Raw genomic sequence first — 279,458 nt, 5'->3', positions numbered from 1 at the left:
CTAATTCGTCCATCCAAAAGTGCCCCCAGCGGAAGGCTTTGGGTACAAGTGAACTCCCCAGGGGAGCCTTTATGCAGTCCCACATGCAACTGGACCCTCCGGGTTCACTCTTTCACCACAAGCCTAAATATAGCCCTAGCACTCCTGGCAGTCGACTGAAAGCTCGGGCCACAGAAAATGTGTTACGAGCCCCATTCGCCCATCCAGAAGTGCCCCCAAAGGAAGGCTTTGGGTACATCTGAACTCCCCAGGGGAGCCTTTATGCAGCCCCACATGCAACTGGACCCTCCAGGTTCACTCTTTCACCGCAAGCCTAAATATAGCCCTGGCACGCCTGGCAGTCGACTGAAAGCTCGGGCCACAGAAAATGTGTTACGAGCCCCATTCGCACATCCAAAAGTGCCCCCAAAGGAAGGCTTTGGGTATATCTGAACTCCCCAGGGGAGCCTTTATGCAGCCCCACATGCAACTGGACCCTCTGTGTTCGCTCTTTACAGCAACCCTAAATATAACCCTAGCCAGCATGGCAGAAGACTGAAAACTCGGGCCACAGAAAATGCGTTAAAAGCCTAATTCGCCCATCCAAAAGTGCCCCCAGAGGAAGGCTTTGGGTACAACTGAACTCCCCAGGGGAGCCTTTATGCAGCCCCACATGCAACTGGACCCTACTTTTTCACTGTTTACGAGCAACCATAAATATACCCCTCGCCACCATGGCAGAAGACTGAAAACTCAGGCTCCAGAAAATGCATTTCAAGCCCCATTCACCCATCCAGAAGTGCCCCCAGAGGAAGGCTTTGGGTACAAGTGAACTCCCCAGGGGAGCCTTTATGCAGCCCCACATGCAACTGGACCCTCCGGGTTCACTCTTTCACCGCAAGCCTAAATATAGCCCTGGCCCGCCTGGCAGTCGACTGAAAGCTCGGGCCACAGAAAATGTGTTACGAGCCCCATTCGCCCATCCAAAAGTGCCCCCAAAGGAAGGCTTTGGGTACAAGTGAACTCCCCAGGGGAGCCTTTATGCAGGCCCATACGCAACTGGACCCCCCGTGTTCGCTGTTTACAAGCAACCCTAAATATAACACTAGCCAGCATGGCAGAAAACTGAAAACTCGGGCCACAGAAAAAGCGTTTCAAGCCCCATTCACCCATCCAGAAGTGCCCCCAAAGGAAGGCTTTGGGTACAAGTGAACTCCCCAGGGGAGCCTTTACGCAGCCCCACATGCAACTGGACCGTCCTTGTTCACTGTTTACGAGCAACCCTAAATATACCCCTAGCCAGCATGGCAGAAGACTGAAAACTCAGGCTCCAGAAAATGCGTTTCAAGCCCCATTCACCCATCCAGAAGTGCCCCCAAAGGAAGGCTTTGGGTAAAACTGAACTCCCCAGGGGAGCCTTTACGCAGCCCCACATGCAACTGGACACTCCTTGTTCACTGTTTACGAGCAACCCTAAATATACCACTAGCCACCATGGCAGAAGACTGAAAACTCGGGCTCCAGAAGATGCGTTTCAAGCCCCATTCACCAATCCAGAAGTGCCCCCAAAGGAAGGCTTTTGGTACAACTGAACTCCCCAGGGGAGCCTTTATGCAGCCTCACATGCAACTGGACCCTCCGGGTTCACTCTTTCACCGCAAGCCTAAATATAGCTCTCGGCGCAATGGGAGAAGATTGAAAAAGCGGGCCTCAGAAAACGCATTGCGATTCCCCTTGGATCATCCAAAAGTGCCCCCAAAGGAAGGCTTTGGGTACAACTGAACTCCCCAGGGGAGCCTTAACGCAGCCCCACATGCAACTGGACCCTCCGTATTCGCTCTTTCACAGCAACCCTAAATATAACCCTGGCCCGCATGGCAGTCTACTGAAAACTCGGGCCCCAGAAAATGCATTAAAAGCCTAATTAGCCCATCCAAAAGTGGCCCCAGAGGAAGGCTTTGGGTACAAGTGAACTCCCCAGGGGAGCCTTTACGCAGCCCCACATGCAACTGGACCCTCCGTGTTCGCTCTTTACAGCAACCCTAAATATAACCCTAGCCAGCATGGCAGAAGACTGAAAACTCGGGCCACAGAAAAAGGGTTTCAAGCCCCTTTCGCCCATCCAGAAGTGCCCCCAAAGAAGGCATTGGGTACAAGTGAACTCCCGAGGGGAGCCTTTATGCAGCCCCACATGCAACTGGACCCTCCGTGTTCGCTCTTTACAGCAACCCTAAATATAACCCTAGGCAGAATGGCAGAAGACTGAAAACTTGGGCCACAGAAAAAGCGTTAAAAGCCTAATTCGTCCTAATAAAAGTGCCCCAGAGGAAGGCTTTGGGTACAACTGAACTCCCCAGGGGAGCCTTTATGCAGCCCCACATGCAACAGGACCCTCCGTATTCGCTCTTTCACAGCAACCCTAAATATAGCCCTGGCCCGCCTGGCAGTCGACTGAAAACTCGGGCCCCAGAAAAACTGTTAAAAGCCTAATTCGTCCATCCAAAAGTGCCCCCAGCGGAAGGCTTTGGGTACAAGTGAACTCCCCAGGGGAGCCTTTATGCAGTCCCACATGCAACTGGACCCTCCGGGTTCACTCTTTCACCACAAGCCTAAATATAGCCCTAGCACTCCTGGCAGTCGACTGAAAGCTCGGGCCACAGAAAATGTGTTACGAGCCCCATTCGCCCATCCAGAAGTGCCCCCAAAGGAAGGCTTTGGGTACATCTGAACTCCCCAGGGGAGCCTTTATGCAGCCCCACATGCAACTGGACCCTCCAGGTTCACTCTTTCACCGCAAGCCTAAATATAGCCCTGGCACGCCTGGCAGTCGACTGAAAGCTCGGGCCACAGAAAATGTGTTACGAGCCCCATTCGCACATCCAAAAGTGCCCCCAAAGGAAGGCTTTGGGTATATCTGAACTCCCCAGGGGAGCCTTTATGCAGCCCCACATGCAACTGGACCCTCCGTGTTCGCTCTTTACAGCAACCCTAAATATAACCCTAGCCAGCATGGCAGAAGACTGAAAACTCGGGCCACAGAAAAAGCGTTAAAAGCCTAATTCGTCCTACTAAAAGTGCCCCAGAGGAAGGCTTTGGGTACAAGTGAACTCCCCAGGGGAGCCTTTATGCAGCCCCACATGCAACTGGACCCTCCGGGTTCAGTCTTTCATAGCAACCATAAATATAGCCCTGGCCCGCCTGGCAGTCGACTGAAAACTCGGGCCACAGAAAAACTGTTAAAAGCCTAATTCGCCCATCCAAAAGTGCCCCCAGAGGAAGGCTTTGGGTACAACTGAACTCCCCAGGGGAGCCTTTATGCAGCCCCACATGCAACTGGACCCTCCTTTTTCACTGTTTACGAGCAACCCTAAATATACCCCTAGTCAGCATAGCAGAAAACTGAAAATTCAAGCCACAGAAAAACGTTTCAAGCCCCATTCACCCATCCAGAAGTGCCCCCAAAGGAAGGCTTTGGGTACAAGTGAACTCCCCAGGGGAGCCTTTATGCAGCCCCACATGCAACTGGACACTCCGGGTTCACTCTTTCACCGCAAGCCTAAATATAGCCCTGGCACGCCTGGCAGTCGACTGAAAGCTCGGGCCACAGAAAATGTGTTAAGAGCCCCATTCGCACATCCAAAAGTGCCCCCAAAGGAAGGCTTTGGGTACAACTGAACTCCCCAGGGGAGCCTTTATGCAGGCCCATACGCAACTGGACCCCCCGTGTTCGCTGTTTACAAGCAACCCTAAATATAACACTAGCCAGCATGGCAGAAAACTGAAAACTCGGGCCACAGAAAAAGCGTTTCAAGCCCCATTCACCCATCCAGAAGTGCCCCCAAAGGAAGGCTTTGGGTACAAGTGAACTCCCCAGGGGAGCCTTTATGCAGCCCCACATGCAACTGGACCCTCCGGGTTCACTCTTTCACAGCAACCCTAAATATAGCCCTAGCCAGCATGGCAGAAGACTGAAAACTCGAGCCCCAGAAAATGCGTTAAAAACCTAATTTGCCCATCTAAAAGTGCCCCCAGAGGAAGGCTTTGGGTACAAGTGAACTCCCCAGGGGAGCCTTTACGCAGCCCCACATGCAACTGGACCCTCCTTGTTCACTTTTTACGAGCAACCCTAAATATACCACTAGCCACCATGGCAGAAGACTGAAAACTCGGGCTCCAGAAGATGCGTTTCAAGCCCCATTCACCAATCCAGAAGTGCCCCCAAAGGAAGGCTTTTGGTAAAAGTGAAAGCCCCAGGGGAGGCTTTATGCAGCCCCACATGCAACTGGACCCTCCGGGTTCACTCTTTCACCGCAAGCCTAAATATAGCTCTCGGCGCAATGGGAGAAGATTGAAAAAGCGGGCCTCAGAAAACGCATTGCGATTCCCCTTGGACCATCCAAAAGTGCCCCCAAAGGAAGGCTTTGGGTACAAGTGAACTCCCCAGGGGAGCCTTTATGCAGGCCCATACGCAACTGGACCCTCCGTATTCGCTCTTTCACAGCAACCCTAAATATAGCCCTGGCTTGCCTGGCAGTCGACTGAAAACTCGGGCCCCAGAAAATGCATTTATAGCCTAATTCGCCCATCCAAAAGTGCCCCCAGAGGAAGGCTTTGGGTACAACTGAACTCCCCAGGGGAGCCTTTATGCAGCCCCACATGCAACTGGACCCTCCTTTTTCACTGTTTACGAGCAACCCTAAATATACCCCTAGCCACCATGGCAGAAGACTGAAAACTCGGGCTCCAGAAAATGCGTTTCAAGCCCCATTCACCCATCCAGAAGTGCCCCCAAAGGAAGGCTTTGGGTACAAGTGAACTCCCCAGGGGAGCCTTTATGCAGCCCCACATGCAACTGGACCCTCCGGGTTCACTCTTTCACCGCAAGCCTAAATATAGCCCTAGCACGCCTGGCAGTCGACTGAAAAATCGAGCCCCAGAAAATGTGTTACGAGCCCCATTCGCCCATCCAGAAATGCCCCCAAAGGAAAGCTTTGGGTACAAGTGAACTCCCCAGGAGAGCCTTTAAGCAGCCCCACATGCAAATGGACCCTCCGTGTTCGCTCTTTACAGCAACCCTAAATATAACCCTAGCCAGCATGGCAGAAGACTGAAAACTCAGGCCAGAGAAAAAGCGTTTCAAGCCCCTTTCGCCCATCCAGAAGTGCCCCCAAAGGAAGGCATAGGGTACAAGTGAACTCCCCAGGGGAGCCTTTATGCAGCCCCACATGCAACTGGACCCTCCGGGTTCACTCTTTCACCGAAAGCCTAAATATAGCCCTAGCACGCCTGGCAGTCCACTGAAAGCTCGGGCCACAGAAAATGTGTTACGAGCCCCATTCGCCCATCCAAAAGTGCCCCCAAAGGAAGGCTTTGGGTACAAGTGAACTCCACAGGGTAGCCTTAACGTAGCCCCACATGCAACTGGACCCTCCTTGTTCACTGTTTACGAGCAACCCTAAATATACCCCTAGCCACCATGGCAGAAGACTGAAAACTCGGGCTCCAGAAAATGCGTTTCAAGCCCCATTCACCCATCCAGAAGTGCCCCCAAAGGAAGGCTTTGGGTACAAGTGAACTCCCCAGGGGAGCCTTTATGCAGCCCCACATGCAACTGGACCCTCCGGGTTCGCTGTTTCCGAGCAACCTTAAATATAACACTAGCCAGCATGGCAGAAGACTGAAAACTCGGGCCACAGAAAAAGCGTTTCAAGCCCCATTCACCCATCCAGAAGTGCCCCCAAAGGAAGGCTTTGGGTACAAGTGAACTCCCCAGGGGAGCCTTTATGCAGCCCCACATGCAACTGGACCGTCCGGGTTCACTCTTTCACCGCAAGACTATATATAGCCCTCGGCGCAATGGGAGAAGTCTGAAATAGTGGGCCTCAGAAAACGCAATGCGATTCCCATTGGACCACCCAAAATTGCCCCCAAAGGAAGTTATTGGGTACAAGTGAACTCCCCAGGGGAGCTTTTATGCAGCCCCACATGCAACTGGACCCTCCGGGTTCGCTCTTTATGAGCAACACTAAACATAGCCCTAGACGTCATGGGAAGCGACTGAAAACTCGGGCCCCAGAAAACGCTTCCGAGCCCCTTTCGCCCATTCAAAAGTGCCACCAGAAGAAGGCTTTGGGTACAAGTGAACTCCCCAGGGGAGCCTTTATGCAGCCCCACATGCACCTGGACCCTCCGGGTTCGCTGTTTCCGAGCAACCTTAAATATACCACTAGCCAGCATGGCAGAAGACTGAAAACTTGGGCCACAGAAAAAGCGTTTCAAGCCCCATTCACCCATCCAGAAGTGCCCCCAAAGGAAGGCTTTGGGTACAAGTGAACTCCCCAGGGGAGCCTTTATGCAGCCCCACATGCAACTGGACCCTCCGTATTCGCTCTTTCACAGCAACACTAAATATAACCCTGGCCCGCATGGCAGACGACTGAAAAATCGGGCCCCTGAAAACGCGTTACAAGCCCCATTCGCCCATCCAGAAGTGCCCCCAGAAGAAGGCTTTGGGTACAAGTGAACTCCCCAGGGGAGCCTTTATGCAGCCCCACATGCAACTGGACCGTTCGGGTTCACTCTTTCACCGCAAGACTATATATAGCCCTCTGCGCAATGGGAGAAGACTGAAAAAGCGGGCCTCAGAAAGCGCATTGCGATTCCCCTTGGGCCATCCAAAAGTGCCCCCAAAGGAAGGCTTTGGGTACAAGTGAACTCCCCAGGGCAGCCTTGATGCAGCCCCACATGCAACTGGACCCTCCGGGTTCGCTCTTTCCGAGCAACACTAAACATAGCCCTAGCCGGCATGGGAGGCGACTGAAAACTCGGGCCCCAGAAAACGCTTCTGAGCCCCTTTCGCCCATTCAAATGTGCCCGCAGAGGAAGGCTTTGGGTACAAGTGAACTCCCCAGGGGAGCCTTTATGCAGCCCCACATGCAACTGGACCCTCCGGGTTCGCTGTTTCCGAGCAACCTTAAATATAACAATAGCCAGCATGGCACAAGATTGAAAACTCGGGCCACAGAAAAAGAGTTTCAAGCCCCATTCACCCATCCAGAAGTGCCCCCAAGGGAAGGCTTTGGGTACAACTGAACTCCCCAGGGGAGCCTTTATACAGCCCCACATGCAACTGGACCCTCCGTATTCGCTCTTTCTCAGCAACCCTAAATATAACCCTGGCCCGCATGGCAGACGACTGAAAACTCGAGCCCCAGAAAACGCGTTACAAGCCCCATTCGCGCATCCAAAAGAGCCCCCAGAGGAAGGCTTTGGGTACAACTGAACTCCCCAGGGGAGCCTTTACGCAGCCCCACGTGCAACTGGACCCTCCTTGTTCACTCTTTCACCGCAAGCCTAAATATAGCCCTCGGCGTAATGGGAGAAGACTGAAAAAGCGGGCCTCAGAAAAAGCACTGCGATTCCCCTTGGACCATCCAGAAGTGCCCCCAAAGGAAGGCTTTGGGTACAAGTGAACTCCCCAGGGGAGCCTTTATGCAGCCCCACATGCAACTGGACCCTCCGGGTTCGCTGTTTCCGAGCAACCTTAAATATTACACTAGCCAGCATGGCAGAAGACTGAAAACTCGGGCCACAGAAAAAGCGTTTCAAGCCCCATTCACCCATCCAGAAGTGCCCCCAAAGGAAGGCTTTGGGTACAAGTGAACTCCCCAGGGGAGCCTTTATGCAGCCCCACATGCAACTGGACCCTCCGGGTTCGCTCTTTATGAGCAACACTAAACATAGCCCTAGACGTCATGGGAGGCGACTGAAAACTCGGGCCCCAGAAAACGCTTCCGAGCCCCTTTCGCCCATTCAAAGGTGCCACCAGAAGAAGGCTTTGGGTACAAGTGAACTCCCCAGGGGAGCCTTTACGCAGCCCCACATGCAACTGGACACTCCTTGTTCACTGTTTACGAGCAACCCTAAATATACCCCTAGCCACCATGGCAGAAGACTGAAAACTCGGGCTCCAGAAGTTGCGTTTCAAGCCCCATTCACCCATCCAGAAGTGCCCCCAAAGGAAGGCTTTTGATACAAGTAAGAGCCCCAGGGGAGCCTTTATGCAGCCCCACATGCAACTGGACCCTCCGGGTTCACTCTTTCACCGAAAGCCTAAATATAGCCCTAGCACGCCTGGCAGTCCACTGAAAGCTCGGGCCACAGAAAATGTGTTACGAGCCCCATTCGCCCATCCAAAAGTGCCCCCAAAGGAAGGCTTTGGGTACAAGTGAACTCCACAGGGTAGCCTTAACGTAGCCCCACATGCAACTGGACCCTCCTTGTTCACTGTTTACGAGCAACCCTAAATATACCCCTAGCCACCATGGCAGAAGACTGAAAACTCGGGCTCCAGAAAATGCGTTTCAAGCCCCATTCACCCATCCAGAAGTGCCCCCAAAGGAAGGCTTTGGGTACAAGTGAACTCCCCAGGGGAGCCTTTATGCAGCCCCACATGCAACTGGACCCTCCGGGTTCGCTGTTTCCGAGCAACCTTAAATATAACACTAGCCAGCATGGCAGAAGACTGAAAACTCGGGCCACAGAAAAAGCGTTTCAAGCCCCATTCACCCATCCAGAAGTGCCCCCAAAGGAAGGCTTTGGGTACAAGTGAACTCCCCAGGGGAGCCTTTATGCAGCCCCACATGCAACTGGACCGTCCGGGTTCACTCTTTCACCGCAAGACTATATATAGCCCTCGGCGCAATGGGAGAAGTCTGAAATAGTGGGCCTCAGAAAACGCAATGCGATTCCCATTGGACCACCCAAAATTGCCCCCAAAGGAAGTTATTGGGTACAAGTGAACTCCCCAGGGGAGCCTTTATGCAGCCCCACATGCAACTGGACCCTCCGGGTTCGCTCTTTATGAGCAACACTAAACATAGCCCTAGACGTCATGGGAAGCGACTGAAAATTCGGGCCCCAGAAAACGCTTCCGAGCCCCTTTCGCCCATTCAAAAGTGCCACCAGAAGAAGGCTTTGGGTACAAGTGAACTCCCCAGGGGAGCCTTTATTCAGCCCCACATGCACCTGGACCCTCCGGGTTCGCTGTTTCCGAGCAACCTTAAATATACCACTAGCCAGCATGGCAGAAGACTGAAAACTTGGGCCACAGAAAAAGCGTTTCAAGCCCCATTCACCCATCCAGAAGTGCCCCCAAAGGAAGGCTTTGGGTACAAGTGAACTCCCCAGGGGAGCCTTTATGCAGCCCCACATGCAACTGGACCCTCCGTATTCGCTCTTTCACAGCAACACTAAATATAACCCTGGCCCGCATGGCAGACGACTGAAAAATCGGGCCCCTGAAAACGCGTTACAAGCCCCATTCGCCCATCCAGAAGTGCCCCCAGAAGAAGGCTTTGGGTACAAGTGAACTCCCCAGGGGAGCCTTTATGCAGCCCCACATGCAACTGGACCGTTCGGGTTCACTCTTTCACCGCAAGACTATATATAGCCCTCTGCGCAATGGGAGAAGACTGAAAAAGCGGGCCTCAGAAAGCGCATTGCGATTCCCCTTGGACCATCCAAAAGTGCCCCCAAAGGAAGGCTTTGGGTACAAGTGAACTCCCCAGGGCAGCCTTGATGCAGCCCCACATGCAACTGGACCCTCCGGGTTCGCTCTTTCCGAGCAACACTAAACATAGCCCTAGCCGGCATGGGAGGCGACTGAAAACTCGGGCCCCAGAAAACGCTTCTGAGCCCCTTTCGCCCATTCAAATGTGCCCCCAGAGGAAGGCTTTGGGTACAAGTGAACTCCCCAGGGGAGCCTTTATGCAGCCCCACATGCAACTGGACCCTCCGGGTTCGCTGTTTCCGAGCAACCTTAAATATAACAATAGCCAGCATGGCACAAGACTGAAAACTCGGGCCACAGAAAAAGAGTTTCAAGCCCCATTCACCCATCCAGAAGTGCCCCCAAGGGAAGGCTTTGGGTACAACTGAACTCCCCAGGGGAGCCTTTATACAGTCCCACATGCAACTGGACCCTCCGTATTCGCTCTTTCTCAGCAACCCTAAATATAACCCTGGCCCGCATGGCAGACGACTGAAAACTCGAGCCCCAGAAAACGCGTTACAAGCCCCATTCGCGCATCCAAAAGAGCCCCCAGAGGAAGGCTTTGGGTACAACTGAACTCCCCAGGGGAGCCTTTACGCAGCCCCACGTGCAACTGGACCCTCCTTGTTCACTCTTTCACCGCAAGCCTAAATATAGCCCTCGGCGTAATGGGAGAAGACTGAAAAAGCGGGCCTCAGAAAAAGCACTGCGATTCCCCTTGGACCATCCAGAAGTGCCCCCAAAGGAAGGCTTTGGGTACAAGTGAACTCCCCAGGGGAGCCTTTATGCAGCCCCACATGCAACTGGACCCTCCGGGTTCGCTGTTTCCGAGCAACCTTAAATATTACACTAGCCAGCATGGCAGAAGACTGAAAACTCGGGCCACAGAAAAAGCGTTTCAAGCCCCATTCACCCATCCAGAAGTGCCCCCAGAGGAAGGCTTTGGGTACAAGTGAACTCCCCAGGGGAGCCTTTATGCAGGCCCCACATGCAACTGGACCCTCCGGGTTCGCTCTTTATGAGCAACACTAAACATAGCCCTAGACGTCATGGGAGGCGACTGAAAACTCGGGCCCCAGAAAACGCTTCCGAGCCCCTTTCGCCCATTCAAAGGTGCCACCAGAAGAAGGCTTTGGGTACAAGTGAACTCCACAGGGTAGCCTTAACGTAGCCCCACATGCAACTGGACCCTCCTTGTTCACTGTTTACGAGCAACCCTAAATATACCCCTAGCCACCATGGCAGAAGACTGAAAACTCGGGCTCCAGAAAATGCGTTTCAAGCCCCATTCACCCATCCAGAAGTGCCCCCAAAGGAAGGCTTTGGGTACAAGTGAACTCCCCAGGGGAGCCTTTATGCAGCCCCACATGCAACTGGACCCTCCGGGTTCGCTGTTTCCGAGCAACCTTAAATATAACACTAGCCAGCATGGCAGAAGACTGAAAACTCGGGCCACAGAAAAAGCGTTTCAAGCCCCATTCACCCATCCAGAAGTGCCCCCAAAGGAAGGCTTTGGGTACAAGTGAACTCCCCAGGGGAGCCTTTATGCAGCCCCACATGCAACTGGACCGTCCGGGTTCACTCTTTCACCGCAAGACTATATATAGCCCTCGGCGCAATGGGAGAAGTCTGAAATAGTGGGCCTCAGAAAACGCAATGCGATTCCCATTGGACCACCCAAAATTGCCCCCAAAGGAAGTTATTGGGTACAACTGAACTCCCCAGGGGAGCCTTTATGCAGCCCCACATGCAACTGGACCCTCCGGGTTCGCTCTTTATGAGCAACACTAAACATAGCCCTAGACGTCATGGGAAGCGACTGAAAATTCGGGCCCCAGAAAACGCTTCCGAGCCCCTTTCGCCCATTCAAAAGTGCCACCAGAAGAAGGCTTTGGGTACAAGTGAACTCCCCAGGGGAGCCTTTATGCAGCCCCACATGCACCTGGACCCTCCGGGTTCGCTGTTTCCGAGCAACCTTAAATATACCACTAGCCAGCATGGCAGAAGACTGAAAACTTGGGCCACAGAAAAAGCGTTTCAAGCCCCATTCACCCATCCAGAAGTGCCCCCAAAGGAAGGCTTTGGGTACAAGTGAACTCCCCAGGGGAGCCTTTATGCAGCCCCACATGCAACTGGACCCTCCGTATTCGCTCTTTCACAGCAACACTAAATATAACCCTGGCCCGCATGGCAGACGACTGAAAAATCGGGCCCCTGAAAACGCGTTACAAGCCCCATTCGCCCATCCAGAAGTGCCCCCAGAAGAAGGCTTTGGGTACAAGTGAACTCCCCAGGGGAGCCTTTATGCAGCCCCACATGCAACTGGACCGTTCGGGTTCACTCTTTCACCGCAAGACTATATATAGCCCTCTGCGCAATGGGAGAAGACTGAAAAAGCGGGCCTCAGAAAGCGCATTGCGATTCCCCTTGGACCATCCAAAAGTGCCCCCAAAGGAAGGCTTTGGGTACAAGTGAACTCCCCAGGGCAGCCTTGATGCAGCCCCACATGCAACTGGACCCTCCGGGTTCGCTCTTTCCGAGCAACACTAAACATAGCCCTAGCCGGCATGGGAGGCGACTGAAAACTCGGGCCCCAGAAAACGCTTCTGAGCCCCTTTCGCCCATTCAAATGTGCCCCCAGAGGAAGGCTTTGGGTACAAGTGAACTCCCCAGGGGAGCCTTTATGCAGCCCCACATGCAACTGGACCCTCCGGGTTCGCTGTTTCCGAGCAACCTTAAATATAACAATAGCCAGCATGGCACAAGACTGAAAACTCGGGCCACAGAAAAAGAGTTTCAAGCCCCATTCACCCATCCAGAAGTGCCCCCAAGGGAAGGCTTTGGGTACAACTGAACTCCCCAGGGGAGCCTTTATACAGTCCCACATGCAACTGGACCCTCCGTATTCGCTCTTTCTCAGCAACCCTAAATATAACCCTGGCCCGCATGGCAGACGACTGAAAACTCGAGCCCCAGAAAACGCGTTACAAGCCCCATTCGCGCATCCAAAAGAGCCCCCAGAGGAAGGCTTTGGGTACAACTGAACTCCCCAGGGGAGCCTTTACGCAGCCCCACGTGCAACTGGACCCTCCTTGTTCACTCTTTCACCGCAAGCCTAAATATAGCCCTCGGCGTAATGGGAGAAGACTGAAAAAGCGGGCCTCAGAAAAAGCACTGCGATTCCCCTTGGACCATCCAGAAGTGCCCCCAAAGGAAGGCTTTGGGTACAAGTGAACTCCCCAGGGGAGCCTTTATGCAGCCCCACATGCAACTGGACCCTCCGGGTTCGCTGTTTCCGAGCAACCTTAAATATTACACTAGCCAGCATGGCAGAAGACTGAAAACTCGGGCCACAGAAAAAGCGTTTCAAGCCCCATTCACCCATCCAGAAGTGCCCCCAAAGGAAGGCTTTGGGTACAAGTGAACTCCCCAGGGGAGCCTTTATGCAGGCCCCACATGCAACTGGACCCTCCGGGTTCGCTCTTTATGAGCAACACTAAACATAGCCCTAGACGTCATGGGAGGCGACTGAAAACTCGGGCCCCAGAAAACGCTTCCGAGCCCCTTTCGCCCATTCAAAGGTGCCACCAGAAGAAGGCTTTGGGTACAAGTGAACTCCCCAGGGGAGCCTTTATGCAGCCCCACATGCAACTGGACCCTCCGGGTTCGCTGTTTCCGAGCAACCTTAAATATAACACTAGCCAGCATGGCAGAAGACTGAAAACTTGGGCCACAGAAAAAGCGTTTCAAGCCCCATTCACCCATCCAGAAGTGCCCCCAAAGGAAGGCTTTGGGTACAAGTGAACTCCCCAGGGGAGCCTTTATGCAGCCCCACATGCAACTGGACCCTCCGTATTCGCTCTTTCACAGCAACACTAAATATAACCCTGGCCCGCATTGCAGACGACTGAAAAATCGGGCCCCTGAAAACGCGTTACAAGCCCCATTCGCCCATCCAGAAGTGCCCCCAGAAGAAGGCTTTGGGTACAAGTGAACTCCCCAGGGGAGCCTTTATGCAGCCCCACATGCAACTGGACCGTCCGGGTTCACTCTTTCACCGCAAGACTATATATAGCCCTCTGCGCAATGGGAGAAGACTGAAAAAGCGGGCCTCAGAAAGCGCATTGCGATTCCCCTTGGACCATCCAAAAGTGCCCCCAAAGGAAGGCTTTGGGTACAAGTGAACTCCCCAGGGCAGCCTTGATGCAGCCCCACATACAACTGGACCCTCCGGGTTCGCTCTTTCCGAGCAACACTAAACATAGCCCTAGCCGGCATGGGAGGCGACTGAAAACTCGGGCCCCAGAAAATGCATTTATAGCCTAATTCGCCCATCCAAAAGTGCCCCCAGAGGAAGACTTTGGGTACAACTGAACTCCCCAGGGGAGCCTTTACGCAGCCCCACATGCAACTGGACCCTCCTTTTTCACTGTTTACGAGCAACCCTAAATATACCCCTAGCCACCATGGCAGAAGACTGAAAACTCGGGCTCCAGAAAATGCGTTTCAAGCCCCATTCACCCATCCAGAAGTGCCCCCAAAGGAAGGCTTTGGGTACAAGTGAACTCCCCAGGGGAGCCTTTATGCAGCCCCACATGCAACTGGACCCTCCGGGTTCACTCTTTCACCGCAAGCCTAAATATAGCCCTAGCACGCCTGGCAGTCGACTGAAAAATCGAGCCCCAGAAAATGTGTTACGAGCCCCATTCGCCCATCCAGAAATGCCCCCAAAGGAAAGCTTTGGGTACAAGTGAACTCCCCAGGAGAGCCTTTACGCAGCCCCACATGCAAATGGACCCTCCGTGTTCGCTCTTTACAGCAACCCTAAATATAACCCTAGCCAGCATGGCAGAAGACTGAAAACTCAGGCCAGAGAAAAAGCGTTTCAAGCCCCTTTCGCCCATCCAGAAGTGCCCCCAAAGGAAGGCTTTGGGTACAAGTGAACTCCCCAGGGGAGCCTTTATGCAGCCCCACATGCAACTGGACCCTCCGGGTTCACTCTTTCACCGCAAGCCTAAATATAGCCCTCGGCGTAATGGGAGAAGACTGAAAAAGCGGGCCCCAGAAAACGCATTGCGATTCCTCTTGGACCATCCAAAAGAGCCCCCAATGGAAAACTTTGGGTACAACTGGACTCCCCAGGGGAGCCTTTACGCAGCCCCACATGCAACTGGACACTCCTTGTTCACTGTTTACGAGCAACCCTAAATATACCCCTAGCCACCATGGCAGAAGACTGAAAACTCGGGCTCCAGAAGTTGCGTTTCAAGCCCCATTCACCCATCCAGAAGTGCCCCCAAAGGAAGGCTTTTGATACAAGTAAGAGCCCCAGGGGAGCCTTTATGCAGCCCCACATGCAACTGGACCCTCCGGGTTCACTCTTTCACCGAAAGCCTAAATATAACCCTAGCACGCCTGGCAGTCCACTGAAAGCTCGGGCCACAGAAAATGTGTTACGAGCCCCATTCGCCCATCCAAAAGTGCCCCCAAAGGAAGGCTTTGGGTACAAGTGAACTCCACAGGGTAGCCTTAACGTAGCCCCACATGCAACTGGACCCTCCTTGTTCACTGTTTACGAGCAACCCTAAATATACCCCTAGCCACCATGGCAGAAGACTGAAAACTCGGGCTCCAGAAAATGCGTTTCAAGCCCCATTCACCCATCCAGAAGTGCCCCCAAAGGAAGGCTTTGGGTACAAGTGAACTCCCCAGGGGAGCCTTGATGCAGCCCCACATACAACTGGACCCTCCGGGTTCGCTCTTTATGAGCAACACTAAACATAGCCCTAGACGTCATGGGAAGCGACTGAAAACTCGGGCCCCAGAAAACGCTTCCGAGCCCCTTTCGCCCATTCAAAAGTGCCACCAGAAGAAGGCTTTGGGTACAAGTGAACTCCCCAGGGGAGCCTTTATGCAGCCCCACATGCACCTGGACCCTCCGGGTTCGCTGTTTCCGAGCAACCTTAAATATACCACTAGCCAGCATGGTAGAAGACTGAAAACTTGGGCCACAGAAAAAGCGTTTCAAGCCCCATTCACCCATCCAGAAGTGCCCCCAAAGGAAGGCTTTGGGTACAAGTGAACTCCCCAGGGGAGCCTTTATGCAGCCCCACATGCAACTGGACCCTCCGTATTCGCTCTTTCACAGCAACACTAAATATAACCCTGGCCCGCATGGCAGACGACTGAAAAATCGGGCCCCTGAAAACGCGTTACAAGCCCCATTCGCCCATCCAGAAGTGCCCCCAGAAGAAGGCTTTGGGTACAAGTGAACTCCCCAGGGGAGCCTTTATGCAGCCCCACATGCAACTGGACCGTTCGGGTTCACTCTTTCACCGCAAGACTATATATAGCCCTCTGCGCAATGGGAGAAGACTGAAAAAGCGGGCCTCAGAAAGCGCATTGCGATTCCCCTTGGACCATCCAAAAGTGCCCCCAAAGGAAGGCTTTGGGTACAAGTGAACTCCCCAGGGCAGCCTTGATGCAGCCCCACATGCAACTGGACCCTCCGGGTTCGCTCTTTCCGAGCAACACTAAACATAGCCCTAGCCGGCATGGGAGGCGACTGAAAACTCGGGCCCCAGAAAACGCTTCTGAGCCCCTTACGCCCATTCAAATGTGCCCCCAGAGGAAGGCTTTGGGTACAAGTGAACTCCCCAGGGGAGCCTTTATGCAGCCCCACATGCAACTGGACCCTCCGGGTTCGCTGTTTCCGAGCAACCTTAAATATAACAATAGCCAGCATGGCACAAGACTGAAAACTCGGGCCACAGAAAAAGAGTTTCAAGCCCCATTCACCCATCCAGAAGTGCCCCCAAGGGAAGGCTTTGGGTACAACTGAACTCCCCAGGGGAGCCTTTATACAGCCCCACATGCAACTGGACCCTCCGTATTCGCTCTTTCTCAGCAACCCTAAATATAACCCTGGCCCGCATGGCAGACGACTGAAAACTCGAGCCCCAGAAAACGCGTTACAAGCCCCATTCGCGCATCCAAAAGAGCCCCCAGAGGAAGGCTTTGGGTACAACTGAACTCCCCAGGGGAGCCTTTACGCAGCCCCACGTGCAACTGGACCCTCCTTGTTCACTCTTTCACCGCAAGCCTAAATATAGCCCTCGGCGTAATGGGAGAAGACTGAAAAAGCGGGCCTCAGAAAAAGCACTGCGATTCCCCTTGGACCATCCAGAAGTGCCCCCAAAGGAAGGCTTTGGGTACAAGTGAACTCCCCAGGGGAGCCTTTATGCAGCCCCACATGCAACTGGACCCTCCTTGTTCACTGTTTCCGAGCAACCTTAAATATTACACTAGCCAGCATGGCAGAAGACTGAAAACTCGGGCCACAGAAAAAGCGTTTCAAGCCCCATTCACCCATCCAGAAGTGCCCCCAAAGGAAGGCTTTGGGTACAAGTGAACTCCCCAGGGGAGCCTTTATGCAGCCCCACATGCAACTGGACCGTCCGGGTTCACTCTTTCACCGCAAGACTATATATAGCCCTCTGCGCAATGGGAGAAGTCTGAAATAGTGGGCCTCAGAAAACGCAATGCGATTCCCCTTGGACCACCCAAAATTGCCCCCAAAGGAAGGTATTGGGTACAAGTGAACTCCCCAGGGGAGCCTTTATGCAGGCCCCACATGCAACTGGACCCTCCGGGTTCGCTCTTTATGAGCAACACTAAACATAGCCCTAGACGTCATGGGAGGCGACTGAAAACTCGGGCCCCAGAAAACGCTTCCGAGCCCCTTTCGCCCATTCAAAAGTGCCACCAGAAGAAGGCTTTGGGTACAAGTGAACTCCCCAGGGGAGCCTTTATGCAGCCCCACATGCAACTGGACCCTCCGGGTTCGCTGTTTCCGAGCAACCTTAAATATAACACTAGCCAGCATGGCAGAAGACTGAAAACTTGGGCCACAGAAAAAGCGTTTCAAGCCCCATTCACCCATCCAGAAGTGCCCCCAAAGGAAGGCTTTGGGTACAAGTGAACTCCCCAGGGGAGCCTTTATGCAGCCCCACATGCAACTGGACCCTCCGTATTCGCTCTTTCACAGCAACACTAAATATAACCCTGGCCCGCATGGCAGACGACTGAAAAATCGGGCCCCTGAAAACGCGTTACAAGCCCCATTCACCCATCCAGAAGTGCCCCCAAAGGAAGGCTTTGGGTACAAGTGAACTCCCCAGGGGAGCCTTTATGCAGGCCCCACATGCAACTGGACCCTCCGGGTTCGCTCTTTATGAGCAACACTAAACATAGCCCTAGACGTCATGGGAGGCGACTGAAAACTCGGGCCCCAGAAAACGCTTCCGAGCCCCTTTCGCCCATTCAAAGGTGCCACCAGAAGAAGGCTTTGGGTACAAGTGAACTCCCCAGGGGAGCCTTTATGCAGCCCCACATGCAACTGGACCCTCCGGGTTCGCTGTTTCCGAGCAACCTTAAATATAACACTAGCCAGCATGGCAGAAGACTGAAAACTTGGGCCACAGAAAAAGCGTTTCAAGCCCCATTCACCCATCCAGAAGTGCCCCCAAAGGAAGGCTTTGGGTACAAGTGAACTCCCCAGGGGAGCCTTTATGCAGCCCCACATGCAACTGGACCCTCCGTATTCGCTCTTTCACAGCAACACTAAATATAACCCTGGCCCGCATTGCAGACGACTGAAAAATCGGGCCCCTGAAAACGCGTTACAAGCCCCATTCGCCCATCCAGAAGTGCCCCCAGAAGAAGGCTTTGGGTACAAGTGAACTCCCCAGGGGAGCCTTTATGCAGCCCCACATGCAACTGGACCCTCCGGGTTCACTCTTTCACCGCAAGACTATATATAGCCCTCTGCGCAATGGGAGAAGACTGAAAAAGCGGGCCTCAGAAAGCGCATTGCGATTCCCCTTGGACCATCCAAAAGTGCCCCCAAAGGAAGGCTTTGGGTACAAGTGAACTCCCCAGGGCAGCCTTGATGCAGCCCCACATACAACTGGACCCTCCTGGTTCGCTCTTTCCGAGCAACACTAAACATAGCCCTAGCCGGCATGGGAGGCGACTGAAAACTCGGGCCCCAGAAAATGCATTTATAGCCCCATTCGCCCATCCAAAAGTGCCCCCAGAGGAAGACTTTGGGTACAACTGAACTCCCCAGGGGAGCCTTTACGCAGCCCCACATGCAACTGGACCCTCCTTTTTCACTGTTTACGAGCAACCCTAAATATACCCCTAGCCACCATGGCAGAAGACTGAAAACTCGGGCTCCAGAAAATGCGTTTCAAGCCCCATTCACCCATCCAGAAGTGCCCCCAAAGGAAGGCTTTGGGTACAAGTGAACTTCCCAGGGGAGCCTTTATGCAGCCCCACATGCAACTGGACCCTCCGGGTTCACTCTTTCACCGCAAGCCTAAATATAGCCCTAGCACGCCTGGCAGTCGACTGAAAAATCGAGCCCCAGAAAATGTGTTACGAGCCCCATTCGCCCATCCAGAAATGCCCCCAAAGGAAAGCTTTGGGTACAAGTGAACTCCCCAGGAGAGCCTTTACGCAGCCCCACATGCAAATGGACCCTCCGTGTTCGCTCTTTACAGCAACCCTAAATATAACCCTAGCCAGCATGGCAGAAGACTGAAAACTCAGGCCAGAGAAAAAGCGTTTCAAGCCCCTTTCGCCCATCCAGAAGTGCCCCCAAAGGAAGGCATAGGGTACAAGTGAACTCCCCAGGGGAGCCTTTATGCAGCCCCACATGCAACTGGACCCTCCGGGTTCACTCTTTCACCGCAAGCCTAAATATAGCCCTCGGCGTAATGGGAGAAGACTGAAAAAGCGGGCCCCAGAAAACGCATTGCGATTCCTCTTGGACCATCCAAAAGAGCCCCCAATGGAAAACTTTGGGTACAACTGGACTCCCCAGGGGAGCCTTTACGCAGCCCCACATGCAACTGGACACTCCTTGTTCACTGTTTACGAGCAACCCTAAATATACCCCTAGCCACCATGGCAGAAGACTGAAAACTCGGGCTCCAGAAGTTGCGTTTCAAGCCCCATTCACCCATCCAGAAGTGCCCCCAAAGGAAGGCTTTTGATACAAGTAAGAGCCCCAGGGGAGCCTTTATGCAGCCCCACATGCAACTGGACCCTCCGGGTTCACTCTTTCACCGAAAGCCTAAATATAGCCCTAGCACGCCTGGCAGTCCACTGAAAGCTCGGGCCACAGAAAATGTGTTACGAGCCCCATTCGCCCATCCAAAAGTGCCCCCAAAGGAAGGCTTTGGGTACAAGTGAACTCCACAGGGTAGCCTTAACGTAGCCCCACATGCAACTGGACCCTCCTTGTTCACTGTTTACGAGCAACCCTAAATATACCCCTAGCCACCATGGCAGAAGACTGAAAACTCGGGCTCCAGAAAATGCGTTTCAAGCCCCATTCACCCATCCAGAAGTGCCCCCAAAGGAAGGCTTTGGGTACAAGTGAACTCCCCAGGGGAGCCTTTATGCAGCCCCACATGCAACTGGACCCTCCGGGTTCGCTGTTTCCGAGCAACCTTAAATATAACACTAGCCAGCATGGCAGAAGACTGAAAACTCGGGCCACAGAAAAAGCGTTTCAAGCCCCATTCACCCATCCAGAAGTGCCCCCAAAGGAAGGCTTTGGGTACAAGTGAACTCCCCAGGGGAGCCTTTATGCAGCCCCACATGCAACTGGACCGTCCGGGTTCACTCTTTCACCGCAAGACTATATATAGCCCTCGGCGCAATGGGAGAAGTCTGAAATAGTGGGCCTCAGAAAACGCAATGCGATTCCCATTGGACCACCCAAAATTGCCCCCAAAGGAAGTTATTGGGTACAACTGAACTCCCCAGGGGAGCCTTTATGCAGCCCCACATGCAACTGGACCCTCCGGGTTCGCTCTTTATGAGCAACACTAAACATAGCCCTAGACGTCATGGGAAGCGACTGAAAACTCGGGCCCCAGAAAACGCTTCCGAGCCCCTTTCGCCCATTCAAAAGTGCCACCAGAAGAAGGCTTTGGGTACAAGTGAACTCCCCAGGGGAGCCTTTATGCAGCCCCACATGCACCTGGACCCTCCGGGTTCGCTGTTTCCGAGCAACCTTAAATATACCACTAGCCAGCATGGCAGAAGACTGAAAACTTGGGCCACAGAAAAAGCGTTTCAAGCCCCATTCACCCATCCAGAAGTGCCCCCAAAGGAAGGCTTTGGGTACAAGTGAACTCCCCAGGGGAGCCTTTATGCAGCCCCACATGCAACTGGACCCTCCGTATTCGCTCTTTCACAGCAACACTAAATATAACCCTGGCCCGCATGGCAGACGACTGAAAAATCGGGCCCCTGAAAACGCGTTACAAGCCCCATTCGCCCATCCAGAAGTGCCCCCAGAAGAAGGCTTTGGGTACAAGTGAACTCCCCAGGGGAGCCTTTATGCAGCCCCACATGCAACTGGACCGTTCGGGTTCACTCTTTCACCGCAAGACTATATATAGCCCTCTGCGCAATGGGAGAAGACTGAAAAAGCGGGCCTCAGAAAGCGCATTGCGATTCCCCTTGGACCATCCAAAAGTGCCCCCAAAGGAAGGCTTTGGGTACAAGTGAACTCCCCAGGGCAGCCTTGATGCAGCCCCACATGCAACTGGACCCTCCGGGTTCGCTCTTTCCGAGCAACACTAAACATAGCCCTAGCCGGCATGGGAGGCGACTGAAAACTCGGGCCCCAGAAAACGCTTCTGAGCCCCTTTCGCCCATTCAAATGTGCCCCCAGAGGAAGGCTTTGGGTACAAGTGAACTCCCCAGGGGAGCCTTTATGCAGCCCCACATGCAACTGGACCCTCCGGGTTCGCTGTTTCCGAGCAACCTTAAATATAACAATAGCCAGCATGGCACAAGACTGAAAACTCGGGCCACAGAAAAAGAGTTTCAAGCCCCATTCACCCATCCAGAAGTGCCCCCAAGGGAAGGCTTTGGGTACAACTGAACTCCCCAGGGGAGCCTTTATACAGCCCCACATGCAACTGGACCCTCCGTATTCGCTCTTTCTCAGCAACCCTAAATATAACCCTGGCCCGCATGGCAGACGACTGAAAACTCGAGCCCCAGAAAACGCGTTACAAGCCCCATTCGCGCATCCAAAAGAGCCCCCAGAGGAAGGCTTTGGGTACAACTGAACTCCCCAGGGGAGCCTTTACGCAGCCCCACGTGCAACTGGACCCTCCTTGTTCACTCTTTCACCGCAAGCCTAAATATAGCCCTCGGCGTAATGGGAGAAGACTGAAAAAGCGGGCCTCAGAAAAAGCACTGCGATTCCCCTTGGACCATCCAGAAGTGCCCCCAAAGGAAGGCTTTGGGTACAAGTGAACTCCCCAGGGGAGCCTTTATGCAGCCCCACATGCAACTGGACCCTCCTTGTTCACTGTTTCCGAGCAACCTTAAATATTACACTAGCCAGCATGGCAGAAGACTGAAAACTCGGGCCACAGAAAAAGCGTTTCAAGCCCCATTCACCCATCCAGAAGTGCCCCCAAAGGAAGGCTTTGGGTACAAGTGAACTCCCCAGGGGAGCCTTTATGCAGCCCCACATGCAACTGGACCGTCCGGGTTCACTCTTTCACCGCAAGACTATATATAGCCCTCTGCGCAATGGGAGAAGTCTGAAATAGTGGGCCTCAGAAAACGCAATGCGATTCCCCTTGGACCACCCAAAATTGCCCCCAAAGGAAGGTATTGGGTACAAGTGAACTCCCCAGGGGAGCCTTTATGCAGGCCCCACATGCAACTGGACCCTCCGGGTTCGCTCTTTATGAGCAACACTAAACATAGCCCTAGACGTCATGGGAGGCGACTGAAAACTCGGGCCCCAGAAAACGCTTCCGAGCCCCTTTCGCCCATTCAAAAGTGCCACCAGAAGAAGGCTTTGGGTACAAGTGAACTCCCCAGGGGAGCCTTTATGCAGCCCCACATGCAACTGGACCCTCCGGGTTCGCTGTTTCCGAGCAACCTTAAATATAACACTAGCCAGCATGGCAGAAGACTGAAAACTTGGGCCACAGAAAAAGCGTTTCAAGCCCCATTCACCCATCCAGAAGTGCCCCCAAAGGAAGGCTTTGGGTACAAGTGAACTCCCCAGGGGAGCCTTTATGCAGCCCCACATGCAACTGGACCCTCCGTATTCGCTCTTTCACAGCAACACTAAATATAACCCTGGCCCGCATTGCAGACGACTGAAAAATCGGGCCCCTGAAAACGCGTTACAAGCCCCATTCGCCCATCCAGAAGTGCCCCCAGAAGAAGGCTTTGGGTACAAGTGAACTCCCCAGGGGAGCCTTTATGCAGCCCCACATGCAACTGGACCGTCCGGGTTCACTCTTTCACCGCAAGACTATATATAGCCCTCTGCGCAATGGGAGAAGACTGAAAAAGCGGGCCTCAGAAAGCGCATTGCGATTCCCCTTGGACCATCCAAAAGTGCCCCCAAAGGAAGGCTTTGGGTACAAGTGAACTCCCCAGGGCAGCCTTGATGCAGCCCCACATACAACTGGACCCTCCGGGTTCGCTCTTTCCGAGCAACACTAAACATAGCCCTAGCCGGCATGGGAGGCGACTGAAAACTCGGGCCCCAGAAAACGCTTCTGAGCCCCTTTCGCCCATTCAAATGTGCCCCCAGAGGAAGGCTTTGGGTACAAGTGAACTCCCGAGGGAGCCTTTATGCAGCCCCACATGCAACTGGACCCTCCGGGTTCGCTGTTTCCGAGCAACCTTATATATAACAATAGCCAGCATGGCACAAGACTGAAAACTCGGGCCACAGAAAAAGAGTTTCAAGCCCCATTCACCCATCCAGAAGTGCCCCCAAGGGAAGGCTTTGGGTACAACTGAACTCCCCAGGGGAGCCTTTATACAGCCCCACATGCAACTGGACCCTCCGTATTCGCTCTTTCTCAGCAACCCTAAATATAACCCTGGCCCGCATGGAAGACGACTGAAAACTCGAGCCCCAGAAAACGCGTTACAAGCCCCATTCGCGCATCCAAAAGAGCCCCCAGAGGAAGGCTTTGGGTACAACTGAACTCCCCAGGGGAGCCTTTACGCAGCCCCACGTGCAACTGGACCCTCCTTGTTCACTCTTTCACCGCAAGCCTAAATATAGCCCTCGGCGTAATGGGAGAAGACTGAAAAATCGGGCCTCAGAAAACGCACTGCGATTCCCCTTGGACCATCCAAAAGTGCCCCCAAAGGAAGGCTTTGGGTACAAGTGAACTCCCCAGGGGAGCCTTTATGCAGTCCCACATGCAACTGGACCCTCCGGGTTCACTCTTTCACCGCAAGCCTATATATAGCCCTCGGCGCATTGGGAGAAGACTGAAAAAGCGGGCCTCAGAAAACGCATTGCGATTCCCCTTGGACCATCCAAAAGTGCCACCAGAAGAAGGCTTTGGGTACATCTGAACTCCCCAGGGGAGCCTTTACGCAGCCCCACATGCAGCTGGACCCTCCGTGTTCGCTCTTTACAGCAACCCTAAGTATAACCCTAGCCAGCATGGCAGAAGACTGAAAACTCGGGCCACAGAAAAAGAGTTTCAAGCCCCATTCACCCATCCAGAAGTGCCCCCAAAGGAAGGCTTTGGGTACAAGTGAACTCCCCAGGGGAGCCTTTATGCAGCCCCACATGCAACTGGACCCTCCGTATTCGCTCTTTCACAGCAACACTAAATATAACCCTGGCCCGCATGGCAGACGACTGAAAAATCAGGCCCCAGAAAACGCGTTACAAGCCCCATTCGCCCATCCAGAAGTGGCCCCAGAAGAAGGCTTTGGGTACAAGTGAACTCCCCAGGGGAGCCTTTACGCAGCCCCACATGCAACTGGACCCTCCGGGTTCACTCTTTCACCGCAAGCCGAAATATAGTACTCGGCGCAATGGGAGAAGACTGAAAAAGCGGGCCTCAGAAAGCGCATTGCGATTCCCCTTGGACCATCCAAAAGTGCCCCCAAAGGAAGGCTTTAGGTTCAAGTGAACGCCCCAGGGGAGCCTTTATGCAGCCCCACATGCAACTGGACCCTCCGGGATCGCTCTTTCCGAGCAACACTAAACATAGCCCTAGCCGGCGTGGGAGGCGACTGAAAACTCGGGCCCCTGAAAACGCTTCCGAGCCCCTTTCGCCCATTCAAAAATGCCACCAGAAGAAGCCTTTGGGTACAAGTGAACTCCCCAGGGGAGCCTTTATGCAGCCCCACATGCAACTGGACCCTCCGGGTTCGCTGTTTCCGAGCAACCCTAAATATAACACTAGCCAGCATGGCAGAAGACTGAAAACTCGGGCCACAGAGAAAGCGTTTCAAGCCCCATTCACCCATCCAAAAGTGCCCCCAAAGGAAGGCTTTGGGTACAAGTGAACTCCCCAGGGGAGCCTTTATGCAGCCCCACATGCAACTGGACCCTCCGTATTCGCTCTTTCACAGCAACCCTAAATATAACCCTGGCCCGCATGGCAGACGACTGAAAAATCGGGCCCCAGAAAACGCGTTACAAGCCCCATTCGCCCATCCAGAAGTGCCCCCAGAAGAAGGCTTTGGGTACAAGTGAACTCCCCAGGGGAGCCTTTATGCAGCACCACATGCAACTGGACCCTCCGGGTTCACTCTTTCACCGCAAGCCTATATATAGCCCTCGGCGCAATGGGAGAAGATTGAAAAAGCGGGCCTCAGAAAGCGCATTGCGATTCCCCTTGGACCATCCAAAAGTGCCCCCAAAGGAAGGCTTTGGGTACATCTGAACTCCCCAGGGGAGCCTTTATGCAGCCCCACATGCAACTGGACCCTCCAGGTTCGCTGTTTCCAAGCAACCTTAAATATACCACTAGCCAGCATGGCAGAAGACTGAAAACTCGGGCCACAGAAAAAGCGTTTCAAGCCCCATTCACCCATCCAGAAGTGCCCGCAGAGGAAGGCTTTGGGTACAACTGAACTCCCCAGGGGAGCCTTTATACAGCCCCACATGCAACTGGACCCTCCGTATTCGCTCTTTCTCAGCAACCCTAAATATAACCCTGGCCCGCATGGCAGACGACTTAAAACTCGAGCCCCAGAAAACGCGATACAAGCCCCTTTCGCGCATCCAAAAGAGCCCCCAAAGGAAGGCTTTGGGTACAACTGAACTCCCCAGGGGAGCCTTTACGCAGCCCCACATGCAACTGGACCCTCCGGGTTCACTCTTTCACCGCAAGCCTAAATATAACCCTCGGCGTAATGGGAGAAGACTGAAAAAGCGGGCCTCAGAAAACGTACTGCGATTCCCCTTGGACCATCCAAAAGTGCCCCCAAAGGAAGGCTTTGGGTACAAGTGAACTCCCCAGGGGAGCCTTTATGCAGTCCCACATGCAACTGGACCCTCCGGGTTCACTCTTTCACCGCAAGCCTATATATAGCCCTCGGCGCAATGGGAGAAGACTGAAAAAGCGGGCCTCAGAAAGCGCATTGCGATTCCCCTTGGACCATCCAAAAGTGCCCCCAAAGGAAGGCTTTGGGTACATCTGAACTCCCCAGGGGAGCCTTTATGCAGCCCTACATGCAAGTGGACTCTCAGGGTTCGCTGTTTCCGAGCAACCTTAAATATAACACTAGCCAGCATAGCAGAAGACTGAAAACTCGGGCCACAGAAAAAGCGTTTCAAGCCCCATTCACCCATCCAGAAGTGCCCCCAAAGGAAGGCTTTGGGTACAACTGAACTTTCCAGGGGAGCCTTTATGCAGCCCCACATGCAACTGGACCCTCCGGGTTCACTCTTTCACACCAACCCTAAATATAGCCCTGGCCCGCATGGCAGAGGACTGAAAAATCGAGCCCCAGAAAACGCGTTACAAGCCCCATTCGCGCATCCAAAAGAGCCATCAAAGGAAGACTTTGGGTACAAGTGAACTCCCCAGGGGAGCCTTTATGCAGCCCCACATGCAACTGGACCCTCCGTATTCGCTCTTTCTCAGCAAACCTAAATATAACCCTGGCCCGCATGGCAGACGACTGAAAAATCGGGCCCCAGAAAACGCGTTACAAGCCCCTTTCGCCCATCCAGAAGTGCCCCCAGAAGAAGGCTTTGGGTACAAGTGAACTCCCCAGGGGAGCCTTTATGCAGCCCCACATGCAACTGGACCCTCCGGGTTCGCTCTTTCCGAGCAAAACTAAACATAGCCCTAGCGGGCATGGCAGACGACTGAAAAATCGGGCCCCAGAAAACGCGTTACAAGCCCCATTCGCCCATCCAGAAGTGCCCCCAGAAGAAGGCTTTGGGTACAAGTGAACTCCCCAGGGGAGCCTTTATGCAGCCCCACATGCAACTGGACCCTCCGGGTTCACTCTTTCACCGCAAGCCTATATATAGCCCTCGGAGCAATGGAAGAAGACTGAAAAAGCGAGCCTCAGAAAACGCATTGCGATTCCCCTTGGACCATCCAAAAGTGCCCCCAAAGGAAGGCTTTGGGTACAAGTGAACTCCCCAGGGGAGCCTTTATGCAGCCCCACATGCAACTGGACCCTCCGGGTTCGCTGTTTCCGAGCAACCCTAAATATAACACCAGCCAGCATGGCAGAAGACTGAAAACTCGGGCCACAGAGAAAGCGTTTCAAGCCCCATTCACCCATCCAAAAGTGCCCCCAAAGGAAGGCTTTGGGTACAAGTGAACTCCCCAGGGGAGCCTTTATGCAGCCCCACATGCAACTGGACCCTCCGTATTCGCTCTTTCACAGCAACCCTAAATATAACCCTGGCCCGCATGGCAGACGACTGAAAAATCGGGCCCCAGAAAACGCGTTACAAGCCCCATTCGCCCATCCAGAAGTGCCCCCAGAAGAAGGCTTTGGGTACAAGTGAACTCCCCAGGGGAGCCTTTATGCAGCACCACATGCAACTGGACCCTCCGGGTTCACTCTTTCACCGCAAGCCTATATATAGCCCTCGGCGCAATGGGAGAAGGCTGAAAAAGCGGGCCTCAGAAAGCGCAATGCGATTCCCCTTGGACCATCCAAAAGTGCCCCCAAAGGAAGGCTTTGGGTACATCTGAACTCCCCAGGGGAGCCTTTATGCAGCCCCACATGCAACTGGACCATCCGGGTTCGCTGTTTCCAAGCAACCTTAAATATAACACTAGCCAGCATGGCAGAAGACTGAAAACTCGGGCCACAGAAAAAGCGTTTCAAGCCCCATTCACCCATCCAGAAGTGCCCCCAAAGGAAGGCTTTGGGTACAACTGAACTCACCAGGGGAGCCTTTATACAGCCCCACATGCAACTGGACCCTCCGTATTCGCTCTTTCTCAGCAACCCTAAATATAACCCTGGCCCGCATGGCAGACGACTGAAAACTCGAGCCCCAGAAAACGCGTTACAAGCCCCATTCGCGCATCCAAAAGAGCCCCCAAAGGAAGGCTTTGGGTACAAGTGAACTCCCCAGGGGAGCCTTTACGCAGCCCCACATGCAACTGGACCCTCCGGGTTCACTCTTTCACCGCAAGCCTATATATAGCCCTCGGCGCAATGGGAGAAGACTGAAAAAGCGGGCCTCAGAAAGCGCATTGCGATTCCCCTTGGACCATCCAAAAGTGCCCCCAAAGGAAGGCTTTGGGTACAAGTGAACTCCCCAGGGGAGCCTTTATGCAGCCCCACATGCAACTGGACCCTCCGGGTTCGCTGTTTCCGAGCAACCTTAAATATAACACTAGCCAGCATAGCAGAAGACTGAAAACTCGGGCCACAGAAAAAGCGTTTCAAGCCCCATTCACCCATCCAGAAGTGCCCCCAAAGGAAGGCTTTGGGTACATCTGAACTCCCCAGGGGAGCCTTTATGCAGCCCCACATGCAACTGGACCCTCCGGGTTCACTCTTTCACCGCAAGCCTAAATATAACCCTGGCCCGCATGGCAGACGACTGAAAAATCGAGCCCCAGAAAACGCGTTACAAGCCCCATTCGCGCATCCAAAAGAGCCCCCAAAGGAAGGCTTTGGGTACAACTGAACTCCCTAGGGGAGCCTTTATGCAGCCCCACATGCAACTGGACCCTCCGGGTTCGCTGTTTCCGAGCAACCTTAAATATAACACTAGCCAGCATAGCAGACGACTGAAAAATCGAGCCCCAGAAAACGCGTAACAAGCCCCATTCGCCCATCCAGAAGTGCCCCCAGAAGAAGGCTTTGGGTACAAGTAAACTCCCCAGGGGAGCCTTTATGCAGCCCCACATGCAACTGGACCCTCCGGGTTCGCTCTTTCCGAGCAACACTAAACATAGCCCTAGCAGGCATGGGAGGCGACTGAAAACTCGGGCCCCAGAAAACGCTTCCGGGCCCATTTCGCCCATTCAAAAGTGCCACCAGAAGAAGCCTTTGGGTACAAGTGAACTCCCCAGGGGAGTCTTTATGCAGCCCCACATGCAACTGGACCCTTCGGGTTCGCTGTTTCCGAGCAACCTTAAATTACCACTAGCCAGCATGGCAGAAGACTGAAAACTCGGGCCAGAGAAAAAGCGTTTCAAGCCCCATTCACCCATCTAGAAGTGCCCCCAAAGGAAGGCTTTGGGTACAAGTGAAGTCCCCAGGGGAGCCTTTATGCAGCCCCACATGCAACTGGACCCTCCGTATTCGCTCTTTCACAGCAACCCTAAATATAAACCTGGCCCTCATGGCAGACGACTGAAAAATCGGGCCCCAGAAAACGCGTTACAAGCCCCATTCGCCCATCCAGAAGTGCCCCCAGAAGAAGGCTTTGGGTACAAGTGAACTCCCCAGGGGAGCCTTTATGCAGCCCCACATGCAACTGGACCCTCCGGGTTCACTCTTTCACCGCAAGCCTATATATAGCCCTCGGCGCAATGGGAGAAGACTGAAAAAGCAGGCCTCAGAAAGCGCATTGCGATTCCCCTTGGACCATCCAAAAGTGCCCCCAAAGGAAGGCTTTGGGTACATCTGAACTCCCCAGGGGAGCCTTTATGCAGCCCCACATGCAACTGGACCCTCCAGGTTCGCTGTTTCCAAGCAACCTTAAATATAACACTAGCCAGCATGGCAGAAGACTGAAAACTCGGGCCACAGAAAAAGCGTTTCAAGCCCCATTCACCCATCCAGAAGTGCCCCCAAAGGAAGGCTTTGGGTACAACTGAACTCACCAGGGGAGCCTTTATACAGCCCCACATGCAACTGGACCCTCCGTATTCGCTCTTTCTCAGCAACCCTAAATATAACCCTGGCCCGCATGGCAGACGACTGAAAACTCGAGCCCCAGAAAACGCGTTACAAGCCCCTTTCGCGCATCCAAAAGAGCCCCCAAAGGAAGGCTTTGGGTACAACTGAACTCCCCAGGGGAGCCTTTACGCAGCCCCACATGCAACTGGACCCTCCGGGTTCACTCTTTCACCGCAAGCCTAAATATAGCCCTCGGCGTAATGGGAGAAGACTGAAAAAGCGGGCCTCAGAAAACGCAATTCGATTCCCCTTGGACCATCCAAAAGTGCCCCCAAAGGAAGGCTTTGGGTACATCTGAACTCCCCAGGGGAGCCTTTATGCAGCCCCACATGCAACTGGACCCTCCGGGTTCACTCTTTCACCGGAAGCCTATATATAGCCCTCGGAGCAATGGGAGAAGACTGAAAAATCGGGCCTCAGAAAGCGCAGTGCGATTCCCCGTGGACCATCCAAAAGTGCCCCCAAAGGAAGGCTTTGGGTACATCTGAACTCCCCAGGGGAGCCTTTATGCAGCCCCACATGCAACTGGACCCTCCGGGTTCGCTGTTTCCGAGCAACCTTAAATATACCACTAGCCAGCATGGCAGAAGACTGAAAACTCGGGCCACAGAAAAAGCGTTTCAAGCCCCATTCACCCATCCAGAAGTGCCCCCAAAGGAAGGCTTTGGGTACAAGTGAACTCCCCAGGGGAGCCTTTATGCAGCCCCACATGCAACTGGACCCTCCGGGTTCACTCTTTCACCGCAACCCTAAATATAAACCTGGCCCGCATGGCAGACGACTGAAAACTCGAGCCCCAGAAAACGCGTTACAAGCCCCATTCGCGCATCCAAAAGAGCCCCCAAAGGAAGGCTTTGGGTACAAGTGAACTCCCCAGGGGAGCCTTTATGCAGCCCCACATGCAACTGGACCCTCCGGGTTCACTCTTTCACCGCAAGCCTAAATATAACCCTCGGCGCAATGGGAGAAGACTGAAAAAGCGGGCCTCAGAAAACGCATTGCGATTCCCCTTGGACCATCCAAAAGTGCCCCCAAAGGAAGGCTTTGGGTACAACTGAACTCCCCAGGGGAGCCTTTATGCAGCCCCACATGCAACTGGACCATCCGTGTTCGCTGTTTCCGAGCAACCCTTATTATAACACTAGCCAGCATGGCAGAAGACTGAAAGCTCGGGCCACAGAAAAAGCGTTTCAAGCCCCATTCACCCATCCAGAAGTGCCCCCAAAGTAAGGCTTGGGTACAACTGAACTCCCCAGGGGTGCCTTTATGCAGCCCCACATGCAACTGGACCCTCCGGGTTCGCTGTTTCCGAGCAACTCTAATATAACACTAGCCAGCATGGCAGAAGACTGAAAACTCGGGCCACAGAAAACGCTTTCCGAGCCCCTTTCGCCCATTCAAAAGTGCCCCCAGAGGAAGGCTTTGGGTATAAGTGAACTCCCCAGGGGAGCCTTTACGCAGCCCCACATGCAACTGGACCCTCCGGGTTCGCTGTTTCCGAGCAACTCTAATATAACACTAGCCAGCATGGCAGAAGACTGAAAACTCGGGCCACAGAAAACGCTTTCCGAGCCCCTTTCGCCCATTCAAAAGTGCACCCAGAGGAAGGCTTTGGGTACAAGTGAACTCCCCAGGGGAGCCTTTATGCAGCCCCACATGCAACTGGACCCTCCGGGTTCACTCTTTCACCGCAAGACTAAATATAGCAGTCGGCGCAATGGGCGAAGACTGAAAAAGCGGGCCTCAGAAAACGCATTGCTATTCCCCTGGGACCATCCAAAAGTGCAACCAAAGGAAGGCTTTTGGTACAAGTGAACTCCCCAGGGGAGCCTTTACGCAGCCCCACATGCAACTGGACCCTCCGGGTTCGCTCTTTCCGAGCAACACTAAACATAGCCCTAGCCGGCATGGGAGGCGACTGAAAACTCGGGCCCCAGAAAACCCTACCCGAGCACCTTTCGCCCATTCAGAAGTGACACCAGAAGAAGGCTTTGGGTACAACTGTACTCCCCAGGGGAGCCTTTACGCAGCCCCACATGCAACTGGACCCTCCCTATTCCTTCTTTCTCAGCAACCCTCAATATTACCCTGGCCCGCATGGCAGACGACTGAAAACTCGAGCCCCAGAAAACGCGTTACAAGCCCCATTCGCGCATCCAAAAGAGCCCCCAAAGGAAGGCTTTGGGTACAAGTGAACTCCCCAGGGGGGCCTTTATGCATCCCCACATGCAACAGGACCCTCCGGGTTCACTCTTTCACCGCAAGCCTAAATATAGCCCTCGGCGCAATGGGAGAAGACTGAAAAAGCGGGCCTCATGAAACGCATTGCGATTCCCTTTGGACCATCCAAAAGTGCCCCCAAAGGAAGGCTTTGGGTACAACTGAACTCCCCAGGGCAGCCTTGATGCAGCCCCACATGCAACTGGACCCTCCGGGTTCGTTCTTTCCGAGCAACACTAAACATATCCCTAGCCGGCATGGGAGACGACTGAAAATTCGGGCCGCAGAAAACGCTTTCCGAGCCCCTTTCGCCCATTCAAAAGTGCCCGCAGAGGAATGCTTTGCGTAAAACTGAACTCCCCAGGGGAGCCTTTATGCAACTGGACCCTCCGGGTTCACTCTTTCACCGCAAGCCTAAATATATCCCTCGGCACAATAGGAGAAGACTGAAAAAGCGGGCCTCAGAAAACGCATTGCGATTCCCTTGGACCATCGAAAATTGCCCGCAAAGGAAGGCTTTGGGTACAAGTGAACTCCCCAGGGGAGCCTTTATGCAGCCCCACATGCAACTGCACCCTCCGTCTTCGCTCTTTCACAGCAACCCTAAATATAACCCTGGCCCGCATTGGAGACGACTGAAAACTCGGGCCCCAGAAAACGCTTTCCGAGCACCTTTCGCCCATTCAAAAGTGCCCCCAGAGGAAGGCTTTGGGTACAAGTGAACTCCCCATGGGAGCCTTTACGCAGCCCCACATGCAACTGGACCCTCCGGGTTCGCTGTTTACGAGCAACCCTAAATATAACCCTAGCCAGCATGGCAGAAGACTGAAAACTCGGGCCACAGAAAAAGAGTTTCAAGCCCCATTCGCCCATCCAAAAGTGCCCCCAAAGGAAGGCTTTGGGTACAAGTGAACTCCCCAGGGGAGCCTTTATGCAGCCCCACATGCAACTGGACCCTCTGTATTCGCTCTTTCACAGCAACCCTAAATATAACCCTGGTCCGAATGGCAGATGACTGAAAAATTGGGCCCCAGAAAACGCCTTACAAGCCCCATTCGCCCATCCAAAAGTGCCCCCAAAGGAAGGCTTTGGGTACAAGTGAACTCCCCAGGGGAGCCTTTATGCAGCCCAACATTCAACTGGACCCTCCGGGTTCGCTGTTTACGAGCAACCCTAAATATAACCCTAGCCAGCATGGCAGAATACTGAAACCTAGGGCCACAGAAAAAGCGTTACAAAGCGAATTTTTTCTTTACAAAGCCCCAGAAAATGCGTTACAAGCCAATTTTGCCCATCCAAAAGTGCCCCCAAAGTAAGGGTTTGGGTACAACTAAACTCCCCAGAGGAGCCTTTATGCAGCCCCACATGCAACTGGACCCTCCGCGTTCACTCTTTCTATGCAAGCCTAAATATAGCCCTAGCCGCAAAGGGAGAAGTCTGAAAAAGTGTAAAAAGCGAACCCCGAAGGTCCCGTTGCATGTGGGGCTGCATAAAGGCTCCCCTGGGGAGTTCAGATGTACCCAAAGCCTTCCTTTGGGGGCACTTTTGGATGGGCGAATGGGGCTCGTAACACATTTTCTGTGGCCCGAGCTTTCAGTCGACTGCCAGGCGTGCTAGGGCTATATTTAGGCTTGCGGTGAAAGAGTGAACCCGGAGGGTGTTGCCTTCAGGGGGCAGTGGCGACCTGGTTCAGGAACGGCACGGCGGCCAACCCCAGGCCGCTCGGTCCATCAGCTCACAGACACCAATGTGGTGGATGGCAAATGGCGTTTATTGTCGAGTCACATGGGCTTATATACCCGAGGCCCATAGCGTCACTTCCGCTTGCTTACATCACAGGCCACACGCTACTGTCCATCAAGGGAGGGGCTCCACCTTTCCGTACAGCACGACATCTTCCGGCAGCCAGACCCTAACTACCCACATTTCCCCCCTCCCTATGCACAACCAAATTAGCTAAAATATAACAATCTTAAGATGTAGACATCATAACTTAACTAAAAAACAAAAGGCACAATAACCAGGAGAAAACTAAGAGGTAACTGGTAACCCTGAGTAAATACACTCTTAAAGTAGTTGTTGGTGTTCTACCAACATAATGTTAACTTTCTCTAACCAACTTTTAACAAACAACACAAGCATATTTAGTATACAAGGTCCAAAGATAAGATCACACAAACGCATTGCAGCCCCCCACCCACGGAGGCCGCTTCGCTGGTGTCTGGATTCTGCCAGTGTGGAACTCTCAGGCTTAGACAGGATGCCTGCTGACTTATTGTCTTCTCATGTCGCCGGGGTATACAGATTACAGGGGTGCCCGATGATCCATTCCTGTGAACAGAAACTCAGTTTTCATTAGTTTTGTTCTGAAGTTGGGGCGTTGGCTGTTTGGAGCTTCTCTGGACGTACGAGTTGCCATACCTTCGTGGGCCCTCAGGCCCTGGACTTGCACCTGGGGGGTTATCACTGTTGGGTCCATACCCATTAGCCGCTGCAGGCTAGAGCCATACAGTGCGTGATCCGTCCCAGTTACTTGGGCCAGTTGTCTCATACAGTTGTCCCCCCATTCTCGTTTAAAAATGATCATCCCACCCCCGTCAAAGATCAGTCTACAAGTTTGTTTTATATCAAACGGGAGCATGTCGTCTCCCCTGACAACACCATCTATGAGGGTGGAGACCATTGCAGAATGAAGCCCTTTATCCGCAATGGCTTTAACAATCGCTTGTACATCCTTAGGGTTTGTTGGTGAGTGAACCCTCTGCCCCCCGTCTGTCACCCAGACCAGGAACGCTAGCACGGCCGATAGAGCCAAGATGGTGCACGCAATCTTAATTTTCCTCCAATCTGTGAGAGGAATTTCTCTGCCTCGCGGTGCAGTTTTATTTCGGATGGGGATATTTTTGCAATCTGTCCCCATTTCCTCCTCCGAATGTGAATCGGTATGTGATCCGGAGTCGGAGCTCGGCTGACTGCTCACCTCCGAGTTCCGGTCCCCTCCCATCGAGTTCCGGCCCCGCCCCCCACCCCTGCGGGCGGGCCGCTCCCTGCCTCGTGGCTCGCCCCGCCGCCTGCTCAGCGAGGCGTTTGCGCCACAGGAGCGTTTTCTCGGATGGCCGTTCCGATCGGCTCTCTGCCCCTCTCTCACGCTTCTACCTCCTCCCCGGTCGTCCCCGCAACCGTTCTCTTTTTCGCATTTCCACGTGTTAGTAAAACCTAACGCTTCATCCCCGTTCCCGCCGGAGGCTTCTTCACCCAATTCTTCGTCTTCTAGTTAAGCACCGTACTGGGGCGCACATGGCCGTGGTCTCTCCCAGATTTCCCCAGGCTCTGGTTCCCCACCGGCACCCCTGGCTTCCTCAGCCGAGCCACCCCACAGCTTCCACAACTTTGATACGACCTTCACAAGGGTTTCCATCTTCCTTGTTGGTCCGGGAGCTTCCTCCCCGCCGGGCTGGTCCCGCCGCTCCGGCCGCCGTTCACCCGAATCAGGAGTTTTCCCGGGTTTCGGCACCACTTGTTGCCTTCAGGGGGCACTGGCGACCTGGTTCAGGAACGGCACGGCGGCCAACCCCAGGCCGCTCGGTCCATCAGCTCACAGACACCAATGTGGTGGATGGCAAATGGCGTTTATTGTCGAGTCACATGGGCTTATATACCCGAGGCCCATAGCGTCACTTCCGCTTGCTTACATCACAGGCCACACGCTACTGTCCATCAAGGGAGGGGCTCCACCTTTCCGTACAGCACGACATCTTCCGGCAGCCAGACCCTAACTACCCACAGGAGGGTCCAGTTGCATGTGGGGCTGCATAAAGGCTCCCCTGGGGAGTTCAGTTCTACCCAAAGCTTTCCTTTGGGGGCACTTATGGGTAGGGGAATGGGGCTTGAAACGCATTTTCTGGAGCCCGAGTTTTCAGTCTTCTGCCATGGTGGCTAGGGGTATATTTAGGGTTGCTCGTAAACATTGAAAAAGGAGGGTCCAGTTGCATGTGGGGCTGCGTAAAGGCTCCCCTGGGGAGTTCAGATGTACCCAAAGCCTTCCTCTGGGGCACTTTTGGATGGGCGAATTAGGCTTTTAACGCATTTTCTGGGGCCCGAGTTTTCAGTCGACTGCCAGGCGGGCCAGGGCTATATTTAGGGTTGCTGTGAAAGAGCGAATGCGGAGGGTCCAGTTGCATGTGGGGCTGCGTAAAGGCTCCCCTGGGGAGTTCACTTGTACCGAAAGCCTTCCTCTGGGGGCACTTTTCGATGGGCGAATTAGGCTTTTAATGCATTTTCTGTGGCCCGAGTTTTCAGTCTTCTGCCATGGTGGCTAGGGGTATATTTAGGGTTGCTCGTAAACATTGAAAAAGGAAGGTCCAGTTGCATGTGGGGCTGCGTAAAGGCTCCCCTGGGGAGTTCAGTTGTACCCAAATCCTTCCTTTGGGGGCATTTCTGGATGGGTGAATGGGGCTTGAAACGCTTTTTCTGGAGCCCGAGTTTTCAGTCTTCCTCCATGGTGGCTAGGGTTATATTTAGGGTTGCTGTAAAGAGCGAACACGGAGGGTCCAGTTGCATGTGGGGCTGCGTAAAGGCTCCCCTGGGGAGTTCAGATGTACCCCAAGCCTTCCTTTGGGGGCAATTTTCGATGGGCGAATGGGGCTCGTAACACATTTTCTGTGGCCCGAGCTTTCAGTCGACTGCCAGGCGTGCTAGGGCTATATTTAGGCTTGCGGTGAAAGAGTGAACCCGGAGGGTGTTGCCTTCAGGGGGCAGTGGCGACCTGGTTCAGGAACGGCACGGCGGCCAACCCCAGGCCGCTCGGTCCATCAGCTCACAGACACCAATGTGGTGGATGGCAAATGGCGTTTATTGTCGAGTCACATGGGCTTATATACCCGAGGCCCATAGCGTCACTTCCGCTTGCTTACATCACAGGCCACACGCTACTGTCCATCAAGGGAGGGGCTCCACCTTTCCGTACAGCACGACATCTTCCGGCAGCCAGACCCTAACTACCCACATTTCCCCCCTCCCTATGCACAACCAAATTAGCTAAAATATAACAATCTTAAGATGTAGACATCATAACTTAACTAAAAAACAAAAGGCACAATAACCAGGAGAAAACTAAGAGGTAACTGGTAACCCTGAGTAAATACACTCTTAAAGTAGTTGTTGGTGTTCTACCAACATAATGTTAACTTTCTCTAACCAACTTTTAACAAACAACACAAGCATATTTAGTATACAAGGTCCAAAGATAAGATCACACAAACGCATTGCAGCCCCCCACCCACGGAGGCCGCTTCGCTGGTGTCTGGATTCTGCCAGTGTGGAACTCTCAGGCTTAGACAGGATGCCTGCTGACTTATTGTCTTCTCATGTCGCCGGGGTATACAGATTACAGGGGTGCCCGATGATCCATTCCTGTGAACAGAAACTCAGTTTTCATTAGTTTTGTTCTGAAGTTGGGGCGTTGGCTGTTTGGAGCTTCTCTGGACGTACGAGTTGCCATACCTTCGTGGGCCCTCAGGCCCTGGACTTGCACCTGGGGGGTTATCACTGTTGGGTCCATACCCATTAGCCGCTGCAGGCTAGAGCCATACAGTGTGTGATCCGTCCCAGTTACTTGGGCCAGTTGTCTCATACAGTTGTCCCCCCATTCTCGTTTAAAAATGATCATCCCACCCCCGTCAAAGATCAGTCTACAAGTTTGTTTTATATCAAACGGGAGCATGTCGTCTCCCCTGACAACACCATCTATGAGGGTGGAGACCATTGCAGAATGAAGCCCTTTATCCGCAATGGCTTTAACAATCGCTTGTACATCCTTAGGGTTTGTTGGTGAGTGAACCCTCTGCCCCCCGTCTGTCACCCAGACCAGGAACGCTAGCACGGCCGATAGAGCCAAGATGGTGCACGCAATCTTAATTTTCCTCCAATCTGTGAGAGGAATTTCTCTGCCTCGCGGTGCAGTTTTATTTCGGATGGGGATATTTTTGCAATCTGTCCCCATTTCCTCCTCCGAATGTGAATCGGTATGTGATCCGGAGTCGGAGCTCGGCTGACTGCTCACCTCCGAGTTCCGGTCCCCTCCCATCGAGTTCCGGCCCCGCCCCCCACCCCTGCGGGCGGGCCGCTCCCTGCCTCGTGGCTCGCCCCGCCGCCTGCTCAGCGAGGCGTTTGCGCCACAGGAGCGTTTTCTCGGATGGCCGTTCCGATCGGCTCTCTGCCCCTCTCTCACGCTTCTACCTCCTCCCCGGTCGTCCCCGCAACCGTTCTCTTTTTCGCATTTCCACGTGTTAGTAAAACCTAACGCTTCATCCCCGTTCCCGCCGGAGGCTTCTTCACCCAATTCTTCGTCTTCTAGTTAAGCACCGTACTGGGGCGCACATGGCCGTGGTCTCTCCCAGATTTCCCCAGGCTCTGGTTCCCCACCGGCACCCCTGGCTTCCTCAGCCGAGCCACCCCACAGCTTCCACAACTTTGATACGACCTTCACAAGGGTTTCCATCTTCCTTGTTGGTCCGGGAGCTTCCTCCCCGCCGGGCTGGTCCCGCCGCTCCGGCCGCCGTTCACCCGAATCAGGAGTTTTCCCGGGTTTCGGCACCACTTGTTGCCTTCAGGGGGCACTGGCGACCTGGTTCAGGAACGGCACGGCGGCCAACCCCAGGCCGCTCGGTCCATCAGCTCACAGACACCAATGTGGTGGATGGCAAATGGCGTTTATTGTCGAGTCACATGGGCTTATATACCCGAGGCCCATAGCGTCACTTCCGCTTGCTTACATCACAGGCCACACGCTACTGTCCATCAAGGGAGGGGCTCCACCTTTCCGTACAGCACGACATCTTCCGGCAGCCAGACCCTAACTACCCACATTTCCCCCCTCCCTATGCACAACCAAATTAGCTAAAATATAACAATCTTAAGATGTAGACATCATAACTTAACTAAAAAACAAAAGGCACAATAACCAGGAGAAAACTAAGAGGTAACTGGTAACCCTGAGTAAATACACTCTTAAAGTAGTTGTTGGTGTTCTACCAACATAATGTTAACTTTCTCTAACCAACTTTTAACAAACAACACAAGCATATTTAGTATACAAGGTCCAAAGATAAGATCACACAAACGCATTGCAGCCCCCCACCCACGGAGGCCGCTTCGCTGGTGTCTGGATTCTGCCAGTGTGGAACTCTCAGGCTTAGACAGGATGCCTGCTGACTTATTGTCTTCTCATGTCGCCGGGGTATACAGATTACAGGGGTGCCCGATGATCCATTCCTGTGAACAGAAACTCAGTTTTCATTAGTTTTGTTCTGAAGTTGGGGCGTTGGCTGTTTGGAGCTTCTCTGGACGTACGAGTTGCCATACCTTCGTGGGCCCTCAGGCCCTGGACTTGCACCTGGGGGGTTATCACTGTTGGGTCCATACCCATTAGCCGCTGCAGGCTAGAGCCATACAGTGTGTGATCCGTCCCAGTTACTTGGGCCAGTTGTCTCATACAGTTGTCCCCCCATTCTCGTTTAAAAATGATCATCCCACCCCCGTCAAAGATCAGTCTACAAGTTTGTTTTATATCAAACGGGAGCATGTCGTCTCCCCTGACAACACCATCTATGAGGGTGGAGACCATTGCAGAATGAAGCCCTTTATCCGCAATGGCTTTAACAATCGCTTGTACATCCTTAGGGTTTGTTGGTGAGTGAACCCTCTGCCCCCCGTCTGTCACCCAGACCAGGAACGCTAGCACGGCCGATAGAGCCAAGATGGTGCACGCAATCTTAATTTTCCTCCAATCTGTGAGAGGAATTTCTCTGCCTCGCGGTGCAGTTTTATTTCGGATGGGGATATTTTTGCAATCTGTCCCCATTTCCTCCTCCGAATGTGAATCGGTATGTGATCCGGAGTCGGAGCTCGGCTGACTGCTCACCTCCGAGTTCCGGTCCCCTCCCATCGAGTTCCGGCCCCGCCCCCCACCCCTGCGGGCGGGCCGCTCCCTGCCTCGTGGCTCGCCCCGCCGCCTGCTCAGCGAGGCGTTTGCGCCACAGGAGCGTTTTCTCGGATGGCCGTTCCGATCGGCTCTCTGCCCCTCTCTCACGCTTCTACCTCCTCCCCGGTCGTCCCCGCAACCGTTCTCTTTTTCGCATTTCCACGTGTTAGTAAAACCTAACGCTTCATCCCCGTTCCCGCCGGAGGCTTCTTCACCCAATTCTTCGTCTTCTAGTTAAGCACCGTACTGGGGCGCACATGGCCGTGGTCTCTCCCAGATTTCCCCAGGCTCTGGTTCCCCACCGGCACCCCTGGCTTCCTCAGCCGAGCCACCCCACAGCTTCCACAACTTTGATACGACCTTCACAAGGGTTTCCATCTTCCTTGTTGGTCCGGGAGCTTCCTCCCCGCCGGGCTGGTCCCGCCGCTCCGGCCGCCGTTCACCCGAATCAGGAGTTTTCCCGGGTTTCGGCACCACTTGTTGCCTTCAGGGGGCACTGGCGACCTGGTTCAGGAACGGCACGGCGGCCAACCCCAGGCCGCTCGGTCCATCAGCTCACAGACACCAATGTGGTGGATGGCAAATGGCGTTTATTGTCGAGTCACATGGGCTTATATACCCGAGGCCCATAGCGTCACTTCCGCTTGCTTACATCACAGGCCACACGCTACTGTCTATCAAGGGAGGGGCTCCACCTTTCCGTACAGCACGACATCTTCCGGCAGCCAGACCCTAACTACCCACAGGAGGGTCCAGTTGCATGTGGGGCTGCATAAAGGCTCCCCTGGGGAGTTCAGTTCTACCCAAAGCTTTCCTTTGGGGGCACTTATGGGTAGGGGAATGGGGCTTGAAACGCATTTTCTGGAGCCCGAGTTTTCAGTCTTCTGCCATGGTGGCTAGGGGTATATTTAGGGTTGCTCGTAAACATTGAAAAAGGAGGGTCCAGTTGCATGTGGGGCTGCGTAAAGGCTCCCCTGGGGTGTTCAGATGTACCCAAAGCCTTCCTCTGGGGCACTTTTGGATGGGCGAATTAGGCTTTTAACGCATTTTCAGGGGCCCGAGTTTTCAGTCGACTGCCAGGCGGGCCAGGGCTATATTTAGGGTTGCTGTGAAAGAGCGAATGCGGAGGGTCCAGTTGCATGTGGGGCTGCGTAAAGGCTCCCCTGGGGAGTTCACTTGTACCCAAAGCCTTCCTCTGGGGGCACTTTTCGATGGGCGAATTAGGCTTTTAATGCATTTTCTGTGGCCCGAGTTTTCAGTCTTCTGCCATGGTGGCTAGGGGTATATTTAGGGTTGCTCGTAAACATTGAAAAAGGAAGGTCCAGTTGCATGTGGGGCTGCGTAAAGGCTCCCCTGGGGAGTTCAGTTGTACCCAAAGCCTTCCTTTGGGGGCATTTCTGGATGGGTGAATGGGGCTTGAAACGCTTTTTCTGGAGCCCGAGTTTTCAGTCTTCCTCCATGGTGGCTAGGGTTATATTTAGGGTTGCTGTAAAGAGCGAACACGGAGGGTCCAGTTGCATGTGGGGCTGCGTAAAGGCTCCCCTGGGGAGTTCAGATGTACCCAAAGCCTTCCTTTGGGGGCAATTTTGGATGGGCGAATGGGGCTCGTAACACATTTTCTGTGGCCCGAGCTTTCAGTCGACTGCCAGGCGTGCTAGGGCTATATTTAGGCTTGCGGTGAAAGAGTGAACCCGGAGGGTGTTGCCTTCAGGGGGCAGTGGCGACCTGGTTCAGGAACGGCACGGCGGCCAACCCCAGGCCGCTCGGTCCATCAGCTCACAGACACCAATGTGGTGGATGGCAAATGGCGTTTATTGTCGAGTCACATGGGCTTATATACCCGAGGCCCATAGCGTCACTTCCGCTTGCTTACATCACAGGCCACACGCTACTGTCCATCAAGGGAGGGGCTCCACCTTTCCGTACAGCACGACATCTTCCGGCAGCCAGACCCTAGCTACCCACATTTCCCCCCTCCCTATGCACAACCAAATTAGCTAAAATATAACAATCTTAAGATGTAGACATCATAACTTAACTAAAAAACAAAAGGCACAATAACCAGGAGAAAACTAAGAGGTAACTGGTAACCCTGAGTAAATACACTCTTAAAGTAGTTGTTGGTGTTCTACCAACATAATGTTAACTTTCTCTAACCAACTTTTAACAAACAACACAAGCATATTTAGTATACAAGGTCCAAAGATAAGATCACACAAACGCATTGCAGCCCCCCACCCACGGAGGCCGCTTCGCTGGTGTCTGGATTCTGCCAGTGTGGAACTCTCAGGCTTAGACAGGATGCCTGCTGACTTATTGTCTTCTCATGTCGCCGGGGTATACAGATTACAGGGGTGCCCGATGATCCATTCCTGTGAACAGAAACTCAGTTTTCATTAGTTTTGTTCTGAAGTTGGGGCGTTGGCTGTTTGGAGCTTCTCTGGACGTACGAGTTGCCATACCTTCGTGGGCCCTCAGGCCCTGGACTTGCACCTGGGGGGTTATCACTGTTGGGTCCATACCCATTAGCCGCTGCAGGCTAGAGCCATACAGTGTGTGATCCGTCCCAGTTACTTGGGCCAGTTGTCTCATACAGTTGTCCCCCCATTCTCGTTTAAAAATGATCATCCCACCCCCGTCAAAGATCAGTCTACAAGTTTGTTTTATATCAAACGGGAGCATGTCGTCTCCCCTGACAACACCATCTATGAGGGTGGAGACCATTGCAGAATGAAGCCCTTTATCCGCAATGGCTTTAACAATCGCTTGTACATCCTTAGGGTTTGTTGGTGAGTGAACCCTCTGCCCCCCGTCTGTCACCCAGACCAGGAACGCTAGCACGGCCGATAGAGCCAAGATGGTGCACGCAATCTTAATTTTCCTCCAATCTGTGAGAGGAATTTCTCTGCCTCGCGGTGCAGTTTTATTTCGGATGGGGATATTTTTGCAATCTGTCCCCATTTCCTCCTCCGAATGTGAATCGGTATGTGATCCGGAGTCGGAGCTCGGCTGACTGCTCACCTCCGAGTTCCGGTCCCCTCCCATCGAGTTCCGGCCCCGCCCCCCACCCCTGCGGGCGGGCCGCTCCCTGCCTCGTGGCTCGCCCCGCCGCCTGCTCAGCGAGGCGTTTGCGCCACAGGAGCGTTTTCTCGGATGGCCGTTCCGATCGGCTCTCTGCCCCTCTCTCACGCTTCTACCTCCTCCCCGGTCGTCCCCGCAACCGTTCTCTTTTTCGCATTTCCACGTGTTAGTAAAACCTAACGCTTCATCCCCGTTCCCGCCGGAGGCTTCTTCACCCAATTCTTCGTCTTCTAGTTAAGCACCGTACTGGGGCGCACATGGCCGTGGTCTCTCCCAGATTTCCCCAGGCTCTGGTTCCCCACCGGCACCCCTGGCTTCCTCAGCCGAGCCACCCCACAGCTTCCACAACTTTGATACGACCTTCACAAGGGTTTCCATCTTCCTTGTTGGTCCGGGAGCTTCCTCCCCGCCGGGCTGGTCCCGCCGCTCCGGCCGCCGTTCACCCGAATCAGGAGTTTTCCCGGGTTTCGGCACCACTTGTTGCCTTCAGGGGGCACTGGCGACCTGGTTCAGGAACGGCACGGCGGCCAACCCCAGGCCGCTCGGTCCATCAGCTCACAGACACCAATGTGGTGGATGGCAAATGGCGTTTATTGTCGAGTCACATGGGCTTATATACCCGAGGCCCATAGCGTCACTTCCGCTTGCTTACATCACAGGCCACACGCTACTGTCTATCAAGGGAGGGGCTCCACCTTTCCGTACAGCACGACATCTTCCGGCAGCCAGACCCTAACTACCCACAGGAGGGTCCAGTTGCATGTGGGGCTGCATAAAGGCTCCCCTGGGGAGTTCAGTTGTACCCAAAGCTTTCCTTTGGGGGCACTTATGGGTAGGGGAATGGGGCTTGAAACGCATTTTCTGGAGCCCGAGTTTTCAGTCTTCCTCCATGGTGGCTAGGGTTATATTTAGGGTTGCTGTAAAGAGCGAACACGGAGGGTCCAGTTGCATGTGGGGCTGCGTAAAGGCTCCCCTGGGGAGTTCACTTGTACCCAAAGCCTTCCTCTGGGGGCACTTTTGGATGGGCGAATTAGGCTTTTAATGCATTTTCTGTGGCCCGAGTTTTCAGTCGACTGCCAGGCGGGCCAGGGCTATATTTAGGGTTGCTGTGAAAGAGCGAATACGGAGGGTCCAGTTGCATGTGGGGCTGCGTTAAGGCTCCCCTGCGGAGTCCAGTTGTACCCAAAGATTTCCTTTGGGGGCACTTTGGGATTGTCCAAGGGGAATCGCAATGCGTTTTCTGATGCCCGGTTTTTCAGTCTTCTCCCATTGCGCCGAGGGCTATATTTAGGCTTGTGGTGAAAGAGTGAACCCGGAGGGTCCAGTTGCATGTGGGGCTGCATAAAGGCTCCCCTGGGGAGTTCACTTGTACCCAAAGCCTTCCTTTGGGGGCATTTCTGGATGGGTGAATGGGGCTTGAAACGCTTTTTCTGGAGCCCGAGTTTTCAGTCTTCTGCCATGGTGGCTAGGGTTATATTTAGGGTTGCTGTAAAGAGCGAACACGAAGGGTCCAGTTGCATGTGGGGCTGCGTAAAGGCTCCCCTGGGGAGTTCAGATGTACCCAAAGCCTTCCTTTGGGGGCAATTTTGGATGGGCGAATGGGGCTCGTAACACATTTTCTGTGGCCCGAGCTTTCAGTCGACTGCCAGGCGTGCTAGGGCTATATTTAGGCTTGCGGTGAAAGAGTGAACCCGGAGGGTGTTGCCTTCAGGGGGCAGTGGCGACCTGGTTCAGGAACGGCACGGCGGCCAACCCCAGGCCGCTCGGTCCATCAGCTCACAGACACCAATGTGGTGGATGGCAAATGGCGTTTATTGTCGAGTCACATGGGCTTATATACCCGAGGCCCATAGCGTCACTTCCGCTTGCTTACATCACAGGCCACACGCTACTGTCCATCAAGGGAGGGGCTCCACCTTTCCGTACAGCACGACATCTTCCGGCAGCCAGACCCTAACTACCCACATTTCCCCCCTCCCTATGCACAACCAAATTAGCTAAAATATAACAATCTTAAGATGTAGACATCATAACTTAACTAAAAAACAAAAGGCACAATAACCAGGAGAAAACTAAGAGGTAACTGGTAACCCTGAGTAAATACACTCTTAAAGTAGTTGTTGGTGTTCTACCAACATAATGTTAACTTTCTCTAACCAACTTTTAACAAACAACACAAGCATATTTAGTATACAAGGTCCAAAGATAAGATCACACAAACGCATTGCAGCCCCCCACCCACGGAGGCCGCTTCGCTGGTGTCTGGATTCTGCCAGTGTGGAACTCTCAGGCTTAGACAGGATGCCTGCTGACTTATTGTCTTCTCATGTCGCCGGGGTATACAGATTACAGGGGTGCCCGATGATCCATTCCTGTGAACAGAAACTCAGTTTTCATTAGTTTTGTTCTGAAGTTGGGGCGTTGGCTGTTTGGAGCTTCTCTGGACGTACGAGTTGCCATACCTTCGTGGGCCCTCAGGCCCTGGACTTGCACCTGGGGGGTTATCACTGTTGGGTCCATACCCATTAGCCGCTGCAGGCTAGAGCCATACAGTGTGTGATCCGTCCCAGTTACTTGGGCCAGTTGTCTCATACAGTTGTCCCCCCATTCTCGTTTAAAAATGATCATCCCACCCCCGTCAAAGATCAGTCTACAAGTTTGTTTTATATCAAACGGGAGCATGTCGTCTCCCCTGACAACACCATCTATGAGGGTGGAGACCATTGCAGAATGAAGCCCTTTATCCGCAATGGCTTTAACAATCGCTTGTACATCCTTAGGGTTTGTTGGTGAGTGAACCCTCTGCCCCCCGTCTGTCACCCAGACCAGGAACGCTAGCACGGCCGATAGAGCCAAGATGGTGCACGCAATCTTAATTTTCCTCCAATCTGTGAGAGGAATTTCTCTGCCTCGCGGTGCAGTTTTATTTCGGATGGGGATATTTTTGCAATCTGTCCCCATTTCCTCCTCCGAATGTGAATCGGTATGTGATCCGGAGTCGGAGCTCGGCTGACTGCTCACCTCCGAGTTCCGGTCCCCTCCCATCGAGTTCCGGCCCCGCCCCCCACCCCTGCGGGCGGGCCGCTCCCTGCCTCGTGGCTCGCCCCGCCGCCTGCTCAGCGAGGCGTTTGCGCCACAGGAGCGTTTTCTCGGATGGCCGTTCCGATCGGCTCTCTGCCCCTCTCTCACGCTTCTACCTCCTCCCCGGTCGTCCCCGCAACCGTTCTCTTTTTCGCATTTCCACGTGTTAGTAAAACCTAACGCTTCATCCCCGTTCCCGCCGGAGGCTTCTTCACCCAATTCTTCGTCTTCTAGTTAAGCACCGTACTGGGGCGCACATGGCCGTGGTCTCTCCCAGATTTCCCCAGGCTCTGGTTCCCCACCGGCACCCCTGGCTTCCTCAGCCGAGCCACCCCACAGCTTCCACAACTTTGATACGACCTTCACAAGGGTTTCCATCTTCCTTGTTGGTCCGGGAGCTTCCTCCCCGCCGGGCTGGTCCCGCCGCTCCGGCCGCCGTTCACCCGAATCAGGAGTTTTCCCGGGTTTCGGCACCACTTGTTGCCTTCAGGGGGCACTGGCGACCTGGTTCAGGAACGGCACGGCGGCCAACCCCAGGCCGCTCGGTCCATCAGCTCACAGACACCAATGTGGTGGATGGCAAATGGCGTTTATTGTCGAGTCACATGGGCTTATATACCCGAGGCCCATAGCGTCACTTCCGCTTGCTTACATCACAGGCCACACGCTACTGTCCATCAAGGGAGGGGCTCCACCTTTCCGTACAGCACGACATCTTCCGGCAGCCAGACACTAACTACCCACAGGAGGGTCCAGTTGCATGTGGGGCTGCATAAAGGCTCCCCTGGGGAGTTCAGTTGTACCCAAAACCTTCCTCTGGGGCACTTTTGGATGGGCAAATTAGGCTTTTAACGCATTTTCAGGGGCCCGAGTTTTCAGTCGACTGCCAGGCAGGCCAGGGCTATATTTAGGGTTGCTGTGAAAAAGCGAATACGGAGGGTCCAGTTGCATGTGGGGCTGCGTAAAGGCTCCCCTGGGGTGTTCAGATGTACCCAAAGCCTTGCTTTGGGGGCACTTTTGGATAGGCGAATGAGGCTCGTAACACATTTTCTATGGCCCGAGCTTTCAGTCGACTGCCAGGCGTGCCAGGGCTATATTTAGGGTTGCGGTGAAAGTGTGAACCCGGAGGGTCCAGTTGCATGTGGGGCTGCATAAAGGCTCCCCTGGGGAGTTCACTTGTACCCAAAGCCTTCCTTTGGGGGCACTTTTGGATGGGCAAATGGGGCTCGTAACACATTTTCTGTGGCCCGAGCTTTCAGTCGACTGCCAGGCGTGCTAGGGCTATATTTAGGCTTGCGGTGAAAGAGTGAACCCGGAGGGTCCAGTTGCATGTGGGGCTGCGTAACGGCTCCCCTGGGGAGTTCAGATGTACCCAAAGCCTTCCTTTGGGGGCACTTTTGGATGGGCGAATTAGGCTCGTAACACATTTTCTGTGGCCCGATCTTTCAGTCGACTGCCAGGCGTGCTAGGGCTATATTTAGGCTTGCGGTGAAAGGTTGAACCCGGAGGGTCCAGTTGCATGTGGGGCTGCATAAAGGCTCCCCTGGGGAGTTCAGTTGTACCCAAAGCCTTCCTTTGGGGGCACTTTTGGATGGTCCAAGGGGAATCGCAATGCGTTTTCTGAGGCCCGCTTTTTCAGTCTTCTCCCATTGCGCCGAGGGATATATTTAGGCTTGCTGTGAAAGAGTGAACCCGGAGGGTCCAGTTGCATGTGGGGCTGCATAAAGGCTCCCCTGGGGAGTTCACTTGTACCCAAAGCCTTCCTTTGGGGGCACTTCTGGATGGGTGAATGGGGCTTGAAACGCATTTTCTGGAGCCCGAGTTTTCAGTCTGCTGCCATGGTGGCTAGGGGTATATTTAGGGTTGCTCGTAAACAGTGAACAAGGAGGGTCCAGTTGCATGTGGGGCTGCATAAAGGCTCCCCTGGGGAGTTCACTTGTACCCAAAGCCTTCCTTTGGGGGCACTTCTGGATGGGCGAAAGGGGCTTGAAACGCTTTTTCTGTGGCCCGATTTTTCAGTCGACTGCCATGCTGGCTAGGGTTATATTTAGGGTTGCTGTAAAGAGCGAACACGGAGGGTCCAGTTGCATGTGGGGCTGCATAAAGGCTCCCCTGGGGAGTTCACTTGTACCCAAAGCCTTCCTTTGGGGGCACTTTTGGATGGGCGAATGGGGCTCGTAACACAGTATCTGTGGCTCGAGCTTTCAGTCTTCTGCCATGCTGGCTAGGGTTATATTTAGGGTTGTTGTAAAGAACGAACACGGAGGGTCCAGTTGCATGTGGGGCTGCATAAAGGCTCACCTGGGGAGTTCAGATGTACCCAAAACCTTCCTCTGGGGCACTTTTGGATGGGCGAATTAGGCTTTTAACGCATTTTCAGGGGCCCTAGTTTTCAGTCGACTGCCAGGCGGGCCAGGGCTATATTTAGGGTTGCTGTGAAAGAGCGAATGCGGAGGGCCCTGTTGCATGTGGGGCTGCGTTAAGGCTCCCCTGGGGAGTCCAGTTGTACCCAAAGCCTTCCTTTGGGGGCACTTTGGGATGGTCCAAGGGGAATTGCATTGCGTTTTCTGAGGCCCGGTTTTTCAGTCTTCTCCCATTGCGCCGAGGGCTATATTTAGGCTTGCGGTGAAAGAGTGAACCCGGAGGGTCCAGTTGCATGTGGGGCTGCATAAAGGCTCCCCTGGGGAGTTCACTTGTACCCAAAGCCTTCCTTTGGGGGCACTTCTGGATGGGTGAATGGGGCTTGAAACGCATTTTCTGGAGCCCGAGTTTTCAGTCTTCTGCCATGGTGGCTAGGGGTATATTTAGTGTTGCTCGTAAACAGTGAACAAGGAGGGTCCAGTTGCATGTGGGGCTGCGTTAAGGCTCCCCTGGGGAGTTCAGATGTACCCAAAGCCTTCCTTTGGGGGCACTTTTGGATGGGCGAATTAGGCTTTTAACGCATTTTCAGGGGCCCGAGCTTTCAGTCGACTGCCAGGCGTGCTAGGGCTATATTTAGGCTTGCGGTGAAAGAGTGAACCAGGAGGGTCCAGTTGCATGTGGGGCTGCATAAAGGCTCCCCTGGGGAGTTCAGTTGTACCCAAAGCCTTCCTTTGGGGGCACTTTTGGATGGTCCAAGGGGAATCGCAATGCGTTTTCTGAGGCCCGCTTTTTCAGTCTTCTCCCATTGCGCCAAGGGCTATATTTAGGCTTGCTGTGAAAGAGTGAACCCAGAGGGTCCAGTTGCATGTGGGGCTGCATAAAGGCTCCCCTGGGGAGTTCAGTTGTACCCAAAGCCTTCCTTTGGGGGCACTTCTGGATGGGTGAATGGGGCTTGAAACGCATTTTCTGGAGCCCAAGTTTTCCGTCTTCTGCCATGGTGGCTAGGGGTATACTTAGGGTTGCTCGTAAACAGTGAACAAGGAGGGTCCAGTTGCATGTGGGGCTGCGTAAAGGCTCCCCTGGGGAGTTCAGATGTACCCAAAGCCTTCCTTTGGGGGCACTTTTGGATAGGCGAATGAGGCTCGTAACACATTTTCTATGGCCCGAGCTTTCAGTCGACTGCCAGGCGTGCTAGGGCTATATTTAGGCTTGCGGTGAAAGAGTGAACCCGGAGGGTCCAGTTGCATGTGGGGCTGCATAAAGGCTCCCCTGGGGACTTCACTTGTACCCAAAGCCTTCCTTTGGGGGCACTTTTGGATGGGCGAATGGGGCTCGTAACACATTTTCTGTGGCCCGAGTTTTCAGTCGACTGCCAGGCCTGCTAGGGCTATATTTAGGCTTGCTTTAAAGAGCGAACACGGAGGGTCCAGTTGCATGTGGGGCTGCGTAACGGCTCCCCTGGGGAGTTCAGATGTACCCAAAGCCTTCCTCTGGGGGCACTTTTGGATGGGCGAATGGGGCCCGTAACACATTTTCTGTGGCCCGAGCTTTCAGTCGACTGCCAGGCGTGCTAGAGCTATATTTAGGCTTGCGGTGAAAGAGTGAACCCGGAGGGTCCAGTTGCATGTGGGGCTGCATAAAGGCTCCCCTGGGGTGTTCAGTTGTACCCAAAGTCTTGGTTTGGGGGCACTTTTGGATGGTCCAAGGGGAATCGCAATGCGTTTTCTGAGGCCCGCTTTTTCAGTCTTCTCCCATTGCGCCGAGGGCTATATTTAGGCTTGCTGTGAAAGAGTGAACCCGGAGGGTCCAGTTGCATGTGGGACTGCATAAAGGCTCCCCTGGGGAGTTCACTTGTACCCAAAGCCTTCCTTTGGGGGCACTTCTGGATGGGTGAATGGAGCTTGAAACGCATTTTCTAGACCCGATTTTTCAGTCTTCTGCCATGGTGGCTAGGGGTATATTTAGGGTTGCTCGTAAACAGTGAACAAGAAGGGTCCAGTTGCATGTGGGGCTGCATAAAGGCTCCCCTGGGGAGTTCACTTGTACCCAAAGCCTTCCTTTGGCGGCACTTCTGGATGGGCGAAAGCGGCTTGAAACTCTTTTTCTGTGGCCCGAGTTTTCAGTCTTCTGCCATGCTGGCTAGGGTTATATTTAGGGTTGCTGTAAAGAGCGAACACGGAGGGTCCAGTTGCATGTGGGGCTGCATAAAGGCTCCCCTGGGGAGTTCAGATGTACCCAAAGCCTTCCTTTGGGGGCACTTTTGGATGGGCGAATGGGGCTCGTAACACATTTTCTGTGGCCCGAGCTTTCAGTCGACTGCCAGGCGTGCTAGGGCTATATTTAGGCTTGCGGTGAAAGAGTGAACCCGGAGGGTCCAGTTCCATGTGGGGCTGCATAAAGGCTCCCCTGGGGAGTTCACTTGTACCCAAAGCCTTCCTTTGGGGGCACATCTGGATGGGTGAATGGGGCTTGAAACGCATTTTCTGGAGCCCGAGTTTTCAGTCTTCTGCCATGCTGGCTAGGGTTATATTTAGTGTTGTTGTAAAGAACGAACACGGAGGGTCCAGTTGCATGTGGGGCTGCGTAAAGGCTCCTCTGGGGAGTTCACTTGTACCCAAAGCCTTCCTCTGGGGGCACTTTTGGATGGGCGAATTAGGCTTTTAATGCATTTTCTGTGGCCCGAGTTTTCAGTCGACTGCCAGGCGGGCCAGGGCTATATTTAGGGTTGCTGTGAAAGAGCGAACACGGAGGGTCCAGTTGCATGTGGGGCTGCATAAAGGCTCCCCTGGGGACTTCACTTGTACCCAAAGCCTTCCTTTGGGGGCACTTTTGGATAGGCGAATGGGGCTCGTAACACATTTTCTATGGCCCGAGCTTTCAGTCGACTGCCAGGCGTGCTAGGGCTATATTTAGGCTTGCGGTGAAAGAGTGAACCCGGAGGGTCCAGTTGCATGTGGGGCTGCATAAAGGCTCCCCTGGGGAGTTCACTTGTACCCAAAGCCTTCCTTTGGGGGCACTTTGGATGGTCCAAGTGGAATCGCAATGCGTTTTCTGAGGCCCGCTTTTTCAGTCTTCTCCCATTGCGCCGAGGGCTATATTTAGGCTTGCGGTGAAAGAGTGAACCCGGAGGGTCCAGTTGCATGTGGGGCTGCATAAAGGCTCCCCTGGGGAGTTCACTTGTACCCAAAGCCTTCCTTTGGGGGCACTTCTGGATGGGTGAATGGGGCTTGAAACACATTTTCTGGAGCCCGAATTTTCAGTCTTCTGCCATGGTGGCTAGGGGTATATTTAGGGTTGCTCGTAAACAGTGAACAAGGAGGGTCCAGTTGCATGTGGGGCTGCATAAAGGCTCCCCTGGGGAGTTCAGTTGTACCCAAAACCTTCCTCTGGGGGCACTTTTGGATGGGCGAATTAGGCTTTTAATGCATTTTCTGGGGCCCGAGTTTTCAGTTGACTGCCAGGCGGGCCAGGGCTATATTTAGGGTTGCTGTGAAAGAGCGAATACGGAGGGTCCAGTTGCATGTGGGGCTGCGTTAATGCTCCCCTGGGGAGTCCAGTTGTACCCAAAGCCTTCCTTTGGGGGCACTTCTGGATGGGTGAATGGGGCTTGAAACTATTTTTCTGTGGCCCGAGTTTTCAGTCTTCTGCCACGGTGGCTAGTGTTATATTTAGGATTGCTGTAAAGAGCGAACACGGAGGGTCCAGTTGCATGTGGGGCTGCGTAAAGGCTCCCCTGGGGAGTTCAGATGTACCCAAAGCCTTCCTTTGGGGGCACTTTTGGATAGGCGAATGGGGCTCGTAACACATTTTCTATGGCCCGAACTTTCAGTCGACTGCCAGGCGTGCTAGGGCTATATTTAGGCTTGCGGTGAAAGAGTGAACCCGGAGGGTCCAGTTGCATGTGGGGCTGCATAAAGGCTCCCCTGGGGAGTTCAGTTGTACCCAAAGCCTTCCTTTGGGGGCACTTCTGGATGGGCGAAAGGGGCTTGAAACGCTTTTTCTGTGGCCCGAGTTTTCAGTCTTCTGCCATGCTGGCTAGGGTTATATTTAGGGTTGCTGTAAAGAGCGAACATGGAGGGTCCAGTTGCATGTAGGGCTGCATAAAGGCTCCCCCGGGGAGTTCAGATGTACCCAAAGCCTTCCTGTGGGGGCACTTTTGGATGTGCGAATGGGGCTCGTAACACATTTTCTGTGGCCCGAGCTTTCAGTCGACTGCCAGGCGTGCTAGGGATATATTTAGGCTTGCGGTGAAAGAGTGAACCCGGAGGGTCCAGTTGCATGTGGGGCTGCATAAAGGCTCCCCTGGGGAGTTCAGTTCTACCCAAAGCTTTCCTTTGGGGGCACTTCTGGGTGGGGGAATGGGGCTTGAAACGCATTTTCTGGAGCCCGAGTTTTCAGTCTTCTGCCATGGTGGCTAGGGGTATATTTAGGGTTGCTCGTAAACATTGAACAAGGAGGGTCCAGTTGCATGTGGGGCTGCATAAAGGGTCCCCTGGGGAGTTCAGTTCTACCCAAAAGCCTTCCTCTGGGGGCACTTTTGGATGGGCGAATTAGGCTTTTAACGCATTTTCAGGGGCCCGAGTTTTCAGTCGACTGCCAGGCGGGCCAGGGCTATATTTAGGGTTGCTGTGAAAGAGCGAATACGGAGGGTCCAGTTGCATGTGGGGCTGCGTTAAGGCTCCCCTGGGGAGTCCAGTTGTACCCAAAGCCTTCCTTTGGGGGCACTTTGGGATAGTCCAAGGGGAAATGCATTGCGTTTTCTGAGACCCGCTTTTTCAGTCTTCTCCCATTGCGCCGAGGGCTATATCTAGGCTTGCGGTGAAAGAGTGAACCCGGAGGGTCCAGTTGCATGTGGGGCTGCATAAAGCCTCCCCTGGGGAGTTCACTTGTACCCAAAGCCTTCCTTTGGGGGCACTTCTGGATGGGCGAAAGGGGCTTGAAACGCTTTTTCTGTGGCCCGAGCTTTCAGTCAACTGCCAGGCGAGCTAGGGCTATATTTAGGCTTGCGGTGAAAGAGTGAACCCGGAGGGTCCAGTTGCATGTGGGGCTGCATAAAGGCTCCCCTGGGGAGTTCACTTGTACCCAAAGCCTTCCTTTGGGGGCACATCTGGATGGGTGAATGGGGCTTGAAACGCATTTTCTGGAGCCCGAGTTTTCAGTCTTATGCCATGCTGGCTAGGGTTTTATTTAGGGTTGTTGTAAAGAACGAACACCGAGGGTCCAGTTGCATGTGGGGCTGCATAAAGGCTCCCCTGGGGAGTTCACTTGTACCCAAAGCCTTCCTCTGGGGGCACTTTTGGATGGGCGAATTAGGCTTTTAATGCATTTTCTGTGGCCCGAGTTTTCAGTCGACTGCCAGGCGGGCCAGGGCTATATTTAGGGTTGCTGTGAAAGAGCGAATACGGAGGGTCCAGTTGCATGTGGGGCTGCGTTAAGGCTCCCCTGCGGAGTCCAGTTGTACCCAAAGATTTCCTTTGGGGGCACTTTTGGATGGTCCAAGGGGAATCGCAATTCGTTTTCTGAGGCCCGGTTTTTCAGTCTTCTCCCATTGCGCCGAGGGCTATATTTAGGCTTGCGGTGAAAGAGTGAACCCGGAGTGTCCAGTTGCATGTGGGACTGCATAAAGGCTCCCCTGGGGAGTTCACTTGTACCCAAAGCCTTCCTTTGGGGGCACTTCTGGATGGGCGAAAGGGGCTTGAAACGCTTTTTCTGGAGCCCGAGATTTCAGTCTTCTGCCATGGTGGCTAGGGTTATATTTAGGGTTGCTGTAAAGAGCGAACACGGAGGGTCCAGTTGCATGTGGGACTGCATAAAGGCTCCCCTGGGGAGTTCACTTGTACCCAAAGCCTTCCTTTGGGGGCACATCTGGATGGGTGAATGGGGCTTGAAACGCATTTTCTGGAGCCCGAGTTTTCAGTCTTCTGCCATGGTTGCTAGGGGTATATTTAGGCTTGCGGTGAAAGAATGAACCCGGAGGGTCCAGTTGCATGTGGGGCTGCATAAAGGCTCCCCTGGGGAGTTCACTTGTACCCAAAGCCTTCCTTTGGGGGCACTTCTGGATGGGTGAATGGGGCTTGAAACGCTTTTTCTGTGGCCCGAGTTTTCAGTCTTCTGCCATGCTGTCTAGGGTTATATTTAGGGTTGCTGTAAAGAGCGAACACGGAGGGTCCAGTTGCATGTGGGGCTGCATAAAGGCTCCCCTGGGGAGTTCAATTGTACCCAAAGCCTTCATTTGGGGGCACTTTTGGATAGGCGAATGGGGCTCGTAACACATTTTCTGTGGCCCGAGCTTTCAGTCGACTGCCAGGCGTGCTAGGGCTATATTTATGCTTGCGGTGAAAGAGTGAACCCGGAGGGTCCAGTTGCATGTGGGGCTGCATAAAGGCTCCCCTGGGGAGTTCAGTTGTACCCAAAGCCTTCCTTTGGGGGCACTATGGGATGGTCCAAGGGGAATCGCAATGCGTTTTCTGAGGCCCGCTTTTTCAGTCTTCTCCCATTGCGCCGAGGGCTATATTTAGGGTTGCTGTGAAAGAGCGAAAACGGAGGGTCCAGTTGCATGTGGGGCTGCATAAAGGCTCCCCTGGGGAGTTCACTTGTACCCAAAGCCTTCCTTTGGCGGCACTTCTGGATGGGCGAATGGGGCTTGAAACGCTTTTTCTGTGGCCCAAGTTTTCAGTCTTCTGCCATGCTGGCTAGGGTTATATTTAGGGTTGCTGTAAAGAGCGAACACGGAGGGTCCAGTTGCATGTGGGGCTGCATAAAGGCTCCCCTGGGGAGTTCAGATGTACCCAAAGCCTTCCTTTGGGGGCACTTTTGGATGGGCGAATGGGGCTCGTAACACATTTTCTGTGGCCCGAGCTTTCAGTCGACTGCCAGGCGTGCTAGGGCTATATTTAGGCTTGCGGTGAAAGAGTGAACCCGGAGGGTCCAGTTGCATGTGGGGTTGCATAAAGGCTCCCCTGGGGAGTTCACTTGTACCCAAAGCCTTCCTCTGGGGGCACTTTTGGAGGAGCGAATTAGGCTTTTAATGCATTATCTGTGGCCCGAGTTTTCAGTCGACTGCCAGGCGGGCCAGGGCTATATTTAGGGTTGCGGTGAAAGAGTGAACCAGGAGGGTCCAGTTGCATGTGGGGCTGCATAAAGGCTCCCCTGGGGAGTTCAGCTGTACCCAAAGTCTTCCTTTGGGGGCAGTTCTGTATGGGTGAATGGGGCTTGAAACGCATTTTCTGGAGCCCGAGTTTTCAGTCTTCTGCCATGGTGGCTAGGGGTATATTTAGGGTTGCTCGTAAACAGTGAACAAGGAGGGTCCAGTTGCATGTGGGGCTGCGTAAAGGCTCCCCTGGGGAGTTCAGCTGTACTCAAAGCCTTCCTCTGGGGGCACTTTTGGATGGGCGAATTAGGCTTTTAGCACATTTTCTGGGGCCCGAGTTTTAAGTCGACTGCCAGGCGGGCCAGGGCTATATTTAGGGTTTCTGTGAAAGAGCGAATACGGAGGGTCCAGTTGCATGTGGGGCTGCGTTAAGGCTCCCCTGGGGAGTCCAGTTGTACCCAAAGCCTTCCTTTGGGGGCACTTTGGGATGGTCCAAGGGGAATTGAATTGCGTTTTCTGAGTCCCGCTTTTTCAGTCTTCTCCCATTGCGCCGAGGGTTATATTTAGGCTTGCGGTGAAAGAGTGAACCCGGAGGGTCCAGTTGCATGTGGGGCTGCATAAAGGCTCCCCTGGGGAGTTCACTTGTACCCAAAGCCTTCCTTTGGGGGCACTTCTGGATGGGCGAAAGGGGCTTGAAACGCTTTTTCTGGAGCCCGAGATTTCAGTCTTCTGCCATGGTGGCTAGGGTTATATTTAGGGTTGCTGTAAAGAGCGAACACGGAGGGTCCAGTTGCATGTGGGGCTGCGTAAAGGCTCCCCTGGGGAGTTCAGTTGTACCCAAAGCATTCCTCTGGGGGCACTTTTTGATGGGCGAATTAGGCTTTTAATGAATTTTCTGGAGCCCGAGTTTTCAATCGACTGCCAGGCGGGCCAGGGCTATATTTAGGGTTGCTGTGAAAGAGCGAATACGGAGGGTCCAGTTGCATGTGGGGCTGCGTTAAGGCTCCCCTGGGGAGTTCAATTGTACCCAAAGATTTCCTTTGGGGGCACTTTTGGATGGTCCAAGGGGAATCGCAATGCGTTTTCTGGGGCCCTCTTTTTCAGTCTTCTCCCATTGCGCCGAGGGCTGTATTTAGGGTTGCGGTGAAAGAGTGAACCCAGAGGGTCCAGTTGCATGTGGGGCTGTGTAAAGGCTCCCCTGGGGAGTTCAGATGTACCCAAAGCCTTCCTTTGGGGGCACTTTTGGATGGGCGATTGGGGCTCGTAACACATTTTCTGTGGCCCGAGCTTTCAGTCGACTGCCAGGCGTGCTAGGGCTATATTTAGGCTTGCGGTGAAAGAGTGAACAAGGAGTGTCCAGTTGCAAGTGGGGCTGCATAAAGGCTCCCCTGGGGAGTTCAGTTGTACCCAAAGCCTTCCTTTGGGGGCACTTCTGGATGGGTGAATGGGGCTTGAAACGCATTTTCTGGAGCCCGAGTTTTCAGTCTTCTGCCATGGTGGCTAGGGGTATATTTAGGGTTGCTCGTAAACAGTGAACAAGGAGGGACCAGTTGCATGTGGGGCTGCATAAAGGCTCCCCTGGGGAGTTCACTTGTACCCAAAGCCTTCCTCTGGGGGCACTTTTGGATGGACGAATTAGGCTTTTAACAGTTTTTCTGGGGTCCGAGTTTTCAGTCGACTGCCAGGCGGGCCAGGGTTATATTTAGGGTTGCTGTGAAAGAGCGAATACGGAGGGTCCAGTTGCATGTGGGGCTGCATAAAGGCTCCCCTGGGGAGTTCAGTTGTACCCAAAGCCTTCCTCTGGGGGCACTTTTGGATGGGCGAATTAGTTTTTTACCGCATTTTCTGTGGCCCGAGTTTTCAGTCAACTGCCAGGCGGGCCAGGGCTATATTTAGTGTTGCTGTGAAAGACTGAACCCGGAGGGTCCAGTTGCATGTGGGGCTGCATAAAGACTCCCCTGGGGAGTTCACTTGTACCCAAAGCCTTCCTTTGGGGGCACTTCTGGATGGGCGAAAGGGCCTTGAAACGCTTTTTCTGTGGCCCGAGTTTTCAGTCTTCTGCCATGCTGGCTAGGTATATATTTAGGGTTGCTTATAAACAGCGAACACGGGGGGTCCAGTTGCGTATGGGCCTGCATAAAGGCTCCCCTGGGGAGTTCACTTGTACCCAAAGCCTTCCTCTGGGGGCACTTTTGGATGGACGAATTAGGCTTTTAACAGTTTTTCTGGGGTCCGAGTTTTCAGTCGACTGCCAGGCGGGCCAGGGTTTTATTTAGGGTTGCTGTGAAAGAGCGAATACGGAGGGTCCAGTTGCATGTGGGGCTGCATAAAGGCTCCCCTGGGGAGTTCAGTTGTACCCAAAGCCTTCCTCTGGGGTCACTTTTGGATCGGCGAATTAGGCTTTTAACGCATTTTCTGGGGCCCGAGCTTTCAGTCGACTGCCAGGCGGGCCAGGGTTATATTTAGGGTTGCGGTGAAAGAGTGAACCCGGAGGGTCCAGTTGCATGTGGGGCTGCATAAAGGCTCCCCTGGGGAGTTCAGTTCTACCCAAAGCATTCCTCTGGGGGCACTTCTGGATGGGCGAAAGGGGCTTGAAACGCTTTTTCTGTGGCCCGAGTTTTCAGTCTTCTGCCATGCTGGCTAGGGTTATATTTAGGGTTGGTGTAAAGAGCGAACACGGAGGGTCCAGTTGCATGTGGGGCTGCGTAAAGGCTCCCCTGGGGAGTTCAGATGTACCCAGAACCTTCCTTTGGGGGCACTTTTGGATGGGCGATTGGGGCTCGTAACACATTTTCTGTGGCCCGAGCTTTCAGTCGACTGCCAGGCGTGCTAGGGCTATATTTAGGCTTGCGGTGAAAGGTTGAACCCGGAGGGTCCAGTTGCATGTGGGGCTGCATAAAGGCTCCCCTGGGGAGTTCAGTTGTACCCAAAGCCTTCCTTTGGGGGCACTTCTGGATGGGTGAATGGGGCTTGAAACGCATTTTCTGGAGCCCGAGTTTTCAGTCTTCTGCCATGGTGGCTAGGGGTATATTTAGGGTTGCTCGTAAACAGTGAACAAGGAGGGTCCAGTTGCATGTGGGGCTGCATAAAGGCTCCCCTGGGCAGTTCACTTGTACCCAAAGCCTTCCTCTGGGGCACTTTTGGATGGACGAATTAGGCTTTTAACAGTTTTTCTGGGGCCCGAGTTTTCAGTCGACTGCCAGGCGGGCCAGGGTTATATTTAGGGTTGCTGTGAAAGAGCGAATACGGAGGGTCCAGTTGCATGTGGGGCTGCATAAAGGCTCCCCTGGGGAGTTCAGTTGTACCCAAAGCCTTCCTCTGGGGGCACTTTTGGATGGGCGAATTAGTTTTTTAACGCATTTTCTGGGGCCCGAGTTTTCAGTCGACTGCCAGGCGGGCCAGGGCTATATTTAGGGTTGCTGTGAATGACTGAACCCGGAGGGTCCAGTTGCATGTGGGGCTGCATAAAGACTCCCCTGGGGAGTTCACTTGTACCCAAAGCCTTCCTTTGGGGGCACTTCTGGATGGGCGAAAGGGCCTTGAAACGCTTTTTCTGTGGCCCGAGTTTTCAGTCTTCTGCCATGGTGGTTAGGGTTATATTTAGGGTTTCTGTAAAGAGCGAACACGGAGGGTCCAGTTGCATGTGGGGCTGCGTAAAGGCTCCCCTGGGGAGTTCAGATGTACCCAAAGCCTTCCTTTGGGGGCACTTTTGGATGGGCGAATGGGGCTCGTAACACATTTTCTGTGGCCCGAGCTTTCAGTCGACTGCCAGGCGTGCTAGGGCTATATTTAGGCTTGCGGTGAAAGAGTGAACCCGGAGTGTCCAGTTGCAAGTGGGGCTGCATAAAGGCTCCCCTGGGGAGTTCACTTGTACCCAAAGCCTTCCTTTGGGGGCACTTCTGGATGGGTGAATGGGGCTTGAAACGCATTTTCTGGAGCCCGAGTTTTCAGTCTTCTGCCATGGTGGCTAGGGGTATATTTGGGGTTGCTGTAAAGAGCGAATACGGAGGGTCCAGTTGCATGTGGGGCTGCGTTAAGGCTCCCCTGGGGAGTTCAGTTGTACCCAAAGCCTTCCTTTGGGGGCACTTTTGGATGGTCCAAGTGGAATTGCAATGCGTTTTCTGGGGCCCTCTTTTTCAGTCTTCTCCCATTGCACCGAGGGCTATATTTAGGCTTGCGGTGAAAGAGTGAACCCGGAGGGTCCAGTTGCATGTGGAGCTGCATAAAGGCTCCCCTCGGGAGTTCACTTGTACCCAAAGCCTTCCTTTGGGGGCACTTCTGGATGGGTGAATGGGGCTTGAAACGCATTTTGTGGAGCCCGAGTTTTCAGTCTTCCACCATGGTGGCTAGGGGTATATTTAGGGTTGCTCGTAAACAGTGAACAAGGAGGGTCCAGTTGCATGTGGGGCTGCGTAAAGGCTCCCCTGGGGAGTTCAGATGTACCCAAAGCCTTCCTGTGGGGGCACTTTTGGATGGGCGAATGGGGCTCGTAACACATTTTCTGTGGCCCGAGCTTTCAGTCGACTGCCAGGCGTGCTAGGGCTATATTTAGGCTTGCGGTGAAAGACTGAACCCGGAGGGTCCAGTTGCATGTGGGGCTGCGTTAAGGCTCCCCTGGGGAGTTCAGTTCTACCCAAAGCCTTCCTTTGGGGGCACTTCTGGATGGGTGAATGGGGCTTGAAACGCATTTTCTGGAGCCCGAGTTTTCAGTCTTCTGCCATGGTGGCTAGGGGTATATTTAGGGTTGCTCGTAAACAGTGAACAAGGAGGGTCCAGTTGCATGTGGGGCTGCATAAAGGCTCCCCTGGGGAGTTCACTTGTACCCAAAGCCTTCCTCTGGGGGCACTTTTGGATGGACGAATTAGGCTTTTAACAGTTTTTCTGGGGCCCGAGTTTTCAGTCGACTGCCAGGCGGGCCAGGGTTATATTTAGGGTTGCTGTGAAAGAGCGAATACGGAGGGTCCAGTTGCATGTGGGGCTGCATAAAGGCTCCCCTGGGGAGTTCAGTTGTACCCAAAGCCTTCCTCTGGGGGCACTTTTGGATGGGCGAATTAGTTTTTTAACGCATTTTCTGTGGCCCGAGTTTTCAGTCGACTGGCAGGCGGGCCAGGGCTATATTTAGGGTTGCTGTGAAAGACTGAACCTGGAGGGTCCAGTTGCATGTGGGGCTGCATAAAGACTCCCCTGGGGAGTCCAGTTGTACCCAAAGCCTTCCTTTGGGGGCACTTCTGGATGGGTTAAAGGGGCTTGAAACGCTTTTTCTGTGGCCCATTTTTCAGTCTTCTGCCATGCTGGCTAGGGTTATATTTAGGGTTGCTGTAAAGAGCGAACACGGAGGGTCCAGTTGCATGTGGGGCTGCGTAAAGGCTCCCCTGGGGAGTTCAGATGTACCCAAAGCCTTCCTTTGGGGGCACTTTTGGATGGGCGAATTGGGCTCGTAACACATTTTCTGTGGCCCGAGCTTTCAGTCGACTGCCAGGCGTGCTAGGGCTATATTAAGGCTTGCGGTGAAAGAGTGAACCCGGAGTGTGCAGTTGCAAGTGGGGCTGCATAAAGGCTCCCCTGGGGAGTTCAGTTGTACCCAAAGCCTTCCTTTGGGGGCACTTCTGGATGGGTGAATGGGGCTTGAAACGCATTTTCTGTGGCCCGAGTTTTCAGTCTTCTGCCATGGTGGCTAGGGGTATATTTGGGGTTGCTGTAAAGAGCGAATACGGAGGGTCCAGTTGCATGTGGGGCTGCATTAAGGCTCCCCTGGGGAGTTCAGTTGTACCCAAAGCCTTCCTCTGGGGGCACTTTTGGATGGGCGAATTAGGCATTAAACGCATTTTATGGGGCCCGAGTTTTCTGTCGACTGCCATGCGGGCCAGGGCTATATTTAGGGTTGCTGTGAAAGAGTGAACCCGGAGTATCCAGTTGCATGTGGGGCTGCATAAAGGCTCCCCTGGGGAGTTCAGTTCTACCCAAAGCCTTCCTTTGGGGGCACTTCTGGATGGGTGAATGGGGCTTGAAACGCATTTTCTGGAGCCCGAGTTTTCAGTCTTCTGCCATGGTGGCTAGGGGTATATTTAGGGTTGCTCGTAAACAGTGAACAAGGAGGGTCCAGTTGCATGTGGGGCTGCATAAAGGCTCCCCTGGGGAGTTCACTTGTACCCAAAGCCTTCCTCTGGGGGCACTTTTGGATGGGCGAATTAGTTTTTTAACGCATTTTCTGTGGCCCGAGTTTTCAGTCGACTGCCAGGCGGACCAGGGCTATATTTAGGGTTGCTGTGAAAGACTGAACCCGGAGGGTCCAGTTGCATGTGGGGCTGCATAAAGACTCCCCTGGGGAGTTCACTTGTACCCAAAGCCTTCCTTTGGGGGCACTTCTGGATGGGTTAAAGGGGCTTGAAACGCTTTTTCTGTGGCCCGAGTTTTCAGTCTTCTGCCATGCTGGCTAGGGTTATATTTAGGGTTGCTGTAAAGAGCGAACACGGAGGGTCCAGTTGCATGTGGGGCTGCATAAAGGCTCCCCTGGGAAGTTCAGATGTACCCAAAGCCTTCCTTTGGGGGCACTTTTGGATGGGCGAATGGGGCTCGTAACACATTTTCTGTGGCCCGAGCTTTCAGTCGACTGCCAGGCGTGCTAGGGCTATATTAAGGCTTGCGGTGAAAGAGTGAACCCGGAGTGTGCAGTTGCAAGTGGGGCTGCATAAAGGCTCCCCTGGGGAGTTCAGTTGTACCCAAAGCCTTCCTTTGGGGGCACTTCTGGATGGGTGAATGGGGCTTGAAACGCATTTTCTGTGGCCCGAGTTTTCAGTCTTCTGCCATGGTGGCTAGGGGTATATTTGGGGTTGCTGTAAAGAGCGAATACGGAGGGTCCAGTTGCATGTGGGGCTGCGTTAAGGCTCCCCTGGGGAGTTCAGTTGTACCCAAAGCCTTCCTCTGGGGGCACTTTTGGATGGGCGAATTAGGCATTAAACGCATTTTATGGGGCCCGAGTTTTCTGTCGACTGCCATGCGGGCCAGGGCTATATTTAGGGTTGCTGTGAAAGAGTGAACCCGGAGTATCCAGTTGCATGTGGGGCTGCATAAAGGCTCCCCTGGGGAGTTCAGTTCTACCCAAAGCCTTCCTTTGGGGGCACTTCTGGATGGGTGAATGGGGCTTGAAACGCATTTTCTGGAGCCCGAGTTTTCAGTCTTCTGCCATGGTGGCTAGGGGTATATTTAGGGTTGCTCGTAAACAGTGAACAAGGAGGGTCCAGTTGCATGTGGGGCTGCATAAAGGCTCCCCTGGGGAGTTCACTTGTACCCAAAGCCTTCCTCTGGGGGCACTTTTGGATGGGCGAATTAGTTTTTTAACGCATTTTCTGTGGCCCGAGTTTTCAGTCGACTGCCAGGCGGACCAGGGCTATATTTAGGGTTGCTGTGAAAGACTGAACCCGGAGGGTCCAGTTGCATGTGGGGCTGCATAAAGACTCCCCTGGGGAGTTCACTTGTACCCAAAGCCTTCCTTTGGGGGCACTTCTGGATGGGTTAAAGGGGCTTGAAACGCTTTTTCTGTGGCCCGAGTTTTCAGTCTTCTGCCATGCTGGCTAGGGTTATATTTAGGGTTGGTGTAAAGAGCGAACACGGAGGGTCCAGTTGCATGTGGGGCTGCGTAAAGGCTCCCCTGGGGAGTTCAGATGTACCCAAAGCCTTCCTTTGGGGGCACTTTTGGATGGGCGAATGGGGCTCGTAACACATTTTCTGTGGCCCGAGCTTTCAGTCGACTGCCAGGCGTGCTAGGGCTATATTTAGGCTTGCGGTGAAAGAGTGAACCCGGAGTGTGCAGTTGCAAGTGGGGCTGCATAAAGGCTCCCCTGGGGAGTTCACTTGTACCCAAAGCCTTCCTTTGGGGGCACTTCTGGATGGGTGAATGGGGCTTGAAACGCATTTTCTGGAGCCAGAGTTTTCAGTCTTCTGCCATGGTGGCTAGGGGTATATTTGGGGTTGCTGTAAAGAGCGAACACGGAGGGTCCAGTTGCATGTGGGGCTGCGTTAAGGCTCCCCTGGGGAGTTCAGTTGTACCCAAAGATTTCCTTTGGGGGCACTTTTGGATGGTCCAAGTGGAATCGCAATGCGTTTTCTGGGGCCCTCTTTTTCAGTCTTCTCCCATTGCACCGAGGGCTATATTTAGGCTTGCGGTGAAAGAGTGAACCCGGAGGGTCCAGTTGCATGTGGAGCTGCATAAAGGCTCCCCTCGGGAGTTCACTTGTACCCAAAGCCTTCCTCTGGGGGCACTTTTGGATGGGCAAATTAGTTTTTTAACGCATTTTCTGTGGCCCGAGTTTTCAGTAGACTGCCAGGCGGGCCAGGGCTATATTTAGGGTTGCTGTGAAAGACTGAACCCGGAGGGTCCAGTTGCATGTGGGGCTGCATAAAGACTCCCCTGGGGAGTTCACTTGTACCCAAAGCCTTCCTTTGGGGGCACTTCTGGATGGGTTAAAGGGGCTTGAAACGCTTTTTCTGTGGCCCGAGTTTTCAGTCTTCTGCCATGCTGGCTAGGGTTATATTTAGGGTTGCTGTAAAGAGCGAACACGGAGGGTCCAGTTGCATGTGGGGCTGCGTAAAGGCTCCCCTGGGAAGTTCAGATGTACCCAAAGCCTTCCTTTGGGGGCACTTTTGGATGGGCGAATGGGGCTCGTAACACATTTTCTGTGGCCCGAGCTTTCAGTCGACTGCCAGGCGTGCTAGGGCTATATTAAGGCTTGCGGTGAAAGAGTGAACCCGGAGTGTGCAGTTGCAAGTGGGGCTGCATAAAGGCTCCCCTGGGGAGTTCAGTTGTACCCAAAGCCTTCCTTTGGGGGCACTTCTGGATGGGTGAATGGGGCTTGAAACGCATTTTCTGTGGCCCGAGTTTTCAGTCTTCTGCCATGGTGGCTAGGGGTATATTTGGGGTTGCTGTAAAGAGCGAATACGGAGGGTCCAGTTGCATGTGGGGCTGCGTTAAGGCTCCCCTGGGGAGTTCAGTTGTACCCAAAGCCTTCCTCTGGGGGCACTTTTGGATGGGCGAATTAGGCATTAAACGCATTTTATGGGGCCCGAGTTTTCTGTCGACTGCCATGCGGGCCAGGGCTATATTTAGGGTTGCTGTGAAAGAGTGAACCCGGAGTATCCAGTTGCATGTGGGGCTGCATAAAGGCTCCCCTGGGGAGTTCAGTTCTACCCAAAGCCTTCCTTTGGGGGCACTTCTGGATGGGTGAATGGGGCTTGAAACGCATTTTCTGGAGCCCGAGTTTTCAGTCTTCTGCCATGGTGGCTAGGGGTATATTTAGGGTTGCTCGTAAACAGTGAACAAGGAGGGTCCAGTTGCATGTGGGGCTGCATAAAGGCTCCCCTGGGGAGTTCACTTGTACCCAAAGCCTTCCTCTGGGGGCACTTTTGGATGGGCGAATTAGTTTTTTAACGCATTTTCTGTGGCCCGAGTTTTCAGTCGACTGCCAGGCGGACCAGGGCTATATTTAGGGTTGCTGTGAAAGACTGAACCCGGAGGGTCCAGTTGCATGTGGGGCTGCATAAAGACTCCCCTGGGGAGTTCACTTGTACCCAAAGCCTTCCTTTGGGGGCACTTCTGGATGGGTTAAAGGGGCTTGAAACGCTTTTTCTGTGGCCCGAGTTTTCAGTCTTCTGCCATGCTGGCTAGGGTTATATTTAGGGTTGCTGTAAAGAGCGAACACGGAGGGTCCAGTTGCATGTGGGGCTGCATAAAGGCTCCCCTGGGAAGTTCAGATGTACCCAAAGCCTTCCTTTGGGGGCACTTTTGGATGGGCGAATGGGGCTCGTAACACATTTTCTGTGGCCCGAGCTTTCAGTCGACTGCCAGGCGTGCTAGGGCTATATTAAGGCTTGCGGTGAAAGAGTGAACCCGGAGTGTGCAGTTGCAAGTGGGGCTGCATAAAGGCTCCCCTGGGGAGTTCAGTTGTACCCAAAGCCTTCCTTTGGGGGCACTTCTGGATGGGTGAATGGGGCTTGAAACGCATTTTCTGTGGCCCGAGTTTTCAGTCTTCTGCCATGGTGGCTAGGGGTATATTTGGGGTTGCTGTAAAGAGCGAATACGGAGGGTCCAGTTGCATGTGGGGCTGCGTTAAGGCTCCCCTGGGGAGTTCAGTTGTACCCAAAGCCTTCCTCTGGGGGCACTTTTGGATGGGCGAATTAGGCATTAAACGCATTTTATGGGGCCCGAGTTTTCTGTCGACTGCCATGCGGGCCAGGGCTATATTTAGGGTTGCTGTGAAAGAGTGAACCCGGAGTATCCAGTTGCATGTGGGGCTGCATAAAGGCTCCCCTGGGGAGTTCAGTTCTACCCAAAGCCTTCCTTTGGGGGCACTTCTGGATGGGTGAATGGGGCTTGAAACGCATTTTCTGGAGCCCGAGTTTTCAGTCTTCTGCCATGGTGGCTAGGGGTATATTTAGGGTTGCTCGTAAACAGTGAACAAGGAGGGTCCAGTTGCATGTGGGGCTGCATAAAGGCTCCCCTGGGGAGTTCACTTGTACCCAAAGCCTTCCTCTGGGGGCACTTTTGGATGGGCGAATTAGTTTTTTAACGCATTTTCTGTGGCCCGAGTTTTCAGTCGACTGCCAGGCGGACCAGGGCTATATTTAGGGTTGCTGTGAAAGACTGAACCCGGAGGGTCCAGTTGCATGTGGGGCTGCATAAAGACTCCCCTGGGGAGTTCACTTGTACCCAAAGCCTTCCTTTGGGGGCACTTCTGGATGGGTTAAAGGGGCTTGAAACGCTTTTTCTGTGGCCCGAGTTTTCAGTCTTCTGCCATGCTGGCTAGGGTTATATTTAGGGTTGCTGTAAAGAGCGAACACGGAGGGTCCAGTTGCATGTGGGGCTGCATAAAGGCTCCCCTGGGAAGTTCAGATGTACCCAAAGCCTTCCTTTGGGGGCACTTTTGGATGGGCGAATGGGGCTCGTAACACATTTTCTGTGGCCCGAGCTTTCAGTCGACTGCCAGGCGTGCTAGGGCTATATTAAGGCTTGCGGTGAAAGAGTGAACCCGGAGTGTGCAGTTGCAAGTGGGGCTGCATAAAGGCTCCCCTGGGGAGTTCAGTTGTACCCAAAGCCTTCCTTTGGGGGCACTTCTGGATGGGTGAATGGGGCTTGAAACGCATTTTCTGTGGCCCGAGTTTTCAGTCTTCTGCCATGGTGGCTAGGGGTATATTTGGGGTTGCTGTAAAGAGCGAATACGGAGGGTCCAGTTGCATGTGGGGCTGCGTAAAGGCTCCCCTGGGGAGTTCAGTTGTACCCAAAGATTTCCTTTAGGGGCACTTTTGGATGGTCCAAGTGGAATCGCAATGCGTTTTCTGGGGCCCTCTTTTTCAGTCTTCTCCCATTGCGCCGAGGGCTGTATTTAGGGTTGCTGTGAAAGAGCGAATACGGAGGGTCCAGCTGCATGTGGGGCTGCGTTAAGGCTCCCCTGGGGAGTCCAGTTGTACCCAAAGCCTTCCTTTGGGGGCAATTTGGGATGGTCCAAGGGGAATCGCAATGCGTTTTCTGAGGCCAGCTTTTTCAGTCTTCTCCCAATGCGCCGAGGGCTATATTTAGGCTTGCGGTGAAAGAGTGAACCCGGAGGGTCCAGTTGCATGTGGGGCTGCATAAAGGCTCCCCTGGGGAGTTCACTTGTACCCAAAGCCTTCCTTTGGGGGCACTTCTGGATTGGCGAAAGGGGCTTGAAACGCTTTTTCTGTGGCCCGAGTTTTCAGTCTTCTGCCATGCTGGCTAGTGTTATATTTAGGGTTGCTGTAAAGAGCGAACACGGAGGGTCCAGTTGCATGTGGGGCTGCGTAAAGGCTCCCCTGGGGAGTTCACTTGTACCCAAAGCCTTCCTTTCGGGGCACTTCTGGATGGGCGAAAGGGGCTTGAAACGCTTTTTCTGTGGCCCGAGTTTTCAGTCTTCTGCCATGCTGGCTAGGGTTATATTTAGGGTTGCTGTAAAGAGAGAACACGGAGGGTCCAGTTGCATGTGGGGCTGCGTAAAGGCTCCCCTGGGGAGTTCAGATGTACCCAAAGCCTTCCTTTGGGGGCACATTTGGATGGGCGAATGGGGCTCGTAACACATTTTCTGTGGCCCGAGCTTTCAGTCGACTGCCAGGCGTGCTAGGGCGATATTTAGGCTTGCGGTGAAAGAGTGAACCCGGAGTGTCCAGTTGCAAGTGGGGCTGCATAAAGGCTCCCCTGGGGAGTTCACTTGTACCCAAAGCCTTCCTTTGGGGGCACTTCAGGATGGGTGAAAGGGGCTTGAAACGCTTTTTCTGCGGCCCGAGTTTTCAGTCTTCTGCCATGGTGGCTAGGGGTATATTTAGGGTTGCTCGTAAACAGTGAACAAGGAGGGTCCAGTTGCATGTGGGGCTGCGTAAAGGCTCCCCTGGGAAGTTCAGATGTACCCAAAGCCTTCCTTTGGGGGCACTTTTGGATGGGCGAATGGGGCTCGTACCACATTTTCTGTGGCCCGAGCTTTCAGTCGACTGCCATGCGGGCCAGGGCTATATTTAGGGTTGCTGTGAAAGAGTGAACCCGGAGTATCCAGTTGCATGTGGGGCTGCATAAAGGCTCCCCTGGGGAGTTCAGTTCTACCCAAAGCCTTCCTTTGGGGGCACTTCTGGATGGGTGAATGGGGCTTGAAACGCATTTTCTGGAGCCCGAGTTTTCAGTCTTCTGCCATGGTGGCTAGGGGTATATTTAGGGTTGCTCGTAAACAGTGAACAAGGAGGGTCCAGTTGCATGTGGGGCTGCATAAAGGCTCCCCTGGGGAGTTCACTTGTACCCAAAGCCTTCCTCTGGGGGCACTTTTGGATGGGCGAATTAGTTTTTTAACGCATTTTCTGTGGCCCGAGTTTTCAGTCGACTGCCAGGCGGACCAGGGCTATATTTAGGCTTGCGGTGAAAGAGTGAACCCGGAGGGTCCAGTTGCATGTGGGGCTGCATAAAGACTCCCCTGGGGAGTTCACTTGTACCCAAAGCCTTCCTTTGGGGGCACTTCTGGATGGGTTAAAGGGGCTTGAAACGCTTTTTCTGTGGCCCGAGTTTTCAGTCTTCTGCCATGCTGGCTTGGGTTATATTTAGGGTTGCTGTAAAGAGCGAACACGGAGGGTCCAGTTGCATGTGGGGCTGCGTAAAGGCTCCCCTGGGAAGTTCAGATGTACCCAAAGCCTTCCTTTGGGGGCACTTTTGGATGGGCGAATGGGGCTCGTAACACATTTTCTGTGGCCCGAGCTTTCAGTCGACTGCCAGGCGTGCTAGGGCTATATTAAGGCTTGCGGTGAAAGAGTGAACCCGGAGTGTGCAGTTGCAAGTGGGGCTGCATAAAGGCTCCCCTGGGGAGTTCAGTTGTACCCAAAGCCTTCCTTTGGGGGCACTTCTGGATGGGTGAATGGGGCTTGAAACGCATTTTCTGTGGCCCGAGTTTTCAGTCTTCTGCCATGGTGGCTAGGGGTATATTTGGGGTTGCTGTAAAGAGCGAATACGGAGGGTCCAGTTGCATGTGGGGCTGCGTAAAGGCTCCCCTGGGGAGTTCAGTTGTACCCAAAGATTTCCTTTAGGGGCACTTTTGGATGGTCCAAGTGGAATCGCAATGCGTTTTCTGGGGCCCTCTTTTTCAGTCTTCTCCCATTGCGCCGAGGGCTGTATTTAGGGTTGCTGTGAAAGAGCGAATACGGAGGGTCCAGCTGCATGTGGGGCTGCGTTAAGGCTCCCCTGGGGAGTCCAGTTGTACCCAAAGCCTTCCTTTGGGGGCACTTCTGGATTGGCGAAAGGGGCTTGAAACGCTTTTTCTGTGGCCCGAGCTTTCAGTCTTCTGCCATGCTGGCTAGTGTTATATTTAGGGTTGCTGTAAAGAGCGAACACGGAGGGTCCAGTTGCATGTGGGGCTGCGTAAAGGCTCCCCTGGGGAGTTCACTTGTACCCAAAGCCTTCCTTTGGGGGCACTTCTGGATGGGCGAAAGGGGCTTGAAACGCTTTTTCTGTGGCCCGAGTTTTCAGTCTTCTGCCATGCTGGCTAGGGTTATATTTAGGGTTGCTGTAAAGAGAGAACACGGAGGGTCCAGTTGCATGTGGGGCTGCGTAAAGGCTCCCCTGGGGAGTTCAGATGTACCCAAAGCCTTCCTTTGGGGGCACATTTGGATGGGCGAATGGGGCTCGTAACACATTTTCTGTGGCCCGAGCTTTCAGTCGACTGCCAGGCGTGCTAGGGCTATATTTAGGCTTGCGGTGAAAGAGTGAACCCGGAGTGTCCAGTTGCAAGTGGGGCTGCATAAAGGCTCCCCTGGGGAGTTCACTTGTACCCAAAGCCTTCCTTTGGGGGCACTTCTGGATGGGTGAAAGGGGCTTGAAACGCTTTTTCTGCGGCCCGAGTTTTCAGTCTTCTGCCATGGTGGCTAGGGGTATATTTAGGGTTGCTCGTAAACAGTGAACAAGGAGGGTCCAGTTGCATGTGGGGCTGCATAAAGGCTCCCCTGGGGAGTTCACTTGTACCCAAAGCCTTCCTTTGGGGGCACTTCTGGTTGGACGAATTAGGCTTTTAACAGTTTTTCTGGGGCCCGAGTTTTCAGTCGACTGCCAGGCATGCTAGGGCTGTATTTAGGCTTGCGGTGAAAGAGTGAACCCGGAGGGTCCAGTTGCATGTGGGGCTGCATAAAGGCTCCCCTGGGGAGTTCACTTGTACCCAAAGCCTTCCTTTGGGGGCACATCTGGATGGGCGAAATAGGCTTGAAACGCTTTTTCTGTGGCCCGAGTTTTCAGTCTTCTGCCATGCTGGCTAGGGTTATATTTAGGGTTGCTGTAAAGAGCGAACACGGAGGGTCCAGTTGCATGTGGGGCTGCGTTAAGGCTCCCCTGGGGAGTTCAGTTGTACCCAAAGCCTTCCTTTGGGGGCACTTTTGGAAGGGCGAATTAGGCTTTTAATGCATTTTCTGGAGCCCGAGTTTTCAGTCTTCTGCCATGCTGGCTAGGGTTATATTTAGGGTTGCTGTAAAGAGCGAACACGGAGGGTCCAGTTGCATGTGGGGATGCGTAAAGACTCCCCTGGGGAGTTCAGATGTACCCAAAGCCTTCCTTTGGGGGCACTTTTGGATGGGCGAATGGGGCTCGTAACACATTTTCTGTGGCCCGAGCTTTCAGTCGACTGCCAGGCGTGCTAGGGCTATATTTAGGCTTGCGGTTAAAGAGTGAACCCGGAGGGTCCAGTTGCATGTGGGGCTGCATAAAGGCTCCCCTGGGGAGTTCAGTTGTACTCAAAGCCTTCCTTTGGGGGCACTTCTGGATGGGTGAATGGGGCTTGAAACGCATTTTCTGGAGCCCGAGTTTTCAGTCTTCTGCAATGGTGGCTAGGGGTATATTTAGGGTTGTTCGTAAACAGTGAACAAGGAGGGTCCAGTTGCATGTGGGGCTGCATAAAGGCTCCCCTGGGGAGTTCAGTTGTACCCAAAGCCTTCCTTTGGGGGCACTTCTGGATGGGCGAAAGGGGCTTGAAACGCATTTTCTGGAGCCCAAGTTTTCAGTCTTCTGCCATGGTGGCTAGGGGTATATTTAGGGTTGCTCGTAAAAAGTGAACAAGGAGGGTCCAGTTGCATGTGGGGCTGCGTAAAGGCTCCCCTGGGGAGTTCAGATGTACCCAAAGCCTTCCTTTGGGGGCACTTTTGGATGGGCGAATGGGGCTCGTAACACATTTTCTGTGGCCCGAGCTTTCAGTCGACTGCCAGGCGTGCTAGGGCTATATTTAGGCTTGCGGTGAAAGAGTGAACCCGGAGGGTCCAGTTGCATGTGGGGCTGCATAAAGGCTCCCCTGGGGAGTTCAGTTGTACCCAAAGCCTTCCTTTGGGGGCACTTCTGGATGGGCGAAAGGGGCTTGAAACGCTTTTTCTGTGGCCCGAGTTTTCAGTCTTCGGCCATGGTGGCTAGGGGTATATTTAGGGTTGCTCGTAAACAGTGAACAAGGAGGGTCCGGTTGCATGTGGGGCTGCATAAAGGCTCCCCTGGGGAGTTCACTTGTACCCAAAGCCTTCCTCTGGGGGCACTTCTGGATGGACGAATTAGGCTTTTAACAGTTTTTCTGGGGCCCGAGTTTTCAGTCGACTGCCAGGCATGCTAGGGCTGTATTTAGGCTTGCGGTGATAGAGTGAACCCGGAGGGTCCAGTTGCATGTGGGGCTGCATAAAGGCTCCCCTGGGGAGTTCACTTGTACCCAAAGCCTTCCTTTGGGGGCACTTCTGGATGGGCGAAAGAGGCTTGAAACGCTTTTTCTGTGGCCCGAGTTTTCAGTCTTCTGCCATGCTGGCTAGGGTTATATTTAGGGTTGCTGTAAAGAGCGAACACGGAGGGTCCAGTTGCATGTGGGGCTGCGTTAAGGCTCCCCTGGGGAGTTCAGTTGTACCCAAAGCCTTCCTTTGGGGGCACTTTTGAATGGGCGAATTAGGCTTTTAATGCATTTTCTGGGGCCCGAGTTTTCAGTCTTCTGCCATGCTGGCTAGGTTTATATTTAGGGTTGCTGTAAAGAGCGAACACGGAGGGTCCAGTTGCATGTGGGGATGCGTAAAGACTCCCCTGGGGAGTTCAGATGTACCCAAAGCCTTCCTTTGGGGGCACTTTTGGATGGGCGAATGGGGCTCGTAACACATTTTCTGTGGCCCGAGCTTTCAGTGGACTGCCAGGCGTGCTAGGGCTATATTTAGGCTTTCGGTGAAAGAGTGAACCCGGAGGGTCCAGTTGCATGTGGGGCTGCATAAAGGCTCCCCTGGGGAGTTCAGTTGTACCCAAAGCCTTCCTTTGGGGGCACTTTTGGATGGGCGAATTAGGCTTTTAACGCATTTTCTGTGGCCCGAGTTTTCAGTCGACTGCCAGTGGGGCCAGGGATATATTTAGGGTTGCTGTCTAAGAGTGAACCTGGAGGGTCCAGTTGCATGTGGGGCTGCATAAAGGCTCCCATGGGGAGTTCAGATGTACCCAAAGCCTTCCTTTGGGGGCACTTCTTGATGGGTGAATGGGGCTTGAAATGCTTTTTCTGTGGCCCGAGTTTTCAGTCTTCTGCCATGCTGGCTAGTGTTATATTTAGGGTTGCTTGTAAACAGCGAACACGGGGGGTCCAGTTGCGTATGGCCCTGCATAAAGGCTCCCCTGGAGAGTTCAGTTGTACCCAAATCCTTCCTCTGGGGGCACTTTTGGATGGGCGAATTAGACTTTTAACGCATTTTCAGGGGCCCGAGTTTTCAGTCGACTGCCAGGCGGGCCAGGGTTATATTTAGGGTTGCTGTGAAAGAGCGAATACGGAGGGTCCAGCTGCATGTGGGGCTGCGTTAAGGCTCCCCTGGGGAGTCCAGTTGTACCCAAAGCCTTCCTTTGGGGGCAATTTGGGATGGTCCAAGGGGAATCGCAATGCGTTTTCTGAGGCCCGCTTTTTCAGTCTTCTCCCAATGCGCCGAGGGCTATATTTAGGCTTGCGGTGAAAGAGTGAACCCGGAGGGTCCAGTTGCATGTGGGGCTGCATAAAGGCTCCCCTGGGGAGTTCAGTTGTACCCAAAGCCTTCCTTTGGGGGCACTTCTGGATGGGTGAATGGGGCTTGAAACGCATTTTCTGGAGCCCGAGTTTTCAGTCTTCTGCCATGGTGGCTAGGGGTATATTTAGGGTTGCTCGTAAACAGTGAACAAGGAGGGTCCAGTTGCATGTGGGGCTGCATAAAGGCTCCCCTGGGGAGTTCACTTGTACCCAAAGCCTTCCTTTGGGGGCACTTCTGGATGGGCGAAAGGGGCTTGAAACGCTTTTTCTGTGGCCCGAGTTTTCAGTCTTCTGCCATGGTGGCTAGGGTTATATTTAGGGTTGCTGTAAAGAGCGATCACGGAGGGTCCAGTTGCATGTGGGGCTGCGTAAAGGCTCCCCTGGGGAGTTCACTTGTACCCAAAGCCTTCCTTTGGGGGCACTTCTGGATGGGTGAAAGGGGCTTGAAACGCTTTTTCTGTGGCCCGAGTTTTCAGTCTTCTGCCATGCTGGCTAGGGTTATATTTAGGGTTGCTGTAAAGAGCGAACACGGAGGGTCCAGTTGCATGTGGGGCTTTGTGAAGGCTCCCCTGGGGAGTTCAGATGTACCCAAAGCCTTCCTTTGGGGGCACTTTTGGATGGGCGAATGGGGCTCGTAACACATTTTCTGTGGCCCGAGCTTTCAGTCGACTGCCAGGCGTGCTAGGGCTATATTTAGGCTTGCGGTGAAAGAGTGAACCCGGAGGGTCCAGTTGCATGTGGGGCTGCATAAAGCCTCCCCTGGGGAGTTCACTTGTACCCAAAGCCTTCCTTTGGGGGCACTTCTGGATGGGCGAAAGGGGCTTGAAACGCTTTTTCTGTGGCCCGAGTTTTCAGTCTTCTGCCATGGTGGCTAGGGGTATATTTAGGGTTGCTCGTAAACAGTGAACAAGGAGGGTCCAGTTGCATGTGGGGCTGCGTAAAGGCTCCCCTGGGGAGTTCACTTGTACCCAAAGCCTTCCTTTGGGGGCACTTTTGGATGGACGAATTAGGCTTTTAACAGTTTTTCTGGGGCCCGAGTTTTCAGTCGACTGCCAGGCATGCTAGGGCTTTATTTAGGCTTGCGGTTAAAGAGTGAACCCGGAGGGTCCAGTTGCATGTGGGGCTGCATAAAGGCTCCCCTGGGGAGTTCACTTGTACCCAAAGCCTTCCTTTGGGGGCACTTCTGGATGGGTGAATGGGGCTTGAAAAACATTTTCTGTGGCCCGAGTTTTCAGTCGACTGCCAGGGAAGCCAGGGCTATATTTAGGGTTGCTGTGAAAGACTGAACCCGGAGGATCCAGCTGCATGTGGGGCTGCATAAAGGCTCCCCTGGGGAGTTCACTTGTACCCAAAGCCTTCCTCTGGGGGCACTTCTGGATGGGTGAATGGGGCTTGAAACGCATTTTCTGGAGCCCGACTTTTCAGTCTTCTGCCATGGTGGCTAGGGGTATATTTAGGGTTGCTCGTAAACAGTGAACAAGGAGGGTCCAGTTGCATGTGGGGCTGCGTAAAGGCTCCCCTGGGGAGTTCAGTTGTACCCAAAGCCTTCCTTTGGGGGCACTTCTGGATGGGCAAATTAGGATTTTAACGCATTTTCTGGGGCCCGAGTTTTCAGTCGACTGCCATGCGGGCCAGGGTTATATTTAGGGTTGCTGTGAAAGAGCGAATACGGAGGGTCCAGTTGCATGTGGGGCTGCATAAAGGCTCCCCTGGGGAGTTCACTTGTACCCAAAGCCTTCCTTTGGGGGCACTTCTGGATGGGCGAAAGGGGCTTGAAACGCATTTTCTGGAGCCCGAGTTTTCAGTCTTCTGCCATGGTGGCCAGGGTTATATTTAGGGTTGCTCGTAAACAGTGAACAAGGAGGGTCCAGTTGCATGTGGGGCTGCGTAAAGGCTCCCCTGGGGAGTTCACTTGTACCCAAAGCCTTCCTTTGGGGGCACTTCTGGATGGGCGAAAGGGGCTTGAAACGCATTTTCTGGAGCCCGAGTTTTCAGTCTTCTGCCATGGTGGCTAGGGGTATATTTAGGGTTGCTCGTAAACAGTGAACAAGGAGGGTCCAGTTGCATGTGGGGCTGCGTAAAGGCTCCCCTGGGGAGTTCACTTGTACCCAAAGCCTTCCTTTGGGGGCACTTTTGGATGGTCCAAGGGGAATCGCAATGCGTTTTCTGAGGCCCGCTTTTTCAGTCTTCTCCCATTGCGCCGAGGGCTATATTTAGGCTTGCGGTGAAAGAGTGAACCCGGAGGGTCCAGTTGCATGTGGGGCTGCATAAAGGCTCCCCTGGGGAGTTCACTTGTACCCAAAGCCTTCCTTTGGGGGCACTTCTGGATGGGTGAATGGGGCTTGAAACGCATTTTCTGGAGCCCGAGTTTTCAGTCTTCTGGCAGGGTGGCTAGGGGTATATTTAGGGTTGCTCGTAAACAGTGAACCCGGAGGGTCCAGTTGCATGTGGGGCTGCATAAAGGCTCCCCTGGGGAGTTCACTTGTACCCAAAGCCTTCCTTTGGGGGCACTTCTGGATGGGCGAAAGGGGCTTGAAACGCTTTTTCTGTGGCCCGAGTTTTAAGTCTTCTGCCATGCTGGCTAGGGTTATATTTAGGGTTGCTGTAAAGAGCGAACACGGAGGGTCCAGTTGCATGTGGGGCTGCGTAAAGGCTCCCCTGGGGAGTTCAGATGTACCCAAAGCCTTCCTCTGGGGGCACTTTTGGATGGGCGAATTAGGCTTTTAACAGTTTTTCTGGGGTCCGAGTTTTCAGTCGACTGCCAGGCGGGCCAGGGTTATATTTAGGCTTGCTGTGAAAGAGCGAATACGGAGGGTCTAGTTGCATGTGGGGCTGCATAAAGGCTCCCCTGGGGAGTTCAGTTGTACCCAAAGCCTTCCTCTGGGGGCACTTTTGGATGGGCGAATTAGTTTTTTAACGCATTTTCTGTGGCCCGAGTTTTCAGTCGACTGCCAGGCGGGCCAGGGCTATATTTAGGGTTGCTGTGAAAGACTGAACCCGGAGGGTCCAGTTGCATGTGGGGCTGCATAAAGACTCCCCTGGGGAGTTCACTTGTACCCAAAGCCTTCCTTTGGGGGCACTTCTGGATGGGTTAAAGGGGCTTGAAACGCTTTTTCTGTGGCCCGAGTTTTCAGTCTTCTGCCATGCTGGCTAGGGTTATATTTAGGGTTGCTGTAAAGAGCGAACACGGAGGGTCCAGTTGCATGTGGGGCTGCGTAAAGGCTCCCCTGGGGAGTTCAGATGTACCCAAAGCCTTCCTTTGGGGGCACTTTTGGATGGGCGAATGGGGCTCGTAACACATTTTCTGTGGCCCGAGCTTTCAGTCGACTGCCAGGCGTGCTAGGGCTATATTTAGGCTTGCGGTGAAAGAGTGAACCCGGAGTGTCCAGTTGCAAGTGGGGCTGCATAAAGGCTCCCCTGGGGAGTTCACTTGTACCCAAAGCCTTCCTTTGGGGGCACTTCTGGATGGGTGAATGGGGCTTGAAACGCATTTTCTGGAGCCCGAGTTTTCAGTCTTCTGCCATGGTGGCTAGTGGTATATTTAGGGTTGCTCATAAACAGTGAACAAGGAAGGTCCAGTTGCATGTGGGGCTGCATAAAGGCTCCCCTGGGGAGTTCACTTGTACCCAAAGCCTTCCTCTGGGGGCACTTTTGGATGGACGAATTAGGCTTTTAACAGTTTTTCTGGGGCCCGAGTTTTCAGTCGACTGCCAGGCGGGCCAGGGTTATATTTAGGGTTGCTGTGAAAGAGCGAATACGGAGGGTCCAGTTGCATGTGTGGCTGCATAAAGACTCCCCTGGGGAGTTCACTTGTACCCAAAGCCTTCCTTTGGGGGCACTTCTGGATGGGCGAAAGGGCCTTGAAACGCTTTTTGTGTGGCCCGAGTTTTCAGTCTTCTGCCATGCTGGCTAGGATTATATTTAGGGTTGCTGTAAAGAGCGAACACGGAGGGTCCAGTTGCATGTGGGGCTGCGTAAAGGCTCCCCTGGGGAGTTCAGTTGTACCCAAAGCATTCCTCTGGGGGCACTTTTTGATGGGCGAATTAGGCTTTTAATGCATTTTCTGGAGCCCGAGTTTTCAGTCGACTGCCATGCGGGCCAGGGCTATATTTAGGGTTGCTGTGAAAGAGCGAATACGGAGGATCCAGTTGCATGTGGGGCTGCGTTAAGGCTCCCCTGGGGAGTTCAGTTGTACCCAAAGATTTCCTTTGGGGGCACTTTTGGATGGTCCAAGGGGAATCGCAATGCGCTTTCTGGGGCCCTCTTTTTCAGTCTTCTCCCATTGCGCCGAGGGCTGTATTTAGGCTTGCGGTGAAAGAGTGAACCCGGAGGGTCCAGTTGCATGTGGGGCTGCATAAAGGCTCCCCTGGGGAGTTCAGATGTACCCAAAGCCTTCCTTTGGGGGCACTTTTGGATGGGCGAATGGGGCTCGTAACACATTTTCTGTGGCCCGAGCTTTCAGTCGACTGCCAGGCATGCTAGGGCTATATTTAGGCTTGCGGTGAAAGAGTGAACCCGGAGGGTCCAGTTGCATGTGGGGCTGCATAAAGGCTCCCCTGGGAAGTTCACTTGTACCAAAAGCCTTCCTTTGGGGGCACTTCTGGATGGGTGAATGGGGCTTGAAACGCATTTTCTGGAGCCCGAGTTTTCAGTCTTCTGCCATGGTGGCTAGGGTTATATTTAGGGTTGCTGTAAAGAGCGAACACGGAGGGTCCAGTTGCATGTGGGGCTGCGTAAAGGCTCCCCTGGGGAGTTCAGATGTACCCAAAGCCTTCCTTTGGGGGCACTTTTGGATGGTCCAATGGGGCTTGTAGCAGGTTTTCTGTGGCCCAGTTTTCATTCTTCTGCCATGCTGGCTAGGTTTATATTTAGGGTTGCTGTAAAGAGCGAATACGGAGGGTCCAGTTGCATGTGGGGCTTCATAAAGGCTCCCCTGGGGAGTTCACTTGTACCCAAAGCCTTCCTTTGGGGGCACTTCTGGATGGGCTTAAGGGGCATGAAACGCTTTTTCTGTGGCCCGAGTTTTCAGTCTTCTGCCATGCTGGCTAGGGTTATATTTAGGGTTGCAGTAAAGAGCGAACACGGAGGGTCCAGTTGCATGTGGGGCTGCGTAAAGGCTCCCCTGGGGAGTTCAGTTGTACCCAAAGCATTCCTCTGGGGGCACTTTTTGATGGGCGAATTAGGCTTTTAACGCATTTTCTGGAGCCCGAGTTTTCAGTCGACTGCCAGGCATGCTAGGGCTTTATTTAGGCTTGCGGTTAAAGAGTGAACCCGGAGGGTCCAGTTGCATGTGGGGCTGCATAAAGGCTCCCCTGGGGAGTTCACTTGTACCCAAAGCCTTCCTTTGGGGGCACTTCTGGATGGGTGAATGGGGCTTGAAAAACATTTTCTGTGGCCCGAGTTTTCAGTCGACTGCCAGGGAAGCCAGGGCTATATTTAGGGTTGCTGTGAAAGACTGAACCCGGAGTATCCAGCTGCATGTGGGGCTGCATAAAGGCTCCCCTGGGGAGTTCACTTGTACCCAAAGCCTTCCTCTGGGGGCACTTCTGGATGGGTGAATGGGGCTTGAAACGCATTTTCTGGAGCCCGACTTTTCAGTCTTCTGCCATGGTGGCTAGGGGTATATTTAGGGTTGCTCGTAAACAGTGAACAAGGAGGGTCCAGTTGCATGTGGGGCTGCGTAAAGGCTCCCCTGGGGAGTTCAGTTGTACCCAAAGCCTTCCTTTGGGGGCACTTCTGGATGGGCAAATTAGGATTTTAACGCATTTTCTGGGGCCCGAGTTTTCAGTCGACTGCCATGCGGGCCAGGGTTATATTTAGGGTTGCTGTGAAAGAGCGAATACGGAGGGTCCAGTTGCATGTGGGGCTGCATAAAGGCTCCCCTGGGGAGTTCACTTGTACCCAAAGCCTTCCTTTGGGGGCACTTCTGGATGGGCGAAAGGGGCTTGAAACGCATTTTCTGGAGCCCGAGTTTTCAGTCTTCTGCCATGGTGGCCAGGGTTATATTTAGGGTTGCTCGTAAACAGTGAACAAGGAGGGTCCAGTTGCATGTGGGGCTGCGTAAAGGCTCCCCTGGGGAGTTCACTTGTACCCAAAGCCTTCCTTTGGGGGCACTTCTGGATGGGCGAAAGGGGCTTGAAACGCATTTTCTGGAGCCCGAGTTTTCAGTCTTCTGCCATGGTGGCTAGGGGTATATTTAGGGTTGCTCGTAAACAGTGAACAAGGAGGGTCCAGTTGCATGTGGGGCTGCGTAAAGGCTCCCCTGGGGAGTTCACTTGTACCCAAAGCCTTCCTTTGGGGGCACTTTTGGATGGTCCAAGGGGAATCGCAATGCGTTTTCTGAGGCCCGCTTTTTCAGTCTTCTCCCATTGCGCCGAGGGCTATATTTAGGCTTGCGGTGAAAGAGTGAACCCGGAGGGTCCAGTTGCATGTGGGGCTGCATAAAGGCTCCCCTGGGGAGTTCACTTGTACCCAAAGCCTTCCTTTGGGGGCACTTCTGGATGGGTGAATGGGGCTTGAAACGCATTTTCTGGAGCCCGAGTTTTCAGTCTTCTGGCAGGGTGGCTAGGGGTATATTTAGGGTTGCTCGTAAACAGTGAACCCGGAGGGTCCAGTTGCATGTGGGGCTGCATAAAGGCTCCCCTGGGGAGTTCACTTGTACCCAAAGCCTTCCTTTGGGGGCACTTCTGGATGGGCGAAAGGGGCTTGAAACGCTTTTTCTGTGGCCCGAGTTTTAAGTCTTCTGCCATGCTGGCTAGGGTTATATTTAGGGTTGCTGTAAAGAGCGAACACGGAGGGTCCAGTTGCATGTGGGGCTGCGTAAAGGCTCCCCTGGGGAGTTCAGATGTACCCAAAGCCTTCCTCTGGGGGCACTTTTGGATGGGCGAATTAGGCTTTTAACAGTTTTTCTGGGGTCCGAGTTTTCAGTCGACTGCCAGGCGGGCCAGGGTTATATTTAGGCTTGCTGTGAAAGAGCGAATACGGAGGGTCTAGTTGCATGTGGGGCTGCATAAAGGCTCCCCTGGGGAGTTCAGTTGTACCCAAAGCCTTCCTCTGGGGGCACTTTTGGATGGGCGAATTAGTTTTTTAACGCATTTTCTGTGGCCCGAGTTTTCAGTCGACTGCCAGGCGGGCCAGGGCTATATTTAGGGTTGCTGTGAAAGACTGAACCCGGAGGGTCCAGTTGCATGTGGGGCTGCATAAAGACTCCCCTGGGGAGTTCACTTGTACCCAAAGCCTTCCTTTGGGGGCACTTCTGGATGGGTTAAAGGGGCTTGAAACGCTTTTTCTGTGGCCCGAGTTTTCAGTCTTCTGCCATGCTGGCTAGGGTTATATTTAGGGTTGCTGTAAAGAGCGAACACGGAGGGTCCAGTTGCATGTGGGGCTGCGTAAAGGCTCCCCTGGGGAGTTCAGATGTACCCAAAGCCTTCCTTTGGGGGCACTTTTGGATGGGCGAATGGGGCTCGTAACACATTTTCTGTGGCCCGAGCTTTCAGTCGACTGCCAGGCGTGCTAGGGCTATATTTAGGCTTGCGGTGAAAGAGTGAACCCGGAGTGTCCAGTTGCAAGTGGGGCTGCATAAAGGCTCCCCTGGGGAGTTCACTTGTACCCAAAGCCTTCCTTTGGGGGCACTTCTGGATGGGTGAATGGGGCTTGAAACGCATTTTCTGGAGCCCGAGTTTTCAGTCTTCTGCCATGGTGGCTAGTGGTATATTTAGGGTTGCTCATAAACAGTGAACAAGGAAGGTCCAGTTGCATGTGGGGCTGCATAAAGGCTCCCCTGGGGAGTTCACTTGTACCCAAAGCCTTCCTCTGGGGGCACTTTTGGATGGACGAATTAGGCTTTTAACAGTTTTTCTGGGGCCCGAGTTTTCAGTCGACTGCCAGGCGGGCCAGGGTTATATTTAGGGTTGCTGTGAAAGAGCGAATACGGAGGGTCCAGTTGCATGTGTGGCTGCATAAAGACTCCCCTGGGGAGTTCACTTGTACCCAAAGCCTTCCTTTGGGGGCACTTCTGGATGGGCGAAAGGGCCTTGAAACGCTTTTTGTGTGGCCCGAGTTTTCAGTCTTCTGCCATGCTGGCTAGGGTTATATTTAGGGTTGCTGTAAAGAGCGAACACGGAGGGTCCAGTTGCATGTGGGGCTGCGTAAAGGCTCCCCTGGGGAGTTCAGTTGTACCCAAAGCATTCCTCTGGGGGCACTTTTTGATGGGCGAATTAGGCTTTTAATGCATTTTCTGGAGCCCGAGTTTTCAGTCGACTGCCATGCGGGCCAGGGCTATATTTAGGGTTGCTGTGAAAGAGCGAATACGGAGGATCCAGTTGCATGTGGGGCTGCGTTAAGGCTCCCCTGGGGAGTTCAGTTGTACCCAAAGATTTCCTTTGGGGGCACTTTTGGATGGTCCAAGGGGAATCGCAATGCGCTTTCTGGGGCCCTCTTTTTCAGTCTTCTCCCATTGCGCCGAGGGCTGTATTTAGGCTTGCGGTGAAAGAGTGAACCCGGAGGGTCCAGTTGCATGTGGGGCTGCATAAAGGCTCCCCTGGGGAGTTCAGATGTACCCAAAGCCTTCCTTTGGGGGCACTTTTGGATGGGCGAATGGGGCTCGTAACACATTTTCTGTGGCCCGAGCTTTCAGTCGACTGCCAGGCATGCTAGGGCTATATTTAGGCTTGCGGTGAAAGAGTGAACCCGGAGGGTCCAGTTGCATGTGGGGCTGCATAAAGGCTCCCCTGGGAAGTTCACTTGTACCAAAAGCCTTCCTTTGGGGGCACTTCTGGATGGGTGAATGGGGCTTGAAACGCATTTTCTGGAGCCCGAGTTTTCAGTCTTCTGCCATGGTGGCTAGGGTTATATTTAGGGTTGCTGTAAAGAGCGAACACGGAGGGTCCAGTTGCATGTGGGGCTGCGTAAAGGCTCCCCTGGGGAGTTCAGATGTACCCAAAGCCTTCCTTTGGGGGCACTTTTGGATGGTCCAATGGGGCTTGTAGCAGGTTTTCTGTGGCCCAGTTTTCATTCTTCTGCCATGCTGGCTAGGTTTATATTTAGGGTTGCTGTAAAGAGCGAATACGGAGGGTCCAGTTGCATGTGGGGCTTCATAAAGGCTCCCCTGGGGAGTTCACTTGTACCCAAAGCCTTCCTTTGGGGGCACTTCTGGATGGGTTTAAGGGGCATGAAACGCTTTTTCTGTGGCCCGAGTTTTCAGTCTTCTGCCATGCTGGCTAGGGTTATATTTAGGGTTGCAGTAAAGAGCGAACACGGAGGGTCCAGTTGCATGTGGGGCTGCGTAAAGGCTCCCCTGGGGAGTTCAGTTGTACCCAAAGCATTCCTCTGGGGGCACTTTTTGATGGGCGAATTAGGCTTTTAACGCATTTTCTGGAGCCCGAGTTTTCAGTCGACTGCCAGGCGGGCCAGGGCTATATTTAGGGTTGCTGTAAAGAGCGAACACGGAGGGTCCAGTTGCATGTGGGGCTGCGTAAAGGCTCCCCTGGGGAGTTCAGATGTACCCAAAGCCTTCCTCTGGGGGCACTTTTGGATGGGCGAATTAGGCTTTTAACAGTTTTTCTGGGGTCCGAGTTTTCAGTCGACTGCCAGGCGGGCCAGGGTTATATTTAGGCTTGCTGTGAAAGAGCGAATACGGAGGGTCTAGTTGCATGTGGGGCTGCATAAAGGCTCCCCTGGGGAGTTCAGTTGTACCCAAAGCCTTCCTCTGGGGGCACTTTTGGATGGGCGAATTAGTTTTTTAACGCATTTTCTGTGGCCCGAGTTTTCAGTCGACTGCCAGGCGGGCCAGGGCTATATTTAGGGTTGCTGTGAAAGACTGAACCCGGAGGGTCCAGTTGCATGTGGGGCTGCATAAAGACTCCCCTGGGGAGTTCACTTGTACCCAAAGCCTTCCTTTGGGGGCACTTCTGGATGGGTTAAAGGGGCTTGAAACGCTTTTTCTGTGGCCCGAGTTTTCAGTCTTCTGCCATGCTGGCTAGGGTTATATTTAGGGTTGCTGTAAAGAGCGAACACGGAGGGTCCAGTTGCATGTGGGGCTGCGTAAAGGCTCCCCTGGGGAGTTCAGATGTACCCAAAGCCTTCCTTTGGGGGCACTTTTGGATGGGCGAATGGGGCTCGTAACACATTTTCTGTGGCCCGAGCTTTCAGTCGACTGCCAGGCGTGCTAGGGCTATATTTAGGCTTGCGGTGAAAGAGTGAACCCGGAGTGTCCAGTTGCAAGTGGGGCTGCATAAAGGCTCCCCTTGGGAGTTCACTTGTACCCAAAGCCTTCCTTTGGGGGCACTTCTGGATGGGTGAATGGGGCTTGAAACGCATTTTCTGGAGCCCGAGTTTTCAGTCTTCTGCCATGGTGGCTAGTGGTATATTTAGGGTTGCTCATAAACAGTGAACAAGGAAGGTCCAGTTGCATGTGGGGCTGCATAAAGGCTCCCCTGGGGAGTTCACTTGTACCCAAAGCCTTCCTCTGGGGGCACTTTTGGATGGACGAATTAGGCTTTTAACAGTTTTTCTGGGGCCCGAGTTTTCAGTCGACTGCCAGGCGGGCTAGGGTTATATTTAGGGTTGCTGTGAAAGAGCGAATACGGAGGGTCCAGTTGCATGTGTGGCTGCATAAAGACTCCCCTGGGGAGTTCACTTGTACCCAAAGCCTTCCTTTGGGGGCACTTCTGGATGGGCGAAAGGGCCTTGAAACGCTTTTTGTGTGGCCCGAGTTTTCAGTCTTCTGCCATGCTGGCTAGGGTTATATTTAGGGTTGCTGTAAAGAGCGAACACGGAGGGTCCAGTTGCATGTGGGGCTGCGTAAAGGCTCCCCTGGGGAGTTCAGTTGTACCCAAAGCATTCCTCTGGGGGCACTTTTTGATGGGCGAATTAGGCTTTTAATGCATTTTCTGGAGCCCGAGTTTTCAGTCGACTGCCATGCGGGCCAGGGCTATATTTAGGGTTGCTGTGAAAGAGCGAATACGGAGGGTCCAGTTGCATGTGGGGCTGCGTTAAGGCTCCCCTGGGGAGTTCAGTTGTACCCAAAGATTTCCTTTGGGGGCACTTTTGGATGGTCCAAGGGGAATCTCAATGCGTTTTCTGGGGCCCTCTTTTTCAGTCTTCTCCCATTGCGCCGAGGGCTGTATTTAGGCTTGCGGTGAAAGAGTGAACCCCGAGGGTCCAGTTGCATGTGGGGCTGCATAAAGGCTCCCCTGGGGAGCTCAGATGTACCCAAAGCCTTCCTTTGGGGGCACTTTTGGATGGGCGAATGGGGCTCGTAACACATTTTCTGTGGCCCGAGCTTTCAGTCGACTGCCAGGCATGCTAGGGCTATATTTAGGCTTGCGGTGAAAAAGTGAACCCGGAGGGTCCAGTTGCATGTGGGGCTGCATAAAGGCTCCCCTGGGAAGTTCACTTGTACCAAAAGCCTTCCTTTGGGGGCACTTCTGGATGGGTGAATGGGGCTTGAAACGCATTTTCTGGAGCCCGAGTTTTCAGTCTTCTGCCATGGTGGCTAGGGTTATATTTAGGGTTGCTGTAAAGAGCGAACACGGAGGGTCCAGTTGCATGTGGGGCTGCGTAAAGGCTCCCCTGGGGAGTTCAGATGTACCCAAAGCCTTCCTTTGGGGGCACTTTTGGATGGTCCAATGGGGCTTGTAGCAGGTTTTCTGTGGCCCAGTTTTCATTCTTCTGCCATGCTGGCTAGGTTTATATTTAGGGTTGCTGTAAAGAGCGAATACGGAGGGTCCAGTTGCATGTGGGGCTTCATAAAGGCTCCCCTGGGGAGTTCACTTGTACCCAAAGCCTTCCTTTGGGGGCACTTCTGGATGGGCTTAAGGGGCATGAAACGCTTTTTCTGTGGCCCGAGTTTTCAGTCTTCTGCCATGCTGGCTAGGGTTATATTTAGGGTTGCAGTAAAGAGCGAACACGGAGGGTCCAGTTGCATGTGGGGCTGCGTAAAGGCTCCCCTGGGGAGTTCAGTTGTACCCAAAGCATTCCTCTGGGGGCACTTTTTGATGGGCGAATTAGGCTTTTAACGCATTTTCTGGAGCCCGAGTTTTCAGTCGACTGCCAGGCGGGCCAGGGCTATATTTAGGGTTGCTGTGAAAGAGCGAATACGGAGGGTCCAGTTGCATGTGGGGCTGCGTTAAGGCTCCCCTGGGGAGTTCAGTTGTACCCAAAGATTTCCTTTGGGGGCACTTTTGGATGGTCCAAGGGGAATCGCAATGCGTTTTCTGGGGCCCTCTTTTTCAGTCTTCTCCCACTGCGCCGAGGGCTGTATTTAGGCTTGCGGTGAAAGAGTGAACCCGGAGGGTCCAGTTGCATGTGGGGCTGCATAAAGGCTCCCCTGGGGAGTTCAGATGTACCCAAAGCCTTCCTTTGGGGGCACTTTTGGATGGGCGAATGGGGCTCGTAACACATTTTCTGTGGCCCGAGCTTTCAGTCGACTGCCAGGCATGCTAGTGCTATATTTAGGCTTGCGGTGAAAGAGTGAACCCGGAGGGTCCAGTTGCATGTGGGGCTGCATAAAGGCTCCCCTGGGAAGTTCACTTGTACCAAAAGCCTTCCTTTGGGGGCACTTCTGGATGGGTGAATGGGGCTTGAAACGCATTTTCTGGAGCCCGAGTTTTCAGTCTTCTGCCATGGTGGCTAGGGGTATATTTAGGGTTGCTGTAAAGAGCGAACACGGAGGGTCCAGTTGCATGTGGGGCTGCGTAAAGGCTCCCCTGGGGAGTTCAGATGTACCCAAAGCCTTCCTCTGGGGGCACTTTTGGATGGGCGAATTAGGCTTTTAACGCATTTTCTGGGGCCTGAGTTTTCAGTCGACTGCCAGGCGGGCCAGGGATATATTTAGGGTTGCGGTGAAAGAGTGAACGCGGAGGGTCCAGTTGCATGTGGGGCTGCATAAAGGCTCCCCTGGGGAGTTCACTTGTACCCAAAGCATTCCTTTGGGGGCACTTCTGGATGGGCGAAAGGGGCTTGAAACGCTTTTTCTGTGGCCCGAGTTTTCAGTCTTCTGCCATGCTGGCTAGGGTTATATTTAGGGTTGCTGTAAAGAGCGAACCCGGAGGGTCCAGTTGCATGTGGGGCTGCGTAAAGGCTCCCCTGGGGAGTTCAGATGTACCCAAAACCTTCCTTTGGGGGCACTTTTGGATGGGCGATTGGGGCTCGTAACACATTTTCTGTGGCCCGAGCTTTCAGTCGACTGCCAGGCGTGCTAGGGCTATATTTAGGCTTGCGGTGAAAGAGTGAACAAGGAGTGTCCAGTTGCAAGTGGGGCTGCATAAAGGCTCCCCTGGGGAGTTCAGTTGTACCCAAAGCCTTCCTTTGGGGGCACTTCTGGATGGGTGAATGGGGCTTGAAACGCATTTTCTGGAGCCCGAGTTTTCAGTCTTCTGCCATGGTGGCTAGGGGTATATTTAGGGTTGCTCGTAAACAGTGAACAAGGAGGGTCCAGTTGCATGTGGGGCTGCGTTAAGGCTCCCCTGGGGAGTTCACTTGTACCCAAAGCCTTCCTCTGGGGGCACTTTTGGATGGACGAATTAGGCTTTTAACAGTTTTTCTGGGGTCCGAGTTTTCAGTCGACTGCCAGGCGGGCCAGGGTTATATTTAGGGTTGCTGTGAAAGAGCGAATACGGAGGGTCCAGTTGCATGTGGGGCTGCATAAAGGCTCCCCTGGGGAGTTCAGTTGTACCCAAAGCCTTCCTCTGGGGGCACTTTTGGATGGGCGAATTAGTTTTTTAACGCATTTTCTGTGGCCCGAGTTTTCAGTCGACTGCCAGGCGGGCCAGGGCTATATTTAGGGTTGCTGTGAAAGACTGAACCCGGAGGGTCCAGTTGCATGTGGGGCTGCATAAAGACTCCCCTGGGGAGTTCACTTGTACCCAAAGCCTTCCTTTGGGGGCACTTCTGGATGGGTTAAATGGGCTTGAAACGCTTTTTCTGTGGCCCGAGTTTTCTGTCTTCTGCCATGGTGGCTAGGGTTATATTTAGGGTTGCTGTAAAGAGCGAACACGGAGGGTCCAGTTGCATGTGGGGCTGCGTAAAGGCTCCCCTGGGGAGTTCAGATGTACCCAAAGCCTTCCTTTGGGGGCACTTTTGGATGGGCGAATGGGGCTCGTAACACATTTTCTGTGGCCCGAGCTTTCAGTCGACTGCCAGGCGTGCTAGGGCTATATTTAGGGTTGCTGTGAAAGAGTGAACCCGGAGTGTCCAGTTGCAAGTGGGGCTGCATAAAGGCTCCCCTGGGGAGTTCACTTGTACCCAAAGCCTTCCTTTGGGGGCACTTCTGGATGGTTTAAAGGGGCTTGAAACGCTTTTTCTGTGGCCCGAGTTTTCAGTCTTCTGCCATGGTGGCTAGTGGTATATTTAGGGTTGCTCATAAACAGTGAACAAGGAAGGTCCAGTTGCATGTGGGGCTGCATAAAGGCTCCCCTGGGGAGTTCACTTGTACCCAAAGCCTTCCTCTGGGGGCACTTTTGGATGGACGAATTAGGCTTTTAACGCATTTTCTGGGGCCCGAGTTTTCAGTCGACTGCCAGGCGGGCCAGAGTTATATTTAGGGTTGCTGTGAAAGAGCGAATACGGAGGGTCCAGTTGCATGTGGGGCTGCATAAAGGCTCCCCTGGGGAGTTCACTTGTACCCAAAGCCTTCCTCTGGGGGCACTTTTGGATGGGCGAATTAGTTTTTTAACGCATTTTCTGGGGCCCGAGTTTTCAGTCGACTGCCAGGCGGGCCAGGGCTATATTTAGGGTTGCTGTGAAAGACTGAACCCGGAGGGTCCAGTTGCATGTGGGGCTGCATAAAGGCTCCCCTGGGGAGTTCACTTGTACCCAAAGCCTTCCTTTGGGGGCACTTCTGGATGGGCGAAAGGGGCTTGAAACGCTTTTTCTGTGGCCCGAGTTTTCAGTCTTCTGCCATGCTGGCTAGGGTTATATTTAGGGTTGCTGTAAAGAGCGAACACGGAGGGTCCAGTTGCATGTGGGGCTGCGTAAAGGCTCCCCTGGGGAGTTCAGATGTACCCAAAGCCTTCCTTTGGGGGCACTTTTGGATGGGCGAATGGAGCTCGTAACACATTTTCTGTGGCCCGAGCTCGCAGTCGACTGCCAGGCGTGCTAGGGCTATATTTAGGCTTGCGGTGAAAGAGTGAACCCGGAGTGTCCAGTTGCAAGTGGGGCTGCATAAAGGCTCCCCTGGGGAGTTCAGTTGTACCCAAAGCCTTCCTTTGGGGGCACTTCTGGATGGGTGAATGGGGCTTGAAACGCATTTTCTGGAGCCCGAGTTTTCAGTCTTCTGCCATGGTGGCTAGGGGTATATTTAGGGTTGCTCGTAAACAGTGAACAAGGAGGGTCCAGTTGCATGTGGGGCTGCGTTAAGGCTCCCCTGGGGAGTTCAGTTGTACCCAAAGCCTTCCTTTGGGGGCACTTTTGGATGGGCGAATTAGGCTTTTAACGCATTTTCTTGGGCCCAAGTTTTCAGTCGACTGCCAGGGGGGCCAGGGATATATTTAGGGTTGCTGTGAAAGAGTGAACCTGGAGGGTCCAGTTGCATGTGGGGCTGCATAAAGGCTCCCGTGGGGAGTTCAGTTGTACCCAAAGCCTTCCTTTGGGGGCACTTCTGGATGGGTGAATGGGGCTTGAAATGCTTTTTCTGTGGCCCGAGTTTTCAGTTTTCTGCCATGCTGGCTAGTGTTATATTTAGGGTTGCTTGTAAACAGCGAACACGGGGGGTCCAGTTGCGTATGGCCCTGCATAAAGGCTCCCCTGGAGAGTTCAGTTGTACCCAAATCCTTCCTCTGGGGGCACTTTTGGATGGGCGAATTAGTCTTTTAACGCTTTTTCTGTGGCCCGAGTTTTCAGTCGACTGCCAGGCGGGCCAGGGCTATATTTAGGGTTGCTGTGAAAGAGCGAATACGGAGGGTCCAGTTGCATGTGGGGCTGCGTTAAGGCTCCCCTGGGGAGTCCAGTTGTACCCAAAGCCTTCCTTTGGGGGCAATTTGGGATGATCCAAGGGGAATCGCAATGCGTTTTCTGAGGCCCGCTTTTTCAGTCTTCTCCCAATGCGCCGAGGGATATATTTAGGCTTGCGGTGAAAGAGTGAACCCGGAGGGTCCAGTTGCATGTGGGGCTGCATAAAGGCTCCCCTGGGGAGTTCAGTTGTACCCAAAGCCTTCCTTTGGGGGCACTTCTGGATGGGTGAATGGGGCTTGAAACGCATTTTCTGGAGCCCGAGCTTTCAGTCATCTGCCATGCGGGCCAGGGTTATATTTAGGGTTGCTGTAAAAGAGCGAATACGGAGGGTCCAGTTGCATGTGGGGCTGCATAAAGGCTCCCCTGGGGAGTTCACTTGTACCCAAAGCCTTCCTCTGGGGGCACTTTTGGATGGGCGAATTAGGCTTTTAATGCATTTTCTGTGGCCCGAGTTTTCAGTCGACTGCCAGGCGGGCCAAGGCTATATTTAGGGTTGCTGTGAAAGAGCGAACACGGAGGGTCCAGTTGCATGTGGGGCTGCGTAAAGGCTCCCCTGTGGAATTCAGATGTACCCAAAGCCTTCCTTTGGGGGCACTTTTAGATGGGCGAATGGGGCTCGTAACATATTTTCTGTGGCCCGAGCTTTAAGTCGACTGCCAAGCTTGCTCGGGTTATATTTAGGCTTGCGGTGAAAGAGTGAACCCGGAGGGTCCAGTTGCAAGTGGGGCTGCATAAAGGCTCCCCTGGGGAGTTCACTTGTACGCAAAGCCTTACTTTGGGGGCAATTTGGGATGGGCCAAAGTGGCTTGAAACGCATTTTCTGGAGCCCAAGTTTTCAGTTTTCTGCCATGCTGGCTAGGGGTATATTTAGTGCTGCTCGTAAACAGTGAACAAGGAGGGTCCAGTTGCATGTGGGGCTGCGTAAAGGCTCCCCTGGGGAGTTCAGTTGTACCCAAAGCATTCCTCTGGGGGCACTTCTGGATGGGCGAAAGTGGCTTTAAACGCTTTTTCTGTCGCCCGAGTTTTCAGTCTTCTGCCATGCTGGCTACGGTTATATTTAGGGTTGCTGTAAAGAGCGAATACGGAGGGTCCAGTTGCATGTGGGGCTGCTTTAAGGCTCCCCTCGTGAGTTCACTTGTACCCAAAGCCTTCCTTTGGGGGCACTTCTGGATGGGTGAATGGGGCTTGAAACGCATTTTCTGGAGGCCGAGTTTTCAGTCTTCTGCCAGGCGGGCCAGGGTTATATTTAGGGTTGCTGTGAAAGAGCGAAAACGGAGGGTCCAGTTGCATGTGGGGCTGCGTAAAGGCTCCCCTGGGGAGTTCAGATGTACCCAAAGCCTTCCTTTGGAGGCACTTTTGGATGGGCGAATGGGGCTCGTAACACATTTTCTGTGGCCCGATCTTTCAGTCGACTGCCAAGCTTGCTCGGGATATATTTAGGCTTGCGGTGAAAGAGTGAACCCGGAGGGTCCAGTTGCATGTGGGGCTGCATAAAGGCTCCCCTGGGGACTTCACTTGTACCCAAAGCCTTCCTTTGGGGGCACTTCTAGATGGGTGAATGGGGCTTGAAACGCTTTTTCTGTGGCCCGAGTTTCCAGTTTTCTGCCATGCTGGCTAGGGTTATATTTAGGGTTGCTTGTAAACAGCGAACACGGGGGGTCCAGTTGCGTATGGGCCTGCATAAAGGATCCCCTGGGGAGTTCAGTTGTACCCAAAGCCTTCCTTTGGGGGCACTTTTGGATGGTCTAATGGGGCTTGTAGCACGTTTTCTGGGGCCTGATTTTTCAGTCGTCTGCCATGCGGGCCAGGGTTATATTTAGGGTTGCTGTGAAAGAGCGAATACGGAGGGTCCAGTTGCATGTGGGGCTGCATAAAGGCTCCCCTGGGGAGTTCACTTGTACCCAAAGCCTTCCTTTGGGGCCACTTCTGGATGGGTGAATGGGGTTTGAAACGCTTTTTCTGTGGCCCGAGTTTTCAGGTTTCTGTCATGCTTGCTAGTGTTATATATAGGGTTGCTTGTAAACAGCGAACACGGGGGGTCCAGTTGCGTATGGGCCTGCATAAAGGCTCCCCTGGGGAGTTCACTTGTACCCAAAGCCTTCCTTTGGGGGCACTTTTGGATGGTCGAATGGGGCTTGTAGCACGTTTTCTGTGGCCCGAGTTTTCAGTCGTCTGCCATGCTGGCTAGGGTTATATTTAGGGTTGCTGTAAAGAGCGAACACGGAGGGTCCAGTTGCATGTGGGGCTGCGTAAAGGCTCCCCTGTGGAATTCAGATGTACCCAAAGCCTTCCTTTGGGGGCACTTTTGGATGGGCGAATGGGGCTCGTAACATATTTTCTGTGGCCCGAGCTTTAAGTCGACTGCCAAGCTTGCTCGGGATATATTTAGGCTTGCGGTGAAAGAGTGAACCCGGAGGGTCCAGTTGCATGTGGGGCTGCATAAAGGCTCCCCTGGGGAGTCCAGTTGTACCCAAAGCCTTCCTTTGGGGGCACTTTTGGATGGTCCAAGGGGAATCGCAATGCGTTTTCTGAGGCCCGCATTTTCAGTCTTCTCCCATTGCGCCGAGGGCTATATTTAGGCTTGCGGTGAAAGAGTGAACCCGGAGGGTCCAGTTGCATGTGGGGCTGCGTTAAGGCTCCCCTGGGGAGTTCAGTTGTACCCAAAGCCTTCCTCTGGGGGAACTTTTGGATGGGCGAATTAGGCTTTTAACGCATTTTCTGAGCCCCGCTTCTTCAGTCTTCTCCCATTGCGCCGAGGGCTATATTTAGGCTTGCGGTGAAAGAGTGAACCCGGAGGGTCCAGTTGCATGTGGGGCTGCATAAAGGCTCCCCTGGGGAGTTCACTTGTACCCAAAGCCTTCCTTTGGGGGCACTTCTGGATGGGTGAATGGGGCTTGAAACGCTTTTTCTGTGGCCCGAGTTTTCAGATTTCTGCTAGGCTGGCTAGTGCTATATTTAGGGCTGCTTGTAAACAGCGAACACGGGGGGTCCAGTTGCGTATGGGCCTGCATAAAGGCTCCCCTGGGGAGTTCACTTGTACCCAAAGCCTTCCTTTGGGGGCACTTCTGGATGGGTGAATGGGGCTTGAAACGCTTTTTCTGTGGCCCGAGTTTTCAGTCGACTGCCAGGCGGGCCAGGGCTATATTTAGGGTTGCTGTGAAAGAGCGAATACGGAGGGTCCAGTTGCATGTGGGGCTGTGTTACGGATCCCCTGGGGAGTCCAGTTGTACCCAAAGCCTTCCTTTGGGAGCACTTTTGGATGGTCCAAGGGGAATCGCAATGCGTTTTCTGAGGCCTGCTTTTTCAGTCTTCTCCCATTGCACCGAGGGCTATATTTAGGCTTGCTATGAAAGAGTGAACCCGGAGGGTCCAGTTGCATGTGGGGCTGCATAAAGGCTCCCCTGGGGAGTTCACTTGTACCCAAAGCCTTCCTCTGGGGGCACTTTTGGATGGGCGAATTAGGCTTTTAACGCATTTTCTGGGGCCCGAGTTTTCAGTCGACTGCCATGCTGGCTACGGTTATATTTAGGGTTGCTGTAAAGAGCGAATACGGAGGGTCCAGTTGCATGTGGGGCTGCATAAAGGCTCCCCTCGTGAGTTCACTTGTACCCAAAGCCTTCCTTTGGGGGCACTTCTGGATGGGTGAATGGGGCTTGAAACGCATTTTCTGGAGGCCGAGTTTTCAGTCTTCTGCCAGGCGGGCCAGGGTTATATTTAGGGTTGCTGTGAAAGAGCGAAAACGGAGGGTCCAGTTGCATGTGGGGCTGCGTAAAGGCTCCCCTGGGGAGTTCAGATGTACCCAAAGCCTTCCTTTGGAGGCACTTTTGGATGGGCGAATGGGGCTCGTAACACATTTTCTGTGGCCCGATCTTTCAGTCGACTGCCAAGCTTGCTCGGGATATATTTAGGCTTGCGGTGAAAGAGTGAACCCGGAGGGTCCAGTTGCATGTGGGGCTGCATAAAGGCTCCCCTGGGGACTTCACTTGTACCCAAAGCCTTCCTTTGGGGGCACTTCTAGATGGGTGAATGGGGCTTGAAACGCTTTTTCTGTGGCCCGAGTTTCCAGTTTTCTGCCATGCTGGCTAGGGTTATATTTAGGGTTGCTTGTAAACAGCGAACACGGGGGGTCCAGTTGCGTATGGGCCTGCATAAAGGATCCCCTGGGGAGTTCAGTTGTACCCAAAGCCTTCCTTTGGGGGCACTTTTGGATGGTCTAATGGGGCTTGTAGCACGTTTTCTGGGGCCTGATTTTTCAGTCGTCTGCCATGCGGGCCAGGGTTATATTTAGGGTTGCTGTGAAAGAGCGAATACGGAGGGTCCAGTTGCATGTGGGGCTGCATAAAGGCTCCCCTGGGGAGTTCACTTGTACCCAAAGCCTTCCTTTGGGGCCACTTCTGGATGGGTGAATGGGGTTTGAAACGCTTTTTCTGTGGCCCGAGTTTTCAGTTTTCTGTCATGCTTGCTAGTGTTATATATAGGGTTGCTTGTAAACAGCGAACACGGGGGGTCCAGTTGCGTATGGGCCTGCATAAAGGCTCCCCTGGGGAGTTCACTTGTACCCAAAGCCTTCCTTTGGGGGCACTTTTGGATGGTCGAATGGGGCTTGTAGCACGTTTTCTGTGGCCCGAGTTTTCAGTCGTCTGCCATGCTGGCTAGGGTTATATTTAGGGTTGCTGTAAAGAGCGAACACGGAGGGTCCAGTTGCATGTGGGGCTGCGTAAATGCTCCCCTGTGGAATTCAGATGTACCCAAAGCCTTCCTTTGGGGGCACTTTTGGATGGGCGAATGGGGCTCGTAACATATTTTCTGTGGCCCGAGCTTTAAGTCGACTGCCAAGCTTGCTCGGGATATATTTAGGCTTGCGGTGAAAGAGTGAACCCGGAGGGTCCAGTTGCATGTGGGGCTGCATAAAGGCTCCCCTGGGGAGTCCAGTTGTACCCAAAGCCTTCCTTTGGGGGCACTTTTGGATGGTCCAAGGGGAATCGCAATGCGTTTTCTGAGGCCCGCATTTTCAGTCTTCTCCCATTGCGCCGAGGGCTATATTTAGGCTTGCGGTGAAAGAGTGAACCCGGAGGGTCCAGTTGCATGTGGGGCTGCGTTAAGGCTCCCCTGGGGAGTTCAGTTGTACCCAAAGCCTTCCTCTGGGGGAACTTTTGGATGGGCGAATTAGGCTTTTAACGCATTTTCTGAGCCCCGCTTCTTCAGTCTTCTCCCATTGCGCCGAGGGCTATATTTAGGCTTGCGGTGAAAGAGTGAACCCGGAGGGTCCAGTTGCATGTGGGGCTGCATAAAGGCTCCCCTGGGGAGTTCACTTGTACCCAAAGCCTTCCTTTGGGGGCACTTCTGGATGGGTGAATGGGGCTTGAAACGCTTTTTCTGTGGCCCGAGTTTTCAGATTTCTGCTAGGCTGGCTAGTGCTATATTTAGGGCTGCTTGTAAACAGCGAACACGGGGGGTCCAGTTGCGTATGGGCCTGCATAAAGGCTCCCCTGGGGAGTTCACTTGTACCCAAAGCCTTCCTTTGGGGGCACTTCTGGATGGGTGAATGGGGCTTGAAACGCTTTTTCTGTGGCCCGAGTTTCCAGTTTTCTGCCATGCTGGCTAGTGTTATATTTAGGGTTGCTTGTAAACAGCGAACACGGGGAGTCCAGTTGCGTATGGGCCTGCATAAAGGCTCCCCTGGGGAGTTCACTTGTACCCAAAGCCTTCCTTTGGGTGCACTTTTGGATGGGCTAATTTGGCTTTTAACGCATTTTCTGGGGCCCGAGTTTTCAGTCGACTGCCAGGCGGGCCAGGGCTATATTTAGGGTTGCTGTGAAAGAGCGAATACGGAGGGTCCAGTTGCATGTGGGGCTGTGTTACGGATCCCCTGGGGAGTCCAGTTGTACCCAAAGCCTTCCTTTGGGAGCACTTTTGGATGGTCCAAGGGGAATCGCAATGCGTTTTCTGAGGCCTGCTTTTTCAGTCTTCTCCCATTGCACCGAGGGCTATATTTAGGCTTGCTATGAAAGAGTGAACCCGGAGGGTCCAGTTGCATGTGGGGCTGCATAAAGGCTCCCCTGGGGAGTTCACTTGTACCCAAAGCCTTCCTCTGGGGGCACTTTTGGATGGGCGAATTAGGCTTTTAACGCATTTTCTGGGGCCCGAGTTTTCAGTCGACTGCCAGGCGGGCCAGGGCTATATATAGGGTTGCTGTGAAAGAGCGAATACGGAGGGTCCAGTTGCATGTGGGGCTGCGTTAAGGCTCCCCTGGGGAGTTCAGTTGTACCCAAAGCCTTCCTCTGGGGGCACTTTTGGATGGGCGAATTAGGCTTTTAACGCATTTTCTGAGGCCCGCTTCTTCAGTCTTCTCCCATTGCGCCGATGGCTATATTTAGGCTTGCGGTGAAAGAGTGAACCCGGAGGGTCCAGTTGCATGTGGGGCTGCATAAAGGCTCCCCTGGGGAGTTCACTTGTACCCAAAGCCTTCCTTTGGGGGCACTTCTGGATGGGCGAATGGGGCTCGTAACACATTTTCTGTGGCCCGAGCTTTCAGTCGACTGCCAGGCGTGCTAGAGCTTTATTTAGGCTTGCGGTGAAAGAGTGAACCCGGAGGGTCCAGTTGCATGTGGGGCTGCATAAAGGCTCCCCTGGGGAGTTCACTTGTACCCAAAGCCTTCCTTTGGGGGCACTTCTGGATGGGTGAATGGGGCTATAAACGCATTTTCTGGAGCCCGAGTTTTCAGTCTTCTGCCATGGTGGCTAGGGGTATATTTAGGGTTGCTCGTAAACAGTGAACAAGGAGAGTCCAGTTGCATGTGGGGCTGCGTATAGGCTCCCCTGGGGAGTTCAGTTGTACTCCAAGCCTTCCTCTGGGGGCACTTTTGGATGGGCGAATTAGGCTTTTAACGCATTTTCTGGGGCCCGAGTTTTCAGTCGACTGCCAGCGGGCCAGGGCTATATTTAGGGTTGCTGTGAAAGAGCGAATACGGAGGGTCCAGTTGCATGTGGGGCTGTGTTAAGGATCCCCTGGGGAGTCCAGTTGTACCCAAAGCCTTCCTTTGGGAGCACTTTTGGATGGTCCAAGGGGAATCGCAATGCGTTTTCTGAGGCCTGCTTTTTCAGTCTTCTCCCTTTGCACCGAGGGCTATATTTAGGGTTGCTGTGAAAGAGTGAACCCGGAGGGTCCAGTTGTATGTGGGGCTGCATAAAGGCTCCCCTGGGGAGTTCACTTGTACCCAAAGCCTTCCTCTGGGGGCACTTTTGGATGGGCGAATTAGGCTTTTAACGCATTTTCTGGGGCCCGAGTTTTCAGTCGACTGCCAGGCGGGCCAGGGAGATATATAGGGTTGCTGTGAAAGAGCGAATACGGAGGGTCCAGTTGCATGTGGGGCTGCGTTAAGGCTCCCCTGGGGAGTTCAGTTGTACGCAAAGCCTTCCTCTGGGGGAACTTTTGGATGGGCGAATTAGGCTTTTAACGCACTTTCTGAGCCCCGCTTCTTCAGTCTTCTCCCATTGCGCCGAGGGCTATATTTAGGCTTGCGGTGAAAGAGTGAACCCGGAGGGTCTAGTTGCATGTGGGGCTGCATAAAGGCTCCCCTGGGGAGTTCACTTGTACCCAAAGCCTTCCTTTGGGGGCACTTCTGGATGGGTGAATGGGGCTTGAAACGCTTTTTCTGTGGCCCGAGTTTTCAGATTTCTGCTAGGCTGGCTAGTGCTATATTTAGGGCTGCTTGTAAACAGCGAACACGGGGGGTCCAGTTGCGTATGGGCCTGCATAAAGGCTCCCCTGGGGAGTTCACTTGTACCCAAAGCCTTCCTTTGGGGGCGCTTTTGGATGGTCGAATGGGGCTTGTAGCACGTTTTCTGGGGCCTGATTTTTCATTCGTCTGCCATGCGGGCCATGGTTATATTTAGGGTTGCTGTGAAAGAGCGAATACGGAGGGTCCAGTTGCATGTGGGGCTGCATAAAGGCTCCGCTGGGGAGTCCAGTTGTACTCAAAGCCTTCCTTTGGGGGCACTTTTGCATGGTCCAAGGGGAATCGCAATGCGTTTTCTGAGGCCCGCTTTATCAGTCTTTTCCCAGTGAGCCGAGGGCTATATTTAGGCTTGCGGTGAAAGAGCGAATACGGAGGGTCCAGTTGCATGTGGGGCTGCGTAAAGGCTCCCCTGGGGAGTTCAGATGTACCCAAAGCCTTCCTTTGGGGGCACTTTTGGATGAGCGAATGGGGCTCGTAACACATTTTCTGTGGCCCGAGCTTTCAGTCGACTGCCAGGGGTGCTAGGGCAATATTTAGGCTTGCGGTGAAAGAGTGAACCCGGAGGGTCCAGTTGCATGTGGGGCTGCGTTAAGGCTCCCCTGGAAAGTTCAGTTGTACCCAAAGCCTTTCTCTGGGGGCACTTTTGGATGGTCCAAGGGGAATCGCAATGCGTTTTCTGAGGCCCTCTTTTTCAGTCTTCACCCATTGCTCCGAGGGCTATATTTAGGCTTGCGGTGAAAGAGTGAACCCGGAGGGTCCAGTTGCATGTGGGGCTGCATAAAGGCTCCCCTGGGGAGTTCACTTGTACCCAAAGCCTTCCTTTGGGGGCACTTCTGGATGGGTGAATGGGGCTTGAAACGCATTTTCTGGAGCCCGAGTTTTCAGTTTTCTGCCAAGCTGGCTAGGGGTATATTTAGGGTTGCTCGTAAACAGTGAACAAGGAGGGTCCGGTTGCATGTGGGGCTGCATAAAGGCTCTCCTGGGGAGTTCAATTGTACCCAAAGCCTTCCTCTGGGGGCACATTTGGATGGGCGAATTAGGCTTTTAACGCATTTTCTGGGGCCCGAGTTTTCAGTCGACTGCCAGGCGGGCCAGGGCTATATTTAGGGTTGCTGTGAAAGAGTGAACCCTGAGGGTCCAGTTGCATGTGGGGCTGCATAAAGGCTCCCCTGGGGAGTTCACTTGTACCCAAAGCCTTCCTTTGGGGGCACTTCTGGATGGGTGAATGGGGCTTGAAACGCTTTTTCTGTGGCCCGAGTTTCCAGTTTTCTGCCATGCTGGCTAGTGTTATATTTAGGGTTGCTTGTAAACAGTGAACAAGGAGGGTCCAGTTGCATGTGGGACTGCATAAAGGCTCCCCTGGGGAGTTCACTTGTACCCAAAGCCTTCCTTTGGGGGCACTTTTGGATGGTCGAATGGGGCTTGTAGCACGTTTTCTAGGGCCCGAGTTTTCAGTCGACTGACAGGCGGGCCAGGGCTATATTTAGGGTTGCTGTGAAAGAGCGAATACGGAGGGTCCAGTTGCATGTGGGGCTGTGTTAAGGATCCCCTGGGGAGTCCAGTTGTACCCAAAGCCTTCCTTTGGGAGCACTTTTGGATGGTCCAAGGGGAATCGCAATGCGTTTTCTGAGGCCTGCTTTTTCAGTCTTCTCCCATTGCACCGAGGGCTATATTTAGGGTTGCGGTGAAAGAGTGAATCCGGAGGGTCCAGTTGTATGTGGGGCTGCATAAAGGCTCCCCTGGGGAGTTCACTTGTACCCAAAGCCTTCCTCTGGGGGCACTTTTGGATGTGCGAATTAGGCTTTTAACGCATTTTCTGGGGCCCGAGTTTTCAGTCGACTGCCAGGCGGGCCAGGGCTATATATAGGGTTGCTGTGAAAGAGCGAATACGGAGGGTCCAGTTGCATGTGGGGCTGCGTTAAGGCTCCCCTGGGGAGTTCAGTTGTACGCAAAGCCTTCCTCTGGGGGAACTTTTGGATGGGCGAATTAGGCTTTTAACGCATTTTCTGAGGCCCGCTTCTTCAGTCTTCTCCCATTGCGCCGAGGGCTATATTTAGGCTTGCGGTGAAAGAGTGAACCCGGAGGGTCCAGTTGCATGTGGGGCTGCATAAAGGCTCCCCTGGGGAGTTCACTTGTACCCAAAGCCTTCCTTTGGGGGCACTTCTGGATGGGTGAATGGGGCTTGAAACGCTTTTTCTGTGGCCCGAGTTTTCAGATTTCTGCTAGGCTGGCTAGTGCTATATTTAGGGCTGCTTGTAAACAGCGAACACGGGGGGTCCAGTTGCGTATGGGCCTGCATAAAGGCTCCCCTGGGGAGTTCACTTGTACCCAAAGCCTTCCTTTGGGGGCGCTTTTGGATGGTCGAATGGGGCTTGTAGCACGTTTTCTGGGGCCTGATTTTTCATTCGTCTGCCTTGCGGGCCATGGTTATATTTAGGGTTGCTGTGAAAGAGCGAATACGGAGGGTCCAGTTGCATGTGGGGCTGCATAAAGGCTCCGCTGGGGAGTCCAGTTGTACCCAAAGCCTTCCTTTGGGGGAACTTTTACATGGTCCAAGGGGAATCGCAATGCGTTTTCTGAGGCCGGCTTTATCAGTCTTCTCCCAGTGAGCCGAGGGCTATATTTAGGCTTGCGGTGAAAGAGCGAATACGGAGGGTCCAGTTGCATGTGGGGCTGCGTAAAGGCTCCCCTGGGGAGTTCAGATGTACCCAAAGCCTTCCTTTGGGGACACTTTTGGATGAGCGAATGGGGCTCGTAACACATTTTCTGTGGCCCGAGCTTTCAGTCGACTGCCAGGGGTGCTAGGGCTATATTTAGGCTTGCGGTGAAAGAGTGAACCCGGAGGGTCCAGTTGCATGTGGGGCTGCGTTAAGGCTCCCCTGGGGAGTTCAGTTGTACCCAAAGCCTTTCTCTGGGGGCACTTTTGGATGGTCCAAGGGGAATCGCAATGCGTTTTCTGAGGCCCTCTTTTTCAGTCTTCACCCATTGCTCCGAGGGCTATATTTAGGCTTGCGGTGAAAGAGTGAACCCGGAGGGTCCAGTTGCATGTGGGGCTGCATAAAGGCTCCCCTGGGGAGTTTAGATGTACCCAAAGCCTTCCTTTGGGGGCACTTCTGGATGGGTGAATGGGGCTTGAAACGCATTTTCTGGAGCCCGAGTTTTCAGTTTTCTGCCAAGATGGCTAGGGGTATATTTAGGGTTGCTCGTAAACAGTGAACAAGGAGGGTCCGGTTGCATGTGGGGCTGCATAAAGGCTCTCCTGGGGAGTTCAATTGTTCCCAAAGCCTTCCTCTGGGGGCACATTTGGATGGGCGAATTAGGCTTTTAACGCATTTTCTGGGGCCCGAGTTTTCAGTCGACTGCCAGGCGGGCCAGGGCTATATTTAGGGTTGCTGTGAAAGAGTGAACCCGGAGGGTAGAGTTGCGTATGGGCCTGCATAAAGGCTCCCCTGGGGAGTTCAGTTGTACCCAAAGCCTTCCTTTGGGGGGGCTTTTGGATGGTAGAATGGGGCTTGTAGCACGTTTTCTGGGGCCCGATTTTTCAGTCGTCTGCCATGCGGGCCAGGGTTATATTTAGGGTTGCTGTGAAAGAGCGAATACGGAGGGTCCAGTTGCATGTGGGGCTGCATAAAGGCTCCCCTGGGGAGTTCAGTTGTACCCAAAGCCTTCCTTTGGGGGCACTTTTGGATGGTCCAAGGGGAATCGCAATGCGTTTTCTGAGGCCCGCTTTTTCAGTCTTCTCCCAGTGCGCCGAGGGCTATATTTAGGCTTGCGGTGAAAGAGCGAACCCGGAGGGTCCAGTTGCATGTGGGGCTGCGTAAAGGCTCCCCTGGGGAGTTCAGTTGTACCCAAAGCCTTCCTCTGGGGGCACTTTTGGATGGGCGAATTAGGCTTTTAATGCATTTTCTGGGGCCCGAGTTTTCAGTCGACTGCCAGGCGGGCCAGGGCTATATTTAGGGTTGCTGTGAAAGAGTGAACCCGGAGGGTCCAGTTGCATGTCGGGCTGCGTTAAGGCTCCCCTGCGGAGTCCAGTTGTACCCAAAGCCTTCCTTTGGGAGCACTTTTGGATGGTCCAAGTGGAATCGCAATGCGTTTTCTGAGGCCCGCTTTTTCAGTCTTCTCCCATTGCGCCGAGGGCTATATTTAGGCTTGCGGTGAAAGAGCGAACGCGGAGGGTCCAGTTGCATGTGGGGCTGCATAAAGGCTCCCCTGGGGAGTTCACTTGTACCCAAAGCCTTCCTTTGGGGGCACTTCTGGATGGGTGAATGGGGCTTGAAACGCATTTTCTGGAGCCCGAGTTTTCAGTCTTCTGCCATGGTGGCTAGGGGTATATTTAGGCTTGCTCATAAACAGTGAACAAGGAGGGTCCAGTTGCATGTGGGGCTGCATAAAGGCTCCCCTGGGGAGTTCAGTTGTACCCAAAGCCTTCCTCTGGGGGCACTTTTGGATGGGCGAATTAGGCTTTTAACGCATTTTCTGGGGCCCGAGTTTTCAGTCGACTGCCAGGCGGGCCAGGGCTATATTTAGGGTTGCTGTGAAAGAGTGAACCCTGAGGGTCCAGTTGCATGTGGGGCTGCATAAAGGCTCCCCTGGGGAGTTCACTTGTACCCAAAGCCTTCCTTTGGGGGCACTTCTGGATGGGTGAATGGGGCTTGAAACGCTTTTTCTGTGGCCCGAGTTTCCAGTTTTCTGCCATGCTGGCTAGTGTTATATTTAGGGTTGCTTGTAAACAGCGAACACGGGGAGTCCAGTTGCGTATGGGCCTGCATAAAGGCTCCCCTGGGGAGTTCACTTGTACCCAAAGCCTTCCTTTGGGGGCACTTTTGGATGGTCGAATGGGGCTTGTAGCACGTTTTCTGGGGCCCGAGTTTTCAGTCGACTGCCAGGCGGGCCAGGGCTATATTTAGGGTTGCTGTGAAAGAGCGAATACGGAGGGTCCAGTTGCATGTGGGGCTGTGTTAAGGATTCCCTGGGGAGTCCAGTTGTACCCAAAGCCTTCCTTTGGGAGCACTTTTGGATGGTCCAAGGGGAATCGCAATGCGTTTTCTGAGGCCTGCTTTTTCAGTCTTCTCCCATTGCACCGAGGGCTATATTTAGGCTTGCGGTGAAAGAGTGAACCTGGAGGGTCCCGTTGCATGTGGGGCTGCATAAAGGCTCCCCTGGGGAGTTCACTTGTACCCAAAGCCTTCCTCTGGGGGCACTTTTGGATGGGCGAATTAGGCTTTTAACGCATTTTCTGGAGCCCGAGTTTTCAGTCGACTGCCAGGCGGGCCAGGGCTATATATAGGGTTGCTGTGAAAGAGCGAATACGGAGGGTCCAGTTGCATGAGGGGCTGCGTTAAGGCTCCCCTGGGGAGTTCAGTTGTACTCCAAGCCTTCCTCTGGGGGCACTTTTGGATGGGCGAATTAGGCTTTTAACGCATTTTCTGAGGCCCGCTTCTTCAGTCTTCTCCCATTGCGCCGAGGGCTATATTTAGGCTTGCGGTGAAAGAGTGAACCCGGAGGGTCCAGTTGCATGTGGGGCTGCATAAAGGCTCCCCTGGGGAGTTCACTTGTACCCAAAGCCTTCCTTTGGGGGCACTTCTGGATGGGTGAATGGGGCTTGAAACGCTTTTTCTGTGGCCCGAGTTTTCAGATTTCTGCTAGGCTGGCTAGTGCTATATTTAGGGCTGCTTGTAAACAGCGAACACGGGGGGTCCAGTTGCGTATGGGCCTGCATAAAGGCTCCGCTGGGGAGTCCAGTTGTACCCAAAGCCTTCCTTTGGGGGCACTTTTGGATGGTCCAAAGGGAATCGCAATGCGTTTTCTGAGGCCCGCTTATTCAGTTTTCTCCCAGTGAGCCGAGGGCTATATTTAGGCTTGCGGTGAAAGAGCGAATACGGAGGGTCCAGTTACATGTGGGGCTGCGTAAAGGCTCCCCTGGGGAGTTCACTTGTCCCCAAAGACTTCCTTTGGGGGCACTTTTGGATGGTCCAAGGGGAATCGCAATGCGTTTTCTGAGGCCCGCTTATTCAGTCTTCTCCCAGTGAGCCGAGGGCTATATTTAGGCTTGCGGTGAAAGAGCGAATACGGAGGGTCCAGTTGCATGTGGGGCTGCGTTAAGGCTCCCCTGGGGAGTCCACTTATACCCATGCCTTCCTTTGGGAGCACTTTTGGATGGTCCAAGGGGAATCGCAATGCGTTTTTTGAGGCCTGCTTTTTCAGTTTTCTCCCATTCCGCCGAGGGCTATATTTGGGCTTGCTGTGAAAGAGTGAACCCGGAGGATCCAGTTGCATGTGGGGCTGCATAAAGGCTCCCCTGGGGAGTTCAGTTGTACCCAAAGCCTTCCTCTGGGGCCACCTTTGGATGAGCGAATTAGGCTTTAAACGCATTTTCTGGGGCCCGAGTTTTCAGTCGACTGCCAGGCGGGCCAGGGCTATATTTAGGGTTGCTGTGAAAGAGCGAATACGGAGGGTCCAGTTGCATGTGGGGCTGCGTTAAGGCTCCCCTGCGGAGTCCAGTTGTACCCAAAGCCTTCCTTTGGGGGCACTTTTGGATGGTCCAAGGGGAATCGCAATGCGTTTTCTGAGGCCCGCTTTTTCAGTCTTCTCCCAATGCGCCAAGGGTTATATTTAGGCTTGCGGTGAAAGAGCGAACGCGGAGGGTCCAGTTGCATGTGGGGCTGCATAAAGGCTCCCCTGGGGAGTTCAGATGTACCCAAAGCCTTCCTTTGGGGGCACTTCTGGATGGGCGAATGGGGCTCGTAACACATTTTCTGTGGCCCGAGCTTTCAGTCGACTGCCAGGCGTGCTAGGGCTATATTTAGGCTTGCGGTGAAAGAGTGAACCCTGAGGGTCCAGTTGCATGTGGGGCTGCATAAAGGCTCCCCTGGGGAGTTCACTTGTACCCAAAGCCTTCCTTTGGGGGCACTTCTGGATGGGTGAATGGGGCTTGAAACGCATTTTCTGGAGCCCGAGTTTTCAGTCTTCTGCCATGCTGGCTAGGGGTATATTTAGGGTTGCTCGTAAACAGTGAACAAGGAGGGTCCAGTTGCATGTGGGGCTGCGTAAAGGCTCCCCTGGGGAGTTCACTTGTACCCAAAGCCTTCCTCTGGGGGCACTTTTGGATGGGCGAATTAGTCTTTTAATGCATTTTCTGGGGCCCGAGTTTTCAGTCGACTGCCAGGCGGCCCAGGGCTATATTTAGGGTTGCTGTGAAAGAGCGAATACGGAGGGTCCAGTTGCACGTGGGGCTGTGTTAATGCTCCCCTGGGGAGTTCACTTGTACCCAAAGCCTTCCTTTGGGGGTACTTCTGGATGGGTGAATGGGGCTTGAAACGCTTTTTCTGTGTCCCGAGTTTTCAGTTCTCTGCCATGCTGGCTAGTGTTATATTTAGGGTTGTTTGTAAACAGCGAACACGGGGGGTCCAGTTGCGTATGGGCCTGCATAAAGGCTCCCCTGGGGAGTTCAGTTGTACCCAAAGCCTTCCTTTGGGGGAACTTTTGCATGGTCCAAGGGGAATCGCAATGCGTTTTCTGAGGCCCGCTTTTTCAGTCTTCTCCCATTGCGCCGAGGGGTATATTTAGGCTTGCGTTGAAAGAGTGAACCCGGAGGGTCCAGTTGCATGTGGGGCTGCGTAAAGGCTCCCCTGGGGAGTTCAGTTGTACTCAAAGCCTTCCTCTGGGGGCACTTTTGGATGGGCGAATTAGGCTTTTAATGCATTTTCTGGGGCCCGAATTTTCAGTCGTCTGCCAGGCGGGCCAGGGATATATTTAGGGTTGCTGTGAAAGAGCGAATACGGAGGGTCCAGTTGCATGTGGGGCTGTGTTAAGGATCCCCTGGGGAGTCCAGTTGTACCCAAAGCCTTCCTTTGGGAGCACTTTTGGATGGTCCATTGGGAATCGCAATGCGTTTTCTGAGGCCCGCTTTTCAGTATTCTCCCATTGCGCCGAGGTTTATATTTAGGCTTGCGGTGAAAGAGTGAACCCGGAGGGTCCAGTTGCATGTGGGGCTGCATAAAGGCTCCCCTGGGGAGTTCACTTATACCCAAAGCCTTCCTTTGGGGGCACTTCTGGATGGGTGAATGGGGCTTGAAACGCATTTTCTGGAGCCCGAGTTTTCAGTCTTCTGCCATGGTGGCTAGGGGTATATTTCGGGTTGCTCGTAAACGGTGAACAAGGAGGGTCCAGTTGCATGTGGGGCTGCGTAAAGGCTCCCCTGGGAAGTCCAGTTGTACCCAAAGCCTTCCTCTGGGGGCACTTTTGGATGGGCGAATGGGGCTTGTAACACGTTTTCTGGGTCCCGAGTTTTCAGTCGACTGCCAAGCGGACCAGGGCTATATTTAGGGTTGCTGTGAAAGAGTGAACCCGGAGAGTCCAGTTGCATGTGGGGCTGCATAAAGGCTCCCCTGGGTAGTTCACTTGTACCCAAAGCCTTCCTTTGGGGGCACTTCTGGATGTGTGAATGGGGCTTGAAACGCTTTTTCTGTCGCCCGAGTTTTCAGTTTACTGCCACGCTGGCTAGTGTTATATTTAGGGTTGCTTGTAAACAGCGAACACGGGGGGTCCAGTTGCATGTGGGCCTGCATAAAAGCTCCCCTGGGGAGTTTGATGTACCCAAAGCCTTCCTTTGGGGGCACTTTTGGATGGGCGAATGTGGCTCGTAACACATTTTCTGTGGCCCGAGCTTTCAGTCGACTGCCAGGCGGGCCAGGGCTATATTTAGGGTTGCTGTGAAAGAGCGAATACGGAGGGTCCAGTTGCATGTGGGGCTGCGTAAAGGCTCCCCTGGGGAGTCCAGTTGTACCCAAAGCCTTCCTTTGGGGGCACTTTTGCAGGGTCCGAGGGGAATCGCAATGCGTTTTCTGAGGCCCGCTTTTTCAGTCTTCTCCCAATGCGCCGAGGGCTATATTTAGGCTTGCAGTGAAAGAGCGAACACGGAGGGTCCAGTTGCATGTGGGGCTGCGTAAAGGCTCCTCTGGGGAGTTCAGATGTACCCAAAGCCTTCCTTTGGGGGCACTTTTGGATGGGCGAATGGGGCTCGTAACACATTTTCTGTGGCCCGAGCTTTCAGTCGACTGCCAGGCGTGCTAGGGCTATATTTAGGCTTGCGGTGAAAGAGTGAACCCGGAGGGTCCAGTTGCATGTGGGGCTGCATAAAGGCTCCCCTGTGTAGTTCACTTGTACCCAAAGCCTTCCTTTGGGGGCACTTCTGGATGGGTGAATGGGGCTTGAAACGCATTTTCTGGAGCCCGAGTTTTCAGTCTTCTGCCATGGTGGCTAGGGGTATATTTAGGGTTGCTCGTAAACAGTGAACAAGGAGGGTCCAGTTGCATGTGGGGCTGCATAAAGGCTCCCCTGGGGAGTTCACTTTTACCCAAAGCCTTCCTTTGGGGGCACTTCTGGATGGGCGAAAGGGGCTTGAAACGCATTTTCTGTGGCTCGAATTTTCAGTCTTCTGCCATGCTGGCTAGGGGTATATTTAGGGTTGCTGTAAAGAGCGAACACGGAGGGTCCAGTTGCATGTGGGGCTGCATAAAGGCTCCCCTGTGTAGTTCACTTGTACCCAAAGCCTTCCTTTGGGGGCACTTCTGGATGGGTGAATGGGGATTTAAACGCTTTTTCTGTCGCCCGAGTTTTCAGTTTTCTGCCATGCTGGTTAGTGTTATATTTAGGGTTGCTTGTAACCAGTGAACACGGGGGGTCCAGTTGCGTATGGGCCTGCATAAAAGCTCCCCTGGGGAGTTTGATGTACCCAAAGCCTTCCTTTGGGGGCACTTTTGGATGGGCGAATGGGGCTCGTAACACATTTTCTGTGGCCCGAGCTTTCAGTCGACTGCCAGGCGGGCCAGGGCTATATTTAGGGTTGCTGTGAAAGAGCGAATACGGAGGGTCCAGTTGCATGTGGGGCTGCATAAAGGCTCCCCTGGGGAGTTCACTTGTACCCAAAGCCTTCCTTTGGGGTCACTTCTGGATGGGTGAAAGGGGCTTGAAATGCTTTTTCTGTGGCCCGAGTTTTCAGTCTTCTGCCATGGTGGCTAGGGGTATATTTAGGGTTGCTCGTAAACAGTGAACAAGGAGGGTCCAGTTGCATGTGGGGCTGCGTAAAGGCTCCCCTGGGGAGTTCAGTTGTACCCAAAGCCTTTCTCTGGGGGCACTTTTGGAGGGGCGAATTAGGCTTTTAATGCATTTTCTGTGGCCCAAGTTTTCAGTCGACTGCCAGGCGGGCCAGGGCTATATTTAGGGTTGCTGTGAAAGAGCGAATACGGAAGGTCCAGTTGCATGTGGGGCTGCGTTAAGGCTCCCCTGCGGAGTCCACTTGTACCCAAAGCCTTCCTTTGGGGGCACTTTTGGATGGGCGAATGGGGCTCGTAACACATTTTCTGTGGCCCGAGCTTTCAGTCGAATGCCAGGCGTGCTAGGGCTATATTTAGGCTTGCGGTGAAAGAGTGAACCCGGAGGGTCCAGTTGCATGTGGGGCTGCGTAAAGGCTCCCCTGGGGAGTTCAGTTGTACCCAAAGCCTTCCTCTGGGGGCACTTCTGGATGGGCGAAAGGGGCTTGAAACGCTTTTTCTGTGGCCCGAGTTTTCAGTCTTCTGCCATGCTGGCTACGGTTATATTTAGGGTTGCTGTAAAGAGCGAACACGGAGGGTCCAGTTGCATGTGGGGCTGCGTTAAGGCTCCCCTGGGGAGTCCAGTTGTACCCAAAGCCTTCCTCTGGGGCACTTTTGGATGGTCCAAGGGGAATCGCAATGCGTTTTCTGAGGCCCGCTTTTTAAGTCTTCTCCCATTGCGCCGAGGGCTATATTTAGGCTTGCGGTGAAAGAGTGAACCCGGAGGGTCCAGTTGCATGTGGGGCTGCATAAAGGCTCCCCTGGGGAGTTCACTTGTACCCAAAGCCTTCCTTTGGGGGCACTTCTGGATGGGCGAAAGGGGCTTGAAACGCGTTTTCTGTGGCCCGAGTTTTCAGTCTTCTGCCATGCTGGCTAGGGTTATATTTAGGGTTGCTGTAAAGAGCGAACACGGAGGGTCCAGTTGAATGTGGGGCTGTGTAAAGGCTCCCCTGGGGAGTTCAGATGTACCCAAAGCCTTCCTTTGGGGGCACTTTTGGATGGGCGAATGGGGCTCGTAACACATTTTCGGTGGCCCGAGCTTTCAGTCGACTGCCAGGCGGGCCAGGGCTATATTTAGGGTTGCTGTGAAAGAGCGAATACGGAGGGTCCAGTTGCATGTGGGGCTGCGTAAAGGCTCCCCTGGGGAGTCCAGTTGTACCCAAAGCCTTCCTTTGGGGGCACTTTTGCATGGTCCGAGGGGAATCGCAATGCGTTTTCTGAGGCCCGCTTTTTCAGTCTTCTCCCAATGCGCCGAGGGCTATATTTAGGCTTGCGGTGAAAGAGAGAACACGGAGGGTCCAGTTGCATGTGGGGCTGCGTAAAGGCTCCCCTGGGGAGTTCAGATGTACCCAAAGCCTTCCTTTGGGGGCACTTTTGGATGGGCGAATGGGGCTCGTAACACATTTTCTGTGGCCCGAGCTTTCAATCGAATGCCAGGCGTGCTAGGGTTATATTTAGGCTTGCGGTGAAAGAGTGAACCCGGAGGGTCCAGTTGCATGTGGGGCTGCATAAATGCTCCCCTGGGGAGTTCACTTGTACCCAAAGCCTTCCTTTGGGGGCACTTCTGGATGGGTGAATGGGGCTTGAAACGCATTTTCTGGAGCCCGAGTTTTCAGTCTTCTGCCATGGTGGCTAGGGGTATATTTAGGGTTGCTCGTAAACAGTGAACAAGGAGGGTCCAGTTGCATGTGGGGCTGCATAAAGGCTCCTCTGGGGAGTTCACTTGTACCCAAAGCCTTCCTTTGGGGGCACATCTGGATGGGCGAAAGGGGCTTGAAACGCTTTTTCTGTGGCTCGAGTTTTCAGTCTTCTGCCATGCTGGCTAGTGGTATATTTAGGGTTGCTGTAAAGAGCGAACACGGAGGGTCCAGTTGCATGTGGGGCTGCATAAAGGCTCCCCTGGGGAGCACACTTGTACCCAAAGCCTTCCTTTGGGGGCACTTCTGGATGGGTGAATGGGGCTTTAAACGCTTTATCTGTCGCCCGAGTTTTCAGTTTTCTGCCATGCTGGCTAGTGTTATATTTAGGGTTGCTTGTAACCAGCGAACACGGGGGTCCAGTTGAGTATGGGCCTGCATAAAGCTCCCCTGGGAAGTTTGATGTACCCAAAGCCTTCCTTTGGGGGCACTTTTGGATGGGCGAATGGGGCTCGTAACACATTTTCTGTGGCCCGAGCTTTCAGTCGACTGCCAGGCGGGCCAGGGCTATATTTAGGGTTGCTGTGAAAGAGCGAATACGGAGGGTCCAGTTGCATGTGGGGCTGCGTAAAGGCTCCCCTGGGGAGTTCAGTTGTACCCAAAGCCTTCCTTTGGGGGCACTTCTGGATGGGTGAAAGGGGCTTGAAATGCTTTTTCTGTGGCCCGAGTTTTCAGTCTTCTGCCATGCTGGCTAGGGGTATATTTAGGGTTGCTCGTAAACAGTGAACAAGGAGGGTCCAGTTGCATGTGGGGCTGCGTAAAGGCTCCCCTGGGGAGTTCAGTTGTACCCAAATCCTTTCTCTGGGGGCACTTTTGGAGGGGCGAATTAGGCTTTTAATGCATTTTCTGTGGCCCGAGTTTTCAGTCGACTGCCAGGCGGGCCAGGGCTATATTTAGGGTTGCTGTGAAAGAGCGAATACGGAGGGTCCAGTTGCATGTGGGGCTGCGTTAAGGCTCCCCTGCGGAGTCCAGTTGTACCCAAAGCCTTCCTTTGGGGGCACTTTTGGATGGGCGAATGGGGCTCGTAACACATTTTCTGTGGCCCGAGCTTTCAGTCGACTGCCAGGCGGGCCAGGGCTATATTTAGGCTTGCGGTGAAAGAGTGAACCCGGAGGGTCCAGTTGCATGTGGGGCTGCATAAAGGCTCCCCTGGGGAGTTCAGTTGTACCCAAAGCCTTCCTCTGGGGGCACTTCTGGATGGGCGAATGGGGCTTGAAACGCTTTTTCTGTGGCCCGAGTTTTCAGTCTTCTGCCATGCTGGCTACGGTTATATTTAGGGTTGCTGTAAAGAGCGAACACGGAGGGTCCAGTTGCATGTGGGGCTGCGTTAAGGCTCCCCTGGGGAGTTCAGATGTACCCAAAGCCTTCCTCTGGGGGCACTTTTGGATGGGCGAATTAGGCTTTTAATGCATTTTCCGGGGCCCGAGTTTTCAGTCGACTGCCAGGCGGGCCAGGGCTATATTTAGCGTTGCTGTGAAAGAGCGAATAAGGAGGGTCCAGTTGCATGTGGGGCTGCGTTAAGGCTCCCCTGGGGAGTCCAGTTGTACCCAAAGCCTTCCTTTGGCGGCACTTTTGCATGGTCCAAGGGGAATCGCAATGCGTTTTCTGAGGCCCGCTTTTTCAGTCTTCTCCCATTGCGCCGAGGGCTATATTTAGGCTTGCGGTGAAAGAGTGAACCCGGAGGGTCCAGTTGCATGTGGGGCTGCATAAAGGCTCCCCTGGGGAGTTCACTTGTACCCAAAGCCTTCCTTTGGGGGCACTTCTGGATGGGCGAAAGGGGCTTGAAACGCTTTTTCTGTGGCCCGAGTTTTCAGGCTTCTGCCATGCTGGCTAGGGGTATATTTAGGGTTGCTCGTAAACGGTGAACAAGGAGGGTCCAGTTGCATGTGGGGCTGCGTAAAGGCTCCCCTGGGGAGTCCAGTTGTACCCAAAGCCTTCCTCTGGGGGCACTTTTGGATGGGCGAATGGGGCTTGTAGCACGTTTTCTGGGGCCCGAGTTTTCAGTCGACTGCCAAGCGGACCAGGGCTATATTTAGGGTTGCTGTGAAAGAGTGAACCCGGAGGGTCCAGTTGCATGTGGGGCTGCATAAAGGCTCCCCTGGGGAGTTCACTTGTACCCAAAGCCTTCCTTTGGGGGCACTTCTGGATGTGTGAATGGGGCTTGAAACGCTTTTTCTGTCGCCCGAGTTTTCAGTTTTCTGCCACGCTGGTAGTGTTATATTTAGGGTTGCTTGTAAACAGCGAACACGGGGGGTCCAGTTGCATGTGGGCCTGCATAAAAGCTCCCCTGGGGAGTTTGATGTACCCAAAGCCTTCCTTTGGGGGCACTTTTGCATGGTCCGAGGGGAATCGCAATGCGTTTTCTGAGGCCCGCTTTTTCAGTCTTCTCCCAATGCGCCGAGGGCTATATTTAGGGTTGCTGTGAAAGAGCGAACACGGAGGGTCCAGTTGCATGTGGGGCTGCGTAAAGGCTCCCCTGGGGAGTTCAGATGTACCCAAAGCCTTCCTTTGGGGGCACTTTTGGATGGGCGAATGGGGCTCGTAACACATTTTCTGTGGCCCGAGCTTTCAATCGAATGCCAGGCGTGCTAGGGCTATATTTAGGCTTGCGGTGAAAGAGTGAACCCGGAGGGTCCAGTTGCATGTGGGGCTGCATAAAGGCTCCCCTGGGGAGTTCAGTTGTACCCAAAGCCTTCCTTTGGGGGCACTTCTGGATGGGTGAATGGGGCTTGAAACGCATTTTCTGGAGCCCGAGTTTTCAGTCTTCTGCCATGGTGGCTAGGGGTATATTTAGGGTTGCTCGTAAACAGTGAACAAGGAGGGTCCAGTTGCATGTGGGGCTGCATAAAGGCTCCCCTGGGGAGTTCACTTGTACCCAAAGCCTTCCTTTGGGGGCACTTCTGGATGGGCGAAAGGGGCTTGAAACGCTTTTTCTGTGGCTCGAGTTTTCAGTCTTCTGCCATGCTGGCTAGGGGTATATTTAGGGTTGCTGTAAAGAGCGAACACGGAGGGTCCAGTTGCATGTGGGGCTGCATAAAGGCTCCCCTGGGGAGTTCAGTTGTACCCAAAGCCTTCCTTTGGGGGCACTTCTGGATGGGTGAATGGGGCTTTAAACGCTTTTTCTGTCGCCCGAGTTTTCAGTCTTCTGCCATGCTGGCTAGTGTTATATTTAGGGTTGCTTGTAACCAGCGAACACGGGGGGTCCAGTTGCGTATGGGCCTGCATAAAAGCTCCCCTGGGGAGTTTGATGTACCCAAAGCCTTCCTTTGGGGGCACTTTTGGATGGGCGAATGGGGCTCGTAACACATTTTCTGTGGCCCGAGCTTTCAGTCGACTGCCAGGCGGGCCAGGGCTATATTTAGGGTTGCTGTGAAAGAGCGAATACGGAGGGTCCAGTTGCATGTGGGGCTGCATAAAGGCTCCCCTGGGGAGTTCACTTGTACCCAAAGCCTTCCTTTGGGGTCACTTCTGGATGGGTGAAAGGGGCTTGAAATGCTTTTTCTGTGGCCCGAGTTTTCAGTCTTCTGCCATGGTGGCTAGGGGTATATTTAGGGTTGCTCGTAAACAGTGAACAAGGAGGGTCCAGTTGCATGTGGGGCTGCGTTAAGGCTCCCCTGGGGAGTTCACTTGTACCCAAAGCCTTTCTCTGGGGGCACTTTTGGAGGGGCGAATTAGGCTTTTAATGCATTTTCAGTGGCCCGAGTTTTCAGTCGACTGCCAGGCGGGCCAGGGCTATATTTAGGGTTGCTGTGAAAGAGCGAATACGGAGGGTCCAGTTGCATGTGGGGCTGCGTTAAGGCTCCCCTGCGGAGTCCAGTTGTACCCAAAGCCTTCCTTTGGGGGCACTTTTAGATGGGCGAATGGGGCTCGTAACACATTTTCTGTGGCCCGAGCTTTCAGTCGAATGCCAGGCGTGCTAGGGCTATATTTAGGGTTGCGGTGAAAGAGTGAACAAGGAGGGTCCAGTTGCATGTGGGGCTGCGTAAAGGCTCCCCTGGGGAGTTCAGTTGTACCCAAAGCCTTCCTCTGGGGGCACTTCTGGATGGGCGAAAGGGGCTTGAAACGCATTTTCTGGAGCCCGAGTTTTCAGTCTTCTGCCATGCTGGCTATGGTTATATTTAGGGTTGCTGTAAAGAGCGAACACGGAGGGTCCAGTTGCATGTGGGGCTGCGTTAAGGCTCCCCTGGGGAGTTCATTTGTACCCAAAGCCTTCCTCTGGGGGCACTTTTGGATGGGCGAATTAGGCTTTTAATGCATTTTCCGGGGCCCGAGTTTTCAGTCGACTGCCAGGCGGGCCAGGGCTATATTTAGCGTTGCTGTGAAAGAGCGAATACGGAGGGTCCAGTTGCATGTGGGGCTGCGTTAAGGCTCCCCTGGGGAGTCCAGTTGTACCCAAAGCCTTCCTTTGGCGGCACTTTTGGATGGTCCAAGGGGAATCGCAATGCGTTTTCTGAGGCCCGCTTTTTAAGTCTTCTCCCATTGCGCCGAGGGCTATATTTAGGGTTGCTGTGAAAGAGCGAACACGGAGGGTCCAGTTGCATGTGGGGCTGCGTAAAGGCTCCCCTGGGGAGTTCAGATGTACCCAAAGCCTTCCTTTGGGGGCACTTTTGGATGGTCGAATGGGGCTTGTAGCACGTTTTCTGTGGCCCGAGTTTGCAGTCGTCTCCCATGCTGGCTAGGGTTATATTTAGGGTTGCTGTAAAGAGCGAACACGGAGGGTCCAGTTGCATGTGGGGCTGCATAAAGGCTCCCCTGGGGAGTTCAGATGTACCCAAAGCCTTCCTTTGGGGGCACTTTTGGATGGGCGAATGGGGCTCGTAACACATTTTCTGTGGCCCGAGCTTTCAATCGAATGCCAGGCGTGCTAGGGCTATATTTAGGCTTGCGGTGAAAGAGTGAACCCGGAGGGTCCAGTTGCGTATCGGCCTGCATAAAGGCTCCCCTGAGGAGTTCACTTGTACCCAAAGCCTTCCTTTGGGGGCGCTTTTGGATGGTCGAATGGGGCTTGTAGCACGTTTTTTGGGGCCCGATTTTTCAGTCGTCTGCCATGCAGGCCAGTGTTATATTTAGGGTTGCTGTAAAAGAGCGAATACGGACGGGCAATTGCATGTGGGGTTGCATAAAGGCTCCCCTGGGGAGTTCACTTGTACGCAAAGCCTTCCTTTGGGGGCACTTCAGGATGGGCGAAAGGGGCTTGAAAAGCGTTTTCTGGAGCCCAAGTTTTCAGTCTTCTGCCATGCTGTCTAGGGGTATATTTAGTGCTGCTCGTAAACAGTGAACAAGGAGGGTCCAGTTGCATGTGGGGCTGCGTAAAGGCTCCCCTGGGGAGTTCAGTTGTACCCAAAGCCTTCCTCTGGGGGCACTTTTGGATGGGCGAATTAGGCTTTTAACGCATTTTATGGGTCCCGAGTTTTCAGTCGACTGCCAGGCGGGCCATGGCTATATTTAGGGTTGCTGTGAAAGAGCGAATACGGAGGGTCCAGTTGCATGTGGGGCTGTGCTAAGGCTCCCCTGGGGAGTTCAGTTGTACCCAAAGCCTTCCTCTGGGGGCACTTTTGGATGGGCGAATTAGGCTTTTAATGCATTTTCTGGGGCCCGAGTTTTCAGTCGATTGCCAGGCGGGCCAGGGCTATATTTAGGGTTGCTGTGAAAGAGCGAACACGGAGGGTCCAGTTGCATGTGGGGCTGCGTTAAGTCTCCCCTGGGGAGTCCAGTTGTACCCAAAGCCTTCCTCTGGGGGCACTTTTGAAGGGGCGTATTGGGCTTTTAATGCATTATCGGGGGCCCGAGTTTTCAGTCTTCTGCCAGGCGGGCCAGGGATATATTTAGGGTTGCTGTGAAAGAGCGAATATGGAGGGTCCAGTTGCATGTGGGGCTGCGTTAAGGATCCCCTGGGGAGTCCAGTTGTACCCAAAGACTTCCTTTGGGAGCACTTTTGGATGGTCCAAGGTGAATCGCAATGCGTTTTCTGAGGCCCGCTTTTTCAGTCTTCTCCCATTGCGCTAAGGGCTATATTTAGGCTTGCGGTGAAAGAGTGAACCCGGAGGGTCCAGTTGCATGTGGGGCTGCATAAAGGCTCCCCTGGGGAGTTCACTTGTACCCAAAGCCTTCCTTTGGGGGCACTTCTGGATGGGTGAATGGGGCTTGAAACGCATTTTCTGGAGCCCGAGTTTTCAGTCTTCTGTCAGGCGGGCCAGGGCTATATTTAGGGTTGCTGTGAAAGAGCGAATACGGAGGGTCCAGTTGCATGTGGGGCTGCGTAAAGGCTCCCCTGGGGAGTTCACTTGTACCCAAAGCCTTCCTTTGGGGGCACTTCTGGATGGGTGAATGGGGCTTGAAACGCATTTTCTGGAGCCCAATATTTCAGTCTTCTGCCATAGTCGCTAGGGGTATATTTCGGGTTGCTCGTAAACAGTGAAAAAGGAGGGTCCAGTTGCATGTGGGGCTGCGTAAAGGCTCCCCTGGGGAGTTCACTTGTACCCAAAGCCTTCCTCTGGGGGCACTTTTGGATGGGCGAATTAGGCTTTTAACGCATTTTCTGGGGCCCGAGCTTTCAGTCGACTGCCAGGCGTGCTAGGGCTATATTTAGGCTTGCGGTGAAAGAGCGAATACGGAGGGTCCAGTTGCATGTGGGGCTGCATAAAGGCTCCCCTGGGGAGTTCACTTGTACCCAAAGCCTTCCTTTGGGGGCACTTCTGGATGGGTGAATGGGGCTTGAAACGCATTTTCTGGAGCCCGAGTTTTCAGTCTTCTGCCATGGTGGCTAGGGGTATATTTAGGGTTGCTCGTAAACAGTGAACAAGGAGGGTCCAGTTGCATGTGGGGCTGTGTAAAGGCTCCCCTGGGGAGTTCAGTTGTACCCAAAGCCTTCCTTTGGGGTCACTTTTGGATTGTCGAATGGGGCTTGTAGCACGTTTTCTGGGGCCCGAGTTTTCAGTCGACTGCCAGGCGGGCCAGGGTTATATTTAGGGTTGCTGTAAAGAGCGAATACGGAGGGTCCAGTTGCATGTGGGGCTGCATAAAGGCTCCCCTGGGGAGTTCACTTGTACCCAAAGCCTTCCTTTGGGGGCACTTCTGGATGGGCGAAAGGGGCTTGAAACGCTTTTTCTGTGGCCCGAGTTTTCAGTCTTCTGCCATGCTGGCTAGGGTTATATTTAGGGTTGCTGTAAAGAGCGAATACGGAGGGTCCAGTTGCATGTGGGGCTGCCTAAAGGCTCCCCTGGGGAGTTCACTTGTACCCAAAGCCTTCCTCTGGGGGCACTTTTGGAGGGGCGAATTAGGCTTTTAATGCATTTTTCGGTCCCGAGTTTTCAGTCGACTGCCAGGCGGGCCAGGGATATATTTAGGGTTGCTGTGAAAGAGTGAATACGGAGGGTCCAGTTGCATATGGGGACTGCGTTAAGGCTCCCCTGGGGTGTTCAGTTGTACCCAAAGCCTTTCTCTGGGGGCACTTTTGGATGGTCCAAGGGGAATCGCAATGCGTTTTCTGAGGCCCGATTTTCAGTCTTCACCCATTGCTCCGAGGGCTATATTTAGGCTTGGGGTGAAAGAGTGAAACCGGAGGGTCCAGTTGCATGTGGGGCTGCATAAAGGCTCCCCTGGGGAGTCCAGTTGTACCCAAAGCCTTCCTTTGGGGGCACTTCTGGATGGGTGAATGGGGCTTGTAGCACGTTTTCTGGGGTCCGATTTTTCAGTCGTCTGCCATGCAGGCCAGGGTTATTTTTAGGATTGCTGTGAATGAGCGAATACGGAGGGTCCAGTTGCATGTGGGGCTGCATAAAGGCTCCCATGGGGAGTTCACTTGTACGCAAAGCCTTCCTTTGGGGGCACTTCTGGATGGGCGAGAGGGGCTTGAAATGCATTTTCTGGAGCCCAAGTTTTCAGTCTTCTGCCATGCTGGCTAGGGGTATATTTATTGTTGCTCGTAAACAGTGAACAAGGAGGGTCCAGTTGCATGTGGGGCTGCGTAAAGGCTCCCCTGGGGAGTTCAGCTGTACCCAAAGCCTTCCTCTGGGGGCACTTTTGGATGGGCGAATTAGGCTTTTAACGCATTTTCTGTGGCCCGAGTTTTCAGTCGACTGCCAGGCGGGCCAGGGCTATATTTAGGGTTGCTGTGAAAGAGCGAATACGGAGGGTCCAGTTGCATGTGGGGCTGCGTTAAGGCTCCCCTGGGGAGTCCAGTTGTACCCAAAGCCTTCCTTTGGGAGCACTTTTGGATGGTCCAAGGGGAATCGCAATACGTTTTCTGAGGCCCGCTTTTTCAGTATTCTACGATTGCGCCAAGATATATATTTAGGCTTGCGGTGAAAGAGTGAACCCGGAGGGTCCAGTTGCATGTGGGGCTGCATAAAGGCTCCCCTGGGGAGTTCAGTTGTACCCCAAGCCTTCCTTTGGGGGCACGTCTGGATGGGTGAATGGGGCTTGAAAAGCATTTTCTGGAGCCCGAGTTTTCAGTCTTCTGCCATGGTGGCTAGGGGTATATTTAGGGTTGCTCGTAAACAGTGAACAAGGAGTGTCCAGTTGCATGTGGGGCTGCGTAAAGGCTCCCCTGGGGAGTTCACTTGTACCCAAAGCCTTCCTTTGGGGGCACTTTTGGATGGGCGAATTGGGCTCGTAACACATTTTCTGTGGCCCGACCTTTCAGTCGACTGCCAGGCGTGCTAGGGCTATATTTAGGCTTGCGGTGAAAGAGTGAACCCGGAGGGTCCAGTTGCATGTGGGGCTGCATAAAGGTTCCCCTGGGGAGTTCAGTTGTACCCAAAGCCTTCCTTTGGGGGCACTTCTGGATGGGTGAATGGGGCTTGAAACGCTTTTTCTGGAGCCCGAGTTTTCAGACTTCTGCCAGGCGGGCCAGGGTTATATTTAGGGTTGCTGTGAAAGAGCGAATATGGAGAGTCCAGTTGCATGTGGGGCTGCGTTAAGGCTCCCCTGGGGAGTTCAGCTGTACCCAAAGCCTTCCTCTGGGGGCACTTTTGGATGGGCGAATTAGTCTTTTAACGCATTTTCTGGGGCTCGAGTTTTCAGTCGACTGCCAGGCGGGCCAGGGCTATATTTAGGGTAGCGGTGAAAGAGTGAACCCGGAGGGTCCAGTTGCATGTGGGGCTGCATAAAGGCTCCCCTGGGGAGTTCACTTGTACCCAAAGCCTTCCTTTGGGGGCACTTCTGGATGGGTGAATGGGGCTTGAAACGCTTTTTCTGTGGCCCATGTTTTCAGTTTTCTGCCATGCTGGCTAGTGTTATATTTAGGGTTGTTTGTAAACAGCGAACAAGAGGGGTCCAGTTGCATGTGGGCCTGCATAAAGGCTCCCCTGGGGAGTTCAGTTGTACCCAAAGCCTTCCTTTGGGGGCACTTCTGGATGGTCGAATGGGGCTTGTAGCACGTTTTCTGGGGTCCGATTTTTCAGTCGTCTAACATGCAGGCCAGAGTTATATTTCGGGTTGCTGTGAAAGAGCGAATACGGAGGGTCCAGTTCCATGTGGGGCTGCATAAAGGCTCCCCTGGGGAGTTCACTTGTACGCAAAGCCTTCCTTTGGGGGCACTTCTGGATGGGCGAAAGGGACTTGAAACGCATTTTCTGGAGCCCATGTTTTCAGTTTTCTGCCATGCTGGCTAGGGGTATATTTAGGGTTGCTCGTAAACAGTGAACAAGGAGGGTCCAGTTGCATGTGGGGCTGCGTAAAGGCTCCCCTGGGGAGTTCAGTTGTACCCAAAGCCTTCCTCTGGGGGCACTTTTGGATGGGCGAATTAGGCTTTTAACGCATTTTATGGGTCCCGAGTTTTCAGTCGACTGCCAGGCGGGCCAGGGCTATATTTAGGGTTGCTGTGAAAGAGCGAATACTGAGGGTCCAGTTGCATGTGGGGCTGCGTTAAGGCTCCCCTGGGGAGTTCACTTGTACCCAAAGCCTTCCTTTGGGGGCACTTTTGGATGGTCCAAGGGGAATCGCAATGCGTTTTCTGAGGCCCGCTTTTTCAGTCTTCTCCCATTGCGCCGAGGGCTATATTTAGGCTTGCGGTGAAAGAGTGAACCCGGAGGGTCCAGTTGCATGTGGGGCTGCATAAAGGCTCCCCTGGGGAGTTCACTTGTACCCAAAGCCTTCCTTTGGGGGCACTTCTGGATGGGTGAATGGGGCTTGAAACGCATTTTCTGGAGCCCGAGTTTTCAGTCTTCTGCCAAGCAGGCTAGGGGTATATTTAGGGTTGCTCGTAAACAGTGAACAAGGAGGGTCGAGTTGCATGTGGGGCTGCGTAAAGGCTCCCCTGGGGAGTTCACTTGTACCCAAAGCCTTCCTTTGGGGGCACTTTTGGATGGGCGAATTAGGCTTTTAACACATTTTCTGGGGCCCGAGTTTTCAGTCGACTGCCAGGCGGGCCAGGGCTATATTTAGGGTTGCTGTGAAAGAGCGAATACGGAGGGTCCAGTATCATGTGGGGCTGCATAAAGGCTCCCTTTGGGAGTTCAGCTGTACCCAAAGTCTTCCTCTGGGGGCACTTTTGGATGGGCGAATTAGGCTTTAAACGCATTTTCTGGGGCTCGAGTTTTCAGTCGACTGACAGGCGGGCCAGGGCTATATTTAGGGTAGCCGTGAAACAGTGAACCCGGAGGGTCCAGTTGAATGTGGGGCTGCGTTAAGGTTCCCCTGGGGAGTCCAGTTGTACCCAAAGCCTTCCTTTGGGGGCACTTCTGGATGGGTGAATGGGGCTTGTAGCACGTTTTCCGGGGTCCGATTTTTCAGTCGTCTGCCATGCAGGCCAGGGTTATATTTAGGGTTGCTGTGAAAGAGCGAATACGGAAGGTCCAGTTGCATGTGGGGCTGCATAAAGGCTCCCATGGGGAGTTCACTTGTACGCAAAGCCTTCCTTTGGGGGCACTTCTGGATGGGCGAAAGGGGCTTGAAATGAATTTTCTGGAGCCCAAGTTTTCAGTTATCTGCCATGCTGTCTAGGGGTATATTTATTGTTGCTCGTAAACTGTGAACAAGGAGGGTCCAGTTGCATGTGGGGCTGCGTTAAGGCTCCCCTGGGGAGTCCAGTTGTACCCAAAGCCTTCCTTTGGGAGCACTTTTGGATAGTCCAAGGGGAATCGCAATACGTTTTCTGAGGCCCGCTTTTTCAGTATTCTACGATTGCGCCAAGATATATATTTAGGCTTGCGGTGAAAGAGTGAACCCGGAGGGTCCAGTTGCATGTGGGGCTGCATAAAGGTTCCCCTGGGGAGTTCAGCTGTACCCAAAGCCTTCCTCTGGGGGCACTTTTGGATGGGCGAATTAGGCTTTTAACGCATTTTCTGGGGCTCGAGTTTTCAGTCTTCTGCCAGGCGGGCCAGTGCTATATTTAGTGTTGCTGTGAAAGAGCGAATACGTAGGGTCCAGTTGCATGTGGGGCTGCGTTAAGGCTCCCCTGGGGAGTTCAGCTGTACCCAAAGCCTTCCTCTGGGGGCACTTTTGGATGGGCGAATTAGGCTTTTAACGCATTTTCTGGGGCTCGAGTTTTCAGTCGACTGCCAGGCGGGCCAGGGTTATATTTAGGGTTGCTCGTAAACAGTGAACAAGGAGGGTCCAGTTGCATGTGGGGCTGCGTAAAGGCTCCCCTGGGGAGTTCAGTTGTACCCAAAGCCTTCCTTTGGGGGCACTTTTGGATGGGCGTATGTGGCTCGTAATACATTTTCTGTGGCCCGAGCTTTCAGTCGACTGCCAGGCGTGCTAGGGCTATATTTAGGGTTGCTGTGAAAGAGCGAATACGGAGGGTCCAGTTGCATGTGGGGCTGCGTAAAGGCTCCCCTGGGGAGTTCACTTGTACCCAAAGCCTTCCTTTGGGGGCACTTCTGGATGGGTGAATGGGGCTTGAAAAGCTTTTTCTGTGGTCCGAGTTTTCAGTCTTCTGCCATGCTGGCTAGGGATATATTTAGGGTTGCTTGTAAACAGCGAACACGGGGGGTCCAGTTGCGTATGGGCCTGCATAAAGGCTCCCCTGGGGAGTTCAGTTGTACCCAAAGCCTTCCTTTGGGAGCACTTTAGGATGGTCGAATGGGGCTTGTATCACGTTTTCTGGGGCCCGAGTTTTCAGTCGACTGCCATCGGGCCAGGGTTATATGTAGGGTTGCTGTAAAGAGCGAATACGGAGGGTCCAGTTGCATGTGGGGCTGAATAAAGGCTCCCCTGGGGAGTTCACTTGTACCCAAAGCCTTCCTTTGGGGGCACTTCTGGATGGGCGAAAGGGGCTTGAAACGCTTTTTCTGTGGCCCGAGTTTTCAGTCTTCTGCCATGCTGGCTAGGGTTATATTTAGGGTTGCTGTGAAAGAGTGAACCCGGAGGGTCCAGTTGCATGTGGGGCTGCCTAAAGGCTCCCCTGGGGAGTTCACTTGTACCCAAAGCCTTCCTCTGGGGGCACTTTTGGATGGGCGAATTAGGCTTTTAATGCATTTTTCGGTCCCGAGTTTTCAGTCGATTGCCAGGCGGGCCAGGGATATATTTAGGTTTGCTGTGAAAGAGTGAATACGGAGGGTCCAGTTGCATATGGGGCTGCGTTAAGGCTCCCCTCGGGAGTTCAGTTGTACCCAAAGCCTTTCTCTGGGGGCACTTTTGGATGGTCCAAGGGGAATCGCAATGCGTTTTCTGAGGCCCGATTTTCAGTCTTCACCCATTGCGCCGAGGGCTATATTTAGGCTTGCGGTGAAAGAGTGAAACCGGAGGGTCCAGTTGCATGTGGGGCTGAATAAAGGCTCCCCTGGGGAGTTCACTTGTACCCAAAGCCTTCCTTTGGGGGCATATCTGGATGGGTGAATGGGGCTTGAAACGCATTTTCTGGAGCCCGAGTTTTCAGTTTTCTGCCAAGCTGGCTAGGGGTATATTTAGGGTTGCTCGTAAACAGTGAACAAGGAGGGTCCAGTTGCATGTGGGGCTGCGTAAAGGCTCCCCTGGGGAGTTCACTTGTACCCAAAGCCTTCCTTTGGGGGCACTTCTGGATGGGTGAATGGGGCTTGAAACGCTTTTTCTGTGGCCCGAGTTTTCAGTTTTCTGCTAGGCTGGCTAGTGTTATATTTAGGGCTGCTTGTAAACAGCGAACACGGGGGGTCCAGTTGCGTATGGGCCTGCATAAAGGTTCCCCTGGGGAGTTCACTTGTACCCAAAGCCTTCCTTTGGGGGCACTTTTGGGATGGTCGAATGGGGCTTGTAGCACGTTTTCTGGGGCCCGGTTTTTCAGTCGTCTGCCATGCAGGACATGGATATATTTAGGGTTGCTGTGAAAGAGCGAATACGGAGGGTCCAGTTGCATGTGGGGCTGCATAAAGGCTCCCCTGGGGAGTCCAGTTGTACCCAAAGCCTTCCTTTGGGGGCACTTCTGGATGGGTTAAAGGGGCTTGAAACGCTTTTTCTGTGGCCCGAGTTTTCAGTCTTCTGCCATGCTGGCTAGGGTTATATTTAGGGCTGCTTGTAAACAGCGAACACGGGGGGTCCAGTTGCGTATGGGCCTGCATAAAGGCTCCCCTGGGGAGTTCACATGTACCCAAAGCCTTCCTTTGGGGGCGCTTTTGGATGGGCGAATGATGCACGTAACACATTTTCTGTGGCCCGAGCTTTCAGTCCACTGCCAGTCGTGCTAGGGCTATATTTAGGCTTGCGGTGAAAGAGTGAACCCGGAGGGTCCAGTTGCAGGTGGGGCTGCATAAAGGCTCCCCTGGGGAGTTCACTTGTACCCAAATCCTTCCTCTGGGGGCACCTCTGGATGGGTGAATGGGGCTTGAAACGCTTTTTCTGGAGCCCGAGTTTTCAGTCTTCTTCCATGGTGGCTAGGGGTATATTTAGGGTTGCTCGTAAACAGTGAACAAGGAGGGTCCAGTTGCATGTGGGGCTGCGTAAAGGGTCCCCTGGGGAGTTCAGTTGTACCCAAAGCCTTCCTCTGGGGGCACTTTTGGATGGGCGAATTAGGCTTTTAATGCTTTTTCTGGGGCCCGAGTTTTCAGTCGACTGCCAGGCGGGCCAGGGCTATATTTAGGGTTGCTGTGAAAGAGCGAATACGGAGGGTCCAGTTGCATTGGGGCTGCGTTAAGGCTCCCCTGGGGAGTCCAGTTGTACCCAAAGCCTTCCTTTGGGGGCACTTTTGCATGGTCCAAGGGGAATCGCAATGCGTTTTCTGAGGCCAGCTTTTTCAGTCTTCTCCCATTGCGCCGAGGGCTATATTTAGGCTTGCGGTTAAAGAGCGAACCCGGAGGGTCCAGTTGCATGTGGGGCTGCATAAAGGCTCCCCTGGGGAGTTCAGATGTACCCAAAGCCTTCCTTTGGGGGCACTTCTGGATGGGCGAATGGGGCTCGTAACACATTTTATGTGGCCCGAGCTTTCAGTCGACTGCCAGGCGTGCTAGGGCTATATTTAGGCTTGCGGTGAAAGAGTGAACCCGGAGGGTCCAGTTGCATGTGGGGCTGCATAAAGGCTCCCCTGGGGAGTTCAGTTGTACCCAAAGCCTTCCTTTGGGGGCACTTCTGGATGGGTGAATGGGGCTTGAAACGCATTTTCTGGAGCCCGAGTTTTCAGTCTTCTGCCATGGTGGCTAGGGGTATATTTAGGGTTGCTCGTAAACAGTGAACAAGGAGGGTCCAGTTGCATGTGGGGCTGCGTAAAGGCTCCCCTGGGGAGTTCAGTTGTACCCAAAGCCTTCCTCTGGGAACACTTTTGGATGGGCGAATTAGGCTTTTAATGCATTTTCTGGGGCCCGAGTTTTCAGTCGACTGCCAGGCGGGCCAGGGCTATATTTAGGGTTGCTGTGAAAGAGTGAAGCCGGAGGGTCCAGTTGCATGTGGGGCTGCGTTAAGGCTCCCCTGGGGAGTTTACTTGTACCCAATGCCTTCCTTTGGGGGCACTTCTGGATGGGTGAATGGGGTTTGAAACGCTTTTTCTGTGTCCCGAGTTTTCAGTTCTCTGCCATGGTGGCTAGTGTTATATATAGGGTTGCTTGTAAACAGCGAACACGGGGGTTCCAGTTGCGTATGGGCCTTCATAAAGGCTCCCCTGGGGAGTTTAGTTGTACCCAAAGCCTTCCTTTGGGGGCACTTTTGCATGGTCCAAGGGGAATCCCAATGCGTTTTCTGAGGCCCGCTTTTTCAATATTCTCCCATTGCGCCGAGGGATATATTTAGGCTTGCGGTGAAAGAGTGAACGCGGAGGGTCCAGTTGCATGTGGGGCTGCATAAAGGCTCCCCTGGGGACTTCACTTGTACCCAAAGCCTTCCTTTGGGGGCACTTCTGGATGGGCGAAAGGGGCTTGAAACGCTTTTTCTGTGGCCCGAGTTTTCAGTCTTCTGCCATGCTGGCTACGGTTATATTTAGGGTTGCTGTAAAGAGCGAACACGGAGGGTCCAGTTGCATGTGGGACTGCATAAAGGCTCCCCTGGGGAGTTCAGTTGTACCCAAAGCCTTCCTCTGGGGGCACTTTTAGAGGGGCGAATTAGGCTTTTATTGCATTTTCTGGGGCCCGAGTTTTCAGTCGACTGCCAGGCAGGCCAGGGTTATATTTAGGGTTGCTGTGAAAGAGCGAATACGGAGGGTCCAGTTGCATGTGGGGCTGCGTTAAGGCTCCCCTGGGGAGTCCAGTTGTACCCAAAGCCTTCCTTTGGGGGCACTTTGGGATGGTCCAAGGGGAATCGCAATGCGTTTTCTGAGGCCCGCTTTTTCAGTCTTCTCCCAGTGCGCCGAGGGCTATAGTTAGGGTTGCGGTGAAAGAGCGAACCCGGAGGGTCCAGTTGCATGTGGGGCTGCGTAAAGGCTCCCCTAGGGAGTTCAGATGTACCCAAAGCCTTCCTTTGGGGGCACTTTTGGATAGGCGAATGGGTCCTGTAACCAATTTTCTGTGGCCCGAGCTTTCAGCCGAATGCCAGGCGTGCTAGCGCTATATTTAGGCTTGCGGTGAAAGAGTGAACCCGGAGGGTCCAGTTGCATGTGGGGCTGCATAAAGGCTCCCCTGGGGAGTTCAGTTGTACCCAAAGCCTTTCTCTGGGGGCACTTTTGGAGGGGCGAATTAGGCTTTTAATGCATTTTCTGGGGCCCGAATTTTCAGTCGACTGCCAGGCGGGCCAGGGCTATATCTAGGGTTGCTGTGAAAGAGCGAATACGGAGGGTCCAGTTGCATGTGGGACTGCGTAAGGCTCCCCTGGGGAGTCCAGTTGTACCCAAAGCCTTCCTCTGGTGCCACTTTTGGATGGTCCAAGGGGAATCGCAATGCGTTTTCTGAGGCCCGCTTTTTCAGTATTCTCCCATTGCGCCGAGGTCTATATTTAGGCTTGCGGTGAAAGAGTGAACCCGGAGGGTCCAGTTGCATGTGGGGCAGCATAAAGGCTCCCCTGGGGAGTTCACTTGTACCCAAAGCCTTCCTTTGGGGGCACTTGTGGATGGGCGAAAGGGGCTTGAAACGCTTTTTCTGTGGCCCGAGTTTTCAGTCTTCTGCCATGCTGGCTAGGGTTATATTTAGGGTTGCTGTAAAGAGCGAACACGGAGGGTCCAGTTGCATGTGGGGCTGTGTAAAGGCTCCCCTGGGGAGTTCAGATGTACCCAAAGCCTTCCTTTGGGGGCACTTTTGGATGGGCGAATGGGGCTCGTAACACATTTTCTGTGGCCCTAGCTTTCAGTCGACTGCCAGGCGTGCTAGGGCTATATTTAGGGTTGCTGTGAAAGAGTGAACCCGGAGGGTCCAGTTGCATGTGGGGCTGCATAAAGGCTCCCCTGGGGAGTCCAGTTGTACCCAAAGCCTTCCTTTGGGGGCACTTTTGGATGGTCCAAGGGGAATCGCAATGCGTTTTCTGAGGCCCGATCTTTCAGTCTTCTCCCATTGCGCCAAGGGATGTATTTACGGTTGCTGTGAAAGAGTGAACCCGGAGGGTCCAGTTGCATGTGGGGCTGCATAAAGGCTCCCCTGGGGAGTTCACTTGTACCCAAAGCCTTCCTTTGGGGGCACTTCTGGATGGGTGAATGGGGCTTGAAACGCATTTTCTGGAGCCCGAGTTTTCAGTCTTCTGCCATGGTGGCTAGGGGTATATTTAGGGTTGTTCGTAAACAGTGAACAAGGAGGGTCCAGTTGCATGTGGGGCTGCATAAAGGCTTCCCTGGGGAGTTCACTTGTACCCAAAGCCTTCCTTTGGGGGCACTTCTGGATGGTCGAATGGGGCTTGTAGCACGTTTTCTGTGGCCCGAGTTTTCAGTCTTCTGCCATGCTGGCTAGGGTTATATTTAGGGTTGCTGTAAAGAGCGAACACGGAGGGTCCAGTTGCAAGTGGGGCTGCATAAAGGCTCCCCTGGGGAGTTCACTTGTACCCAAAGCCTTCCTTTGGGGGCACTTCTGGATGGGTGAATGGGGCTTGAAACGCATTTTCTGGAGCCCGAGTTTTCAGTCTTCTGCCATGGTGGCTAGGGGTATATTTAGGGTTGCTCGTAAACAGTGAACATGGAGGGTCCAGTTGCATGTGGGGCTGCATAAAGGCTCCCCTGGGGAGTTTACTTGTACCCAAAGCCTTCCTCTGGGGGCACTTTTGGATAGGTGAATGGGGCTTGTAGCACGTTTTCTGGGGTCCGAGTTTTCAGTCGACTGCCAAGCGGACCAGGGCTATATTTAGGGTTGCTGTGAAAGAGTGAACCCGGAGGGTCCAGTTGCATGTGGGGCTGCATAAAGGCTCCCCTGGGTAGTTCACTTGTACCCAAAGCCTTCCTTTGGCGGCACTTCTGGATGTGTGAATGGGGCTTGAAACGCTTTTTCTGTGGCCCGAGTTTTCAGTTTTCTGCCATGCTGGCTAGTGTTATATTTAGGGTTGCTTGTAACCAGCGAACACGGGGGGTCCAGTTGCGTATGGGCCTGCATAAAAGCTCCCCTGGGGAGTTTGATGTACCCAAAGCCTTCCTTTGGGGGCACTTTTGGATGGGCGAATGGGGCTCGTAACACATTTTCTCTGGCCCGAGCTTTCAGTCGACTGCCAGGCGGGCCAGGGCTATATTTAGGGTTGCTGTGAAAGAGCGAATACGGAGGGTCCAGTTGCATGTGGGGCTGCGTAAAGGCTCCCCTGGGGAGTCCAGTTGTACCCAAAGCCTTCCTTTGGGGGCACTTTTGCATGGTCCGAGGGGAATCGCAATGCGTTTTCTGAGGCCCGCTTTTTCAGTCTTCTCCCAATGCGCCGAGGGCTATATTTAGGCTTGCGGTGAAAGAGCAAACACGGAGGGTCCAGTTGCATGTGGGGCTGCGTAAAGGCTCCCCTGGGGAGTTCACTTGTACCCAAAGCCTTCCTTTGGGGGCACTTCTGGATGGGCGAAAGGGGCTTGAAACGCTTTTTCTGTGGCCCGAGTTTTCAGTCTTCTGCCATGCTGGCTAGGGGTATATTTAGGGTTGCTGTAAAGAGCGAACACGGAGGGTCCAGTTGCATGTGGGGCTGCATAAAGGCTCCCCTGGGGAGTTCACTTGTACCCAAAGCCTTCCTTTGGGGGCACTTCTGGATGGGTGAATGGGGCTTGAAACGCATTTTCTGGAGCCCGAGTTTTCAGTCTTCTGCCATGGTTGCTAGGGGTACATTTAGGGTTGCTCGTAAACAGAGAACAAGGAGGGTCCAGTTGCATGTGGGGCTGCATAAAGGCTCCTCTGGGGACTTCACTTGTACCCAAAGCCTTCCTTTGGCGGCACTTCTGGATGGGCGAATGGGGCTTGAAACACTTTTTCTGTGGCCCGAGTTTTCAGTCTTCTGCCATGCTGGCTAGGGGTATATTTAGGGTTGCTGTAAAGAGCGAACACGGAGGGTCCAGTTGCATGTGGGGCTGCATAAAGGCTCCCCTGGGGAGTTTACTTGTACCCAAAGCCTTCCTCTGGGGCACTTTTAGATGGACGAATTAGGATTTTAACTCTTTTTCTGTGGCCTTAGTTTTCAGTCTTCTGCCATGCTGGCTAGGGTTATATTTAGGGTTGCTGTAAAGAGCGAACACGGAGGGTCCAGTTGCATGTGGGGCTGCATAAAGGCTCCCCTGGGGAGTTCAGATGTACCCAAAGCCTTCCTTTGGGGGCACTTTTTGATGTGCGAATGGGGCTTGTAGCACGATTTCTGGAGCCCGAGTTTTCAGTCGACTGCCAAGCGGGCCAGGGCTATATTTAGGGTTGCTGTGAAAGAGTGAACCTGGAGGGTCCAGTTGCATGTGGGGCTGCATAAAGGCTCCCCTGGGTAGTTCACTTGTACCCAAAGCCTTCCTTTGGGGGCACTTCTGGATGGGTGAATGGGGCTTTAAACGCTTTTTCTGTGGCCCGAGTTTTCAGTTTTCTGCCATGCTGGCTAGTGTTATATTTAGGGTTGCTTGTAAACAGCGAACACAGGGGGTCCAGTTGCGTATGGGCCTGCATAAAAGCTCCCCTGGGGAGTTTGATGTACCCAAAGCCTTCCTTTGGGGGCACTTTTGGATGGGCGAATGGGGCTCGTAACACATTTTCTGTGGCCCGAGCTTTCAGTCGACTGCCAGGCGGGCCAGGGCTATATTTAGGGTTGCTGTGAAAGAGCGAATACGGAGGGTCCAGTTGCATGTGGGGCTGCGTAAAGGCTCCCCTGGGGAGTCCAGTTGTACCCAAAGCCTTCCTTTGGGGGCACTTTTGGATGGGCGAATGGGGCTTGTAACACATTTTCTGTGGCCCGAGTTTTCAGTCGACTGCCAGGCGGGCCAGGACTATATTTAGGGTTGCTGTGAAAGAGCGAATACGGAGGGTCCAGTTGCATGTGGGGCTGCGTAAAGGCTCCCCTGGGGAGTCCAGTTGTACCCAAAGCCTTCCTTTGGGGGCACTTTTGGATGGGCGAATGGGGCTTGTAACACATTTTCTGTGGCCCGAGCTTTCAGTCGACTGCCAGGCGTGCTAGGGCTATATTTAGGCTTGCGGTGAAAGAGTGAACCCGGAGGGTCCAGTTGCATGTAGGGCTGCATAAAGGCTCCCCTGGGGAGTTCACTTGTACCCAAAGTCTTCCTTTGGGGGCACTTCTGGATGGGTGAATGGGGCTTGAAATGCATTTTCTGGAGCCCGAGTTTTCAGTCTTCTGCCATGGTGGCTAGGGGTATATTTAGGGTTACTCGTAAACAGTGAACAAGGAGGGTCCAGTTGCATGTGGGGCTGCATAAAGGCTCCCCTGGGGAGTTCACTTGTACCCAAAGCCTTCCTTTGGGGGCACTTCTGGATGGGCGAAAGGGGCTTGAAACGCTTTTTCTGTGGTCCGAGTTTTCAGTCTTCTGCCATGCTGGCTAGGGTTATATTTAGGGTTGCTGTAAAGAGCGAACACGGAGGGTCCAGTTGCATGTGGGGCTGTGTAAAGTCTCCCCTGGGGAGTTCACTTGTACCCAAAGCCTTCCTTTGGGGGCACTTCTGGATGGGTGAATGGGGCTTGAAACTCATTTTCTGGAGCCTGAGTTTTCAGTCTTCTGCCATGGTGGCTAGGGGTATATTTAGGGTTGCTCGTAAACGGTGAACAAGGAGGGTCCAGTTGCATGTGGGGCTGCGTTAAGGCTCCCCTGAGGAGTCCAGTTGTACCCAAAACCTTCCTTTGGGGGCACTTTTGCATGGTCCAAGGGGAATCGCAATGCGTTTTCTGAGGCCCGAGTTTTCAGTCTTCTCCCATTGCGCCGAGGGATGTATTTAGGGTTGCTGTGAAAGAGTGAACCCGGAGGGTCCAGTTGCATGTGGGGCTGCATAAAGGCTCCCCTGGGGAGTTCACTTGTACCCAAAGCCTTCCTTTGGGGGCACTTCTGGATGGGTGAATGGGGCTTGAAACGCATTTTCTGGAGCCCAAGTTTTCAGTCTTCTGCCATGGTGGCTAGGGGTATATTTAGGGTTGCTCGTAAACAGTGAACAAGGAGAGTCCAGTTGCATGTGGGGCTGCATAAAGGCTCCCCTGGGGAGTTCAGTTGTACCCAAAGCCTTCCTCTGGGGGCACTTTTGGATGTGCGAATGGGGCTTGTAGCACGTTTTCTGGGGCCCGAGTTTTCAGTCGACTGCCAAGCGGGCAAGGGGTATATTTAGGGTTGCTGTGAAAGAGTGAACCAGGAGGGTACAGTTGCATGTGGGGCTGCATAAAGGCTCCCCTGGGGAGTTCAGTTGTACCCAAAGCCTTCCACTGGGGACACTTTTGGATGGGCGAATTAGGCTTTTAACACATTTTCTGGAGCCCGAGTTTTCAGTCGACTGCCAAGCGGGCCAGGGTTATATTTAGGGTGGCTGTGAAAGAGCGAACACGGAGGGTCCAGTTGCATGTGGGGCCGCGTAAAGGCTCCCCTGGGGAGTTCACTTGTACCCAAAGCCTTCCTTTGGGGGCACTTTTGGATGGGCGAAAGGGGCTTGAAATGCTTTTTCTATGGCCCGAGTTTTCAGTCTTCTGCCATGCTGGCTAGGATTATATTTAGGGTTGCTGTAAAGAGCGAACACAGAGGGTCCAGTTGCATGTGGGGCTGCGTAAAGGCTCCCCTGGGGAGTTCAGATGTACCCAAAGCCTTCCTTTGGGGGCACTTTTGGATGGGCGAATGGGGCTCGTAACACATTTTCTGTGGCCCGAGCTTTCAGTCGACTGCCAGGCGTGCTAGGGCTATATTTAGGCTTGCGGTGAAAGAGTGAACCCGGAGGGTCCAGTTACATGTGGGGCTGCATAAAGGCTCCCCTGGGGAGTTCAGTTGTACCCAAAGCCTTCCTTTGGGGGCACTTCTGGATGGGTGAATGGGGCTTGAAACGCATTTTCTGGAGCCCGAGTTTTCAGTCTTCTGCCATGGTGGCTAGGGGTATATTTCGGGTTGCTCGTAAACAGTGAACAAGGAGGGTCCAGTTGCATGTGGGGCTGCGTAAAGGGTCCCCTGGGAATTCAGTTGTACCCAAAGCCTTCCTCTGGGGGCACTTTTGGATGGGCGAATTACGCTTTTAATGCATTTTCTGGGGCCCGAATTTTCAGTCGACTGCCAGGCGGGCCAGGGTTATATTTAGGGTTGCTGTGAAAGAGCGAATACGGAGGGTCCAGTTGCATGTGGGGCTGCGTTAAGGCTCCCCTGGGGAATCCAGTTGTACCCAAAGCCTTCTTTTGGGGGCACTTTTACATGGTCCAAGGGGAATCGCAATGCTTTTTCTGAGGCCCGCTTTTTCAGTCTTCTCCCATTGCGCCGAGGGCTATATTTAGGCTTGCGGTGAAAGAGTGAACCCGGAGGGTCCAGTTGCATGTGGGGCTGCGTAAAGGCTCCCCTGGGGAGTTCACTTGTACCCAAAGCCTTCCTTTGGGGGCACTTCTGGATGGGTGAATGGGGCTTGAAACGCATTTTCTGGAGCCCGAGTTTTCAGTCTTCTGCCATGGTGGCTAGGGGTATATTTAGGCTTGCTCGTAAACAGTGAACAAGGAGGGTCCAGTTGCATGTGGGACTGCATAAAGGCTCCCCTGGGGAGGTCACTTGTACCCAAAGCCTTCCTCTGGGGGCACTTTTGGATGGGCGAATTAGGCTTTTAATGCATTTTCTGGGGCCCGAGTTTTCAGTGGACTGCCAGACGGGCCAGGGCTATATTTAGGCTTGCGGTGAAAGAGTGAACCCGGAGGGTTCAGTTGCATGTGGGGCTGCATAAAGGCTCCCCTGGGGAGTTCACTTGTACCCAAAGCCTTCCTTTGGGGGCACTTCTTGATTGGCGAAAGGGGCTTGAAACGCTTTTTCTGTGGCCCGAGCTTTCAGTCGACTGCCAGGCGTGCTAGGGCTATATTTAGGCTTGCGGTGAAAGAGTGAACACGGAGGGTCCAGTTGCAGGTGGGGCTGCATAAAGGCTCCCCTGGGGAGTTCAGTTGTACCCAAAGCCTTCCTTTGGGAGCACTTCTGGATGGGTGAATGGGGCTTGAAATGCTTTTTCTATGGTCCGAGTTTTCAGTCTTCTGCCATGGTGGCTAGGGGTATATTTAGGGTTGCTCGTAAACAGTGAACAAGGAGGGTCCAGTTGCATGTGGGGCTGCGTAAAGGGTCCCCTGGGGAGTTCAGTTGTACCCAAAGCCTTCCTCTGGGGGCACTTTTGGATGGGCGAATTAGGCTTTTAATGCATTTTCTGGGGCCCGAATTTTCAGTCGACTGCCAGGCGGGCCAGGGCTATATTTAGGGTTGCTGTGAAAGAGCGAATACGGAGGGTCCAGTTGCATGTGGGGCTGCGTTAAGGCTCCCCTGGGGAGTCCAGTTGTACCCAAAGCCTTCCTTTGGGGGCACTTCTGGATGGGCGAAAGGGGCTTGAAACGCTTTTTCTGTGGCCCAATTTTTCAGTCTTCTGCAATGCTAGCTAGGGTTATATTTAGGGTTGCTGTAAAGAGCGAACCCGGAGGGTCCAGTTGCATGTGGGGCTGCGTTAAGGATCCCCTGGGGAGTCCAGTTGTACCCAAAGCCTTCCTTTGGGGGCACTTTTGGATGGTTCAAGTGGAATCGCAATGCGTTTTCTGAGGCCCGAGCTTTCAATCGACTGCCAGGCGTGCTAGGGCTATATTTAGGGTTGCTGTGAAAGAGTGAACCCGGAGGGTCCAGTTGCATGTGGGGCTGCATAAAGGCTCCCCTGGGGAGTTCACTTGTACCCAAAGCCTTCCTTTGGGGGCACTTCTGGATGGGTGAATGGGGCTTGAAACGCATTTTCTGGAGCCCGGGTTTTCAGTCTTCTGCCATGGTGGCTAGGGGTATATTTAGGGTTGCTCGTAAACGGTGAACAAGTAGGGTCCAGTTGCATGTGGGGCTGCGTTAAGGCTCCCCTGGGGAGTCCAGTTGTACCCAAAACCTTCCTTTGGGGGCACTTTTGCATGGTCCAAGGGGAATCGCAATGCGTTTTCTGAGGCCCGCTTTTTCAGTCTTCTCCCATTGCGCCGAGGGATGTATTTAGGGTTGCTGTGAAAGAGTGAACCCGGAGGGTCCCGTTGCATGTGGGGCTGCATAAAGGCTCCCCTGGGGAGTTCACTTGTACCCAAAGCCTTCCTTTGGGGGCACTTCTGGATGGGTGAATGGGGCTTGAAACGCATTTTCTGGAGCCCAAGTTTTCAGTCTTCTGCCATGGTGGCTAGGGGTATATTTAGGGTTGCTCGTAAACAGTGAACAAGGAGAGTCCAGTTGCATGTGGGGCTGCATAAAGGCTCCCCTGGGGAGTTCACTTGTACCCAAAGCCTTCCTCTGGGGGCACTTTTGGATGGGCGAATGGGGCTTGTAGCACGTTTTCTGGGGCCCGAGTTTTCAGTCGACTGCCAAGCGGGCAAGGGCTATATTTAGGGTTGCTGTGAAAGAGTGAACCCGGAGGGTCCAGTTGCATGTGTGGCTGCATAAATGCTCCCCTGGGTAGTTCACTTGTACCCAAAGCCTTCCTTTGGGGGCACTTCTGGATGGGTGAATGGGGCTTGAAACGCTTTTTCTGTGGCCCGAGTTTTCAGTTTTCTGCCATGCTGGCTAGTGTTATATTTAGGGTTGCTTGTAAACAGCGAACACGGGGGGTCCAGTTGCGTATGGGCCTGCATAAAAGCTCCCCTGGGGAGTTCAGATGTACCCAAAGCCTTCCTTTGGGGGCACTTTTGGATGGTCGAATGGGGCTTGTAGCACGTTTTCTGGGGTCCGATTTTTCAGTCGTCTGCCATGAGGGCCAGGGTTATATTTAGGGTGGCTGTGAAAGAGCGAATACGGAGGGTCCAGTTGCATGTGGGGCTGCGTAAAGGCTCCCCTGGGGAGTTCAGTTGTACCCAAAGCCTTCCTTTGGGCGCTTCTGGATGGGCGAAAGGGGCTTGAAACGCTTTTTCTGTGGCCCGAGTTTTCAGTCTTCTGCCATGCTGGCTAGGGTTATATTTAGGGTTGCTGTAAAGAGCGAACACAGAGGGTCCAGTTGCATGTGGGGCTGCGTAAAGGCTCCCCTGGGGAGTTCAGATGTACCCAAAGCCTTCCTTTGGGGGCACTTTTGAATGGGCGAATGGGGCTCGTAACACATTTTCTGTGGCCCGAGCTTTCAGTCGACTGCCAGGCGTGCTAGGGCTATATTTAGGCTTGCGGTGAAAGAGTGAACCCGGAGGGTCCAGTTGCATGTGGGGCTGCATAAAGGCTCCCCTGGGGAGTTCACTTGTACCCAAAGCCTTCCTTTGGGGGCACTTCTGGATGGGTGAATGGGGCTTGAAACGCATTTTCTGGAGCCCGAGTTTTCAGTCTTCTGCCATGGTGGCTAGGGGTATATTTAGGGTTGCTCGTAAACAGTGAACAAGGAGGGTCCAGTTGCATGTGGGGCTGCGTAAAGGCTCCCCTGGGGAGTTCACTTGTACCCAAAGCCTTCCTCTTGGGACACTTTTGGATGGGCGAATTAGGCTTTTAACACATTTTCTGGAGCCCGAGTTTTCAGTCGACTGCCAAGCGGGCCAGGGCTATATTTAGGGTGGCTGTGAAAGAGCGAATACGGAGGGTCCAGTTGCATGTGGGGCCGCGTAAAGGCTCCCCTGGGGAGTTCACTTGTACCCAAAGCCTTCCTTTGGGGGCACTTTTGGATGGGCAAAAGGGGCTTGAAATGCTTTTTCTATGGCCCGAGTTTTCAGTCTTCTGCCATGCTGGCTAGGGTTATATTTAGGGTTGCTGTAAAGAGCGAACACAGAGGGTCCAGTTGCATGTGGGGCTGCGTAAAGGCTCCCCTGGGGAGTTCAGATGTACCCAAAGCCTTCCTTTGGGGGCACTTTTGGATGGGCGAATGGGGCTCGTAACACATTTTCTGTGGCCTGAGCTTTCAGTCGACTGCCAGGCGTGCTAGGGCTATATTTAGGCTTGCGGTGAAAGAGTGAACCCGGAGGGTCCAGTTGCATGTGGGGCTGCATAAAGGCTCCCCTGGGGAGTTCACTTGTACCCAAAGCCTTCCTTTGGGGGCACTTCTGGATGGGTGAATGGGGCTTGAAACGCATTTTCTGGAGCCCGAGTTTTCAGTCTTCTGCCATGGTGGCTAGTGTTATATTTAGGGTTGCTTGTAAACAGCGAACACGGGGGGTCCAGTTGCGTATGGGCCTGCATAAAAGCTCCCCTGGGGAGTTCAGATGTACCCAAAGCCTTCCTTTGGGGGCACTTTTGGATGGTCGAATGGGGCTTGTAGCATGTTTTCTGGGGCCCGAGTTTTCAGTCGACTGCCAAGCGGGCAAGGGCTATATTTAGGGTTGCTGTGAAAGAGTGAACCCGGAGGGTCCAGTTGCATGTGGGGCTGCATAAAGGCTCCCCTGGGGAGTTCACTTGTACCCAAAGCCTTCCTTTGGGGGCACTTTTGGATGGGCGAAAGGGGCTTGAAATGCTTTTTCTATGGCCCGAGTTTTCAGTCTTCTGCCATGCTGGCTAGGGTTATATTTAGGGTTGCTGTAAAGAGCGAACCCGGAGGGTCCAGTTGCATGTGGGGCTGCGTAAAGGCTCCCCTGGGGAGTTCACTTGTACCCAAAGCCTTCCTCTTGGGACACTTTTGGATGGGCGAATTAGGCTTTTAACACATTTTCTGGAGCCCGAGTTTTCAGTCGACTGCCAAGCGGGCCAGGGCTATATTTAGGGTGGCTGTGAAAGAGCGAATACGGAGGGTCCAGTTGCATGTGGGGCCGCGTAAAGGCTCCCCTGGGGAGTTCACTTGTACCCAAAGCCTTCCTTTGGGGGCACTTTTGGATGGGCGAAAGGGGCTTGAAATGCTTTTTCTATGGCCCGAGTTTTCAGTCTTCTGCCATGCTGGCTAGGGTTATATTTAGGGTTGCTTGAAAGAGCGAACACAGAGGGTCCAGTTGCATGTGGGGCTGCGTAAAGGCTCCCCTGGGGAGTTCAGATGTACCCAAAGCCTTCCTTTGGGGGCACTTCTGGATGGGTGAATGGGGCTTGAAACGCTTTTTCTGTGGCCCAAGTTTTCAGTTTTCTGCCATGCTGGCTAGTGTTATATTTAGGGTTGCTTGTAAACAGCGAACACGGGGGGTCCAGTTGCGTATGGGCCTGCATAAAAGCTCCCCTGGGGAGTTCAGATGTACCCAAAGCCTTCCTTTGGGGGCACTTTTGGATGGTCGAATGGGGCTTGTAGCACGTTTTCTGGGGTCCGATTTTTCAGTCTTCTGCCATGCTGGCTAGGGTTATATTTAGGGTGGCTGTGAAAGAGCGAATACGGAGGGTCCAGTTGCATGTGGGGCTGCGTAAAGGCTCCCCTGGGGAGTTCAGTTGTACCCAAAGCCTTCCTTTGGGCGCTTCTGGATGGGCGAAAGGGGCTTGAAACGCTTTTTCTGTGGCCCGAGTTTTCAGTCTTCTGCCATGCTGGCTAGGGTTATATTTAGGGTTGCTGTAAAGAGCGAACACAGAGGGTCCAGTTGCATGTGGGGCTGCGTAAAGGCTCCCCTGGGGAGTTCAGATGTACCCAAAGCCTTCCTTTGGGGGCACTTTTGGATGGGCGAATGGGGCTCGTAACACATTTTCTGTGGCCCGAGCTTTCAGTCGACTGCCAGGCGTGCTAGGGCTATATTTAGGCTTGCGGTGAAAGAGTGAACCCGGAGGGTCCAGTTACATGTGGGGCTGCATAAAGGCTCCCCTGGGGAGTTCACTTGTACCCAAAGCCTTCCTTTGGGGGCACTTCTGGATGGGTGAATGGGGCTTGAAACGCATTTTCTGGAGCCCGAGTTTTCAGTCTTCTGCCATGGTGGCTAGGGGTATATTTAGGGTTGCTCGTAAACAGTGAACAAGGAGGGTCCAGTTGCATGTGGGGCTGCGTAAAGGCTCCCCTGGGGAGTTCACTTGTACCCAAAGCCTTCCTCTTGGGACACTTTTGGATGGGCGAATTAGGCTTTTAACACATTTTCTGGAGCCCGAGTTTTCAGTCGACTGCCAAGCGGGCCAGGGCTATATTTAGGGTGGCTGTGAAAGAGCGAATACGGAGGGTCCAGTTGCATGTGGGGCCGCGTAAAGGCTCCCCTGGGGAGTTCACTTGTACCCAAAGCCTTCCTTTGGGGGCACTTTTGGATGGGCGAAAGGGGCTTGAAATGCTTTTTCTATGGCCCGAGTTTTCAGTCTTCTGCCATGCTGGCTAGGGTTATATTTAGGGTTGCTGTAAAGAGCGAACACAGAGGGTCCAGTTGCATGTGGGGCTGCATAAAGGCTCCCCTGGGGAGTTCACTTGTACCCAAAGCCTTCCTTTGGGGGCACTTCTGGATGGGTGAATGGGGCTTGAAACGCATTTTCTGGAGCCCGAGTTTTCAGTCTTCTGCCATGGTGGCTAGGGGTATATTTAGGGTTGCTCGTAAACAGTGAACAAGGAGGGTCCAGTTGCATGTGGGGCTGCGTAAAGGCTCCCCTGGGGAGTTCACTTGTACCCAAAGCCTTCCTCTTGGGACACTTTTGGATGGGCGAATTAGGCTTTTAATGCATTTTCTGGAGCCCGAGTTTTCAGTCGACTGCCAAGCGGGCCAGGGCTATATTTAGGGTGGCTGTGAAAGAGCGAATACGGAGGGTCCAGTTGCATGTGGGGCCGCGTAAAGGCTCCCCTGGGGAGTTCACTTGTACCCAAAGCCTTCCTTTGGGGGCACTTTTGGATGGGCGAAAGGGGCTTGAAATGCTTTTTCTATGGCCCGAGTTTTCAGTCTTCTGCCATGCTGGCTAGGGTTATATTTAGGGTTGCTGTAAAGAGCGAACACAGAGGGTCCAGTTGCATGTGGGGCTGCGTAAAGGCTCCCCTGGGGAGTTCAGATGTACCCAAAGCCTTCCTTTGGGGGCACTTTTGGATGGGCGAATGGGGCTCGTAACACATTTTCTGTGGCCTGAGCTTTCAGTCGACTGCCAGGCGTGCTAGGGCTATATTTAGGCTTGCGGTGAAAGAGTGAACCCGGAGGGTCCAGTTACATGTGGGGCTGCATAAAGGCTCCCCTGGGGAGTTCACTTGTACCCAAAGCCTTCCTTTGGGGGCACTTCTGGATGGGTGAATGGGGCTTGAAACGCATTTTCTGGAGCCCGAGTTTTCAGTCTTCTGCCATGGTGGCTAGGGGTATATTTAGGGTTGCTCGTAAACAGTGAACAAGGAGGGTCCAGTTGCATGTGGGGCTGCGTAAAGGGTCCCCTGGGGAGTTCAGTTGTACCCAAAGCCTTCCTCTGGGGGCACTTTTGGATGGGCGAATTAGGCTTTTAATGCATTTTCTGGGGCCCGAATTTTCAGTCGACTGCCAGGCGGGCCAGGGCTATATTTAGGGTTGCTGTGAAAGAGCGAATACGGAGGGTCCAGTTGCATGTGGGGCTGCGTTAAGGCTCCCCTGGGGAGTCCAGTTGTACCCAAAGCCTTCCTTTGGGGGCACTTCTGGATGGGCGAAAGGGGCTTGAAACGCTTTTTCTGTGGCCCAAGTTTTCAGTCTTCTGCAATGCTGGCTAGGGTTATATTTAGGGTTGCTGTAAAGAGCGAACCCGGAGGGTCCAGTTGCATGTGGGGCTGCATAAAGGCTCCCCTGGGGAGTTCACTTGTACCCAAAGCCTTCCTTTGGGGGCACTTTTGGATGGTTCAAGTGGAATCGCAATGCGTTTTCTGAGGCCCGAGCTTTCAGTCGACTGCCAGGCGTGCTAGGGCTATATTTAGGGTTGCTGTGAAAGAGTGAACCCGGAGGGTCCAGTTGCATGTGGGGCTGCATAAAGGCTCCCCTGGGGAGTTCACTTGTACCCAAAGCCTTCCTTTGGGGGCACTTCTGGATGGGTGAATGGGGCTTGAAACGCATTTTCTGGAGCCCAAGTTTTCAGTCTTCTGCCATGGTGGCTAGGGGTATATTTAGGGTTGCTCGTAAACAGTGAACAAGGAGAGTCCAGTTGCATGTGGGGCTGCATAAAGGCTCCCCTGGGGAGTTCACTTGTACCCAAAGCCTTCCACTGGGGGCACTTTTGGATGGGCGAATTAGGCTTTTAACACATTTTCTGGAGCCCGAGTTTTCAGTCGACTGCCAAGCGGGCCAGGGCTATATTTAGGGTTGCTCTGAAAGAGTGAACCCGGAGGGTCCAGTTGCATGTGTGGCTGCATAAATGCTCCCCTGGGTAGTTCACTTGTACCCAAAGCCTTCCTTTGGGGGCACTTCTGGATGGGTGAATGGGGCTTGAAACGCTTTTTCTGTGGCCCGAGTTTTCAGTTTTCTGCCATGCTGGCTAGTGTTATATTTAGGGTTGCTTGTAAACAGCGAACACGGGGGGTCCAGTTGCGTATGGGCCTGCATAAAAGCTCCCCTGGGGAGTTCAGATGTACCCAAAGCCTTCCTTTGGGGGCACTTTTGGATGGTCGAATGGGGCTTGTAGCACGTTTTCTGGGGTCCGATTTTTCAGTCGTCTGCCATGAGGGCCAGGGTTATATTTAGGGTGGCTGTGAAAGAGCGAATACGGAGGGTCCAGTTGCATGTGGGGCTGCGTAAAGGCTCCCCTGGGGAGTTCAGTTGTACCCAAAGCCTTCCTTTGGGGGCACTTCTGGATGGGTGAATGGGGCTTGAAACGCATTTTCTGGAGCCCGAGTTTTCAGTCTTCTGCCATGGTGGCTAGGGGTATATTTAGGGTTGCTCGTAAACAGTGAACAAGGAGGGTCCAGTTGCATGTGGGGCTGCGTAAAGGCTCCCCTGGGGAGTTCACTTGTACCCAAAGCCTTCCTCTTGGGACACTTTTGGATGGGCGAATTAGGCTTTTAATGCATTTTCTGGAGCCCGAGTTTTCAGTCGACTGCCAAGCGGGCCAGGGCTATATTTAGGGTGGCTGTGAAAGAGCGAATACGGAGGGTCCAGTTGCATGTGGGGCCGCGTAAAGGCTCCCCTGGGTAGTTCACTTGTACCCAAAGCCTTCCTTTGGGGGCACTTTTGGATGGGCGAAAGGGGCTTGAAATGCTTTTTCTATGGCCCGAGTTTTCAGTCTTCTGCCATGCTGGCTAGGGTTATATTTAGGGTTGCTGTAAAGAGCGAACACAGAGGGTCCAGTTGCATGTGGGGCTGCGTAAAGGCTCCCCTGGGGAGTTCAGATGTACCCAAAGCCTTCCTTTGGGGGCACTTTTGGATGGGCGAATGGGGCTCGTAACACATTTTCTGTGGCCTGAGCTTTCAGTCGACTGCCAGGCGTGCTAGGGCTATATTTAGGCTTGCGGTGAAAGAGTGAACCCGGAGGGTCCAGTTACATGTGGGGCTGCATAAAGGCTCCCCTGGGGAGTTCAGTTGTACCCAAAGCCTTCCTTTGGGGGCACTTCTGGATGGGTGAATGGGGCTTGAAACGCATTTTCTGGAGCCCGAGTTTTCAGTCTTCTGCCATGGTGGCTAGGGGTATATTTAGGGTTGCTCGTAAACAGTGAACAAGGAGGGTCCAGTTGCATGTGGGGCTGCGTAAAGGGTCCCCTGGGGAGTTCAGTTGTACCCAAAGCCTTCCTCTGGGGGCACTTTTGGATGGTTCAAGTGGAATCGCAATGCGTTTTCTGAGGCCCGAGCTTTCAGTCGACTGCCAGGCGTGCTAGGGCTATATTTAGGGTTGCTGTGAAAGAGTGAACCCGGAGGGTCCAGTTGCATGTGGGGCTGCATAAAGGCTCCCCTGGGGAGTTCACTTGTACCCAAAGCCTTCCTTTGGGGGCACTTCTGGATGGGTGAATGGGGCTTGAAACGCATTTTCTGGAGCCCAAGTTTTCAGTCTTCTGCCATGCTGGCTAGGGTTATATTTAGGGTTGCTGTAAAGAGCGAACACGGAGGGTCCAGTTGCATGTGGGGCTGCATAAAGGCTCCCCTGGGGAGTCCAGTTGTACCCAAATCCTTCCTTTGGGGGCACTTTTGGATGGTCCAAGGGAAATCGCAATGCGTTTTCTGAGGCCCGAATTTTCAGTCGACTGCCAAGCGGGCCAGGGCTATATTTAGGGTTGCTCTGAAAGAGTGAACCCGGAGGGTCCAGTTGCATGTGTGGCTGCATAAATGCTCCCCTGGGTAGTTCACTTGTACCCAAAGCCTTCCTTTGGGGGCACTTCTGGATGGGTGAATGGGGCTTGAAACGCTTTTTCTGTGGCCCGAGTTTTCAGTTTTCTGCCATGCTGGCTAGTGTTATATTTAGGGTTGCTTGTAAACAGCGAACACGGGGGGTCCAGTTGCGTATGGGCCTGCATAAAAGCTCCCCTGGGGAGTTCAGATGTACCCAAAGCCTTCCTTTGGGGGCACTTTTGGATGGTCGAATGGGGCTTGTAGCACGTTTTCTGGGGTCCGATTTTTCAGTCGTCTGCCATGAGGGCCAGGGTTATATTTAGGGTGGCTGTGAAAGAGCGAATACGGAGGGTCCAGTTGCATGTGGGGCTGCGTAAAGGCTCCCCTGGGGAGTTCAGTTGTACCCAAAGCCTTCCTTTGGGCGCTTCTGGATGGGCGAAAGGGGCTTGAAACGCTTTTTCTGTGGCCCGAGTTTTCAGTCTTCTGCCATGCTGGCTAGGGTTATATTTAGGGTTGCTGTAAAGAGCGAACACAGAGGGTCCAGTTGCATGTGGGGCTGCGTAAAGGCTCCCCTGGGGAGTTCAGATGTACCCAAAGCCTTCCTTTGGGGGCACTTTTGGATGGGCGAATGGGGCTCGTAACACATTTTCTGTGGCCCGAGCTTTCAGTCGACTGCCAGGCGTGCTAGGGCTATATTTAGGCTTGCGGTGAAAGAGTGAACCCGGAGGGTCCAGTTACATGTGGGGCTGCATAAAGGCTCCCCTGGGGAGTTCACTTGTACCCAAAGCCTTCCTTTGGGGGCACTTCTGGATGGGTGAATGGGGCTTGAAACGCATTTTCTGGAGCCCGAGTTTTCAGTCTTCTGCCATGGTGGCTAGGGGTATATTTAGGGTTGCTCGTAAACAGTGAACAAGGAGGGTCCAGTTGCATGTGGGGCTGCGTAAAGGCTCCCCTGGGGAGTTCACTTGTACCCAAAGCCTTCCTCTGGGGGCACTTTTGGATGGGCGAATTAGGATTTTAATGCATTTTCTGGGGCCCGAATTTTCAGTCGACTGCCAGGGGGGCCAGGGCTATATTTAGGGTTGCTGTGAAAGAGCGAATACGGAGGGTCCAGTTGCATGTGGGGCTGCGTTAAGACTCCCCTGGGGAATCCAGTTGTACCCAAAGCCTTCCTTTGGGGGCACTTCTGGATGGGCGAAAGGGGCTTGAAACGCTTTTTCTGTGGCCCAAGTTTTCAGTCTTCTGCCATGCTGGCTAGGGTTATATTTAGGGTTGCTGTAAAGAGCGAACACGGAGGGTCCAGTTGCATGTGGGGCTGCATAAAGGCTCCCCTGGGGAGTCCAGTTGTACCCAAATCCTTCCTTTGGGGGCACTTTTGGATGGTCCAAGGGAAATCGCAATGCGTTTTCTGAGGCCCGAATTTTCAGTCGACTGCCAAGCGGGCCAGGGCTATATTTAGGGTTGCTCTGAAAGAGTGAACCCGGAGGGTCCAGTTGCATGTGTGGCTGCATAAATGCTCCCCTGGGTAGTTCACTTGTACCCAAAGCCTTCCTTTGGGGGCACTTCTGGATGGGTGAATGGGGCTTGAAACGCTTTTTCTGTGGCCCGAGTTTTCAGTTTTCTGCCATGCTGGCTAGTGTTATATTTAGGGTTGCTTGTAAACAGCGAACACGGGGGGTCCAGTTGCGTATGGGCCTGCATAAAAGCTCCCCTGGGGAGTTCAGATGTACCCAAAGCCTTCCTTTGGGGGCACTTTTGGATGGTCGAATGGGGCTTGTAGCACGTTTTCTGGGGTCCGATTTTTCAGTCGTCTGCCATGAGGGCCAGGGTTATATTTAGGGTGGCTGTGAAAGAGCGAATACGGAGGGTCCAGTTGCATGTGGGGCTGCGTAAAGGCTCCCCTGGGGAGTTCAGTTGTACCCAAAGCCTTCCTTTGGGCGCTTCTGGATGGGCGAAAGGGGCTTGAAACGCTTTTTCTGTGGCCCGAGTTTTCAGTCTTCTGCCATGCTGGCTAGGGTTATATTTAGGGTTGCTGTAAAGAGCGAACACAGAGGGTCCAGTTGCATGTGGGGCTGCGTAAAGGCTCCCCTGGGGAGTTCAGATGTACCCAAAGCCTTCCTTTGGGGGCACTTTTGGATGGGCGAATGGGGCTCGTAACACATTTTCTGTGGCCCGAGCTTTCAGTCGACTGCCAGGCGTGCTAGGGCTATATTTAGGCTTGCGGTGAAAGAGTGAACCCGGAGGGTCCAGTTACATGTGGGGCTGCATAAAGGCTCCCCTGGGGAGTTCACTTGTACCCAAAGCCTTCCTTTGGGGGCACTTCTGGATGGGTGAATGGGGCTTGAAACGCATTTTCTGGAGCCCGAGTTTTCAGTCTTCTGCCATGGTGGCTAGGGGTATATTTAGGGTTGCTCGTAAACAGTGAACAAGGAGGGTCCAGTTGCATGTGGGGCTGCGTAAAGGCTCCCCTGGGGAGTTCACTTGTACCCAAAGCCTTCCTCTGGGGGCACTTTTGGATGGGCGAATTAGGATTTTAATGCATTTTCTGGGGCCCGAATTTTCAGTCGACTGCCAGGGGGGCCAGGGCTATATTTAGGGTTGCTGTGAAAGAGCGAATACGGAGGGTCCAGTTGCATGTGGGGCTGCGTTAAGACTCCCCTGGGGAATCCAGTTGTACCCAAAGCCTTCCTTTGGGGGCACTTCTGGATGGGCGAAAGGGGCTTGAAACGCTTTTTCTGTGGCCCAAGTTTTCAGTCTTCTGCCATGCTGGCTAGGGTTATATTTAGGGTTGCTGTAAAGAGCGAACACGGAGGGTCCAGTTGCATGTGGGGCTGCATAAAGGCTCCCCTGGGGAGTCCAGTTGTACCCAAATCCTTCCTTTGGGGGCACTTTTGGATGGTCCAAGGGAAATCGCAATGCGTTTTCTGAGGCCCGAATTTTCAGTCGACTGCCAGGCGGGCCAGGGCTATATTTAGGGTTGCTGTGAAAGAGCGAATACGGAGGGTCCAGTTGCATGTGGGGCTGCGTTAAGGCTCCCCTGGGGAATCCAGTTGTACCCAACGCCTTCTTTTGGGGTCACTTTTGCATGGTCCAAGGGTAATCGCAATGCTTTTTCTGAGGCCCGCTTTTTCAGTCTTCTCCCATTGCGCCGAGGGCTATATTTAGGCTTGCGGTGAAAGAGTGAACCCGGAGGGTCCAGTTGCATGTGGGGCTGCGTAAAGGCTCCCCTGGGGAGTTCACTTGTACCCAAAGCCTTCCTTTGGGGGCACTTCTGGATGGGTGAATGGGGCTTGAAACGCTTTTTCTGTGGCCCGAGCTTTCAGTCGACTGCCAGGCGTGCTAGGGCTATATTTAGGCTTGCGGTGAAAGAGTGAACCCGGAGGGTCCAGTTGCAGGTGGGGCTGCATAAAGGCTCCCCTGGGGAGTTCACTTGTACCCAAAGCCTTCCTTTGGGGGCACTTCTGGATGGGTGAATGGGGCTTGAAACGCATTTTCTGGAGCCCGAGTTTTCAGTCTTCTGCCATGGTGGCTAGGGGTATATTTAGGGTTGCTCGTAAACAGTGAACAAGGAGGGTCCAGTTGCATGTGGGGCTGCGTAAAGGCTCCCCTGGGGAGTTCACTTGTACCCAAAGCCTTCCTTTGGGGGCACTTCTGGATGGGTGAATGGGGCTTGAAACGCATTTTCTGGAGCCCGAGTTTTCAGTCTTCTGCCATGCTGGCTAGGGGTATATTTAGGGTTGCTCGTAAACAGTGAACAAGGAGGGTCCAGTTGCATGTGGGGCTGCGTAAAGGCTCCCCTGGGGAGTTCAGATGTACCCAAAGCCTTCCTCTGGGGGCACTTTTGGAGGGGCGAATTACGCTTTTAAGGCATTTTCTGGGTTCTGAGTTTTCAGCCGAATGCCATGCGGGCCAGGGCTATATTTAGGGTTGCTCGTAAACAGTGAACAAGGAGGGTCCAGTTGCATGTGGGGCTGCATAAAGGCTCCTCTGGGGAGTTCACTTGTACCCCAAGCCTTCCTTTGGGGGCACTTCTGGATGGGTGAATGGGGCTTGAAACGCATTTTCTGGAGCCCGAGTTTTCAGTCTTCTGCCATGCTGGCTAGGGTTATATTTAGGGTTGCTGTAAAGAGCGGACACAGAGGGTCCAGTTGCATGTGGGGCTGCATAAAGGCTCCCCTGGGGAGTTCAGTTGTACCCAAAGCCTTCCTCTGGGGGCACTTTTGGATGGGGGAATTAGGCTTTTAATGCATTTTCTGTGGCCCGAGTTTTCAGTCGACTGCCATGCGGGCCAGGGCTATATTTAGGGTTGCTGTGAAAGAGCGAATACGGAGGGTCCAGTTGCATGTGGGGCTGCATAAAGGCTCCCCTGGGGAGTCCAGTTGTACCCAAAGCCTTCCTTTGGCGGCACTTTTGGATGGTCCAAGGGGAATCGCAATGCGTTTTCTGAGGCCCGCTTTTTCAGTCTTCTCCCATTGCGCCGAGGGTTATATTTAGGGTTGCTCTAAAGAGCGAACACGGAGGGTCCAGTTGCATGTGGGGCTGCGTAAAGGCTCCCCTGGGGAGTTCAGATGTACCCAAAGCCTTCCTCTGGGGGCACTTTTGGATGGGCGAATTAGGCTTTTAATGCATTTTCTGGGGCCTGAGTTTTCAGTCGACTGCCAGGCGGGCCAGGGTTATATTTAGGGTTGCTCGTAAACAGTGAATAAGGAGGGTCCAGTTGCATGTGGGGCTGCGTAAAGGCTCCCTGGGGAGTCCAGTTGTACACAAAGCCTTTCTTTGGGGGCACTTTTGGATGGGCGATTTAGGCTTTAAATGACTTTTCTTGAGCCCGAGTTTTCAGTCTTCTCCCATTGCGCCGAGGGCTATATTTAGGCTTGCAGTGAAAGAGCGAATACGGAAGGTCCAGTTGCATGTGGGGCTGCATAAAGGCTCCCCTGGGGAGTTCAGTTGTACCCAAAGCCTTCCTTTGGGGGCACTTCTGGATGGGTGAATTGGGCTTGAAACGCATTTTCTGGAGGCCGAGTTTTCAGTCGACTGCCATGCTGGCTAGGGTTATATTTAGGGTTGCTGTAAAGAGCGAACACGGAGGGTCCAGTTGCATGTGGGGCTGCGTAAAGGCTCCCCTGGGGAGTTCAGATGTACCCAAAGCCTTCCTTTGGGGGCACTTCTGGATGGGCGAATGGGGCTCGTAACACATTTTCTGTGGCCCGAGCTTTCAGTCGACTGCCAGGCGTGCTAGGGCTATATTTAGGCTTGCGGTGAAAGAGTGAACCCGGAGGGTCCAGTTGCATGTGGGGCTGCGTAAATGCTCCCCTGGGGAGTTCAGCTGTACCCAAAGCCTTCCTTTGGGGGTACTTCTGGATGGGTGAATGGGGCTTGAAACGCATTTTCTGGAGCTTGAGTTTTCAGTCTTCTGCCATGGTGGCTAGGGGTATATTTAGGGTTGCTCGTAAACAGTGAACAAGGAGGGTCCAGTTGCATGTGGGGCTGCGTAAAGGCTCCCCTGGCGAGTTCAGATGTACCCAAAGCCTTCCTTTGGGGGCACTTTTGGATGGGCGAATTAGGCTTTTAACGCATTTTCTGGGGCCCGAGTTTTCAGTCGACTGCCAGGCGGGTCAGGGCTATATTTAGGGTTGCTGTGAAAGAGCGAATACAGAGGGTCCAGTTGCATGTGGGGCTGCGTTAAGGCTCCCCTGGGGAGTTCAGTTGTACCCAGAGCCTTCCTCTGGGGGCACTTTTGGATGGGCGAATTAGGCTTTAAACGCATTTTCTGGGGCCCGAGTTTTCAGTCGACTGCCAGGCGGGCCAGGGCTATATTTAGGGTTGCTGTGAAAGAGTGAACCCGGAGGGTCCAGTTGCATGTGGGGCTGCGTAAAGGGTCCCCTGGGGAGTTCACTTGTACCCAAAGCCTTCCATTGGGGGCACTTTTGGATGGGCGAATGGGGCTTGTAGCACGTTTTCTGCGGCCCGATTTTTCAGTCGTCTGCCATGCGGGCCAGGGTTATATTTAGGGTTGCTGTGAAAGAGCGAATACGGAGGGTCCAGTTGCATGTGGGGCTGCATAAAGGCTCCCCTGGGGAGTTCAGTTGTACCCAAAGCCTTCCTTTGGGGGCACCTCTGGATGGGTGAATGGGGCTTGAAACACATTTTCTGGAGCCCGAGTTTTCAGTCTTCTGCCATGGTGGCTAGGGTTATATTTAGGGTTGCTGTAAAGAGCGAACCCGGAGGGTCCAGTTGCATGTGGGGCTGCGTAAAGGCTCCCCTGGGGAGTTCAGATGTACCCAAAGCCTTCCTTTGGGGGCACTTTTGGATGAGCGAATGGGGCTCGTAACACATTTTCTGTGGCCCGAGCTTTCAGTCGACTGCCAGGCGTGCTAGGGCTATATTTAGGCTTGCGGTGAAAGAGTGAACCCGGAGGGTCCAGTTGCATGTGGGGCTGCGTAAAGGCTCCCCTGGGGAGTTCAGCTATACCCAAAGCCTTCCTTTGGGGGCACTTCTGGATGGGTGAATGGGGCTTGAAACGCATTTTCTGGAGCCCGAGTTTTCAGTCTTCTGCCATGGTGGCTAGGGGTATATTTAGGGTTGCTCGTAAACAGTGAACAAGGAGGGTCCAGTTGCATGTGGGGCTGCGTAAAGGCTCCCCTGGCGAGTTCAGATGTACCCAAAGCCTTCCTCTGGGGGCACTTTTGGATGGGCGAATTAGGCTTTTAACGCATTTTCTGGGGCCCGAGTTTTCAGTCGACTGCCAGGCGGGCCAGGGCTATATTTAGGGTTGCTGTGAAAGAGCGAATACGGAGGGTCCAGTTGCATGTGGGGCTGCATAAAGGCTCCCCTGGGGAGTTCACTTGTACCCAAAGCCTTCCTCTGGGGGCACTTTTGGATGGGCGAATGGGGCTTGTAGCACGTTTTCTGCGGCCCGATTTTTCAGTCGTCTGCCATGCGGGCCAGGGTTATATTTAGGGTTGCTGTGAAAGAGCGAATACGGAGGGTCCAGTTGCATGTGGGGCTGCATAAAGGCTCCCCTGGGGAGTTCAGTTGTACCCAAAGCCTTCCTCTGGGGGCACTTTTGGATGGGGGAATTAGGCTTTTAATGCATTTTCTGTGGCCCGAGTTTTCAGTCGACTGCCATGCGGGCCAGGGCTATATTTAGGGTTGCTGTGAAAGAGCGAATACGGAGGGTCCAGTTGCATGTGGGGCTGCATAAAGGCTCCCCTGGGGAGTCCAGTTGTACCCAAAGCCTTCCTTTGGGGGCACTTTTGGATGGTCCAAGCGGAATCGCAATGCGTTTTCTGAGGCCCGCTTTTTCAGTCTTCTCCCATTGCGCCGAGGGATATATTTAGGCTTGCGGTGAAAGAGCGAACACGGAGGGTCCAGTTGCATGTGGGGCTGCGTAAAGGCTCCCCTGGGGAGTTCAGATGTACCCAAAGCCTTCCTCTGGGGGCACTTTTGGATGGGCGAATTAGGCTTTTAATGCATTTTCTGGGGCCTGAGTTTTCAGTCGACTGCCAGGCGGGCCAGGGTTATATTTAGGGTTGCTCGTAAACAGTGAATATGGAGGGTCCAGTTGCATGTGGGGCTGCGTAAAGGCTCCCCTGGGGAGTCCAGTTCTACCCAAAGCCTTCCTTTGGGGGCACTTTTGGATGGGCGAATTAGGCTTTAAATGACTTTTCTTGAGCCCGAGTTTTCAGTCTTCTCCCATTGCGCCGAGGGCTATATTTAGGCTTGCAGTGAAAGAGCGAATACGGAATGTCCAGTTGCATGTGGGGCTGCATAAAGGCTCCCCTGGGGAGTTCAGTTGTACCCAAAGCCTTCCTTTGGGGGCACTTCTGGATGGGTGAATTCGGCTTGAAACGCATTTTCTGGAGCCCGAGTTTTCAGTCTTCTGCCATGGTGGCTAGGGGTATATTTAGGGTTGCTCGTAAACAGTGAACAAGGAGGGTCCAGTTGCATGTGGGGCTGGGTAAAGGCTCCCCTGGCGAGTTCAGATGTACCCAAAGCCTTCCTCTGGGGGCACTTTTGGATGGGCGAATTAGGCTTTTAACGCATTTTCTGGGGCCCGATTTTTCAGTTGACTGCCAGGCGGGCCAGGGCTATATTTAGGGTTGCTGTGAAAGAGCGAATACGGAGGGTCCAGTTGCATGTGGGGCTGCATAAAGGCTCCCCTGGGGAGTTCACTTGTACCCAAAGCCTTCCTCTGGGGGCACTTTTGGATGGGCGAATGGGGCTTGTAGCACGTTTTCTGCGGCCCGATTTTTCAGTCGTCTGCCATGCGGGCCAGGGTTATATTTAGGGTTGCTGTGAAAGAGCGAATACGGAGGGTCCAGTTGCATGTGGGGCTGCGTAAAGGCTCACCTGGGGAGTTCACTTGTACCCAAAGCCTTCCTTTGGGGGCACTTCTGGATGGGCGAAAGGGGCTCGTAACACATTTTCTGTGTCCCGAGCTTTCAGTCGACTGCCAGGCGTGCTAGTGCTCTATTTAGGGTTGCTGTGAAAGAGTGAACCCGGAGGGTCCAGTTGCATGTGGGGCTGCATAAAGTCTCCCCTGGGGAGTTCAGTTGTACCCAAAGCCTTCCTTTGGGGCCAGCTCTGGATGTGTGAATGGGGCTTGAAACACATTTTATGGAGCCCGAGTTTTCAGTCTTCTGCCATGGTGGCTAGGGTTATATTTAGGGTTGCTGTAAAGAGCGAACACGGAGGGTCCAGTTGCATGTGGGGCTGCGTAAAGGCTCCCCTGGGGAGTTCAGATGTACCCAAAGCCTTCCTTTGGGGGCACTTTTGGATGAGCGAATGGGGCTCGTAACACATTTTCTGTGGCCCGAGCTTTCAGTCGACTGCCAGGCGTGCTAGGGCTATATTTAGGCTTGCGGTGAAAGAGTGAACCCGGAGGGTCCAGTTGCATGTGGGGCTGCGTAAAGGCTCCCCTGGGGAGTTCAGCTGTACCCAAAGCCTTCCTTTGGGGGCACTTCTGGATGGGTGAATGGGGCTTGAAACGCATTTTCTGGAGCCCGAGTTTTCAGTCTTCTGCCATGGTGGCTAGGGGTATATTTAGGGTTGCTCGTAAACAGTGAACAAGGAGGGTCCAGTTGCATGTGGGGCTGCATAAAGGCTCCCCTGGCGAGTTCAGATGTACCCAAAGCCTTCCTCTGGGGGCACTTTTGGACGGGCGAATTAGGCTTTTAACGCATTTTCTGGGGCCCGAGTTTTCAGTCGACTGCCAGGCGGGCCAGGGCTATATTTAGGGTTGCTGTGAAAGAGCGAATACGGAGGGTCCAGTTGCATGTGGGGCTGCGTTAAGGCTCCCCTGGGGAATCCAGTTGTACCCAAAGCCTTCTTTTGGGGGCACTTTTGCATGGTCCAAGGGGAATCGCAATGCGTTTTCTGAGGCCCGCTTTTTCAGTCTTCTCCCATTGCGCCGAGGGCTATATTTAGGCTTGCGGTGAAAGAGTAAACGCGGAGGGTCCAGTTGCATGTGGGGCTGCATAAAGGCTCCCCTGGGGAGTTCACTTGTACCCAAAGCCTTCCTTTGGGGGCACTTCTGGATGGGTGAATGGGGCTTGAAACACATTTTCTGGAGCCCGAGTTTTCAGTCTTCTGCCATGGTGGCTAGGGGTATATTTAGGGTTGCTCGTAAACAGTGAACAAGGAGGGTCCAGTTGCATGTGGGGCTGCGTTAAGGCTCCCCGGGGGAGTTCACTTGTACCCAAAGCCTTCCTCTGGGGACACTTTTGGATGGGCGAATGGGGCTTGTAGCACGTTTTCTGCGGCCCGATTTTTCAGTCGTCTGCCATGCGGGCCAGGGTTATATTTAGGGTTGCTGTGAAAGAGTGAACCCGGAGGGTCCAGTTGCATGTGGGGCTGCATAAAGGCTCCCCTGGGGAGTTCACTTGTACCCAAAGCCTTCCTCTGGGGGCACTTTTGGATGGGCGAATGGGGCTTGTAGCACGTTTTCTGCGGCCCGATTTTTCAGTCCTCTGCCATGCTGGCTAGGGTTATATTTAGGGTTGCTGTAAAGAGCGAACAAGGAGGGTCCAGTTGCATGTGGGGCTGCGTAAAGGCTCACCTGGGGAGTTCACTTGTACCCAAAGCCTTCCTTTGGGGGCACTTCTGGATGGGCGAAAGGGGCTCGTAACACATTTTCTGTGTCCCGAGCTTTCAGTCGACTGCCAGGCGTGCTAGGGCTATATTTAGGCTTGCGGTGAAAGAGTGAACCCGGAGGGTCCAGTTGCATGTGGGGCTACATAAAGGCTCCCCTGGGGAGTTCAGTTGTACCCAAAGCCTTCCTTTGGTGGCACTTCTGGATGGGTGAATGGGGCTTGAAACGCATTTTCTGGAGCCCGAGTTTTCAGACTTCTGCCATGGTGACTAGGGGTATATTTAGGGTTGCTCGTAAACAGTGAACAAGGAGGGTCCAGTTGCATGTGGGGCTGCGTAAAGGCTCCCCTGGGGACTTCACTTGTACCCAAAGCCTTCCTCTGGGGGCACTTTTGGATGGGCGAATTAGGCTTTTAACGCATTTTTTGGGGCCAGAGTTTTCAGTCGACTACCAGGCGGGCCAGGGATATATTTAGGGTTGCTGTGAAAGAGCAAATACGGAGGGTCCAGTTGCATGTGGGGCTGCATAACGGCTCCCCTGGGGAGTCCAGTTGTACCCAAAGCCTTCCTTTGGGGGCACTTTTGGATGGTCCAAGGGGAATCGCAATGCATTTTCTGAGGCCCGCATTTTCAGTCTTCTCCCATTGCGCCGAGGGCTATATTTAGGCTTGCGGTGAAAGAGTAAACGCGGAGGGTCCAGTTGCATGTGGGGCTGCATAAAGGCTCCCCTGGGGAGTTCACTTGTACCCAAAGCCTTCCTTTGGGGGCACTTCTGGATGGGTGAATGGGGCTTGAAACGCATTTTCTGGAGCCCGAGTTTTCAGTCTTCTGCCATGGTGGCTAGGGGTATATTTAGGGTTGCTCGTAAACAGTGAACAAGGAGGGTCCAGTTGCATGTGGGACTGCATAAAGGCTCCCCTGGGGAGTTCAGATGTACCTAAAGCCTTCCTTTGGGGGCACTTCTGGATGGGCGAAAGGGGCTTGAAACGCTTTTTCTGTGGCCCGAGTTTTCAGTCTTCTGCCATGCTGGCTAGGGTTATATTTAGGGTTGCTCTAAAGAGCGAACCCGGAGGGTCCAGTTGCATGTGGGGCTGCGTAAAGGCTCCCCTGGGGAGTTCAGTTGTACCCAAAGCCTTCCTCTGGGGGCACTTTTGGATGGGCGAATGGGGCTTGAAACGCTTTTTCTGTGGCCCGAGTTTTCAGTCTTCTGCAATGCTGGCTAGGGTTATATTTAGGGTTGCTGTAAAGAGCGAACAAGGAGTGTCCAGTTGCATGTGGGGCTGCATAAAGGCTCCCCTGGGGAGTTCACTTGTACCCAAAGCCTTCCTCTGGGGGCACTTTTGGATGGGCGAATTAGGATTTTAATGCATTTTCTGGGGCCCGAGTTTTCAGTCGACTGCCCGGCGGGCCAGGGCTATATTTAGGGTTGCTGTGAAAGAGCGAATACGGAGGGTCCAGTTGCATGTGGGGCTGCGTTAAGGCTCCCCTGGGGAGTCCAGTTGTACCCAAAGCCTTCCTTTGCGGGCACTTTTGGATGGTCCAAGGGGAATCGCAATGCGTTTTCTGAGGCCCGCTTTTTCAGTCTTCTCCCATTGCGCCGAGGGCTGTATTTAGGGTTGCTGTGAAAGAGTGAACCCGGAGGGTCCAGTTGCATGTGGGGCTGCATAAAGGCTCCCCTGGGGAGTTCACTTGTACCCAAAGACTTCCTTTGGGGGCTCTTCTGGATGGGTGAATGGGGCTTGAAACGCCTTTTCTGGAGCCCGAGTTTTCAGTCTTCTGCCATGGAGGCTAGGGGTATATTCAGGGTTGCTCGTAAACAGTGAACAAGGAGGGTCGAGTTGCATGTGGGGCTGCATAAAGGCTCCCCTGGGGAGTTCACTTGTACCCAAAGCCTTCCTTTGGGGGCACTTCTGGATGGGTGAATGGGGCTTGAAACGCTTTTTCTGTGGCCCGAGTTTTCAGTTTTCTGCCATGCTGGCTAGTGTTATATTTAGGATTGCTTGTAAAGAGCGAACACGGGGGGTCCAGTTGCGTATGGGCCTTCATAAAGGTTCCCCTGGGGAGTTCAGATGTACCCAAAGCGTTTTTTTGGGGCACTTCTCGATGGGCGAATGGGGATTGTAGCACGTTTTCTGGGGCACGATTTTTCAGTCGTCTGCCATGCGGGCCAGGGCTATATTTAGGGTTGCTGTGAAAGAGTGAACCCGGAGGGTCCAATTGCATGTGGGGCTGCGTAAACGCTCCCCTGGGGAGTTCACTTGTACCCAAAGCCTTCCTTTGGGGGCACTTCTGGATGGGCGAAAGGGGCTTGAACGCTTTTTCTGTGGCCCGGGCTTTCAGTCGACTGCCAGGCGTGCTAGGGCTATATTTAGGCTTGCGGTGAAAGAGTGAACCCGGAGGGTCCAGTTGCATGTGGGGCTGCATAAAGGCTCCCCTGGGGAGTTCACTTGTACCCAAAGCCTTCCTTTGGGGGCACTTCTGGATGGGTGAATGGGGCATGAAACGCATTTTCTGGAGCCCGAGTTTTCAGTCTTCTGCCATGGTGGCTAGGGTTATATTTAGGGTTGCTGTAAAGAGTGAACCCGGAGGGTCCAATTGCATGTGGGGCTGCATAAAGGCTCCCCTGGGGAGTTCAGTTGTACCCAAAGCCTTCCTTTGGGGGCACTTCTGGATGGGCGAAAGGGGCTTGAAATGCTTTTTCTGGAGCCCGAGTTTTCAGTCTTCTGCCATGGTGGCTAGGGTTATATTTAGGGTTGCTGTAAAGAGCGAACACAGAGTGTCCAGTTGCATGTGGGGCTGCGTAAAGGCTCCCCTGGGGAGTTCAGCTGTACCCAAAGCCTTCCTTTGGGGGCACTTTTGGATGGGCGAATGGGGCTCGTAACACAATTTCTGTGGCCCGAGCTTTCAGTCGACTGCCAGGCGTCCTAGGGTTATATTTAGTGTTGCTGTGAAAGAGTGAACCCGGAGGGTCCAGTTGCATGTGGGGCTGCATAAAGGCTCCCCTGGGGAGTTCACTTGTACCCAAAGCCTTCCTTTGGGGGCACTTCTGGATGTGCGAAAGGGGCTTGAAACGCTTTTTCTGTGGCCCGGGCTTTCAGTCGACTGCCAGGCGTGCTAGGGCTATATTTAGGCTTGCGGTGAAAGAGTGAACCCGGAGGGTCCAGTTGCATGTGGGGCTGCATAAAGGCTCCCCTGGGGAGTTCACTTGTACCCAAAGCCTTCCTTTGGGGGCACTTCTGGATGGGTGAATGGGGCTTGAAACGCATTTTCTGGAGCCCGAGTTTTCAGTCTTCTGCCATGCTGGCTAGGGTTATATTTAGGGTTGCTGTAAAGAGCGAACACAGAGGGTCCAGTTGCATGTGGGGCTGCATAAAGGCTCCCCTGGGGAGTTCAGTTGTACCCAAAGCCTTCCTCTGGGGGCACTTTTGGATGGGGGAATTAGGCTTTTAATGCATTTTCTGTGGCCCGAGTTTTCAGTCGACTGCCATGCGGGCCAGGGCCATATTTAGGGTTGCTTTGAAAGAGCAAATACGGAGGGTCCAGTTGCATGTGGGGCTGCATAAAGGCTCCCCTGGGGAGTCCAGTTGTACCCAAAGCCTTCCTTTGGGGGCACTTTTGGATGGTCCAAGGGGAATTGCAATGCGTTTTCTGAGGCCCGCTTTTTCAGTCTTCTCCCATTGCGCCGAGGGCTATATTTAGGCTTGCGGTGAAAGAGCGAACACGGAGGGTCCAGTTGCATGTGGGGCTGCGTAAAGGCTCCCCTGGGGAGTTCAGATGTACCCAAAGCCTTCCTCTGGGGGCACTTTTTGATGGGTGAATGGGGCTTGAAACGCATTTTCTGGAGCCCGAGTTTTCAGTCTTCTGCCATGGTGGCTAAGGGTATATTTAGGGTTGCTCGTAAACAGTGAACAAGGAGGGTCCAGTTGCATGTGGGGCTGCGTAAAGGCTCCCCTGGCGAGTTCAGATGTACCCTAAGCCTTCCTCTGGGGGCACTTTTGGATGGGCGAATTAGGCTTTTAACGCATTTTCTGGGGCCCGAGTTTTCAGTCGACTGCCAGGCGGGCCAGGGCTATATTTAGGGTTGCTGTGAAAGACCGAATACGGAGGGTCCAGTTGCATGTGGGGCCGCGTTAAGGCTCCCCTGGGGAGTTCAGTTGTACCCAAAGCCTTCCTCTGGGGGCACTTTTGGATGGGCGAATTAGGCTTTTAACGCATTTTCTGGGGCCCGATTTTTCAGTCGACTGCCAGGCGGGCCAGGGTTATATTTAGGGTTGCTGTGAAAGAGCGAATACGGAGGGTCCAGTTGCATGTGGGGCTGCATAAAGGCTCCCCTGGGGAGTTCACTCGTACCCAAAGCCTTCCTTTGGGGGCACTTCTGGATGGGCGAAAGGGGCTTGAAAAGCTTTTTCTGGAGCCCGAGTTTTCAGTCTTCTGCTATGCTGGCTAGGGTTATATTTAGGGTTGCTGTAAAGAGCGAACAAGGAGGGTCCAGTTGCATGTGGGGCTGCGTAAAGGCTCCCCTGGGGAGTTCACTTGTACCCAAAGCCTTCCTTTGGGGGCACTTCTGGATGGGCGAAAGGGGCTCGTAACACATTTTCTGTGTCCCGAGCTTTCAGTCGACTGCCAGGCGTGCTAGGGCTATATTTAGGCGTGCGGTGAAAGAGTGAACCCGGAGGGTCCAGTTGCATGTGGGGCTGCGTAAAGGCTCCCCTGGGGAGTTCACTTGTACCCAAAGCCTTCCTTTGGGGGCACTTCTTGATTGGCGAAAGGGGCTTGAAACGCTTTTTCTGTGGCCCGAGCTTTCAGTCGACTGCCAGGCGTGCTAGGGCTATATTTAGGCTTGCGGTGAAAGAGTGAACCCGGAGGGTCCAGTTGCATGTGGGGCTGCGTAAAGGCTCCCCTGGGGAGTTCAGCTGTACCCAAAGCCTTCCTTTGGGGGCACTTCTGGATGGGTGAATGGGGCTTGAAACGCATTTTCTGGAGCCCCAGTTTTCAGTCTTCTGCCATGGTGGCTAGGGGTATATTTAGGGTTGCTCGTAAACAGTGAACAAGGAGGGTCCAGTTGCATGTGGGGCTGCGTAAAGGCTCCCCTGGGGAGTTCAGTTGTACCCAAAGTCTTCCTCTGGGGGCACTTTTGGATGGGCGAATTAGGCTTTTAACGCATTTTCTGGGGCCCGAGTTTTCAGTCGACTGCCAGGCGGGCCAGGGCTATATTTAGGGTTGCTGTGAAAGAGCGAATAGGGAGGGTCCAGTTGCATGTGGGGCTGCGTTAAGGCTCCCCTGGGGAGTTCAGTTGTACCCAAAGTCTTCCTCTGGGGGCACTTTTGGATGGGCGAATTAGGCTTTTAACGCATTTTCTGGGGCCCGAGTTTTCAGTCGACTGCCAGGCGGGCCAGGGCTATATTTAGGGTTGCTGTGAAAGAGTGAACCCGGAGGGTCCAGTTGCATGTGGGGCTGCATAAAGGCTCCCCTGGGGAGTTCACTTGTACCCAAAGCCTTCCTCTGGGGGCACTTTTGGATGGGCGAATGGGGCTTGTAGCACGTTTTCTGCGGCCCGAGTTTTCAGTCCTCTGCCATGCTGGCATGGGTTATATTTAGTGTTGCTGTAAAGAGCGAACAAGGAGGGTCCAGTTGCATGTGGGGCTGCGTAAAGGCTCACCTGGGGAGTTCACTTGTACCCAAAGCCTTCCTTTGGGGGCACTTCTGAATGGGCGAAAGGGGCTCGTAACACATTTTCTGTGTCTCGAGCTTTCAGTCGACTGCCAGGCGTGCTAGGGCTATATTTAGGCTTGCGGTGAAAGAGTGAACCCGGAGGGTCCAGTTGCATGTGGGGCTTCATAAAGGCTCCCCTGGGGAGTTCACTTGTACCCAAAGCCTTCCTTTGGGGGCACTTCTGGATGGGTGAATGGGGCTTGAAACGCATTTTCTGGAGCCCGAGTTTTCAGACTTCTGCCATGGTGGCTAGGGGTATATTTAGGGTTGCTCGTAAACAGTGAACAAGGAGGGTCCAGTTGCATGTGGGGCTGCGTAAAGGCTCCCCTGGGGACTTCACTTGTACCCAAAGCCTTCCTCTGGGGGCACTTGGATGGGCGAATTAGGCTTTTAACGCATTTTCTGGGGCCCGAGTTTTCAGTCGACTACCAGGCGGGCCAGGGCTATATTTAGGGTTGCTGTGAAAGAGCGAATACGGAGGGTCCAGTTGCATGTGGGGCTGCATAAAGGCTCCCCTGGGGAGTCCAGTTGTACCCAAAGCCTTCCTTTGGGGGCACTTTTGGATGGTCCAAGGGGAATCGCAATGCATTTTCTGAGGCCCGCATTTTCAGTCTTCTCCCATTGCGCCGAGGGCTATATTTAGGCTTGCGGTGAAAGAGTAAACGCGGAGGGTCCAGTTGCATGTGGGGCTGCATAAAGGCTCCCCTGGGGAGTTCAGTTGTACCCAAAGCCTTCCTTTGGGGGCACTTCTGGATGGGTGAATGGGGCTTGAAACGCATTTTCTGGAGCCCGAGTTTTCAGTCTTCTGCCATGGTGGCTAGGGGTATATTTAGGGTTGCTCGTAAACAGTGAACAAGGAGGGTCCAGTTGCATGTGGGACTGCATAAAGGCTCCCCTGGGGAGTTCAGATGTACCTAAAGCCTTCCGTTGGGGGCACTTCTGGATGGGCGAAAGGGGCTTGAAACGCTTTTTCTGTGGCCCGAGTTTTCAGTCTTCTGCCATGCTGGCTATGGTTATATTTAGGGTTGCTCTAAAGAGCGAACCCGGAGGGTCCAGTTGCATGTGGGGCTGCGTAAAGGCTCCCCTGGGGAGTTCAGATGTACCCAAAGCCTTCCTTTGGGGGCACTTCTGGATGGGCGAATGGGGCTCGTAACACATTTTCCGTGGCCCGAGCTATCAGTCGACTGCCAGGCGTGCTAGGGATATATTTAGGCTTGCGGTAAAAGAGCGAACCCGGAGGGTCCAGTTGCATGTGGGGCTGCGTTAAGGCTCCCCTGGGGAGTTCAGTTGTACCCAAAGCCTTCCTTTGGGGGCACTTCTGGATGGGTGAATGGGGCTTGAAACGCATTTTCTGGAGCCCCAGTTTTCAGTCTTCTGCCATGGTGGCTAGGGGTATATTTAGGGTTGCTCGTAAAGAGTGAACAAGTAGGGTCCAGTTGCATGTGGGGCTGCGTAAAGGCTCCCCTGGGGAGTTCAGTTGTACCCAAAGCCTTCCTCTGGGGGCACTTTTGGATGGGCGAATGGGGCTTGAAACGCTTTTTCTGTGGCCCGAGTTTTCAGTCTTCTGCAATGCTGGCTAGGGTTATATTTAGGGTTGCTGTAAAGAGCGAACAAGGAGTGTCCAGTTGCATGTGGGGCTGCATAAAGGCTCCCCTGGGGAGTTCACTTGTACCCAAAGCCTTCCTCTGGGGGCACTTTTGGATGGGCGAATTAGGCTTTTAATGCATTTTCTGGGGCCCGAGTTTTCAGTGGACTGCCAGGCGGGCCAGGGCTATATTTAGGGTTGCGGTGAAAGAGTGAACCCGGAGGGTCCAGTTGCATGTGGGTCTGCATAAAGGCTCCCCTGGGGAGTTCACTTGTACCCAAAGCCTTCCTTTGGGGGCACTTCTTGATTGGCGAAAGGGGCTTGAAACGCTTTTTCTGTGGCCCGAGCTTTCAGTCGACTGCCAGGCGTGCTAGGGCTATATTTAGGCTTGCGGTGAAAGAGTGAACCCGGAGGGTCCAGTTGCAGGTGGGGCTGCATAAAGGCTCCCCTGGGGAGTTCAGTTGTACCCAAAGCCTTCCTTTGGGAGCACTTCTGGATGGGTGAATGGGGCTTGAAATGCTTTTTCTATGGCCCGAGTTTTCAGTCTTCTGCCATGCTGGCTAGGGGTATATTTAGGGTTGCTCGTAAACAGTGAACAAGGAGGGTCCAGTTGCATGTGGGGCTGCGTAAAGGCTCCCCTGGGGAGTTCACTTGTACCCAAAGCCTTCCTCTGGGGGCACTTTTGGATGGGCGAATTAGGCTTTTAATGCATTTTCTGGGGCCCGAATTTTCAGTCGACTGCCAGGCGGGCCAGGGCTATATTTAGGGTTGCTGTGAAAGAGCGAATACGGAGGGTCCAGTTGCATGTGGGGCTGCGTTAAGGCTCCCCTGGGGAGTCCAGTTGTACCCAAAGCCTTCCTTTGGGGGCACTTCTGGATGGGCGAAAGGGGCTTGAAACGCTTTTTCTGTGGCCCAAGTTTTCAGTCTTCTGCAATGCTGGCTAGGGTTATATTTAGGGTTGCTGTAAAGAGCGAACCCGGAGGGTCCAGTTGCATGTGGGGCCGCGTTAAGGATCCCCTGGGGAGTCCAGTTGTACCCAAAGCCTTCCTTTGGGGGCACTTTTGGATGGTTCAAGTGGAATCGCAATGCGTTTTCTGAGGCCCGAGCTTTCAGTCGACTGCCAGGCGTGCTAGGGCTATATTTAGGGTTGCTGTGAAAGAGTGAACCCGGAGGGTCCAGTTGCATGTGGGGCTGCATAAAGGCTCCCCTGGGGAGTTCACTTGTACCCAAAGCCTTCCTTTGGGGGCACTTCTGGATGGGTGAATGGGGCTTGAAACGCATTTTCTGGAGCCCGAGTTTTCAGTCTTCTGCCATGGTGGCTAGGGGTATATTTAGGGTTGCTCGTAAACGGTGAACAAGTAGGGTCCAGTTGCATGTGGGGCTGCATTAAGGCTCCCCTCGGGAGTCCAGTTGTACCCAAAACCTTCCTTTGGGGGCACTTTTGCATGGTCCAAGGGGAATCGCAATGCGTTTTCTGAGGCCCGCTTTTTCAGTCTTCTCCCATTGCGCCGAGGGATGTATTTAGGGTTGCTGTGAAAGAGTGAACCCGGAGGGTCCCGTTGCATGTGGGGCTGCATAAAGGCTCCCCTGGGGAGTTCAGTTGTACCCAAAGCCTTCCTTTGGGGGCACTTCTGGATGGGTGAATGGGGCTTGAAACGCATTTTCTGGAGCCCAAGTTTTCAGTCTTCTGCTATGGTGGCTAGGGGTATATTTAGGGTTGCTCGTAAACAGTGAACAAGGAGAGTCCAGTTGCATGTGGGGCTGCATAAAGGCTCCCCTGGGGAGTTCACTTGTACCCAAAGCCTTCCTCTGGGGGCACTTTTGGATGGGCGAATGGGGCTTGTAGCACGTTTTCTGGGGCCCGAGTTTTCAGTCGACTGCCAAGCGGGCAAGGGCTATATTTAGGGTTGCTGTGAAAGAGTGAACCCGGAGGGTCCAGTTGCATGTGGGGCTGCATAAAGGCTCCCCTGGGGAGTTCAGTTGTACCCAAAGCCTTCCACTGGGGGCACTTTTGAATGGGCGAATTAGGCTTTTAACACATTTTCTGGAGCCCGAGTTTTCAGTCGACTGCCAAGCGGGCCAGGGCTATATTTAGGGTTGCTCTGAAAGAGTGAACCCGGAGGGTCCAGTTGCATGTGTGGCTGCATAAAGGCTCCCCTGGGTAGTTCACTTGTACCCAAAGCCTTCCTTTGTGGGCACTTCTGGATGGGTGAATGGGGCTTGAAACGCTTTTTCTGTCGCCCGAGTTTTCAGTTTTCTGCCATGCTGGCTAGTGTTATATTTAGGGTTGCTTGTAAACAGCGAACACGGGGGGTCCAGTTGCATATGGGCCTGCATAAAAGCTCCCCTGGGGAGTTCAGATGTACCCAAAGCCTTCCTTTGGGGGCACTTTTGGATGGTCGAATGGGGCTTGTAGCACGTTTTCTGGGGTCCGATTTTTCAGTCGTCTGCCATGAGGGCCAGGGTTATATTTAGGGTTGCTGTGAAAGAGCGAATACGGAGGGTCCAGTTGCATGTGGGGCTGCGTAAAGGCTCCCCTGGGGAGTTCAGTTGTACCCAAAGCCTTCCTTTGGGGGCACTTCTGGATGGGCGAAAGGGGCTTGAAACGCTTTTTCTGTGGCCCGAGTTTTCAGTCTTCTGCCATGCTGGCTAGGGTTATATTTAGGGTTGCTGTAAAGAGCGAACACAGAGGGTCCAGTTGCATGTGGGGCTGCGTAAAGGCTCCCCTGGGGAGTTCAGATGTACCCAAAGCCTTCCTTTGGGGGCACTTTTGGATGGGCGAATGGGGCTCGTAACACATTTTCTGTGGCCCGAGCTTTCAGTCGACTGCCAGGCGTGCTAGGGCTATATTTAGGCTTGCGGTGAAAGAGTGAACCCGGAGGGTCCAGTTACATGTGGGGCTGCATAAAGGCTCCCCTGGGGAGTTCACTTGTACCCAAAGCCTTCCTTTGGGGGCACTTCTGGATGGGTGAATGGGGCTTGAAACGCATTTTCTGGAGCCCGAGTTTTCAGTCTTCTGCCATGGTGGCTAGGGGTATATTTAGGGTTGCTCGTAAACAGTGAACAAGGAGGGTCCAGTTGCATGTGGGGCTGCGTAAAGGCTCCCCTGGGGAGTTCACTTGTACCCAAAGCCTTCCTCTGGGGACACTTTTGGATGGGCGAATTAGGCTTTTAACACATTTTCTGGAGCCCGAGTTTTCAGTCGACTGCCAAGCGGGCCAGGGCTATATTTAGGGTGGCTGTGAAAGAGCGAATACGGAGGGTCCAGTTGCATGTGGGGCCGCGTAAAGGCTCCCCTGGGGAGTTCACTTGTACCCAAAGCCTTCCTTTGGGGGCACTTTTGGATGGGCGAAAGGGGCTTGAAATGCTTTTTCTATGGCCCGAGTTTTCAGTCTTCTGCCATGCTGGCTAGGGTTATATTTAGGGTTGCTGTAAAGAGCGAACCCGGAGGGTCCAGTTGCATGTGGGGCTGCGTTAAGGATCCCCTGGGGAGTCCAGTTGTACCCAAAGCCTTCCTTTGGGAGCACTTTTGGATGGTTCAAGTGGAATCGCAATGCGTTTTCTGAGGCCCGAGCTTTCAGTCGACTGCCAGGCGTGCTAGGGCTATATTTAGGGTTGCTGTGAAAGAGTGAACCCGGAGGGTCCAGTTGCATGTGGGGCTGCATAAAGGCTCCCCTGGGGAGTTCACTTGTACCCAAAGCCTTCCTTTGGGGGCACTTCTGGATGGGTGAATGGGGCTTGAAACGCATTTTCTGGAGCCCGAGTTTTCAGTCTTCTGCCATGGTGGCTAGGGGTATATTTAGGGTTGCTCGTAAACGGTGAACAAGTAGGGTCCAGTTGCATGTGGGGCTGCGTTAAGGCTCCCCTGGGGAGTCCAGTTGTACCCAAAACCTTCCTTTGGGGGCACTTTTGCATGGTCCAAGGGGAATCGCAATGCGTTTTCTGAGGCCCGCTTTTTCAGTCTTCTCCCATTGCGCCGAGGGATGTATTTAGGGTTGCTGTGAAAGAGTGAACCCGGAGGGTCCCGTTGCATGTGGGGCTGCATAAAGGCTCCCCTGGGGAGTTCACTTGTACCCAAAGCCTTCCTCTGGGGGCACTTTTGGATGGGCGAATGGGGCTTGTAGCACGTTTTCTGGGGCCCGAGTTTTCAGTCGACTGCCAAGCGGGCAAGGGCTATATTTATGGTTGCTGTGAAAGAGTGAACCCGGAGGGTCCAGTTGCATGTGGGGCTGCATAAAGGCTCCCCTGGGGAGTTCAGTTGTACCCAAAGCCTTCCACTGGGGGCACTTTTGGATGGGCGAATTAGGCTTTTAACACATTTTCTGGAGCCCGAGTTTTCAGTCGACTGCCAAGCGGGCCAGGGCTATATTTAGGGTTGCTCTGAAAGAGTGAACCCGGAGGGTCCAGTTGCATGTGTGGCTGCATAAAGGCTCCCCTGGGTAGTTCACTTGTACCCAAAGCCTTCCTTTGGGGGCACTTCTGGATGGGTGAATGGGGCTTGAAACGCTTTTTCTGTCGCCCGAGTTTTCAGTTTTCTGCCATGCTGGCTAGTGTTATATTTAGGGTTGCTTGTAAACAGCGAACACGGGGGGTCCAGTTGCGTATGGGCCTGCATAAAAGCTCCCCTGGGGAGTTCAGATGTACCCAAAGCCTTCCTTTGGGGGCACTTTTGGATGGTCGAATGGGGCTTGTATCACGTTTTCTGGGGTCCGATTTTTCAGTCGTCTGCCATGAGGGCCAGGGTTATATTTAGGGTGGCTGTGAAAGAGCGAATACGGAGGGTCCAGTTGCATGTGGGGCTGCGTAAAGGCTCCCCTGGGGAGTTCAGTTGTACCCAAAGCCTTCCTTTGGGGGCACTTCTGGATGGGCGAAAGGGGCTTGAAACGCTTTTTCTGTGGCCCGAGTTTTAAGTCTTCTGCCATGCTGGCTAGGGTTATATTTAGGGTTGCTGTAAAGAGCGAACACAGAGTGTCCAGTTGCATGTGGGGCTGCGTAAAGGCTCCCCTGGGGAGTTCAGCTGTACCCAAAGCCTTCCTTTGGGGGCACTTTTGGATGGGCGAATGGGGCTCGTAACACAATTTCTGTGGCCCGAGCTTTCAGTCGACTGCCAGGCGTCCTAGGGTTATATTTAGTGTTGCTGTGAAAGAGTGAACCCGGAGGGTCCAGTTGCATGTGGGGCTGCATAAAGGCTCCCCTGGGGAGTTCACTTGTACCCAAAGCCTTCCTTTGGGGGCACTTCTGGATGGGCGAAAGGGGCTTGAAACGCATTTTCTGTGGCCCGGGCTTTCAGTCGACTGCCAGGCGGGCCAGGGCTATATTTAGGCTTGCGGTGAAAGAGTGAACCCGGAGGGTCCAGTTGCATGTGGGGCTGCATAAAGGCTCCCCTGGGGAGTTCACTTGTACCCAAAGCCTTCCTTTGGGGGCACTTCTGGATGGGTGAATGGGGCTTGAAACGCATTTTCTGGAGCCCGAGTTTTCAGTCTTCTGCCATGCTGGCTAGGGTTATATTTAGGGTTGCTGTAAAGAGCGAACACAGAGGGTCCAGTTGCATGTGGGGCTGCATAAAGGCTCCCCTGGGTAGTTCACTTGTACCCAAAGCCTTCCTTTGGGGGCACTTCTGGATGGGTGAATGGGGCTTGAAACGCTTTTTCTGTCGCCCGAGTTTTCAGTTTTCTGCCATGCTGGCTAGTGTTATATTTAGGGTTGCTTGTAAACAGCGAACACGGGGGGTCCAGTTGCGTATGGGCCTGCATAAAAGCTCCCCTGGGGAGTTCAGATGTACCCAAAGCCTTCCTTTGGGGGCACTTTTGGATGGTCGAATGGGGCTTGTAGCACGTTTTCTGGGGTCCGATTTTTCAGTCGTCTGCCATGAGGGCCAGGGTTATATTTAGGGTGGCTGTGAAAGAGCGAATACGGAGGGTCCAGTTGCATGTGGGGCTGCGTAAAGGCTCCCCTGGGGAGTTCAGTTGTACCCAAAGCCTTCCTTTGGGGGCACTTCTGGATGGGCGAAAGGGGCTTGAAACGCTTTTTCTGTGGCCCGAGTTTTAAGTCTTCTGCCATGCTGGCTAGGGTTATATTTAGGGTTGCTGTAAAGAGCGAACACAGAGTGTCCAGTTGCATGTGGGGCTGCGTAAAGGCTCCCCTGGGGAGTTCAGCTGTACCCAAAGCCTTCCTTTGGGGGCACTTTTGGATGGGCGAATGGGGCTCGTAACACAATTTCTGTGGCCCGAGCTTTCAGTCGACTGCCAGGCGTCCTAGGGTTATATTTAGTGTTGCTGTGAAAGAGTGAACCCGGAGGGTCCAGTTGCATGTGGGGCTGCATAAAGGCTCCCCTGGGGAGTTCACTTGTACCCAAAGCCTTCCTTTGGGGGCACTTCTGGATGGGCGAAAGGGGCTTGAAACGCATTTTCTGTGGCCCGGGCTTTCAGTCGACTGCCAGGTGTGCTAGGGCTATATTTAGGCTTGCGGTGAAAGAGTGAACCCGGAGGGTCCAGTTACATGTGGGGCTGCATAAAGGCTCCCCTGGGGAGTTCACTTGTACCCAAAGCCTTCCTTTGGGGGCACTTCTGGATGGGTGAATGGGGCTTGAAACGCATTTTCTGGAGCCCGAGTTTTCAGTCTTCTGCCATGCTGGCTAGGGTTATATTTAGGGTTGCTGTAAAGAGCGAACACAGAGGGTCCAGTTGCATGTGGGGCTGCATAAAGGCTCCCCTGGGGAGTTCAGTTGTACCCAAAGCCTTCCTCTGGGGGCACTTTTGGATGGGGGAATTAGGCTTTTAATGCATTTTCTGTGGCCCGAGTTTTCAGTCGACTGCCATGCGGGCCAGGGCCATATTTAGGGTTGCTTTGAAAGAGCAAATACGGAGGGTCCAGTTGCATGTGGGGCTGCATAAAGGCTCCCCTGGGGAGTCCAGTTGTACCCAAAGCCTTCCTTTGGGGGCACTTTTGGATGGTCCAAGGGGAATTGCAATGCGTTTTCTGAGGCCCGCTTTTTCAGTCTTCTCCCATTGCGCCGAGGGCTATATTTAGGCTTGCGGTGAAAGAGCGAACACGGAGGGTCCAGTTGCATGTGGGGCTGCGTAAAGGCTCCCCTGGGGAGTTCAGATGTAACCAAAGCCTTCCTCTGGGGGCACTTTTGGATGGGTGAATGGGGCTTGAAACGCATTTTCTGGAGCCCGAGTTTTCAGTCTTCTGCCATGGTGGCTAAGGGTATATTTAGGGTTGCTCGTAAACAGTGAACAAGGAGGGTCCAGTTGCATGTGGGGCTGCGTAAAGGCTCCCCTGGCGAGTTCAGATGTACCCTAAGCCTTCCTCTGGGGGCACTTTTGGATGGGCGAATTAGGCTTTTAACGCATTTTCTGGGGCCCGAGTTTTCAGTCGACTGCCAGGCGGGCCAGGGCTATATTTAGGGTTGCTGTGAAAGACCGAATACGGAGGGTCCAGTTGCATGTGGGGCTGCGTTAAGGCTCCCCTGGGGAGTTCAGTTGTACCCAAAGCCTTCCTCTGGGGGCACTTTTGGATGGGCGAATTAGGCTTTTAACGCATTTTCTGGGGCCCGATTTTTCAGTCGACTGCCAGGCGGGCCAGGGTTATATTTAGGGTTGCTGTGAAAGAGCGAATACGGAGGGTCCAGTTGCATGTGGGGCTGCATAAAAGCTCCCCTGGGGAGTTCACTCGTACCCAAAGCCTTCCTTTGGGGGCACTTCTGGATGGGCGAAAGGGGCTTGAAAAGCTTTTTCTGGAGCCCGAGTTTTCAGTCTTCTGCTATGCTGGCTAGGGTTATATTTAGGGTTGCTGTAAAGAGCGAACAAGGAGGGTCCAGTTGCATGTGGGGCTGCGTAAAGGCTCCCCTGGGGAGTTCACTTGTACCCAAAGCCTTCCTTTGGGGGCACTTCTGGATGGGCGAAAGGGGCTCGTAACACATTTTCTGTGTCCCGAGCTTTCAGTCGACTGCCAGGCGTGCTAGGGCTATATTTAGGCTTGCGGTGAAAGAGTGAACCCGGAGGGTCCAGTTGCATGTGGGGCTGCGTAAAGGCTCCCCTGGGGAGTTCAGATGTACCCAAAGCCTTCCTTTGGGGGCACTTTTGGATGAGCGAATGGGGCTCGTAACACATTTTCTGTGGCCCGAGCTTTCAGTCGACTGCCAGGCGTGCTAGGGCTATATTTAGGCTTGCGGTGAAAGAGTGAACCCGGAGGGTCCAGTTGCATGTGGGGCTGCGTAAAGGCTCCCCTGGGGAGTTCAGCTGTACCCAAAGCCTTCCTTTGGGGGCACTTCTGGATGGGTGAATGGGGCTTGAAACGCATTTTCTGGAGCCCGAGTTTTCAGTCTTCTGCCATGGTGGCTAGGGGTATATTTAGGGTTGCTCGTAAACAGTGAACAAGGAGGGTCCAGTTGCATGTGGGGCTGCGTAAAGGCTCCCCTGGCGAGTTCAGATGTACCCAAAGCCTTCCTCTGGGGGCACTTTTGGATGGGCGAATTAGGCTTTTAACGCATTTTCTGGGGCCCGAGTTTTCAGTCGACTGCCAGGCGGGCCAGGGCTATATTTAGGGTTGCTGTGAAAGAGTGAACCCGGAGGGTCCAGTTGCATGTGGGGCTGCATAAAGGCTCCCCTGGGGAGTTCACTTGTACCCAAAGCCTTCCTCTGGGGGCACTTTTGGATGGGCGAATGGGGCTTGTAGCACGTTTTCTGCGGCCCGATTTTTCAGTCGTCTGCCATGCGGGCCAGGGTTACATATTAGGGTTGCTGTGAAAGAGCGAATACGGAAGGTCCAGTTGCATGTGGGGCTGCATAAAGGCTCCCCTGGGGAGTTCAATTGTACCCAAAGCCTTCCTTTGGAGGCACTTCTGGATGGGCGAAAGGGGCTTGAACCGCTTTTTCTGGAGCCCGAGTTTTCAGTCCTCTGCCATGCTGGCTAGGGTTATATTTAGTGTTGCTGTAAAGAGCGAACAAGGAGGGTCCAGTTGCATGTGGGGCTGCGTAAAGGCTCACCTGGGGAGTTCACTTGTACCCAAAGCCTTCCTTTGGGGGCACTTCTGAATGGGCGAAAGGGGCTCGTAACACATTTTCTGTGTCTCGAGCTTTCAGTCGACTGCCAGGCGTGCTAGGGCTATATTTAGGCTTGCGGTGAAAGAGTGAACCCGGAGGGTCCAGTTGCATGTGGGGCTGCATAAAGGCTCCCCTGGGGAGTTCAGTTGTACCCAAAGCCTTCCTTTGGGGGCACTTCTGGATGGGTGAATGGGGCTTGAAACGCATTTTCTGGAGCCCGAGTTTTCAGACTTCTGCCATGGTGACTAGGGGTATATTTAGGGTTGCTCGTAAACAGTGAACAAGGAGGGTCCAGTTGCATGTGGGGCTGCGTAAAGGCTCCCCTGGGGACTTCACTTGTACCCAAAGCCTTCCTCTGGGGGCACTTGGATGGGCGAATTAGGCTTTTAACGCATTTTCTGGGGCCCGAGTTTTCAGTCGACTACCAGGCGGGCCAGGGCCATATTTAGGGTTGCTGTGAAAGAGCGAATATGGAGGGTCCAGTTGCATGTGGGGCTGCATAAAGGCTCCCCTGGGGAGTCCAGTTGTACCCAAAGCCTTCCTTTGGGGGCACTTTTGGATGGTCCAAGGGGAATCGCAATGCATTTTCTGAGGCCCGCATTTTCAGTCTTCTCCCATTGCGCCGAGGGCTATATTTAGGCTTGCGGTGAAAGAGTAAACGCGGAGGGTCCAGTTGCATGTGGGGCTGCATAAAGGCTCCCCTGGGGAGTTCAGTTGTACCCAAAGCCTTCCTTTGGGGGCACTTCTGGATGGGTGAATGGGGCTTGAAACGCATTTTCTGGAGCCCGAGTTTTCAGTCTTCTGCCATGGTGGCTAGGGGTATATTTAGGGTTGCTCGTAAACAGTGAACAAGGAGGGTCCAGTTGCATGTGGGACTGCATAAAGGCTCCCCTGTGGAGTTCAGATGTACCTAAAGCCTTCCGTTGGGGGCACTTCTGGATGGGCGAAAGGGGCTTGAAACGCTTTTTCTGTGGCCCGAGTTTTCAGTCTTCTGCCATGCTGGCTATGGTTATATTTAGGGTTGCTCTAAAGAGCGAACCCGGAGGGTCCAGTTGCATGTGGGGCTGCGTAAAGGCTCCCCTGGGGAGTTCAGATGTACCCAAAGCCTTCCTTTGGGGGCACTTTTGGATGGGCGAATGGGGCTCGTAACACATTTTCCGTGGCCCGAGCTATCAGTCGACTGCCAGGCGTGCTAGGGATATATTTAGGCTTGCGGTAAAAGAGCGAACCCGGAGGGTCCAGTTGCATGTGGGGCTTCGTTAAGGCTCCCCTGGGGAGTTCAGTTGTACCCAAAGACTTCCTTTGGGGGCACTTCTGGATGGGTGAATGGGGCTTGAAACGCATTTTCTGGAGCCCGAGTTTTCAGTCTTCTGCCATGGTGGCTAGGGGTATATTTAGGGTTGCTCGTAAAGAGTGAACAAGTAGGGTCCAGTTGCATGAGGGGCTGCGTAAAGGCTCCCCTGGGGAGTTCAGTTGTACCCAAAGCCTTCCTCTGGGGGCACTTTTGGATGGGCGAATGGGGCTTGAAACGCTTTTTCTGTGGCCCGAGTTTTCAGTCTTCTGCAATGCTGGCTAGGGTTATATTTAGGGTTGCTGTAAAGAGCGAACAAGGAGTGTCCAGTTGCATGTGGGGCTGCATAAAGGCTCCCCTGGGGAGTTCACTTGTACCCAAAGCCTTCCTCTGGGGGCACTTTTGGATGGGCGAATTAGGCTTTTAATGCATTTTCTGGGGCCCGAATTTTCAGTCGACTGCCACGCGGGCCAGGGCTATATTTAGGGTTGCTGTGAAAGAGCGAATACGGAGGGTCCAGTTGCATGTGGGGCTGCGTTAAGGCTCCCCTGGGGAATCCAGTTGTACCCAAAGCCTTCTTTTGGGGGCACTTTTGCATGGTCCAAGGGGAATCGCAATGCTTTTTCTGAGGCCCGCTTTTTCAGTCTTCTCCCATTGCGCCGAGGGCTATATTTAGGCTTGCGGTGAAAGAGTGAACCCGGAGGGTCCAGTTGCAGGTGGGGCTGCATAAAGGCTCCCCTGGGGAGTTCACTTGTACCCAAAGCCTTCATTTGGGGGCACTTCTGGATGGGTGAATGGGGCTTGAAACGCATTTTCTGGAGACCGAGTTTTCAGTCTTCTGCCATGGTGGCTAGGGGTATATTTAGGGTTGCTCGTAAACAGTGAACAAGGAGGGTCCAGTTGCATGTGGGGCTGCATAAAGGCTCCCCTGGGGAGGTCACTTGTACCCAAAGCCTTCCTCTGGGGGCACTTTTGGATGGGCGAATTAGGCTTTTAATGCATTTTCTGGGGCCCGAGTTTTCAGTGGACTGCCAGGCGGGCCAGGGCTATATTTAGGGTTGCGGTGAAAGAGTGAACCCGGAGGGTCCAGTTGCATGTGGGGCTGCATAAAGGCTCCCCTGGGGAGTTCACTTGTACCCAAAGCCTTCCTTTGGGGGCACTTCTTGATTGGCGAAAGGGGCTTGAAACGCTTTTTCTGTGGCCCGAGCTTTCAGTCGACTGCCAGGCGTGCTAGGGCTATATTTAGGCTTGCGGTGAAAGAGTGAACCCGGAGGGTCCAGTTGCAGGTGGGGCTGCATAAAGGCTCCCCTGGGGAGTTCAGTTGTACCCAAAGCCTTCCTTTGGGAGCACTTCTGGATGGGTGAATGGGGCTTGAAATGCTTTTTCTATGGCCCGAGTTTTCAGTCTTCTGCCATGCTGGCTAGGGGTATATTTAGGGTTGCTCGTAAACAGTGAACAAGGAGGGTCCAGTTGCATGTGGGGCTGCGTAAAGGGTCCCCTGGGGAGTTCAGTTGTACCCAAAGCCTTCCTCTGGGGGCACTTTTGGATGGGCGAATTAGGCTTTTAATGCATTTTCTGGGGCCCGAATTTTCAGTCGACTGCCAGGCGGGCCAGGGCTATATTTAGGGTTGCTGTGAAAGAGCGAATACGGAGGGTCCAGTTGCATGTGGGGCTGCGTTAAGGCTCCCCTGGGGAGTCCAGTTGTACCCAAAGCCTTCCTTTGGGGGCACTTCTGGATGGGCGAAAGGGGCTTGAAACGCTTTTTCTGTGGCCCAAGTTTTCAGTCTTCTGCAATGCTGGCTAGGGTTATATTTAGGGTTGCTGTAAAGAGCGAACCCGGAGGGTCCAGTTGCATGTGGGGCCGCGTTAAGGATCCCCTGGGGAGTCCAGTTGTACCCAAAGCCTTCCTTTGGGGGCACTTTTGGATGGTTCAAGTGGAATCGCAATGCGTTTTCTGAGGCCCGAGCTTTCAGTCGACTGCCAGGCGTGCTAGGGCTATATTTAGGGTTGCTGTGAAAGAGTGAACCCGGAGGGTCCAGTTGCATGTGGGGCTGCATAAAGGCTCCCCTGGGGAGTTCACTTGTACCCAAAGCCTTCCTTTGGGGGCACTTCTGGATGGGTGAATGGGGATTGAAACGCATTTTCTGGAGCCCGAGTTTTCAGTCTTCTGCCATGGTGGCTAGGGGTATATTTAGGGTTGCTCGTAAACGGTGAACAAGTAGGGTCCAGTTGCATGTGGGGCTGCGTTAAGGCTCCCCTGGGGAGTCCAGTTGTACCCAAAACCTTCCTTTGGGGGCACTTTTGCATGGTCCAAGGGGAATCGCAATGCGTTTTCTGAGGCCCGCTTTTTCAGTCTTCTCCCATTGCGCCGAGGGATGTATTTAGGGTTGCTGTGAAAGAGTGAACCCGGAGGGTCCCGTTGCATGTGGGGCTGCATAAAGGCTCCCCTGGGGAGTTCAGTTGTACCCAAAGACTTCCTTTGGGGGCACTTCTCGATGGGTGAATGGGGCTTGAAACGCATTTTCTGGAGCCCAAGTTTTCAGTCTTCTGCCATGGTGGCTAGGGGTATATTTAGGGTTGCTCGTAAACAGTGAACAAGGAGAGTCCAGTTGCATGTGGGGCTGCATAAAGGCTCCCCTGGGGAGTTCACTTGTACCCAAAGCCTTCCTCTGGGGGCACTTTTGGATGGGCGAATGGGGCTTGTAGCACGTTTTCTGGGGCCCGAGTTTTCAGTCGACTGCCAAGCGGGCAAGGGCTATATTTAGGGTTGCTGTGAAAGAGTGAACCCGGAGGGTCCAGTTGCATGTGGGGCTGCGTAAAGGCTCCCCTGGGGAGTTCAGTTGTACCCAAAGCCTTCCACTGGGGGCACTTTTGGATGGGCGAATTAGGCTTTTAACACATTTTCTGGAGCCCGAGTTTTCAGTCGACTGCCAAGCGGGCCAGGGCTATATTTAGGGTTGCTCTGAAAGAGTGAACCCGGAGGGTCCAGTTGCATGTGTGGCTGCATAAAGGCTCCCCTGGGTAGTTCACTTGTACCCAAAGCCTTCCTTTGGGGGCACTTCTGGATGGGCGAAAGGGGCTTGAAACGCTTTTTCTGTGGCCCGAGTTTTCAGTCTTCTGCCATGCTGGCTAGGGTTATATTTAGGGTTGCTGTAAAGAGCGAACACAGAGGGTCCAGTTGCATGTGGGGCTGCGTAAAGGCTCCCCTGGGGAGTTCCGATGTACCCAAAGCCTTCCTTTGGGGGCACTTTTGGATGGGCGAATGGGGCTCGTAACACATTTTCTGTGGCCCGAGCTTTCAGTCGACTGCCAGGCGTGCTAGGGCTATATTTAGGCTTGCGGTGAAAGAGTGAACCCGGAGGGTCCAGTTACATGTGGGGCTGCATAAAGGCTCCCCTGGGGAGTTCACTTGTACCCAAAGCCTTCCTTTGGGGGCACTTCTGGATGGGTGAATGGGGCTTGAAACGCATTTTCTGGAGCCCGAGTTTTCAGTCTTCTGCCATGGTGGCTAGGGGTATATTTAGGGTTGCTCGTAAACAGTGAACAAGGAGGGTCCAGTTGCATGTGGGGCTGCGTAAAGGCTCCCCTGGGGAGTTCACTTGTACCCAAAGCCTTCCTCTGGGGGCACTTTTGGATGGGCGAATTAGGCTTTTAATGCATTTTCTGGGGCCCGAATTTTCAGTCGACTGCCAGGGGGGCCAGGGCTATATTAAGGGTTGCTGTGAAAGAGCGAATACGGAGGGTCCAGTTGCATGTGGGGCTGCGTTAAGACTCCCCTGGGGAATCCAGTTGTACCCAAAGCCTTCCTTTGGGGGCACTTTTGGATGGTCCAAGGGAAATCGCAATGCGTTTTCTGAGGCCCGAGCTTTCAGTCGACTGCCAGGCGTGCTAGGGCTATATTTAGGGTTGCTGTGAAAGAGTGAACCCGGAGGGTCCAGTTGCATGTGGGGCTGCATAAAGGCTCCCCTGGGGAGTTCACTTGTACCCAAAGCCTTCCTTTGGGGGCATTTCTGGATGGGTGAATGAGGCTTGAAACGCATTTTCTGGAGCCCGAGTTTTCAGTCTTCTGCCATGGTGGCTAGGGGTATATTTAGGGTTGCTCGTAAACGGTGAACAAGGAGGGTCCAGTTGCATGTGGGGCTGCGTTAAGGCTCCCCTGGGGAGTCCAGTTGTACCCAAAACCTTCCTTTGGGGGCACTTTTGCATGGTCCAAGGGGAATCGCAATGCGTTTTCTGAGGCCCGCTTTTTCAGTCTTCTCCCATTGCGCCGAGGGATGTATTTAGGGTTGCTGTGAAAGAGTGAACCCGGAGGGTCCCGTTGCATGTGGGGCTGCATAAAGGCTCCCCTGGGGAGTTCAGTTGTACCCAAAGCCTTCCTTTGGGGGCACTTCTGGATGGGTGAATAGGGCTTGAAACACATTTTCTGGACCCCGAGTTTTCAGTCTTCTGCCATGGTGGCTAGGGGTATATTTAGGGTTGCTCGTAAACAGTGAACAGGGAGGGTCCAGTTGCATGTGGGGCTGCATAAAGGCTCCCCTGGGGAGTTCACTTGTACCCAAAGCCTTCCTTTGGAGGCACTTCTGGATGGGTGAATGGGGCTTGAAACGCTTTTTCTGTGGCCCGAGTTTTCAGTCTTCTGCCATGCTGGCTAGTGTTATATTTAGGGTTGCTTGTAAACAGCGAACACGGGGGGTCCAGTTGCGTATGGGCCTGCATAAAAGCTCCCCTGGGGAGTTCAGATGTACCCAAAGCCTTCCTTTGGGGGCACTTTTGGATGGTCGAATGGGGCTTGTAGCACGTTTTCTGGGGTCCGATTTTTCAGTCATCTGCCATGCGGGCCAGGGCTATATTTAGGGTGGCTGTGAAAGAGCGAATACGGAGGGTCCAGTTGCATGTGGGGCTGCGTAAAGGCTCCCCTGGGGAGTTCAGTTGTACCCAAAGCCTTCCTTTGGGGGCACTTCTGGATGGGCGAAAGGGGCTTGAAATGGTTTTTCTATGGCCCGAGTTTTCAGTCTTCTGCCATGCTGGCTAGGGTTATATTTAGGGTTGCTGTAAAGAGCGAACACAGAGGGTCCAGTTGCATGTGGGGCTGCGTAAAGGCTCCCCTGGGGAGTTCAGATGTACCCAAAGCCTTCCTTTGGGGGCACTTTTGGATGGGCGAATGGGGCTAGTAACACATTTTCTGTGGCCCGACCTTTCAGTCGACTGCCAGGCGTGCTAGGGCTCTATTTAGGCTTGCGGTGAAAGAGTGAACCCAGAGGGTCCAGTTACATGTGGGGCTGCATAAAGGCTCCCCTGGGGAGTTCAGTTGTACCCAAAGCCTTCCTTTGGGGGCACTTCTGGATGGATGAATGGGGCTTGAAACGCATTTTCTGGAGCCCGAGTTTTCAGTCTTCTGCCATGGTGGCTAGGGGAATATTTAGGGTTGCTCGTAAACAGTGAACAAGGAGGGTCCAGTTGCATGTGGGGCTGCGTAAAGGGTCCCCTGGGGAGTTCACTTGTACCCAAAGCCTTCCTCTGGGGGCACTTTTGGAGGGGCGAATTAGGCTTTTAATGCATTTTCTGGGGCCCGAATTTTCAGTCGACTGCCAGGCGGGCCAGGGCTATATTTAGGGTTGCTGTGAAAGAGCGAATACGGAGGGTCCAGTTGCATGTGGGGCTGCGTTAAGGCTCCCCTGGGGAATCTAGTTGTACCCAACGCCTTCTTTTGGGGTCACTTTTGCATGGTCCAAGGGTAATCGCAATGCGTTTTCTGAGGCCCGCTTTTTCAGTCTTCACCCATTGCGCCGAGGGCTATATTTAGGCTTGCGGTGAAAGAGTGAACCCGGAGGGTCCAGTTGCATGTGGGGCTGCGTAAAGGCTCCCCTGGGGAGTTCACTTGTACCCAAAGCCTTCCTTTGGGGGCACTTCTGGATGGGTGAATGGGGCTTGAAACGCTTTTTCTGTGGCCCGAGCTTTCAGTCGACTGCCAGGCGTGCTAGGGCTATATTTAGGCTTGCGGTGAAAGAGTGAACCCGGAGGGTCCAGTTGCAGGTGGGGCTGCATAAAGGCTCCCCTGGGGAGTTCACTTGTACCCAAAGCCTTCCTTTGGGGGCACTTCTGGATGGGTGAATGGGGCTTGAAACGCATTTTCTGGAGCCCGAGTTTTCAGTCTTCTGCCATGGTGGCTAGGGGTATATTTAGGGTTGCTCGTAAACAGTGAACAAGGAGGGTCCAGTTGCATGTGGGGCTGCGTAAAGGCTCCCCTGGGGAGTTCACTTGTACCCAAAGCCTTCCTTTGGGGGCACTTCTGGATGGGTGAATGGGGCTTGAAACGCATTTTCTGGAGCCCGAGTTTTCAGTCTTCTGCCATGCTGGCTAGGGGTATATTTAGGGTTGCTCGTAAACAGTGAACAAGGAGGGTCCAGTTGAATGTGGGGCTGCGTAAAGGCTCCCCTGGGGAGTTCAGTTGTACCCAAAGCCTTCCTTTGGGGGCACTTTTGGATGGGCGAATTAGGCGTTAAATGACTTTTCTTGAGCCCGAGTTTTCAGTCTTCTCCCATTGCGCCGAGGGCTATATTTAGGCTTGCAGTGAAAGAGCGAATACGGAAGGTCCAGTTGCATGTGGGGCTGCATAAAGGCTCCCCTGGGGAGTTCAGTTGTACCCAAAGCCTTCCTTTGGGGGCACTTCTGGATGGGTGAATTGGGCTTGAAACGCATTTTCTGGAGGCCGAGTTTTCAGTCGACTGCCATGCTGGCTAGGGTTATATTTAGGGTTGCTGTAAAGAGCGAACACGGAGGGTCCAGTTGCATGTGGGGCTGCGTAAAGGCTCCCCTGGGGAGTTCAGATGTACCCAAAGCCTTCCTTTGGGGGCACTTCTGGATGGGCGAATGGGGCTCGTAACACATTTTCTGTGGCCCGAGCTTTCAGTCGACTGCCAGGCGTGCTAGGGCTATATTTAGGCTTGCGGTGAAAGAGTGAACCCGGAGGGTCCAGTTGCATGTGGGGCTGCGTAAAGGCTCCCCTGGGGAGTTCAGCTGTACCCAAAGCCTTCCTTTGGGGGTACTTCTGGATGGGTGAATGGGGCTTGAAACGCATTTTCTGGAGCCCGAGTTTTCAGTCTTCTGCCATGGTGGCTAGGGGTATATTTAGGGTTGCTCGTAAACAGTGAACAAGGAGGGTCCAGTTGCATGTGGGGCTGCGTAAAGGCTCCCCTGGCGAGTTCAGATGTACCCAAAGCCTTCCTCTGGGGGCACTTTTGGATGGGCGAATTAGGCTTTTAACGCATTTTCTGGGGCCCGAGTTTTCAGTCGACTGCCAGGCGGGCCAGGGCTATATTTAGGGTTGCTGTGAAAGAGCGAATACGGAGGGTCCAGTTGCATGTGGGGCTGCGTAAAGGCTCCCCTGGGGAGTTCAGTTGTACCCAAAGCCTTCCTCTGGGGGCACTTTTGGATGGGCGAATGGGGCTTGTAGCACGTTTTCTGCGGCCCGATTTTTCAGTCGTCTGCCATGCGGGCCAGGGTTATATTTAGGGTTGCTGTGAAAGAGCGAATACGGAGGGTCCAGTTGCATGTGGGGTTGCATAAAGGCTCCCCTGGGGAGTTCACTCGTACCCAAAGCCTTCCTTTGGGGGCACTTCTGGATGGGCGAAAGGGGCTTGAAAAGCTTTTTCTGGAGCCCGAGTTTTCAGTCTTCTGCCATGCTGGCTAGGGTTATATTTAGGGTTGCTGTAAAGAGCGAACAAGGAGGGTCCAGTTGCATGTGGGGCTGCGTAAAGGCTCACCTGGGGAGTTCACTTGTACCCAAAGCCTTCCTTTGGGGGCACTTCTGGATGGGCGAAAGGGGCTCGTAACACATTTTCTGTGTCTTGAGCTTTCAGTCGACTGCCAGGCGTGCTAGTGCTCTATTTAGGGTTGCTGTGAAAGAGTGAACCCGGAGGGTCCAGTTGCATGTGGGGCTGCATAAAGTCTCCCCTGGGGAGTTCAGTTGTACCCAAAGCCTTCCTTTGGGGGCAGCTCTGGATGGGTGAATGGGGCTTGAAACACATTTTATGGAGCCCGAGTTTTCAGTCTTCTGCCATGCTGGCTAGGGTTATATTTAGGGTTGCTGTAATTAGCGAACACGGAGGGTCCAGTTGCATGTGGGGCTGCGTTAAGGCTCCCCTGGGGAGTTCAGATGTACCCAAAGCCTTCCTTTGGGGGCACTTTTGGATGAGCGAATGGGGCTCGTAACACATTTTCTGTGGCCCGAGCTTTCAGTCGACTGCCAGGCGTGCTAGGGCTATATTTAGGCTTGCGGTGAAAGAGTGAACCCGGAGGGTCCAGTTGCATGTGGGGCTGCGTAAAGGCTCCCCTGGGGAGTTCAGCTGTACCCAAAGCCTTCCTTTGGGGGTACTTCTGGATGGGTGAATGGGGCTTGAAACGCATTTTCTGGAGCCCGAGTTTTCAGTCTTCTGCCATGGTGGCTAGGGGTATATTTAGGTTTGCTCGTAAACAGTGAACAAGGAGGGTCCAGTTGCATGTGGGGCTGGGTAAAGGCTCCCCTGGCGAGTTCAGATGTACCCAAAGCCTTCCTCTGGGGGCACTTTTGGATGGGCGAATTAGGCTTTTAACGCATTTTCTGGGGCCCGAGTTTTCAGTCGACTGCCAGGCGGGCCAGGGCTATATTTAGGGTTGCTGTGAAAGAGCGAATACGGAGGGTCCAGTTGCATGTGGGGCTGCATAAAGGCTACCCTGGGGAGTTCACTTGTACCCAAAGCCTTCCTCTGGGGGCACTTTTGGATGGGCGAATGGGGCTTGTAGCACGTTTTCTGCGGCCCGATTTTTCAGTCGTCTGCCATGCGGGCCAGGGTTATATTTAGGGTTGCTGTGAAAGAGCGAATACGGAGGGTCCAGTTGCATGTGGGGCTGCATAAAGGCTCCCCTGGGGAGTTCACTTGTACCCAAAGCCTTCCTTTGGAGGCACTTCTGGATGGGCGAAAGGGGCTTGAAACGCTTTTTCTGGAGCCCGAGTTTTCAGTTCTCTGCCATGCTGGCTAGGGTTATATTTAGGGTTGCTGTAAAGAGCGAACAAGGAGGGTCCAGTTGCATGTGGGGCTGCGTAAAGGCTCACCTGGGGAGTTCACTTGTACCCAAAGCCTTCCTTTGGGGGCACTTCTGGATGGGCGAAAGGGGCTCGTAACACATTTTCTGTGTCCCGAGCTTTCAGTCGACTGCCAGGCGTGCTAGGGCTATATTTAGGGTTGCTGTGAAAGAGTGAACCCGGAGGGTCCAGTTGCATGTGGGGCTGCATAAAGGCTCCCCTGGGGAGTTCACTTGTACCCAAAGCCTTCCTTTGGGGGCACTTCTGGATGGGTGAATGGGGCTTGAAACGCATTTTCTGGAGCCCGAGTTTTCAGACTTCTGCCATGGTGACTAGGGGTATATTTAGGGTTGCTCGTAAACAGTGAACAAGGAGGGTCCAGTTGCATGTGGGGCTGCATAAAGGCTCCCCTGGGGAGTCCAGTTGTACCCAAAGCCTTCCTTTGGGGGCACTTTTGGATGGTCCAAGGGGAATCGCAATGCGTTTTCTGAGGCCCGCATTTTCAGTCTTCTCCCATTGCGCCGAGGGCTATATTTAGGCTTGCGGTGAAAGAGTAAACGCGGAGGGTCCAGTTGCATGTGGGGCTGCATAAAGGCTCCCCTGGGGAGTTCAGTTGTACCCAAAGCCTTCCTTTGGGGGCACTTCTGGATGGGTGAATGGGGCTTGAAACGCATTTTCTGGAGCCCGAGTTTTCAGTCTTCTGCCATGGTGGCTAGGGGTATATTTAGGGTTGCTCGTAAACAGTGAACAAGGAGGGTCCAGTTGCATGTGGGACTGCATAAAGGCTCCCCTGGGGAGTTCAGATGTACCTAAAGCCTTCCTTTGGGGGCACTTCTGGATGGGCGAAAGGGGCTTGAAACGCTTTTTCTGTGGCCCGAGTTTTCAGTCTTCTGCCATGCTGGCTAGGGTTATATTTAGGGTTGCTCTAAAGAGCGAACCCGGAGGGTCCAGTTGCATGTGGGGCTGCGTAAAGGCTCCCCTGGGGAGTTCAGATGTACCCAAAGCCTTCCTTTGGGGGCACTTTTGGATGGGCGAATGGGGCTAGTAACACATTTTCCGTGGCCCGAGCTATCAGTCGATAGCCAGGCGTGCTAGGGATATATTTAGGCTTGCGGTAAAAGAGCGAACCCGGAGGGTCCAGTTGCATGTGGGGCTGCGTTAAGGCTCCCCTGGGGAGTTCACTTGTACCCAAAGCCTTCCTTTGGGGGCACTTCTGGATGGGCGAAAGGGGCTTGAAATGCTTTTTCTATGGCCCGAGTTTTCAGTCTTCTGCCATGCTGGCTAGGGTTATATTTAGGGTTGCTGTAAAGAGCGAACACAGAGGGTCCAGTTGCATGTGGGGCTGCGTAAAGGCTCCCCTGGGGAGTTCAGATGTACCCAAAGACTTCCTTTGGGGGAACTTTTGGATGGGCGAATGGGGCTCGTAACACATTTTCTGTGGCCCGACCTTTCAGTCGACTACCAGGCGTGCTAGGGCTATATTTAGGCTTGCGGTGAAAGAGTGAACCCGGAGGGTCCAGTTACATGTGGGGCTGCATAAAGGCTCCCCTGGGGAGTTCAGTTGTACCCAAAGCCTTCCTTTGGGGGCACTTCTGGATGGGTGAATGGGGCTTGAAACGCATTTTCTGGAGCCCGAGTTTTCAGTCTTCTGCCATGGTGGCTAGGGGTATATTTCGGGTTGCTCGTAAACAGTGAACAAGGAGGGTCCAGTTGCATGTGGGGCTGCGTAAAGGGTCCTCTGGGGAGTTCACTTGTACCCAAAGCCTTCCTCTGGGGGCACTTTTGGATGGGCGAATTAGGCTTTTAATGCATTTTCTGGGGCCCGAATTTTCAGTCGACTGCCAGGCGGGCCAGGGCTATATTTAGGGTTGCTGTGAAAGAGCGAATACGGAGGGTCCAGTTGCATGTGGGGCTGCGTTAAGGCTCCCCTGGGGAATCCAGTTGTACCCAAAGCCTTCTTTTGGGGGCACTTTTGCATGGTCCAAGGGGAATCGCAATGCTTTTTCTGAGGCCCGCTTTTTCAGTCTTCTCCCATTGCGCCGAGGGCTATATTTAGGCTTGCGGTGAAAGAGTAAACGCGGAGGGTCCAGTTGCATGTGGGGCTGCATAAAGGCTCCCCTGGGGAGTTCAGTTGTACCCAAAGCCTTCCTTTGGGGGCACTTCTGGATGGGTGAATGGGGCTTGAAACGCATTTTCTGGGGCCCGAGTTTTCAGTGGACTGCCAGGCGGGCCAGGGCTATATTTAGGGTTGCGGTGAAAGAGTGAACCCGGAGGGTCCAGTTGCATGTGGGGCTGCATAAAGGCTCCCCTGGGGAGTTCACTTGTACCCAAAGCCTTCCTTTGGGGGCACTTCTTGATTGGCGAAAGGGGCTTGAAACGCTTTTTCTGTGGCCCGAGCTTTCAGTCGACTGCCAGGCGTGCTAGGGCTATATTTAGGCTTGCGGTGAAAGAGTGAACCCGGAGGGTCCAGTTGCAGGTGGGGCTGCATAAAGGCTCCCCTGGGGAGTTCAGTTGTACCCAAAGCCTTCCTCTGGGGGCACTTTTGGATGGGCGAATTAGGCTTTTAATGCATTTTCTGGGGCCCGAATTTTCAGTCGACTGCCAGGCGGGCCAGGGCTATATTTAGGGTTGCTGTGAAAGAGCGAATACGGAGGGTCCAGTTGCATGTGGGGCTGCGTTAAGGCTCCCCTGGGGAATCCAGTTGTACCCAAAGCCTTCTTTTGGGGGCACTTTTGCATGGTCCAAGGGGAATCGCAATGCTTTTTCTGAGGCCCGCTTTTTCAGTCTTCTCCCATTGCGCCGAGGGCTATATTTAGGCTTGCGGTGAAAGAGTAAACGCGGAGGGTCCAGTTGCATGTGGGGCTGCATAAAGGCTCCCCTGGGGAGTTCAGATGTACCTAAAGCCTTCCTTTGGGGGCACTTCTGGATGGGCGAAAGGGGCTTGAAACGCTTTTTCTGTGGCCCGAGTTTTCAGTCTTCTGCAATGCTGGCTAGGGTTATATTTAGGGTTGCTCTAAAGAGCGAACCCGGAGGGTCCAGTTGCATGTGGGGCTGCGTAAAGGCTCCCCTGGGGAGTTCAGATGTACCCAAAGCCTTCCTTTGGGGGCACTTTTGGATGGGCGAATGGGGCTCGTAACACATTTTCTGTGGCCCGAGCTTTCAGTCGACTGCCAGGCGTGCTAGGGCTATATTTAGGCTTGCGGTGAAAGAGTGAACCCGGAGGGTCCAGTTGCAGGTGGGGCTGCATAAAGGCTCCCCTGGGGAGTTCAGTTGTACCCAAAGCCTTCCTTTGGTGGCACTTCTGGATGGGTGAATGGGGCTTGAAACGCATTTTCTGGAGCCCGAGTTTTCAGTCTTCTGCCATGGTGGCTAGGGGTATAATTCGTGTTACTCGTAAACAGTGAACAAGGAGGGTCCAGTTGCATGTGGGGCTGCGTAAAGGGTCCTCTGGGGAGTTCAGTTGTACCCAAAGCCTTCCTCTGGGGGCACTTTTGGATGGGCGAATTAGGCTTTTAATGCATTTTCTGGGGCCCGAGTTTTCAGTCGACTGCCAGGCGGGCCAGGGCTATATTTAGGGTTGCTGTGAAAGAGCGAATACGGAGGGTCCAGTTGCATGTGGGGCTGCGTTAAGGCTCCCCTGGGGAATCCAGTTGTACCCAAAGCCTTCTTTTGGGGGCACTTTTGCATGGTCCAAGGGGAATCGCAATGCGTTTTCTGAGGCCCGCTTTTTCAGTCTTCTCCCATTGCGCCGAGAGCTATATTTAGGCTTGCGGTGAAAGAGTGAACCCGGAGGGTCCAGTTGCATGTGGGGCTGCGTAAAGGCTCCCCTGGGGAGTTCACTTGTACCCAAAGCCTTCCTTTGGGGGCACTTCTGGATGGGTGAATGGGGCTTGAAACGCATTTTCTGGGGCCCGAGTTTTCAGTGGACTGCCAGGCGGGCCAGGGCTATATTTAGGGTTGCGGTGAAAGAGTGAACCCGGAGGGTCCAGTTGCATGTGGGGCTGCATAAAGGCTCCCCTGGGGAGTTCACTTGTACCCAAAGCCTTCCTTTGGGGGCACTTCTTGATTGGCGAAAGGGGCTTGAAACGCTTTTTCTGTGGCCCGAGCTTTCAGTCGACTGCCAGGCGTGCTAGGGCTATATTTAGGCTTGCGGTGAAAGAGTGAACCCGGAGGGTCCAGTTGCAGGTGGGGCTGCATAAAGGCTCCCCTGGGGAGTTCAGTTGTACCCAAAGCCTTCCTCTGGGGGCACTTTTGGATGGGCGAATTAGGCTTTTAATGCATTTTCTTGGGCCCGAATTTTCAGTCGACTGCCAGGTGGCCCAGGGCTATATTTAGGGTTGCTGTGAAAGAGTGAACCCGGAGGGTCCAGTTGCATGTGGGGCTGCGTTAAGGCTCCCCTGGGGAATCCAGTTGTACCCAAAGCCTTCTTTTGGGGGCACTTTTGCATGGTCCAAGGGGAATCGCAATGCTTTTTCTGAGGCCCGCTTTTTCAGTCTTCTCCCATTGCGCCGAGGGCTATATTTAGGCTTGCGGTGAAAGAGTAAACGCGGAGGGTCCAGTTGCATGTGGGGCTGCATAAAGGCTCCCCTGGGGAGTTCAGATGTACCTAAAGCCTTCCTTTGGGGGCACTTCTGGATGGGCGAAAGGGGCTTGAAACGCTTTTTCTGTGGCCCGAGTTTTCAGTCTTCTGCAATGCTGGCTAGGGTTATATTTAGGGTTGCTCTAAAGAGCGAACCCGGAGGGTCCAGTTGCATGTGGGGCTGCGTAAAGGCTCCCCTGGGGAGTTCAGATGTACCCAAAGCCTTCCTTTGGGGGCACTTTTGGATGGGCGAATGGGGCTCGTAACACATTTTCCGTGGCCCGAGCTATCAGTCGACTGCCAGGCGTGCTAGGGATATATTTAGGCTTGCGGTAAAAGAGCGAACCCGGAGGGTCCAGTTGCATGTGGGGCTGCGTTAAGGCTCCCCTGGGTAGTTCAGTTGTACCCAAAGCCTTCCTTTGGGGGCACTTCTGGATGGGCGAAAGGGGCTTGAAATGCTTTTTCTATGGCCCGAGTTTTCAGTCTTCTGCCATGCTGGCTAGGGTTATATTTAGGGTTGCTGTAAAGAGCGAACACAGAGGGTCCAGTTGCATGTGGGGCTGCGTAAAGGCTCCCCTGGGGAGTTCAGATGTACCCAAAGCCTTCCTTTGGGGGCACTTTTGGATGGGCGAATGGGGCTCGTAACACATTTTCTGTGGCCCGAGCTTTCAGTCGACTGCCAGGCGTGCTAGGGCTATATTTAGGCTTGCGGTGAAAGAGTGAACCCGGAGGGTCCAGTTACATGTGGGGCTGCATAAAGGCTCCCCTGGGGAGTTCAGTTGTACCCAAAGCCTTCCTTTGGTGGCACTTCTGGATGGGTGAATGGGGCTTGAAACGCATTTTCTGGAGCCCGAGTTTTCAGTCTTCTGCCATGGTGGCTAGGGGTATAATTCGTGTTACTCGTACACAGTGAACAAGGAGGGTCCAGTTGCATGTGGGGCTGCGTAAAGGGTCCTCTGGGGAGTTCAGTTGTACCCAAAGCCTTCCTCTGGGGGCACTTTTGGATGGGCGAATTAGGCTTTTAATGCATTTTCTGGGGCCCGAGTTTTCAGTCGACTGCCAGGCGGGCCAGGGCTATATTTAGGGTTGCTGTGAAAGAGCGAATACGGAGGGTCCAGTTGCATGTGGGGCTGCGTTAAGGCTCCCCTGGGGAATCCAGTTGTACCCAAAGCCTTCTTTTGTGGGCACTTTTGCATGGTCCAAGGGGAATCGCAATGCGTTTTCTGAGGCCCGCTTTTTCAGTCTTCTCCCATTGCGCTGAGAGATATATTTAGGCTTGCGGTGAAAGAGTGAACCCGGAGGGTCCAGTTGCATGTGGGGCTGCGTAAAGGCTCCCCTGGGGAGTTCACTTGTACCCAAAGCCTTCCTTTGGGGGCACTTCTGGATGGGTGAATGGGGCTTGAAACGCATTTTCTGGGGCCCGAGTTTTCAGTGGACTGCCAGGCGGGCCAGGGCTATATTTAGGGTTGCGGTGAAAGAGTGAACCCGGAGGGTCCAGTTGCATGTGGGGCTGCATAAAGGCTCCCCTGGGGAGTTCACTTGTACCCAAAGCCTTCCTTTGGGGGCACTTCTTGATTGGCGAAAGGGGCTTGAAACGCTTTTTCTGTGGCCCGAGCTTTCAGTCGACTGCCAGGCGTGCTAGGGCTATATTTAGGCTTGCGGTGAAAGAGTGAACCCGGAGGGTCCAGTTACATGTGGGGCTGCATAAAGGCTCCCCTGGGGAGTTCAGTTGTACCCAAAGCCTTCCTTTGGTGGCACTTCTGGATGGGTGAATGGGGCTTGAAACGCATTTTCTGGAGCCCGAGTTTTCAGTCTTCTGCCATGGTGGCTAGGGGTATATTTAGGGTTGCTCGTAAACAGTGAACAAGGAGGGTCCAGTTGCATGTGGGGCTGCGTAAAGGCTCCCCTGGGGAGTTCAGATGTACCTAAAGCCTTCCTTTGGGGGCACTTCTGGATGGGCGAAAGGGGCTTGAAACGCGTTTTCTGTGGCCCGAGTTTTCAGTCTTCTGCCATGCTGGCTAGGGTTATATTAAGGGTTGCTCTAAAGAGGGAATACGGAGGGTCCAGTTGCATGTGGGGCTGCGTAAAGGCTCCCCTGGGGAGTTCAGATGTACCCAAAGCCTTCCTTTGGGGGCACTTTTGGATGGGCGAATGGGGCTAGTAACACATTTTCCGTGGCCCGAGCTATCAGTCGACTGCCAGGCGTGATAGGGATATATTTAGGCTTGCGGTAAAAGAGCGAACCCGGAGGGTCCAGTTGCATGTGGGGCTGCGTTAAGGCTCCCCTGGGGAGTTCACTTGTACCCAAAGCCTTCCTTTGGGGGCACTTCTGGATGGGCGAAAGGGGCTTGAAATGCTTTTTCTATGGCCCGAGTTTTCAGTCTTCTGCCATGCTGGCTAGGGTTATATTTAGGGTTGCCGTAAAGAGCGAACACAGAGGGTCCAGTTGCATGTGGGGCTGCGTAAAGGCTCCCCTGGGGAGTTCAGATGTACCCAAAGCCTTCCTTTGGGGGAACTTTTGGATGGGCGAATGGGGCTCGTAACACATTTTCTGTGGCCCGAGCTTTCAGTCGACTGCCAGGCGTGCTAGGGCTATATTTAGGCTTGCGGTGAAAGAGTGAACCCGGAGGGTCCAGTTACATTTGGGGCTGCATAAAGGCTCCCCTGGGGAGTTCAGTTGTACCCAAAGCCTTCCTTTGGGGGCACTTCTGGATGGGTGAATGGGGATTGAAACGCATTTTCTGGAGCCCGAGTTTTCAGTCTTCTGCCATGCTGGCTAGGGGTATATTTCGGGTTGCTCGTAAACAGTGAACAAGGAGGGTCCAGTTGCATGTGGGGCTGCGTAAAGGGTCCCCTGGGGAGTTCAGTTGTACCCAAAGCCTTCCTCTGGGGGCACTTTTGGATGGGCGAATTAGGCTTTTAATGCATTTTCTGGGGCCCGAATTTTCAGTCGACTGCCAGGCGGGCCAGGGCTATATTTAGGGTTGCTGTGAAAGAGCGAATACGGAGGGTCCAGTTGCATGTGGGGCTGCGTTAAGGCTCCCCTGGGGAATCCAGTTGTACCCAAAGCCTTCTTTTGGGGGCACTTTTGGATGGTCCAAGGGGAATCGCAATGCTTTTTCTGAGGCCCGCTTTTTCAGTCTTCTCCCATTGCGCCGAGGGCTATATTTAGGCTTGCGGTGAAAGAGTGAACCCGGAGGGTCCAGTTGCATGTGGGGCTGCGTAAAGGCTCCCCTGGGGAGTTCACTTGTACCCAAAGCCTTCCTTTGGGGGCACTTCTGGATGGGTGAATGGGGCTTGAAACGCATTTTCTGGAGCCCGAGTTTTCAGTCTTCTGCCATGCTGGCTAGGGATATATTTAGGGTTGCTCGTAAACAGTGAACAAGGAGGGTCCAGTTGAATGTGGGGCTGCGTAAAGGCTCCCCTGGGGAGTTCAGTTGTACCCAAAGCCTTCCTCTGGGGGCACTTTTGGAGGGGCGAATTACGCTTTTAATGCATTTTCTGGGGCCTGAGTTTTCAGTCGAATGCCAGGCGGGCCAGGGCTATATTTAGGGTTGCTCGTAAACAGTGAACAAGGAGGGTCCAGTTGCATGTGGGGCTGCATAAAGGCTCCCCTGGGGAGTTCACTTGTACCCAAAGCCTTCCTTTGGGGGCACTTCTGGATGGGTGAATGGGGCTTGAAACGCATTTTCTGGAGCCCGAGTTTTCAGTCTTCTGCCATGCTGGCTAGGGTTATATTTAGGGTTGCTGTAAAGAGCGAACACAGAGGGTCCAGTTGCATGTGGGGCTGCATAAAGGCTCCCCTGGGGAGTTCAGTTGTACCCAAAGCCTTCCTCTGGGGGCACTTTTGGATGGGGGAATTAGGCTTTTAATGCATTTTCTGTGGCCCAAGTTTTCAGTCGACTGCCATGCGGGCCAGGGCCATATTTAGGGTTGCTGTGAAAGAGCGAATACGGAGGGTCCAGTTGCATGTGGGGCTGCATAAAGGCTCCCCTGGGGAGTCCAGTTGTACCCAAAGCCTTCCTTTGGGGGCACTTTTGGATGGTCCAAGGGGAATCGCAATGCGTTTTCTGAGGCCCGCTTTTTCAGTCTTCTCCCATTGCGCCGAGGGCTATATTTAGGCTTGCGGTGAAAGAGCGAACACGGAGGGTCCAGTTGCATGTGGGGCTGCGTAAAGGCTCCCCTGGGGAGTTCAGATGTACCCAAAGCCTTCCTTTGGGGGCACTTTTGGATGAGCGAATGGGGCTCGTAACACATTTTCTGTGGCCCGAGCTTTCAGTCGACTGCCAGGCGTGCTAGGGCTATATTTAGGCTTGCGGTGAAAGAGTGAACCCGGAGGGTCCAGTTGCATGTGGGGCTGCGTAAAGGCTCCCCTGGGGAGTTCAGCTGTACCCAAAGCCTTCCTCTGGGGGCACTTCTGGATGGGTGAATGGGGCTTGAAACGCATTTTCTGGAGCCCGAGTTTTCAGTCTTCTGCCATGGTGGCTAGGGGTATATTTAGGGTTGCTCGTAAACAGTGAACAAGGAGGGTCCAGTTGCATGTGGGGCTGCGTAAAGGCTCCCCTGGCGAGTTCAGATGTACCCAAAGCCTTCCTCTGGGGGCACTTTTGGATGGGCGAATTAGGCTTTTAACGCATTTTCTGGGGCCCGAGTTTTCAGTCGACTGCCAGGCGGGCCAGGGCTATATTTAGGGTTGCTGTGAAAGAGTGAACCCGGAGGGTCCAGTTGCATGTGGGGCTGCATAAAGGCTCCCCTGGGGAGTTCAGATGTACCCAAAGCCTTCCTTTGGGGGCACTTTTGGATGGGCGAATGGGGCTCGTAACACATTTTCCGTGGCCCGAGCTATCAGTCGACTGCCAGGCGTGCTAGGGATATATTTAGGCTTGCGGTAAAAGAGCGAACCCGGAGGGTCCAGTTGCATGTGGGGCTGCGTTAAGGCTCCCCTGGGGAGTTCAGTTGTACCCAAAGACTTCCTTTGGGGGCACTTCTGGATGGGTGAATGGGGCTTGAAACGCATTTTCTGGAGCCCGAGTTTTCAGTCTTCTGCCATGGTGGCTAGGGGTATATTTAGGGTTGCTCGTAAACAGTGAACAAGTAGGGTCCAGTTGCATGTGGGGCTGCGTAAAGGCTCCCCTGGGGAGTTCAGTTGTACCCAAAGCCTTCCTCTGGGGGCACTTTTGGATGGGCGAATGGGGCTTGAAACGCTTTTTCTGTGGCCCGAGTTTTCAGTCTTCTGCAATGCTGGCTAGGGTTATATTTAGGGTTGCTGTAAAGAGCGAACAAGGAGTGTCCAGTTGCATGTGGGGCTGCATAAAGGCTCCCCTGGGGAGTTCACTTGTACCCAAAGCCTTCCTCTGGGGGCACTTTTGGATGTGCGAATTAGGCTTTTAATGCATTTTCTGGGGCCCGAGTTTTCAGTCGACTGCCCGGCGGGCCAGGGCTATATTTAGGGTTGCTGTGAAAGAGCGAATATGGAGGGTCCAGTTGCATGTGGGGCTGCGTTAAGGCTCCCCTGGGGAGTCCAGTTGTACCCAAAGCCTTCCTTTGGGGGCACTTTTGGATGGTCCAAGGGGAATCGCAATGCGTTTTCTGAGGCCCGCTTTTTCAGTCTTCTCCCATTGCGCCGAGGGCTGTATTTAGGGTTGCTGTGAAAGAGTGAACCCGGAGGGTCCAGTTGCATGTGGGGCTGCATAAAGGCTCCCCTGGGGAGTTCACTTGTACCCAAAGACTTCCTTTGGGGGCTCTTCTGGATGGGTGTATGGGGCTTGAAACGCCTTTTCTGGAGCCCGAGTTTTCAGTCTTCTGCCATGGAGGCTAGGGGTATATTCAGGGTTGCTCGTAAACAGTGAACAAGGAGGGTCGAGTTGCATGTGGGGCTGCAGAAAGGCTCCCCTGGGGAGTTCACTTGTACCCAAAGCCTTCCTTTGGGGGCACTTCTGGATGGGTGAATGGGGCTTGAAACGCTTTTTCTGTGGCCCGAGTTTTCAGTTTTCTGCCATGCTGGCTAGTGTTATATTTAGGATTGCTTGTAAACAGCGAACACGGGGGGTCCAGTTGCGTATGGGCCTTCATAAAGGTTCCCCTGGGGAGTTCAGATGTACCCAAAGCGTTTTTTTGGGGCACTTCTCGATGGGCAAATGGGGCTTGTAGCACGTTTTCTGGGGCCCGATTTTTCAGTCGTCTGCCATGCGGGCCAGGGCTATATTTAGGGTTGCTGTGAAAGAGTGAACCCGGAGGGTCCAATTGCATGTGGGGCTGCGTAAAGGCTCCCCTGGGGAGTTCAGTTGTACCCAAAGCCTTCCTTTGTGGGCACTTCTGGATGTGCGAAAGGGGCTTGAAATGCTTTTTCTGGAGCCCGAGTTTTCAGTCTTCTGCCATGGTGGCTAGGGTTATATTTAGGGTTGCTGTAAAGAGCGAACACAGAGTGTCCAGTTGCATGTGGGGCTGCGTAAAGGCTCCCCTGGGGAGTTCAGCTGTACCCAAAGCCTTCCTTTGGGGGCACTTTTGGATGGGCGAATGGGGCTCGTAACACAATTTCTGTGGCCCGAGCTTTCAGTCGACTGCCAGGCGTCCTAGGGATATATTTAGTGTTGCTGTGAAAGAGTGAACCCGGAGGGTCCAGTTGCATGTGGGGCTGCATAAAGGCTCCCCTGGGGAGTTCACTTGTACCCAAAGCCTTCCTTTGGGGGCACTTCTGGATGGGCGAAAGGGGCTTGAAACGCTTTTTCTGTGGCCCGGGCTTTCAGTCGACTGCCAGGCGTGCTAGGGCTATATTTAGGCTTGCGGTGAAAGAGTGAACCCGGAGGGTCCAGTTGCATGTGGGGCTGCATAAAGGCTCCCCTGGGGAGTTCAGTTGTACCCAAAGCCTTCCTTTGGGGGCACTTCTGGATGGGTGAATGGGGCTTGAAACGCATTTTCTGGAGCCCGAGTTTTCAGTCTTCTGCCATGCTGGCTAGGGTTATATTTAGGGTTGCTGTAAAGAGCGAACACAGAGGGTCCAGTTGCATGTGGGGCTGCATAAAGGCTCCCCTGGGGAGTTCAGTTGTACCCAAAGCCTTCCTCTGGGGGCACTTTTGGATGGGGGAATTAGGCTTTTAATGCATTTTCTGTGGCCCGAGTTTTCAGTCGACTGCCATGCGGGCCAGGGACATATTTAGGGTTGCTTTGAAAGAGCGAATACGGAGGGTCCAGTTGCATGTGGGGCTGCATAAAGGCTCCCCTGGGGAGTCCAGTTGTACCCAAAGCCTTCCTTTGGGGGCACTTTTGGATGGTCCAAGGGAATTGCAATGCGTTTTCTGAGGCCCGCTTTTTCAGTCTTCTCCCATTGCGCCGAGGGCTATATTTAGGCTTGCGGTGAAAGAGCGAACACGGAGGGTCCAGTTGCATGTGGGGCTGCGTAAAGGCTCCCCTGGGGAGTTCACTTGTACCCAAAGCCTTCCTCTGGGGGCACTTTTGGATGGGCGAATGGGGCTTGTAGCACGTTTTCTGCGGCCCGATTTTTCAGTCCTCTGCCATGCTGGCTAGGGTTATATTTAGGGTTGCTGTAAAGAGCGAACAAGGAGGGTCCAGTTGCATGTGGGGCTGCGTAAAGGCTCACCTGGGGAGTTCACTTGTACCCAAAGCCTTCCTTTGGGGGCACTTCTGGATGGGCGAAAGGGGCTCGTAACACATTTTCTGTGTCCCGAGCTTTCAGTCGACTGCCAGGCGTGCTAGGGATATATTTAGGCTTGCGGTAAAAGAGCGAACCCGGAGGGTCCAGTTGCATGTGGGGCTGCGTTAAGGCTCCCCTGGGGAGTTCAGTTGTACCCAAAGACTTCCTTTGGGGGCACTTCTGGATGGGTGAATGGGGCTTGAAACGCATTTTCTGGAGCCCGAGTTTTCAGTCTTCTGCCATGGTGGCTAGGGGTATATTTAGGGTTGCTCGTAAACAGTGAACAAGTAGGGTCCAGTTGCATGTGGGGCTGCGTAAAGGCTCCCCTGGGGAGTTCAGTTGTACCCAAAGCCTTCCTTTGGGGGCACTTCTGGATGGGCGAATGGGGCTTGAAACGCTTTTTCTGTGGCCCGAGTTTTCAGTCTTCTGCAATGCTGGCTAGGGTTATATTTAGGGTTGCTGTAAAGAGCGAACAAGGAGTGTCCAGTTGCATGTGGGGCTGCATAAAGGCTCCCCTGGGGAGTTCACTTGTACCCAAAGCCTTCCTCTGGGGGCACTTTTGGATGGGCGAATTAGGCTTTTAATGCATTTTCTGGGGCCCGAGTTTTCAGTCGACTACCAGGCGGGCCAGGGCTATATTTAGGGTTGCTGTGAAAGAGCGAATACGGAGGGTCCAGTTGCATGTGGGGCTGCGTTAAGGCTCCCCTGGGGAGTCCAGTTGTACCCAAAGCCTTCCTTTGCGGGCACTTTTGGATGGTCCAAGGGGAATCGCAATGCGTTTTCTGAGGCCCGCTTTTTCAGTCTTGTCCCATTGCGCCGAGGGCTGTATTTAGGGTTGCTGTGAAAGAGTGAACCCGGAGGGTCCAGTTGCATGTGGGGCTGCATAAAGGCTCCCCTGGGGAGTTCACTTGTACCCAAAGACTTCCTTTGGGGGCTCTTCTGGATGGGTGAATGGGGCTTGAAACGCCTTTTCTGGAGCCCGAGTTTTCAGTCTTCTGCCATGGAGGCTAGGGGTATATTCAGGGTTGCTCGTAAACAGTGAACAAGGAGGGTCGAGTTGCATGTGGGGCTGCATAAAGGCTCCCCTGGGGAGTTCACTTGTACCCAAAGCCTTCCTTTGGGGGCACTTCTGGATGGGTGAATGGGGCTTGAAACGCTTTTTCTGTGGCCCGAGTTTTCAGTTTTCTGCCATGCTGGCTAGTGTTATATTTAGGATTGCTTGTAAACAGCGAACACGGGGGGTCCAGTTGCGTATGGGCCTTCATAAAGGTTCCCCTGGGGAGTTCAGATGTACCCAAAGCGTTTTTTTGGGACACTTCTCGATGGGCGAATGGGGCTTGTAGCACGTTTTCTGGGGCCCGATTTTTCAGTCGTCTGCCATGCGGGCCAGGGCTATATTTAGGGTTGCTGTGAAAGAGTGAACCCGGAGGTTCCAATTGCATGTGGGGCTGCGTAAAGGCTCCCCTGGGGAGTTCAGTTGTACCCAAAGCCTTCCTTTGGGGGCACTTCTGGATGGGCGAAAGGGGCTTGAAATGCTTTTTCTGGAGCCCGAGTTTTCAGTCTTCTGCCATGGTGGCTAGGGTTATATTTAGGGTTGCTGTAAAGAGCGAACACAGAGTGTCCAGTTGCATGTGGGGCTGCGTAAAGGCTCCCCTGGGGAGTTCAGCTGTACCCAAAGCCTTCCTTTGGGGGCACTTTTGGATGGGCGAATGGGTCTCGTAACACAATTTCTGTGGCCCGAGCTTTCAGTCGACTGCCAGGCGTCCTAGGGTTATATTTAGTGTTGCTGTGAAAGAGTGAACCCGGAGGGTCCAGTTGCATGTGGGGCTGCATAAAGGCTCCCCTGGGGAGTTCAGTTGTACCCAAAGCCTTCCTTTGGGGGCACTTCTGGATGGGTGAATGGGGCTTGAAACGCATTTTCTGGAGCCCGAGTTTTCAGTCTTCTGCCATGCTGGCTAGGGTTATATTTAGGGTTGCTGTAAAGAGTGAACCCGGAGGGTCCAATTGCATGTGGGGCTGCGTAAAGGCTCCCCTGGGGAGTTCAGTTGTACCCAAAGCCTTCCTTTGGGGGCACTTCTGGATGGGCGAAAGGGGCTTGAAATGCTTTTTCTGGAGCCCGAGTTTTCAGTCTTCTGCCATGGTGGCTAGGGTTATATTTAGGGTTGCTGTAAAGAGCGAACACAGAGTGTCCAGTTGCATGTGGGGCTGCGTAAAGGCTCCCCTGGGGAGTTCAGCTGTACCCAAAGCCTTCCTTTGGGGGCACTTTTGGATGGGCGAATGGGTCTCGTAACACAATTTCTGTGGCCCGAGCTTTCAGTCGACTGCCAGGCGTCCTAGGGTTATATTTAGTGTTGCTGTGAAAGAGTGAACCCGGAGGGTCCAGTTGCATGTGGGGCTGCATAAAGGCTCCCCTGGGGAGTTCAGTTGTACCCAAAGCCTTCCTTTGGGGGCACTTCTGGATGGGCGAAAGGGGCTTGAAACGCTTTTTCTGTGGCCCGGGCTTTCAGTCGACTGCCAGGCGTGCTAGGGCTATATTTAGGCTTGCGGTGAAAGAGTGAACCCGGAGGGTCCAGTTGCATGTGGGGCTGCATAAAGGCTCCCCTGGGGAGTTCACTTGTACCCAAAGCCTTCCTTTGGGGGCACTTCTGGATGGGCGAATGGGGCTTGAAACGCTTTTTCTGTGGCCCGAGTTTTCAGTCTTCTGCAATGCTGGCTAGGGTTATATTTAGGGTTGCTGTAAAGAGCGAACAAGGAGTGTCCAGTTGCATGTGGGGCTGCATAAAGGCTCCCCTGGGGAGTTCACTTGTACCCAAAGCCTTCCTCTGGGGGCACTTTTGGATGGGCGAATTAGGCTTTTAATGCATTTTCTGGGGCCCGAGTTTTCAGTCGACTGCCCGGCGGGCCAGGGCTATATTTAGGGTTGCTGTGAAAGAGCGAATACGGAGGGTCCAGTTGCATGTGGGGCTGCGTTAAGGCTCCCCTGGGGAGTCCAGTTGTACCCAAAGCCTTCCTTTGCGGGCACTTTTGGATGGTCCAAGGGGAATCGCAATGCGTTTTCTGAGGCCCGCTTTTTCAGTCTTGTCCCATTGCGCCGAGGGCTGTATTTAGGGTTGCTGTGAAAGAGTGAACCCGGAGGGTCCAGTTGCATGTGGGGCTGCATAAAGGCTCCCCTGGGGAGTTCACTTGTACCCAAAGACTTCCTTTGGGGGCTCTTCTGGATGGGTGAATGGGGCTTGAAACGCCTTTTCTGGAGCCCGAGTTTTCAGTCTTCTGCCATGGAGGCTAGGGGTATATTCAGGGTTGCTCGTAAACAGTGAACAAGGAGGGTCGAGTTGCATGTGGGGCTGCATAAAGGCTCCCCTGGGGAGTTCACTTGTACCCAAAGCCTTCCTTTGGGGGCACTTCTGGATGGGTGAATGGGGCTTGAAACGCTTTTTCTGTGGCCCGAGTTTTCAGTTTTCTGCCATGCTGGCTAGTGTTATATTTAGGATTGCTTGTAAACAGCGAACACGGGGGGTCCAGTTGCGTATGGGCCTTCATAAAGGTTCCCCTGGGGAGTTCAGATGTACCCAAAGCGTTTTTTTGGGGCACTTCTCGATGGGCGAATGGGGCTTGTAGCACGTTTTCTGGGGCCCGATTTTTCAGTCGTCTGCCATGCGGGCCAGGGCTATATTTAGGGTTGCTGTGAAAGAGTGAACCCGGAGGGTCCAATTGCATGTGGGGCTGCGTAAAGGCTCCCCTGGGGAGTTCAGTTGTACCCAAAGCCTTCCTTTGGGGGCACTTCTGGATGGGCGAAAGGGGCTTGAAATGCTTTTTCTGGAGCCCGAGTTTTCAGTCTTCTGCCATGGTGGCTAGGGTTATATTTAGGGTTGCTGTAAAGAGCGAACACAGAGTGTCCAGTTGCATGTGGGGCTGCGTAAAGGCTCCCCTGGGGAGTTCAGCTGTACCCAAAGCCTTCCTTTGGGGGCACTTTTGGATGGGCGAATGGGGCTCGTAACACAATTTCTGTGGCCCGAGCTTTCAGTCGACTGCCAGGCGTCCTAGGGTTATATTTAGTGTTGCTGTGAAAGAGTGAACCCGGAGGGTCCAGTTGCATGTGGGGCTGCATAAAGGCTCCCCTGGGGAGTTCAGTTGTAACCAAAGCCTTCCTTTGGGGGCACTTCTGGATGGGCGAAAGGGGCTTGAAACGCTTTTTCTGTGGCCCGGGCTTTCAGTCGACTGCCAGGCGTGCTAGGGCTATATTTAGGCTTGCGGTGAAAGAGTGAACCCGGAGGGTCCAGTTGCATGTGGGGCTGCATAAAGGCTCCCCTGGGGAGTTCACTTGTACCCAAAGCCTTCCTTTGGGGGCACTTCTGGATGGGTGAATGGGGCTTGAAACGCATTTTCTGGAGCCCGAGTTTTCAGTCTTCTGCCATGCTGGCTAGGGTTATATTTAGGGTTGCTGTAAAGAGTGAACCCGGAGGGTCCAATTGCATGTGGGGCTGCGTAAAGGCTCCCCTGGGGAGTTCAGTTGTACCCAAAGCCTTCCTTTGGGGGCACTTCTGGATGGGCGAAAGGGGCTTGAAATGCTTTTTCTGGAGCCCGAGTTTTCAGTCTTCTGCCATGGTGGCTAGGGTTATATTTAGGGTTGCTGTAAAGAGCGAACACAGAGTGTCCAGTTGCATGTGGGGCTGCGTAAAGGCTCCCCTGGGGAGTTCAGCTGTACCCAAAGCCTTCCTTTGGGGGCACTTTTGGATGGGCGAATGGGTCTCGTAACACAATTTCTGTGGCCCGAGCTTTCAGTCGACTGCCAGGCGTCCTAGGGTTATATTTAGTGTTGCTGTGAAAGAGTGAACCCGGAGGGTCCAGTTGCATGTGGGGCTGCATAAAGGCTCCCCTGGGGAGTTCAGTTGTACCCAAAGCCTTCCTTTGGGGGCACTTCTGGATGGGCGAAAGGGGCTTGAAACGCTTTTTCTGTGGCCCGGGCTTTCAGTCGACTGCCAGGCGTGCTAGGGCTATATTTAGGCTTGCGGTGAAAGAGTGAACCCGGAGGGTCCAGTTGCATGTGGGGCTGCATAAAGGCTCCCCTGGGGAGTTCACTTGTACCCAAAGCCTTCCTTTGGGGGCACTTCTGGATGGGCGAATGGGGCTTGAAACGCTTTTTCTGTGGCCCGAGTTTTCAGTCTTCTGCAATGCTGGCTAGGGTTATATTTAGGGTTGCTGTAAAGAGCGAACAAGGAGTGTCCAGTTGCATGTGGGGCTGCATAAAGGCTCCCCTGGGGAGTTCACTTGTACCCAAAGCCTTCCTCTGGGGGCACTTTTGGATGGGCGAATTAGGCTTTTAATGCATTTTCTGGGGCCCGAGTTTTCAGTCGACTGCCCGGCGGGCCAGGGCTATATTTAGGGTTGCTGTGAAAGAGCGAATACGGAGGGTCCAGTTGCATGTGGGGCTGCGTTAAGGCTCCCCTGGGGAGTCCAGTTGTACCCAAAGCCTTCCTTTGCGGGCACTTTTGGATGGTCCAAGGGGAATCGCAATGCGTTTTCTGAGGCCCGCTTTTTCAGTCTTGTCCCATTGCGCCGAGGGCTGTATTTAGGGTTGCTGTGAAAGAGTGAACCCGGAGGGTCCAGTTGCATGTGGGGCTGCATAAAGGCTCCCCTGGGGAGTTCACTTGTACCCAAAGACTTCCTTTGGGGGCTCTTCTGGATGGGTGAATGGGGCTTGAAACGCCTTTTCTGGAGCCCGAGTTTTCAGTCTTCTGCCATGGTGGCTAGGGGTATATTCAGGGTTGCTCGTAAACAGTGAACAAGGAGGGTCGAGTTGCATGTGGGGCTGCATAAAGGCTCCCCTGGGGAGTTCACTTGTACCCAAAGCCTTCCTTTGGGGGAACTTCTGGATGGGTGAATGGGGCTTGAAACGCTTTTTCTGTGGCCCGAATTTTCAGTTTTCTGCCATGCTGGCTAGTGTTATATTTAGGATTGCTTGTAAACAGCGAACACGGGGGGTCCAGTTGCGTATGGGCCTTCATAAAGGTTCCCCTGGGGAGTTCAGATGTACCCAAAGCGTTTTTTTGGGGCACTTCTCGATGGGCGAATGGGGCTTGTAGCACGTTTTCTGGGGCCCGATTTTTCAGTCTTCTGCCATGCTGGCTAGGGTTATATTTAGGGTTGCTGTAAAGAGTGAACCCGGAGGGTCCAATTGCATGTGGGGCTGCGTAAAGGCTCCCCTGGGGAGTTCACTTGTACCCAAAGCCTTCCTCTGGGGGCACTTTTGGATGGGCGAATTAGGCTTTTAATGCATTTTCTGGGGCCCGAGTTTTCAGTCGACTGCCCGGCGGGCCAGGGCTATATTTAGGGTTGCTGTGAAAGAGCGAATACGGAGGGTCCAGTTGCATGTGGGGCTGCGTTAAGGCTCCCCTGGGGAGTCCAGTTGTACCCAAAGCCTTCCTTTGCGGGCACTTTTGGATGGTCCAAGGGGAATCGCAATGCGTTTTCTGAGGCCCGCTTTTTCAGTCTTGTCCCATTGCGCCGAGGGCTGTATTTAGGGTTGCTGTGAAAGAGTGAACCCGGAGGGTCCAGTTGCATGTGGGGCTGCATAAAGGCTCCCCTGGGGAGTTCACTTGTACCCAAAGACTTCCTTTGGGGGCTCTTCTGGATGGGTGAATGGGGCTTGAAACGCCTTTTCTGGAGCCCGAGTTTTCAGTCTTCTGCCATGGTGGCTAGGGGTATATTCAGGGTTGCTCGTAAACAGTGAACAAGGAGGGTCGAGTTGCATGTGGGGCTGCATAAAGGCTCCCCTGGGGAGTTCACTTGTACCCAAAGCCTTCCTTTGGGGGAACTTCTGGATGGGTGAATGGGGCTTGAAACGCTTTTTCTGTGGCCCGAATTTTCAGTTTTCTGCCATGCTGGCTAGTGTTATATTTAGGATTGCTTGTAAACAGCGAACACGGGGGGTCCAGTTGCGTATGGGCCTTCATAAAGGTTCCCCTGGGGAGTTCAGATGTACCCAAAGCGTTTTTTTGGGGCACTTCTCGATGGGCGAATGGGGCTTGTAGCACGTTTTCTGGGGCCCGATTTTTCAGTCTTCTGCCATGCTGGCTAGGGTTATATTTAGGGTTGCTGTAAAGAGTGAACCCGGAGGGTCCAATTGCATGTGGGGCTGCGTAAAGGCTCCCCTGGGGAGTTCAGTTGTACCCAAAGCCTTCCTTTGGGGGCACTTCTGGATGGGCGAAAGGGGCTTGAAATGCTTTTTCTGGAGCCCGAGTTTTCAGTCTTCTGCCATGGTGGCTAGGGTTATATTTAGGGTTGCTGTAAAGAGCGAACACAGAGTGTCCAGTTGCATGTGGGGCTGCGTAAAGGCTCCCCTGGGGAGTTCAGCTGTACCCAAAGCCTTCCTTTGGGGGCACTTTTGGATGGGCGAATGGGTCTCGTAACACAATTTCTGTGGCCCGAGCTTTCAGTCGACTGCCAGGCGTCCTAGGGTTATATTTAGTGTTGCTGTGAAAGAGTGAACCCGGAGGGTCCAGTTGCATGTGGGGCTGCATAAAGGCTCCCCTGGGGAGTTCAGTTGTACCCAAAGCCTTCCTTTGGGGGCACTTCTGGATGGGCGAAAGGGGCTTGAAACGCTTTTTCTGTGGCCCGGGCTTTCAGTCGACTGCCAGGCGTGCTAGGGCTATATTTAGGCTTGCGGTGAAAGAGTGAACCCGGAGGGTCCAGTTGCATGTGGGGCTGCATAAAGGCTCCCCTGGGGAGTTCACTTGTACCCAAAGCCTTCCTTTGGGGGCACTTCTGGATGGGTGAATGGGGCTTGAAACGCATTTTCTGGAGCCCGAGTTTTCAGTCTTCTGCCATGCTGGCTAGGGTTATATTTAGTGTTGCTGTAAAGAGCGAACACAGAGGGTCCAGTTGCATGTGGGGCTGCATAAAGGCTCCCCTGGGGAGTTCAGTTGTACCCAAAGCCTTCCTCTGGGGGCACTTTTGGATGGGGGAATTAGGCTTTTAATGCATTTTCTGTGGCCCGAGTTTTCAGTTGACTGCCATGCGGGCCAGGGCCATATTTAGGGTTGCTTTGAAAGAGCGAATACGGAGGGTCCAGTTGCATGTGGGGCTGCATAAAGGCTCCCCTGGGGAGTCCAGTTGTACCCAAAGCCTTCCTTTGGGGGCACTTTTGGATGGTCCAAGGGGAATTGCAATGCGTTTTCTGAGGCCCGCTTTTTCAGTCTTCTCCCATTGCGCCGAGGGCTATATTTAGGCTTGCGGTGAAAGAGCGAACACGGAGGGTCCAGTTGCATGTGGGGCTGCGTAAAGGCTCCCCTGGGGAGTTCAGATGTACCCAAAGCCTTCCTCTGGGGGCACTTCTGGATGGGTGAATGGGGCTTGAAACGCATTTTCTGGAGCCCGAGTTTTCAGTCTTCTGCCATGGTGGCTAGGGGTATATTTAGGGTTGCTCGTAAACAGTGAACAAGGAGGGTCCAGTTGCATGTGGGGCTGCGTAAAGGCTCCCCTGGGGACTTCACTTGTACCCAAAGCCTTCCTCTGGGGGCACTTTTGGATGGGCGAATTAGGCTTTTAACGCATTTTCTGGGGCCCGAGTTTTCAGTCGACTGCCAGGCGGGCCAGGGCTATATTTAGGGTTGCTGTGAAAGACCGAATACGGAGGGTCCAGTTGCATGTGGGGCTGCGTTAAGGCTCCCCTGGGGAGTTCAGTTGTACCCAAAGCCTTCCTCTGGGGGCACTTTTGGATGGGCGAATTAGGCTTTTAACGCATTTTCTGGGGCCCGATTTTTCAGTCGACTGCCAGGCGGGCCAGGGTTATATTTAGGGTTGCTGTGAAAGAGCGAATACGGAGGGTCCAGTTGCATGTGGGGCTGCATAAAGTCTCCCCTGGGGAGTTCACTCGTACCCAAAGCCTTCCTTTGGTGGCACTTCTGGATGGGCGAAAGGGGCTTGAAAAGCTTTTTCTGGAGCCCGAGTTTTCAGTCTTCTGCTATGCTGGCTAGGGTTATATTTAGGGTTGCTGTAAAGAGCGAACAAGGAGGGTCCAGTTGCATGTGGGGCTGCGTAAAGGCTCCCCTGGGGAGTTCACTTGTACCCAAAGCCTTCCTTTGGGGGCACTTCTGGATGGGCGAAAGGGGCTCGTAACACATTTTCTGTGTCCCGAGCTTTCAGTCGACTGCCAGGCGTGCTAGGGCTATATTTAGGCTTGCGGTGAAAGAGTGAACCCGGAGGGTCCAGTTGCATGTGGGGCTGCGTAAAGGCTCCCCTGGGGAGTTCAGATGTACCCAAAGCCTTCCTTTGGGGGCACTTTTGGATGAGCGAATGGGGCTCGTAACACATTTTCTGTGGCCCGAGCTTTCAGTCGACTGCCAGGCGTGCTAGGGCTATATTTAGGCTTGCGGTGAAAGAGTGAACCCGGAGGGTCCAGTTGCATGTGGGGCTGCGTAAAGGCTCCCCTGGGGAGTTCAGCTGTACCCAAAGCCTTCCTTTGGGGGCACTTCTGGATGGGCGAAAGGGGCTTGAAACGCTTTTTCTGGAGCCCGAGTTTTCAGTCCTCTGCCATGCTGGCTAGGGTTATATTTAGTGTTGCTGTAAAGAGCGAACAAGGAGGGTCCAGTTGCATGTGGGGCTGCGTAAAGGCTCACCTGGGGAGTTCACTTGTACCCAAAGCCTTCCTTTGGGGGCACTTCTGAATGGGCAAAAGGGGCTCGTAACACATTTTCTGTGTCCCGAGCTTTCAGTCGACTGCCAGGCGTGCTAGGGCTATATTTAGGCTTGCGGTGAAAGAGTGAACCCGGAGGGTCCAGTTGCATGTGGGGCTGCATAAAGGCTCCCCTGGGGAGTTCAGTTGTACCCAAAGCCTTCCTTTGGGGGCACTTCTGGATGGGTGAATGGGGCTTGAAACGCATTTTCTGGAGCCCGAGTTTTCAGACTTCTGCCATGGTGACTAGGGGTATATTTAGGGTTGCTCGTAAACAGTGAACAAGGAGGGTCCAGTTGCATGTGGGGCTGCGTAAAGGCTCCCCTGGGGAGTTCACTTGTACCCAAAGCCTTCCTCTGGGGGCACTTTTGGATGGGCGAATTAGGCTTTTAACGCATTTTCTGGGGCCCGAGTTTTCAGTCGACTACCAGGCGGGCCAGGGCTATATTTAGGGTTGCTGTGAAAGAGCGAATACGGAGGGTCCAGTTGCATGTGGGGCTGCATAAAGGCTCCCCTGGGGAGTCCAGTTGTACCCAAAGCCTTCCTTTGGGGGCACTTTTGGATGGTCCAAGGGGAATCGCAATGCATTTTCTGAGGCCCGCATTTTCAGTCTTCTCCCATTGCGCCGAGGGCTATATTTAGGCTTGCGGTGAAAGAGTAAACGCGGAGGGTCCAGTTGCATGTGGGGCTGCATAAAGGCTCCCCTGGGGAGTTCAGTTGTACCCAAAGCCTTCCTTTGGGGGCACTTCTGGATGGGTGAATGGGGCTTGAAACGCATTTTCTGGAGCCCGAGTTTTCAGTCTTCTGCCATGCTGGCTAGGGGTATATTTAGGGTTGCTCGTAAACAGTGAACAAGGAGGGTCCAGTTGCATGTGGGACTGCATAAAGGCTCCCCTGGGGAGTTCAGATGTACCTAAAGCCTTCCTTTGGGGGCACTTCTGGATGGGCGAAAGGGGCTTGAAACGCTTTTTCTGTGGCCCGAGTTTTCAGTCTTCTGCCATGCTGGCTATGGTTATATTTAGGGTTGCTCTAAAGAGCGAACCCGGAGGGTCCAGTTGCATGTGGGGCTGCGTAAAGGCTCCCCTGGGGAGTTCAGATGTACCCAAAGCCTTCCTTTGGGGGCACTTTTGGATGGGCGAATGGGGCTCGTAACACATTTTCCGTGGCCCGAGCTATCAGTCGACTGCCAGGCGTGCTAGGGATATATTTAGGCTTGCGGTAAAAGAGCGAACCCGGAGGGTCCAGTTGCATGTGGGGCTGCGTTAAGGCTCCCCTGGGGAGTTCAGTTGTACCCAAAGACTTCCTTTGGGGGCACTTCTGGATGGGTGAATGGGGCTTGAAACGCATTTTCTGGAGCCCGAGTTTTCAGTCTTCTGCCATGGTGGCTAGGGGTATATTTAGGGTTGCTCGTAAAGAGTGAACAAGTAGGGTCCAGTTGCATGTGGGGCTGCGTAAAGGCTCCCCTGGGGAGTTCAGTTGTACCCAAAGCCTTCCTCTGGGGGCACTTTTGGATGGGCGAATGGGGCTTGAAACGCTTTTTCTGTGGCCCGAGTTTTCAGTCTTCTGCAATGCTGGCTAGGGTTATATTTAGGGTTGCTGTAAAGAGCGAACAAGGAGTGTCCAGTTGCATGTGGGGCTGCATAAAGGCTCCCCTGGGGAGTTCACTTGTACCCAAAGCCTTCCTCTGGGGGCACTTTTGGATGGGCGAATTAGGCTTTTAATGCATTTTCTGGGGCCCGAGTTTTCAGTCGACTGCCCGGCGGGCCAGTGCTATATTTAGGGTTGCTGTGAAAGAGCGAATACGGAGGGTCCAGTTGCATGTGGGGCTGCGTTAAGGCTCCCCTGCGGAGTCCAGTTGTACCCAAAGCCTTCCTTTGGGGGCACTTTTGGATGGTCCAAGGGGAATCGCAATGCGTTTTCTGAGGCCCGCTTTTTCAGTCTTCTCCCATTGCGCCGAGGGCTGTATTTAGGGTTGCTGTGAAAGAGTGAACCCGGAGGGTCCAGTTGCATGTGGGGCTGCATAAAGGCTCCCCTGGGGAGTTCACTTGTACCCAAAGACTTCCTTTGGGGGCACTTCTGGATGGGTGAATGGGGCTTGAAACGCTTTTTCTGTGGCCCGAGTTTTCAGTTTTCTGCCATGCTGGCTAGTGTTATATTTAGGATTGCTTGTAAACAGCGAACACGGGGGGTCCAGTTGCGTATGGGCCTTCATAAAGGTTCCCCTGGGGAGTTCAGATGTACCCAAAGCGTTTTTTTGGGGCACTTCTCGATGGGCGAATGGGGCTTGTAGCACGTTTTCTGGGGCCCGATTTTTCAGTCGTCTGCCATGCGGGCCAGGGCTATATTTAGGGTTGCTGTGAAAGAGTGAACCCGGAGGGTCCAATTGCATGTGGGGCTGCGTAAAGGCTCCCCTGGGGAGTTCAGTTGTACCCAAAGCCTTCCTTTGGGGGCACTTCTGGATGGGCGAAAGGGGCTTGAAATGCTTTTTCTGGAGCCCGAGTTTTCAGTCTTCTGCCATGGTGGCTAGGGTTATATTTAGGGTTGCTGTAAAGAGCGAACACAGAGGGTCCAGTTGCATGTGGGGCTGCGTAAAGGCTCCCCTGGGGAGTTCAGTTGTACCCAAAGCCTTCCTTTGGGGGCACTTTTGGATGGGCGAATGGGGCTCGTAACACAATTTCTGTGTCCCGAGCTTTCAGTCGACTGCCAGGCGTCCTAGGGTTATATTTAGTGTTGCTGTGAAAGAGTGAACCCGGAGGGTCCAGTTGCATGTGGGGCTGCATAAAGGCTCCCCTGGGGAGTTCAGTTGTACCCAAAGCCTTCCTTTGGGGGCACTTCTGGATGGGCGAAAGGGGCTTGAAACGCTTTTTCTGTGGCCCGGGCTTTCAGTCGACTGCCAGGCGTGCTAGGGCTATATTTAGGCTTGCGGTGAAAGAGTGAACCCGGAGGGTCCAGTTGCATGTGGGGCTGCATAAAGGCTCCCCTGGGGAGTTCAGTTGTACCCAAAGCCTTCCACTGGGGGCACTTTCGGATGGGCGAATGGGGCTTGTAGCACGTTTTCTGTGGCCCGAGTTTTCAGTCGACTGCCAGGCTGGCCAGGGATATATTTAGGGTTGCTGTGAAAGAGCAAATACGGAGGGTCCAGTTGCATGTGGGGCTGCATAAAGGCTCCCCTGGGGAGTTCAGTTGTACCGAAAGCCTTCCTTTGGAGGCACTTCTGGATGGGCGAAAGGGGCTTGAAACGCATTTTCTGGAGGCCGAGTTTTCAGTCGACTGCCATGCTGGCTAGGGTTATATTTAGGGTTGCTGTAAAGAGCGAACACGGAGGGTCCAGTTGCATGTGGGGCTGCGTAAAGGCTCCCCTGGGGAGTTCAGATGTACCCAAAGCCTTCCTTTGGGGGCACTTCTGGATGGGCGAATGGGGCTCGTAACACATTTTCTGTGGCCCGAGCTTTCAGTCGACTGCCAGGCGTGCTAGGGCTATATTTAGGCTTGCGGTGAAAGAGTGAACCCGGAGGGTCCAGTTGCATGTGGGGCTGCGTAAAGGCTCCCCTGGGGAGTTCAGCTGTACCCAAAGCCTTCCTTTGGGGGCACTTCTGGATGGGTGAATGGGGCTTGAAACGCATTTTCTGGAGCCCGAGTTTTCAGTCTTCTGCCATGGTGGCTAGGGGTATATTTAGGGTTGCTCGTAAACAGTGAACAAGGAGGGTCCAGTTGCATGTGGGGCTGCGTAAAGGCTCCCCTGGCGAGTTCAGATGTACCCTAAGCCTTCCTCTGGGGGCACTTTTGGATGGGCGAATTAGGCTTTTAACGCATTTTCTGGGGCCCGAGTTTTCAGTCGACTGCCAGGCGGGCCAGGGCTATATTTAGGGTTGCTGTGAAAGAGCGAATACGGAGGGTCCAGTTGCATGTGGGGCTGCGTTAAGGCTCCCCTGGGGAGTTCAGTTGTACCCAAAGCCTTCCTCTGGGGGCACTTTTGGATGGGCGAATTAGGCTTTTAACGCATTTTCTGGGGCCCGAGTTTTCAGTCGACTGCCAGGCGGGCCAGGGCTATATTTAGGGTTGCTGTGAAAGAGTGAACCCGGAGGGTCCAGTTGCATGTGGGGCTGCATAAAGGCTGCCCTGGGGAGTTCACTTGTACCCAAAGCCTTCCTCTGGGGGCACTTTTGGATGGGCGAATGGGGCTTGTAGCACGTTTTCTGCGGCCCGATTTTTCAGTCGTCTGCCATGAGGGCCAGGGTTATATTTAGGGTGGCTGTGAAAGAGCGAATACGGAGGGTCCAGTTGCATGTGGGGCTGCATAAAGGCTCCCCTGGGGAGTTCACTCGTACCCAAAGCCTTCCTTTGGGGGCACTTCTGGATGGGCGAAAGGGGCTTGAAAAGCTTTTTCTGGAGCCCGAGTTTTCAGTCTTCTGCTATGCTGGCTAGGGTTATATTTAGGGTTGCTGTAAAGAGCGAACAAGGAGGGTCCAGTTGCATGTGGGGCTGCGTAAAGGCTCCCCTGGGGAGTTCACTTGTACCCAAAGCCTTCCTTTGGGGGCACTTCTGGATGGGCGAAAGGGGCTCGTAACACATTTTCTGTGTCCCGAGCTTTCAGTCGACTGCCAGGCGTGCTAGGGCTATATTTAGGCTTGCGGTGAAAGAGTGAACCCGGAGGGTCCAGTTGCATGTGGGGCTGCGTAAAGGCTCCCCTGGGGAGTTCAGATGTACACAAAGCCTTCCTTTGGGAGCACTTTTGGATGAGCGAATGGGGCTCGTAACACAGTTTCTGTGGCCCGAGCTTTTAGTCGACTGCCAGGCGTGCTAGGGCTATATTTAGGCTTGCGGTGAAAGAGTGAACCCGGAGGGTCCAGTTGCATGTGGGGCTGCGTAAAGGCTCCCCTGGGGAGTTCAGCTGTACCCAAAGCCTTCCTTTGGGGGCACTTCTGGATGGGTGAATGGGGCTTGAAACGCATTTTCTGGAGCCCGAGTTTTCAGTCTTCTGCCATGGTGGCTAGGGGTATATTTAGGGTTGCTCGTAAACAGTGAACAAGGAGGGTCCAGTTGCATGTGGGGCTGCGTAAAGGCTCCCCTGGCGTGTTCAGATGTACCCAAAGCCTTCCTCTGGGGGCACTTTTGGATGGGCGAATTAGGCTTTTAACGCATTTTCTGGGGCCCGAGTTTTCAGTCGACTGCCAGGCGGGCCAGGGCTATATTTAGGGTTGCTGTGAAAGAGTGAACCCGGAGGGTCCAGTTGCATGTGGGGCTGCATAAAGGCTCCCCTGGGGAGTTCACTTGTACCCAAAGCCTTCCTCTGGGGGCACTTTTGGATGGGCGAATGGGGCTTGTAGCACGTTTTCTGCGGCCCGATTTTTCAGTCGTCTGCCATGCGGGCCAGGGTTATATTTAGGGTTGCTGTGAAAGAGCGAATACGGAAGGTCCAGTTGCATGTGGGGCTGCATAAAGGCTCCCCTGGGGAGTTCAATTGTACCCAAAGCCTTCCTTTGGAGGCACTTCTGGATGGGCAAAAGGGGCTTGAAACGCTTTTTCTGGAGCCCGAGTTTTCAGTCCTCTGCCATGCTGGCTAGGGTTATATTTAGGGTTGCTGTAAAGAGCGAACAAGGAGGGTCCAGTTGCATGTGGGGCTGCGTAAAGGCTCATCTGGGGAGTTCACTTGTACCCAAAGCCTTCCTTTGGGAGCACTTCTGAATGGGCGAAAGGGGCTCGTAACACATTTTCTGTGTCCCGAGCTTTCAGTCGACTGCCAGGCGTGCTAGGGCTATATTTAGGCTTGCGGTGAAAGAGTGAACCCGGAGGGTCCAGTTGCATGTGGGGCTGCATAAAGGCTCCCCTGGGGAGTTCAGTTGTACCCAAAGCCTTCCTTTGGGGGCACTTCTGGATGGGTGAATGGGGCTTGAAACGCATTTTCTGGAGCCCGAGTTTTCAGACTTCTGCCTTGGTGACTAGGGGTATATTTAGGGTTGCTCGTAAACAGTGAACAAGGAGGGTCCAGTTGCATGTGGGGCTGCGTAAAGGCTCCCCTGGGGACTTCACTTGTACCCAAAGCCTTCCTCTGGGGGCACTTTTGGATGGGCGAATTAGGCTTTTAACGCATTTTCTGGGGCCCGAGTTTTCAGTCGACTACCAGGCGGGCCAGGGCTATATTTAGGGTTGCTGTGAAAGAGCGAATACGGAGGGTCCAGTTGCATGTGGGGCTGCATAAAGGCTCCCCTGGGGAGTCCAGTTGTACCCAAAGCCTTCCTTTGGGGGCACTTTTGGATGGTCCAAGGGGAATCGCAATGCATTTTCTGAGGCCCGCATTTTCAGTCTTCTCCCATTGCGCCGAGGGCTATATTTAGGCTTGCGGTGAAAGAGTAAACGCGGAGGGTCCAGTTGCATGTGGGGCTGCATAAAGGCTCCCCTGGGGAGTTCAGTTGTACCCAAAGCCTTCCTTTGGGGGCACTTCTGGATGGGTGAATGGGGCTTGAAACGCATTTTCTGGAGCCCGAGTTTTCAGTCTTCTGCCATGGTGGCTAGGGGTATATTTAGGGTTGCTCGTAAAGAGTGAACAAGTAGGGTCCAGTTGCATGTGGGGCTGCGTAAAGGCTCCCCTGGGGAGTTCAGTTGTACCCAAAGCCTTCCTCTGGGGGCACTTTTGGATGGGCGAATGGGGCTTGAAACGCTTTTTCTGTGGCCCGAGTTTTCAGTCTTCTGCAATGCTGGCTAGGGTTATATTTAGGGTTGCTGTAAAGAGCGAACAAGGTGTGTCCAGTTGCATGTGGGGCTGCATAAAGGCTCCCCTGGGGAGTTCACTTGTACCCAAAGCCTTCCTCTGGGGGCACTTTTGGATGGGCGAATTAGGCTTTTAATGCATTTTCTGGGGCCCGAGTTTTCAGTCGACTGCCCGGCGGGCCAGGGCTATATTTAGGGTTGCTGTGAAAGAGCGAATACGGAGGGTCCAGTTGCATGTGGGGCTGCGTTAAGGCTCCCCTGTGGAGTCCAGTTGTACCCAAAGCCTTCCTTTGGGGGCACTTTTGGATGGTCCAAGGGGAATCGCAATGCGTTTTCTGAGGCCCGCTTTTTCAGTCTTCTCCCATTGCGCCGAGGGCTGTATTTAGGGTTGCTGTGAAAGAGTGAACCCGGAGGGTCCAGTTGCATGTGGGGCTGCATAAAGGCTCCCCTGGGGAGTTCACTTGTACCCAAAGACTTCCTTTGGGGGCTCTTCTGGATGGGTGAATGGGGCTTGAAACACTTTTTCTGGAGCCCGAGTTTTCAGTCTTCTGCCATGGAGGCTAGGGGTATATTCAGGGTTGCTCGTAAACAGTGAACAAGGAGGGTCGAGTTGCATGTGGGGCTGCATAAAGGCTCCCCTGGGGAGTTCACTTGTACCCAAACCTTCCTCTGGGGGCACTTTTGGATGGGCGAATTAGGCTTTTAATGCATTTTCTGGGGCCCGAGTTTTCAGTCGACTGCCCGGCGGGCCAGGGCTATATTTAGGGTTGCTGTGATAGAGCGAATACGGAGGGTCCAGTTGCATGTGGGGCTGCGTTAAGGCTCCCCTGCGGAGTCCAGTTGTACCCAAAGCCTTCCTTTGGGGGCACTTTTGGATGGTCCAAGGGGAATCGCAATGCGTTTTCTGAGGCCCGCTTTTTCAGTCTTGTCCCATTGCGCCGAGGGCTGTATTTAGGGTTGCTGTGAAAGAGTGAACCCGGAGGGTCCAGTTGCATGTGGGGCTGCATAAAGGCTCCCCTGGGGAGTTCACTTGTACCCAAAGACTTCCTTTGGGGGCTCTTCTGGATGGGTGAATGGGGCTTGAAACGCCTTTTCTGGAGCCCGAGTTTTCAGTCTTCTGCCATGGAGGCTAGGGGTATATTCAGGGTTGCTCGTAAACAGTGAACAAGGAGGGTCGAGTTGCATGTGGGGCTGCATAAAGGCTCCCCTGGGGAGTTCACTTGTACCCAAAGCCTTCCTTTGGGGGCACTTCTGGATGGGTGAATGGGGCTTGAAACGCTTTTTCTGTGGCCCGAGTTTTCAGTTTTCTGCCATGCTGGCTAGTGTTATATTTAGGATTGCTTGTAAACAGCGAACACGGGGGGTCCAGTTGCGTATGGGCCTTCATAAAGGTTCCCCTGGGGAGTTCAGATGTACCCAAAGCGTTTTTTTGGGGCACTTCTCGATGGGCGAATGGGGCTTGTAGCACGTTTTCTGGGGCCCGATTTTTCAGTCGTCTGCCATGCGGGCCAGGGCTATATTTAGGGTTGCTGTGAAAGAGTGAACCCGGAGGGTCCAGTTGCATGTGGGGCTGCATAAAGGCTCCCCTGGGGAGTTCACTTGTACCCAAAGCCTTCCTCTGGGGGCACTTTTGGATGGGCGAATGGGGCTTGTAGCACGTTTTCTGCGGCCCGATTTTTCAGTCGTCTGCCATGCGGGCCAGGGTTATATTTAGGGTTGCTGTGAAAGAGCGAATACGGAAGGTCCAGTTGCATGTGGGGCTGCATAAAGGCTCCCCTGGGGAGTTCAATTGTACCCAAAGCCTTCCTTTGGAGGCACTTCTGGATGGGCAAAAGGGGCTTGAAACGCTTTTTCTGGAGCCCGAGTTTTCAGTCCTCTGCCATGCTGGCTAGGGTTATATTTAGGGTTGCTGTAAAGAGCGAACAAGGAGGGTCCAGTTGCATGTGGGGCTGCGTAAAGGCTCCCCTGGGGAGTTCACTTGTACCCAAAGCCTTCCTTTGGGGGCACTTCTGAATGGGCGAAAGGGGCTCGTAACACATTTTCTGTGTCCCGAGCTTTCAGTCGACTGCCAGGCGTGCTAGGGCTATATTTAGGCTTGCGGTGAAAGAGTGAACCCGGAGGGTCCAGTTGCATGTGGGGCTGCATAAAGGCTCCCCTGGGGAGTTCAGTTGTACCCAAAGCCTTCCTTTGGGGGCACTTCTGGATGGGTGAATGGGGCTTGAAACGCATTTTCTGGAGCCCGAGTTTTCAGACTTCTGCCATGGTGACTAGGGGTATATTTAGGGTTGCTCGTAAACAGTGAACAAGGAGGGTCCAGTTGCATGTGGGGCTGCGTAAAGGCTCCCCTGGGGACTTCACTTGTACCCAAAGCCTTCCTCTGGGGGCACTTTTGGATGGGCGAATTAGGCTTTTAACGCATTTTCTGGGGCCCGAGTTTTCAGTCGACTACCAGGCGGGCCAGGGCTATATTTAGGGTTGCTGTGAAAGAGCGAATACGGAGGGTCCAGTTGCATGTGGGGCTGCATAAAGGCTCCCCTGCGGAGTCCAGTTGTACCCAAAGCCTTCCTTTGGGGGCACTTTTGGATGGTCCAAGGGGAATCGCAATGCATTTTCTGAGGCCCGCATTTTCAGTCTTCTCCCATTGCGCCGAGGGCTATATTTAGGCTTGCGGTGAAAGAGTAAACGCGGAGGGTCCAGTTGCATGTGGGGCTGCATAAAGGCTCCCCTGGGGAGTTCAGTTGTACCCAAAGCCTTCCTCTGGGGGCACTTTTGGATGGGCGAATGGGGCTTGAAACGCTTTTTCTGTGGCCCGAGTTTTCAGTCTTCTGCAATGCTGGCTAGGGTTATATTTAGGGTTGCTGTAAAGAGCGAACAAGGAGTGTCCAGTTGCATGTGGGGCTGCATAAAGGCTCCCCTGGGGAGTTCACTTGTACCCAAAGACTTCCTTTGGGGGCTCTTCTGGATGGGTGAATGGGGCTTGAAACGCCTTTTCTGGAGCCCGAGTTTTCAGTCTTCTGCCATGGAGGCTAGGGGTATATTCAGGGTTGCTCGTAAACAGTGAACAAGGAGGGTCGAGTTGCATGTGGGGCTGCATAAAGGCTCCCCTGGGGAGTTCACTTGTACCCAAAGCCTTCCTCTGGGGGCACTTTTGGATGGGCGAATTAGGCTTTTAATGCATTTTCTGGGGCCCGAGTTTTCAGTCGACTGCCCGGCGGGCCAGGGCTATATTTAGGGTTGCTGTGATAGAGCGAATACGGAGGGTCCAGTTGCATGTGGGGCTGCGTTAAGGCTCCCCTGCGGAGTCCAGTTGTACCCAAAGCCTTCCTTTGGGGGCACTTTTGGATGGTCCAAGGGGAATCGCAATGCGTTTTCTGAGGCCCGCTTTTTCAGTCTTGTCCCATTGCGCCGAGGGCTGTATTTAGGGTTGCTGTGAAAGAGTGAACCCGGAGGGTCCAGTTGCATGTGGGGCTGCATAAAGGCTCCCCTGGGGAGTTCACTTGTACCCAAAGACTTCCTTTGGGGGCTCTTCTGGATGGGTGAATGGGGCTTGAAACGCCTTTTCTGGAGCCCGAGTTTTCAGTCTTCTGCCATGGAGGCTAGGGGTATATTCAGGGTTGCTCGTAAACAGTGAACAAGGAGGGTCGAGTTGCATGTGGGGCTGCATAAAGGCTCCCCTGGGGAGTTCACTTGTACCCAAAGCCTTCCTTTGGGGGCACTTCTGGATGGGTGAATGGGGCTTGAAACGCTTTTTCTGTGGCCCGAGTTTTCAGTTTTCTGCCATGCTGGCTAGTGTTATATTTAGGATTGCTTGTAAACAGCGAACACGGGGGGTCCAGTTGCGTATGGGCCTTCATAAAGGTTCCCCTGGGGAGTTCAGATGTACCCAAAGCGTTTTTTTGGGGCACTTCTCGATGGGCGAATGGGGCTTGTAGCACGTTTTCTGGGGCCCGATTTTTCAGTCGTCTGCCATGCGGGCCAGGGATATATTTAGGGTTGCTGTGAAAGAGTGAACCCGGAGGGTCCAGTTGCATGTGGGGCTGCATAAAGGCTCCCCTGGGGAGTTCACTTGTACCCAAAGCCTTCCTCTGGGGGCACTTTTGGATGGGCGAATGGGGCTTGTAGCACGTTTTCTGCGGCCCGATTTTTCAGTCGTCTGCCATGCGGGCCAGGGTTATATTTAGGGTTGCTGTGAAAGAGCGAATACGGAAGGTCCAGTTGCATGTGGGGCTGCATAAAGGCTCCCCTGGGGAGTTCAATTGTACCCAAAGCCTTCCTTTGGAGGCACTTCTGGATGGGCAAAAGGGGCTTGAAACGCTTTTTCTGGAGCCCGAGTTTTCAGTCCTCTGCCATGCTGGCTAGGGTTATATTTAGGGTTGCTGTAAAGAGCGAACAAGGAGGGTCCAGTTGCATGTGGGGCTGCGTAAAGGCTCCCCTGGGGAGTTCACTTGTACCCAAAGCCTTCCTTTGGGGGCGCTTCTGAATGGGCGAAAGGGGCTCGTAACACATTTTCTGTGTCCCGAGCTTTCAGTCGACTTGCAGGCGTGCTAGTGCTATATTTAGGCTTGCGGTGAAAGAGTGAACCCGGAGGGTCCAGTTGCATGTGGGGCTGCGTAAAGGCTCCCCTGGGGAGTTCACTTGTACCCAAAGCCTTCCTTTGGGGGCACTTCTGGATGGGTGAATGGGGCTTGAAACGCATTTTCTGGAGCCCGAGTTTTCAGACTTCTGCCATGGTGACTAGGGGTATATTTAGGGTTGCTCGTAAACAGTGAACAAGGAGGGTCCAGTTGCATGTGGGGCTGCGTAAAGGCTCCCCTGGGGAGTTCCGATGTACCCAAAGCCTTCCTCTGGGGGCACTTTTGGATGGGCGAATTAGGCTTTTAACGCATTTTCTGGGGCCCGAGTTTTCAGTCGACTACCAGGCGGGCCAGGGCTATATTTAGGGTTGCTGTGAAAGAGCGAATACGGAGGGTCCAGTTGCATGTGGGGCTGCATAAAGGCTCCCCTGGGGAGTCCAGTTGTACCCAAAGCCTTCCTTTGGGGGCACTTTTGGATGGTCCAAGGGGAATCGCAATGCATTTTCTGAGGCCCGCATTTTCAGTCTTCTCCCATTGCGCCGAGGGCTATATTTAGGCTTGCGGTGAAAGAGTAAACGCGGAGGGTCCAGTTGCATGTGGGGCTGCATAAAGGCTCCCCTGGGGAGTTCAGTTGTACCCAAAGCCTTCCTTTGGGGGCACTTCTGGATGGGTGAATGGGGCTTGAAACGCATTTTCTGGAGCCCGAGTTTTCAGTCTTCTGCCATGGTGGCTAGGGGTATATTTAGGGTTGCTCTAAAGAGCGAACCCGGAGGGTCGAGTTGCATGTGGGGCTGCGTAAAGGCTCCCCTGGGGAGTTCAGATGTACCCAAAGCCTTCCTTTGGGGGCACTTTTGGATGGGCGAATGGGGCTCGTAACACATTTTCCGTGGCCCGAGCTATCAGTCGACTGCCAGGCGTGCTAGGGATATATTTAGGCTTGCGGTAAAAGAGCGAACCCGGAGGGTCCAGTTGCATGTGGGGCTGCATAAAGGCTCCCCTGGGGAGTTCAGTTGTACCCAAAGCCTTCCTTTGGGGGCACTTCTGGATGGGCGAAAGGGGCTTGAAACGCTTTTTCTGTGGCCCGGGCTTTCAGTCGACTGCCAGGCGTGCTAGGGCTATATTTAGGCTTGCGGTGAAAGAGTGAACCCGGAGGGTCCAGTTGCATGTGGGGCTGCATAAAGGCTCCCCTGGGGAGTTCAGTTGTACCCAAAGCCTTCCACTGGGGGCACTTTCGGATGGGCGAATGGGGCTTGTAGCACGTTTTCTGTGGCCCGAGTTTTCAGTCGACTGCCAGGCTGGCCAGGGATATATTTAGGGTTGCTGTGAAAGAGCAAATACGGAGGGTCCAGTTGCATGTGGGGCTGCATAAAGGCTCCCCTGGGGAGTTCAGTTGTACCGAAAGCCTTCCTTTGGAGGCACTTCTGGATGGGCGAAAGGGGCTTGAAACGCATTTTCTGGAGGCCGAGTTTTCAGTCGACTGCCATGCTGGCTAGGGATATATTTAGGGTTGCTGTAAAGAGCTAACACGGAGGGTCCAGTTGCATGTGGGGCTGCGTAAAGGCTCCCCTGGGGAGTTCAGATGTACCCAAAGCCTTCCTTTGGGGGCACTTCTGGATGGGCGAATGGGGCTCGTAACACAATTTCTGTGGCTCGAGCTTTCAGTCGACTGCCAGGCGTGCTAGGGCTATATTTAGGCTTGCGGTGAAAGAGTGAACCCGGAGGGTCCAGTTGCATGTGGGGCTGCGTAAAGGCTCCCCTGGGGAGTTCAGCTGTACCCAAAGCCTTCCTTTGGGGGCACTTCTGGATGGGTGAATGGGGCTTGAAACGCATTTTCTGGAGCCCGAGTTTTCAGTCTTCTGCCATGGTGGCTAGGGGTATATTTAGGGTTGCTCGTAAACAGTGAACAAGGAGGGTCCAGTTGCATGTGGGGCTGCGTAAAGGCTCCCCTGGCGAGTTCAGATGTACCCTAACCCTTCCTCTGGGGGCACTTTTGGATGGGCGAATTAGGCTTTTAACTCATTTTCTGGGGCCCGAGTTTTCAGTCGACTGCCAGGCGGGCCAGGGCTATATTTAGGGTTGCTGTGAAAGAGCGAATACGGAGGGTCCAGTTGCATGTGGGGCTGCGTTAAGGCTCCCCTGGGGAGTTCAGTTGTACCCAAAGCCTTCCTCTGGGGGCACTTTTGGATGGGCGAATTAGGCTTTTAACGCATTTTCTGGGGCCCGAGTTTTCAGTCGACTGCCAGGCGGGCCAGGGCTATATTTAGGGTTGCTGTGAAAGAGTGAACCCGGAGGGTCCAGTTGCATGTGGGGCTGCATAAAGGCTCCCCTGGGGAGTTCACTTGTACCCAAAGCCTTCCTCTGGGGGCACTTTTGGATGGGCGAATGGGGCTTGTAGCACGTTTTCTGCGGCCCGATTTTTCAGTCGTCTGCCATGCGGGCCAGGGTTATATTTAGGGTTGCTGTGAAAGAGCGAATACGGAGGGTCCAGTTGCATGTGGGGCTGCATAAAGGCTCCCCTGGGGAGTTCACTCGTACCCAAAGCCTTCCTTTGGGGGCACTTCTGGATGGGCGAAAGGGGCTTGAAAAGCTTTTTCTGGAGCCCGAGTTTTCAGTCTTCTGCTATGCTGGCTAGGGTTATATTTAGGGTTGCTGTAAAGAGCGAACAAGGAGGGTCCAGTTGCATGTGGGGCTGCGTAAAGGCTCCCCTGGGGAGTTCACTTGTACCCAAAGCCTTCCTTTAGGGGCACTTCTGGATGGGCGAAAGGGGCTCGTAACACATTTTCTGTGTCCCGAGCTTTCAGTCGACTGCCAGGCGTGCTAGGGCTATATTTAGGCTTGCGGTGAAAGAGTGAACCCGGAGGGTCCAGTTGCATGTGGGGCTGCGTAAAGGCTCCCCTGGGGAGTTCAGATGTACCCAAAGCCTTCCTTTGGGGGCACTTTTGGATGAGCGAATGGGGCTCGTAACACAGTTTCTGTGGCCCGAGCTTTTAGTCGACTGCCAGGCGTGCTAGGGCTATATTTAGGCTTGCGGTGAAAGAGTGAACCCGGAGGGTCCAGTTGCATGTGGGGCTGCGTAAAGGCTCCCCTGGGGAGTTCAGCTGTACCCAAAGCCTTCCTTTGGGGGCACTTCTGGATGGGTGAATGGGGCTTGAAACGCATTTTCTGGAGCCCGAGTTTTCAGTCTTCTGCCATGGTGGCTAGGGGTATATTTAGGGTTGCTCGTAAACAGTGAACAAGGAGGGTCCAGTTGCATGTGGGGCTGCGTAAAGGCTCCCCTGGCGAGTTCAGATGTACCCAAAGCCTTCCTCTGGGGGCACTTTTGGATGGGCGAATTAGGCTTTTAACGCATTTTCTGGGGCCCGAGTTTTCAGTCGACTGCCAGGCGGGCCAGGGCTATATTTAGGGTTGCTGTGAAAGAGCGAATACGGAGGGTCCAGTTGCATGTGGGGCTGCGTTAAGGCTCCCCTGGGGAGTTCAGTTGTACCCAAAGCCTTCCTCTGGGGGCACTTTTGGATGGGCGAATTAGGCTTTTAACGCATTTTCTGGGGCCCGAGTTTTCAGTCGACTGCCAGGCGGGCCAGGGCTATATTTAGGGTTGCTGTGAAAGAGTGAACCCGGAGGGTCCAGTTGCATGTGGGGCTGCATAAAGGCTCCCCTGGGGAGTTCACTTGTACCCAAAGCCTTCCTCTGGGGGCACTTTTGGATGGGCGAATGGGGCTTGTAGCACGTTTTCTGCGGCCCGATTTTTCAGTCGTCTGCCATGCGGGCCAGGGTTATATTTAGGGTTGCTGTGAAAGAGCGAATACGGAAGGTCCAGTTGCATGTGGGGCTGCATAAAGGCTCCCCTGGGGAGTTCAATTGTACCCAAAGCCTTCCTTTGGAGGCACTTCTGGATGGGCAAAAGGGGCTTGAAACGCTTTTTCTGGAGCCCGAGTTTTCAGTCCTCTGCCATGCTGGCTAGGGTTATATTTAGTGTTGCTGTAAAGAGCGAACAAGGAGGGTCCAGTTGCATGTGGGGCTGCGTAAAGGCTCACCTGGGGAGTTCACTTGTACCCAAAGCCTTCCTTTGGGGGCACTTCTGAATGGGCGAAAGGGGCTCGTAACACATTTTCTGTGTCCCGAGCTTTCAGTCGACTGCCAGGCGTGCTAGGGCTATATTTAGGCTTGCGGTGAAAGAGTGAACCCGGAGGGTCCAGTTGCATGTGGGGCTGCATAAAGGCTCCCTGGGGAGTTCAGTTGTACCCAAAGCCTTCCTTTGGGGGCACTTCTGGATGGGTGAATGGGGCTTGAAACGCATTTTCTGGAGCCCGAGTTTTCAGACTTCTGCCTTGGTGACTAGGGGTATATTTAGGGTTGCTCGTAAACAGTGAACAAGGAGGGTCCAGTTGCATGTGGGGCTGCGTAAAGGCTCCCCTGGCGTGTTCAGATGTACCCAAAGCCTTCCTCTGGGGGCACTTTTGGATGGGCGAATTAGGCTTTTAACGCATTTTCTGGGGCCCGAGTTTTCAGTCGACTACCAGGCGGGCCAGGGCTATATTTAGGGTTGCTGTGAAAGAGCGAATACGGAGGGTCCAGTTGCATGTGGGGCTGCATAAAGGCTCCCCTGGGGAGTCCAGTTGTACCCAAAGCCTTCCTTTGGAGGCACTTTTGGATGGTCCAAGGGGAATCGCAATGCATTTTCTGAGGCCCGCATTTTCAGTCTTCTCCCATTGCGCCGAGGGCTATATTTAGGCTTGCGGTGAAAGAGTAAACGCGGAGGGTCCAGTTGCATGTGGGGCTGCATAAAGGCTCCCCTGGGGAGTTCAGTTGTACCCAAAGCCTTCCTTTGGGGGCACTTCTGGATGGGCAAAAGGGGCTTGAAACGCTTTTTCTGGAGCCCGAGTTTTCAGTCTTCTGCCATGGTGGCTAGGGGTATATTTAGGGTTGCTCGTAAACAGTGAACAAGGAGAGTCCAGTTGCATGTGGGGCTGCGTAAAGGCTCCCCTGGGGAGTTCAGATGTACCCAAAGCCTTCCTTTGGGGGCACTTTTGGATGGGCGAATGGGGCTCGTAACACATTTTCCGTGGCCCGAGCTATCAGTCGACTGCCAGGCGTGCTAGGGATATATTTAGGCTTGCGGTAAAAGAGCGAACCCGGAGGGTCCAGTTGCATGTGGGGCTGCATAAAGGCTCCCCTGGGGAGTTCAGTTGTACCCAAAGACTTCCTTTGGGGGCACTTCTGGATGGGTGAATGGGGCTTGAAACGCATTTTCTGGAGCCCGAGTTTTCAGTCTTCTGCCATGGTGGCTAGGGGTATATTTAGGGTTGCTCGTAAAGAGTGAACAAGTAGGGTCCAGTTGCATGTGGGGCTGCGTAAAGGTTCCCCTGGGGAGTTCAGTTGTACCCAAAGCCTTCCTCTGGGGGCACTTTTGGATGGGCGAATGGGGCTTGAAACCCTTTTTCTGTGGCCCGAGTTTTCAGTCTTCTGCAATGCTGGCTAGGGTTATATTTAGGGTTGCTGTAAAGAGCGAACAAGGTGTGTCCAGTTGCATGTGGGGCTGCATAAAGGCTCCCCTGGGGAGTTCACTTGTACCCAAAGCCTTCCTCTGGGGGCACTTTTGGATGGGCGAATTAGGCTTTTAATGCATTTTCTGGGGCCCGAGTTTTCAGTCGACTGCCCGGCGGGCCAGGGCTATATTTATGGTTGCTGTGAAAGAGCGAATACGGAGGGTCCAGTTGCATGTGGGGCTGCGTTAAGGCTCCCCTGTGGAGTCCAGTTGTACCCAAAGCCTTCCTTTGGGGGCACTTTTGGATGGTCCAAGGGGAATCGCAATGCGTTTTCTGAGGCCCGCATTTTCAGTCTTCTCCCATTGCGCCGAGGGCTGTATTTAGGGTTGCTGTGAAAGAGTGAACCCGGAGGGTCCAGTTGCATGTGGGGCTGCATAAAGGCTCCCCTGGGGAGTTCACTTGTACCCAAAGACTTCCTTTGGGGGCTCTTCTGGATGGGTGAATGGGGCTTGAAACACTTTTTCTGGAGCCCGAGTTTTCAGTCTTCTGCCATGGAGGCTAGGGGTATATTCAGGGTTGCTCGTAAACAGTGAACAAGGAGGGTCGAGTTGCATGTGGGGCTGCATAAAGGCTCCCCTGGGGAGTTCACTTGTACCCAAAGCCTTCCTTTGGGGGCACTTCTGGATGGGTGAATGGGGCTTGAAACGCTTTTTCTGTGGCCCGAGTTTTCAGTTTTCTGCCATGCTGGCTAGTGTTATATTTAGGATTGCTTGTAAACAGCGAACACGGGGGGTCCAGTTGCGTATGGGCCTTCATAAAGGTTCCCCTGGGGAGTTCAGATGTACCCAAAGCGTTTTTTTGGGGCACTTCTCGATGGGCGAATGGGGCTTGTAGCACGTTTTCTGGGGCCCGATTTTTCAGTCGTCTGCCATGCGGGCCAGGGCTATATTTAGGGTTGCTGTGAAAGAGTGAACCCGGAGGGTCCAGTTGCATGTGGGGCTGCATAAAGGCTCCCCTGGGGAGTTCACTTGTACCCAAAGCCTTCCTCTGGGGGCACTTTTGGATGGGCGAATGGGGCTTGTAGCACGTTTTCTGCGGCCCGATTTTTCAGTCGTCTGCCATGCGGGCCAGGGTTATATTTAGGGTTGCTGTGAAAGAGCGAATACGGAAGGTCCAGTTGCATGTGGGGCTGCATAAAGGCTCCCCTGGGGAGTTCAATTGTACCCAAAGCCTTCCTTTGGAGGCACTTCTGGATGGGCAAAAGGGGCTTGAAACGCTTTTTCTGGAGCCCGAGTTTTCAGTCCTCTGCCATGTTGGCTAGGGTTATATTTAGGGTTGCTGTAAAGAGCGAACAAGGAGGGTCCAGTTGCATGTGGGGCTGCGTAAAGGCTCCCCTGGGGAGTTCACTTGTACCCAAAGCCTTCCTTTGGGGGCGCTTCTGAATGGGCGAAAGGGGCTCGTAACACATTTTCTGTGGCCCGAGCTTTCAGTCGACTGCAAGGCGTGCTAGGGCTATATTTAGGCTTGCGGTGAAAGAGTGAACCCGGAGGGTCCAGTTGCATGTGGGGCTGCGTAAAGGCTCCCCTGGGGAGTTCACTTGTACCCAAAGCCTTCCTTTGGGGGCACTTCTGGATGGGTGAATGGGGCTTGAAACGCATTTTCTGGAGCCCGAGTTTTCAGACTTCTGCCATGGTGACTAGGGGTATATTTAGGGTTGCTCGTAAACAGTGAACAAGGAGGGTCCAGTTGCATGTGGGGCTGCGTAAAGGCTCCCCTGGGGACTTCACTTGTACCCAAAGCCTTCCTCTGGGGGCACTTTTGGATGGGCGAATTAGGCTTTTAACGCATTTTCTGGGGCCCGAGTTTTCAGTCGAATACCAGGCGGGCCAGGGCTATATTTAGGGTTGCTGTGAAAGAGCGAATACGGAGCGTCCAGTTGCATGTGGGGCTGCATAAAGGCTCCCCTGGGGAGTCCAGTTGTACCCAAAGCCTTCCTTTGGGGGCACTTTTGGATGGTCCAAGGGGAATCGCAATGCATTTTCTGAGGCCCGCATTTTCAGTCTTCTCCCATTGCGCCGAGGGCTATATTTAGGCTTGCGGTGAAAGAGTAAACGCGGAGGGTCCAGTTGCATGTGGGGCTGCATAAAGGCTCCCCTGGGGAGTTCAGTTGTACCCAAAGCCTTCCTTTGGGGGCACTTCTGGATGGGCGAAAGGGGCTTGAAACGCATTTTCTGGAGCCCGAGTTTTCAGTCTTCTGCCATGGTGGCTAGGGGTATATTTAGGGTTGCTCTAAAGAGCGAACCCGGAGGGTCCAGTTGCATGTGGGGCTGCGTAAAGGCTCCCCTGGGGAGTTCAGATGTACCCAAAGCCTTCCTTTGGGGGCACTTTTGGATGGGCGAATGGGGCTCGTAACACATTTTCCGTGGCCCGAGCTATCAGTCGACTGCCAGGCGTGCTAGGGATATATTTAGGCTTGCGGTAAAAGAGCGAACCCGGAGGGTCCAGTTGCATGTGGGGCTGCATAAAGGCTCCCCTGGGGAGTTCAGTTGTACCCAAAGACTTCCTTTGGGGGCACTTCTGGATGGGTGAATGGGGCTTGAAACGCATTTTCTGGAGCCCGAGTTTTCAGTCTTCTGCCATGGTGGCTAGGGGTATATTTAGGGTTGCTCGTAAAGAGTGAACAAGTAGGGTCCAGTTGCATGTGGGGCTGCGTAAAGGCTCCCCTGGGGAGTTCAGTTGTACCCAAAGCCTTCCTCTGGGGGCACTTTTGGATGGGCGAATGGGGCTTGAAACGCTTTTTCTGTGGCCCGAGTTTTCAGTCTTCTGCAATGCTGGCTAGGGTTATATTTAGGGTTGCTGTAAAGAGCGAACAAGGAGTGTCCAGTTGCATGTGGGGCTGCATAAAGGCTCCCCTGGGGAGTTCACTTGTACCCAAAGCCTTCCTCTGGGGGCACTTTTGGATGGGCGAATTAGGCTTTTAATGCATTTTCTGGGGCCCGAGTTTTCAGTCGACTGCCCGGCGGGCCAGGGCTATATTTATGGTTGCTGTGAAAGAGCGAATACGGAGGGTCCAGTTGCATGTGGGGCTGCGTTAAGGCTCCCCTGTGGAGTCCAGTTGTACCCAAAGCCTTCCTTTGGGGGCACTTTTGGATGGTCCAAGGGGAATCGCAATGCGTTTTCTGAGGCCCGCTTTTTCAGTCTTCTCCCATTGCGCCGAGGGCTGTATTTAGGGTTGCTGTGAAAGAGTGAACCCGGAGGGTCCAGTTGCATGTGGGGCTGCATAAAGGCTCCCCTGGGGAGTTCACTTGTACCCAAAGACTTCCTTTGGGGGCTCTTCTGGATGGGTGAATGGGGCTTGAAACACTTTTTCTGGAGCCCGAGTTTTCAGTCTTCTGCCATGGAGGCTAGGGGTATATTCAGGGTTGCTCGTAAACAGTGAACAAGGAGGGTCGAGTTGCATGTGGGGCTGCATAAAGGCTCCCCTGGGGAGTTCACTTGTACCCAAAGCCTTCCTCTGGGGGCACTTTTGGATGGGCGAATTAGGCTTTTAATGCATTTTCTGGGGCCCGAGTTTTCAGTCGACTGCCCGGCGGGCCAGGGCTATATTTAGGGTTGCTGTGATAGAGCGAATACGGAGGGTCCAGTTGCATGTGGGGCTGCGTTAAGGCTCCCCTGCGGAGTCCAGTTGTACCCAAAGCCTTCCTTTGGGGGCACTTTTGGATGGTCCAAGGGGAATCGCAATGCGTTTTCTGAGGCCCGCTTTTTCAGTCTTGTCCCATTGCGCCGAGGGCTGTATTTAGGGTTGCTGTGAAAGAGTGAACCCGGAGGGTCCAGTTGCATGTGGGGCTGCATAAAGGCTCCCCTGGGGAGTTCACTTGTACCCAAAGACTTCCTTTGGGGGCTCTTCTGGATGGGTGAATGGGGCTTGAAACGCCTTTTCTGGAGCCCGAGTTTTCAGTCTTCTGCCATGGAGGCTAGGGGTATATTCAGGGTTGCTCGTAAACAGTGAACAAGGAGGGTCGAGTTGCATGTGGGGCTGCATAAAGGCTCCCCTGGGGAGTTCACTTGTACCCAAAGCCTTCCTTTGGGGGCACTTCTGGATGGGTGAATGGGGCTTGAAACGCTTTTTCTGTCGCCCGAGTTTTCAGTTTTCTGCCATGCTGGCTAGTGTTATATTTAGGATTGCTTGTAAACAGCGAACACGGGGGGTCCAGTTGCGTATGGGCCTTCATAAAGGTTCCCCTGGGGAGTTCAGATGTACCCAAAGCGTTTTTTTGGGGCACTTCTCGATGGGCGAATGGGGCTTGTAGCACGTTTTCTGGGGCCCGATTTTTCAGTCGTCTGCCATGCGGGCCAGGGCTATATTTAGGGTTGCTGTGAAAGAGTTAACCCGGAGGGTCCAGTTGCATGTGGGGCTGCATAAAGGCTCCCCTGGGGAGTTCACTTGTACCCAAAGCCTTCCTCTGGGGGCACTTTTGGATGGGCGAATGGGGCTTGTAGCACGTTTTCTGCGGCCCGATTTTTCAGTCGTCTGCCATGCGGGCCAGGGTTATATTTAGGGTTGCTGTGAAAGAGCGAATACGGAAGGTCCAGTTGCATGTGGGGCTGCATAAAGGCTCCCCTGGGGAGTTCAATTGTACCCAAAGCCTTCCTTTGGAGGCACTTCTGGATGGGCAAAAGGGGCTTGAAACGCTTTTTCTGGAGCCCGAGTTTTCAGTCCTCTGCCATGCTGGCTAGGGTTATATTTAGGGTTGCTGTAAAGAGCGAACAAGGAGGGTCCAGTTGCATGTGGGGCTGCGTAAAGGCTCCCCTGGGGAGTTCACTTGTACCCAAAGCCTTCCTTTGGGGGCGCTTCTGAATGGGCGAAAGGGGCTCGTAACACATTTTCTGTGTCCCGAGCTTTCAGTCGACTGCCAGGCGTGCTAGTGCTATATTTAGGCTTGCGGTGAAAGAGTGAACCCGGAGGGTCCAGTTGCATGTGGGGCTGCGTAAAGGCTCCCCTGGGGAGTTCACTTGTACCCAAAGCCTTCCTTTGGGGGCACTTCTGGATGGGTGAATGGGGCTTGAAACGCATTTTCTGGAGCCCGAGTTTTCAGACTTCTGCCATGGTGACTAGGGGTATATTTAGGGTTGCTCGTAAACAGTGAACAAGGAGGGTCCAGTTGCATGTGGGGCTGCGTAAAGGCTCCCCTGGGGACTTCACTTGTACCCAAAGCCTTCCTCTGGGGGCACTTTTGGATGGGCGAATTAGGCTTTTAACGCATTTTCTGGGGCCCGAGTTTTCAGTCGAATACCAGGTGGGCCAGGGCTATATTTAGGGTTGCTGTGAAAGAGCGAATACGGAGGGTCCAGTTGCATGTGGGGCTGCATAAAGGCTCCCCTGGGGAGTCCAGTTGTACCCAAAGCCTTCCTTTGGGGGCACTTTTGGATGGTCCAAGGGGAATCGCAATGCATTTTCTGAGGCCCGCATTTTCAGTCTTCTCCCATTGCGCCGAGGGCTATATTTAGGCTTGCGGTGAAAGAGTAAACGCGGAGGGTCCAGTTGCATGTGGGGCTGCATAAAGGCTCCCCTGGGGAGTTCAGTTGTACCCAAAGCCTTCCTTTGGGGGCACTTCTGGATGGGTGAATGGGGCTTGAAACGCATTTTCTGGAGCCCGAGTTTTCAGTCTTCTGCCATGGTGGCTAGGGGTATATTTAGGGTTGCTCTAAAGAGCGAACCCGGAGGGTCCAGTTGCATGTGGGGCTGCGTAAAGGCTCCCCTGGGGAGTTCAGATGTACCCAAAGCCTTCCTTTGGGGGCACTTTTGGATGGGCGAATGGGGCTCGTAACACATTTTCCGTGGCCCGAGCTATCAGTCGACTGCCAGGCGTGCTAGGGATATATTTAGGCTTGCGGTAAAAGAGCGAACCCGGAGGGTCCAGTTGCATGTGGGGCTGCATAAAGGCTCCCCTGGGGAGTTCAGTTGTACCCAAAGCCTTCCTTTGGGGGCACTTCTGGATGGGTGAATGGGGCTTGAAACGCATTTTCTGGAGCCCGAGTTTTCAGTCTTCTGCCATGGTGGCTAGGGGTATATTCAGGGTTGCTCGTAAACAGTGAACAAGGAGGGTCGAGTTGCATGTGGGGCTGCATAAAGGCTCCCCTGGGGAGTTCACTTGTACCCAAAGCCTTCCTTTGGGGGCACTTCTGGATGGGTGAATGGGGCTTGAAACGCTTTTTCTGTGGCCCGAGTTTTCAGTTTTCTGCCATGCTGGCTAGTGTTATATTTAGGATTGCTTGTAAACAGCGAACACGGGGGGTCCAGTTGCGTATGGGCCTTCATAAAGGTTCCCCTGGGGAGTTCAGATGTACCCAAAGCGTTTTTTTGGGGCACTTCTCGATGGGCGAATGGGGCTTGTAGCACGTTTTCTGGGGCCCGATTTTTCAGTCGTCTGCCATGCGGGCCAGGGCTATATTTAGGGTTGCTGTGAAAGAGTGAACCCGGAGGGTCCAATTGCATGTGGGGCTGCGTAAAGGCTCTCCTGGGGAGTTCAGTTGTACCCAAAGCCTTCCTTTGGGGGCACTTCTGGATGGGCGAAAGGGGCTTGAAATGCTTTTTCTGGAGCCCGAGTTTTCAGTCTTCTGCCATGGTGGCTAGGGTTATATTTAGGGTTGCTGTAAAGAGCGAACACAGAGTGTCCAGTTGCATGTGGGGCTGCGTAAAGGCTCCCCTGGGGAGTTCAGCTGTACCCAAAGCCTTCCTTTGGGGGCACTTTTGGATGGGCGAATGGGGCTCGTAACACAATTTCTGTGGCCCGAGCTTTCAGTCCACTGCCAGGCGTCCTAGGGTTATATTTAGTGTTGCTGTGAAAGAGTGAACCCGGAGGGTCCAGTTGCATGTGGGGCTGCATAAAGGCTCCCCTGGGGAGTTCAGTTGTACCCAAAGCCTTCCTTTGGGGGCACTTCTGGATGGGCGAAAGGGGCTTGAAATGCTTTTTCTGTGGCCCGGGCTTTCAGTCGACTGCCAGGCGTGCTAGGGCTATATTTAGGCTTGCGGTGAAAGAGTGAACCCGGAGGGTCCAGTTGCATGTGGGGCTGCATAAAGGCTCCCCTGGGGAGTTCAGTTGTACCCAAAGCCTTCCTCTGGGGGCACTTTTGGATGGGCGAATTAGGCTTTTAATGCATTTTCTGGGGCCCGAATTTTCAGTCGACTGCCAGGCGGGCCAGGGGTATATTTAGGGTTGCTGTGAAAGAGCGAATACGGAGGGTCCAGTTGCATGTGGGGCTGCGTTAAGGCTCCCCTGGGGAGTCCAGTTGTACCCAAAGCCTTCCTTTGGGGGCACTTCTGGATGGGCGAAAGGGGCTTGAAACGCTTTTTCTGTGGCCCAAGTTTTCAGTCTTCTGCAATGCTGGCTAGGGTTATATTTAGGGTTGCTGTAAAGAGCGAATACGGAGGGTCCAGTTGCATGTGGGGCTGCGTTAAGGATCCCCTGGGGAGTCCAGTTGTACCCAAAGCCTTCCTTTGGGGGCACTTTTGGATGGTTCAAGTGGAATCGCAATGCGTTTTCTGAGGCCCGAGCTTTCAGTCGACTGCCAGGCGTGCTAGGGCTATATTTAGGGTTGCTGTGAAAGAGTGAACCCGGAGGGTCCAGTTGCATGTGGGGCTGCATAAAGGCTCCCCTGGGGAGTTCACTTGTACCCAAAGCCTTCCTTTGGGGGCACTTCTGGATGGGTGAATGGGGCTTGAAACGCATTTTCTGGAGCCCGAGTTTTCAGTCTTCTGCCATGGTGGCTAGGGGTATATTTAGGGTTGCTCGTAAACGGTGAACAAGTAGGGTCCAGTTGCATGTGGGGCTGCGTTAAGGCTCCCCTGGGGAGTCCAGTTGTACCCAAAACCTTCCTTTGGGGGCACTTTTGCATGGTCCAAGGGGAATCGCAATGCGTTTTCTGAGGCCCGCTTTTTCAGTCTTCTCCCATTGCGCCGAGGGATGTATTTAGGGTTGCTGTGAAAGAGTGAACCCGGAGGGTCCCGTTGCATGTGGGGCTGCATAAAGGCTCCCCTGGGGAGTTCAGTTGTACCCAAAGCCTTCCTCTGGGGGCACTTTTGGATGGGCGAATGGGGCTTGAAACGCTTTTTCTGTGGCCCGAGTTTTCAGTCTTCTGCAATGCTGGCTAGGGTTATATTTAGGGTTGCTGTAAAGAGCGAACAAGGAGTGTCCAGTTGCATGTGGGGCTGCATAAAGGCTCCCCTGGGGAGTTCACTTGTACCCAAAGCCTTCCTCTGGGGGCACTTTTGGATGGGCGAATTAGGCTTTTAATGCATTTTCTGGGGCCCGAGTTTTCAGTCGACTGCCCGGCGGGCCAGGGCTATATTTAGGGTTGCTGTGAAAGAGCGAATACGGAGGGTCCAGTTGCATGTGGGGCTGCATAAAGGCTCCCCTGGGGAGTCCAGTTGTACCCAAAGCCTTCCTTTGGGGGCACTTTTGGATGGTCCAAGGGGAATCGCAATGCGTTTTCTGAGGCCCGCTTTTTCAGTCTTCTCCCATTGCGCCGAGGGCTGTATTTAGGGTTGCTGTGAAAGAGTGAACCCGGAGGGTCCAGTTGCATGTGGGGCTGCATAAAGGCTCCCCTGGGGAGTTCACTTGTACCCAAAGACTTCCTTTGGGGGCTCTTCTGGATGGGTGAATGGGGCTTGAAACACTTTTTCTGGAGCCCGAGTTTTCAGTCTTCTGCCATGGAGGCTAGGGGTATATTCAGGGTTGCTCGTAAACAGTGAACAAGGAGGGTCGAGTTGCATGTGGGGCTGCATAAAGGCTCCCCTGGGGAGTTCACTTGTACCCAAAGCCTTCCTTTGGGGGCACTTCTGGATGGGTGAATGGGGCTTGAAACGCTTTTTCTGTGGCCCGAGTTTTCAGTTTTCTGCCATGCTGGCTAGTGTTATATTTAGGATTGCTTGTAAACAGCGAACACGGGGGGTCCAGTTGCGTATGGGCCTTCATAAAGGTTCCCCTGGGGAGTTCAGATGTACCCAAAGCGTTTTTTTGGGGCACTTCTCGATGGGCGAATGGGGCTTGTAGCACGTTTTCTGGGGCCCGATTTTTCAGTCGTCTGCCATGCGGGCCAGGGCTATATTTAGGGTTGCTGTGAAAGAGTGAACCCGGAGGGTCCAATTGCATGTGGGGCTGCGTAAAGGCTCTCCTGGGGAGTTCAGTTGTACCCAAAGCCTTCCTTTGGGGGCACTTCTGGATGGGCAAAAGGGGCTTGAAATGCTTTTTCTGGAGCCCGAGTTTTCAGTCTTCTGCCATGGTGGCTAGGGTTATATTTAGGGTTGCTGTAAAGAGCGAACACAGAGTGTCCAGTTGCATGTGGGGCTGCGTAAAGGCTCCCCTGGGGAGTTCAGCTGTACCCAAAGCCTTCCTTTGGGGGCACTTTTGGATGGGCGAATGGGGCTCGTAACACAATTTCTGTGGCCCGAGCTTTCAGTCCACTGCCAGGCGTCCTAGGGTTATATTTAGTGTTGCTGTGAAAGAGTGAACCCGGAGGGTCCAGTTGCATGTGGGGCTGCATAAAGGCTCCCCTGGGGAGTTCAGTTGTACCCAAAGCCTTCCTTTGGGGGCACTTCTGGATGGGCGAAAGGGGCTTGAAATGCTTTTTCTGTGGCCCGGGCTTTCAGTCGACTGCCAGGCGTGCTAGGGCTATATTTAGGCTTGCGGTGAAAGAGTGAACCCGGAGGGTCCAGTTGCATGTGGGGCTGCATAAAGGCTCCCCTGGGGAGTTCCATTTGTACCCAAAGCCTTCCTTTGGGAGCACTTCTGGATGGGTGAATGGGGCTTGAAATGCTTTTTCTATGGCTCGAGTTTTCAGTCTTCTGCCATGCTGGCTAGGGGTATATTTAGGGTTGCTCGTAAACAGTGAACAAGGAGGGTCCAGTTGCATGTGGGGCTGCGTAAAGGGTCCCCTGGGGAGTTCAGTTGTACCCAAAGCCTTCCTCTGGGGGCACTTTTGGATGGGCGAATTAGGCTTTTAATGCATTTTCTGGGGCCCGAATTTTCAGTCGACTGCCAGGCGGGCCAGGGCTATATTTAGGGTTGCTGTGAAAGAGCGAATACGGAGGGTCCAGTTGCATGTGGGGCTGCGTTAAGGCTCCCCTGGGGAGTCCAGTTGTACCCAAAGCCTTCCTTTGGGGGCACTTCTGGATGGGCGAAAGGGGCTTGAAACGCTTTTTCTGTGGCCCAAGTTTTCAGTCTTCTGCAATGCTGGCTAGGGTTATATTTAGGGTTGCTGTAAAGAGCGAACCCGGAGGGTCCAGTTGCATGTGGGGCTGCGTTAAGGATCCCCTGGGGAGTCCAGTTGTACCCAAAGCCTTCCTTTGGGGGCACTTTTGGATGGTTCAAGTGGAATCGCAATGCGTTTTCTGAGGCCCGAGCTTTCAGTCGACTGCCAGGCGTGCTAGGGCTATATTTAGGGTTGCTGTGAAAGAGTGAACCCGGAGGGTCCAGTTGCATGTGGGGCTGCATAAAGGCTCCCCTGGGGAGTTCACTTGTACCCAAAGCCTTCCTTTGGGGGCACTTCTGGATGGGTGAATGGGGCTTGAAACGCATTTTCTGGAGCCCGAGTTTTCAGTCTTCTGCCATGGTGGCTAGGGGTATATTTAGGGTTGCTCGTAAACGGTGAACAAGTAGGGTCCAGTTGCATGTGGGGCTGCGTTAAGGCTCCCCTGGGGAGTCCAGTTGTACCCAAAACCTTCCTATGGGGGCACTTTTGCATGGTCCAAGGGGAATCGCAATGCGTTTTCTGAGGCCCGCTTTTTCAGTCTTCTCCCATTGCGCCGAGGGATGTATTTAGGGTTGCTGTGAAAGAGTGAACCCGGAGGGTCCCGTTGCATGTGGGGCTGCATAAAGGCTCCCCTGGGGAGTTCACTTGTACCCAAAGCCTTCCTTTGGGGGCACTTCTGGATGGGTGAATGGGGCTTGAAACGCATTTTCTGGAGCCCAAGTTTTCAGTCTTCTGCCATGGTGGCTAGGGGTATATTTAGGGTTGCTCGTAAACAGTGAACAAGGAGAGTCCAGTTGCATGTGGGGCTGCATAAAGGCTCCCCTGGGGAGTTCACTTGTACCCAAAGCCTTCCTCTGGGGGCACTTTTGGATGGGCGAATGGGGCTTGTAGCACGTTTTCTGTGGCCCGAGTTTTCAGTCGACTGCCAAGCGGGCAAGGGCTATATTTAGGGTTGCTGTGAAAGAGTGAACCCGGAGGGTCCAGTTGCATGTGGGGCTGCATAAAGGCTCCCCTGGGGAGTTCAGTTGTACCCAAAGCCTTCCACTGGGGGCACTTTTGGATGGGCGAATTAGGCTTTTAACACATTTTCTGGAGCCCGAGTTTTCAGTCGACTGCCAAGCGGGCCAGGGCTATATTTAGGGTTGCTCTGAAAGAGTGAACCCGGAGGGTCCAGTTGCATGTGGGGCTGCATAAAGGCTCCCCTGGGTAGTTCACTTGTACCCAAAGCCTTCCTTTGGGGGCACTTCTGGATGGGTGAATGGGGCTTGAAACGCTTTTTCTGTCGCCCGAGTTTTCAGTTTTCTGCCATGCTGGCTAGTGTTATATTTAGGGTTGCTTGTAAACAGCGAACACGGGGGGTCCAGTTGCGTATGGGCCTGCATAAAAGCTCCCCTGGGGAGTTCAGATGTACCCAAAGCCTTCCTTTGGGGGCACTTTTGGATGGTCGAATGGGGCTTGTAGCACGTTTTCTGGGGTCCGATTTTTCAGTCGTCTGCCATGAGGGCCAGGGTTATATTTAGGGTGGCTGTGAAAGAGCGAATACGGAGGGTCCAGTTGCATGTGGGGCTGCGTAAAGGCTCCCCTGGGGAGTTCAGTTGTACCCAAAGCCTTCCTTTGGGGGCACTTCTGGATGGGCGAAAGGGGCTTGAAACGCTTTTTCTGTGGCCCGAGTTTTCAGTCTTCTGCCATGCTGGCTAGGCATATATTTAGGGTTGCTGTAAAGAGCGAACACAGAGGGTCCAGTTGCATGTGGGGCTGCATAAAGGCTCCCCTGGGGAGTTCAGATGTACCCAAAGCCTTCCTTTGGGGGCACTTTTGGATGGGCGAATGGGGCTCGTAACACATTTTCTGTGGCCCGAGCTTTCAGTCGACTGCCAGGCGTGCTAGGGCTATATTTAGGCTTGCGGTAAAAGAGCGAACCCGGAGGGTCCAGTTGCATGTGGGGCTGCATAAAGGCTCCCCTGGGGAGTTCACTTGTACCCAAAGACTTCCTTTGGGGGCACTTCTGGATGGGTGAATGGGGCTTGAAACGCATTTTCTGGAGCCCGAGTTTTCAGTCTTCTGCCATGGTGGCTAGGGGTATATTTAGGGTTGCTCGGAAACAGTGAACAAGGAGGGTCCAGTTGCATGTGGGGCTGCGTAAAGGGTCCCCTGGGGAGTTCACTTGTACCCAAAGCCTTCCTCTGGGGGCACTTTTGGATGGGCGAATTAGGCTTTTAATGCATTTTCTGGGGCCCGAATTTTCAGTCGACTGCCAGGCGGGCCAGGGCTATATTTAGGGTTGCTGTGAAAGAGCGAATACGGATGGTCCAGTTGCATGTGGGGCTGCGTTAAGGCTCCCCTGGGGAGTCCAGTTGTACCCAAAGCCTTCCTTTGGGGGCACTTCTGGATGGGCGAAAGGGGCTTGAAACGCTTTTTCTGTGGCCCAAGTTTTCAGTCTTCTGCAATGCTGGCTAGGGTTATATTTAGGGTTGCTGTAAAGAGCGAACCCGGAGGGTCCAGTTGCATGTGGGGCTGCGTTAAGGATCCCCTGGGGAGTCCAGTTGTACCCAAAGCCTTCTTTTGGGGGCACTTTTGGATGGTTCAAGTGGAATCGCAATGCGTTTTCTGAGGCCCGAGCTTTCAGTCGACTGCCAGGCGTGCTAGGGCTATATTTAGGGTTGCTGTGAAAGAGTGAACCCGGAGGGTCCAGTTGCATGTGGGGCTGCATAAAGGCTCCCCTGGGGAGTTCACTTGTACCCAAAGCCTTCCTTTGGGGGCACTTCTGGATGGGTGAATGGGGCTTGAAACGCATTTTCTGGAGCCCGAGTTTTCAGTCTTCTGCCATGGTGGCTAGGGGTATATTTAGGGTTGCTCGTAAACGGTGAACAAGTAGGGTCCAGTTGCATGTGGGGCTGCGTTAAGGCTCCCCTGGGGAGTCCAGTTGTACCCAAAACCTTCCTTTGGGGGCACTTTTGCATGGTCCAAGGGGAATCGCAATGCGTTTTCTGAGGCCCGCTTTTTCAGTCTTCTCCCATTGCGCCGAGGGATGTATTTAGGGTTGCTGTGAAAGAGTGAACCCGGAGGGTCCCGTTGCATGTGGGGCTGCATAAAGGCTCCCCTGGGGAGTTCACTTGTACCCAAAGCCTTCCTTTGGGGGCACTTCTGGATGGGTGAATGGGGCTTGAAACGCATTTTCTGGAGCCCAAGTTTTCAGTCTTCTGCCATGGTGGCTAGGGGTATATTTAGGGTTGCTCGTAAACAGTGAACAAGGAGAGTCCAGTTGCATGTGGGGCTGCATAAAGGCTCCCCTGGGGAGTTCACTTGTACCCAAAGCCTTCCTCTGGGGGCACTTTTGGATGGGCGAATGGGGCTTGTAGCACGTTTTCTGTGGCCCGAGTTTTCAGTCGACTGCCAAGCGGGCAAGGGCTATATTTAGGGTTGCTGTGAAAGAGTGAACCCGGAGGGTCCAGTTGCATGTGGGGCTGCATAAAGGCTCCCCTGGGGAGTTCAGTTGTACCCAAAGCCTTCCACTGGGGGCACTTTTGGATGGGCGAATTAGGCTTTTAACACATTTTCTGGAGCCCGAGTTTTCAGTCGACTGCCAAGCGGGCCAGGGCTATATTTAGGGTTGCTCTGAAAGAGTGAACCCGGAGGGTCCAGTTGCATGTGGGGCTGCATAAAGGCTCCCCTGGGTAGTTCACTTGTACCCAAAGCCTTCCTTTGGGGGCACTTCTGGATGGGTGAATGGGGCTTGAAACGCTTTTTCTGTCGCCCGAGTTTTCAGTTTTCTGCCATGCTGGCTAGTGTTATATTTAGGGTTGCTTGTAAACAGCGAACACGGGGGGTCCAGTTGCGTATGGGCCTGCATAAAAGCTCCCCTGGGGAGTTCAGATGTACCCAAAGCCTTCCTTTGGGGGCACTTTTGGATGGTCGAATGGGGCTTGTAGCACGTTTTCTGGGGTCCGATTTTTCAGTCGTCTGCCATGAGGGCCAGGGTTATATTTAGGGTGGCTGTGAAAGAGCGAATACGGAGGGTCCAGTTGCATGTGGGGCTGCGTAAAGGCTCCCCTGGGGAGTTCAGCTGTACCCAAAGCCTTCCTTTGGGGGCACTTCTGGATGGGCGAAAGGGGCTTGAAACGCTTTTTCTGTGGCCCGAGTTTTCAGTCTTCTGCCATGCTGGCTAGGGTTATATTTAGGGTTGCTGTAAAGAGCGAACACAGAGGGTCCAGTTGCATGTGGGGCTGCGTAAAGGCTCCCCTGGGGAGTTCCGATGTACCCAAAGCCTTCCTTTGGGGGCACTTTTGGATGGGCGAATGGGGCTCGTAACACATTTTCTGTGGCCCGAGCTTTCAGTCGACTGCCAGGCGTGCTAGGGCTATATTTAGGCTTGCGGTGAAAGAGTGAACCCGGAGGGTCCAGTTACATGTGGGGCTGCATAAAGGCTCCCCTGGGGAGTTCACTTGTACCCAAAGCCTTCCTTTGGGGGCACTTCTGGATGGGTGAATGGGGCTTGAAACGCATTTTCTGGAGCCCGAGTTTTCAGTCTTCTGCCATGGTGGCTAGGGGTATATTTAGGGTTGCTCGTAAACAGTGAACAAGGAGGGTCCAGTTGCATGTGGGGCTGCGTAAAGGCTCCCCTGGGGAGTTCACTTGTACCGAAAGCCTTCCTCTGGGGGCACTTTTGGATGGGCGAATTAGGCTTTTAATGCATTTTCTGGGGCCCGAATTTTCAGTCGACTGCCAGGGGGGCCAGGGCTATATTTAGGGTTGCTGTGAAAGAGCGAATACGGAGGGTCCAGTTGCATGTGGGGCTGCGTTAAGACTCCCCTGGGGAATCCAGTTGTACCCAAAGCCTTCCTTTGGGGGCACTTCTGGATGGGCGAAAGGGGCTTGAAACGCTTTTTCTGTGGCCCAAGTTTTCAGTCTTCTGCCATGCTGGCTAGGGTTATATTTAGGTTGCTGTAAAGAGCGAACACGGAGGGTCCAGTTGCATGTGGGGCTGCATAAAGGCTCCCCTGGGGAGTCCAGTTGTACCCAAAGCCTTCCTTTGGGGGCACTTTTGGATGGTCCAAGGGAAATCGCAATGCGTTTTCTGAGGCCCGAGCTTTCAGTCGACTGCCAGGCGTGCTAGGGCTATATTTAGGGTTGCTGTGAAAGAGTGAACCCGGAGGGTCCAGTTGCATGTGGGGCTGCATAAAGGCTCCCCTGGGGAGTTCACTTGTACCCAAAGCCTTCCTTTGGGGGCATTTCTGGATGGGTGAATGAGGCTTGAAACGCATTTTCTGGAGCCCGAGTTTTCAGTCTTCTGCCATGGTGGCTAGGGGTATATTTAGGGTTGCTCGTAAACGGTGAACAAGGAGGGTCCAGTTGCATGTGGGGCTGCGTTAAGGCTCCCCTGGGGAGTCCAGTTGTACCCAAAACCTTCCTTTGGGGGCACTTTTGCATGGTCCAAGGGGAATCGCAATGCGTTTTCTGAGGCCCGCTTTTTCAGTCTTCTCCCATTGCGCCGAGGGATGTATTTAGGGTTGCTGTGAAAGAGTGAACCCGGAGGGTCCCGTTGCATGTGGGGCTGCATAAAGGCTCCCCTGGGGAGTTCAGTTGTACCCAAAGCCTTCCTTTGGGGGCACTTCTGGATGGGTGAATAGGGCTTGAAACGCATTTTCTGGACCCCGAGTTTTCAGTCTTCTGCCATGGTGGCTAGGGGTATATTTAGGGTTGCTCGTAAACAGTGAACAGGGAGGGTCCAATTGCATGTGGGGCTGCATAAAGGCTCCCCTGGGTAGTTCACTTGTACCCAAAGCCTTCCTTTGGGGGCACTTCTGGATGGGCGAATGGGGCTTGTAGCACGTTTTCTGGGGTCCGATTTTTCAGTCATATGCCATGCGGGCCAGGGCTATATTTAGGGTGGCTGTGAAAGAGCGAATACGGAGGGTCCAGTTGCATGTGGGGCTGCGTAAAGGCTCCCCTGGGGAGTTCAGTTGTACCCAAAGCCTTCCTTTGGGGGCACTTCTGGATGGGCGAAAGGGGCTTGAAATGGTTTTTCTATGGCCCGAGTTTTCAGTCTTCTGCCATGCTGGCTAGGGTTATATTTAGGGTTGCTGTAAAGAGCGAACACAGAGGGTCCAGTTGCATGTGGGGCTGCGTAAAGGCTCCCCTGGGGAGTTCAGATGTACCCAAAGCCTTCCTTTGGGGGCACTTTTGGATGGGCGAATGGGGCTAGTAACACATTTTCTGTGGCCCGAGCTTTCAGTCGACTGCCAGGCGTGCTAGGGCTATATTTAGGCTTGCGGTGAAAGAGTGAACCCAGAGGGTCCAGTTACATGTGGGGCTGCATAAAGGCTCCCCTGGGGAGTTCAGTTGTACCCAAAGCCTTCCTTTGGGGGCACTTCTGGATGGGTGAATGGGGCTTGAAACGCATTTTCTGGAGCCCGAGTTTTCAGTCTTCTGCCATGGTGGCTAGGGGAATATTTAGGGTTTCTCGTAAAGAGTGAACAAGGAGGGTCCAGTTGCATGTGGGGCTGCGTAAAGGGTCCCCTGGGGAGTTCAGTTGTACCCAAAGCCTTCCTCTGGGGGCACTTTTGGAGGGGCGAATTAGGCTTTTAATGCATTTTCTGGGGCCCGAATTTTCAGTCGACTGCCAGGCGGGCCAGGGCTATATTTAGGGTTGCTGTGAAAGAGCGAATACGGAGGGTCCAGTTGCATGTGGGGCTGCGTTAAGGCTCCCCTGGGGAATCTAGTTGTACCCAACGCCTTCTTTTGGGGTCACTTTTGCATGGTCCAAGGGTAATCGCAATGCGTTTTCTGAGGCCCGCTTTTTCAGTCTTCTCCCATTGCGCCGAGGGCTATATTTAGGCTTGCGGTGAAAGAGTGAACCCGGAGGGTCCAGTTGCATGTGGGGCTGCGTAAAGGCTCCCCTGGGGAGTTCACTTGTACCCAAAGCCTTCCTTTGGGGGCACTTCTGGATGGGTGAATGGGGCTTGAAACGCTTTTTCTGTGGCCCGAGCTTTCAGTCGACTGCCAGGCGTGCTAGGGCTATATTTAGGCTTGCGGTGAAAGAGTGAACCCGGAGGGTCCAGTTGCAGGTGGGGCTGCATAAAGGCTCCCCTGGGTAGTTCACTTGTACCCAAAGCCTTCCTTTGGGGGCACTTCTGGATGGGTGAATGGGGCTTGAAACGCATTTTCTGTAGCCCGAGTTTTCAGTCTTCTGCCATGGTGGCTAGGGGTATATTTAGGGTTGCTCGTAAACAGTGAACAAGGAGGGTCCAGTTGCATGTGGGGCTGCGTAAAGGCTCCCCTGGGGAGTTCACTTGTACCCAAAGCCTTCCTTTGGGGGCACTTCTGGATGGGTGAATGGGGCTTGAAACGCATTTTCTGGAGCCCGAGTTTTCAGTCTTCTGCCATGCTGGCTAGGGGTATATTTAGGGTTGCTCGTAAACAGTGAACAAGGAGGGTCAAGTTGAATGTGGGGCTGCGTAAAGGCTCCCCTGGGGAGTTCAGTTGTACCCAAAGCCTTCCTCTGGGGGCACTTTTGGATGGGCGAATTAGGCTTTTAATGCATTTTCTGGGGCCTGAGTTTTCAGTCGACTGCCAGGCGGGCCAGGGTTATATTTAGGGTTGCTCGTAAACAGTGAATAAGGAGGGTCCAGTTGCATGTGGGGCTGCGTAAAGGCTCCCCTGGGGAGTCCAGTTGTACCCAAAGCCTTCCTTTGGGGGCACTTTTGGATGGGCGAATTAGGCTTTAAATGACTTTTCTTGAGCCCGAGTTTTCAGTCTTCTCCCATTGCGCCGAGGGCTATATTTAGGCTTGCAGTGAAAGAGCGAATACGGAAGGTCCAGTTGCATGTGGGGCTGCATAAAGGCTCCCCTGGGGAGTTCAGTTGTACCCAAAGCCTTCCTTTGCGTGTACTTCTGGATGGGTGAATTGGGCTTGAAACGCATTTTCTGGAGGCCGAGTTTTCAGTTCTCTGCCATGCTGGCTAGGGTTATATTTAGGGTTGCTGTAAAGAGCGAACACGGAGGGTCCAGTTGCATGTGGGGCTGCGTAAAGGCTCCCCTGGGGAGTTCAGATGTACCCAAAGCCTTCCTTTGGGGGCACTTCTGGATGGGCGAATGGGGCTCGTAACACATTTTCTGTGGCCCGAGCTTTCAGTCGACTGCCAGGCGTGCTAGGGCTATATTTAGGCTTGCGGTGAAAGAGTGAACCCGGAGGGTCCAGTTGCATGTGGGGCTGCGTAAAGGCTCCCCTGGGGAGTTCAGCTGTACCCAAAGCCTTCCTTTGGGGGTACTTCTTGATGGGTGAATGGGGCTTGAAACGCATTTTCTGGAGCCTGAGTTTTCAGTCTTCTGCCATGGTGGCTAGGGGTATATTTAGGGTTGCTCGTAAACAGTGAACAAGGAGGGTCCAGTTGCATGTGGGGCTGCGTAAAGGCTCCCCTGGCGAGTTCAGATGTACCCAAAGCCTTCCTCTGGGGGCACTTTTGGATGGGCGAATTAGGCTTTTAACGCATTTTCTGGGGCCCGAGTTTTCAGTCGACTGCCAGGCGGGCCAGGGCTATATTTAGGGTTGCTGTGAAAGAGCGAATACGGAGGGTCCAGTTGCATGTGGGGCTGCGTAAAGGCTCCCCTGGGGAGTTCACTTGTACCCAAAGCCTTCCTCTGGGGGCACTTTTGGATGGGCGAATTAGGCTTTTAACGCATTTTCTGGGGCCCGATTTTTCAGTCGACTGCCAGGCGGGCCAGGGCTATATTTAGGGTTGCTGTGAAAGAGTGAACCCGGAGGGTCCAGTTGAATGTGGGGCTGCGTAAAGGGTCCCCTGGGGAGTTCACTTGTACCCAAAGCCTTCCTCTGGGGGCACTTTTGGATGGGCGAATGGGGCTTGTAACACGTTTTCTGCGGCCCGATTTTTCAGTCGTCTGCCATGCGGGCCAGGGTTATATTTAGGGTTGCTGTGAAAGAGCGAATACGGAGGGTCCAGTTGCATGTGGGGCTGCATAAAGGCTCCCCTGGGGAGTTCACTCGTACCCAAAGCCTTCCTTTGGGGGCACTTCTGGATGGGCGAAAGGGGCTTGAAAAGCTTTTTCTGGAGCCCGAGTTTTCAGTCTTCTGCCATGCTGGCTAGGGTTATATTTAGGGTTGCTGTAAAGAGCGAACAAGGAGGGTCCAGTTGCATGTGGGGCTGCGTAAAGGCTCACCTGGGGAGTTCACTTGTACCCAAAGCCTTCCTTTGGGGGCACTTCTGGATGGGCGAAAGGGGCTCGTAACACATTTTCTGTGTCCCGAGCTTTCAGTCGACTGCCAGGCGTGCTAGTGCTCTATTTAGAGTTGCTGTGAAAGAGTGAACCCGGAGGGTCCAGTTGCATGTGGGGCTGCATAAAGTCTCCCCTGGGGAGTTCAGTTGTACCCAAAGCCTTCCTTTGGGGGCACTTCTGGATGGGTGAATGGGGCTTGAAACACATTTTATGGAGCCCGAGTTTTCAGTCTTCTACCATGGTGGCTAGGGTTATATTTAGGGTTGCTGTAATTAGCGAACACGGAGGGTCCAGTTGCATGTGGGGCTGCGTAAAGGCTCCCCTGGGGAGTTCAGATGTACCCAAAGCCTTCCTTTGGGGGCACTTTTGGATGAGCGAATGGGGCTCGTAACACATTTTCTGTGGCCCGAGCTTTCAGTCGACTGCCAGGCGTGCTAGGGCTATATTTAGGCTTGCGGTGAAAGAGTGAACCCGGAGGGTCCAGTTGCATGTGGGGCTGCGTAAAGGCTCCCCTGGGGAGTTCAGCTGTACCCAAAGCCTTCCTTTGGGGGCACTTCTGGATGGGTGAATGGGGCTTGAAACGCATTTTCTGGAGCCCGAGTTTTCAGTCTTCTGCCATGGTGGCTAGGGGTATATTTAGGGTTGCTCGTAAACAGTGAACAAGGAGGGTCCAGTTGCATGTGGGGCTGCGTAAAGGCTCCCCTGGCGAGTTCAGATGTACCCAAAGCCTTCCTCTGGGGGCACTTTTGGATGGGCGAATTAGGCTTTTAACGCATTTTCTGGGGCCCGAGTTTTCAGTCGACTGCCAGGCGGGCCAGGGCTATATTTAGGGTTGCTGTGAAAGAGCGAATACGGAGGGTCCAGTTGCATGTGGGGCTGCATAAAGGCTCCCCTGGGGAGTTCACTTGTACCCAAAGCCTTCCTCTGGGGGCACTTTTGGATGGGCGAATGGGGCTTGTAGCACGTTTTCTGGGGCCCGATTTTTCAGTCGTCTGCCATGCGGGCCAGGGTTATATTTAGGGTTGCTGTGAAAGAGCGAATACGGAGGGTCCAGTTGCATGTGGGGCTGCATAAAGGCTCCCCTGGGGAGTTCACTTGTACCCAAAGCCTTCCTTTGGAGGCACTTCTGGATGGGCGAAAGGGGCTTGAAACGCTTTTTCTGGAGCCCGAGTTTTCAGTTCTCTGCCATGCTGGCTAGGGTTATATTTAGGGTTGCTGTAAAGAGCGAACAAGGAGGGTCCAGTTGCATGTGGGGCTGCGTAAAGGCTCACCTGGGGAGTTCACTTGTACCCAAAGCCTTCCTTTGGGGGCACTTCTGGATGGGCGAAAGGGGCTCGTAACACATTTTCTGTGTCCCGAGCTTTCAGTCGACTGCCAGGCGTGCTAGGGCTATATTTAGGGTTGCTGTGAAAGAGTGAACCCGGAGGGTCCAGTTGCATGTGGGGCTGCGTTAAGGCTCCCCTGGGGAATCTAGTTGTACCCAACGCCTTCTTTTGGGGTCACTTTTGCATGGTCCAAGGGTAATCGCAATGCGTTTTCTGAGGCCCGCTTTTTCAGTCTTCTCCCATTGCGCCGAGGGCTATATTTAGGCTTGCGGTGAAAGAGTGAACCCGGAGGGTCCAGTTGCATGTGGGGCTGCGTAAAGGCTCCCCTGGGGAGTTCACTTGTACCCAAAGCCTTCCTTTGGGGGCACTTCTGGATGGGTGAATGGGGCTTGAAACGCTTTTTCTGTGGCCCGAGCTTTCAGTCGACTGCCAGGCGTGCTAGGGCTATATTTAGGCTTGCGGTGAAAGAGTGAACCCGGAGGGTCCAGTTGCAGGTGGGGCTGCATAAAGGCTCCCCTGGGTAGTTCACTTGTACCCAAAGCCTTCCTTTGGGGGCACTTCTGGATGGGTGAATGGGGCTTGAAACGCATTTTCTGTAGCCCGAGTTTTCAGTCTTCTGCCATGGTGGCTAGGGGTATATTTAGGGTTGCTCGTAAACAGTGAACAAGGAGGGTCCAGTTGCATGTGGGGCTGCGTAAAGGCTCCCCTGGGGAGTTCACTTGTACCCAAAGCCTTCCTTTGGGGGCACTTCTGGATGGGTGAATGGGGCTTGAAACGCATTTTCTGGAGCCCGAGTTTTCAGTCTTCTGCCATGCTGGCTAGGGGTATATTTAGGGTTGCTCGTAAACAGTGAACAAGGAGGGTCCAGTTGAATGTGGGGCTGCGTAAAGGCTCCCCTGGGGAGTTCAGTTGTACCCAAAGCCTTCCTCTGGGGGCACTTTTGGATGGGCGAATTAGGCTTTTAATGCATTTTCTGGGGCCTGAGTTTTCAGTCGACTGCCAGGCGGGCCAGGGTTATATTTAGGGTTGCTCGTAAACAGTGAATAAGGAGGGTCCAGTTGCATGTGGGGCTGCGTAAAGGCTCCCCTGGGGAGTCCAGTTGTACCCAAAGCCTTCCTTTGGGGGCACTTTTGGATGGGCGAATTAGGCTTTAAATGACTTTTCTTGAGCCCGAGTTTTCAGTCTTCTCCCATTGCGCCGAGGGCTATATTTAGGCTTGCAGTGAAAGAGCGAATACGGAAGGTCCAGTTGCATGTGGGGCTGCATAAAGGCTCCCCTGGGGAGTTCAGTTGTACCCAAAGCCTTCCTTTGCGTGTACTTCTGGATGGGTGAATTGGGCTTGAAACGCATTTTCTGGAGGCCGAGTTTTCAGTTCTCTGCCATGCTGGCTAGGGTTATATTTAGGGTTGCTGTAAAGAGCGAACACGGAGGGTCCAGTTGCATGTGGGGCTGCGTAAAGGCTCCCCTGGGGAGTTCAGATGTACCCAAAGCCTTCCTTTGGGGGCACTTCTGGATGGGCGAATGGGGCTCGTAACACATTTTCTGTGGCCCGAGCTTTCAGTCGACTGCCAGGCGTGCTAGGGCTATATTTAGGCTTGCGGTGAAAGAGTGAACCCGGAGGGTCCAGTTGCATGTGGGGCTGCGTAAAGGCTCCCCTGGGGAGTTCAGCTGTACCCAAAGCCTTCCTTTGGGGGTACTTCTTGATGGGTGAATGGGGCTTGAAACGCATTTTCTGGAGCCTGAGTTTTCAGTCTTCTGCCATGGTGGCTAGGGGTATATTTAGGGTTGCTCGTAAACAGTGAACAAGGAGGGTCCAGTTGCATGTGGGGCTGCGTAAAGGCTCCCCTGGCGAGTTCAGATGTACCCAAAGCCTTCCTCTGGGGGCACTTTTGGATGGGCGAATTAGGCTTTTAACGCATTTTCTGGGGCCCGAGTTTTCAGTCGACTGCCAGGCGGGCCAGGGCTATATTTAGGGTTGCTGTGAAAGAGCGAATACGGAGGGTCCAGTTGCATGTGGGGCTGCGTAAAGGCTCCCCTGGGGAGTTCACTTGTACCCAAAGCCTTCCTCTGGGGGCACTTTTGGATGGGCGAATTAGGCTTTTAACGCATTTTCTGGGGCCCGATTTTTCAGTCGACTGCCAGGCGGGCCAGGGCTATATTTAGGGTTGCTGTGAAAGAGTGAACCCGGAGGGTCCAGTTGAATGTGGGGCTGCGTAAAGGGTCCCCTGGGGAGTTCACTTGTACCCAAAGCCTTCCTCTGGGGGCACTTTTGGATGGGCGAATGGGGCTTGTAACACGTTTTCTGCGGCCCGATTTTTCAGTCGTCTGCCATGCGGGCCAGGGTTATATTTAGGGTTGCTGTGAAAGAGCGAATACGGAGGGTCCAGTTGCATGTGGGGCTGCATAAAGGCTCCCCTGGGGAGTTCACTCGTACCCAAAGCCTTCCTTTGGGGGCACTTCTGGATGGGCGAAAGGGGCTTGAAAAGCTTTTTCTGGAGCCCGAGTTTTCAGTCTTCTGCCATGCTGGCTAGGGTTATATTTAGGGTTGCTGTAAAGAGCGAACAAGGAGGGTCCAGTTGCATGTGGGGCTGCGTAAAGGCTCACCTGGGGAGTTCACTTGTACCCAAAGCCTTCCTTTGGGGGCACTTCTGGATGGGCGAAAGGGGCTCGTAACACATTTTCTGTGTCCCGAGCTTTCAGTCGACTGCCAGGCGTGCTAGTGCTCTATTTAGAGTTGCTGTGAAAGAGTGAACCCGGAGGGTCCAGTTGCATGTGGGGCTGCATAAAGTCTCCCCTGGGGAGTTCAGTTGTACCCAAAGCCTTCCTTTGGGGGCACTTCTGGATGGGTGAATGGGGCTTGAAACACATTTTATGGAGCCCGAGTTTTCAGTCTTCTACCATGGTGGCTAGGGGTATATTTAGGGTTGCTCGTAAACAGTGAACAAGGAGGGTCCAGTTGCATGTGGGGCTGCGTAAAGGCTCCCCTGGCGAGTTCAGATGTACCCAAAGCCTTCCTCTGGGGGCACTTTTGGATGGGCGAATTAGGCTTTTAACGCATTTTCTGGGGCCCGAGTTTTCAGTCGACTGCCAGGCGGGCCAGGGCTATATTTAGGGTTGCTGTGAAAGAGCGAATACGGAGGGTCCAGTTGCATGTGGGGCTGCATAAAGGCTCCCCTGGGGAGTTCACTTGTACCCAAAGCCTTCCTCTGGGGGCACTTTTGGATGGGCGAATGGGGCTTGTAGCACGTTTTCTGGGGCCCGATTTTTCAGTCGTCTGCCATGCGGGCCAGGGTTATATTTAGGGTTGCTGTGAAAGAGCGAATACGGAGGGTCCAGTTGCATGTGGGGCTGCATAAAGGCTCCCCTGGGGAGTTCACTTGTACCCAAAGCCTTCCTTTGGAGGCACTTCTGGATGGGCGAAAGGGGCTTGAAACGCTTTTTCTGGAGCCCGAGTTTTCAGTTCTCTGCCATGCTGGCTAGGGTTATATTTAGGGTTGCTGTAAAGAGCGAACAAGGAGGGTCCAGTTGCATGTGGGGCTGCGTAAAGGCTCACCTGGGGAGTTCACTTGTACCCAAAGCCTTCCTTTGGGGGCACTTCTGGATGGGCGAAAGGGGCTCGTAACACATTTTCTGTGTCCCGAGCTTTCAGTCGACTGCCAGGCGTGCTAGGGCTATATTTAGGGTTGCTGTGAAAGAGTGAACCCGGAGGGTCCAGTTGCATGTGGGGCTGCATAAAGGCTCCCCTGGGGAGTTCAGTTGTACCCAAAGCCTTCCTTTGGGGGCACTTCTGGATGGGTGAATGGGGCTTGAAACGCATTTTCTGGAGCCCGAGTTTTCAGACTTCTGCCATGGTGACTAGGGGTATATTTAGGGTTGCTCGTAAACAGTGAACAAGGAGGGTCCAGTTGCATGTGGGGCTGCATAAAGGCTCCCCTGGGGAGTCCAGTTGTACCCAAAGCCTTCCTCTGGGGGCACTTTTGGATTTGCGAATTAGGCTTTTAATGCATTTTCTGGGGCCCGAATTTTCAGTCGACTGCCAAGCGGGCCAGGGCTATATTTAGGGTTGCTGTGATAGAGCGAATACGGAGGGTCCAGTTGCATGTGGGGCTGCGTTAAGGCTCCCCTGGGGAATCCAGTTGTACCCAAAGCCTTCTTTTGGGGGCACTTTTGCATGGTCCAAGGGGAATCGCAATGCGTTTTCTGAGGCCCGCTTTTTCAGTCTTCTCCCATTGCGCCGAGGGCTATATTTAGGCTTGCGGTGAAAGAGTAAACGCGGAGGGTCCAGTTGCATGTGGGGCTGCATAAAGGCTCCCCTGGGGAGTTCACTTGTACCCAAAGCCTTCCTTTGGGGGCACTTCTGGATGGGTGAATGGGGCTTGAAACACATTTTCTGGAGCCCGAGTTTTCAGTCTTCTGCCATGGTGGCTAGGGGTATATTTAGGGTTGCTCGTAAACAGTGAACAAGGAGGGTCCAGTTGCATGAGGGACTGCATAAAGGCTCCCCTGGGGAGTTCAGATGTACCTAAAGCCTTCCTTTGGGGGCACTTCTGGATGGGCGAAAGGGGCTTGAAACGCTTTTTCTGTGGCCCGAGTTTTCAGTCTTCTGCAATGCTGGCTAGGGTTATATTTAGGGTTGCTCTAAAGAGCGAACCCGGAGGGTCCAGTTGCATGTGGGGCTGCGTAAAGGCTCCCCTGGGGAGTTCAGATGTACCCAAAGCCTTCCTTTGGGGGCACTTTTGGATGGGCGAATGGGGCTCGTAACACATTTTCCGTGGCCCGAGCTATCAGTCGACTGCCAGGCGTGCTAGGGATATATTTAGGCTTGCGGTAAAAGAGCGAACCCGGAGGGTCCAGTTGCATGTGGGGCTGCATAAAGGCTCCCCTGGGGAGTTCAGTTGTACCCAAAGCCTTCCTTTGGTGGCACTTCTGGATGGGTGAATGGGGCTTGAAACGCATTTTCTGGAGCCCGAGTTTTCAGTCTTCTGCCATGGTGGCTAGGGGTATAATTCGTGTTACTCGTAAACAGTGAACAAGGAGGGTCCAGTTGCATGTGGGGCTGCGTAAAGGGTCCTCTGGGGAGTTCAGTTGTACCCAAAGCCTTCCTCTGGGGGCACTTTTGGATGGGCGAATTAGGCTTTTAAGGCATTTTCTGGGGCCCGAGTTTTCAGTCGACTGCCAGGCGGGCCAGGGCTATATTTAGGGTTGCTGTGAAAGAGCGAATACGGAGGGTCCAGTTGCATGTGGGGCTGCGTTAAGGCTCCCCTGGGGAATCCAGTTGTACCCAAAGCCTTCTTTTGGGGGCACTTTTGCATGGTCCAAGGGGAATCGCAATGCGTTTTCTGAGGCCCGCTTTTTCAGTCTTCTCCCATTGCGCCGAGGGTTATATTTAGGCTTGCGGTGAAAGAGTGAACCCGGAGGGTCCAGTTGCATGTGGGGCTGCGTAAAGGCTCCCCTGGGGAGTTCACTTGTACCCAAAGCCTTCCTTTGGGGGCACTTCTGGATGGGTGAATGGGGCTTGAAACGCATTTTCTGGAGCCCGAGTTTTCAGTCTTCTGCCATGGTGACTAGGGGTATATTTAGGCTTGCTCGTAAACAGTGAACAAGGAGGGTCCAGTTGCATGTGGGGCTGCATAAAGGCTCCCCTGGGGAGGTCACTTGTACCCAAAGCCTTCCTCTGGGTGCACTTTTGGATGGGCGAATTAGGCTTTTAATGCATTTTCTGGGGCCCGAGTTTTCAGTGGACTGCCAGGAGGGCCAGGGCTATATTTAGGGTTGCGGTGAAAGAGTGAACCCGGAGGGTCCAGTTGCATGTGGGGCTGCATAAAGGCTCCCCTGGGGAGTTCACTTGTACCCAAAGCCTTCCTTTGGGGGCACTTCTTGATTGGCGAAAGGGGCTTGAAACGCTTTTTCTGTGGCCCGAGCTTTCAGTCGACTGCCAGGCGTGCTAGGGCTATATTTAGGCTTGCGGTGAAAGAGTGAACCCGGAGGGTCCAGTTGCAGGTGGGGCTGCATAAAGGCTCCCCTGGGGAGTTCAGTTGTACCCAAAGCCTTCCTTTGGGAGCACTTCTGGATGGGTTAATGGGGCTTGAAACGCATTTTCTGGAGCCCGAGTTTTCAGTCTTCTGCCATGGTGGCTAGGGGTATATTTAGGGTTGCTCGTAAACAGTGAACAAGGAGGGTCCAGTTGCATGTGGGATGCGTAAAGGCTCCCCTGGGGAGTTCACTTGTACCCAAAGCCTTCCTTTGGGGGCACTTCTGGATGGGTGAATGGGGCTTGAAACGCATTTTCTGGAGCCCGAGTTTTCAGTCTTCTGCCATGCTGGCTAGGGGTATATTTAGGGTTGCTCGTAAATAGTGAGCAAGGAGGGTCCAGTTGAATGTGGGGCTGCGTAAAGGCTCCCCTGGGGAGTTCAGTTGTACCCAAAGCCTTCCTCTGGGGGCACTTTTGGAGGGGCGAATTACGCTTTTAATGCATTTTCTGGGGCCTGAGTTTTCAGTCGAATGCCAGGCGGGCCAGGGCTATATTTAGGGTTGCTCGTAAACAGTGAACAAGGAGGGTCCAGTTGCATGTGGGGCTGCATAAAGGCTCCCCTGGGGAGTTCACTTGTACCCAAAGCCTTCCTTTGGGGGAACTTCTGGATGGGTGAATGGGGCTTGAAACGCATTTTCTGGAGCCCGAGTTTTCAGTCTTCTGCCATGCTGGCTAGGGGTATATTTAGGGTTGCTCTAAAGAGCGAACCCGGAGGGTCCAGTTGCATGTGGGGCTGCGTAAAGGGTCCCCTGGGGAGTTCAGTTGTACCCAAAGCCTTTTCTGGGGGCACTTTTGGATGGGCGAATTAGGCTTTTAACGCATTTTCTGGGGCCCGAATTTTCAGTCGACTGCCAGGCGGGCCAGGGCTATATTTAGGGTTGCTGTGAAAGAGCGAATACGGAGGGTCCAGTTGCATGTGGGGCTGCGTTAAGGCTCCCCTGGGGAATCCAGTTGTACCCAAAGCCTTCTTTTGGGGGCACTTTTGCATGGTCCAAGGGGAATCGCAATGCTTTTTATGAGGCCCGCTTTTTCAGTCTTCTCCCATTGCGCCGATGGCTATATTTAGGCTTGCGGTGAAAGAGTGAACCCGGAGGGTCCAGTTGCAGGTGGGGCTGCGAAAAGGCTCCCCTGGGGAGTTCACTTGTACCCAAAGCCTTCCTTTGGGGGAACTTCTGGATGGGTGAATGGGGCTTGAAACGCATTTTCTGGAGCCCGAGTTTTCAGTCTTCTGCCATGCTGGCTAGGGTTATATTTAGGGTTGCTGTAAAGAGCGAACACAGAGGGTCCAGTTGCATGTGGTGCTGCGTAAAGGCTCCCCTGGCGAGTTCAGATGTACCCAAAGACTTCCTTTGGGGGCACTTTTGGATGGGCGAATGGGGCTCGTAACACATTTTCTGTGGCCCGAGCTTTCAGTCGACTACCAGGCGTGCTAGGGCTATATTTAGGCTTGCGGTGAAAGAGTGAACCCGGAGGGTCCAGTTACATGTGGGGCTGCATAAAGGCTCCCCTGGGGAGTTCAGTTGTACCCAAAGCCTTCCTTTGGGGGCACTTCTGGATGGGTGAATGGGGCTTGAAACGCATTTTCTGGAGCCCGAGTTTTCAGTCTTCTGCCATGGTGGCTAGGGGTATATTTCGGGTTGCTCGTAAACAGTGAACAAGGAGGGTCCAGTTGCATGTGGGGCTGCGTAAAGGGTCCCCTGGGGAGTTCAGTTGTACCCAAAGCCTTCCTCTGGGGGCACTTTTGGATTTGCGAATTAGGCTTTTAATGCATTTTCTGGGGCCCGAATTTTCAGTCGACTGCCAAGCGGGCCAGGGCTATATTTAGGGTTGCTGTGATAGAGCGAACCCGGAGGGTCCAGTTGCATGTGGGGCTGCGTTAAGGCTCCCCTGGGGAATCCAGTTGTACCCAAAGCCTTCTTTTGGGGGCACTTTTGCATGGTCCAAGGGGAATCGCAATGCGTTTTCTGAGGCCCGCTTTTTCAGTCTTCTCCCATTGCGCCGAGGGCTATATTTAGGCTTGCGGTGAAAGAGTAAACGCGGAGGGTCCAGTTGCATGTGGGGCTGCATAAAGGCTCCCCTGGGGAGTTCACTTGTACCCAAAGCCTTCCTTTGGGGGCACTTCTGGATGGGTGAATGGGGCTTGAAACACATTTTCTGGAGCCCGAGTTTTCAGTCTTCTGCCATGGTGGCTAGGGGTATATTTAGGGTTGCTCGTAAACAGTGAACAAGGAGGGTCCAGTTGCATGAGGGACTGCATAAAGGCTCCCCTGGGGAGTTCAGATGTACCTAAAGCCTTCCTTTGGGGGCACTTCTGGATGGGCGAAAGGGGCTTGAAACGCTTTTTCTGTGGCCCGAGTTTTCAGTCTTCTGCAATGCTGGCTAGGGTTATATTTAGGGTTGCTCTAAAGAGCGAACCCGGAGGGTCCAGTTGCATGTGGGGCTGCGTAAAGGCTCCCCTGGGGAGTTCAGATGTACCCAAAGCCTTCCTTTGGGGGCACTTTTGGATGGGCGAATGGGGCTCGTAACACATTTTCCGTGGCCCGAGCTATCAGTCGACTGCCAGGCGTGCTAGGGATATATTTAGGCTTGCGGTAAAAGAGCGAACCCGGAGGGTCCAGTTGCATGTGGGGCTGCATAAAGGCTCCCCTGGGGAGTTCAGTTGTACCCAAAGCCTTCCTTTGGTGGCACTTCTGGATGGGTGAATGGGGCTTGAAACGCATTTTCTGGAGCCCGAGTTTTCAGTCTTCTGCCATGGTGGCTAGGGGTATAATTCGTGTTACTCGTAAACAGTGAACAAGGAGGGTCCAGTTGCATGTGGGGCTGCGTAAAGGGTCCTCTGGGGAGTTCAGTTGTACCCAAAGCCTTCCTCTGGGGGCACTTTTGGATGGGCGAATTAGGCTTTTAAGGCATTTTCTGGGGCCCGAGTTTTCAGTCGACTGCCAGGCGGGCCAGGGCTATATTTAGGGTTGCTGTGAAAGAGCGAATACGGAGGGTCCAGTTGCATGTGGGGCTGCGTTAAGGCTCCCCTGGGGAATCCAGTTGTACCCAAAGCCTTCTTTTGGGGGCACTTTTGCATGGTCCAAGGGGAATCGCAATGCGTTTTCTGAGGCCCGCTTTTTCAGTCTTCTCCCATTGCGCCGAGGGTTATATTTAGGCTTGCGGTGAAAGAGTGAACCCGGAGGGTCCAGTTGCATGTGGGGCTGCGTAAAGGCTCCCCTGGGGAGTTCACTTGTACCCAAAGCCTTCCTTTGGGGGCACTTCTGGATGGGTGAATGGGGCTTGAAACGCATTTTCTGGAGCCCGAGTTTTCAGTCTTCTGCCATGGTGACTAGGGGTATATTTAGGCTTGCTCGTAAACAGTGAACAAGGAGGGTCCAGTTGCATGTGGGGCTGCATAAAGGCTCCCCTGGGGAGGTCACTTGTACCCAAAGCCTTCCTCTGGGTGCACTTTTGGATGGGCGAATTAGGCTTTTAATGCATTTTCTGGGGCCCGAGTTTTCAGTGGACTGCCAGGAGGGCCAGGGCTATATTTAGGGTTGCGGTGAAAGAGTGAACCCGGAGGGTCCAGTTGCATGTGGGGCTGCATAAAGGCTCCCCTGGGGAGTTCACTTGTACCCAAAGCCTTCCTTTGGGGGCACTTCTTGATTGGCGAAAGGGGCTTGAAACGCTTTTTCTGTGGCCCGAGCTTTCAGTCGACTGCCAGGCGTGCTAGGGCTATATTTAGGCTTGCGGTGAAAGAGTGAACCCGGAGGGTCCAGTTGCAGGTGGGGCTGCATAAAGGCTCCCCTGGGGAGTTCAGTTGTACCCAAAGCCTTCCTTTGGGAGCACTTCTGGATGGGTTAATGGGGCTTGAAACGCATTTTCTGGAGCCCGAGTTTTCAGTCTTCTGCCATGGTGGCTAGGGGTATATTTAGGGTTGCTCGTAAACAGTGAACAAGGAGGGTCCAGTTGCATGTGGGATGCGTAAAGGCTCCCCTGGGGAGTTCAGTTGTACCCAAAGCCTTCCTCTGGGGGCACTTCTGGATGGGTGAATGGGGCTTGAAACGCATTTTCTGGAGCCCGAGTTTTCAGTCTTCTGCCATGCTGGCTAGGGGTATATTTAGGGTTGCTCGTAAATAGTGAGCAAGGAGGGTCCAGTTGAATGTGGGGCTGCGTAAAGGCTCCCCTGGGGAGTTCAGTTGTACCCAAAGCCTTCCTCTGGGGGCACTTTTGGAGGGGCGAATTACGCTTTTAATGCATTTTCTGGGGCCTGAGTTTTCAGTCGAATGCCAGGCGGGCCAGGGCTATATTTAGGGTTGCTCGTAAACAGTGAACAAGGAGGGTCCAGTTGCATGTGGGGCTGCATAAAGGCTCCCCTGGGGAGTTCACTTGTACCCAAAGCCTTCCTTTGGGGGAACTTCTGGATGGGTGAATGGGGCTTGAAACGCATTTTCTGGAGCCCGAGTTTTCAGTCTTCTGCCATGCTGGCTAGGGGTATATTTAGGGTTGCTCTAAAGAGCGAACCCGGAGGGTCCAGTTGCATGTGGGGCTGCGTAAAGGGTCCCCTGGGGAGTTCAGTTGTACCCAAAGCCTTTTCTGGGGGCACTTTTGGATGGGCGAATTAGGCTTTTAACGCATTTTCTGGGGCCCGAATTTTCAGTCGACTGCCAGGCGGGCCAGGGCTATATTTAGGGTTGCTGTGAAAGAGCGAATACGGAGGGTCCAGTTGCATGTGGGGCTGCGTTAAGGCTCCCCTGGGGAATCCAGTTGTACCCAAAGCCTTCTTTTGGGGGCACTTTTGCATGGTCCAAGGGGAATCGCAATGCTTTTTATGAGGCCCGCTTTTTCAGTCTTCTCCCATTGCGCCGATGGCTATATTTAGGCTTGCGGTGAAAGAGTGAACCCGGAGGGTCCAGTTGCAGGTGGGGCTGCGAAAAGGCTCCCCTGGGGAGTTCCGATGTACCCAAAGCCTTCCTTTGGGGGCACTTTTGGATGAGCGAATGGGGCTCGTAACACATTTTCTGTGGCCCGAGCTTTCAGTCGACTGCCAGGCGTGCTAGGGCTATATTTAGGCTTGCGGTGAAAGAGTGAACCCGGAGGGTCCAGTTGCATGTGGGACTGCATAAAGGCTCCCCTGGGGAGTTCAGCTGTACCCAAAGCCTTCCTCTGGGGGCACTTCTGGATGGGTGAATGGGGCTTGAAACGCATTTTCTGGAGCCCGAGTTTTCAGTCTTCTGCCATGGTGGCTAGGGGTATATTTAGGGTTGCTCGTAAACAGTGAACAAGGAGGGTCCAGTTGCATGTGGGGCTGCGTAAAGGCTCCCCTGGCGAGTTCAGATGTACCCAAAGCCTTCCTCTGGGGGCACTTTTGGATGGGCGAATTAGGCTTTTAACGCATTTTCTGGGGCCCGAGTTTTCAGTCGACTGCCAGGCGGGCCAGGGCTATATTTAGGGTTGCTGTGAAAGAGCGAATACGGAGGGTCCAGTTGCATGTGGGGCTGCATAAAGGCTCCCCTGGGGAGTTCAGTTGTACCCAAAGCCTTCCTCTGTGGGCACTTTTGGATGGGCGAATTAGGCTTTTAACGCATTTTCTGGGGCCCGAGTTTTCAGTCGACTGCCAGGCGGGCCAGGGCTATATTTAGGGTTGCTGTGAAAGAGTGAACCCGGAGGGTCCAGTTGCATGTGGGGCTGCATAAAGGCTCCCCTGGGGAGTTCACTTGTACCCAAAGCCTTCCTCTGGCGGCACTTTTGGATGGGCGAATGGGGCTTGTAGCACGTTTTCTGCGGCCCGATTTTTCAGTCCTCTGCCATGCTGGCTAGGGTTATATTTAGGGTTGCTGTAAAGAGCGAACAAGGAGGGTCCAGTTGCATGTGGGGCTGCGTAAAGGCTCACCTGGGGAGTTCACTTGTACCCAAAGCCTTCCTTTGGGGGCACTTCTGGATGGGCGAAAGGGGCTCGTAACACATTTTCTGTGTCCCGAGCTTTCAGTCGACTGCCAGGCGTGCTAGGGCTATATTTAGGCTTGCGGTGAAAGAGTGAACCCGGAGGGTCCAGTTGCATGTGGGGCTGCATAAAGGCTCCCCTGGGGAGTTCAGTTGTACCCAAAGCCTTCCTTTGGTGGCACTTCTGGATGGGTGAATGGGGCTTGAAACGCATTTTCTGGAGCCCGAGTTTTCAGACTTCTGCCATGGTGACTAGGGGTATATTTAGGTTTGCTCGTAAACAGTGAACAAGGAGGGTCCAGTTGCATGTGGGGCTGCGTAAAGGCTCCCCTGGGGACTTCACTTGTACCCAAAGCCTTCCTCTGGGGGCACTTTTGGATGGGCGAATTAGGCTTTTAACGCATTTTTTGGGGCCCGAGTTTTCAGTCGACTACCAGGCGGGCCAGGGCTATATTTAGGGTTGCTGTGAAAGAGCGAATACGGAGGGTCCAGTTGCATGTGGGGCTGCATAACGGCTCCCCTGGGGAGTCCAGTTGTACCCAAAGCCTTCCTTTGGGGGCACTTTTGGATGGTCCAAGGGGAATCGCAATGCATTTTCTGAGGCCCGCATTTTCAGTCTTCTCCCATTGCGCCGAGGGCTATATTTAGGCTTGCGGTGAAAGAGTAAACGCGGAGGGTCCAGTTGCATGTGGGGCTGCATAAAGGCTCCCCTGGGGAGTTCCGTTGTACCCAAAGCCTTCCTTTGGGGGCACTTCTGGATGGGTGAATGGGGCTTGAAACGCATTTTCTGGAGCCCGAGTTTTCAGTCTTCTGCCATGGTGGCTAGGGGTATATTTAGGGTTGCTCGTAAACAGTGAACAAGGAGGGTCCAGTTGCATGTGGGACTGCATAAAGGCTCCCCTGGGGAGTTCAGATTTACCTAAAGCCTTCCTTTGGGGGCACTTCTGGATGGGCGAAAGGGGCTTGAAACGCTTTTTCTGTGGCCCGAGTTTTCAGTCTTCTGCCATGGTGGCTAGGGGTATATTTAGGGTTGCTCTAAAGAGCGAACCCGGAGGGTCCAGTTGCATGTGGGGCTGCGTAAAGGCTCCCCTGGGGAGTTCAGATGTACCCAAAGCCTTCCTTTGGGGGCACTTTTGGATGGGCGAATGGGGCTCGTAACACATTTTCCGTGGCCCGAGCTATCAGTCGACTGCCAGGCGTGCTAGGGATATATTTAGGCTTGCGGTAAAAGAGCGAACCCGGAGGGTCCAGTTGCATGTGGGGCTGCGTTAAGGCTCCCCTGGGGAGTTCAGTTGTACCCAAAGACTTCCTTTGGGGGCACTTCTGGATGGGTGAATGGGGCTTGAAACGCATTTTCTGGAGCCCGAGTTTTCAGTCTTCTGCCATGGTGGCTAGGGGTATATTTAGGGTTGCTCGTAAACAGTGAACAAGGAGGGTCCAGTTGCATGTGGGGCTGCGTAAAGGCTCCCCTGGGGAGTTCAGTTGTACCCAAAGCCTTCCTCTGGGGGCACTTTTGGATGGGCGAATGGGGCTTGAAACGCTTTTTCTGTGGCCCGAGTTTTCAGTCTTCTGCAATGCTGGCTAGGGTTATATTTAGGGTTGCTGTAAAGAGCGAACAAGGAGTGTCCAGTTGCATGTGGGGCTGCATAAAGGCTCCCCTGGGGAGTTCACTTGTACCCAAAGCCTTCCTCTGGGGGCACTTTTGGATGGGCGAATTAGGTTTTTAATGCATTTTCTGGGGCCCGAGTTTTCAGTCGACTGCCCGGCGGGCCAGGGCTATATTTAGGGTTGCTTTGAAAGAGCGAATACGGAGGGTCCAGTTGCATGTGGGGCTGCGTTAAGGCTCCCCTGGGGAGTCCAGTTGTACCCAAAGCCTTCCTTTGGGGGCACTTCTGGATGGGTGAATGGGGCTTGAAACGCTTTTTCTGTGGCCCGAGTTTTCAGTTTTCTGCCATGCTGGCTAGTGTTATATTTAGGATTGCTTGTAAACAGCGAACACGGGGGGTCCAGTTGCGTATGGGCCTTCATAAAGGTTCCCCTGGGGAGTTCAGATGTACCCAAAGCGTTTTTTTGGGGCACTTCTCGATGGGCGAAAGGGGCTTGTAGCACGTTTTCTGGGGCCCGATTTTTCAGTCGTCTGCCATGCGGGCCAGGGCTATATTTAGGGTTGCTGTGAAAGAGTGAACCCGGAGGGTCCAATTGCATGTGGGGCTGCGTAAAGGCTCCCCTGGGGAGTTCAGTTGTACCGAAAGCCTTCCTTTGGAGGCACTTCTGGATGGCCGAAAGGGGCTTGAAATGCTTTTTCTGGAGCCCGAGTTTTCAGTCTTCTGCCATGGTGGCTAGGGTTATATTTAGGGTTGCTGTAAAGAGCGAACACAGAGTGTCCAGTTGCATGTGGGGCTGCGTAAAGGCTCCCCTGGGGAGTTCAGCTGTACCCAAAGCCTTCCTTTGGGGGCACTTTTGGATGGGCGAATGGGGCTCGTAACACAATTTCTGTGGCCCGAGCTTTCAGTCGACTGCCAGGCGTCCTAGGGTTATATTTAGTGTTGCTGTGAAAGAGTGAACCCGGAGGGTCCAGTTGCATGTGGGGCTGCATAAAGGCTCCCCTGGGGAGTTCAGTTGTACCCAAAGCCTTCCTTTGGGGGCACTTCTGGATGGGCGAAAGGGGCTTGAAACGCTTTTTCTGTGGCCCGGGCTTTCAGTCGACTGCCAGGCGTGCTAGGGCTATATTTAGGCTTGCGGTGAAAGAGTGAACCCGGAGGGTCCAGTTGCATGTGGGGCTGCATAAAGGCTCCCCTGGGGAGTTCACTTGTACCCAAAGCCTTCCTTTGGGGGCACTTCTGGATGGGTGAATGGGGCTTGAAACGCATTTTCTGGAGCCCGAGTTTTCAGTCTTCTGCCATGCTGGCTAGGGTTATATTTAGGGTTGCTGTAAAGAGTGAACCCGGAGGGTCCAATTGCATGTGGGGCTGCGTAAAGGCTCCCCTGGGGAGTTCAGTTGTACCCAAAGCCTTCCTTTGGGGGCACTTCTGGATGGGCGAAAGGGGCTTGAAATGCTTTTTCTGGAGCCCGAGTTTTCAGTCTTCTGCCATGGTGGCTAGGGTTATATTTAGGGTTGCTGTAAAGAGCGAACAAGGAGTGTCCAGTTGCATGTGGGGCTGCGTAAAGGCTCCCCTGGGGAGTTCAGCTGTACCCAAAGCCTTCCTTTGGGGGCACTTTTGGATGGGCGAATGGGGCTCGTAACACAATTTCTGTGGCCCGAGCTTTCAGTCGACTGCCAGGCGTCCTAGGGTTATATTTAGTGTTGCTGTGAAAGAGTGAACCCGGAGGGTCCAGTTGCATGTGGGGCTGCATAAAGGCTCCCCTGGGGAGTTCACTTGTACCCAAAGCCTTCCTTTGGGGGCACTTCTGGATGGGTGAATGGGGCTTGAAACGCATTTTCTGGAGCCCGAGTTTTCAGTCTTCTGCCATGCTGGCTAGGGTTATATTTAGGGTTGCTGTAAAGAGCGAACACAGAGGGTCCAGTTGCATGTGGGGCTGCATAAAGGCTCCCCTGGGGAGTTCAGTTGTACCCAAAGCCTTCCTCTGGGGGCACTTTTGGATGGGGGAATTAGGCTTTTAATGCATTTTCTGTGGCCCGAGTTTTCAGTCGACTGCCATGCGGACCAGGGCCATATTTAGGGTTGCTTTGAAAGAGCGAATACGGAGGGTCCAGTTTCATGTGGGGCTGCATAAAGGCTCCCCTGGGGAGTCCAGTTGTACCCAAAGCCTTCCTTTGGGGGCACTTTTGGATGGTCCAAGGGAATTGCAATGCGTTTTCTGAGGCCCGCTTTTTCAGTCTTCTCCCATTGCGCCGAGGGCTATATTTAGGCTTGCGGTGAAAGAGCGAACACGGAGGGTCCAGTTGCATGTGGGGCTGCGTAAAGGCTCCCCTGGGGAGTTCACTTGTACCCAAAGCCTTCCTCTGGGGGCACTTTTGGATGGGCGAATGGGGCTTGTAGCACGTTTTCTGCGGCCCGATTTTTCAGTCCTCTGCCATGCTGGCTAGGGTTATATTTAGGGTTGCTGTAAAGAGCGAACAAGGAGGGTCCAGTTGCATGTGGGGCTGCGTAAAGGCTCACCTGGGGAGTTCACTTGTACCCAAAGCCTTCCTTTGGGGGCACTTCTGGATGGGCGAAAGGGGCTCGTAACACATTTTCTGTGTCCCGAGCTTTCAGTCGACTGCCAGGCGTGCTAGGGCTATATTTAGGCTTGCGGTGAAAGAGTGAACCCGGAGGGTCCAGTTGCATGTGGGGCTGCATAAAGGCTCCCCTGGGGAGTTCAGTTGTACCCAAAGCCTTCCTTTGGTGGCACTTCTGGATGGGTGAATGGGGCTTGAAACGCATTTTCTGGAGCCCGAGTTTTCAGACTTCTGCCATGGGGACTAGGGGTATATTTAGGGTTGCTCGTAAACAGTGAACAAGGAGGGTCCAGTTGCATGTGGGGCTGCGTAAAGGCTCCCCTGGGGACTTCACTTGTACCCAAAGCCTTCCTCTGGGGGCACTTTTGGATGGGCGAATTAGGCTTTTAACGCATTTTTTGGGGCCCGAGTTTTCAGTCGACTACCAGGCGGGCCAGGGCTATATTTAGGGTTGCTGTGAAAGAGCGAATACGGAGGGTCCAGTTGCATGTGGGGCTGCATAACGGCTCCCCTGGGGAGTCCATTTGTACCCAAAGCCTTCCTTTGGGGGCACTTTTGGATGGTCCAAGGGGAATCGCAATGCATTTTCTGAGGCCCGCATTTTCAGTCTTCTCCCATTGCGCCGAGGGCTATATTTAGGCTTGCGGTGAAAGAGTAAACGCGGAGGGTCCAGTTGCATGTGGGGCTGCATAAAGGCTCCCCTGGGGAGTTCAGTTGTACCCAAAGCCTTCCTTTGGGGGCACTTCTGGATGGGTGAATGGGGCTTGAAACGCATTTTCTGGAGCCCGAGTTTTCAGTCTTCTGCCATGGTGGCTAGGGGTATATTTAGGGTTGCTCGTAAACAGTGAACAAGGAGGGTCCAGTTGCATGTGGGACTGCATAAAGGCTCCCCTGGGGAGTTCAGATGTACCTAAAGCCTTCCTTTGGGGGCACTTCTGGATGGGCGAAAGGGGCTTGAAACGCTTTTTCTGTGGCCCGAGTTTTCAGTCTTCTGCCATGCTGGCTAGGGTTATATTTAGGGTTGCTCTAAAGAGCGAACCCGGAGGGTCCAGTTGCATGTGGGGCTGCGTAAAGGCTCCCCTGGGGAGTTCAGATGTACCCAAAGCCTTCCTTTGGGGGCACTTTTGGATGGGCGAATGGGGCTCGTAACACATTTTCCGTGGCCCGAGCTATCAGTCGCCTGCCAGGCGTGCTAGGGATATATTTAGGCTTGCGGTAAAAGAGCGAACCCGGAGGGTCCAGTTGCATGTGGGGCTGCGTTTAGGCTCCCCTGGGGAGTTCAGTTGTACCCAAAGACTTCCTTTGGGGGCACTTCTGGATGGGTGAATGTGGCTTGAAACGCATTTTCTGGAGCCCGAGTTTTCAGTCTTCTGCCATGGTGGCTAGGGGTATATTTAGGGTTGCTCGTAAAGAGTGAACAAGTAGGGTCCAGTTGCATGTGGGGCTGCGTAAAGGCTCCCCTGGGGAGTTCAGTTGTACCCAAAGCCTTCCTTTGGGGGCACTTCTGGATGGGCGAATGGGGCTTGAAACGCTTTTTCTGTGGCCCGAGTTTTCAGTCTTCTGCAATGCTGGCTAGGGTTATATTTAGGGTTGCTGTAAAGAGCGAACAAGGAGTGTCCAGTTGCATGTGGGGCTGCATAAAGGCTCCCCTGGGGAGTTCACTTGTACCCAAAGCCTTCCTCTGGGGGCACTTTTGGATGGGCGAATTAGGCTTTTAATGCATTTTCTGGGGCCCGAGTTTTCAGTCGACTGCCCGGCGGGCCAGTGCTATATTTAGGGTTGCTGTGAAAGAGCGAATACGGAGGGTCCAGTTGCATGTGGGGCTGCGTTAAGGCTCCCCTGGGGAGTCCAGTTGTACCCAAAGCCTTCCTTTGGGGGCACTTTTGGATGGTCCAAGGGGAATCGCAATGCGTTTTCTGAGGCCCGCTTTTTCAGTCTTCTCCCATTGCGCCGAGGGCTGTATTTAGGGTTGCTGTGAAAGAGTGAACCCGGAGGGTCCAGTTGCATGTGGGGCTGCATAAAGGCTCCCCTGGGGAGTTCACTTGTACCCAAAGACTTCCTTTGGGGGCTCTTCTGGATGGGTGAATGGGGCTTGAAACGCCTTTTCTGGAGCCCGAGTTTTCAGTCTTCTGCCATGGAGGCTAGGGGTATATTCAGGGTTGCTCGTAAACAGTGAACAAGGAGGGTCGAGTTGCATGTGGGGCTGCATAAAGGCTCCCCTGGGGAGTTCACTTGTACCCAAAGCCTTCCTTTGGGGGCACTTCTGGATGGGTGAATGGGGCTTGAAACGCTTTTTCTGTGGCCCGAGTTTTCAGTTTTCTGCCATGCTGGCTAGTGTTATATTTAGGATTGCTTGTAAACAGCGAACACGGGGGGTCCAGTTGCGTATGGGCCTTCATAAAGGTTCCCCTGGGGAGTTCAGATGTACCCAAAGCGTTTTTTTGGGGCACTTCTCGATGGGCGAATGGGGCTTGTAGCACGTTTTCTGGGGCCCGATTTTTCAGTCGTCTGCCATGCGGGCCAGGGCTATATTTAGGGTTGCTGTGAAAGAGTGAACCCGGAGGGTCCAATTGCATGTGGGGCTGCGTAAAGGCTCCCCTGGGGAGTTCACTTGTACCCAAAGCCTTCCTTTGGGGGCACTTCTGGATGTGCGAAAGGGGCTTGAAATGCTTTTTCTGGAGCCCGAGTTTTCAGTCTTCTGCCATGGTGGCTAGGGTTATATTTAGGGTTGCTGTAAAGAGCGAACACAGAGTGTCCAGTTGCATGTGGGGCTGCGTAAAGGCTCCCCTGGGGAGTTCAGCTGTACCCATAGCCTTCCTTTGGGGGCACTTTTGGATGGGCGAATGGGGCTCGTAACACAATTTCTGTGGCCCGAGCTTTCAGTCGACTGCCAGGCGTCCTAGGGTTATATTTAGTGTTGCTGTGAAAGAGTGAACCCGGAGGGTCCAGTTGCATGTGGGGCTGCATAAAGGCTCCCCTGGGGAGTTCAGTTGTACCCAAAGCCTTCCTTTGGGGGCACTTCTGGATGGGCGAAAGGGGCTTGAAACGCTTTTTCTGTGGCCCGGGCTTTCAGTCGACTGCCAGGCGTGCTAGGGCTATATTTAGGCTTGCGGTGAAAGAGTGAACCCGGAGGGTCCAGTTGCATGTGGGGCTGCATAAAGGCTCCCCTGGGGAGTTCACTTGTACCCAAAGCCTTCCTTTGGGGGCACTTCTGGATGGGTGAATGGGGCTTGAAACGCATTTTCTGGAGCCCGAGTTTTCAGTCTTCTGCCATGCTGGCTAGGGTTATATTTAGGGTTGCTGTAAAGAGTGAACCCGGAGGGTCCAATTGCATGTGGGGCTGCGTAAAGGCTCCCCTGGGGAGTTCAGTTGTACCCAAAGCCTTCCTTTGGGGGCACTTCTGGATGGGCGAAAGGGGCTTGAAATGCTTTTTCTGGAGCCCGAGTTTTCAGTCTTCTGCCATGGTGGCTAGGGTTATATTTAGGGTTGCTGTAAAGAGCGAACACAGAGTGTCCAGTTGCATGTGGGGCTGCGTAAAGGCTCCCCTGGGGAGTTCAGCTGTACCCAAAGCCTTCCTTTGGGGGCACTTTTGGATGGGCGAATGGGTCTCGTAACACATTTTCTGTGGCCCGAGCTTTCAGTCGACTGCCAGGCGTCCTAGGGTTATATTTAGTGTTGCTGTGAAAGAGTGAACCCGGAGGGTCCAGTTGCATGTGGGGCTGCATAAAGGCTCCCCTGGGGAGTTCAGTTGTACCCAAAGCCTTCCTTTGGGGGCACTTCTGGATGGGCGAAAGGGGCTTGAAACGCTTTTTCTGTGGCCCGGGCTTTCAGTCGACTGCCATGCTGGCTAGGGTTATATTTAGTGTTGCTGTAAAGAGCGAACACAGAGGGTCCAGTTGCATGTGGGGCTGCATAAAGGCTCCCCTGGGGAGTTCAGTTGTACCCAAAGCCTTCCTCTGGGGGCACTTTTGGATGGGGGAATTAGGCTTTTAATGCATTTTCTGTGGCCCGAGTTTTCAGTCGACTGCCATGCGGGCCAGGGCCATATTTAGGGTTGCTTTGAAAGAGCGAATACGGAGGGTCCAGTTGCATGTGGGGCTGCATAAAGGCTCCCCTGGTGTGTCCAGTTGTACCCAAAGCCTTCCTTTTGGGGCACTTTTGGATGGTCCAAGGGGAATTGCAATGCGTTTTCTGAGGCCCGCTTTTTCAGTCTTCTCCCATTGCGCCGAGGGCTATATTTAGGCTTGCGGTGAAAGAGCGAACACGGAGGGTCCAGTTGCATGTGGGGCTGCGTAAAGGCTCCCCTGGGGAGTTCAGATGTACCCAAAGCCTTCCTCTGGGGGCACTTTTGGATGGGTGAATGGGGCTTGAAACGCATTTTCTGGAGCCCGAGTTTTCAGTCTTCTGCCATGGTGGCTAGGGGTATATTTAGGGTTGCTCGTAAACAGTGAACAAGGAGGGTCCAGTTGCATGTGGGGCTGCGTAAAGGCTCCCCTGGCGAGTTCAGATGTACCCAAAGCCTTCCTCTGGGGGCACTTTTGGATGGGCGAATTAGGCTTTTAACGCATTTTCTGGGGCCCGAGTTTTCAGTCGACTGCCATGCGGGCCAGGGCTATATTTAGGCTTGCGGTGAAAGAGTAAACGCGGAGGGTCCAGTTGCATGTGGGGCTGCGTTAAGGCTCCCCTGGGGAGTTCAGTTGTACCCAAAGCCTTCCTCTGGGGGCACTTTTGGATGGGTGAATTAGGCTTTTAACGAATTTTCTGGGGCCCGATTTTTCAGTCGACTGCCAGGCGGGCCAGGGTTATATTTAGGGTTGCTGTGAAAGAGCGAATACGGAGGGTCCAGTTGCATGTGGGGCTGCATAAAGGCTCCCCTGGGGAGTTCACTCGTACCCAAAGCCTTCCTTTGGGGGCACTTCTGGATGGGCGAAAGGGGCTTGAAAAGCTTTTTCTGGAGCCCGAGTTTTCAGTCTTCTGCTATGCTGGCTAGGGTTATATTTAGGGTTGCTGTAAAGAGCGAACAAGGAGGGTCCAGTTGCATGTGGGGCTGCGTAAAGGCTCCCCTGGGGAGTTCACTTGTACCCAAAGCCTTCCTTTGGGGGCACTTCTGGATGGGCGAAAGGGGCTCGTAACACATTTTCTGTGTCCCGAGCTTTCATTCGACTGCCAGGCGTGCTAGGGCTATATTTAGGCTTGCGGTGAAAGAGTGAACCCGGAGGGTCCAGTTGCGTGTGGGGCTGCGTAAAGGCTCCCCTGGGGAGTTCAGATGTACCCAAAGCCTTCCTTTGGGGGCACTTTTGGATGAGCGAATGGGGCTCGTAACACATTTTCTGTGGCCCGAGCTTTCAGTCGACTGCCAGGCGTGCTAGGGCTATATTTAGGCTTGCGGTGAAAGAGTGAACCCGGAGGGTCCAGTTGCATGTGGGGCTGCGTAAAGGCTCCCCTGGGGAGTTCAGCTGTACCCAAAGCCTTCCTTTGGGGGCACTTCTGGATGGGTGAATGGGGCTTGAAACGCATTTTCTGGAGCCCGAGTTTTCAGTCTTCTGCCATGCTGGCTAGGGGTATATTTAGGGTTGCTCGTAAACAGTGAACAAGGAGGGTCCAGTTGCATGTGGGGCTGCGTAAAGGCTCCCCTGGCGAGTTCAGATGTACCCAAAGCCTTCCTTTGGGGGCACTTCTGGATGGGCGAATTAGGCTTTTAACGCATTTTCTGGGGCCCGAGTTTTCAGTCGACTGCCAGGCGGGCCAGGGCTATATTTAGGGTTGCTGTGAAAGAGCGAATACGGAGGGTCCAGTTGCATGTGGGGCTGCGTTAAGGCTCCCCTGGGGAGTTCAGTTGTACCCAAAGCCTTCCTCTGGGGGCACTTTTGGTGGGCGAATTAGGCTTTTAACGCATTTTCTGGGGCCCGAGTTTTCAGTCGACTGCCAGGCGGGCCAGGGCTATATTTAGGGTTGCTGTGAAAGAGTGAACCCGGAGGGTCCAGTTGCATGTGGGGCTGCATAAAGGCTCCCCTGGGGAGTTCACTTGTACCCAAAGCCTTCCTCTGGGGGCACTTTTGGATGGGCGAATGGGGCTTGTAGCACGTTTTCTGCGGCCCGATTTTTCAGTCGTCTGCCATGCGGGCCAGGGTTATATTTAGGGTTGCTGTGAAAGAGCGAATACGGAAGGTCCAGTTGCATGTGGGGCTGCATAAAGGCTCCCCTGGGGAGTTCAATTGTACCCAAAGCCTTCCTTTGGGGGCACTTTTGGATGGTCCAAGGGGAATCGCAATGCATTTTCTGAGGCCCGCATTTTCAGTCTTCTCCCATTGCGCCGAGGGCTATATTTAGGCTTGCGGTGAAAGAGTAAACGCGGAGGGTCCAGTTGCATGTGGGGCTGCATAAAGGCTCCCCTGGGGAGTTCAGATGTACCTAAAGCCTTCCTTTGGGGGCACTTCTGGATGGGCGAAAGGGGCTTGAAACGCTTTTTCTGTGGCCCGAGTTTTCAGTCTTCTGCCATGCTGGCTATGGTTATATTTAGGGTTGCTCTAAAGAGCGAACCCGGAGGGTCCAGTTGCATGTGGGGCTGCGTAAAGGCTCCCCTGGGGAGTTCAGATGTACCCAAAGCCTTCCTTTGGGGGCACTTTTGGATGGGCGAATGGGGCTCGTAACACATTTTCCGTGGCCCGAGCTATCAGTCGCCTGCCAGGCGTGCTAGGGATATATTTAGGCTTGCGGTAAAAGAGCGAACCCGGAGGGTCCAGTTGCATGTGGGGCTGCGTTAAGGCTCCCCTGGGGAGTTCAGTTGTACCCAAAGACTTCCTTTGGGGGCACTTCTGGATGGGTGAATGGGGCTTGAAACGCATTTTCTGGAGCCCGAGTTTTCAGTCTTCTGCCATGGTGGCTAGGGGTATATTTAGGGTTGCTCGTAAAGAGTGAACAAGTAGGGTCCAGTTGCATGTGGGGCTGCGTAAAGGCTCCCCTGGGGAGTTCAGTTGTACCCAAAGCCTTCCTCTGGGGGCACTTTTGGATGGGCGAATGGGGCTTGAAACGCTTTTTCTGTGGCCCGAGTTTTCAGTCTTCTGCAATGCTGGCTAGGGTTATATTTAGGGTTGCTGTAAAGAGCGAACAAGGAGTGTCCAGTTGCATGTGGGGCTGCATAAAGGCTCCCCTGGGGAGTTCACTTGTACCCAAAGCCTTCCTCTGGGGGCACTTTTGGATGGGCGAATTAGGCTTTTAATGCATTTTCTGGGGCCCGAGTTTTCAGTCGACTGCCCGGCGGGCCAGGGCTATATTTAGGGTTGCTGTGAAAGAGCGAATACGGAGGGTCCAGTTGCATGTGGGGCTGCGTTAAGGCTCCCCTGCGGAGTCCAGTTGTACCCAAAGCCTTCCTTTGGGGGCACTTTTGGATGCTCCAAGGGGAATCGCAATGCGTTTTCTGAGGCCCGCTTTTTCAGTCTTGTCCCATTGCGCCGAGGGCTGTATTTAGGGTTGCTGTGAAAGAGTGAACCCGGAGGGTCCAGTTGCATGTGGGGCTGCATAAAGGCTCCCCTGGGGAGTTCACTTGTACCCAAAGACTTCCTTTGGGGGCTCTTCTGGATGGGTGAATGGGGCTTGAAACGCCTTTTCTGGAGCCCGAGTTTTCAGTCTTCTGCCATGGAGGCTAGGGGTATATTCAGGGTTGCTCGTAAACAGTGAACAAGGAGGGTCGAGTTGCATGTGGGGCTGCATAAAGGCTCCCCTGGGGAGTTCACTTGTACCCAAAGCCTTCCTTTGGGGGCACTTCTGGATGGGTGAATGGGGCTTGAAACGCTTTTTCTGTGGCCCGAGTTTTCAGTTTTCTGCCATGCTGGCTAGTGTTATATTTAGGATTGCTTGTAAACAGCGAACACGGGGGGTCCAGTTGCGTATGGGCCTTCATAAAGGTTCCCCTGGGGAGTTCAGATGTACCCAAAGCGTTTTTTTGGGGCACTTCTCGATGGGCGAATGGGGCTTGTAGCACGTTTTCTGGGGCCCGATTTTTCAGTCGTCTGCCATGCGGGCCAGGGCTATATTTAGGGTTGCTGTGAAAGAGTGAACCCGGAGGGTCCAATTGCATGTGGGGCTGCGTAAAGGCTCCCCTGGGGAGTTCAGTTGTACCCAAAGCCTTCCTTTGGGGGCACTTCTGGATGGGCGAAAGGGGCTTGAAATGCTTTTTCTGGAGCCCGAGTTTTCAGTCTTCTGCCATGGTGGCTAGGGTTATATTTAGGGTTGCTGTAAAGAGCGAACACAGAGTGTCCAGTTGCATGTGGGGCTGCGTAAAGGCTCCCCTGGGGAGTTCAGCTGTACCCAAAGCCTTCCTTTGGGGGCACTTCTGAATGGGCGAAAGGGGCTCGTAACACATTTTCTGTGTCCCGAGCTTTCAGTCGACTGCCAGACGTGCTAGGGCTATATTTAGGCTTGCGGTGAAAGAGTGAACCCGGAGGGTCCAGTTGCATGTGGGGCTGCATAAAGGCTCCCCTGGGGAGTTCAGTTGTACCCAAAGCCTTCCTTTGGGGGCAATTCTGGATGGGTGAATGGGGCTTGAAACGCATTTTCTGGAGCCCGAGTTTTCAGACTTCTGCCTTGGTGACTAGGGGTATATTTAGGGTTGCTCGTAAACAGTGAACAAGGAGGGTCCAGTTGCATGTGGGGCTGCGTAAAGGCTCCCCTGGGGACTTCACTTGTACCCAAAGCCTTCCTCTGGGGGCACTTTTGGATGGGCGAATTAGGCTTTTAACGCATTTTCTGGGGCCCGAGTTTTCAGTCGACTACCAGGCGGGCCAGGGCTATATTTAGGGTTGCTGTGAAAGAGCGAATACGGAGGGTCCAGTTGCATGTGGGGCTGCATAAAGGCTCCCCTGGGGAGTCCAGTTGTACCCAAAGCCTTCCTTTGGGGGCACTTTTGGATGGTCCAAGGGGAATCGCAATGTATTTTCTGAGGCCCGCATTTTCAGTCTTCTCCCATTGCGCCGAGGGCTATATTTAGGCTTGCGGTGAAAGAGTAAACGCGGAGGGTCCAGTTGCATGTGGGGCTGCATAAAGGCTCCCCTGGGGAGTTCAGTTGTACCCAAAGCCTTCCTTTGGGGGCTCTTCTGGATGGGTGAATGGGGCTTGAAACGCATTTTCTGGAGCCCGAGTTTTCAGTCTTCTGCCATGGTGGCTAGGGGTATATTTAGGTTTGCTCGTAAACAGTGAACAAGGAGGGTCCAGTTGCATGTGGGACTGCATAAAGGCTCCCCTGGGGAGTTCAGATGTACCTAAAGCCTTCCTTTGGGGGCACTTCTGGATGGGCGAAAGGGGCTTGAAACGCTTTTTCTGTGGCCCGAGTTTTCAGTCTTCTGCCATGCTGGCTAGGGTTATATTTAGGGTTGCTGTAAAGAGCGAACAAGGAGTGTCCAGTTGCATGTGGGGCTGCGTAAAGGCTCCCCTGGGGAGTTCAGATGTACCCAAAGCCTTCCTCTGGGGGCACTTTTGGATGGGCGAATGGGGCTCGTAACACATTTTCCGTGGCCCGAGCTATCAGTCGACTGCCAGGCGTGCTAGGGATATATTTAGGCTTGCGGTAAAAGAGCGAACCCGGAGGGTCCAGTTGCATGTGGGGCTGCATAAAGGCTCCCCTGGGGAGTTCACTTGTACCCAAAGACTTCCTTTGGGGGTACTTCTGGATGGGTGAATGGGGCTTGAAACGCATTTTCTGTGGCCCGAGTTTTCAGTCTTCTGCCATGGTGGCTAGGGGTATATTTAGGGTTGCTCGTAAAGAGTGAACAAGTAGGGTCCAGTTGCATGTGGGGCTGCGTAAAGGCTCCCCTGGGGAGTTCAGTTGTACCCAAAGCCTTCCTCTGGGGGCACTTTTGGATGGGCGAATGGGGCTTGAAACGCTTTTTCTGTGGCCCGAGTTTTCAGTCTTCTGCAATGCTGGCTAGGGTTATATTTAGGGTTGCTGTAAAGAGCGAACAAGGAGTGTCCAGTTGCATGTGGGGCTGCATAAAGGCTCCCCTGGGGAGTTCACTTGTACCCAAAGCCTTCCTCTGGGGGCACTTTTGGATGGGCGAATTAGGCTTTTAATGCATTTTCTGGGGCCCGAGTTTTCAGTCGACTGCCCGGCGGGCCAGGGCTATATTTAGGGTTGCTGTGATAGAGCGAATACGGAGGGTCCAGTTGCATGTGGGGCTGCGTTAAGGCTCCCCTGCGGAGTCCAGTTGTACCCAAAGCCTTCCTTTGGGGGCACTTTTGGATGCTCCAAGGGGAATCGCAATGCGTTTTCTGAGGCCCGCTTTTTCAGTCTTCTCCCATTGCGCCGAGGGCTGTATTTAGGGTTGCTGTGAAAGAGTGAACCCGGAGGGTCCAGTTGCATGTGGGGCTGCATAAAGGCTCCCCTGGGGAGTTCACTTGTACCCAAAGACTTCCTTTGGGGGCTCTTCTGGATGGGTGAATGGGGCTTGAAACGCCTTTTCTGGAGCCCGAGTTTTCAGTCTTCTGCCATGGAGGCTAGGGGTATATTCAGGGTTGCTCGTAAACAGTGAACAAGGAGGGTCGAGTTGCATGTGGGGCTGCATAAAGGCTCCCCTGGGGAGTTCACTTGTACCCAAAGCCTTCCTTTGGGGGCACTTCTGGATGGGTGAATGGGGCTTGAAACGCTTTTTCTGTGGCCCGAGTTTTCAGTTTTCTGCCATGCTGGCTAGTGTTATATTTAGGATTGCTTGTAAACAGCGAACACGGGGGGTCCAGTTGCGTATGGGCCTTCATAAAGGTTCCCCTGGGGAGTTCAGATGTACCCAAAGCGTTTTTTTGGGGCACTTCTCGATGGGCGAATGGGGCTTGTAGCACGTTTTCTGGGGCCCGATTTTTCAGTCGTCTGCCATGCGGGCCAGGGCTATATTTAGGGTTGCTGTGAAAGAGTGAACCCGGAGGGTCCAGTTGCATGTGGGGCTGCATAAAGGCTCCCCTGGGGAGTTCACTTGTACCCAAAGCCTTCCTCTGGGGGCACTTTTGGATGGGCGAATGGGGCTTGTAGCATGTTTTCTGCGGCCCGATTTTTCAGTCGTCTGCCATGCGGGCCAGGGTTATATTTAGGGTTGCTGTGAAAGAGCGAATACGGAAGGTCCAGTTGCATGTGGGGCTGCATAAAGGCTCCCCTGGGGAGTTCAATTGTACCCAAAGCCTTCCTTTGGAGGCACTTCTGGATGGGCAAAAGGGGCTTGAAACGCTTTTTCTGGAGCCCGAGTTTTCAGTCCTCTGCCATGCTGGCTAGGGTTATATTTAGGGTTGCTGTAAAGAGCGAACAAGGAGGGTCCAGTTGCATGTGGGGCTGCGTAAAGGCTCCCCTGGGGAGTTCACTTGTACCCAAAGCCTTCCTTTGGGGGCGCTTCTGAATGGGCGAAAGGGGCTCGTAACACATTTTCTGTGTCCCGAGCTTTCAGTCGACTGCCAGGCGTGCTAGTGCTATATTTAGGCTTGCGGTGAAAGAGTGAACCCGGAGGGTCCAGTTGCATGTGGGGCTGCGTAAAGGCTCCCCTGGGGAGTTCACTTGTACCCAAAGCCTTCCTTTGGGGGCACTTCTGGATGGGTGAATGGGGCTTGAAACGCATTTTCTGGAGCCCGAGTTTTCAGACTTCTGCCATGGTGACTAGGGGTATATTTAGGGTTGCTCGTAAACAGTGAACAAGGAGGGTCCAGTTGCATGTGGGGCTGCGTAAAGGCTCCCCTGGGGACTTCACTTGTACCCAAAGCCTTCCTCTGGGGGCACTTTTGGATGGGCGAATTAGGCTTTTAACGCATTTTCTGGGGCCCGAGTTTTCAGTCGACTACCAGGCGGGCCAGGGCTATATTTAGGGTTGCTGTGAAAGAGCGAATACGGAGGGTCCAGTTGCATGTGGGGCTGCATAAAGGCTCCCCTGGGGAGTCCAGTTGTACCCAAAGCCTTCCTTTGGGGGCACTTTTGGATGGTCCAAGGGGAATCGCAATGCATTTTCTGAGGCCCGCATTTTCAGTCTTCTCCCATTGCGCCGAGGGCTATATTTAGGCTTGCGGTGAAAGAGTAAACGCGGAGGGTCCAGTTGCATGTGGGGCTGCATAAAGGCTCCCCTGGGGAGTTCACTTGTACCCAAAGCCTTCCTTTGGGGGCACTTCTGGATGGGTGAATGGGGCTTGAAACGCATTTTCTGGAGCCCGAGTTTTCAGTCTTCTGCCATGGTGGCTAGGGGTGTATTTAGGGTTGCTCTAAAGAGCGAACCCGGAGGGTCCAGTTGCATGTGGGGCTGCGTAAAGGCTCCCCTGGGGAGTTCAGATGTACCCAAAGCCTTCCTTTGGGGGCACTTCTGGATGGGCGAATGGGGCTCGTAACACATTTTCCGTGGCCCGAGCTATCAGTCGACTGCCAGGCGTGCTAGGGATATATTTAGGCTTGCGGTAAAAGAGCGAACCCGGAGGGTCCAGTTGCATGTTGGGCTGCATAAAGGCTCCCCTGGGGAGTTCAGTTGTACCCAAAGACTTCCTTTGGGGGCACTTCTGGATGGGTGAATGGGGCTTGAAACGCATTTTCTGGAGCCCGAGTTTTCAGTCTTCTGCCATGGTGGCTAGGGGTATATTTAGGGTTGCTCGTAAAGAGTGAACAAGTAGGGTCCAGTTGCATGTGGGGCTGCGTAAAGGCTCCCCTGGGGAGTTCAGTTGTACCCAAAGCCTTCCTCTGGGGGCACTTTTGGATGGGCGAATGGGGCTTGAAACGCTTTTTCTGTGGCCCGAGTTTTCAGTCTTCTGCAATGCTGGCTAGGGTTATATTTAGGGTTGCTGTAAAGAGCGAACAAGGAGTGTCCAGTTGCATGTGGGGCTGCATAAAGGCTCCCCTGGGGAGTTCACTTGTACCCAAAGCCTTCCTCTGGGGGCACTTTTGGATGGGCGAATTAGGCTTTTAATGCATTTTCTGGGGCCCGAGTTTTCAGTCGACTGCCCGGCGGGCCAGGGCTATATTTAGGGTTGCTGTGAAAGAGCGAATACGGAGGGTCCAGTTGCATGTGGGGCTGCATAAAGGCTCCCCTGGGGAGTTCACTTGTACCCAAAGACTTCCTTTGGGGGCTCTTCTGGATGGGTGAATGGGGCTTGAAACACTTTTTCTGGAGCCCGAGTTTTCAGTCTTCTGCCATGGAGGCTAGGGGTATATTCAGGGTTGCTCGTAAACAGTGAACAAGGAGGGTCGAGTTGCATGTGGGGCTGCATAAAGGCTCCCCTGGGGAGTTCACTTGTACCCAAAGCCTTCCTTTGGGGGCACTTCTGGATGGGTGAATGGGGCTTGAAACGCTTTTTCTGTGGCCCGAGTTTTCAGTTTTCTGCCATGCTGGCTAGTGTTATATTTAGGATTGCTTGTAAACAGCGAACACGGGGGGTCCAGTTGCGTATGGGCCTTCATAAAGGTTCCCCTGGGGAGTTCAGATGTACCCAAAGCGTTTTTTTGGGGCACTTCTCGATGGGCGAATGGGGCTTGTAGCACGTTTTCTGGGGCCCGATTTTTCAGTCGTCTGCCATGCGGGCCAGGGCTATATTTAGGGTTGCTGTGAAAGAGTGAACCCGGAGGGTCCAATTGCATGTGGGGCTGCGTAAAGGCTCTCCTGGGGAGTTCAGTTGTACCCAAAGCCTTCCTTTGGGGGCACTTCTGGATGGGCGAAAGGGGCTTGAAATGCTTTTTCTGGAGCCCGAGTTTTCAGTCTTCTGCCATGGTGGCTAGGGTTATATTTAGGGTTGCTGTAAAGAGCGAACACAGAGTGTCCAGTTGCATGTGGGGCTGCGTAAAGGCTCCCCTGGGGAGTTCAGCTGTACCCAAAGCCTTCCTTTGGGGGCACTTTTGGATGGGCGAATGGGGCTCGTAACACAATTTCTGTGGCCCGAGCTTTCAGTCCACTGCCAGGCGTCCTAGGGTTATATTTAGTGTTGCTGTGAAAGAGTGAACCCGGAGGGTCCAGTTGCATGTGGGGCTGCATAAAGGCTCCCCTGGGGAGTTCAGTTGTACCCAAAGCCTTCCTTTGGGGGCACTTCTGGATGGGCGAATGGGGCTTGAAATGCTTTTTCTGTGGCCCGGGCTTTCAGTCGACTGCCAGGCGTGCTAGGGATATATTTAGGCTTGCGGTGAAAGAGTGAACCCGGAGGGTCCAGTTGCATGTGGGGCTGCATAAAGGCTCCCCTGGGGAGTTCCATTTGTACCCAAAGCCTTCCACTGGGGGCACTTTCGGATGGGCGAATGGGGCTTGTAGCACCTTTTCTGTGGCCCGAGTTTTCAGTCGACTGCCAGGCTGGCCAGGGATATATTTAGGGTTGCTGTGAAAGAGCAAATACGGAGGGTCCAGTTGCATGTGGGGCTGCATAAAGGCTCCCCTGGGGAGTTCAGTTGTACCCAAAGCCTTCCTCTGGGGGCACTTTTGGATGGGCGAATTAGGCTTTTAACGCATTTTCTGGGGCCCGAGTTTTCAGTGGACTGCCAGGCGGGCCAGGGCTATATTTAGGGTTGCTGTGAAAGAGTGAACCCGGAGGGTCCAGTTGCATTTGGGGCTGCATAAAGGCTCCCCTGGGGAGTTCACTTGTACCCAAAGCCTTCCTTTGGGGGCACTTCTGGATGGGTAAATGGGGCTTGAAACGCATTTTCTGGAGCCCGAGTTTTCAGTCTTCTGCCATGGTGGCTAGGGGTATATTTAGGGTTGCTCGTAAACAGTGAACAAGGAGGGTCCAGTTGCATGTGGGGCTGCGTAAAGGCTCCCCTGGCGAGTTCAGTTGTACTCAAAGCCTTCTTTGGGGGCACTTTTGGATGGGCGAATTAGGCTTTTAATGCATTTTCTGGGGCCCGAGTTTTCAGTCGACTGCCAGGCGGGCCAGGGCTATATTTAGGGTTGCTGTGAAAGAGTGAACCCGGAGGGTCCAGTTGCATGTGGTGCTGCATAAAGGCTCCCCTGGGGAGTTCACTTGTACCCAAAGCCTTCCTTTGGGGGCACTTTTGGATGGTCGAATGGGGCTTGTAGCACGTTTTCTGCGGCCCGATTTTTCAGTCGTGTGCCATGCAGGCCAGGGCTATATTTAGGGTTGCTGTGAAAGAGCGAATACGGAGGGTCCAGTTGCATGTGGGGCTGCATAAAGGCTCCCCTGGGGAGTCCAGTTGTACCCAAAGCCTTCCTTTGGGGGCACTTTTGGATGGTCCAAGGGGAATCGCAATGCATTTTCTGAGGCCCGCATTTTCAGTCTTCTCCCATTGCGCCGAGGGCTATATTTAGGCTTGCGGTGAAAGAGTAAACGCGGAGGGTCCAGTTGCATGTGGGGCTGCATAAAGGCTCCCCTGGGGAGTTCAGTTGTACCCAAAGCCTTCCTTTGGGGGCACTTCTGGATGGGTGAATGGGGCTTGAAACGCATTTTCTGGAGCCCGAGTTTTCAGTCTTCTGCCATGGTGGCTAGGGGTATATTTAGGTTTGCTCGTAAACAGTGAACAAGGAGGGTCCAGTTGCATGTGGGACTGCATAAAGGCTCCCCTGGGGAGTTCAGATGTACCTAAAGCCTTCCTTTGGGGGCACTTCTGGATGGGCGAAAGGGGCTTGAAACGCTTTTTCTGTGGCCCGAGTTTTCAGTCTTCTGCCATGCTGGCTAGGGTTATATTTAGGGTTGCTCTAAAGAGCGAACCCGGAGGGTCCAGTTGCATGTGGGGCTGCGTAAAGGCTCCCCTGGGGAGTTCAGATGTACCCAAAGCCTTCCTTTGGGGGCACTTTTGGATGGGCGAATGGGGCTCGTAACACATTTTCCGTGGCCCGAGCTATCAGTCGACTGCCAGGCGTGCTAGGGATATATTTAGGCTTGCGGTAAAAGAGCGAACCCGGAGGGTCCAGTTGCATGTGGGGCTGCATAAAGGCTCCCCTGGGGAGTTCACTTGTACCCAAAGACTTCCTTTGGGGGTACTTCTGGATGGGTGAATGGGGCTTGAAACGCATTTTCTGGAGCCCGAGTTTTCAGTCTTCTGCCATGGTGGCTAGGGGTATATTTAGGGTTGCTCGTAAAGAGTGAACAAGTAGGGTCCAGTTGCATGTGGGGCTGCGTAAAGGCTCCCCTGGGGAGTTCAGTTGTACCCAAAGCCTTCCTCTGGGGGCACTTTTGGATGGGCGAATGGGGCTTGAAACGCTTTTTCTGTGGCCCGAGTTTTCAGTCTTCTGCAATGCTGGCTAGGGTTATATTTAGGGTTGCTGTAAAGAGCGAACAAGGAGTGTCCAGTTGCATGTGGGGCTGCATAAAGGCTCCCCTGGGGAGTTCACTTGTACCCAAAGCCTTCCTCTGGGGGCACTTTTGGATGGGCGAATTAGGCTTTTAATGCATTTTCTGGGGCCCGAGTTTTCAGTCGACTGCCCGGCGGGCCAGGGCTATATTTAGGGTTGCTGTGATAGAGCGAATACGGAGGGTCCAGTTGCATGTGGGGCTGCGTTAAGGCTCCCCTGCGGAGTCCAGTTGTACCCAAAGCCTTCCTTTGGGGGCACTTTTGGATGCTCCAAGGGGAATCGCAATGCGTTTTCTGAGGCCCGCTTTTTCAGTCTTCTCCCATTGCGCCGAGGGCTGTATTTAGGGTTGCTGTGAAAGAGTGAACCCGGAGGGTCCAGTTGCATGTGGGGCTGCATAAAGGCTCCCCTGGGGAGTTCACTTGTACCCAAAGACTTCCTTTGGGGGCTCTTCTGGATGGGTGAATGGGGCTTGAAACGCCTTTTCTGGAGCCCGAGTTTTCAGTCTTCTGCCATGGAGGCTAGGGGTATATTCAGGGTTGCTCGTAAACAGTGAACAAGGAGGGTCGAGTTGCATGTGGGGCTGCATAAAGGCTCCCCTGGGGAGTTCACTTGTACCCAAAGCCTTCCTTTGGGGGCACTTCTGGATGGGTGAATGGGGCTTGAAACGCTTTTTCTGTGGCCCGAGTTTTCAGTTTTCTGCCATGCTGGCTAGTGTTATATTTAGGATTGCTTGTAAACAGCGAACACGGGGGGTCCAGTTGCGTATGGGCCTTCATAAAGGTTCCCCTGGGGAGTTCAGATGTACCCAAAGCGTTTTTTTGGGGCACTTCTCGATGGGCGAATGGGGCTTGTAGCACGTTTTCTGGGGCCCGATTTTTCAGTCGTCTGCCATGCGGGCCAGGGCTATATTTAGGGTTGCTGTGAAAGAGTGAACCCGGAGGGTCCAGTTGCATGTGGGGCTGCATAAAGGCTCCCCTGGGGAGTTCACTTGTACCCAAAGCCTTCCTCTGGGGGCACTTTTGGATGGGCGAATGGGGCTTGTAGCACGTTTTCTGGGGCCCGATTTTTCAGTCGTCTGCCATGCGGGCCAGGGTTATATTTAGGGTTGCTGTGAAAGAGCGAATACGGAAGGTCCAGTTGCATGTGGGGCTGCATAAAGGCTCCCCTAGGGAGTTCAATTGTACCCAAAGCCTTCCTTTGGAGGCACTTCTGGATGGGCAAAAGGGGCTTCATAAAGGTTCCCCTGGGGAGTTCAGATGTACCCAAAGCGTTTTTTTGGGGCACTTCTCGATGGGCGAATGGGGCTTGTAGCACGTTTTCTGGGGCCCGATTTTTCAGTCGTCTGCCATGCGGGCCAGGGCTATATTTAGGGTTGCTGTGAAAGAGTGAACCCGGAGGGTCCAGTTGCATGTGGGGCTGCATAAAGGCTCCCCTGGGGAGTTCACTTGTACCCAAAGCCTTCCTCTGGGGGCACTTTTGGATGGGCGAATGGGGCTTGTAGCACGTTTTCTGCGGCCCGATTTTTCAGTCGTCTGCCATGCGGGCCAGGGTTATATTTAGGGTTGCTGTGAAAGAGCGAATACGGAAGGTCCAGTTGCATGTGGGGCTGCATAAAGGCTCCCCTAGGGAGTTCAATTGTACCCAAAGCCTTCCTTTGGAGGCACTTCTGGATGGGCAAAAGGGGCTTGAAACGCTTTTTCTGGAGCCCGAGTTTTCAGTCCTCTGCCATGGTGGCTAGGGTTATATTTAGGGTTGCTGTAAAGAGCGAACAAGGAGGGTCCAGTTGCATGTGGGGCTGCGTAAAGGCTCCCCTGGGGAGTTCACTTGTACCCAAAGCCTTCCTTTGGGGGCGCTTCTGAATGGGCGAAAGGGGCTCGTAACACATTTTCTGTGTCCCGAGCTTTCAGTCGACTGCCAGGCGTGCTAGTGCTATATTTAGGCTTGCGGTGAAAGAGTGAACCCGGAGGGTCCAGTTGCATGTGGGGCTGCGTAAAGGCTCCCCTGGGGAGTTCACTTGTACCCAAAGCCTTCCTTTGGGGGCACTTCTGGATGGGTGAATGGGGCTTGAAACGCATTTTCTGGAGCCCGAGTTTTCAGACTTCTGCCATGGTGACTAGGGGTATATTTAGGGTTGCTCGTAAACAGTGAACAAGGAGGGTCCAGTTGCATGTGGGGCTGCGTAAAGGCTCCCCTGGGGACTTCACTTGTACCCAAAGCCTTCCTCTGGGGGCACTTTTGGATGGGCGAATTAGGCTTTTAACGCATTTTCTGGGGCCCGAGTTTTCAGTCGACTACCAGGCGGGCCAGGGATATATTTAGGGTTGCTGTGAAAGAGCGAATACGGAGGGTCCAGTTGCATGTGGGGCTGCATAAAGGCTCCCCTGTGGAGTCCAGTTGTACCCAAAGCCTTCCTTTGGGGGCACTTTTGGATGGTCCAAGGGGAATCACAATGCATTTTCTGAGGCCCGCATTTTCAGTCTTCTCCCATTGCGCCGAGGGCTATATTTAGGCTTGCGGTGAAAGAGTAAACGCGGAGGGTCCAGTTGCATGTGGGGCTGCATAAAGGCTCCCCTGGGGAGTTCAGATGTACCCAAAGCCTTCCTTTGGGGGCACTTCTGGATGGGTGAATGGGGCTTGAAACGCATTTTCTGGAGCCCGAGTTTTCAGTCTTCTGCCATGGTGGCTAGGGGTATATTTAGGGTTGCTCTAAAGAGCGAACCCGGAGGGTCCAGTTGCATGTGGGGCTGCGTAAAGGCTCCCCTGGGGAGTTCAGATGTACCCAAAGCCTTCCTTTGGGGGCACTTTTGGATGGGCGAATGGGGCTCGTAACACATTTTCCGTGGCCCGAGCTATCAGTCGACTGCCAGGCGTGCTAGGGATATATTTAGGCTTGCGGTAAAAGAGCGAACCCGGAGGGTCCAGTTGCATGTGGGGCTGCATAAAGGCTCCCCTGGGGAGTTCAGTTGTACCCAAAGACTTCCTTTGGGGGCACTTCTGGATGGGTGAATGGGGCTTGAAACGCATTTTCTGGAGCCCGAGTTTTCAGTCTTCTGCCATGGTGGCTAGGGGTATATTTAGGGTTGCTCGTAAAGAGTGAACAAGTAGGGTCCAGTTGCATGTGGGGCTGCGTAAAGGCTCCCCTGGGGAGTTCAGTTGTACCCAAAGCCTTCCTCTGGGGGCACTTTTGGATGGGCGAATGGGGCTTGAAATGCTTTTTCTGTGGCCCGAGTTTTCAGTCTTCTGCAATGCTGGCTAGGGTTATATTTAGGGTTGCTGTAAAGAGCGAACAAGGAGTGTCCAGTTGCATGTGGGGCTGCATAAAGGCTCCCCTGGGGAGTTCACTTGTACCCAAAGCCTTCCTCTGGGGGCACTTTTGGATGGGCGAATTAGGCTTTTAATGCATTTTCTGGGGCCCGAGTTTTCAGTCGACTGCCCGGCGGGCCAGGGCTATATTTAGGGTTGCTGTGAAAGAGCGAATACGGAGGGTCCAGTTGCATGTGGGGCTGCGTTAAGGCTCCCCTGTGGAGTCCAGTTGTACCCAAAGCCTTCCTTTGGGGGCACTTTTGGATGGTCCAAGGGGAATCGCAATGCGTTTTCTGAGGCCCGCTTTTTCAGTCTTGTCCCATTGCGCCGAGGGCTGTATTTAGGGTTGCTGTGAAAGAGTGAACCCGGAGGGTCCAGTTGCATGTGGGGCTGCATAAAGGCTCCCCTGGGGAGTTCACTTGTACCCAAAGACTTCCTTTGGGGGCTCTTCTGGATGGGTGAATGGGGCTTGAAACACTTTTTCTGGAGCCCGAGTTTTCAGTCTTCTGCCATGGAGGCTAGGGGTATATTCAGGGTTGCTCGTAAACAGTGAACAAGGAGGGTCGAGTTGCATGTGGGGCTGCATAAAGGCTCCCCTGGGGAGTTCACTTGTACCCAAAGCCTTCCTTTGGGGGCACTTCTGGATGGGTGAATGGGGCTTGAAACGCTTTTTCTGTGGCCCGAGTTTTCAGTTTTCTGCCATGCTGGCTAGTGTTATATTTAGGATTGCTTGTAAACAGCGAACACGGGGGGTCCAGTTGCGTATGGGCCTTCATAAAGGTTCCCCTGGGGAGTTCAGATGTACCCAAAGCGTTTTTTTGGGGCACTTCTCGATGGGCGAATGGGGCTTGTAGCACGTTTTCTGGGGCCCGATTTTTCAGTCGTCTGCCATGCGGGCCAGGGCTATATTTAGGGTTGCTGTGAAAGAGTGAACCCGGAGGGTCCAATTGCATGTGGGGCTGCGTAAAGGCTCTCCTGGGGAGTTCAGTTGTACCCAAAGCCTTCCTTTGGGGGCACTTCTGGATGGGCGAAAGGGGCTTGAAATGCTTTTTCTGGAGCCCGAGTTTTCAGTCTTCTGCCATGGTGGCTAGGGTTATATTTAGGGTTGCTGTAAAGAGCGAACACAGAGTGTCCAGTTGCATGTGGGGCTGCGTAAAGGCTCCCCTGGGGAGTTCAGCTGTACCCAAAGCCTTCCTTTGGGGGCACTTTTGGATGGGCGAATGGGGCTCGTAACACAATTTCTGTGGCATGAGCTTTCAGTCCACTGCCAGGCGTCCTAGGGTTATATTTAGTGTTGCTGTGAAAGAGTGAACCCGGAGGGTCCAGTTGCATGTGGGGCTGCATAAAGGCTCCCCTGGGGAGTTCAGTTGTACCCAAAGCCTTCCTTTGGGGGCACTTCTGGATGGGCGAAAGGGGCTTGAAATGCTTTTTCTGTGGCCCGGGCTTTCAGTCGACTGCCAGGCGTGCTAGGGCTATATTTAGGCTTGCGGTGAAAGAGCGAACCCGGAGGGTCCAGTTGCATGTGGGGCTGCATAAAGGCTCCCCTGGGGAGTTCCATTTGTACCCAAAGCCTTCCACTGGGGGCACTTTCGGATGGGCGAATGGGGCTTGTAGCACCTTTTCTGTGGCCCGAGTTTTCAGTCGACTGCCAGGCTGGCCAGGGATATATTTAGGGTTGCTGTGAAAGAGCAAATACGGAGGGTCCAGTTGCATGTGGGGCTGCATAAAGGCTCCCCTGGGGAGTTCAGTTGTACCCAAAGCCTTCCTCTGGGGGCACTTTTGGATGGGCGAATGGGGCTTGAAACGCTTTTTCTGTGGCCCGAGTTTTCAGTCTTCTGCAATGCTGGCTAGGGTTATATTTAGGGTTGCTGTAAAGAGCGAACAAGGAGTGTCCAGTTGCATGTGGGGCTGCATAAAGGCTCCCCTGGGGACTTCACTTGTACCCAAAGCCTTCCTCTGGGGGCACTTTTGGATGGGCGAATTAGGCTTTTAATGCATTTTCTGGGGCCCGAGTTTTCAGTCGACTGCCCGGCGGGCCAGGGCTATATTTAGGGTTGCTGTGATAGAGCGAATACGGAGGGTCCAGTTGCATGTGGGGCTGCGTTAAGGCTCCCCTGCGGAGTCCAGTTGTACCCAAAGCCTTCCTTTGGGGGCACTTTTGGATGCTCCAAGGGGAATCGCAATGCGTTTTCTGAGGCCCGCTTTTTCAGTCTTCTCCCATTGCGCCGAGGGCTGTATTTAGGGTTGCTGTGAAAGAGTGAACCCGGAGGGTCCAGTTGCATGTGGGGCTGCATAAAGGCTCCCCTGGGGAGTTCACTTGTACCCAAAGACTTCCTTTGGGGGCTCTTCTGGATGGGTGAATGGGGCTTGAAACGCCTTTTCTGGAGCCCGAGTTTTCAGTCTTCTGCCATGGAGGCTAGGGGTATATTCAGGGTTGCTCGTAAACAGTGAACAAGGAGGGTCGAGTTGCATGTGGGGCTGCATAAAGGCTCCCCTGGGGAGTTCACTTGTACCCAAAGCCTTCCTTTGGGGGCACTTCTGGATGGGTGAATGGGGCTTGAAACGCTTTTTCTGTGGCCCGAGTTTTCAGTTTTCTGCCATGCTGGCTAGTGTTATATTTAGGATTGCTTGTAAACAGCGAACACGGGGGGTCCAGTTGCGTATGGGCCTTCATAAAGGTTCCCCTGGGGAGTTCAGATGTACCCAAAGCGTTTTTTTGGGGCACTTCTCGATGGGCGAATGGGGCTTGTAGCACGTTTTCTGGGGCCCGATTTTTCAGTCATCTGCCATGCGGGCCAGGGCTATATTTAGGGTTGCTGTGAAAGAGTGAACCCGGAGGGTCCAGTTGCATGTGGGGCTGCATAAAGGCTCCCCTGGGGAGTTCACTTGTACCCAAAGCCTTCCTCTGGGGGCACTTTTGGATGGGCGAATGGGGCTTGTAGCACGTTTTCTGCGGCCCGATTTTTCAGTCGTCTGCCATGCGGGCCAGGGTTATATTTAGGGTTGCTGTGAAAGAGCGAATACGGAAGGTCCAGTTGCATGTGGGGCTGCATAAAGGCTCCCCTAGGGAGTTCAATTGTACCCAAAGCCTTCCTTTGGAGGCACTTCTGGATGGGCAAAAGGGGCTTGAAACGCTTTTTCTGGAGCCCGAGTTTTCAGTCCTCTGCCATGCTGGCTAGGGTTATATTTAGGGTTGCTGTAAAGAGCGAGCAAGGAGGGTCCAGTTGCATGTGGGGCTGCATAAAGGCTCCCCTGGGGAGTTCACTTGTACCCAAAGCCTTCCTTTGGGGGCACTTCTGGATGGGTGAATGGGGCTTGAAACGCATTTTCTGGAGCCCGAGTTTTCAGTCTTCTGCCATGGTGGCTACGGGTATATTTAGGGTTGCGGTGAAAGAGTGAACCCGGAGGGTCCAGTTGCATGTGGGGCTGCGTAAAGGCTCCCCTGGGGAGTTCACTTGTACCCAAAGCCTTCCTTTGGGGGCACTTCTGGATGGGTGAATGGGGCTTGAAACGCATTTTCTGGAGCCCGAGTTTTCAGACTTCTGCCATGGTGACTAGGGGTATATTTAGGGTTGCTCGTAAACAGTGAACAAGGAGGGTCCAGTTGCATGTGGGGCTGCGTAAAGGCTCCCCTGGGGACTTCACTTGTACCCAAAGCCTTCCTCTGGGGGCACTTTTGGATGGGCGAATTAGGCTTTTAACGCATTTTCTGGGGCCCGAGTTTTCAGTCGACTACCGGGCGGGCAAGGGATATATTTAGGGTTGCTGTGAAAGAGCGAATACGGAGGGTCCAGTTGCATGTGGGGCTGCATAAAGGCTCCCCTGGGGAGTCCAGTTGTACCCAAAGCCTTCCTTTGGGGGCACTTTTGGATGGTCCAAGGGGAATCACAATGCATTTTCTGAGGCCCGCATTTTCAGTCTTCTCCCATTGCGCCGAGGGCTATATTTAGGCTTGCGGTGAAAGAGTAAACGCGGAGGGTCCAGTTGCATGTGGGGCTGCATAAAGGCTCCCCTGGGGAGTTCAGATGTACCCAAAGCCTTCCTTTGGGGGCACTTCTGGATGGGTGAATGGGGCTTGAAACGCATTTTCTGGAGCCCGAGTTTTCAGTCTTCTGCCATGGTGGCTAGGGGTATATTTAGGGTTGCTCTAAAGAGCGAACCCGGAGGGTCCAGTTGCATGTGGGGCTGCGTAAAGGCTCCCCTGGGGAGTTCAGATGTACCCAAAGCCTTCCTTTGGGGGCACTTTTGGATGGGCGAATGGGGCTCGTAACACATTTTCCGTGGCCCGAGCTATCAGTCGACTGCCAGGCGTGCTAGGGATATATTTAGGCTTGCGGTAAAAGAGCGAACCCGGAGGGTCCAGTTGCATGTGGGGCTGCATAAAGGCTCCCCTGGGGAGTTCAGTTGTACCCAAAGACTTCCTTTGGGGGCACTTCTGGATGGGTGAATGGGGCTTGAAACGCATTTTCTGGAGCCCGAGTTTTCAGTCTTCTGCCATGGTGGCTAGGGGTATATTTAGGGTTGCTCGTAAAGAGTGAACAAGTAGGGTCCAGTTGCATGTGGGGCTGCGTAAAGGCTCCCCTGGGGAGTTCAGTTGTACCCAAAGCCTTCCTCTGGGGGCACTTTTGGATGGGCGAATGGGGCTTGAAACGCTTTTTCTGTGGCCCGAGTTTTCAGTCTTCTGCAATGCTGGCTAGGGTTATATTTAGGGTTGCTGTAAAGAGCGAACAAGGAGTGTCCAGTTGCATGTGGGGCTGCATAAAGGCTCCCCTGGGGAGTTCACTTGTACCCAAAGCCTTCCTCTGGGGGCACTTTTGGATGGGCGAATTAGGCTTTTAATGCATTTTCTGGGGCCCGAGTTTTCAGTCGACTGCCCGGCGGGCCAGGGCTATATTTAGGGTTGCTGTGAAAGAGCGAATACGGAGGGTCCAGTTGCATGTGGGGCTGCGTTAAGGCTCCCCTGTGGAGTCCAGTTGTACCCAAAGCCTTCCTTTGGGGGCACTTTTGGATGGTCCAAGGGGAATCGCAATGCGTTTTCTGAGGCCCGCTTTTTCAGTCTTGTCCCATTGCGCCGAGGGCTGTATTTAGGGTTGCTGTGAAAGAGTGAACCCGGAGGGTCCAGTTGCATGTGGGGCTGCATAAAGGCTCCCCTGGGGAGTTCACTTGTACCCAAAGACTTCCTTTGGGGGCTCTTCTGGATGGGTGAATGGGGCTTGAAACACTTTTTCTGGAGCCCGAGTTTTCAGTCTTCTGCCATGGAGGCTAGGGGTATATTCAGGGTTGCTCGTAAACAGTGAACAAGGAGGGTCCAGTTGCATGTGGGGCTGCATAAAGGCTCCCCTGGGGAGTTCACTTGTACCCAAAGCCTTCCTTTGGGGGCACTTCTGGATGGGTGAATGGGGCTTGAAACGCTTTTTCTGTGGCCCGAGTTTTCAGTTTTCTGCCATGCTGGCTAGTGTCATATTTAGGATTGCTTGTAAACAGCGAACACGGGGGGTCCAGTTGCGTATGGGCCTTCATAAAGGTTCCCCTGGGGAGTTCAGATGTACCCAAAGCGTTTTTTTGGGGCACTTCTCGATGGGCGAATGGGGCTTGTAGCACGTTTTCTGGGGCCCGATTTTTCAGTCGTCTGCCATGCGGGCCAGGGCTATATTTAGGGTTGCTGTGAAAGAGTGAACCCGGAGGGTCCAATTGCATGTGGGGCTGCGTAAAGGCTCTCCTGGGGAGTTCAGTTGTACCCAAAGCCTTCCTTTGGGGGCACTTCTGGATGGGCGAAAGGGGCTTGAAATGCTTTTTCTGGAGCCCGAGTTTTCAGTCTTCTGCCATGGTGGCTAGGGTTATATATAGGGTTGCTGTAAAGAGCGAACACAGAGTGTCCAGTTGCATGTGGGGCTGCGTAAAGGCTCCCCTGGGGAGTTCAGCTGTACCCAAAGCCTTCCTTTGGGGGCACTTTTGGATGGGCGAATGGGGCTCGTAACACAATTTCTGTGGCCCGAGCTTTCAGTCCACTGCCAGGCGTCCTAGGGTTATATTTAGTGTTGCTGTGAAAGAGTGAACCCGGAGGGTCCAGTTGCATGTGGGGCTGCGTTAAGGCTCCCCTGGGGAGTTCCATTTGTACCCAAAGCCTTCCACTGGGGGCACTTTCGGATGGGCGAATGGGGCTTGTAGCACCTTTTCTGTGGCCCGAGTTTTCAGTCGACTGCCAGGCTGGCCAGGGATATATTTAGGGTTGCTGTGAAAGAGCAAATACGGAGGGTCCAGTTGCATGTGGGGCTGCATAAAGGCTCCCCTGGGGAGTTCAGTTGTACCCAAAGCCTTCCTCTGGGGGCACTTTTGGATGGGCGAATTAGGCTTTTAACGCATTTTCTGGGGCCCGAGTTTTCAGTGGACTGCCAGGCGGGCCAGGGCTATATTTAGGGTTGCTGTGAAAGAGTGAACCCGGAGGGTCCAGTTGCATTTGGGGCTGCATAAAGGCTCCCCTGGGGAGTTCACTTGTACCCAAAGCCTTCCTTTGGGGGCACTTCTGGATGGGTAAATGGGGCTTGAAACGCATTTTCTGGAGCCCGAGTTTTCAGTCTTCTGCCATGGTGGCTAGGGGTATATTTAGGGTTGCTCGTAAACAGTGAACAAGGAGGGTCCAGTTGCATGTGGGGCTGCGTAAAGGCTCCCCTGGCGAGTTCAGTTGTACTCAAAGCCTTCCTTTGGGGGCACTTTTGGATGGGCGAATTAGGCTTTTAATGCATTTTCTGGGGCCCGAGTTTTCAGTCGACTGCCAGGCGGGCCAGGGCTATATTTAGGGTTGCTGTGAAAGAGTGAACCCGGAGGGTCCAGTTGCATGTGGTGCTGCATAAAGGCTCCCCTGGGGAGTTCACTTGTACCCAAAGCCTTCCTTTGGGGGCACTTTTGGATGGTCGAATGGGGCTTGTAGCACGTTTTCTGCGGCCCGATTTTTCAGTCGTGTGCCATGCAGGCCAGGGTTATATTTAGGGTTGCTGTGAAAGAGCGAATACGGAGGGTCCAGTTGCATGTGGGGCTGCGTTAAGGCTCCCCTGGGGAGTCCAGTTGTACCCAAAACCTTCCTTTGGGGGCACTTTT

The sequence above is a fragment of the Anas platyrhynchos genome, chromosome 6 (assembly GCF_047663525.1).
Source record: "Anas platyrhynchos isolate ZD024472 breed Pekin duck chromosome 6, IASCAAS_PekinDuck_T2T, whole genome shotgun sequence".
In the NCBI taxonomy this organism is placed as follows: Eukaryota; Metazoa; Chordata; class Aves; order Anseriformes; family Anatidae; genus Anas; species Anas platyrhynchos.
Note: the sequence above shows the minus strand (reverse complement) of the source record.